Source organism: Sciurus vulgaris, assembly GCF_902686455.1.
Source record: "Sciurus vulgaris genome assembly, chromosome: 8".
NCBI lineage: Eukaryota > Metazoa > Chordata > Mammalia > Rodentia > Sciuridae > Sciurus > Sciurus vulgaris.
The window spans coordinates 134,771,613-135,059,970 of NC_136468.1; the positions used below are offsets into that span (position 1 = coordinate 134,771,613).

Here is a 288,358-nt window from a genome sequence, read left to right on the forward strand (position 1 = left end):
TTAACTTATTGTATACAGTGTTTTGTCTTCAACCAGAGTCAAATGGATCCTCCCTGCTGGTTTAGCTTTTTCATAGGGTACAAACTGTTTTAAATCCATTAGCTCAACGGACCCTTATATACCTCTGTGAGGTAAGCATGATAGTTCTAACAACTGCACAGGGCGATGAGGAAACTGAGGCGTATGAAAAGGGAAATGAGAACTAGTATGTGGTGGCACCAAGATTCAAACTGATTCATGATACTTAGACCAGTTTTCTTTCTGCTGTGTCTTCTTAGGTCCTTCTCCTTGAAATGAGCTTTCCTCCCATTCTTCCAATGTTGAAGATGGAACCCAGGGCCTGGTGTGTGCTAAGTATGCATGCTACCACCAAGCTACACCCTTAACTCCCTTGAAATGAGTTTTCAAGGCCATGCAGCAGTTTTATTTTTCTTAGAGAAAACTTACTAATATCTATTTTAAAGGTGAGGAGGTAGACCACAGTGGGGATGAAACCTAATATGCTTACAAGCATATACTCGCAGTCAAATTGCTTGGCTTTAAATCCTGACTTTACATGGAAAGTACTCACATTAGTGCAGCACACATTGAAAGATTCAATCCATGCTAGTGTTCATGTGAAATAGCAGGCCAAATACTGTGATTTCATGGGTACAGAGAAACTATTCCAAATGCTATAAAAATTGTTTGAAGATTCAGTTGAGATTTCCTTAGCCCAGATTAAAAGGCAAGCACAGCTACATTTTGTCTTTTTACAAAGAGGTGAAAGTGACATGCCAACACTTTTACTCTAAATGGATTTCTGGGAGCTGTGAGATTGGCTGAGTGGATTTTCACTGCCTATTGGTTGAACCCTTTGCCCTGAGTCACCTCATAGGAAACTGGCTAGCCTAAGGATAGGCTGCCCTGAAGTCAGATGCTACTTTCATTCCAGTAAGTGGCTACTCACCTGTGGAAGTCTATTCTAAAGTCTGTGAGCAGAGGGCTGGGCAGGGGAATTTCCATTTACAGGGGACTGGTGACTGAGGGGAAACCTAGTTTACTAGACAATGGGAGAAATATGTGGGAAAAGACTTTGTTGTTGTTTTTTAAGTCATTCATCTATATACTATTTCTTTTTCCATTCCATAAAGGGCTATATTCTTACACAGAAAGGAAAAAACAGGACAGCAACATATAAATAAAAGTGCAGGGTTCTTTCCCCAGGAAAACACACACACACAGTTGAAGCAGGAGCTGACTTTAAGGGCCAGCAAGAGGCTACCATTGGATCTCAAATTGAGCCCTAGGCTATCTGGAAGCCAAGATGAAAAGAGAGACACAATTGAGTACATAACACTAGTTATCAGAAAGGAGGAAGCCACCAGTTTCTTCTAACTTTGAACTGTAACGTTAATTTCTTAATATATGTGTGTGTGTGTGTGTGTGTGTGTGTGTGTGTGTATTATTTTTGGTACGGGGACTGAACCCGTGGGTGCCAGATCCCCAGCCCTTTTAAAATATTTTATTTAGAGACAGGAGGTCTCACTGAGTTGCTTAGGGCTTTGCTAAGTTGCTGAGGCTGACTTTGAACTTGTGATCCTTCTACGTCAGACTCCTGAGCCACTGGAATTACAGGTGTGCACCTCCATGCTTGGCTCTTACTTGAGATTTTTATTTTAGGTTACTGTGTTGTGTAGTGGGTAGTACAGTTTAGTGAGTGAGAGCAATTTTTGTTGTCATTTGGGTTTGGGTTTGAATTTTGTTTTAATAAGCACGACATATTCTGAATTTCACTTTCTTCATCTGTAAAATGGAGACAATAGCATCTACCTATTAAAGTTGTGAAGATTCAACTAGATGAATTGTATAAATAAACGTTATCCATTAGTCATGAAATCTGCCTGCCTATTACTTGTCTTGCACAATTCTAGGTGCTGGGGATGTAGTGATAAACAAGACACGTTTCTTATCTTCAAGTGTTCTTACATTCTAGTGGGGTAAAAGACAACAATCATTGAAAAATAATTTCAGAAAGTACTCTGGAAATAATGCAACAAATACAGGGGGCAGATTTCATTTGACTTGTTCTCCAACCATTAAAAAAAAGGGCATAGGGCTGGGGGGATAGCTCAGCTGGTAGAGCGCTTACCGCGAAAGCACAAGGCCTTGAGTTCGATCCTCAGTACGGAAAAAAAAAAAAAAAAAAAAAAAAAGGGCATAATGTTAAAATGCACCTGAGAGCAGGTGAATCTGTTAGGAATAAGGTAATGTAGTTTTGGAATGTGCAATTCTTTTGCAGGGTAGTTTCCAATTTTTTTTTTTTTTTTTTTTTGGTGTTTGTTTTTGTTGAAAACTTATGTCTTCTCTATTATGCTTTTGACCAGGAGCTGAGATTGAGGCAGTTTGAAATTGTGTTCTAGCCACCAGCACACCATATTTACAGACATTATATTACGTTAGTTTTATCCTTACTATGCCGCAGGTAAAAGATACCACTACTGTTCTATTTTACTGGTAAGTAGAGTGAACAGAAGGATTGCCTAGGATTATACAGTCAGGAAAAGATGCCTCCCTAAAATCGGTAGGTCCATCTTTGATCTTTCTTCTTCCTGATTTGTCATCGTTCTTCCTTTGCCCTTGTCCCATTTGTCTAACTCTTTTCAGCAGGGTTTCTCTAGGAGTCTCTCCCAAGCTGCTGGCATTACACGGGTCTACAGCCCCGCCCACCTCGGGGGGCGGGACCAGAGGCCTGGGCCCCGTCCCCCAACCCGCGGCGGCCCGCCCCTTTCCTCCCTAACTGAGCGCCGGAGCCTGCGCGCGCGCCCCCGCTCGCGTCCCGGCTCAGCATCGAGAGCGCGCTCTGTGTGGCCGCTGCCGCCATGTTGTTGTGGTTGTGAGAAGGCGGTGGCAGGCGGCGGCGGCGGCGGCGGCGGAGCAGCCGGACGAGACGCTCCAGCGGCCCAGCGCTGCCCCCCCGCCGGCCCTGGCTGGGAGCCTCGCGGGGTGGCGGAGGAGGCAGTGCAGTGCCGGGCCTCGCCATGTCCTACTGCCTGGTAAGAAGCCCATCCCCGGTCTCCTCCGGCGGTGAGAAGGAGCTGGAGGAGGGGCCGGCGTCGGCCGCGGCGCGGTGGTTGTCACCCTCTGAGGAGGCGTCGTCCTGCGGGGTTCTGGGGAAGGTGTGCAGGGCCGGGGAGAGATGGCCTGGGTGGCCGCCGCCGCCGCCAGGGGGAGGCGCGGGGAGTGGGAGCACAGCGCCTCGGCTCGGCCCGGACCCTAGGCGCGAGGGAGGCGGGGTCCCGGGCCGGGGCGGCCTTCACGGTCCAGGCGAGGACGAGCTCGTGGGGCCCTGGTGTGAGGCGCTGCCCCGCGGGCCCAAGGAAATGCCGGCGGAACCCCGCGAGGCGGGTGCCCGCCCCTCCAACCCGGACCGGCTCCGTGGAGTCAACTGTCTAGAGGCCGGAGGTCGGGGGCCTCGGAGCCCTGGGCGAGCGGTGCGGCCCGGGCCTTGTGGGAAGGAGGAGTGGCCGCCTGACTGCCGCCGGGCATCCTCCTGACCTGGTAGTACTTGGGTGGGAAGGGTGGTTCGGGGGCGGTTGAGGGAGCTCAAGAAACACTGGTCAAACGGCTCCACAAAAGATTACAGTGTTATTTCTTGGGTAGAAATTGTGCAGGATGTTTTGCGTCTCAGGACCCATAAGATGATATTGTTGGTTGTACTTTGGGCTGGAAACCTTATCTTAAAATTATGGGGTAGATTTTATGGTCACTTTAATAGGTTCTCTGGAGTTTGATAATCTTGTGAGTTTTGCACATGGGCTGCTGTTAGATTTTGATGTTCTGGTGTCATCTCCAGACCCAGGACTAAAAATTCTTACTATTCCAGTTCCTTGACATTCACTTTGTTTACTGACATGTATTTTCATATTAAATAAACATATAATACATATTCTAGTCGAGGTTCAATTTAATTTCTCCTAACGTGAACAGTGATTATTCTAGAGGCTGTGGTTGAATTCTTTTTTTTTTTTCCTAAGTAAAATGTTTGTCATTTGTCCATGGAGAAGGGTACCTTCCCCTTTTAGATTCGGGGCCGTTTCAGTAGTGCAAGACATTATCCATGTTCTTTTTGCTTGGAGGCTAAGTAAGGTGTGTTGGTAGTCTTCCCTGATAGGGTCTATGGCTTGGATAGATAGAAAATTATCAGAATGACACTGTTTAGAGTAAATTGGTTGCCTGTGAAGGCTTTTAACTTTACCTCCCACACTTTCAGGTGACCCAGAGCAGTTTGAATGACCAGCACAGTGATGTAGCCTCACTTGTAGGCCAGGTTCTTTAGTTCACTGGCTACCTAGAAATATTATGGACTGTCTAACATGCTGATTCCTGGGACTTAAGCAGGACCTGGTGAATTAAAATCTGAGCATGGGGCTTGGGAACCTATCATTACAAGACTCCCTGAATGATTCAGCTTAGCCAGGTATGTGAACTACCTTAGGTTGGGTTTTCCAAAGAATTCCCATTAATTAAATGACTTCTGAGAGAGCTTTTAATTGTGTATATATTTCTTTAAGAATTTGAGAGGTAGGGAAGAAGGAAATGCATGAGAAACTTGAAGTTGCAAATCGAACATCTTTTAAAATACAGTAGATTTATGGAGGGAAAATAGGTTTGTTGCCAAGAGTTATTGGTTCACAAGTTATTAGGAATACATTTAATAAAATTAGGTGCTGCTTAACTGGAGGCATATCCAGAGATCGAGAATCCAGAACAAAGAAGCAGAGGAGAGGCAGTAAGTTTGCTTCTGGCTCACAGAAGTCTACTGAAGATGCTTCCCAACATCCCAACATCATGTTTGCTTCTAAACCATCTGACTCAGGTTTATAGTAAAGTGAAGGGTGGAATGGGTGTGTTAGCAGTTATTGGAGACTAGGTTTGTAAACTAGGAAGGTCATCATGAAAAGTTCTTAAAATTTGCCCCAGGCTGTGAGGGGTGGTAAAGTCCCCTTAAAAAGCTGTTAAGGTCCTGGTTAACATCTTCTGTGGTAAATTAGAATCTTGAGTTACCAAAGGAAGTATTCATGTTTCAAAGGGGGCGTGGTGAGAGTTGTTATAAGTTTGAGAGAGGTGGAAGAAAGTGTTCTTATATTTGTAGGGTAGTGGAGGAGTTTGGTAAATATCCTGTCAGTGTAGTATTTTTAGAGAAGTGCACCCAGTTGTTCCCTCCCAGAGTCAGAAATGGTGTCTGTTTTGTTCCCTGGTATACCTAGTACTTCGCATGGTTCTTGGCATATTTTATGTCCTCAGATATTTTTTGAGTAAATATATAGTGTAGGTATATTTTATATCAGATTTTTTTTGAGTAAATATATAGTGTAGAATAGCTATGGTGGTTGATAGCATTAGTTACTAAAAGTTACTTGATATCTCGCATTGGATTAAAGAACCTCTTTTTAGTCCTTGTAACTTTTGGTGTTCTTTCAAAGGATTCTATTTTTGGTGAAGATGGTCAGTGAACACCATCCTGTCCCCTAGGTTTTGTTTTGAACCCAGGGGTAGTCTACCACTAAGCTATGTCACCAGCTTTGTTTATTTTGAGATAGGGTCTAGTTAAATTGCCCAAGCTGGCCTTGAACTTTTGATCCTTCTACCTCAGCCTCTTCCTGTCTTCTCATTTTTGAGTCTTTAGATGTTCTTTGTTTTTTAGATGTCAATGACTTTTTTAAAAAAGCAGTTTATTTAATGCAGAGATAGTGTGGACTTGTAGGAAACTCTGGATTGGCAGACAGATTTAAATTCTGATTCCATTTGTGTCATTAATTGCTCTTGGAATGTCACTTCTTTGGGCTTCAGTTTTCTCATCTGTACAATTAAGAGCCTGTACTCATTGACTCACCTGATTCTGCACCTCTCTAATAATTTCTAGTTTGGTATTCATCTCATGTAGGTAGATAATCTTTCATTTAAAAAAACAGTATTTGTCTTGGGTTTTACTTTTATTATTTTTCTTTCTTTTTTTTTTTTTTTTTGCAGTACTGGGGATCGAACCCAGGGCCTTGTGCTTACAAGGTAAGCACTCTACCAACTGAGCTATATCCCCAGCCCCTTGGGTTTTACTTTTAGCTTGCAGATTTTATACATTGTCAAAAGTGCTCTGGAAATTGAGCGCCATGTTTTAAGTATTAGAAACAGCATGCTTATACTGTTGTAATTCATTTAGTGTTGAAATTAACTTGGTTTGAATAGGGAACTTCATAATTTGGTTTGAAGTCACAAGACTAAGAATGGTTTAGAAGAAGTTTGTGCAATTTATGTGGTGAGTTGTTTCTTACAGACCACCAATTCTAATTTTCTATGATGAATTTATATATAATTTTATAATTGGTAAAATATTAGTTTAAGACAGAGTATAGGATCACACCTGTATTGAATTGAACTAGAACTCCTGGTAATTTTAGAAGCTACCGAAGTTATTAGCTTGTCATTGCTATTTTTAATCTTAATTTTGTGATACTAATACTGGTATCATACTTGGGTCTTCACTTTGGTACTGTATCTAGAAACTTAATATACCTTTTAAATTCATATTTATATTAGGTGTTCAGAATGAAAATTGTTTTAGGAATTTTTAGATTAGTATGTCTTTGGTTCAAGTCTAGATTGTACTCCTTACTGGTCCTTTTGTTTTTGGCAAGCCATATAACCCCTCTGAGCTCTAATTCCCTCATTAGTAAAAGGAGAAAGAGCAACCTCTGCTTATTTTGCAGGTTGTCAGTGAATATCAAATGGAATGGTGTGTATGAAAAGCAATCTAAAGATGTAGGAGGATGGTATTAGAATCCTATTTTCTTGGAAGAGTTGGCTTGTGAAGCAGTAGTAAATCTGGTACTTGTTGTCAAGTGCAGAATTTTCTAATGCCATTGATAGGGCAACAGAAATGATTTCTGCTTCTGTGTTCTCTCTGTAGAAACCTTTCAGTACTTGTAACTACTAATAGAAATAGTATTGCAGAGACTTCAGGGGTGTCTGGGATATCTCAAGATTGTGCCAAAGTCTGCATTTGGATTAGACTTGCTACATTTCACCCATTTTCTTAGGTTGATGCTATGATGGAAGATGGTTGGGGTAAGGAGTTCAGTACTTTTTGTGTAGTTTTAGAACTGTTTTCTAAATGACAGGTGACAGTTTCATAGAGTAATGACATCAAAGTGGTTATTTAGTGAGGTCCTGCCTCAAAAAAAAAAAAAAAAAAAAAAAAAAAAAAAAAAAAAAGGGCTGGGCTCTAGGTCAGTGGTAGAGTGCTTGCCTACATGTGTGGGGCCCTGGGTTTAATCCCCAGTACCACACACACACAAATATAATAATTTTTTTCCTTATTTGTGTGGTAAAACAAACAGCATGGTACCTGGTCAGTGCAGATGGAATGACTGTAAGATAGTAAGGCATAAAAAAAAAAAAAATGAAGTAAGAAGAAAATTGTGAGGTTGAGTTAACATTAAAGCTATTTCTCTTAATGGTGAAATATCTCATAGTTCCAAGTTGTTGATTTAATGAACCAAGTTTGCACATAAACTTATGCTATTATTCTTAAGCACTTTTCCCCTTAAGATGGAGTACTTGTTAACTACAGAGGTATTGTCTTGGTGCTATTGCAGAGCAGTATCTTAGATATGACTAGGCTTAGATTTATTATGTGCCTGTTTTGTCTTTACACAATATTCAGAATGATTCTAAGATTTTTCTCATTTTATTTCTCTAGGATTCAATCTAATTTATTATCTAAAGCTTTGTAATTTTGTTGAAGAGAAGTGGACATTCATTTAGTTCTCTGAATTATTCAGAGATGGATAATCTGGCAAAATGTAAGGAAATTATAAGTGTGTGTGTGTGTGTGTGTAGGTATGTATGTGTATATATGTATATCTTAACTTTTAAAATAAGTACCCATAAATCTTGACATAATTAGAAAGAATTGGGTATTAAGATGTGATGATTAGCTTGAAATAAGATTCTTTTGTTTCTTGCCTATCATTTTTCTATAAGATATACCAAATACGTAATTGATTTTTCCTCTTTTGTTTTCGTTTTGTTTTTTGGCGGTGCTGGGGATTGAACCCAGGGCCTTGTGCTTGCAAGGCAAACACTCTACCAACTGAGCTACCTCCCCAGGCCCTGGTTTTTCCTCTTTTTATTATTATATATTTTTTAAACATTTGCAATATACATACTTGTTTATAAAATATACAGACTGGAAAACTCAACAATCAGCAAATAATGCAATTAAAAATTAACAAAAGACAAACAGGTATTTCACGGAAGAGGACAATCAAATGGCAAATGAAAAATACCCAGCATCTGGATGTGCAGTAATAATTTTCTTTGTGAGATTAATATAATATACCCTTAATGGGTAGTGCTTTGTAATATGGATGCATTATATTTTTGTTATATGGGTGTATTATAGTTTATAGCAATGTCAGTGGACATTGCCAACGTTTTTCTTAAAACAGTGTTGTGATGAATGTGTTTGGACATTTTTATACAATTGTAGTTTTTTTTTTTTTTAACATTATTAGTTGTAGATGGACACGATACCTGTATTTTTATGTGGTGCTAAGGATTGAACCCAGTGCCTCACAGCCACTAGGCAGGCGCTCTACCACTGAGCCAGAACCCCAGTCTAGCTGTGTTTTTTTGTTAAAGGATAAATATTTAAAAGTAGACTTAATCAGTTCAAAGGGTATATGGATTTTTTTTTGGGGGGTGCGGTTCTGGTGAATAAACCCAGAACCTCACACATTTTAATAAGCACACACTGTCAGTGAGGTTGGTAGGTATGTCTTAGATTTGGGTACACTCAGGTTACCCTATAGATACGCTGTTTTAAATTCCAATCAATAGCATATTAGTACCCAATTCCATATATTCCTTCTAGTGATTTGCTGTCTTTAGTTTCTCGTTGGGAGTTTAAAATAGTTTGGATTAGTTTTTCTGTTTTGTTTTGTTTTTCCAACATCAGGACTTACTGTACAGTTAAACTTTGTAGAGTGGGCAGGTAAGTAACAAAGGAGTACTTAAGACCAGTGGTCTGCAAACTTTTTGATTGCTCATTCCATCAGTTTAAAAAAACAGTATTAATACTCAATCCTTAGTATTTAATTTATGGAGAATATATGTATAGTACCCAATTATTGTATGATTTATAAATAAGGCAAAAAATTAACCAGGATGAGAATTAAAAATAAAATTCAGATATCTTCCTTTACCCCAGTGGAGCATCTTGGGTACTCCTTGAGGTGTATTACCACTTTGCTTTGAATACTCATAATTTACATTTGGATAAGTAAATAATTTAATATTGGGTTTTTATGAATCATTGAATTTTTTGGACATTAAACTAGTTTACTGATCTTCCTGTTTAGTTGGATTATGATAGTCTTTAAAGTGTCCCATGCTCTTGAGGCTTACATTTGGGACAAAATCAAATATAAATTTAAGGCACTAACTTGATACTTTTTGTCTTTGTTGAGGTAGCTGAATTTGAAAAGGACCAGTATTAGTCTAGGAAGCAATGTAAATAATTACTTCTCTTAACTATGAAGAATTGATATTATGTGGAGAATATTCTTAAAAATCTATTCTGTATAGAAAAAAGTTTAATGTCCCTGTTTTTTTTAAGTCTGAGTGAAGGGATGAATAATTACTACTTGCTTTCCTTTGCTTGCAAAGTACCACAATTAACCTGTCACTCTAACTTCATTTGGAAGAGCTAAGTCTATAACATTTTAAGAATGCTTTCTTGAACTGAAACTTTCCATGATGAATCTTAGATGAAAAGGTAACACTTCTTTTTTTTAAGTTTGAATAAGTTGCTTTGTGCCCTTCCCCCATAAATTATGAAATCAGAAAACTGGCTTTTTTTTTGTTTTAATGAATTAGAAAAAATAATTTTACATCATGGAGAACTTATTTTCAGTTATTTCATGTGGGTCATTATCAGAGAAAGATAATGTTAAAATACTGGAGATTGTGGAAAGAGATTATATTAAGCAACTTTAGTTTTTTTTTTTTTTTTTTTGGTGCCAGTTAAAAGAAATGAGAGAGCTGGGTGTGATGGGACATGCCTGTAATTACAGCTACTTGAAAGACTGAGGCAGAACATTTGAAAGTTCAAGGCCAGCTTGGGCAATTTATTGAGACCCTGTCTCAAAATAAAAACTTAGAAGGACTGGGATGTTACTCAGTGGTACAACACCATGCTTGAGGCTCTGGGTTCAAGCCCCAGTACCACCACCACCACAAAAAAAAAAAAAAAAGAAGGAATGAGGTGAATTATATTAAAGATTATTACTATATACAGTACTTTGGACAAAAGGCCAGTTATCTCTTTTTTCCTAAAGTAGCACGATTTATAAGGCAGTTTCTTAATGTATCTTCTTAGATTCCCACATGGATTTGAGACCATCCTGTCCCAGGAATGTTATGACTTGCTTGGGGCCACATGTAGAGGATATGATAAAAATTTTAAAGAGGTAGACTCAAAGCTTCAGAAGTAAGGTCTGATGGCTTTTCTCCCTCACTCTCTAGAACTTAACCCATTTTATCCCGTTGGTTCTAGATGTGCAACACCTACAAAAACTTAGATTGAGCAACAAATACCCTACTTATTGTGACTGAAATAATTATGTTTGCAGAATTGAAAAGGTCAGGCCTTTATGGGCTGATACACTGCCTGGCACAGAGTAAGTTACAGAATTTATGAACCGTTTAAGCTCTTACATGTTTACTTACTCATGTAAATAAGTTACAGTGTTGTGTCAATATTTAAATTTTTTTGTGATTGAAGTGTTCATGTGAATAGAAAATAGTTTTGTGAGAAAGGTCATTAATTTTAGACCAGTCTTTCAGATATCCTTTATTTCCTTACTTATTTTTGGTACCAGGGATTGAACCCTGGGGGTGTTTAACCACTGAGCAACGTCCCCACCCCTTTTTATTTTGAGACAGGGTCAACGTTACTTAGAGCAACCTAGTTAGGTTGCTGAGGCTAGCTTTGAAATAGCCATCTTCCTGCCTCAGCCCTCCCAAATTGCTGGGACTACAGGCGTGCACCACCACACCTAACTTGCAGATATCTTTTTACCTTCTCTTAAGATATTTTCAAGGGCACAAAAAAAGTTAGTCTTGATGTAAATTTTTACTGTGTATGTCCCTCTTACTGGCAAGACTGTGTATGTAAATATATGAATGTGTTATATTGTGGACTTCTATTCAGTAAGGAAACCATACTCAATTAGTTGGTTCTTTTTTTGTAGTGCTGGGGATTTTTAACCCAGGGCCTTGCACATGCCAGGCAAGTGCTCGCTATACCACTGAACTACCTCCCCAGCCCTGTATACTGGTTCTCTAAACATGGACTCAGAATTTGCCATGGGGTGAATGTAAAGGAGCAAGGATGATTCCCCTTACCTGTTTTATTCTCTTCAGTTCCCTGTACACATGTTTTTGACTTCTTCAGTAAACACTGAAGAAACTTAGTCTTCCAGAGAACTAATATACCGTTTCCCCCTTTTTCTGGGATAACTTAAAATCCTGTTTTGTAAATGAATTAGCATACTTTTATACGCTAGAGAGACCCTGGAAAGACATGAGAGGAAATATTAATAGTGATTAATTTCTTTCTGGTGATTTTTCTGCTTCATATTCTTTTATAGTTTCCCAGTTTTCTATAATAAGCATGTAGTACCTTATAGTTAGGAAAAAGTAAAAATTGAAGGTTTCATTTTTCATTGGGTGTCTTATGAAGGTTTAAGTCACAGTCACCAGTGAGAAAGTGGGTGAAACTGACTCCAATTTCTAATCAGAGCGGCAGCTGTAGGGAGTGGTATGGAAAGAACGGGGGCAGGCAAGCTGAACTTTCTTATTGTAAACTCCACTCTGACTGGAGACAGTCTGGGTTTTGGTCACAATTAAACCCAAGAGGACTTCCAGTGTGTGTGTGTGTGTGTGTGTGTGTTTTTCCTTCTTCCTAATAGATTGATTGGAAGATACATTAAAAAAATGTGTTTCTATGAACTAAGTGAACACAGGACTTAGCCTAAAAAGCCTGTCACTTCTTCTGATGACTTATAACTGTGAACTTGAGCAAATTCTGTAGACTGTGTTTTAAATGTCATGTGGTATTACCACAATTCAACTCAGATGTGATATGAATTTTGTATATGTTATATGAATTGCAAAATATTTAGGCAGACGGTTTTGTTAAGACAGTATGGCCTCATTGAAGTTTTCATTTTAAGGTACATCTGGGAGTTGAGTCACAGGTTTATATGCTTATGTGGTAATATTTTTGGGAGATCTTTAGAGTTTAAGCCATTAGAGCTTGTCAGCTTTTGCTGTTTACTATGCATTTATAGTGGCATAAATACTCACGTGAATAGATGCCATATTCAAAAGGGTTAGATTTCTGTGTTAAGATAGTTGTAATTATCTATATTACTCTATCCGCTTTCTTTCTTTTTGTGCAGTATTAGGGAAAGAGCTCAGGGCCTTGTGCGTGTTAGGCAAGCAGTCTATCACTGAGCTATATCACTACCCCTTTAAAAATTTTTAATTTTGAGATAGGGTCTCATTAAGTTGCCCTTAGCTGGCCTTGAATTTTTAGTCCTTCACCTTTAGCCTGTAGTTCAGCTGGGATTTCCACTGTGCCTAGCCTTATTTTATTTTTATTTTTAATAAGATTAAAATTGAATGGTAGTTGAGATAATAAAGGTAGCTAGCGCTGGTATACATTTTTAGGATTTTTTAAAGTTAGGTGTGTGTGTGTGTGTGTGTTTCTTTTGCAGTGCCTGGGGTATTGAACCTAGAACTTCATGCATGCTAGGCAGGTGCTCTAATACTTAGGAACTTCATGGTAATAAAACAAAACAAAACCAAAAACAAAAAACAGGTTTATTAAAAATAAATCCATATTAGAAGTTGATAAAAGTGTGCTGGTTCTGGTGGCTCACTCCTGTAATCCCAGTGACTGGGGAGGCTGAGGCAGGAGGATTCTAAGTTTGAGACCAGTTTCAGCAATTTAGGCCCTGTCTCAAAAAAAATACAAAGGGCTGAGTTTGTGGTTCAGTGTTAAGGGCTGCCCGAGTTCATTCCTGATACCAAAAAAAAAAAAAGTCTATGAAGCCTATTTTCGTCTTTTCTCCAAATTCTCTAATCTTGGCTTGTTATACTAATGGTAAAATTGAAATATTTTAAAAATTTAGAAAAATCTGGAATAATTTGACATGCACTAAGTACCTACTTCAATAAATGTTGATGTAATAGATATTTACATCTTGTTAAATTTGTTTCAAATGTATGTTTATACATTTTAAAAATGAAAATATACATACAATTGGAGGCTCTTTTTTTGTATTCCTTCCAAATCCTGTTTACTTATGCGGAGGTTGATATTTATCTTTCCAGTTCATGCTCCTTTATTCTACACATTTTCCTACAGATATTTGTATTTCGTAATTGGAAAAGCTCGAGATTTACGCTGGTACATATTTACTTTATTTATTTCAATGATTTTAAATTTGATGTATGAATAGACATAATTTTAAGTCCCGTTTGTTCTTAATAAAATAGGTATTTGTAAGAATTTCTTCAAATAGGATTAAACTATACATATTGTCCTATGATTTGCTTTTTTCTCTCATTAATAGTGTATCACATATACTTTCACCCTATTAAGAAATATGGATTTATTTCACTTTTAAGAACTGTGTAGCCAGGCACTGTGGTACAGGCCTGTAGTCCCACTGACTTGGGAGTCTGAGACAGGAAGATGGAGATTCAGAGCCAGCCTCAGCAAAACTGAAGCACTGAACAATTCAATGGAACCCTGTTTCTAAATAAAATACAAAATACGTCTGGGGATATGGTTCAGTGGTCGAGTGCCCCTGAGTTCAATCCCTGCTACTCCCCCCCACCAAAAAAACAAAAAACAAAAAAAAACCAGAACTGTGTAGTTTTTATTTTCTAGTCTCTTACTGATAGACATCTAGGGATTTTTTTTCTTATCAGAAAAGGTACTGTGATCAATGGGACTTGGTGGTGCATGCCTATAATACCAGCTACTCAGGAGGCCAGCTTCAACAAATTAGCAAGACCTTATCTCAAAATAAAAAGAGCTGGGAATTTAGCTCAGTGGTAGAATGCCCCTGAGTTCAGTCTCTAGTACCACACACACACACACACACACACACACACACACACACACACACGCGCGCGCTGTGATAGACATTCTTGCATTTATGCTATTGAGCAAAAGTTGTGGGATTATTTCTACAGAGTAATTTCTTGGGAAATAGAATTGCATGTGACAATTAAAAATTTTTTTTTAGTTGTAGATGGACCCACTACTATTATTTATTAATATTTATGTGGTGCTGAGGATTGACCCCAGTGCTTCACAGGTACTAGGCAAGCACTCTACCACTGAGCCACAATTCCAACCTGACAACTTTTTTTTGCATGTGACAAATATTGATGCTTTTGTATTTAAGTTAACCAGTATGTTTGTTTATTTATTTGTAACTTTATTCCCAGTTTATGTAGGTCTGTTCAGAAAGGGTGGTATCTAACAGCTGCTGAGGTGGAAAGCTTCATAATATAAGGCAATTAATATATTAAAATTGTATAGTAGAGACTTGGAGGAGCCTTGGGTTTATGTAGATAAGGCATACAAAGTTATGTTTGGGAAACAGTTTTAGTTTTGCTGGCGCAGAAGAGAAGATAAAGGAGTCAAAGGTAAGCTTGTGAAAGTGTTGGAATTTTACTCTCTGTACTGAGCCTTTTTAGGTTCTTGATGAAAGGCAATGTTGGGGAAAATAATTTGGTGGTAATGTTTGTAAGTGGAAGCATACAAAGATTGGAAAGAGTGAAGAACCTGTATTATACTCAAAAGTGGGTAATATGAACCTGAATTAAGGTGTCAAACTGGTAATTCTAGGGTCTCATGTATGCTCGGCAAGTACTGAGCTGTGTCCCCAGTCCTAGATTTTGGGTCTGTGAGAATAATGGTAGTACAGAAATGTGGGAATTAGGAGGGAAAGGTTTTTAGAAAAGAACTAAACTGAAACACTGAGGCCAAGGAGTATCCAAGAAAAATAAAATGAACTGTAGGAGCTTGTTGATGGAGAATTTAAGGTAGAAAGAATGGTAGTCCTAGGCTGGGGTTGTAGCTTAGTGGTAGAGCACTTGCCTAGCATATGTCAGGCACTGGGTTTGGTTCTCAGCATCTCATATAAATAAAATAAAGGTCCATTGACAACTAAAATAATAAATAAATAAATAAAAAAGAATGGTAGTCCCAGTCTGGATGAGCTCTTGAACCTAGAAGACAAGTTGAGGTCCATATTGGGCGGGGGGAGTGGGGCGATGGGGAAAGGTAGATTTTAAGATTTAATATTAGATTAATGAGACATGGTGGAAACCAAGGAGATGAGAAGGTTTCCAAATGAGGGATAATTAACTGACATCAAGGAAGATGAGGACCAAGGAAATACAGTTGGTGATCCATTCTAGTCATTTGTCATAATTTTCTTAGATTAATTTCAGCAGGGTAAGCTGAAAGGGCTAAGGGCTAAGTAAGTAGGAGATGACATAGCACATGTAGAGCACATGTAGAAACTGGTGCTGTTCAGTAGAACTTCTTGTGATGAAATGTTTGGTATCTATTTTATCTAGTACATACTGAGCACTTGAAATTTGGCTAGTGCAACCAATAGACTAAACTTTAAATTTTCATTTAATTTTAATATAAGTTTAAGTAGTTACATGTGGCTAGTGGCTACCATGTTGGACAGCACTGATTATGGAGTCATAAAAATGAAACAGTGATGTAGATTAGCAGTTGGCAAGAGAATTATTTAACAATTTTGTTGCAGTGCTATTAAAATGTTATTGGAATTATATAGGGTAGTCTTTTTCTTTTTTTTTTTTTTGAAACTGGGGATTGAACCCAGGGTTTTGTGTATGTCAAGCACTCAGGATTGTTATGTTTTTTTCCCCTCTTGTTCAGTGTTGGCTGTAGTTAATTGGTGACAATGCTTCTTACATTTAAGGGCAAAATTTAAGAATGTGGCTTTAAGGGAATTGTGATCTAAAATCTTTCTGTGACTTCTCTACCTTTTTTCCCCCCTTGTCTTGCCTTTAAAAAAAGTTACTTAAATTTTACTTATGAAAGCCTAATATTTCTTGAGACCATTTGGGTATCTTTGTTTTCTCAAACTAAAGGTAACTTCAGAAATTTCTTAGAAATTTAATTGGAAAGTGGAATTGCCAGCAATATTGTATTTGCCTTTTAAGTTAATATCTTATATATTTAATTGCTTGAAAAATAGTTTGCTGGACTGGGGCTGTAGCACAGTGGTAGAGCACTTGCCTAGCATGTGTGAATCGCTGGGTTCAATCCTCAGCACCTCATAAAAATAAATGAATAAAATAAAGATATTGTGTCCATGTATAGCTAAAAAAAATTAAAAAGTTTGCTTTGTGACTGATTTATGATTTGAATTTGAATTTTTGATAGTATCAGTAGAACTTTTTACTTAAATGCATTGTAGTTGCAAGATGTGGCTCCATTTCTGTTAAGTTTTAAAGACAGACAAAAATGAAAGGTGGGAATGGAAGCCAGAAAAATGACTGTCTTTGGCGGAGAGAACAATGGAGATCTTAGAGGTGCTGGTAATGTTCTATGACTTGATCAGGGTTGTTGATTTAATGATTGTATTTAGTTTATGAGAATCATTGAGTTGTGTATTTATAATGCGCATTTTTTGGTATGTGTTGCATACCTTAGTTAAAAACTTATGCCCCTGGGCTGGGGTTGTGACTCAGTGGTAAAGTCCTTGCCTACCACATGTGAGGCACTGGGTATGATCCTCAGCACCACATTAAAAATAATAATAATATAATAAATGTATTGGGTCCATCTTCAAGTAAAAATACTTTTTTAAAAAAAGTTGTTCCCTATATTATGGTCTTAGAGCTATTTATTATGTTGGAATGTAATTAAGATGCTTATACAGAAAATCAGCACATACCTAGTATAAATAAGGCAGATCCGTTTCCTTAAAATTTCAGTTGTGTGATTAATTTCCTGAGATCTTTTAGCATTGTATAACTTTTTTTTTTGGTGCTGGGGATTGAACCCAGGGTCTTGAGCGTACTAACCATATGCTCTACCACAGACCAAAATCCCCAGCTCAGTGTGTTTAAATTTTTTAAGGGCTAGGGAATTCTGAAATATAAGCTGGAGGGTTGTACCGTTTGGTGCATGTTAATATCCTTTTGTTTGGATAAAAATATTTCCTTGGTGTAAGGTAATGTTCTTTTTTACTTTTTAAAATATTTTTTCAGTTGTCAATGGACTTTATTTTATTTATATACAGTGCTGAGAGTCAAACCCAGTGCCTCTCACATGGTAGGCAAACGCTCTACCGCTGAGCCACAACCCTAGCCCAGGTAATGTTCTTTCAAGCATTCTAAAATAAAGGCAAGTTTGAATTTACATGTTAGGGAATGTCTTACCTTTAATATAATGCTGCTGTATAGAATTACATATTTTATGATTCCTAAATGTTCTTGAAATTGCATTTTCATTGTGTCTGTATAGCTTACTCTCTTTGGACATCGAAGCAGCTTTAATGGGCTTTCAGTGCATATTTTAAGTTTATGCACTAAAACCCTTGCATAAGCGTATTTTAAATTATGGCAAGTATCTTAAATCTGTTATCCATATATATATATATATATATATATATATTAGCTTTTTTTTTTTTTTTTTTTTTTTTTTTTTGTACTGGGGATTGAACCAGGGGTGCTTAACCACTGAGCATACATATCCCCAACCCTTTTTTGTATTTTATTTAGAGACAGGGTCTCACTGAGTTGCTCAGTGCCTCGCTAAGTTGCTGAGGCTGTCTTTGAACTCATGATCCTCTTGCCTCAGCCTCCCGAATTGCTGGGATTACAGGCCTGCACCAATACACCTTGCCCCTTGTTATCTCCAATCCTTTTTATTTTTTATTTTGAGGCAGGGTCTTGCTGAGTTGCGTAGGGCCTCATTAAAGTGCTGAGACTGGCTTTGAACTTGCAGTCCTCCTGACTCAGCCTCCTTAGCTGCTGGGATTACAGACATGTGCCTCCACGCCTGGCAGTTTTTTAAATTTATAGGAAAAACTTTGGTGTCTTCTGAAGAGACATGAATAATAAATACATGAATAGTTATTTAATCTCACTTTCTATATCTGAAAGCATCGACTAACTATTATTTTATACAGAGTGAGGCGCTTTCCCAGTCTTGCCCAGTGGAAGTACATCCATCCTTCTCACTATTCACAGCAATTTTTTTCCTCCATATTACCTGATATAGATATATTAAGATGATTTTTTCCTCTTCAAGGATACACAAAAATTTAAATCTACCCATTTGTAAAAAATCTCAAAGAAAATTATCAGGAGTTATTATAGGACATTTTTTGACACTTGCATATAAGAGGATCTTTTTTAACATGATGACTTGTAACCCCTTTACCTCCTTATATTATTCAGAATCTTGTCTCTTGCTAAGACATGTGAGTGGTTTGCTTGGATATGTATCTATCTTTTCTATAATAAATACTTTTGAATTGTAGTGTTTTGGCCACATTCCAACTCCATACCAAAGTATGGTTTCGTGATAAACCTTGCAAAAAGCACATTGACTGTAGTCCAGAAGCTGACTCACCAAGAAGTAATGATAGACACTTTGAAGGGAATGACCTAGGCCAGGATTGTGTTTCAAAGCTTCTTGCTATGATTACATCAGTGAAAGGCAGCCAAGAAATCAAGATGAGATCTTACTTGTACCTCTTGGCAGTAATGGTGCATAGAAAGGAAGGATGTCCATTGTAGGATACAAGTAAGATTTTTTTTTCCCCAACGATCTTGTAAAATTTTTGGGTGGGAAACAAATTGAGAAGTCAGTGGTGATAACCTTCCTGAGACTGCCGCAATGCCTACCATGCCTTTTTCCTTTTCTAAGCCTGGATGAGAATAACTTTATAATGACTAAGGGTTAACTAAAGAAGCTCAATGTGTATCAGTTTTCTAGAGCTAAGAGAATATACTTAGCTCAGTAGTAAGCACAAGTATCATGTTTGTGTCAGACACTGCAGCTACTGTTTCCTACTAAGACTAGAAGAAACCAAAGCTAGACTAGTATCAATTCAGTTTTGAGGAACAGGCCCTTTGCCTGTGAGCATTGCATATTTTAAAAGTAAAAATAGTATGAAAGTGAACTTGCTTCAGTACTATGGAATGCATATTAACTCTGATGGTTTTTGTGGATTAGAGTGATTGCAGCTCCATTTCTAAATCCAGATATATACCAGTTTTTCTAGGTGGCCAACTAATCTTTTATAATTCCTTCCAAATATCACTAAACTATTGACTCTGAGTGGAAATAACACAAGTATGCCCTTTTCATGTCCAAAATTGTCCTCAGAAATAAGAAAACACCTAAATTACCTCAAAATATTTTTCAAAGATGAGGCTAAGTGAATATGCCACAGTGACAGAATGATTCATTTTGATTATAGAACTTTGTTTTTCAATAAAAGGTGTTAAACATGATAGTACTTTAATATAGAATACTATGGAAATTGCTTTTAGCTATTTGCTGTTTTCTCTTAAGCATAATAATTAGGAATAAAATGTTTTCAATTCTTTTCTCCAGAATGTGCTTCTCAAAAGTTAAAAGTGAGCTGGGCATGGTAGTGCACATCTGTAATCCCAGCAGCTTGGGAGGCTGAGGCAGGAGGATTGCAAGTTTGAGACAATCATCAGCAGTTTAGTGAGGCACTAAGCAACTTAGCAAGACCCTGTCTCAAAATAAAAGATAAAAAGGGTTAGGGTTGTGGCTCAATGGTAAAGTGCCCTTGGGTTCAATCTCTAGTACCAAAAAGGAAGGAAGGAAGGAAGGAAGGGAGGGAGGGAGGGAGGGAGGGAGGGAGGGAGGGAAAAGTTTAAAGTGAGCCAGGTATAGTGGTGCATGCCTTGTAAACCCAGATTCTTGGGAGGCTGAGGCAGGAGGATTGCCAATTTGAGGCCAAACTGGGAAACTAAGTGAGATGTTGTCTCAGAAGAAAATTGAAAAGTGCTGGAATGTAGCTCAGTGGTAGAGTACTCACCTAATATGCAACAGGCCCTGGGGGAGTGGTAGTTAAAATTGCTTTATTATTAAAGAAATATTCTACTTTTGTAGCATTTGAGACTACAGATCCCTTGTAGTTTCTCTTAATTTGGTTTTCAGCCTTTTTGAGATAGCGTCAGCCCCACTTCTTTTCTGAGGTGTTGGGTTTGCACCCAGGGCTTTTGCACATGCTTTGCACATGGCAAGCCATTTATCATTAAGTTATACCCTCAGTCTTGCTCTTTTGCTTTTGAATTGATCCCATGTATGCTATTTCTACTTAATTTCTTATATGGTTTAAACTTGCATCTGTACATTATTTATTAGCTAGCTTTGTGACGTGGGCAAGTTATCTCTGTGCCTTAGTTTTCCTATTTGTAGTAGAGTTGTAAGATTAAATGACTAATAAATGGTGAAGCACTTAATTGAATGTTCTGTGTGTATTGGCTTAATTATTGTAAACAAGGACCTTGACTCCTCCCCTATATTATTTGCAGCTCTTCATTTATGTCATTTTTTTTTTTTTGGTAAACAGAACTTAACAGAACTTTGTATTAAGGAATAATAAATACCACCACATATTTAATTTTTTCTTCAGTACTAGGGATTGAATCCAGGGTTTGCACATGCTAGGCAAGGCCTTACCACTAAGTTATATCCCTAGCCATAGAATTTTAAAAAGGAGACTACCCTTTTTCTTGCTAAAATACCGCATCACAAGCTCACAAAATTGACTTTTGTGCCTCTTCTCCTTTTTTTCCTCCTGTGATAGGACTTTCTGTAATTATAGGTAAGTGGTTTAGTGCCAGGGGTTAGATTTTTTTTTTATATTTAGTAGGTTTATAACTAATTCCTAGATTACACACACACACACACACACACACACACACACACACACACATATATATATATTTTTTTTTTTTTTTGTTTTGGTACCAGGGATTGAACCCAGGGGCAGTCAACCACTGAGTCACATCCCCATCTCTTTTTTAATTTAATTCGGGGTCTCAGTAATTTACTTAGGGCCTCACTAAGTCTGAGACTGACTTTGAACTCATGATCCTCCTGCCTCAAGGTCTCCTCAGCTGCTGGGATTACAGGTGTGTGCCACCATACCTGGCTTTCTAGATTACATTCCTAAAAGAGATTTTTTGGACATTTAGGGATCCCTTCTCAACAATTATACCAGTAAAAGGAATATAGTATTCACTGGATCTTTTTGTTTGAGATTTTTTATTATATAATTTTTATTCACATAAATTATATAATTGTTCTGTTTTATTATTGTTAATCTCTTACTTTGCCTTGTTTTTTGTGATCTTTGTATTTAGTTGATGATATAAAAAAGTTAATATTTATATAGAGGGACATTTTCACTTTTAGGTTATTCAGCAAAGATTCCCACTCCTAATTTTCTCTTGCCTTCTGACTTGAAAATGTATATCAGACTTGGCCGGTTTTGTACTCCTTTTCCTTGTAATGTTGATACAAAGGATTGACATTTGTCACCAAAAGCCAGGAGGTATTCCCCACCTACCCCTCACTGATATTGATACACAGATGACAGAAGCAAGCTTTTCTTTCTAGACTCCTGAAGCTCAGACTGCTCACACCTTCACAATGCTCTGACTGAGGCAGGAGGTGTGTCTGCAATGGGAGAGAAAGAGGCCAAAAGGGGAAAGAGGAGCATTGGATGAGGTAAGAAGATGAGGAGATGGCACTGAGCCCTTGAGACTGAGGCCTTCAGTTCTTTGTTTCTATGCACCACCTCCAAATCCTGTGAGACAATAAGTTCTGATTTTGTTTGTTAGCTTGACTTGGATTTCTTTTACTTAAATTTGAAACTTTTGACTAATACATCCACTATTAATCTGAATATACCATTCCTACATTGGACTTTCTAAGTATTTAAAAATAATTTGGATTTTAATCTCAGGGTAAACAATTATTATACATAGGTAAACTCAGCTTATATATGAATTAATTTTTAGAATCAGTGGAATTGAAATAATAAAGTATCATTTATTAATGATCCTTGCTTAGAAGAAAAATTATGAGTATAGAATGTACCAGTATTCCTTTCTCTGTATACTTATACAGTGTAGAAGTTTCCTTTAAAGAGAAGGGTAGAGATAAAGTCAGACTATTCATAATTTCATTGATTAGGCATATATATATATGTGTGTATGTGTGTGTGTACACACACACACATATACATATGTATGTATATATTTATTTACTTTATTCGTACTGGGGATTGAACCCAGGGGTGCTTTACCTCTGAACTACATCCCTAGTCCTTATTATTTGAGACAGGATCTCACTAAGTTGCCAAGACTGGCCTTGAATTTGTGATTCTCCTGCCTTAGGCTCCCGAGTTGCTGGGATTACAGGCCTGCACTACTGTGTATGGCTTGTTTTTAAACAGAGTAGCTGTGGTAACTATATAGAAGGAGCAGAATGTGGGTAAGAAAACCTGGGTGAAAAGTAGGACAAGAGGAGAGCTATGTTAGCTAGATATTAATAAACCATTAGTAATTGCCTTAGGTTCCATAGATTATCCCCTTCTGGATTAAATGCTATACTCTTGCAAAAGGAATTGGTGACACAGGTGAAGAAAAGTATTAGTTTTCTTTAGGTTGAGGTTCATGTTGCTGTAGTTGATGTCATGTTTGTAGTTCTTATATTGCTTTTTAATAAGCTTTTGGCATTATGTTGGCTTGCAAAATCTGGTTCTCTTTTACTTGACACTAATGAATTGAAAGATAAGTACAGTAATTCCCCCTTATCCGCAGGGGATACCTGAAACCACATTTAGTACCAAATCCTCCTGTACATAAACTATGCTTTTCCTGTCTATTTATCTATCATAAAGCTTATAAGTTAGGCACAATAAGAGGTTAACAACCAAGTTTAATGATAAAAAAGAACAGTAACATTCTGTAGTAAAAACTGTGAATGTTTTCCCTTTTAAAATATCTTAATTTCTCATTGCACCAAAATAATGTCAGACTGTGGTTGACTGAGTAATGAAATCATGGAAAGCAAAATCACAGATGGGGGATTGCACTGCTCAAAACTTTCAGGACTATTTTGAAAGTCTGATGAATGTGGTTAATGAGGAGGAGTTGTGGCAAATGTGAATTTTTAATTTTAAATATTCCAGTCCCAAAATAATCTTGATCCTTGACAACAGAATGTGGTAAGCCGGGTATTTGAGATGTTCATGCCACACTATATAGTTTAACCGTTTGTCCCTATGTAAATGGAAACCTTTATGTGTTGTTAGGATTAAATATGGTTCCTGGAGCTCCATTGATGGGGTCTTAGTTATACACACCTTTGTGGCCATTCCTAAAGCACATATGCCGAGTTTAGATTTATAGTAAAGTAGTCTGTATCCCAAATATAACTCCACTGGTTACTAAAGGTATAATTTTTGGTAATTCTAACTTCTTATAGGTCCTGTAAGATACAGGGAAAATACTTGTCTTACCTGAGTATGCATGTATAGTTTTGACTTGTTTACTGCCAAATCTTAAATAAAATTTCAACTTTAGAAAGGTATGATTTGTACGAATTTTACCTTTTTTCTTGGATGTCATATACTGAAATTATACAGGAAGTACTGTTTTGTGTGTGTCCTCTTTCACTTAATGTGGTACTAGTACTTTGAGATTCATCCAAGTTATTGAAAGCAGTAATGCTTTGTTTTATTAAATTGCTAAGTAGAAGTTCATTATGTGACTATTTCACATTTCTTTATCTGTTTGGTAGTTGATGGATATTTGGGCAGTTTCTAGTTTTGGTTGTTCTGGATAAAGTTTTTATGAACATTTGCATCCAGCTCTTTGTAGGGATATGTGTTTTCATTTTCTTAGTTGAATATCTAGGATAGAAATGCAGGGTTGTATCATGTGTATGTTTGTAACTTTAAAATAAACTACCTATTTTGCATTCTCACTAGTAATTTCTGAGGAGTTTAATGTACTCTGTATCCTTTCAACACTTGGTATTGTTAGCCTTTATTAACTTTAGTTACTGGTGGATCTATAGTGATGTAACATCATGGTTTAATTTGTAATTTCCAAAAACTAATGAAGATCATCTTTTCATGTGCTTATTCATATATTTTGGTTAAATGTCTGTTCAGATTTTTTGCCCATTTAAAACAAATAGGTTTTTTGTTTATTGTTAAATTGAAGGAATTTTTAAAATGTATTCTTGATTTAAGGGTTTTTTTTGTTTTTTGTTTTTGTACCAGGGATTGAACCCAGGGGTACTTTACCACTATCTAAATCTTATGACTAAGCCATGTCCCTATCCCTTTTTTATATTTTATTTAGCGACAGGGTCTCTAAAGTTGCTTAGGGTCTCATTAAGTTGCTGAGGCTGACTTTGAACTCGTGATCCTCCTGCCTCAGCCTCCTGAACTGCTGGGATTACAGGTGTGCATCACAACACCTGGCTTGATGTAAGTTCTTTATTACCAGTCTTGGAAATCACATGTTTTGCAAATATGTTCTCATAGCTTGTGGTTTTCTTTTTTCATAATAGTGTCTTCAGAGAGCAAAACAATTTAATTTCTGTGTAGTCCAAATTACTCTCCACCCCCCACTTTTATAGATAATGCTCTTTGTATTTTATTTAAGGATTTTTTTAAAGGTCTTTAATATTTTCTTCTGATGTGTTTCCCCTCCTCCCCCCAGTAGCTTTAGGTTTTATGTTTAGGTCTGTGAAACGCTTTGAATTAAGGTTTGTATAATGAGTGAGGTAAGGATTGAGGTTTTTGGTTTTTTTTGGTACTGGTTATTGAACCCAGGGTGCTTAACCACTGAACTGAGAGCCACATCCCCGGTCCTCGCCAGCCCTTTTGGAACAGGATCTCATTGAGTTATTCAGGCTGGTCTCGAACTTGTGATCCTCTTGCCTCAGTCTCCCTAGTGCCACTGTATCTGTCTTGCTGTTTGCTTTCTATTTGTCTCATATATTCTTTGTTTTTCTCTCATTGATGTATTTTGGAATATTTCATTTTATCACCTCTAGTGTATTAACTATATTTAATTGTCTTTTTTATTTTTTTGTGTGGTGCTGGGTTTCTGACTCAGTGGTAGAGTACATGTTTAGCGTTGAACTACATCCCCAGCCCTGTTTTATTTTTTCCATGACTACTATAGAGTTTACAGTAGACATAATATACTTTTAAAGTCCAACTGTACTGCTTGATGTATTAAATAAGAAGCCTGTGTATCTGTTTTTCCACCTCCTGTCCGTTTTGCTGTTATTCTGCATTTTATTTCTAGATGTATTACAAAACTCATATATTTTAGTCAGCCTTTCGGTCCTGTGACCAGAAGACCTGATAGGATCAATTTTAAGGAAGAAAAGTTTATTTTGTGGCTTACGGTTGTAGAGGTCTCAGTCCACAGATGGCCAACTCCTTTCCTTGGGTTCTGAGATGAGGCAGAACATCATGGCAGAAGTGTATGGCAGAGGAAAGCAGCTGGGTACATGGCATCAGGAAGCAGACAGAGATCCCCTCACTATAGACAAAATATATAAATCCCAACGGCATGCCCTCAGCAACGCACCTCTCGCCACGCCCTACGTATCTTCAGTTACCACCTGTCAATCCCTATCGGGATTAATGCACTGACTAGGTTAAGGCTCTCTTTACCCAGTCATTTCACCTATAAACCTTCTTGTGATGTCTCACACATGAGCTTTTGGGGGGGACACCTAATGTCTAAACCATTAACAACCATAATTCACTGTTATTGTCATCATCTGTTTTAAACAGACTGTTGCCTCTTAAAGAGGAAAAGATGTATTTATCCAAATTCTTCAAGGCTTGTTTTTAAACTTTGTTAGAGTGGGCCTGGAGAGGATTCTTTGCCGTAGGGCTACTTTAGCCCAGTTTATAAGGTCTTTGTTGAATGCCCTGAGTTAAATAAAACTTTGTTGGTTAGAACAAAAACGTCTGGGTCTACTCTGGTACTTAAGTTTATAATTCCCAAGTTGTTGCTTGTTACCTAGTGATTGTTTCTTTGTCCATGGAATCTCACCCGTTGCATGTGCAGCTAGTTTAACTAGTAAAGATAAAAGGGTATCCTACAAATTACAGCTGTCACAGCCTTCCAGAACTCATTAGCGTTTCTGACTGGCTTTCTGCTCTGCTTGGATTCCCAGATTTCCCCTTTCTGGCTGGTGTCTGGTAAGTGCCTCGAAGCGCAAAGCTTGAACAGTCATAGGGCTCAGGTAATTTGTTTTCTCTCGGGAATTACAGTTCTTTTCTTGTGTCCAACATTTAAGAATTTCATGTATTTTGCCAATTTTTTAGTTGTTTGTGGTGGTGGGTGTCTAGTCTCAAGTTACTCCATCATGGTCAGACTACTATAATCTTCTGTAAATACAGTATTCCATGTGATAAGAGTCATTACAATCTATTTCATAAGCATTTCTTATTAGAAATAAGCATTTCTTATTTCTTATTAAGCATTTTATAGGCAGCCTACTAACAGCAGCTTTAAGTTATAATCTCACTACTCAATTTTGGAATATTGTGTTCTTGCCCAGTACATTTAGTAAAAGATTTTGTATTGGCTCTAACCACCTGGTATTCATTAGAATATGGAAATAATTCAAGAGCACTAGGCTCTTAAAAATCTGCTGTAACATTGGAGGAGAAAAAGTGATTGAAAACGGCTAATTTTTTACCTTAAGGAGACATTAAATTACATTAAGTACTTAAAGTGTTGCCAAGGTATCTCCTCCTAATTGGGTCATTGTTTAGGTCTGTAGGCTTCAATTTTGTTAGCAGAATTAAGCCAGTCTTCACTTTTCCAAGAAAAGACCCTTCAGGTAAGATTTTAAAAATTACACTGGGATGTGCATCACAAGTTGCAGTACATGCCTATGAGACTTCATAATCATAATGTGTGGTTTTCATCTGCCTAATAAATCAAACCGTGCTTATTTACCAGACATTGTATTTCACTGTAACAAATCTTTGTGCCAGATTTGGCATTTAAATATTGACAAATGAGGACAAATAACTTCCCCTCATTTTAAAATCATTGTTACTTCTAGGCAAACAATATTGTTATAAAAATATTGTGCTTTTTCTTAATACTTTTTAAAAATGTCTTGGTAAAGTAATTTACAGGCAGATATACATTTTCACAATATGTATGGGTAAGTAATATCTTTGGGTAGCTGGAAGATCTTATGAGTAAATAGTGTTCACTATTAAATGGGTTTTGAATAGCTATCAAAGGATCATTTGGTAAAGGGAAGTTGCTTATATATTTTGAAACTGTAAAATGGTTTTCCCTCTGAAATTATCAAATGTCTTATGTTGTTAAGACAAAGAATTAAAGTGTTTAATTTAGAAATGATTAGTAATTGCTGATGTTTTCTGGCATGAGAAAAACCTGAAGTTAGAGAACATAATCTGTGCTTGCCTTATTGGTACTTTAGAGATGGATAGTTCTTTATTACACCAGTCTCCCAATGCATGCTTGGATAACATTTTTTCTTCTTGTACTGGAAAATAAGTCCATGGTGTTAAGCAGGCATCTTTAAATCGATCATCTGATTTCTATAGCTTCCATGAGTTCAGATTAATTTTGAACTTTAACATTTTATTTTATTTGCAGGTGGGAATTCTTTGAAGTATTTCTCTTGCATTGCAACATCTTGTCTTTGCTATTACCTTTTTCCTTTGCAGAACTTAAGCTTGTTAGTACAATAAGTATTTATCAGTACTGCTTATTTTCTAGGAACTGTTATGCAGTAGACTCTGGATACATTGTTGAACAAAGGTGTAGTTTCTCACTACATAAGGTCAGTAGTCTATGAAGGAAAAGGAATAGGAGTTGGGAAATAATACTCCAGTAAAGGTGCTCTCTTGTGTCATGTAGGTAGATTTTTCTGGATAGTTGGTAGTTTTCTACCTACTTTTGGCATGGGGGTTTTACCAAAATCTTAGTCAACTTTTAATTTAAAGGGAATATATCATGTTAAATGTTAAGAGTGAAGGGAATTTTAATTAAAAAATGCTATGTTTATGGATTCTAAGAAGTACAAAATTACTATTTGCTTTTAAGGATATAAGGAGAGGTTTGTCTGTTTATATAGTCAGTTATAATGTCTTAATTTCTTTTCTTCCAGGGACATTTCAATGTAAGGTAAAAATCTAAAATTATTGCTCTTAATGCTTTGGGGACAAAAACCATGTGACTGCATAGTTTTGCTAATAGTCGTTGAGTCATTAAGTAAATTATCTCATTTTATGTTACCCCCCCCTCCCCCCCCCGAGGGGGAGAGGTTTGTAGACCCCACCACTTGGCATGGAACATTTTATTCTTAGTACCATACTGCACATACTTAAAAGTAAATGTTTTTTCTTGCCCTGGTTCTTACTGATGTATCTAATGAAGTGGTTTAAACTCTCCAATTTTATATACATTGAAGGCAAGAGGTAGCCAAGAAGGGAGAAAGGGATGTTTTGTCAAGAGAGTAATACAATTTTCTTCTTAAAATAATATTTGCCCACTAAGACATTTGGCCCATGAAATTTAGTAAATACTTCTGGACTGTTAATTTATATTCATGTTTTGGCATGTTTCCAGTCTTTGTTTCAATCTTTAGAAAATATTTTTCTAGATTAAACTGAATCCAGTAAAATTATGTTTACATTGTATTTCAATTATCTAACTGTACTAGGATGTTAGCTGATGACCATATACGTATGTTTTACTCTTTCATCATCATCATCATCGTCATCATCATCATCATCATTATTATTAGGTAACAGGGACTGAACCCAGGACTGAATTACATCCCCAACCCTTTTTATTTTTTATTTTTGAGACAGGGCTTTGCTAAATTGCTGAGAGGCTAGCCTTGAACTTGTGATCCTCCTGCCTCAGCCTCCCAAGTTGCTGGGATTATGGGCATGTGCCACCATGCCCCACACTTTTATTATTTTTAAGAGTAAGGAAATTTAAAAAATTTAATCATCTGGGTGTGGTGTCCCTTGCATATAATCCCAGTGACTCAGAAGGTTAAAGTAGGAGGATCATAAGGTCAAGGCTAGCCTTTGCAGCTTATTAAGACCCTGTCTCAAAAAATAAAAAGGGTCAGGGCTGGGGTTGTGGCTCAGTGTCAGTGCTTGCCTAGCACATATGAGCCTCTGGGTTCAATTCTTAGTACCACATAATTAATAAAATAAAGGCATTCTGTCCACTTACAACTACAAAAAATAATTTAAGAAAATGAAAAGAGACCTGGGATTGTAGCTCAGTGGTGGAGCATTTGCCTTGTATGTGTATGGTACTTGGTTCAATCCTCAGCACCACATAAAAATAAATAAAATATTGTGTCTATCTACAATTAAAAATATTAAAAAAAAAAAAAAAAAAAAAAAAGGACTTGGGGATGTAAGTCAGTGGTAAAGTGCCCTTGAGTTTAATTCCCAGCACATGCCACCCCCCCCCAAAAAATAAAAAATTAATCAGATACTTATGAACTCATTAGTTTTTTCTTATTAGCTAAAACAATTATTAGGTCATTGCATATTGTGCTAATTAAAGTGAGTGACTCATTGCTGCTAATTAAACCATGTGTTATAGGCTAGAGAGAACATTTTGCTCACTATGTAAAAAAAAAAAAAAATAAATAAAAAAAATAAGCCCAACAGGAAATTCATGACTGAGAATTAAGACTCTAGGAATATAAGGTGCTTAAGTTGAAGTCTACATGGATGTGTGTTTGTTTTGTTTTTTGTTTTTTTTTTTTTTTGGTACCGGGGAGTGAACCCAGGGGCACTTAACCACTGAGCCACATCCCCAGCCCTTTTTCTTTATTTTAGAGATTGGGTCTTGCTGAGTTGCTTAGGGCCTCACTAAGTTGGTGAGGCTGGCTTTGAAAGTGATCCTCCTGCCTCAGTCTTTTGAGCTGCTTGGATTACAGGCATGCCTGGCTGGATGTGGAATTTTAATAAACAATATCTTGTTAAATTTGTGTATTAAGTTTTGGGACCTGAAAGATACCTCAAAGATATTGAGACTGAATGTTTTATTATATTTGTTGGGGTATCTACATAACAACGATATGGTTGATATTTAAACCTCTAAAAAAATATTTAAACTTTTTAAATGGTAAGAAGAGAATTTTAGCCAAAGGAAAGCATGGGACGAATAGTGTAGACCTATTATGGGTAAAGCTTTTTTTTTTTTTGTACCGTCACTGAGCCACATCCCCAGCCTTTAATGTTTAATTTTGAGACTGGGTCTTGCTATTTGCTTAGGGCCTTGTTAAGTTGCAGAGGCTGACTTTGAACTTGACGTCCTTCAGCCTCCCTATCCGCTGGGATTATAGGCCACTGCACCCCATAAAGCTTTTTAAAAAGTTGTTTTCTCTTTTGCAGTACTGAGGGTTGATATCAGGGGTGCTGTACTATGGAGCTACTTCCCAACCCCCCTTTTTTTTTTTTTGAGATGGAGTCTCATGAGATGTCTGGGCTGGCTTTGGACTTGTGATCCTCCTGTCTCAGCCTCCTGAATTGTTGGTATTACAAGTGGGCTCTACTGACTCAGCCTTTTTTTTTTTTTTTTTTTTTTGCGGTAGTGGGGATTGAACCCAGGGCCTCATGCTTGGGAGGTAAACACTCTACCAACTGAGCTATATCCCCAGCCCCAGCCTTTTTTTTTTTTTTAAATCTTTATGTTGCATTTAGCCCAAAGACTGATACTAACCAACTACAAAGATAAACTTTTAAGGGTTTTGATTTTCTTTTCTTTTAACACTCTTCTTTCTTCTTTGAATATATCTGAATATCTGAATGACTGCTTAATTTCTTAAGGTTTTGCTGCTTCTGACCCCCCCCCCCCGACCCCCCAGTGCTAAAGATTGAATCTGTGTCTTGGTGTATGCTGAGCAAGCATTCTTCCACTGAGCTACATCCCCAGCCCATCAGTTTTTTTTTTTTTTTTTTTTTTAAGAAAAGCTTAGAGGGTTGGGGTTGTAGCCTAGTGGTGGAGGGGCATGCTTAGGATACATAGGCTTTAGATTTTATCCCCAGCACACATGCACACTCACACACACCAGGCTTAGAAATTTAGTATGTCAGGTACAACAAAAACTTTTTTTCTTTCTTTTTCTTTCTTTTTTTTTTTTTTTTTTTTTAGGTGCATGGGTGGCCTGTAATAATTTAAAATCTCTCTCTCTCTTTTTTTTTTTTAATATTACAAAATCTTAGTGAATATTCTGTTTGTCTTTTGGGGAGTTTCTGAGACAGCTTAGCATTTTATTACTATTAATGGATTGCTCACGCTCATTTTCTGAAATTCTTAATTCACTTTATTATGTTTTTTCAAGTGTATAATTCTGTGGCTAGTAAGTACATTTGTATTGTTTTGCAACTCTTGCCACCGTCCATTTTCAGAACTTTTTCATCCTTTTCTGCTAAAACTATTCATTAAACTCTAATTGACCATTCTCCCCTCCCACCAACCCCTGGCAACCACCATTCACATTTTCTATAAACACTACTGTAAGTGCCTCTATATAAGTGGAAACAGAGTATCTGTCTTTTTGTGACTGGTTTATTTCCCTTAACTTAAAGTCTTCAAGGTTTATCTATTGTGACATGGATCAGAATTACCTTCCTTTTAAAGATTGAATAGTACCCATTAAATATATGTACCACATTATGTTTATTCATCCACTGATGGATAGTTGAAAATATTTAGCTGTGGGGAATAATGATGTTATGAACATAAATGTACAAACATCTATTCAAGTTCCCACTTTTGTTTATTTTTTGTTTATTTTGGGTATATACCCAGAAATGGAATTGCTGAATCATGGTTATTCTGTGCTTAATTTTTTGAGAACTCTCCATGTCATTTCCATAGTGGCTGTATTTTGCATTTGTACCAGCAGGGTACTAGGGTTCTGTTTTCTCCATATCCTGCCCAATACTTAAGAAACTTAAAAAAATTTTTTTTTTAATGTATTCTTTTAGTTGTAGATGGACACAGTACCTTTGTTTATGTGGTACTAAGGATTGAACCCAATGACTCACACATGCAAGGCCAGTACTCTACCACTGAGCCACTGGCCCAGCCCTAAAAGGAAATTTTTTAAAAGTAGCAATCTTAAGGATGTGAAGTAGTATCCCATTGTGGTTTTGATTTACATGACTCTAATGACTAGTGATGTTGAACATCTTTTTTGATACATATTGACCTTTTGTATATCTTTGGAATGATGTCTTTTCAAGTCTGCTAGTTTCCAGGCTACCATAACAAAATAGGCTGGGTGGCTTAAACAACAACTTCGTTTTCTCTTAGTTCTGGAGGCTGAAAAACCCAAGATCAGTGTTCTGACAATGTTCAGTGTTGGGTGAGGGCTCTCCTCTTGGAGAGTGAGCTCTCTGTGTCTCTGACAAACTCAGTAATCTTTTGAATCTTGACTTAACTAAAGGATCTTATTTAATCTTCATTGCAACTGTAAAGATCTTACCTCCAAATATCTTGTCACGTTAGGGATTAGGACTTCAACATCTGAGATTTGAGGGGACACAAATCCATAACAAAGTACTTTGCCCATTTTTGAGTTGTATTTGTTGTTGTTGAGTTGTAGAAATTTTAAAATATATTCTGGATATTAATCCTTTATTAGATACTTGTTTTGTACATACAATGTTGCCTTTGTATTCTGTGATAGTGCTCTTTGAGACACAAAAGATTTTCATTTTGATGTAGTATAGTTTATTTTTGTCTTTTAGTCACTTAATAGCCATGTCATCCAACAAATCAACTGTTGCAGTATCATGGTGCTTATGTTCAAGTAACCCTTATCCATAGGTTAACATTACATCACAAAGCCTATCATTTACCTCTGTCTTGTCACATAGGAATTATATCCGCTCATATCATGACAGGAAGGATAAATACAGTATAAGGAGATATTTTGAGAGAGGAAACCACATTGACGTAACTTGTTACAGTATTTTATGTTTATTACAGTATTTTGTCTGATTGCATTACTCAAGAAATCATTGCTAAATGCAATGTCATGAAGTTTTTCCCCGTTTCTTTATAAGAGTTATAATTTTAGCTCTTATGCTTATGTCTTTATCATTTTGATTTAATTTTTGTATTCAGTGTAAAAGAAGGGTCCAACTTTATTCTTTTGTTTAGGCACATACAATTTTCCCAGACTATTGAAAAGATTGTCCTTTCCTTACTAAATTGTCTTGGTATCTTTGTTAAAAATAATTCGATCATATAGTGGTTATTTTTGTCCATGAATGTTCCAAAGTCTGTAGGTGCCTGGAACTGTGGATAGTACTAAACCCTATACATATACTGTTTTTACCTATCTTTTGGCAAAATTTCTATGATAATTTATAAAATAGCCAAAGTAAGATATTAGCGATAATAAAAAAGAATAATAATAATAAAATGAAACAAGAACAATACTGTAATAAAAGTTATGTAAATTTGGTTTCCTCTCTCAAAATATCTTCTTGTACTGTACTGATCCTTCCTGTCATGATGTGAGATGAGGCAATACCTATGATGAGATGAAATGAGGGGAATGATGAATGACAATTTTGTATTAGGCTATGAATAAGAGTTACTTGAACACAAGCACTGTGATACTGCAGTAGTTGATTTGATAGTTGACATGGCTGTTAAGTAACTAATGGACAGATAGTGTATATGCTGGACAAAGGCATGATTCATGTCCTGGGACAGAATATTTCATTATGATACTCAGAATAGCATGCAATTTAAAACTTGTGAATTGTTTCTGGAATTTTAATGCTAATTTTTAAAATTTTCATACTGTGGTTGACCTTGGGTAAATGAAACTTCAGAAAGTGAAACTGGGCAGGGGGGACTACTGTATATTTCTGGACTCTATATTTCATTCCATTAGTTTATGTATCTACACTAGCTTTCACATTGGCTTTTTTTTTTTTTTTTGGTTTGGTTTGGTTTTAATTTTTTGTGGCTCTGGGGAGGGAACCTAGAGTCCTTGCTCATGCTTGGCAGCTGTTCTACCTCAATACTGCTTGAATGAGTGTGGTTTTGTAGTATATTTTGAAATCAAGAGTTCTGTAACATTGTTCTTGATCTTCAAGGTTGTTTTGGAGATAGAGGGTCCTTTGAAATTCTATGTAAATTTTAAGATTAGATTGTCTATTTCTGCAAAAAAAAGATTGAAAATTTTAAAAATATTGTTTTAGTTTTGGATGAACCTTTAGATTTATTTATTTATATGTGGTACTGACAATAGAATCCAGGGCCTCACACATGCTAGGCAAGCACTCTACCACTGACCCACAACCCCAGCCCACGATCGAAATTTTGGTAGGGATTGTATTGAATCTGTAGATCACTTTGGGTAGTATTGACATTTTCACATGATTATCTTTCCATTTATTTGTATATTCAGTTTTGGGCAGCATTTCATAGTTATAAATGTATTAGTCTAGCTTCTTAAGTTTATACCTGTTTATTCTTTTTGATGCTATTGTACATGGAATTGTTTTCTTAATTTCCTCTGTGTGTATATATGTGTGTGTGTGTGTGTGTACGTGTGTGTGTTGCTGCATCCACAGCTCCCCCTTTTATAGTTTGGATCATGAATAGAATTGCTAGATTTTATGACTTGGTTATCCATACTGATGTTTATCATTGATTTGGTTGTCTTAGATAATAGCCTGAACATTTTTTCCCTTTTCCTTTTTTCGTCCCATCCCGCTAGGAATCAAGCCCAGAGTTTTGTGCATGTTATACTACAGCTGTATCCCCAACCCCCTCTTTAGTTTGTTGGTTGTTTTTGGAAGCTGATGTTAAACTTTGTGTCTCCTCTGTTCTATCTAGATACAGAGGTTGCAGGTGTTGTAAGCCTTGATAATTGCAAATATACTTCAAAGGGTAAGTTCTGTTTTTAAGAAAAGGAACAAAGAGTAATAATGTAAAAATACTACTTTTTTGTTCTTAAGAAAATAACCTTTTATTATATTCAGAGTTATGCAGTTATCACCACTAATTTTAGAAATCCCCCCCCCCTCCCCAAATGCCCCATGCTTGTTATTCCAGTTACCATCTTTCTATCCCTGGTAGCTACTAATTGAGTATTTGTTTCTATGGATTTTGTTTTTATGAATTTATCTGTTTTGGATAGTTTATGTAAATGGAGTTATACAGTATGTGACCTTTTCTGTCTGACTTTTCATTTAGCAGTGTTGTAAGGTTCATTCATGTCAAAGTGTTTTGTTAGTACTTCATTGCTTTTAAGGTTTGTTTAATATTCCATTTTATGAATATACCACATTGTTCATTCATTGGCTATTTCTACTTTTTCACTATTACGAATATTGTTGCTATGAACATGTTTACGTGTGTGAACACATGTTGGTTGTTTTGGTTATACCTGGGGTTGAAATTGCTGAGTCATATGATAATTGTATGTTTAATTTTTTAAAATAGCTATCAGATGCTTTTCCATAATGGAGCTATAGCATTTCAGATTCCTACCAACAGTGTATATATTAGGGTTCCGATTTCTCTGCATCCTTGACTATATTTTTTTTTAATTAACATTTTTTGGTAGTAATTGGGATTGATTCCTAGGTAAATAAATGCTCTATCAGTGAACTGTACCCATAGCCCTATTCATCTTTTTTAATCTAGCCATCCTAGTGGTTTTAAAATAGTACCCCATTTTGGTTTGAGTTATAATTCCTTAATGACTAATCATGTTGAGCAGTTTTCCAGTGCTTATGGCCATTTTGTATCTTCTTCAGAAATATGTCTATTCAGATCAGTAGCTCATATTGAGAACTTCGAAACATTGTTGAGTTATAGGAGTTATTTTTTTATAGCCCAAAAATGCTTGCTGGAAGCTGAGGCAGAAGGATCACAATTTCAAAGCCAACCTCAGCAACTTAGCCAGGCCCTGTCTTCAAAAATAAACAAAAAAAAGTGGGGGTTTGGTGGTGATGATGGTGGTGCTGGGGATGTAGCTCACTTGGTTAAGTGCTCCTGGGTTCAATCCCCAGTACTAAAAAAAACCAAAAACCAAAAACTTTATCCTTGGGTGGACTTTTTCCTGTCTTGATTATGACCTTTGGAGCACAAAAACACTTAATTTTAATGAAATCCTATGTATCTATTTTTTCTTCAGTCTTGTCTTTCTGGTTTCTTGTCTTAGAAATAATTGCTGAATTCAAGGTCATAAAGATTTACTCCTGTTTTATTATAATAGTGGAAATGTTTTTGTTCATATATTGCTCTTATGTAATGTTTTTTCATTTTTGTTTATTTTTGTATATACTCTGAGGTAGAGTTCCATTTTCATTCCTTTGTGGATATTTACAAGTCATACCATTATTTGTTGGGAAAAAAATGATAATTCTTAATTGAACTGTCTTGGCATTCTTGTAAAAAATCAATTGACCTTATATGTAAGAGTTTATTTCTAGACTTTGAATTCTATTCCATTGATCTATGTCTGTTCTTACATGAATATCATTGTTTTGATTTGCTATGTCTTTGTAATAAGTTTTGAAATTGGAAAGTGTGAGTTATTTAACTTTTTTTTTAGTGCTTAATAAATATTTATCATTTTATTTTATTTTTTAAAAGATGGTGGTCTCTACTTGTTTCCCAGGCTGTCCTTGAACTCAGTATCTTTCTACCTTAGTCTCCTGAGTATTTGGTATTACAGATGTGCACTACCATGCTTGGCTAAGAATATTTAAAACATTTTTTTCCCGTTTTTTTCTTTTTTGGGTGGTGGTGGGAATTGAACCTAGGGCCCTGTGTATGCCAGGCAAGTGCTTGCTGTACCATTGAGCTACATTCTTAAACATACTTCATCCCAGTGTTAGTTGAGGGTTTTGCTATGTTGCTTAGGCTGCCCTTGATCTTGAACTTTTGCTACCCTCATGCCTTGGCCTCATGAGTAGCTGAGACAAGTGTGTGCCACCATGCCCAACTACAGTTAGTGGTTTTTTTAAAATTAGAAACTTTTTTTAATTGACAAGGTAATATCGCTTATATTTATGGGTTGCCATTGTGATGTTTTAATATATATACACACTGTGTTATGTTCAGTTAGGGTAAATTTATCTATCTGATTAAACATTTGTCATTTCTTTGTGGTAAAAATGGTCAAAATCCTTTCTTTTAGCATTTTTGAAATGCACAGTATAATAGTTTTCTGTAGTCACGCTACTGAGCAATATGACCTATTTCTGTTGTCTTACTGTATTGCGGTGCTTGTTGACCAACTTTTCCTCATCCCTCTTTTCCTCTCCCAGCCTCTAGTAACTGCTGTTCTTTTCTACTCAGAACTTTAGGGGATCTTTTTCCAGATTCCCTATATAATGAGACGATGACGTATTTGTCTTTTTGTGCCTGACCTTTTTCACTTAACATCACAGCCATTATGGAAAACAGTATAGGGATTCCTCAAAAAATGAATAGAGCTACTACATGATCCAGCAATCCTGCTGTGGGTTACATATCCAAAAGGAATGAAAGCAAATAGAAAGGATATCTGCAATCTTAGATTCCTCGCAGCATTATTCATAATAGCCAAGAAGTGGAATCTGCTTACGTATCTATCAGCTGATGACTAGATAGAGAAAATGTGGTGTATAAATACATATAGAATACATAAAAAGGATGAAATCCTGTCATTAGTGCATTATAATTATAATGGTGGGATTTGTTGTTACATATTCACATGATATATGGCCAATTTCATTCCTAGTATTCTTTTGTCTTTTTCAAGTTTTTTTTCTCTCTCATGAAACACAGGCAATTTTTTAATGGATGTACTTCTTTTTAGATTATTATCTTATGGATAGGTTAGAAGAGAGTGCATTTGTTATTTATTTCTCCAGATGCCATTTTTAAAGGTATTCTAATGCTTAAAGGGAAGGTTTATATTTTGACTGAAATGCTTCTACTATAGTTGGGCAAATAGTTGAGTAGCAGGAGTAGTGTGTGAAGGATATGGAGAGCCAAATGACTCTGGGAGAAACACTGGGTTCCATACAAATTGCCTTTTAATTTAAGTTAAATCAAATTCACTGAATCTGTTTATTAGTATTTAATTTCCTGATAATATTTTGAAGTTTGGCTTGTGTCTGCATATTTTTACTTTTTCAAGTGAACTTTTTATTTAAAGTGAACTTTATTAAGGTAAATTTGTATGTTACAAAATTCATCTAGCCTTTTTTTTTTTAATTTTGTAGTTACAGATGGGCAAACTGCCTTTATTTATTTTTTATGCAGTGCTAAGGATCGAACCCAGTGCCTTGTGTGCTAGGCAAGCACTCTTCTACTGAGCTATAGCCCCAACTCCTCACCTAGCTGTTTTTGAGAGATGTGTGAACTTACGAAATCACTGCCCAGTCAAAATACAGAATATTCCCATCACTACTAACAGGGTTCCATGTGTCCATTTGCCATCATTTCTCCCTCCTGCCTCAGTGAATTACTGATCTGATCTCCCTGTCACTGTAGGTTTTTTTTTTTTTTTTTTTTTTTTTTTTTTACCTCTTACAGAATTTAATAGAAACATTTATTTCCAGATCTTTTATGAGGATTTCTGAGTTTGTGATCATATTGTTTGTTATTAAGAACATAAACAAAATAATTACTGGTTTAAATCTTGAATTTTCTCAGCTAAGAGTTATTTCTGAATGGTGACTTGGTAACTTCACTATTAAATAAAAATTTTTGTGTTAAATTCTGCAGTGGAAATACTGACATAGAAAAGTTAACAGTGAATCTCTGAAATTAGATACAGGCCAGTGGAAGGAAGAGAGCAGTAACTGATCTGCTCCTATCCATTTCCATACTTGGCTCTTAAAAGTTAGTTTCATGCTCATCTTAACCATTAAATACATTTTTTGGCTTATATTTTCCTGTACATATGGATATTACTTTGAACACAGGACACCATTCAAAGTGATATTGTATTGTTGACCAAAACTGTTTTTAAAACATAATGCTTTATTCCCATAGTCTTCCTCAAGGGCACAGAGGGATCTTTATTTTTATTTTATTTTTTTCCCAGAAAGCGACTGAGGCAGCGGAGGTGTGCCCAACCTGATTTCTAGCCCCATCTTTGAAAATATCTTTATTGAGATGCAATTCACAAATCATATGTCATTCATTCAAAATGTAAAATTGAGTGGTTTTTAGTTTGTCCGCAGAATGGTGAAGCAATCACCACGACTTTAGAACTTTTATTGTCCCAAAATGAAACTCTATAGCCGTTACTAGTGATTCTCCGTTTCCTTCCAGGTACTCTTCCCTTTCTTGGCTCCAAGCAACTACTTACCTACTTTCAGTTTCTATGTATTTGCCCCTTCAGGACATTTAAAAAATACTCCTGACTCCAGTTTTATAGTCTTTGACCAACTTCTCCCATGTGCCTCTCCTTCCTAATCACCTAAGCTTTTGGTAATCACAATTCTACTTGCTCCCTGTATGATAACTTTAAAATTTCACGAGTGAGATCGTGTGGCAGTTTTCTCTCAGTGCTTATAGCTTATTTCATTCAACATAAGATCCTCTAGGTTTATCCATGTTTCAGATGACAGGAATTTGTTCTTTTTCTTCTTTCTTTTTCTTTTCTTTTTTTAAAATTTGTACCAGGGATTAAACCGAGGGGCACCACTGTGCTACATCCCCACCCCTTTTTTATTTTGAGACAGGGTCTCACTAAAGTTACTTAGAGCCTTTGCTGAGTTGCTAAGCCTGGCCTCAAACTTGGGATGCTCCTGAATAACTGGGATTACAGGTGTAAACCACTGTGCCTAGTTGAGTAATTTGTTCTTTTCTCTTTCTTTCTTTTCTTTTTCTTTTACGTTAACACACTATTATGTTGTATATATACACACCACATTTACTCTATCGATTCAACTGTTGATGGACACTTCTAGACCTTTTAAAGACACCTAATTTTACACATTTATCAAAATTTCATGTTACTTGGTTAGACCTCTTGACAGCCAGTCCTTTGCTCTTCTTTGCGAGTACCTCAATCTTGCCTTCTATTCAAAAATCTGTAATGATTATTCTAAAAACAAAACAAATTCCGAAAAAACTCAGAGGTAGGTTGGGCAGAATTGCAAGGATTGGTTGTAAGTCTGAGTACTCGAATAATTTATTTCAGTTTATTGAACTGTAGGTTTTGGGATTTGAACCGAGAAGTTCTGTTTTCTAAGCATGTCTTGTATTTATTTACAACAGTGGAATGTAATATACATAAAGTGTAGTATTCTAAAAGTAAAGCCTTTGTGTAACATTTTACATATGTTTAGGCCCATGTAATTATATACATATTAAGATACAGAATGTTTCTTTTTCTAGGTTTCTTCCCACTCTTTCTCAGTTGATACATATTCTCAAGACATAATCACAATTTTGTCTTCTGTCACAACAATACCTTTGGTTCTTGTTTTTCATTTTATAGAAGTCCTTTTCAGAATATTCTTTTTTTTTTTGGTAGTCAATAGGGGCATACCTAACCTGTTAGTAAAGTTACAATCAGAGGGAGGAATGGCAGTTATGATTCATATGATGAATAAGGTAAGAGATCCTAACGTATATGTTGCATTCCTCATGGTCAGAGTATATTTTACTGGAACTAGAATATAAAGGTTTTTTTATCATTTGAATTTTCTTTATCATAAGGAAAATAATGAAGTAGTGTGATGTAGTGAATGTTCATGTACCTATCTAAACTAATATTGATTTTCTGTTATATTTGTTTCAGGTTAAAAAAACTTTTTGTTAGGATCCAATTTGAAATTTAGTATATGTTCTAGAAATAATACAAGGAACTCCCAGTGCTCTTCACCAGTTGATTACGTTTTGTTGATTACGTTTCTAAGCATGTCTTGTATTTATTTACAACAGTGGAATGTAATATACATAAAGTGTAGTATTCTAAAAGTAAAGCCTTTGTGTAACATTTTACATATGCACTTCTCTCTCCATTTTTGCTCCATGAATCATTTGAGAGTTGGAGACACTGTGCCCCTTTGTCTCTTGAGTATTTGTGTGTGTATTTACTAGGAATAAAGACATTCTCTTATATAACCACAAGCAATTCTTTGAGTTTTTAGAGTTTAGCTTTAATGTTCTTAGGTAGACCTCAGAGTTGGCAAAATATTTCACACAGTACCTCAGATCGATATGCCGTCAGAATTTTTAGTATGTTTAATATTAGTATTAAAGTACTTGTCAGGGTGGTACCCTGTCTCGATATTTAAGAGCCCATTTTTTCTCTTATACGTATAACTTCTGGTATTCTCCCTTGTCACATTTACATTTTAATATAAAACTGATAATAATGATCTGTTACCCTTAGTGTCTAAGTTTTAGTATTTTGTTATAGATTATAATATTTGGAGAATTTGAAAAGATCCTATCATTGTTTTAGGGGAAAACTGGGGCATACAGGTAAATCTTGTCAAATCCCGAGGAGGTGTCTGTTTTCTGGTATTTTAGAATCTGGAAGCATACTAACTTTATGACCTTGGTCAAGTTACTTGATCCCTTGGAAACTTGAAGCCCCCACTGTGATATGGGGATAAGCGGCACCTACCTCAACAACCTTGAGGATTAAGTGAGATAATATGTGTAAAATACATAACCTAGTGATTAGTACATAATTTAATAAATACTAGCTTTAAAGTTACATACTGATATTTGAAGTTTAGTTTTGCTTAACGAAGTAATCTTTGCCCATTTAGAATAGTTTTATTAAGCATTTATTATGTTATGGTATTTACATAGTTTTTTGTGCATTTCTATGTATGTTTTAACTGTAGTTCTCATGTGAACTTAGCAGTTGTTCCTTCTGCAATAAACACTTTTTTTTTTTTTTTTTTTTTTGGGGTGCTGGGGATCGAACCCAGGGCCTTCTGCTTGCAAGGCAAGCACTCTACTGACTGAGCTGTCTCCCCAGCCCCAATAAACACTTTTTAAAAGGCTTTTTAAATTTAATTGTTGATTCTCCAATAATCCCATGAGTCTGTTAGGGGAGATGATTATATTTGTTTTGAGAGCTCAAAACATATACCTAGAGAGTGTATAGTTTAGTCACTGATTCACAACAGGACATTAATGGCAATAGCTAATGTATGTGGATATTAGCTCACCTAATCCTTACAACATGAGATACTGTTTCCATTGGAATCATGAGAAAAAAAAAGTGACTTCTCAAGATTGTAGAACTAATAAGTGTCTGAATTGGGTTTTGAGGCAGGCAGGCTGACTCTAAAGCTGTGCAAGAATGTATTACAAGCCAATATTATTTAAAATGCTGGTGTATGTTTTAATTTTTGAACACTAGAATTCCTCTGGGAGACGTTAAAATAGCAGGAAGTGAAGTGATAATGCAGAGTAAAAGAGGAAATCATATTCCTGCACAAGGCCAAAGATGTGAAGAATAGAAGTAATAAAATTCCACAAATTATGGAGAATAAAATAAAGAAAAATGGGAGATCTAGCCTTAAATCCTGACTTTTGTGAAATAATTTGCATTTTTGATGAGGTTTACCGTCTTCTAGAATAATTTTTTAATCCCCCCCTTTTTTTTTTTTCAGAAGAAAAGTTCAAAAGATACAGATCAAACCATCTATGCATTCTAAAATCCTTTAGATAGGTGGTATCTCTTTTCTGTAAGTCTATATTTGTAATGTAGACCAAGATTAGATTAGATAAAAATAAAAATAACCCCTTAACCTGTGTACTATTTTTACAGTACCAACCCTAATCCAGTAATTAATTTTTGGGAAAATTCAAATTATTTGGACACGTTTGGGAACTTTTAGGTAGTCACAGTCTCATTAATATGCTGATCAGATGGACCAAATTGTCTTCTCCAGTCAGCTTTTTGCTTCCTTGCTCTTATATTTGCTCTATTGTACTGGTCCCCATAACAACATAAACTTACAGCCCAGTAATGCAGGGCAAATAGACTCCCTTCCTGACCTGGAGCTCTTTCCTGTACTAGATGCCAGCTCAGGATGGTAAGCCTCAAAGTTTAATGGAAACCTAATTTCCTGACTTTCTCCCACTAGATTAGATTGTCTTAACTGTTGAAATAAAGAGGCTCTGTGAAGAGTAGCTAGAAAGTGATTGTCTTGTGGATTTTTTTTCCCCACTGTATACAAAAAAATCTTGTCAATTGTGACCAAAATTTACAGAGGAAAATAATTGATATAAGAATAATTAGTCAACATCAGGCTGTATTTACCCATGTTGTTGGTAACTACATTGGGCCTTTCAGTTGAGAATTGATATTACCCAGGTTTCCATCCTGTGGGCTCTCCAAAAGCTGAGCTAATTCTCAGGGCTCTGAGTATCAGAAAAATAACTGAGAGCTCATCTTTTCTAGTACTGGTATCTATAGCAGGGTTCAAAAATATTAAAAAGACCTTAGTCCATATCCCCCACCCCTTTTGGTTTTTTTTGGGTACTGGGGATTGAACCCAGAGGTGCTTAACCACTGAACCACATCTCCAGCCCTTTTTTTAAACTTATTTTTTATTTTATTAGAGACAGGGTCTTGTTGAGTTGCTTAGGACCTCACTAAGTTGCTGAGGCTGGCTTTGAATTTGTGATCCTCCTGTCTCAGCTGCAGAGTCAATGGGATTATAGGCCTGTGCTTCCACGCCCGTGCCCCACATTGTTCATTGGTGCATTGTAGTTGTACATATTGATGGGATTTATTGTTAGGTATCTGTACATGCACACAACATAGCAATATAATTTGCCTTATATCACTTCCCAGCACTTGCCCCTTCCTACCCACCTCTTACCCCTTGGTCCCTCTTCTCTACTGATCTCCCTTTTTGATTTTATTTTTGTTTCCCTTTTTCCTCTCAAGCTTGTGCATGTAAGAGAAAACATAAGATCCTTGACCTGATCCTTAACATGATGGTCTCTAGGTCCATCCATTTCTCTGCAAATGACATGGTGTTTCTATGCCTAGACTTTTTGGGAGCCTCCATACTGATTTCCATAGTGGTGTTACTAGTCTACAGTTCCACCAATAGTGTAGAAGTGTTCTTTTTTTGTGTTCTTGATGACTGCCATTCTGACTGGTATGAGATGAAATTTCAAAGTAGTTTTGATTTGCATTTCCCTGATTGATAATGATATTGAATATTTTTTCATGTATTTGTTGTCCATTTGTATTCTTTTGAAAGGCATATGTTTAATTCATTTGCCTATTTATTAAGTGGGATATTTGATTTGTGTGTGTGTGTGTGTGTGTGTGTGTGTGTGTGTGTGTGTGTGTGTATGTTATTTGGTGTTAAGTTTTTTGAGCTCTATGTATTCTGGGTACCGATTCTTTATCAGAAGAGTAGCTAGCAAAGATTTCTCTCCCATTGTGTGGGTTTTCTCTTCACATTTCCTTATTATTGCCTTTGCTGGGCAGAAGCTTGTTTATTTGATGCCCTCCCACTTATTAACTCTTGGCATTTTTTCCTGAATTTAGAGCTAAGGGTTTTCTTTAGAAAATTACTGCCTGTGCCTAAAAGCTGAAGTGTTGATGCTATGTTTTCTTCCTGGACTTACATAGTTTCTGGTCTAATTCCACAGTCTTTGATCCATTTTGAGATTTCTTTTTTTTAATCTTGATATTAGATTAAACTTTTGTTTTATCTTCTCTTTCTTCTGTCATCTTTCTAGTCATTTTTACTAATGTTTTAGCTTTATCTTGTACTTCATTTGGATTTTCAATTTTAAGATCCTCCTCATCAATGCTGAATCATATTTTTTTGGGCTTGGTGTTGGGAATTGAACCCAGGTCCTTCTGCAAATGAGGCAAGCACTGTACCACTGAGCTGCGTTCCCTGCTCCTGGCACTTTAAATGACTGTGAATATCATTTGAGTGTCTACTGAGTAACAAGACATCCACTATCTTTGATCACAGTTCTGAGACTCAGAAGCTCTTTGTTTTTGAGAATCCTTTTTGTGCTTGTTTACTTTTTTTCTTTCAAAAAACTTTAAAAATGTGTTTTATAAAAAGCTAATTGTAGAATATAAAATAGGTGAATAATATTACATATAATTCTTGGTGTTAAGTAGATATCAAAATGCATTTCATAAGTATATATGAAAGATTTAAAATCATTGAATGACAAAATAAATTCTTGGGAGCCTGTTTTTTAATTCGTAATTTGGCATCATTTTCTGCTGGATAGATGGTTCAAGAGGAGTAAGACCTTTCTGAAATTAGTCTCTGATTGGGAATATACATGTACTTCTAGTTATATTTAAGGAGAATAAAATTTTTACTGACTTGTGAACCCAAAGGTGATTTGCCTGACTTTGCCACTGTTTCAGTACCTATAGGTTTAGTTAGTGAAGGTTTTAGCCCTTTGAAGAAATTTTACCTGAAGTCGTGGAGAGAAGTATGTTCAGCACGGTGAGCTTGTCAGAGTAAGGCATTTATCTTCATATACTTATTTATTTAATCTTCATATACTTATCTTCTCTGCCATGAGAACTTCTTGTTTCAGGGAAAAGAGTAACTTTTTGCTTTTTTCTGACTTTCATATGTTAATTTTGTGATGTTTTATTCTATGCCATGTATCCTCACTTGAGGTCATGTTTCTGATTACTGTGGGAGAAAAAGTCAGACTTTGAGTTTATTGTCTTTTCTTCCTATTCCATAAGGGGACATGGGATGCATAGGGAGATAGTGAGCTAAGTTGGAGGAAGATGGTATTTATGATCTTACAAAACAATCTTAGGACATCTGTGGCTTCTGGCATGCAGAGGCAGCATGACTTTTGGACCAAATGAGGCACTATATTCTTATTTCTGTGGTATATTAAAGTTTTGGGAACTACTTTGCTTTGTTGCCTTAAAAGTCCGTTTGGTTATATTCCTCTTCCAGCCAACCCTGTTCTTCTTTTTTTTTTTCCCCCAGAATTGATTGAAGCCTTCAAATATCTTTCCCTTGCTCCAAAATGTATACCATCACAAACTTGTTACCATTCCCATACATTTATTTCTTTTCCCAAGTTGTCTTTTTTTAGAACACTTTTTATAGTGAACTGTAATACACAAAGTGCATGAATACACAAAATGCAGATGTACAGTGTATTGCATGATTCTGAAGTGCATACTAATGTTACCATCACCCAGACCAAGAAATAAAGCATTGCCAAGCACCCAGAAGACTGCCTTATCTCTATTCTTTACTTATCTCACTTATTCTTTTAGAAGTAACTATTGTCCTAAGTATTTTATTTTTTGTAATCACTAGCTTTTATTTGTATGTCCCCTTTGTATCCATCCCTCACAAATAGGAGTTTTTCCTATTTTTGAGTAGAATCATACTGATATATTCTATTTTCTTTTGCATGTTTCTATGGAGTGTTGTGTATTGCTCTAGTTTGTTCATTTTTATTGTTACATTGTACAGAATACACTACAAAGTATTCATTTTACTGTTGCCGGACGTTTGGATGTTTCCAGATTTGCTGCTATAAATATTCTTATAAGTTCTCAGTTCTCTAGGAACAGAATTGCCAGAGTGCAGTATTTCTGTATCTTCAGTGTTGGTTCCCAAAGTGGTTTGTCACATTTCCAGTGGTAGTATGTTCTTGTTCCACATCATCATCAATACTTGATATCTTCAGTATTTAGAATTTTTGAAAATCTGGGAAGATTTTAGTATTACCTTGTGATGAACTTGCCTGAGTAGGGTTTTTATCACTTTCCATGTCTCAAGAATTTGATTTTTGGTAAGAGCTTACTGGGAATTGAACCCAGGGGTGCTTAACCACTAACCCAGGTCCCCTGCCCTTTTTTCTTTTGAAACAGAGTCTTACTAAGTTGCTGAGGCTGGTTTTGAACTTGTTATCTTTCTGCCTCAGCCTCCTCTTTTTTTTTTTTTTTTTGCGGTGCTGGGGATCGAACCCAGGGACTTGTGCTTGCAACAAAAGCACTTTATCAACTGAGCTGTCTCCCCAGCCCTCTGCCTCAGCCTCCTGAACTGCTGGGATTACAGACGTATGTCTCTGTGCCGAGTAGATCTTTGTTTTTAAGAAAATATATTATTTTTAATATATTTAAAAATATGTATTCTAAAATATATTTTGAGCCAGGCGCAGTGGTACATGCCTGTAATCCCAGCGGCTTGGGAGTCTGAGGCAGGAGGATCAACAATAGTGAGGTGTTATGCAACTCAGTGAGACCCTGCTTCTAAATAAAATACAAAATAAGGCTAGGGATGTGGCTCAGGCATTGAGTGCCTCTAATTTGAATCCTTGTTCCCCCCCCCCCCAAAAAAAAAAAAAAGTGTGTGAGTGTGTGTGTGTGTGTGTGTGTGTGTGTGTGTATGTGTATGTATATGTATATATATAATTTTTAAATTCAGCATCTTAAGTTATCTTCAACAGGAGTGCTGATTTGAATTAGATTGAGCATCTTTAATCTGAAACTAAAATGCTCTGGAATTTGAAACTTTGTGTGTAGGCATTTCAGATAGCAAAGTATTTCAGATTTTTAATTTTCAGATTAAAGATGTTCAGATGGTAAAGTCTATGTAAATATTGTAAACTCTGGAAAAACTCCAGGATCTGAAACATGTTTACTCCTAAGCATTTTGGGTATGGGAAATCCAGCCTGTACTTTGGTTTTGTTGGAAGTGTTTTAACCAGTGTTTTGGCTTTCCATTTAGAATTCTGTAATGAGATTTGTGTGTATGAATTAAAGCTAAAAACTGGATTTTAAGTACTTGGGTAGAGTTTAAGAGAGTTACTTCCAGTTATAGGCTAGACTGAGGTCAGGGTTGCATTGTGAATGGATGTGTTAGAGGTTGAAGTATAGGGTTTAGGTCTTCTGTGAGATTTGTTGATCAAATGTATTTTTTTTACTTCATCCTGAGATGAAAGATATTTCAGCTTATATAATATACTCCCATTAGTTTTTCTTTCTTTTTTTTCCTCTTTCTTTTTGGTACTGGGGATTAAACTCTGGGGTGTGGAACCACTGAGTCACATCCCCAGCCCTATTTTGTATTTTATTTAGAGACAGGGTCTCACTGAGTTGCTCACTGCCTCACTTTTACTGAGGCTGGCTTTGAACTTGAAATGCTCTTGCCTCAATCTCCTGAGCCACTAGGACTACAGTTGTGTGTCGACACACTTGGCTCCCATTAGTTTTACAGTGCATTGAAAGGCAGCTTGATCTTCGGTTGCTAGGTTGAGAAGCATTAGATAAAGAGGGAAAGCAGGAAAAATATACAAGCAATGCTGGAATGAAAATGGGATGAACCTACTGAAAACTGCCATTTCACTCCAATGGTAACCTGAAATTTTTTCTATAATTTTTTTTAAAAATATTTTTTAGTTGTCAATGAGTATTTATTTGTGGTACTGAGGATTGAACCCAGGGCCTCACACATGCCAGGCAAGCACTCTACCACTGAGTTATAGCCCCAGCCCTTATATTGATATGTTTGACAAATCATTTTTCTGTTCAGGGTTGGATGAAATATCAAAATGAAATTAGAATTTTAAAGAAACTTGGAGGGGCCCTAGTATGTGCTCACTGAGCAGCAAGGGAATAATTTGGAAAATGGCTTGTCAAAGCATTAGTGTTGAAACATTTATAAAGTTGTTCAGTATTAATTGACTTGGATGCATAGGAAGATTAAAAGCACAGGTTTATTAGATAACTAGGAAACAAAGATCGTTTGCATTGGGGAGAGAGAAATAAATTTTGCATAGGTAAAATGATAAAAAGATCAGTTTATTCTTCCTTTATTCCTGGGGACTGGGTTTTTCCTTCTTTCTTCACTTTCTACTCTTAATTTCCTCCCTTTTCTTTTTGCCTGACTGATAAAAACACTAATGTACTGTTTACAAACCCCAGTTGCTTTACCTTAAACATAGTCCAGATTACTGAGTACTGTCTCCATCTATTTCTTTCCTCTCTCAAGTAAATGTTTAATGTTTGTTTCTCTTTCTTACTTCATCTTTAGACCTGCAGGAACTTTTACAACTCCATAGATTTTGTAGTCCAGATTCCCTGTTGGGGAGGTTTAGATGCATATTAATGATAGTCTTCAAAGATGTCTGTCTAACTTTCAAAACACCAACCCATATATTTCACCCTGGAAGTTTTTAGGCAGTCTCATAAGATCACAGTTACATCTAGGGAAGAGGTTCTTTAAATGTTTAAAACTTAACAGTATTTAAATAATATAAGTAGGCAATAAGTTATTAATAAACAGTGCTCCATAAAATGATTTGTCTAGGGGAAATATAGAGTTAAACGTAAGTAAAACATTTATACTTCATGTTACAGAGGAGGGCTTAAATACCTGAATACATATAAAATGTCTCAGATAATTAGACAAATTCAGCTTCTTTAGACAAGGAATATGAACACACAGGATGCAAATGAATATGTATACCTAGGGGAGCAAAATGGTAGATTGTGTTCTTCAGGTGGTAGTAAAGTTACATAAAGAGTAAGATCATTGTTAGGATTTTATTTTTTTATTTTTTATTTTTAGTTAGTGTGACCATGTGGAATACCAGAAGGGAGTAAATTTGACATATTAGCTAAGAAGGTACTTTTCATTCTGATAAAACTTTATTGTCAGTAAATCTGTACAAACTCTTAAATTAGTTGTAATTATATTTTTAATTGGTATATTTCTGATTGAGTTTTCTAATTTTTAGAAGTGTTCACTTTTGTACTTGTTAAATAGTTTTATTTCATTCATTTACTATGAGTGATCATCAGTTAAAATGAATGATCATCAATTAAAATGAATGAACAATAAAGTGTGCTCATTGCTGAAATCACTGTTGTATGAATTATAATGATAGCAGATTTCTCCATAAAGTCAGTACAGTATCCATATCAATTTATTTCTGGAAATGAGTTGTTTAAATATTAAGAAAATATGAGTTTTAATATTTGTATAATAGAAAGTTCCACCATTTATTTTTGTCCTTTGAAGCTATAACTTTTGAGCAGATTAGAATTCTGGATCTCTTAGAATTTTGCCTAATTTTCTTCTTTTCGTATATTTTTTCCTGTATTTTCTGTGCTGAGGATTGAACCCTTGTACATGCCAGACAAGTATGCTTACCACTGGGCTACCCCCCAATCCAGATTTCTAATGTTAGTGAAAGGAGAAAATAATTTTTAATTTATATTACCATGTTGTAAAAAATTTATTCAAATGAGTATTTCTGTCAAGAAGAAATCCATAACTTCAAAAACTAAAATTTGTGAAGCACTCAGTGTCTAATAGGTATTGTCTAAAAATAGTAGGCAGAGTATCTTGTGCTCAGTTAATACAGAAAATAGTAAGCAAAGATTTGTATTGGAATTACATTAATCCCTAATCCCGTCTCTTTGGTTGTTTTTATAAAACCTGGTACACTTGATTCAGATATGGTTTGTTATTCAGGGCTTTGTTATTGGTGACAAAAACTCAAGAGCTTAAACCAATAAACCAAAGGGGAAATAATGGATTTATTGGCAGGATACTAAAACATCTTACATAATTGAAAGAACTGTGGCAGGCAGCTTTGGGATTTTTGAGGACTGGAAGAGGAGATGTAGTGTCTCAAATATGATAACTTTGCATGTCTCTGGGCATTGGTTCCATTCTTTCAGACTTCCCTTGGTTTGTGACTGTATAGTTCAAAGTCTCTTCTTTCTCTTAGGGTCTGATTGTTTCCATGGCATCCCTAGGCCAAAGAAATAACTAATAGTTCATTTTATTAAGTAGCGAGGCCCAAACAAATTAAATACTCATGTTCTAATAACAGCTTTTTGAAAAATTAATGCACATAATTTGAAAAAATTTCATTGGTGTGCCCATTGAATATTGTACAGATTCTAAAACCTTGGAATCAGATCAGACATTAGCACTTCCATTTCTTGTTCCACATTGATTTTACATGGTACTGCTCTTTATCATATCAGCTGCTAAAAACCCAGCTTCTTAAAGAAATTGTACCATTGAAAGGAATTTTTTTGAGCTAATTTTGAAATTGTGAATTACCTCAGAAGGTAGTTTGTATGGCCCAGTAGATGTTAGTTATTGCTGTTTCCCTAAAAAATTAATGCAATTCTGTAATGTCCTTGTGAAATTATTGTTGTATCCCAGCATGTCTTATTGCATAGCGAGGTAACCATAATTCTAGAAGAGAAGGATTCTGATTGGTTCCCCTCTGGGGCATGTGGTCAAGGGAATAGGTTATCACTTGGTTAACTTGGATCATTTCCCACTCCTCTGGAAGGACAAACTATTCCATTGTATGGATATAGAAGTTTACCTGTTTCCATTTAAAAATCATAAATAGGACAAAAATTAACATGTCTCTCTCTATAACAGATTCTAGTTAAGTCTCACCTAACAAACTAGAAAAGGTTTGGAAGCATGATATGTGAGCTTTTAAAAGGTAGCTGGGTAATTACTAATCAAATACCTAAACATAAGACCTAAAACTATAAAATTCTTAGGGTAAAAAGGGAAAATTGCCATGACATTGCACTTGGCAGTGATTTCTTGGATACAACACCAAAAATGGTCAACCGAAAAAAAAAAAAAAAAGAAAAATTGAACTTAGTCAAAATTAGAAACTTGCGCATCACCAGATACTTAATAAAGAGTAAAAGGCAAATCAAAAGAGAGGAAATATTTGCAGATTGTGTTCTTTTAGTGTATCTAATAAGGAATTAATATTGGTTCTACATAAAGAACTACACAGTTCAACAACAGAAAACAACATAGTCCAAAAATAGGCAAAAAATGATTCAGCAGTTCCACGCATTGATATAAATCTCTAATAAGGGAAATCAGGAACTCAAATAGATTTTTGTACACCACTGTTCTTAGGATTATTCATAGTAACCAAAAGATAGAAACTAAATGTCCATCAGCAGATGAATTAACCAACAAAATGTGGTATATTTTGTTGGAATGCAGTAATGCTCAGTCTGAAAAAGGAGTGTAATGCTGATACATGCTACATACAGAGGAACCTTGAAAATAACGCTTAAAGCTAAATAAGCCAGACACAAAGGAACCATTAGTTCACTTATTTGGCGAACCTAGGATAGGCTAATTTAGAGACAAAGTAGAATAGTAGTTACCAGGGGCTGAGAAGGAAGTAAGGGGAAGTTATAATTTAATGGTTGTAGGGTTGCAGGTTGAAGAAAAAAGTTCTGGAAATAGATAGTGGCAGTGGCTCCACAATGGTATGAATGTACTTAAAACTTTTAAACTGTACACTTAAAAATAGTTAAAATTGCTGGGCGTGGTGGGTGCAAGCTTGTAATCCTAGCAGCTCAGAAGACTGAGGCAGGAGGATCACTAGTTCAAAGCCAGCCTCAGCAAATGCGAGGTGCTAAGCAACTCTGTGAGACCCTGTCTCTAAATAAATACAAGGTACACTTATACATTGCTGGTGGGGTTGCAAATTAGTGCAGCCACTCTGGAAAGAAGTATGGAGATTCCTCAGAAAGCTTGGAATGGAACCACCATTTGACCCAGCTATCCCACTCCTTGGACTCCCACCCAAAGGACTTAAAATCAGCATACTACAGAGATACAGCCACATCAATGTTCATAGCTGCTTAATTCACAATAGCCAGATTGTGGAACCAACCTAGATGTCCTTCAGTTGATGAATGGATAAAGAAACTGTGGCATATATATATATATAATGGAATATTACTTCGCCATAAAGAATGATAAAATTATTGTAGGCAAATGGATGAAATTGGAGAGTATCATGCTAAGTAAGAAAAGCCAATCTCAAAAAACCAAAGGACGAATGATCTTGCTGATAAGTGGATGATGACACATAATGGGGGGTGGAAGGGGTTAGTGTTAGGGTTAGGTTTAGGGTTAGGGTTAAGGAGGATGGCAAGAATAGAGGAAGGAAGGACTGTATAGGGGGAAAGAAGGGGTTGGAGGGGTGGGGGGAAGGGAAAAAATAACAGAATGAATCAAACAACATTACCCTATGTAAATGTATGCTATACAAATGGTATGCCTTGACTCCATGTACAGAGAAACAACATGTATCCCATTTGTTTACAATAAAAAAAAATAAATAAAGGAGTCGTCTCAGTATAGACCAGTAGTTCTCCAATCAAGATGCATATTACGGCCATCCTTAGGTTTCTGAAGAAATACCATCACCATGTTACCATCATTACAATCTAATGTGTGACCTGTGATTGGTGTTGAAAGCTTCTCTGGAACTTTTAATAAAAGATGGGGAGCTTTGAGTCTTAAAAAAAAAAAGAAAGAAAAAAAATAAATACAAACAGGACTGGTTCAGTGGTCGAGTGCCCCTGAGTTCAATCCCTGGTGAACCCCCCAACCCCCCAGAAAAGATAAGTCGTAATATTAGATATGTCTTAACCACAATTTAAAAAACTGAAATATGTACACTCTAAATATGTGCAGTTTTGTCAGTTTCTTCTTAATAAAGTTTTAGGAAAAAGATACCTGGTTAAATGATTTTTTTTTTTTTTTTTTTTTTGGTGGTGCTGGGGATTTGAACCCAGGGAAATGATACGTTTTTTAAAGACCTTAAAGATGAAATAAATTATATAACTTTGAAATGCAATTTGTTTGACCTCATATCTTATAATGGGAACAGATCTGTGCAACAGAGACAAGCAATGGATCTATTTTTACTTTAGGAAATAATTTAATTATTCATAGTGGCATGCTCATCCATAAGGATGGAAATATGCCTTATTGCTAAATAGTGCAAAAATATCAATGTGTCATGTTCATTGTTTTTTTTTGTCATTCGGGTGGGTGAAAGAAATGGGTTAGTTTTAAAGAGGGATTAGGCTTAGACTCTCTACTGTTTAATGCTCTTATCAGTGATATAGATGATAAAACAGGGACTGTGTTCATTAAGTTCACAGATAACTTGTCAGCTCTTAGAATTAGAGTTCAGTATTCACAAATGAGAAGGTATTGTAAAGATTAAAGGATTTCAGGATGATAGATGGTAAATAGTATACTTTAGATGATAGTAAATTTTTGAAAATCTTTTGATTTTGAATCTATAAAATATTATATAAAAATAGGACAGGTAAGAAATATATATAAGAAATACATAGTCAATATTTAAGGGCTCTCTACTTACTTTTTTCTCTGAGTAATTTCTTAATGTCAAGTTTAGCCAAAATAATGAACTTATTTTATTTAATGAGGGTAGTGTGGAATAGAATTTTACAGTATAAATTATGGAGTCAGAATGTCTGGGTTTGAGTTCTAGTTTCTCCACTGAGCTGATATAGGCTTGGGAAAATTACTTCGTATACTTTTTTCAGCTGTAAATAGTAACAATGAGGAACACTGCTGTATAGGATTATTGTGGGGTTAAGTGAGAATATAATATACATACTATAATATATGTGTGTGTACATATATGTATTTTCAAGAGTGCTTGACATTGGGAGGTGCTTAATAAAAGATAACTGCCGATAATACAAGTTTAATAGCTGGTTACACTCATTATTGTTGTGAGGTTAATGTAAAATTTGTGTTTGATTGGGAGTGTTTTTGTCTCTGTTCTTGTGATTTTTTTTTTAAAGTGTATTTTTTATATTTTTAAAAAACTTGGTAGATATAAAATCTTATTTTATTTTTTTGGTGGGTAGTATACCACATAGATTACTATGTTTTCTGATGCTGTGGATGCAGTACCATCCGAGTTCTCTGCCTGTTGCCAGAAAGCATTAAATCAATACATATGATTAAAAAGCTGTCTTAAGTTGAAAGAAACTATAGTCTTTTGTCAATTCAAGAAAGATTGAGAAAGGATAGGAACAGGAAAGTCGTTTGCGGGGGTGGGTAACAGGGAATAAACCCAGGGGTGCTTAACCACTAAGCCACATCCTTAGCCCTTTTGATTTTTATTTTGAGACAGTTTTGTGAAGTTGCTCAGGGCCTTGCTAAGTTACTGAGACTGGCTTTGAACTTGTGATCCTCCTTCCTCAGTCTCCCAAGCCACTGGAATTACAGGTGTGCATCAGCATGCCCCATGGAAGTCATTTGTTGAACTGAGACAAATTTGTTGCCCAAAGAGTAGAACATAAAAAGAAATGGTCTAATCAGAGCAAGATTGTAAGGCCTTCTAATTTTATCTTCTGACTTCATAGGGATTATAAAGGAATAAGACCTCTTGTTTCTTTTGCATATCTGCGCTTTTTGAACTTTCATATTCTGTATCTTTATTTTAAAATAGTGTTTTTGTCTTTATAAAGGTCATCCTCATAAAAATGATATTTTATTAATACTAGTTAGGACAGCTTTTTTATCACTACTGAAATAAAGATAAGAACTAATGTTTCAGCCTGGTTTCCATTTCTTAAAACGTTTTTGCATAATAGTGAAATGACAGTTTGTGTTTAATTATGATCATACTATGGATTATAATGAGAATTATCACCTATAGCAGTTTTTTATTATTATTTTTTAAATAGTATTGGGAATTGAACCTAGGGATGTTTTACCACCACTGGACTACCTCCCCAGTCTTTAAAAAATCTTTTTAAAATATTTATTTTGAGTCAGGGTCTTGCTAAGTTGTTCCCTTAAACTATAGTGTACTCTACTGTGCCCAGCACCTATAGCTCTATAGGTTTTTTTTTTTTTTTTTTCTTTCCCTAAACCAGAAAGTGAACCCAGGTGTGCTCTACCATTGAGATACATCCTTGGCCCCTTTTATTTTTCACTTTGAGACAGGGTCTCCCAATGTTGCTTAGGACTTACTAAATGACTGAGATTAGTCTTGAATTTGTGATCCTCCTGTCAACCTCCTGAGTTGCTGAGATTACAAACATGAGCCACCATGCCTGGTTTATAGCTATTTTTAATTGCTTATGAGAGGAATTTAGAAAATCTATCCCAAAACTCTTAAAAAGAGGTCTAAATATTATTTCATTAATTAATCATCTAGCATACCTCTTGAGGGAGCTTGTAGTAGTTTTTGTGTTGGGGGAGGGAAAAGGAAATACAAGAATGCTAAATCATATGTACCTGCAAAAATACACTAAAGTTTAGTGGGTTGGGATACTAGAAGAGGTATGAAAATCTGGTTGGTAGAGAAAAGGCAGTCTGGGTATATAGGAAATAGCATAAACAATGGCAAGGAATTTGGAATGAACATAGAATGTCTTAGAGGAGAATAGTAAGATCCTTATTTGAGGAAGACCTTGTTGCCAAAAGGGAAGATCCTTTTTTGGGGGAGATCTTGTGGATTGTAGCAAATATTACAATAATACTACAGTACCCCGAGAGTTAATTGAGAATGTGTAGAGAATAGTGATTAATGTTGCTTGGCTTACTTGGTGAAGTAGTATTTTCTTATTTGACCTTGGCTACTTGTGACTAAAAGTTTTGCTTCAAAATTATATATTACTTCATCATTTTGGACTTTTGAAGTTTATAATGAATAATGGAAACTTAACCTATATATTTTTCCTGACAGATTATTCTATGTGAAGAAAGAATTTATGGTAAAACCTAGAACCTAGGGATTTTAAAGGACAGTGGGAGTTTCTGAAACAGCTATTGAATGGGTAGGTTAATAGAGGCCCTTGTTAATTTCTGTTATCTAAATTTTTATTTTTTATATTAAAAGTAGTCATGAAACACATTCCTTCTCTTCAGTAGAATTAGTATTCTTTGATCATTGAAGACATTACTGTAGTAACTCTGTGTTCTACTATTATCTGTCTCACAGGTGATGAAACAATGAATTTCCCAAAGTGACATAAGTAAATTTTGGAATCATAATTCACACCCCAAACTATCTGATTCCAGAATCTGTGCTCTTACCTACTATATGCCTCATATTTAGGAAATGGTGTTATGCCCTTGGATTCACATATTTATTAAGAAAATGACCCGTCTAGAAATTGCAATCTGTCTAGTGGGACAGATAGAAATGTAAATAATTATAGTAGTAAGTCTTATAAACAAAATGAATTCTGTTGAATTTCCATAGTGAACCCTGCAGGAATGCTTCTATGGGGATCGGAGTTTTCAAGACAAGAATTGAAGGATTAATAGGATCTGTCCACAAGAATAAAGTAGGGTTCATAAATCAGGCAAAAGTAATAGCAGTGACAAAAGCTCATGGATGAAAAATTTTAAAGTAACCTCAAGTTGTTCAATAGGGCATGTTTTTGAGAAGGAACTCTTTAGGGAAACTTTTACTGACAAGATATGTTAGATGATGTTAAAAGAATTAACCAGACCATTTCTGTTGTAAGTTCAGTTGTAATGGTAATTAAGCTCTCGTTAAATTTATTTAAACAACTGTTTGAGAATCAATTTGTTTGTCAAGTGGTAATGACATGGAAATGGGTGAGATGGAAATGGAATATTTCAAAGAAAGCAGTGGAAATTGGTATCTGATTTTTTTGGCAGGGGGCGTACTGGGGATTGAACTCAGGGTCACTTGACCACTGAGCCACACACCCTCAGGCCTATTTTGTATTTTATTTAGAGGCAGGGTCTCACTGAGTGCTTAGTGTCTCGCTTTTGCTGAGGCTGGCTTTGAATTCGAAATCCTCCTGCCTCAGCCTTTCAAGCCACTGGGATTACAGGTGTGTGCCACTGGACCCTGCTGGTATTAGATTTTATTGGAAGTAGAGTCAAGTGGTTTCTAGCCTGGAAGAGCTAGAATGACTGTGATTCCCAGCAGGAAAGGTAATTTTTGTAGGGAAGAGAGAAGCAGATGATTCTGTTTAGGAAATATGTATTTGGAGGTGCTAGATTGACAGCCTCGAGGAGAATTGTTCTGTGGTCCTGTGCTAGCCAAAGCAGTCAGGGTTGTGAAAAATGTGAGGAGCTTTCTGATAGAAGCTGAAATCTCAAGAGAAGCTTATCATTTGTGTGAGTGAAGGCCTGATATGCATGTGACCTTGTCAGGCCTGCTTATAAATGACTTTAGACAGTTAATGGATTGGAAGAATAGGTCTCATGAAGACAAAAGAAGGAACACAGAAAGCATCCTGAGGAAATGACAGTTATATAGCAGTTTCTATATATGAAGAATTTGCATTGGCGTATAGAACAGTGTCATCTAAACCTGTCGCTATTGGGTTAGTTATATGATTTTTTTTTTGTAGTATCTGTATACCCAATGGGAATGCATCTTAAAAAAATGGCAAGTTATAGTTGAACTGGTAAATTTTTTTGTTCCTTAGTGGAGATAGTATGTAATGGTGTGTCTTGAATTCAAAGGTGTCTCACATTCAATAAAATGTAGAATTTCTTTCCAGTGTTCATTTGCCTAAAGTTGTTTCTTCTTTTAAAGGATTTGGTCTATATTCCATTTAAATTATCTCAGATATCACCAATGGAATGTTTACCACAACATGGAAACAAGTAGCAATAGAGTATTTCTATTGAAAAAAAAAAAAAAAAAAAAAAAACCAAAAAACAAAACTGTGCTGAAACTGTGCTGTAACTTAGGTTACATGTAAGTAAGGAAACTGTTGAGGATGTAAATCACCAGAAAAGAAGCATAAATTCTAAGATTCTTTGTAATTTCCTTGTATTTGATCTTGTGTATGTCTTGACTAAAAACAGAAGTAGTGTATATAATATGTTCAATATTAAGCATGATGTTTATCAGAGAACTCATTCCTCTGCTTTCAAATATCCTCTCCTTTGACAAACAGTTTTTTTGTTGGAAAATTAAAGAAACATAAAGAGACTCAGTTTGACCTTGGAACATGTGACATTATTACCAATAGTTATGTTCACATGACTATTGGAAATAAGAATTCCAATTCTGTATGGATTTAAAAAAATTGAATAGTATTTGTATGTTTTCTGTGTGAATGGTGTACTTAATTACTCTGTGCATAGAAAAAGTTTCTCCAGACACTTTTTAAAATTTTTTTATTTGAGAAGTTATTAATTTTATGAAACTATTTCACTAATAGTTAAATGTTTAGAGTGACCATAAGTGATTTATTTAACTAGTATAATTTAAAAAAAACTCCCAACTTTATTATTAAGGGATTAAGAAAAATGATAGCTTAAGAATGTTAAAGTTTGATTTTTATTTTCAGCTTGAACCCAGACTTTTTGGAATTTTCTTGAATTGATCTAAGTGCAATTATTTAAAAGCACAAGGGAGAAATCCCTTCACTTACTTTTTTTAAGCCCTTGTTTAACTTAATACTTCGCTTTCCTTTTCTTACGTTGATGAATTCTGCTTTTTGGCATTTTCCTATATATATTTGGATGGCAGTTACATGTATCCTTCTGTTTACACGAGATAAATATTACTAGTTTAAAAGGGTGGGTCTTTTTCTGGGAATGTGTTGAACTGAAGATGGTATTCAGGTCCACAATTTCTGGTGTCTTGTCCATTTAATTATCTAAGGAGAACTGTTTGGAAAGCCCATTTGAGGACTATAGATGTAGCTCAGTGATATAACACTGGCCTAGCATTCTTGGGGTTCTGGATTTGACCCCCCAGCACCAAAGAAAATATTTGAGTTCACCATGTAAACAGAGCCTGCATTGTGGTATGTGGCTATCCAAAGTTGAGTTTTTATTGACTTGTTTTCAGAAATATGAGTAGTCCCTTACTTAATTGCCAGAATATAAATTTTATTTAGTTCAGTAAAAGAGTAGGCACTTTTCATTTCACAGTCTGTTTTTTGAATTTTGTCTTTGTTCTCTGAATATACTTCCTGGATTGTTGGAGGTGTATAGTTTTTAATTCTGATGACAGTATTTAAAAATTCAAATGTTTTTTTTTTTTTTTTTTTTTTTTTTTTGTTTTTTGTTAAATCATGTATTTAAAGGATGACTGCATTTTCATTCAGCTCTCAGGTCCTTATCCTTTTTGATGCCTGTTACTCTGCATAAAACCCAGTAGAAGGTACCCCAGATTTTAAGACTGTTTATAGAAAAGGAAAGGAACATTATCATTCCTAGTAAAATACTCATGTACCTATAAACAATATGCAGATTGGTTAGGTTTGGGGTACTGATAGCTATTTTTCAAATGTAGGTTCCTTCCAAATTTTTCTAGATTTGTGTTTAATCTCAACAAAATAGACAACTGCTGATATCTAGGTAAAATAGGAAAACGGGCAATACATACTCATACACGGGCACACTCTTGTTCCTATGGCAAAGTGACTTTCAGATTAGGTTGTCTTTCTGGAAACCTGTTAACTGTGAGGTGAAAGGGGAGTGTTTAGTGGGGTTTGGAGATTATTTTTGTGACTTTTTGGCAGAATTCAGAAGCAAAGCATACTAGCATAGCAGTGTAAAGTTTGGTAGGTTTCAGTATGACATTGATGTTTTTAATTATAAATTTTGCCTAGGGTTTTAGTTGACTTTCTTTAAAAAAAATTCACATTTTTGATGGACAGATTTTGTGGTTTAATGTAAAATATATGTTAAGAGAGAGCAGAAGCCATTGTAAGATTATAATGAGAAAACTTAAAGTTTCCGTGAATTTCTGGAATTTGAATAAAAAAATTTGATCTATACATTGCTGGTGAGGATTCTGATTTGGGTCAAGTTAGGGGAGGAAAGAAGGAACACTGGGAGAATCACAACCATTTCTTTCCTCTTCATCAGAGATTAACTGAAAACCAGTAGCAGGACATTAATGAGTATACAGGAATTTGCCTTCCCAAAGTAGACCTTGGGACTAGGCAGAGGAACAAAAGTCAGGAGACCTTTTTCCAATGCTCATGGCTAGTTTCTCTGCTCTTTTCATAACAATTATGAATACTAAATTACCTTTGGCACTCTGATCCTGCTTGACTTTTTTCCCCACATTTTTAAATTGGTGCATTATAGTTGTATGTATCTGCTTGACTTTTGATTCGATTTATAGTGATTGCAGAATTTCCCGTCTTTTTTCTTAATAACCAAGACTTAAATATTTTCTTTTTTCCCCCCAAGGTTTTATCTTCCTCTTTCAGGAAATAGGGAACATTTCTTCATTGCAGTTGGTGAACTTAAAATGCTGCCTTATAAAATTAATTTTTAATTCTCAATTTCAGTAGTAAAGTGATGCCTACCCTGTGATCTTTCTTGTGGGCATGGAGTTAGAAAATAACATTATGGTTTATTTATACAACTTCCTTGTAATCCTATTAATAGTTTAATATATTTGTGTTAAAGTATGAAGTGAGCCCTTTTATACATAGAAGCGATTATGAAAAGCAAGTCAGAACATACTATCTCAACATTCTTTTTTAAATTTTTAAAAATTCTTGCCTGGTGCGGTGGTGCATGTTAAAAGCCAGGAGGATCACAAAAGCCAACCTCAGAGGCTGGAGTTGTGGCTCAGTGGTAGAGCGCTTGCCTAGCACCAGTGAGGCATTGGGTTTGATCCTCAGCACTGCATAAAAATAAATAGAGATATTGTGTCTATCTGCAACTTAAAAAAAAAAAAAAAAAGCAAGGCTGCCTCAGCAAACTTAGCAAGGCCCTAAGCAACTCATTGAGATCCTGTCTGTAGATAAAATATAAAAATGAGGGGGGGCAGTGGTGCTGGGGATGTGATTCATTGGTTAAGTGCCCCTGGATTCGATCCCCATTACAAACAATAAAATAAAAATTCTTAACCCTCCCTACTTATTAAAAAAATTGTATGTGATTGGTTTTAATCTGTTCTGGTGATCAAGACATCAGATATGGTTGATAATGTCCCCTAACCTGCCCTTGCCATAAGGATTAAGTTTAAAGTGATTGTGAGAGAAATTGTTTTAAAGGGTAGCCATTATTGGATTGATCATCGTTAATCTTTTCTGATAACACAGGGTGTTGTCTTCTTTTTTTTTTTTTTAAGTTTTTAAAAAATTTGTTGATAGACCTTTATTTTTATTTATTTGTATGCGGCACCGAGAACCAAACCCAGCACCTCACCCATGCTAGGTGAGTGCTCCACCACTGAGCCACAACTCCAGCCCCTTCCTATTTCTTGAGATGTGCAAGTGTCTTAATGTCTAAAAATATCAGTGCACAACCATTACTTTGTGTTTAACTTCTCGCGTTTTGGGGTTCACATTTGGAAAAACTTTTGCTAGCATTTCATCCACTAAATGAAGGCAAATAACCGTAAATATTAATTACCAGCTGGCTTTGAAATTCTTCCAGAGCCTTCTTTAAGGAATACGTTCAGAACCTCTCCCATATTTTAAAAAGTAAAAGTCAATTTATTTAAATGAGGAATGAGCCATACTCCACCACTAATGTAGTACAGAATCAGACAGGATTGATCTTCTGGTTGTTATCTGTTCAAACTGAGCTTTTACTGCTTGTGTGTTTTTTTTTTTTTTTTCTTTTGGTTGGGGGCAGTTAAACCCAGGACCTTATGCATGCTAGTCAAGCGGCTCTACCACTGAGCTACATCCCCAACCCTTTTAATTTTATTTTGAGATACGGTTTTGCAAAGCTGCCAAAGTTGACTTTTAATTTGCAATCGTCCTGCTTCAGCCTCTCAAATAGGTGGGATTATATAGGTATGTGCCAAAGTACCCCATGAGCTTCTGCTTATGATAGTGACATTATCATAAATGTTAGTTGTTCAAGAAATTTGGTACCAGTGTAGATTCTTTTGGTACAGAAATGTATTTATAACATGAAGTCTAGTTGATTCTGACAACTTGATCCCACCACCACCCCCAGAGAGAGTGTGGTTGTTTTTTGTTTAGGTAATGATAATGTTTTGCTGCTTATCTGTGTCCCACAGTTGGCAGAAAAATGCAGTTCACTGATCATAAAGTTTCTTGGAGGTCTTGGGCACTAACTCAATTTTATATGTACTATTTTTCTTTAGCTTTTTCAAAACACATGATCATAAATAGGGTAAAAAGTCACACTGTGAGCATTCAGGCCTGCGAGATCATAGTTGACAATAGAATGACAGCTGCATAAAGATTGGAACTTTATATTTGTTCATTGCTCTATCACCAGTGCCTGGAGAGTACTCCTCCAAAAATTCTTGTTTCATGCATGACTCTTCACCACCTAGTAGGTGAATGCAGTCATGCTTTGGATTTTCTCCTTGTTTGTATTTTCATTTATACTTGTCTTAAGCAGCAACGATTTTTAGGAAACTTGAGTTTGAGGGAGAAAGTTTAAGCCATAGTTGCTTTACTCAGTTCAGCTGATAAATACTTGGGTTTGAGTTAATGTTGGTGATTACATCATCTCCCCACTATGGAATAATCCTACCCATCATACTACATGTATCCTAGTTGTGAATATCTGAAAAGTTAAAGTTAATAGATATAAATAAGGAAAAAAGAAACAACAAAAAAAAATTATCCATCCCAGTGGCAGTTGTAAGACCTCTTTTTTTTTTTTTTTTTTTTTTTTTGCGGGGTAGGGAGGGCAGAGTCTAGCTACATTGACAAGCTTGACCAAGCTGGTTCTGAACTCTTGAGCTCAAGTGAACCCACCTCAGCCTCTAAAGTAGTTGGGACTACAGGTGTGTGTCACTGTGCCCTGCTGTAAAATTATTTCTTAAAATTTAACAGCCTCAAGCTTAATGTTTAATATTGCCTCCACACTAAAGTTGTGCTCTGAATGTTTTTTTTTTTATTATCAGTGCATGTGCAAGAAGATCCATTTATTTTCATTTCCATAACAAGATTCTTCAATGTTGCTTGCCTTCTTGAAGTTTTGAGCTCTTGATATCCTGCATTTGAAAAGTGAAACAGGGCTATGTAAAAAAGTACTTCATTTTTTCAAGATGTGTTTCAGTCAAAAAAAAAAAAAAGTTCTCCACTGTCCCCTTCCTCTCTCCCCCAAACATTTTAGGAAGCCTTGCCTGAGTCTTAGTTTTTCCTTTTTTATTTATTTATTTTTTCAGAGTAATAGGCTTGAGTTTATTAGAAAAGGGATAGGAAAGGGGAGAAGGGGACACTCTCAAGAAGAGAGTAGATCCTCTCAGAAGAGGAACCCCTTGTTTATTTTTACTGATTAGTTAGTTTTGTGTGTGTGTGTGTGTGTGTGTATAACTAATTTTTTTTTTTTTAATTGAGGTTGGAGTTGTAGCTCAGTAGCAGAGCATTGTGTAGCATGGGTGAGGCACTGGATCAGAACCTCAGCACCACATAAAAACAAAATAAAGGTTAAATTCTTTTAAAAAATGTAATGGCTTAAAAAATTATATAAATTATCCAAATTGGTGTACTTCTTTGCCCTTGTTTGCCTTTGTAGTGTGGTAGGTGGCACATAGGTGATCACATAAACTTACACTGAGTAGATACTAAATTTGTCCATTCCTTCTTGGCCTTCTCAGGGCCTCCTGTAGTAGTCATTACCTCATTATCTTCCTGAAAGAGACTTTGAGTATATTGTGTTAGGTTTTCTTCTCCAATCAAACTGTATGGTAATATCCAATATCATATATTTAATATTCAACTATATTGATTTTTATTCTTTAGGGTTATCTCTTACAATAGATAAAGTCGTATTCATATGGTATAACATGTGATGATAAAAAACATCTTAATTCAGATAGTCTCAGAACGATTTAATTTTTATATCCCCCTTGTGATGGAACTTAAGGGTAACCTTAATACTTAAGAGTTAATTAACCCCAATCCCACCCCCAGACCTTTCTTGTAATTAGACCTTTTAGCTGATTGCTTAGATTTAACCATTTTAAATTCCATCTCTAAAAATGTTTATGTTCAAGGCCCCCAAACATAACTACTTTGAAATATATATATGACATTTATCATGGAAAGGGACTTTGTAGTACTAGAGAGCTTCTTTTAGACTTGTGTGGCAAATATTCCTTAGAGACACGAGCAGTTTTCACAGTGACATGCTGGTTTCCAGTCAAGAAGATGTTTGAAGGGGCTGGGGATATAGCTCAGTTGGTAGTATGCTTGCCCCGTAAGCACAGGCCCTAGGTTTAATCCCCAGCACCACACACACACACACACACACACAAAAGATGTTTGATTTTGGTTTTGGGCAGAGGATTCATTGCTGTAATTGAAGCCTACCTGTCTCAGCCGTTTTGATGAGTCTGCCTTGTTATTCGGTCCACCTCTTGAAATTTCATGGCACCTGTGGAAACTTTACATGAATGAATACTTTATGAACACATTTCTGGCAGAATAATTTAATTTCTGAAACGTATCAGATAATTCTTAGAATAGATGTAGTAATTTTCTGTTATTAAATCTAGCACCCTAAGCTCACTCTTATCTATAGATAAGACCTGTGTCTTGAATTTAATCCCACCCTACAACCCCAGTTACCTGATGGACATATAACTACTTGGGAGTTACTAACATGTCATACTGGCTAGCTTCCTTGGATTCTGACCTTCATTTCTTAATGAAATAGTTCTTTCTGATTCTCTTGAGTCTCTTGATTGTCTGATTCTCTTGATGTTTGTTACATTCATCTTCACATGTATGAGTTTATGTCATTTAAACCATCAGCTCAGAAGAATTGTCTACAAATATTGAGAGAAGTAATCACACAGAAATTAGGTCAATTAGGTCTTATTCTGTAAAGATTAGAATTGTTGCCTAGTTGAGACACACATTCTTTCTTAAACGAACTTTTCTTAAACAAAAAAGATCCCTTGGTAGAAGACAATTATGTGTCAAAAACCCTTCAACTTGGAAGTCCAAACCAGCGTAAATGTGATCTTAGTTTTTAATGTATGTGTTCTTATAAGTTGGAAAGATTTTCCTGACAAACTGTCAGAAATTACACTTGCTTGATTGAGGAAAAACTAAAATAGAGGAGTATCTCTAGGTTTCTGGAAAGCTTTTTTCGTATGGTTCTACTATTTCAGAAGGCATGCTAAGGCCAGATGGGTCTGAATTCTGTGATTTAAACATTATAAAATTTGTGGTTAACTGAACAGTCCACATTGTAGCAAGAAAAATCTATTGTATGTTTTAACTTGTACAGAAAAGTCTGGTAGGGAGATCTAACTTGATTCTTAAAATAGTCTTCATTTTAAAATGTTTTTATTTTGCAGATCTCCTTGTGAAATCTTCTGAAAGAAAAAGTTCTCAGGACAAACTTAATTTGGTAAGTTAATCCACCCCCAACCCCTGCCATATTCTCTCTGCTGATCTGAAGCAGGAAAAATTAATTTACAGAATGACGGGGGGTGGGGGGGGGGTCCTGTCCATAATTACTTAGATGAAATTTTCTATTCATATTAATGGGGTATGTGTGTGTACATAATATATATGTATATATAAATACATATGTATATTTCCCTTCACTAGGATACAGGGAGAGTTACTTTTTCCATATGTAATTGTGGTAATGTTCTGTGCCTGGAAACTTGTGTTTAAATGAGAGTTTGAGTTGCAGCACAATCTTTTTTGTCTAAAATAAATAGTCCTTATCAATCTAGAGTTTAAAAATTTAAAACTTGATTCTTTGAGTTTTCTTAAGTTGGCATAAATTTATATGATAACTGAGGACTCTTATTATTAGAGCTAATAATGCAAGTGTGAAGTTTAATTAGAAAAACAGGTTCTGAAGATTTTACTAGTCCTTTATCCAGTGTGAATATTAATCTGGTGTCTGTCCCTTACTGTGTCTTTATTATAGCCTCATAAATTTGTTTAGGGAGTTATAATCCACTTTCATTGAAAAGTTGGGCTTTGTTTTTAAATTTCTAAATCTGAATCATTGTCTTGGCATATCAGTGCTCTAGAGCAAGGGATCCAACTCCTTAGCATGGCATGTAGGGCTCTTTAGAAATGAACCTATCTCCTATAGCTAGTAACTTGTTCCTGTGTACCTAGTATAACTCTTGTTGTAAACACACTTGCCTACTTCCTGTCTTACATACTGTCCAATGTGCTTTTTTTTTTTAAATTGTGCTGCCATGTACCATTTCACTAAGATCACATCTACACTGGTTTGTTTCATAGCTCAAAATCTTGCTGGTTCAACCATTAAAAACTCAAGTCTTCCACAAAGCCTTCCTTGAGTGCCCAGGTCAGGATCTTTTTGTCTTTTGCATTACCATGGAATTATATTTCTTTGTTTTTTATCATACTCTGTTTTATTAGTTACATCATAAGTTCCTCAGAACTATGAATGCCTAGAAGGGAAGAACTATCCTTTTGTTTACATAATCAGTTCATACACTCACTGAGTCCTGGGTACCAGTGCCTGCTACTCTAAAATCCCTCTTGATGAAGGTTTTGGTTTTGATAAGAACGAAGGAGGAGAATAGACTGGTTTGAGTAGAATTTGGGTATCATAATCTTTTTGTTTTAGCTTACTGTGTTTTTTTCTTCAGAAGGATTATATAGTATATAATCTTTGTACTTGTAGTTCAAAGTTGCTCAAGTATAAGTTTTTGTTTTTAAGTGAAAAAGGGGGTACAGGGAGAAGATTCACATACTGCATAGTTCACCCATTTACAGTATATGATTCAGTGACTTAGTGTATTTACAAAATTCTGTAGCCATCACCTGCCAATTTTAGAACAGTTCTATCACCTCAAAAAAGAAACTTCAGGGGCTGGGGCTGTAGCTCAGTGGTAGAGTGCTTGCCCAGCACCTGTGAGGCACTGGGTTTGATCCTCAGCACCACATAAAAATAAATGAAGGCATTAGGTCCATATACAATTTAAAAGAAAGAATGAAAGAAAGAAACTTCATATCCTTTAGCTGTCACTGTCCCTTACCCTCCACCTCTCCGAGCCTGAAACAAATGCTGATTCACTTTCTATCTCTAGAAGATTTCCTTGTTCTAGACATTTCATGTAAACATATTCCTGCTACAGCATGTAGTCTTTTGTGTTTGGCTTCTTTCTTTTATCATAAATTTAAGGTTTATCAAAGTTTCATTCCTTTCCATGACTGAACAATAATATGTTATTTGGATACCATTTTGTTAATCCAAATGTTCATATGGTTGAACAAATAGTTTCCACCTTTTGGCTGTTTCAGTAATGTTGTTGTGAACATGTATGTATAAGTTCTTATGTGTACATACTTTTTTGTTTTCTCGGATAAATACCTAGGAATGTTATTGCTGGGTCAATTGGTAAATCTATGTTTTACTATTTGAGGAAAAGTGAGGCTATTTTCCAAAGAGGCTGCATGCTGCACCATTTTATCTTCCCACCAGCATTATAAGAGGGTACTTGTTTACCTTTTATAGCTATGTTAAAAATTTATTGCATGACCATCCATTACTATTATACCTAAACAGTTAAGACATGTGAGCTTGCTTATCAGACTAACACTAATGACTCAATTTCTCCCTTTTGTAGTGATAGTATAACTACCACAGTGGAGCCCAAGTTATGCAACTGAGGTGCAGCAATGACCCATGAATATTTCCTAAGGATTGGTCTTGACCATTCTTTGTAGATTTAAAAGGAGCCTTTAGCAGCTGTAATTCAGATTGATTGCAGACTTACCTATGATCTTGGCTTTTTCTTATGAATTTAGAATCCCTATGGTAACTTTATCTTTTTCTCAAATTCTTAAAGCAGCACCTCTTATTTTGAATTATTTTTTAAATCTACTTTCTTATTTTCCTTCCTGAATTATAAATTCTCCACTCTCCTTTAGCCCCTACATCCATGCTTTTACCTTTGTTATGTCATTATACTCCAAAATACCTTTCAGATACTTATATTTTTCTTCTCTGTGTACTTCCACTATTCTAAATCAGAACACCATCCTATTCCTGTAATTGTTCCCTAGTTGTCTTCTTTTTTCTTTCCCTTCTCTAATCCACTGTCCACACAGCAGCCAGCATAATCTTCAAATCATATCATGTCACTGTGCTCTTTATGTGCTATAAATGGTGTCCTGTTGTGCTTGGAATGTAATCTTGGCTTGGTACTATTTACATGATACTTTCCTTACACATTTCAACTTTAAATTGTGCTACTTTTCTTCTGATTCAATATATTTCAGCTTCAGTGATTTCCTCCTTTTAGTTCTTCAAATATGACAGTCTTTCTCATCTCTGAAATATTATGCTGTTACCTATACCAGAGGATTGCTTTTCCCACCAGAGAGGTCTTTTCTGATGACCCAACCTCTTTTATTTCAGTCTGTCTCAGCATTCCTTCATTGCGTTTAATATACTTTTAATTATTATCATGTCTTTTATCTGTCTTTGACATTGGAACATAAACTGCATTAGTGCAAGAACCAATACATATTAAACTGTCTGACATAGTAGGCTCTTGGGTAATTTTTGACTGGCTGAAGTGCAGTATGCTATTTTCAGAGTCTTCATTTGGTATAAAAATGGAGGATATCTTTTCTGGGTGAAGATTCTTTAAATTGCTTTAGTCTTTTAATGCTAAATGGCAAGTCTTTGTTGTGCTTATTCCCAGGCTTATTAAAAATTTAGCTTGACTGTGAAGTTCTTATGTGTATATGATATAACTGCTGATCAACAATTTACTTTGTAATTGGAAATTGATTTTTAGTTAATTGTCACTAGATAAGTACATTTCAGTTGGAACATCTTGCTCTGTGATTCCTGGGTAAGTGTTTTGTGCATTTTTTTCTGGAAAAAAGTAAATCTTAAAAGACACTAAGTGTGCTGGGTAGTGGTACATGCCTGGAATCCCAACCACTTGGGAAGTGAAGGCAGGAGGATTTCAAGTTCAAAGCTAGCCTGGGCAATATAGCAAAACCCTGTCTCAAAAATTAAAAAAGCAGGGGGTGGGGTGCAGAGAAAGGTGGGGCTAGGGAGGTAGCCCAGTGTAGAGTGCTTGTTTAGCTTATTTGAGGCCCTGGGTTTAATCTACATTACCACACACAAAGAGACACTAAATGCATGTTGATGTTTATTTTATAGATAGTAAATTTAGTTTTATGAAAGACTCGTATTTGAATAAATTCGATTATTTAAAATAGTTCTCTAATAACAGTCTTAAAATATGTATTTTTTAAACGGACACCTTGTAATTGTACATATTTATGGAGTACATTTCAGTATGTGTAGGCAGTATGTAATGATCAGATCAGACTTCTTATTGGCATATTCTTCACCTCAGACACCAATCATTTCTTTGTGTTGGGTACTTTGTTCCAGATCCTCTGCTGTTTTAAAATAATCAGTTGTCAACCAGGATTACCATGTGGTGTCATAGAGCCTTAGAAGTTATCCTGTTCTTATGCAGTTGTATTTCTGTACCTGTTAACCATCCTCTCTCCTTCTGTCTCCCCCGCACCCTGTTAGGCTCTGTTAGTCACAATTTTATTGTTGACTTCTTTGAGATCAACTTCTTTACGCTTCTGAGAGTGAGAGTATGCATTCTTTGTCTTTTTTGTGTCAGAATTATATCACTTAACATAATGTCCTGTGTTCTATACATATTAATGCAAGTAACAATTTCATTTTTTTTATGACTGACTATATATTTTATTTTGTATGTAAACCACATTTTCTTTATCCTTTCATCAATTGAGGGACACCTAGGTTGATTCCATATGGTGGTTATTGTGAATAGTGGTGCAGTGAACATACGAGTGCTGATGTGTCTTCAACATATTTCAGTTCTTTTGTATATATACCCAGTAGAGTGGGATTGCTAGATTGTATGTTTAACTGGGGGTCTTGAGACAGAAGATCTGCCGTTATAGTAGAAAAGCTTTAATATATTATGTCAAATTTCAGATGTATGAGTAGAGAGAATAGTAAATCTCCACTTATTTACCTAAGTGGTCTGCAAAAGTTATCTTGTTTTATAGCTATTCCTCATTCCACCTACTTTTTGATATATCATTTCATCCGTATATATTTCTATGGTGTATTTAAAAGATAAATGCTATTTAAAAAAATATAAAATCTATTTTAAAAAACTATACACAAAAAACCCATTACCACAACATTAGCTCATATATAGAACATATATAGAACATTAATAAATTGTTAATATCATCAAGTATTTAGTATGTGGTCACATTTCTTTAAATGTCTCAATTTATTTTTATACTTTGTTTGAATTAAGATCTGAATAAGGTCCATATGTTGCAGTTGGTTGAAATGGTCACTTAAGTCTCTTAATCTACAGGTTTCCCTTCTATCTCTTTTATCTTGCAGCATAAAGAGTTTGGGTTATTTTTCTGTAGTTTTCTATAGAGTAGATCAGTAGTTGCATCCTATATTTCTTTAGCAGTTGTAAAATAGTGATGTTTAATTTGGTCTTCATATATTAGGTAGAATTCATCTCTAATAACTACTTGATTCTACATAGGTTCAGGTTGTATGTAAAACACAGGATACTTTTCCTTAACCGATTTTTAAAACTAAAAGGTTGTCTCCCTCTTCCGGTGTTGTATGCACAAGTGTGTGTGTGAGACAGACAGACACACACACACACAGTGTGTTTCATGATGAACTCATCTTTTAAATTTTTTTTTAGTTGTAGATGGACCCAATACCTGCATTTTATTTTAGTTTTTTTGTGGTGCTGAGGATCAAACCCAGTGCCTCACATATGCTAGGCAAGTGCTCTACCACTGAGTTATAACTCCAGCCCCACGGACTCATATTTAAACATACCAAAACTCAATCCATTGCTCTTAACTGTTTTTGCTTACATTCAATTTTTGGCTAGTGAATCTCTTCAGGTTGACTCCTGAGGGTTTTGTTTTTTTTTTTTTTTTTTTTTTTTAATTTTTTTAAAGATGTTGTTGGAGTTTATTTTATTCATTTATTTATATGTGATGCTGAGAATTGAACCCTCTGCCTCACACATGCTAGACAAGCGCTCCACCACTGAGCCACAACCTCAGTTGCCCCCTTTTTTCTTTTAACATATTCTCTGTAGGTTGATAGTTTTCTTGCTTTACAATTTAATAAAATGCTCCAGAATCAACTTGCCTATTTTCTGTTCTAGACCTTAAATTGTCTGTTTCCTTAAGAGGCATGGCTCCTTTTGAAGTGGCAATTAAAAGTAGTCTTTGCTAAGAATGCTCACTACTGCTAGGCTGATCCTATCACTTTTTTGCAGTAAGGTTATTAGTATTTTTGCCAGGTGCTTGTGTTTATCATATGCTTTCACCCACATTGAAAAAACTGAGCTACAGGGCTGGGGTTGTAGTACAGTGGTAGAGTGCTTGCCTAGCACGTATGAGGCCCTGGGTTCAATCCTCAGTACTACATAAAGTTAAATAAATAAAATAAAGGTATTGTGTCCATTTACAACTACAAAATATTTTTAAAAACGGAGCTACAATTCATATCACATAAATTCCACTTTAAAAAAAGAATACAATTCAGTGTTTTTTAGTGTATTGATTAAGTTGTACAAATATTAGCAATTGGGCTGGGGTTGTGGCTCAGTGGAAGAGTGCTTGCCTGGCATGTGTGAGGCACTGGGTTCAATCCTCAACACTATATATAAAATAAAGGTCCATCGACAACTTAAAAAAAAATCTAAAAAAAAAAAAATCAGCAATTACTTAATTCCGGACATTTCTATCACCCCATAAAGATACCTATACCCACTACTAGTCACTCCCTGTTCTTCCCCAACCCAGCCTATGGCAACCAACTGATTTATTTTTCTCTCTCTGGATTTACCTGTTCTGGACATTTTGTATAAATGGAATCACATAATTTGTAGCCTTTTGTGCCACAGGTTCTTTGACTTAGCATGTTTTCATCCATTTTTGTATTATGTTAGTATTCAGTATTTCCTTGCTTTGTATTATCGAATAATATTCCATTGTATGTATAAACATTTTGCTTATCCATACATATGTTTGTGCACATTTGGGTCTTTTCCACTTTTTGGGTGTTCTGAATAATGCTGTTATGAACATTTATTTTTTACAAATTTTTGTAGATATATATTTTCACTTCTGTTTGGTACATATCCAGGACTGGAATTGATGGAATTGATGGGATTGTGGCAATTCTGTGTATCTTTTTAAAGAACTTCCAAATGGTTTTCAGAGGTTGTATATTCCCATCACTACTGTATGAGGGTTTCAGGTTCTTCACATTCCATTTACATTTTTTCACATTTTTTTTAAATGAGTTTCATTTTGAGATAGATAACAATTTTGTAAAATGAATCAAATTTATTGCCCCCGCCCCCAAAAAACAAAAAACCCATAGCAGTTCAGATGTGTATCTGAGGCTGTCATTAGAAATTTTATTTTATTTACTTATTTTTTTGAGGGGCAGTACCAGGGATTGAATTAAGGGGCATTGGAACACTGAGCCACATCCCCAGACCTGTTTTGTCTTGCTGAGTTGCTTAGCCCCTCACTTTTGCTGAGGTTGGCTTTGAACTTGCTATCCTCCTGTCTTTGCGTGGATATTTCCCATCAATAAATGGGAAATCCTTGCTTCCATTTGCTGGGGCAAAAAACTGTCTTTTTTTTTTTTTTTTTTTTTCACATTTGATTCATCAACTTGGATCCTGAAGATGGTACTTTCAAAGGTTATCCAGAACCTAGCAACATCCCACATTTCCATCACTATTACCTTGTCTCTTGGCTGGATTATTACAATAACCTTCCAACTGCTTCTTCCTTTGTTCTTCTTTCCCAACAATCTAAACTACTACCTACCTAGGATCACTAGCCAGAGTAATCCTTGAAAGCAAGTCATTTGATGCTGCTCTTGCTCACAGCACCCCAACAACATTGCATGATCTGGGTCCTGATACTTCTTTGATGTCCTCTGTTGTGTCACTTACCTTGTTTATGCTGAATATTGAAACCAAGATCCCTACAATATCTTCTGTTGATTGAACTCCAGCAAGTCAGAAATGTCAGCATTGTTTGAGACTAATCTGTTTAAAGAAAAGATCAACTTATTGACGATGGTAATACTTTTAATAGCCTGTCTTTGCATTTCTAGTTGGGTATTCTTCCCTTTCCCCTTCCTTTTTTTTTTTTTTTTTTTTAAACCAAGCCAACCAAAAATCAAGTAAAAGGAGCCGGTAGCACACATGTGATCCTCACACTTCAGCCTCCCCATAACCAGGATTATAAATTTGAAGCCAGCCTGGACAACTTAGCAAGACCCTGTCTCAAAATAAAAAATTAAAAAGGGCTGAGGATGTGACTTGGTGAGAGAAAACCCCTGGGTAATGCCACAAGGAAACAAAAAGCAAACAAACAAACAAAAAAACAAGTGGAAGGTATTAGCACAGTGTAAGTTTTCAGGTGAGTATAGAATATTGGGATAATAAGCAGTTTGTTCATATTTTGCTTGCTGAGTCTATTTGCTTTCCATAGATAGAAGATCCATACAAACATTCTGAAAATTTATAAGAATATTGTTTTCTTACTTGAAGGTTGATTTTAATTATTACTTTCATCTGAGGTTTAACCCCCTCCACCCTGTACCCCCCCCCTTTTTTTTTTTTTTTTTTTCAGAACTAGGTTAAGTCCAGAAAGATTTTTTGTGAAGGCATTTTCATGTTGGGAATTGACTAATGAAAACTGACTGGGTGATATTGAACTTTTTCTGGAAAGTTTCTGTTGGTATGCCAATTAGGGGGAAACTGTTGCCAATTTTGCTCTCTCTCTCTCTCTCTTAAATAAAAGATCTCAGCATAAGCGAAAGAAGAGCCTTGCCAGACACTGAAGAAGGGACGGGGAACTCTCCTCCTAATCTGGGCTTCCTGTCATGGTAAGTAAAAGGAAATAAGAAAATTGGAGTTGAACTCAATTCTGATAATTCAACTGAACACTAATCATACTTACCCAATTTCGTTTTCGTTGGAAATCAGTTTTCTTTCCCCTAGAACTCTCTTCTTTTATTATTTACTTAGTAATGATAGCGTACTCCAGTATATAGAGCAGTTTCATTTCTCTTAACTTGAATTCTGTGAGCTGGACACTAAGTCTCATTTTAAATCAGCCAGGGAATGGAACCAAGACCAAATAACATGTGGTTCTTGGATTCTAGGTTTTTCAATCCTTTTCTAGGAAACTGGGCTGGAGGTGAAACTCAGTGATAACTCAAGGCTTTGGGTTCAATCCTCAACACCAAAAGGAGGAGAAGGAAGAGGAGGAGGAGGAAAGAGCGAGAGAAATTTCTAGAAAACAGAATATAATGAAAATGATTTTTCATTTGCATATTCTTTATTTTTTAATTGACAACATTATGTATATTGTGTGCAATGTGCTTTGAAGTGTATATGTTGTGGAATGACTACATTGAGTTAATTAACGTGCATCACCTCACAAAACAATTCCCTGTCTTTCCTATGAGTCTGCTCTCACACTCTTTTCCCCTTCTTCCCCTTCAGTACTAGGTGTTGAACCCAAGGGCTTCCTACAGGCTAGGCAAGTACTCAACCACTGAGCTACATCCCCAGCTTATGTATGTCTCTTTAAGGCATTGTTTTGGTTCCAAAGTAGGGGAGTAACTATGCAATCCTTTGCTTACACCTTTGACTGAAAAGAACATATAATGGACATTTCAGTGACTTCAGGGCCATTTAGGGCCCAGAGTAGGCGGAGAAGGTGGAGCAACAAGCCAACTACATTTTCATTAATTTCGAGGACATGTAAACAGCACTTCAGATCTTAAAATAAAAATGGTTCTCTGTAATATTGTCCTGTTTCTACCTTGTAATGTTTCCAAGATCCAAACTGTTTCATGCTGGTGCACAAAGAAGGAATTGAAAAGACCATGTTAATTTCAAGCTTCATTAGGGATGTGTGTGGAAAATGTTTTTAAAATTAAAAACAGAGTAAAACAAAACAAAAGTAGTTGTGCAGAAATGTTATATGAAAAAGAGGGGAAAGGTAACTGCTCTCTTCTTAAATCGAGCCATTTTTTTCTTAGTTTGTGGGTATTAAAACCTTCTAATTTATCCTATACCCAAATGTTGACAAACTTTGACTGTTATTTCTCTAGACTACATTTTATTTTATTACATGTCCCACAGTTTATAATGAATTGAAAATTGCTTGCCTAGAATTTATGTGGTATACTATGCCAGTGCTAATGATTATCAAATTATGAGTTTAGGAAAGCAGGTCTGTTCTGTAAGAAAGTTTTGTCCTTTACTGTATACCATATAGCTAGAGACAAATAGCATGGTCCTCTTCTTGGTGTTGCTGGGATCTCTGTTCTCCTTGTGTGTTTCCTGCCCCTGTGCTGTAGACACACTCTGGAGATGCCTGTGTGTTGGGGAACAGCTTGACCATGCATCTTTTTTATTTTTCCTCATAAAACAACCTTATAACAAAATTTAAAAAATTCTGATTTATAATTCTACCAGCAGAATTTATGGTTTTATGTTTTCCTAAGTAGTCCATGTCATTCATCTATCTATATATATAGTTAGAATAACATAATGAAGTCTTTTGCCTGTTTCACTAAATGCATTAACCATTTTCCCTTGCTAATTCACTGGATTCCTAATGATCATTTTACTAGCTATATAATACCTTGCAAGTTAGTGAGCCTTTGATCCACTCATATGGTATGTATTTAATACACCATATTGTTTTAGCATTTAAATTGTATGTCCTTAGTCCTGAGTTTTGTGTAGAAAATTCTGGTGCAGTGAAGTTTGTTTTTGAGCCTACACTTCTGTAATAATTTGAGCATAACATCCTGTTCTGCCTTTTCTAATCTTAAAAGAAGTAAAATGATATTATTTATGTCTCTTTGAGAGACCAGGCATTAGGAAAAGATGTTTTCATTTTTAGTATGGTAAATCTCAAGCATAGACTATACAAGGAAAGAATTTGTAGTGAACTCTCATATATATCATTCAGTTGCAGTTGCCATCAGTTCATGGCTCTCTCTGTTTCATCCAGTTCTTACTCTGCACTTCCCACCCCTTTGAATTATTTTGACCCAAATTCCAAGGATTATAGCAAGGGAACTGTATTTTCGATAACTATCAATACCAGCCCCAAGGACTGGTAATTATTTTTACATTTTCTGAACATGAACACTAGATACAGATTTAGTTCATGGGGCTTAATTGGTTAGCAGTCTTACATGCTTTAAATATTTATCCCTAATGTTGACTTCTCTGAAGTATGTACTTAACTTTCTTACCTGCATAATCTAAGCAGTAGCAGAAGCCAGCCTAAAACTGTGGTTGACTGATCCCTTTTTGGGATTTTGCAAGTGACCCCTCTGACCTTATAGAGCTAGGTGGAGACTAAGAAGTGCCAGATTCTATATTGAGTGGTATTCCTGAGTAATACCAGGAAATCAACAATGTGGTTTTCTAATACTAATGAATAACTGCTTATAGCCTAGGCAAAATATGTTCCCAACTTTTTATCAGACCACTACTTTCCAGTTTGTTCTGCCTCTTCCCAGTTTCTCACCCTACCAACTGTGTCAAGTTGGGTTTCCTTTTATATCTGTAAAACTCACAGAAACTATACTAAAATTAGACAGTTAATTACTTGAATTGTTCATTCAAGTAATGTTTTTTATAAATCAACTTTCTCTGAAGTCAGTGAAAATTTGGTCCTAATGTTAATTAAATCTTTGAGGTTAAAAAATGCAGTTTTACGTACAAGGGGGGAATTTTTCTGAAGCCTTATAGGTAATATGAGCTGAGACAGTGTCTTTTAAAGAGAGCATTTATTTGATATAACTGATAATAGGTACTCCATGTTCTTGTCTTGCTGGCTTAATTGTGAGTTCTCAAAAGTTAAAAACAATTCCCCTTCAGTTTTCAGTAGCTACTTTGGTTATATGTACATTGGTTCAGATGAACAACAAAGTGAGTGTGCTAGCAAGAATGAATAGGTAAATGGCATCTCTTTTTTTCTTTCTCTTTCCTTTTCCCCCTTTTCCCTTTTCTTTCTTTTTTTTGAAAAGTCTGCTACATTTTTGCAATTCTGAGCTGTTTAGAGGGTCATTGGAAAACTGGGTCAGGAGATCACATAAAGAAATAATGACTGCCTCTGTAAAATGATCTTAGGCCTTATCCATTTATGTGAGTTAAAAAGCTGGTTAATGTGATGCTGAGAAGGCATGTTTAAAGTGTACTTTCATGTAAGAATTTTTAGAAGCTGTCCCCGCTCCCTGTTTTGTAGCATTTCCTACCTATTCCCTGTTAGTTTATGAGAATATTTTTCTTAATTCAAGACTCTCCACCTCTTTTCTTTAGTTCTCTTTAAGTGCAAATATTAAGCATTCTTTAAGAATCCTTTTAAGAATGAAAATAGGATTTTTTTTTAAAAAGTCAGTACTTAAGGGTAGAAAAATGGGTTTCTCTTTAAAAATCACTGCTCCCTGTTGCTCTTTCACCCATTCATTAACTTCAAAGAAAATGAGTGGACAGGCATCATATGGTACTGATTGATACAATATTTTTCATCTAACAAGTTATTTTGGTGTTTATAGGAGTGGAGTAATTACACTTTTGGAGACCCTTAAGCTCTGTCATATCAGCCTTACTAAAATGCATCAACTTCATTAAACATTTAAATTTTTATTTTGGGTACATAAGAAATAAGTTTTTTCCTTAAATTTTGCTTTTAAAATTACAGAATTATCAGCTATAATTTCTTAACAATCATGCTGGAGATCTTTATAATCCTAGGAAAGTAACACTAGCATACAGATTTAAAAAAAATAATAGTATATTTAATAATGAAAGTTCCATAATTTTTCATAACATTTCATAAACCATTTATAAAGTTATATTTTTATAATTTAAAAGTATTCCTTCATAAATTTTAAGTGTCAGTCTTTTTTAAAGGTCCCTAAAAAGCTTGTGTCTCAAAAGGATTCTCCGAAAGGGCTGGACTGGGCCCAGTCATTTAGTAGCAAAGATTGTAGAATGATGATTGATGTTGTTGTTACTCAAGTCTGTCAGTGACTTTTCCTGTTTTAGGAGAATAGTTTTAGGGAAAGCCTGGCTTTTCAAATTATACAGTTTTAATTGTTACTTCGTTTTAGACTACAGTCTGGAACAGCAGTTCTGAAACCCTTTGGTCTCAGGATCTCTTTACATTGATAAATTATTGAGGACTCCCAAGAGGGCTTGTTTATGTGGGTTATGTTTACCTGTGTTTACTATAATAGAAATTAAAACCAAGAAATTTTTAAAATGCTCCTAAATTTATTTAAAAATAAGAACAAACCAATTACATGAATAATATGTAATAATGATAATATAAATAATTTTTCATTAAAAATACCTTCTCATCCAAAAATAGTGTAATGTTTCTAATCTCTTTAATGCTTGGTTTAATATAGATGACAGATTCTCATATCTACTTTTGCTTTCAATCTATTATAATATAGTGTTTTATTTCAAATGTGAGGAAAATTCAGTCTCACACAAATAGGTAATTACAAAAGGGAAGAATATTTTAATAGTGTTTTTAGAGAATCGTGTGTATTTCCTTTTAATACTACACCAAAACTTGACAAGTGGTTATTTTTGCATTAAAAAATACGTTATCAGCAGTTACTGTTATTTGGAAGAAAGATCTGCCAAATGGCCACGTCTTAATTTCTACAATTTGTCCATCAGTGTTCTTTCAATTAAAATGGTTTTTAAAAAATGGCTAATTCAGTGTTAATTGAAAGTCACACAGGTACTTCTCCTTGAGGCAACCATAGTATTTCAGTATAATTTTCTCCTGCCTTTTCCAAGGTCATTCTTAAATTGGTGTCTCTTGATTGTACTAAGGTGCTCAGTTTTACCCATTTATTCTTTTTGCACTAATAGAAAGAGTCAACATAGTAGAGAAAAGGGCAGATAATGCTAGTATGGTGGAGGTGGTTTTGATCTTTCAGAATCTGTATACTTCACTTGGAGAACCCCACTGATAAAAATAGTACAATCTTATGGTTACAGTTGCCGTTAAATAAAACCATAAGTGTTATTTGTACTTTTTTATATGTATATTTTTTAGTTGTCAATGGATCTTTTTGTTCAATTTTTTTATTTATACATGGTGCTGAGTACTGAAACCAGGGCCTAACACATGCCAGGCAAGCGTTCCACCACTGAGCCACAACCCCAGCCCCTGGTTTATACTTTTCTTCTTCCCGCTCTGAGGAGATTTACCAAATTGTGATAAGTAGCATGTGCTAAATGTTCTATAAGTAGTGGTTATAATTCTTACTGCTCTAAGTTGAACGTATTGTGGCTTTTGCTGTTTTAAAAATTGCTGTGTTTAAAAAAAGATTGCCTATAGCACTTTTCTAGCATGTGTGAGGAGGCCCTGGGTTCAACTCTCAACACTACTTCCCTGTCTCCTTAAAAATCTATGTAAACAGATTCCACCATCATTTAGAGTTAGGTTTTCTAACAGATTACATTTCTTTTGGGTCTTCTTGTACTGTAAAAATTCATAATGTAAAATATTACTTTTTATAGCCAGGCGGTGGCACATGCCTGTAATCCCAGCGGCTTGGGAGGCTAGGCAGAAGAATTGTGAGTTCAAAGCCAGCCTCAGCAAAAGTGAGGCATTAAACAACTCAGTGAGACCCTGTCTCTACAATAAAATACAGAATAGGACTGGGGATGTGGCTCAGTGGTTGAGTGTCCCTGAGTTCAGTTCCCCCCGTGCCCCTGCCAAAAAAGTTGCTTTTTAAAATGTGAATTAAATTGAAGTGCCATTTAGATGAGATTTTTTTGTTCTCTTTTGAAATTTCCTTAAAAGAAATAGATTTATTTGGGAATATAGGGCAGAGTAAACTAGGGCTAGTATTCATACATGTTTTCAATTTGGGAAATTCAGTTCTTTTTCTTAAAAATCCTTTTCAAGATTAAATTGATGGAAATTTAATTATAATCAAAAGGTGACACAAAGGCTGGAGTCCCATTTCTCCTTCAGTAGCAGCCCCCAGTGACACAACTTCCTCCCACTAGGCCCCATCTTTTAAAGATACCTCTACCTCCCAGTAGCATCACAGACTGGTGGCCAGTCCTTTAACATGTGGATCTTTGGGGCACACTTATCCAAACCATAGCAACAACAGCTAATATTTTGATGGAACAGTTTGGGGAATGATTATTTTTTCCTTGCATTTTTCTGCGTGTTTTCTTTGGTCATTGGGCTCTTACTTTGATTATGTGAGAAGACATGGCAGAAAAACTAAATATAGATAACTAAAAGTTTTTGAAATTATTTTAAAAATTTGTTTTTTCAGGATGAAGAGACTCGGCACAGTCTTGAGTGCATCCAGGCCAATCAGATCTTTCCCAGGAAGCAGCTGATTCGGGAGGATGAGAATCTTCAGGTAATTACAGGCCACTTTTGATTGTGTAATGTGTATTTAGAGCATCATAGTAATGATGTAGCATAGTTAATGGATTAAAGTGATGGTTTGATGTATTTTTAAAACCATACCTATAAAAATGCAAGTTGGAAATTATTCTAGCAAGACTTATTTTCTGAGAATTCATTGTTTGAGATGTTGTGTGCTCTATCATTCTTTTAGGAGTTCAGGATTTGAATAAGTGTATTTGAATTTGGTGGGTATAAATTCATCCTTTTTTTTACTTATACATTGTACTTTAAACTTTGATGACTGTCCATTTAAAGAGGATGCACCATCTATTCACCTGACCTATGTTTGAAGACTTGGTCTTATTGCTTCAGAACTCTGAAGAGTATCTTCCATTTTGAAGGTTCCTTTCCTTGAACTTCATGGAGAGAGCACAGAGTATGTGGGCCGTGCCGAGGATGCCATCATTGCCCTTTCAAATTATAGACTTCACATCAAGTTCAAGGAGTCTCTTGTTAACGTAAGTGATTACCAACTGTTCTCTAAGGTAGACAGAGAAAGGAAGTTGAAAAAACTTGGTAATGTACTCAGAGTAGAAGCATACAGGATTCTGGTGTGTGTGAGCATTGTGTGCTCTGCTTTTCTCTCAGTTTTGCACTCAAAGGACATTTGGTTAGTAAGTAATTCTTATGCCTTATTTAAAATGATGTGTTCAGTTGTCAGCTGAGGTGTTCATTGTTTTAGTTAATACTGAATAGTATGCACTAGATAATGCTGTGTGTTAAACTTCATAAAGGTACAGAGTCTGACTAGACTTTTATTCCTCAGTTGTTAGTAGTTACCAACTACTTCAGTTGAGATAATTTCCTGGACCTTAATGTCAGATGATATGTTCTTGAACTCACTGCAAACTCATTATTGGATGAAGTTACTCTAATGACTCCTAAGTGGTATAAGTATAGATGTTAAGTGCAATGTTTATTTGCATAATGAACTATACATTACTGCAGAAAAGGAATTCTCAAGAGTACCTTTACCCTTTTTCAATTATGAGAGTACTCTCAGTGAACTGAATCTTTCAGCATACTGCTGTCATTAGTAAACTTAAACCCACAGAGGCACAGAAGTTCATGTACTTGCTCCAAGTGAATGCATTCTTCTTCATTTGTTAGTATTGTGGCTTTTTGCGTGTCAGTACTAGCACAGAGAAGTGTATTATAATACCTTATAGGAGTTCAGTACTATATCCCATTCAGATTGTGTGTTTTGGGGTTCATTTTGTGATTCTTTGAGATCTGTCACTTTTATTCATTTTACTCACTAGTCCAAAAGTTACCCAAAATCTCAAGTTGCATTCTTTCATTTACCATGAGTCAGTGGTTGCCATTTGTTAGTTTGTGGCATCTGTCTAGTCTAGTCTAGTCTAGTCTAATCTAATCTAGTCTAATCTTTGTATTAAGCATTTATGTCCAGGAGCTATTTTGGCCTGAATTCCTTCTGGATTCTAGATTTGGGCTACAATCAACTTGTTACATCAATTTTCTGTCTATTAGTTAGAAGTACGTGCCAAATTCATCAAGGAATGAGGAGATACTTGTCATTCATACCATATAGCATTATGATCTGGAGGGTCCATTTGGATTTGAGTGTGTGTGAAGGGAGGGGAAAAGGTGGAAATGCTAAGATCTTAGCAATCAAAAATTTTCCACCATCTACTATGGAAGTAATAATTAGTAGAACTACCCAATTTAATTTTGTGTTCTTTCAGTGTTTTGAAATGGCTGGATTCAATGAAGTTGTAATTAAGTTACATGTGAAAATGATATTGTTTCGTATTATTGCATTTTCCCATATCATACTGTATTATCAGCATTTTGGGTTTTGACTGGTTTAGATGTGTTTTGGGAATAGGGTCTATTGGAGAAAGTCTTGTCATTCACTATTTTAAAGCCCTTCAGTATTTCTTTTCTACTTCTAAGATGAAAATCAAATTACTTCAGGTGATGTGAGACTGTGATCCTTGAGTCCCTGCAAGGTTTTCCACATTCCTTCTTCCCACTTCTTACCTTTTTTACTAGTAAAACCAGCCTCCCTGGACTGGTCAACCATACTTCATACTTTTTAACTTTTTACTTCACTTTTACTTCATTCTTTCCTGCCCAGGAAATGTTCCTTCATCTCTCAAAACCCACTTCAGGTAATAACTTCCTCTAAGAAGCCTTGCTCAGTCCTAGTTCCCTTCCTGACAGTTAATCACAGTCACATGACCTCTTCTTTATCTTGAACATACTTTTACAATATTTAGTAGGCATGTTGTAATTTTTTGTTTTCATTTTTGTATCTTCAGGATCCAATATGTCTCCTGATGCTATGCTGTTCACTAAACATTAGGTGAATTAAAGTTACTGATAATTTGAAATAGATATTGGACATTTTTTCCCCTTTTTTGGATTTAAAGTTCCGTTTAAAACAATGTATTTCTATGGGATTAGGCTTGTGTCTTTTTTTTCTTTTGGTCTTTTAGTAGCTGTACTTGTAGAGTCACTAAAATTGTTGGTCCCCTATTCTGGATGAAGTATTATACTTAAGGAAACTTACCACTGTTCTTACTTTTGGACCCATTTCCTCATATACATGTGTTTTCTCTAGCATTATAATTCTAAACTTAGAGCCTGCATATCACTTAAAAAGCCCAAATAATGACTTCGCATAAAAAGATGGTGATGCAAAAATATTTTGGCATCATAGTGTCTATAAACACTTCCTGTTGAGATAGACCAACACTTCTCCATACCAATATATTAATCTCATCACAGTGTTAAGGTTTTTGAAACATCAGGTTACTCCAGGAAATAATGACTTCTCCTGCATCAGAAGGTTGTTGGTAGTGCTGCTTCTCACTCTCTCCCTCCCTTTGTCCTTTCCTCAGCAAATAAATATTTTAATAAAATATGGGAGATCAAGAAGCCCCTGTTAAATGTGTTTGATTTGGACATAATAATCTTTAAGCCATCAGTACCTAAATGTGCCTTCTATGTTGTAGCATGCCCCACTTTGCATCATTTAGCACTTTAGAAAATGACTTGCCATCAAATTTTAAATAGCTACCTGATATCATATATTCTTTTAATTTCACAGCACATTAAGTAAAATGTGTCAGTAGATTTAGATACCATAAACATCATTACTTTAATCTACACACATTCACTAAATATCAAGGCTCCAATTTCTAAAGAACCTCTGTAGTAGAGTTCATTTGTAACATTTAAAATACGAATTGCTTCCATTCTTGTTTTTTCCCAAAACTATATTTTACATATATATAGGTATTTTTTTTGAAGCTTAGATAATATATATACAAGGAAGTGTTCAAGTAGAATTTATGAAAGTTTAAAACAATTTTTTGTTGTATAATTCAATAGACTGCTTCTCAATCTGCTGCTTCTGAAATCAAAGTAAGTAGCATGAGAATCCTAGGTGGTTACTGCACCTGTGCTTGGAACAAATTGGTTTTGAGTGTCAGATGTTCACTTTGCAAATTGGCAAAATGTGTCTTCTCTGCATGATTCGCTTCCCTGTTCTAGTGGTATGCTTTGATGAGAATAGCTTGTGGGGTGAAGATAAAGCCCCATAGTTTATGCATAAGCAATGGAATTATGACCTTCAAAAATGTAATCCGAGTTTTAACCAGAAATAATTTTGTAAAATCAACATTTGTATTTAAGAGCACATTAAACTTCTATTTCCAGATCAATCTGTCAATGCCTGTTAGGAAAAACTGGAAGTGTAGCAGCAGGGAATACTTTTTGTTCACATTTCTTTGCATTTTACTTCAACAATCACCTTCGTTTCCCATACACTAGGAGGAGGTTATTGTTAATATTTAAACGTATTTTGGCTTCACATTCATGTAATAGTTGAGGCCTGTGAAACCAGGGCTGGAAGGAGATAGCTTGTGTATGTGTGTATTTTTCCTCATCTGGTTAGATTTAGTGCCTAGATATTTTATTATATTCTAGGATTAGACTCATTGTTTTTACTATGTTACTGTCAGTTTTACTTCATATGTACATGTAACATTAGTACTTACCATTCAGATTATGAAAAGAGTGCTTATTTTTAGAAAGGTAGAAATATTTCACCTCTAAATCCTGATGGTTGAAAACAGTGCACATGCAGGCACACACCCATCCACCCAGAATGAATGGAAGAGGTAAACTAGAGTATGATGATACCAGATCCCTCTTGAATGTGACAGAACTGTTGATCTTAATACCTGTGCATGTCTTTTAAATTTTTAAATTGCTTCTCTTCTGCATTTGGATTGATGCTCTTGGGTTTTGGTGCCTGTGAATGTAACTTTTGGCCTTTTGAGGATTTGATTAACAGTGCCAAGTGTTTTTGATGCATTGTTTGAGCATGATTTTGGTGGAATTAGTTGTAGGAAAAGCACTATAAAAAGGTAGGATTACCTGGTAGGTAGAACATGGAAGAGGAAGAAGCAAAAAGAAAATGAGTTGTTCTGAAACATTGAATCATTGATCTGGAGAGGGTTTGAAAGTGATTTTCTATTTCTTTTGCAGATGGAATTGCCTCTAAGGAATCTTTGTTTTAAATTCCGTTTTTCTTCTGATGATCCCTGGTGAAAAAGCCACTTATTTTTGAAAGAAAAGTGAAGTAAAGCTCATACTAAACAGAAAGGCAATCTTAGAGGAAGAAAGAAAGTCAAACCATATATGGTGGAAGGAACCTGGTTTAAAAGGGAGACATGGATTCTGACCCAGACTTTGCTGCTAGCTTATAGCGTAGTTCAACCAACCTGGACTAGGAAGTAGACTGGCTTGAATCTTTAATTCTTTGCTTACAAGATTGAATAGTGGATATGTTTACTTATAGAAATGGTAAGAGATTCTTTCCATAGGTGAGAAATATTTAAAAAAACTTGAGTTATGTGGTAGGTCTTAAAGTAGAAATTGGATGCGCAAAGAGGAAAAGATAGCAAATTCTGCCTTTTTAGAAGGAAGAGAAGACAAATTTATGAATGGAACACTGAAGAGGAACAGGAGAGTAGAATGGAGAAGTAAAAAAGGGAGATACTCATTGATACAAAATTAGGTGTTTCTCTTTTAAATGTCCTTGTTCTTATTACATATTAAACTATCCTGCATGGAACAATCTGCATGAGTATTAAAATCACTGTTCTGTAAATCTGACTTGAGCACACATGGTTGTTTTGGTGTCTTGTCTAGTATCTCCAATCTAAAACTTGCTGTCACTTCATCCCACTTCACCCCAGTTCCTGTACATGAGACCTACTAAATTGTGACCATCTGAAGCTCAAAAAGCAGAGACTGGTGGCACATAAGGGGCCTGGAGGTTCATTCAAGGAAGCCAGGAAGCAGGCAAATTTTTAATTGGTAAAATTTGAGAAAAATAAGCCTAGAACTTGGGCTTCTCATTTGCCTGTCAGCTAGCCACTTTTTTGGGATGTGGGGTGGGGTTGAGTGGGCAAGGTAGTTGGAGTACATTTAATAAGTAAAGTGATGAGAGTTTATTACAGAACACCCAAAGGGGCTGGCCTGAGAACATATCAGTGTCATCTTCTAATCTCTATCTTCTTAATCTCCATGTTCCTCCTTTATAATTTATCTCTACTGACATTTTTTTTCTTTCCTTCTTAGATGTACAGGTCTTGAAAGAATTTTAGCCGCATCAGCTGCAGTTTCTCACAGCACCTTGGGGTTAAGGACTTACACAAAAAACAGAGAGCCAAAAGCTTCTTTTTTCTCAGAACACAGGCAAGATTTCTTAGTCTTTGTCTTATTCCCAGTCTTATTACAACTGTAAGGGAATTTTTATAGATTATAGACTTAGAAGCAAGAAGACTTTAGCCCTGAGGTAAAAACTCCCAGCCATTTATCTGAATAGTATTATTTTGCTTTCTTCTCTTCTTTAATCCCTGCCCCAGTTTCTGTTCCTTTGTTTCAGATTTCCAGCACTGGGCTTCTTTTTGATCTCCACATCCTTGTTCTCAGAGTTCTCTACTGACTGTAGCAGCTGTGTGGTGTTGCAGGGTTTGCAGAAAGCCTGTTCCTGAAACTGATTCAGCTGATGCAGGGGCCACCCTGTGCAGTCAGAACTCTTGTTTCTGTCTGCTTTGGAGGAGATTGTATCCCTCTTCTGAAGCTAACCATGAATTTTTGGAAGGCTGCTTGCAACTCCTAGAGCCAGATTTGGGCTGGACGTGATATGGTTTAAAGACACATGATCCACTACTTTTGCAAGGGATAAGAATGTCCACTAATTAATTTACCAACCTCTGCTTTGAAGGCCTGAAATCTGCTTTTTGAAGCCAGTTATGGGGTTAGGATGATTTCAGGGACAGAGGGAGGAGGATCCTCATGTCACCCTTAAGATTTGCATCCTGTTCAGATGTTTTCCTTCCTGTCTCCCTCCTTTCTCTGATCCGATTCACTATTTACACAGTCCTGTGTTCAGTAGTCTGTTATCAGATCTGCAGGAAGAGAATCATTATAGCCTGCTCAGACCTCAAACCCTGCTTGGCAAACAGGATTCTTCAGCTGGTCTTTTGAAGCAAGTTGTACCTGTTTAGTTTTGGGTTCTTTGACCACTGTGTGGCCTTCTCCCTTCCTCTTGATTCCTGTTAGTCTATCCTGCTGAGCAGAGAGCTGAACCAGGTGCTACTGTCCTGTCATCTTTTCTTTGCAACCTACAGGCAGTTTAGACTTCTAGCTTTTTCACGAGTCTCCTTTGCTGTCACTAAGCCATAAGCCCACTTTGTCATTTGAAGCAACTAGCAGGTAGAGTCTCACTTGCACTCTGTTCTGTGAATCTTTTTTATAAGCAAGACTGGACTGTTGTTCTAGTGCCCTTCAGTTTTTGTGTCATTGCAAATCATAGACAGCAATAGCCTCTAAAACTAGTACTTTGAGAGCAAAGCTTGTGAGTTTGATGTTTGAGCGATATAGTACCCTGCTTTTCCAGAGGTGTTTCCTCCCCTTTGTTGTCTTCAGAGGCCATGGATAAAGAGTTAAGGGAAGCCCTGATTGACTTCGTAGTTAATCACTTGGGTACTATCAATTCAGCTAAATTTGCAGTTCTATTTGCTTCTTTCCCCTGTAGATCTTTCTAATCAGTCTTGTTGGGCACTTTGAAGAACTGCAAGGTCAATGCCTTTTTGACTAAGGGACTTCATCTTTTTTAATTACAGGTTCCATTACAGCTTATAGAAAGTGTTGAATGCCGAGATATATTTCAGCTTCATTTGACTTGCAAAGACTGCAAAGTTATCAGGTACGTTTGTGTAGCTGTTTTGTGTGGAAATGCAGTCTGTAAAAATAAAAAATAAATAAACAAATAAAAAGAATGGATACGTGGTTTGGTAACTTGACAAAATATCTTTTTGAAAGTAAGCACTGTTAGGAATATTTTCTGAGTAGTTAGTGTCTACAATATTTTCTCTTAGATATTTTGCTTATGTTGACAGATTCTTTTATTTTTAATTTGGAAATAATTTCAAATTTCTTAAAGTGCAAAAGTAAAAATAGTACAAAAGGTGATAGTACAACAGGTGAATAGCAGATTTACCTATTGTTAGCACTTTACCCCAATTTGCTTTATTTGCAGAACGCTTCTGAGTGATATGATATGTGTGTGAGTGGGTGGGAGGGGAGGGGAGTTTCCTGAACAAATTGAGAGTAAGTGACATAAGCATGACTTTTAACCCCAAAATACATAGAGTGCTTTCCTAAGTTAGAATATTTTCTTCTTTAACCATGGTATCATTATCAACATCACAGTTTTACATTGGTAATAACTGTTGTCCAATCTACTATTCATGTTCCAATTTTGGTAGTTGACCCACCTTGATTCAGTGTAGCTCAGATAATAGGTACATTTAGTTGCCATAACTCAATAGCCTTCTTTAATCTGGAACATTTTCCATAGCAGCCTTTCTTTGTCTTTTATGACATTTACATTTTGAAGAATATGGTCTTTTTTTTTTTTTTTTTTTTTTTTTTTTTTTAAACAAAGTGTTTCTTATTTTGAGTTTGTCCCACGTTTCATCAAGATTGTTAGGGATTCCCAGCTGGGATAGTGTATATACAGCTTATATTCTGTGTATTCAGTTGGAATACTTTTTGTGTCCTTTTCAGGGTGTTATTGTATTGCATCCAGAGGCAAACAGTCTACTTGTCCGTCATTAGTGAATTTTGATTATTCCAATCAAACTGTCACCTGTTTTCTGTATAATTGCTATATTTTCTTTCTTACAACTAATAGTCTATGAGAAACACTTTGAGAAAATGTCTTCCTACTCAACAAAACTTCTCCATAAATTTAGCATTCGTTATTTTTTCCCATCTAATTTTAACTGTAATGAAGAATGATGCCTGAAATGTGTTTTTTAAATTTAGTAGCTCCAAAAATTTTAAATTATGAATATATTTACTTTATCCTTTTGATCTGTTTTGAGATGCCAATAAACATTGTGTGGGCATGTTGGTGAGTCACATTGATTGGGACAAAGAAGAGATGTAAATGCCCTCCTTATTAGTTTTTGAGTAAACATTTAAGTAGCATGTTAGCCAGTGAGATTTGGCTTACTTTCGATTGATACTGGCTACCACCCCTATTTTACAAAGCTTGCTTATTAATTATTCACTCTTAAACACTATTCAAAAACTCAAAGTACTTAAAATGCAAAAAATCAGTTTGCATTGATTATTTTAACCTCTTAATTGTACATACTGAAAATCTCATTGATAAAATAGAATTTGTTTTGTTCTCTGCATGGTCAGAGCTGAAAGTTTCAGTGTAATCTGTCTTATTTTGTATCCATACATACTGATTTGTCCTCATTGCTAAGTTGACAAATTTTGATATTACTCCCTAGCTGGCTAAAAGTAGTGTTTGTGGTTTATTTTTTTACCTTGGCCTAGTATGTCATGACAAAACAAAAAGGACTCTTCTAAATAAGTTTCTTGAAAGGGACGACCATAATACTGATTAAAGAAGTAGAATGAGATCTTGTTCATGAAAGAATAACTGCCATTTTATTTTAATAATCATAATTAATCATTCTAAGAAGAGATTTCAGTAGATTATCAGAACACATTTTCCAATGTCCAGCTCTTTTATTTGATACTTTGCACTGCTGGCTAAAAATTTTTGGACCTGTTTTTATTGTAAACTAGTGAATATGTACATGACTGCCTCTGATGCTTTCTGTACAGTTAGTATTTCACTATGAATAGACACTCTCAAAATGGTGCCTTTTCTTAGATTTCATAGCTGTCATCTGATTACATTCATACTTGTTTGGCTTTACAAAGGTGTCAGTTCTCAACCTTTGAACAGTGTCAAGATTGGCTTAAGCGACTGAACAGCGCAATCCGACCACCTGCTAAAATAGAAGATCTCTTCTCATTTGCATACCATGCTTGGTGCATGGAGGTCTATGCCAGTGAAAAAGAGCAACATGGAGACCTGTGCAGACCAGGTAACCCTTTCTGAAATGGGACTGGAGGTAACCTTAATATGAAGTGGGGTGCCTTAACACTCTCGTATTCAACCAATGTATGTTTTATGGAGCATAGCATGTGCCCATTTTCTTCTAAGCCTAAGAACATATTTCTTGCTTCCAGGGGAAGGGAAGAATAATAGATGTGGTATTCTGTTCTACTAGACCTAAAAGCAACTATAATAAGATTCATGGGTATTATGGGAACCCAGTGGAAGGGGAGGTATGAGTTTTGTGTATAAGTTTGGGAAGACTTCACATTAAAAGTGGCTTTTGAGTAGGCTTTGAAGGTTGAATAGGAGCTCATTGATTAGAGAATGGGGAAAAGAACATTAGACAGCAAGTAGCATGAACAAAGGTACATGGGTTTGAAAATAGGAAATATAAAATAGCCTTTTGCTGTCGTAGAATTTTCAAGGCATAGATTGATAGTTGTCCTGCCCAAAGATGAAGAAACAGAAATCAAGAAAGGCGAATTTGTCTTCTTCAAGGACAAATACAGAGACGCTAAGCCAGTACTAAAACTCAGATTTCCTGACTCCTCATATAGTCTTTGTCTCCTTCATTTTCTGTCTTCCTCTGAAGTGTCTTTGACCAAGATCATGCTATTTCTCTGCATGTAGTTTTCTGTAAATGTTGTGCTTTTGATAAGTAGAACTTTGCTGGTCCAACACCAGCTCTTCAATGTGTCAGGCTTAGATGCAATGTCTTGAATTTAAAAATAAAAGTTGTGAGCCTCCTTTAAATAAAAGTTTACTTTTGGGGCTTTTCTTTAAACCTGAAATTTTAATACTGAATCTTCAATTTTCTCTGTCTGCCTTGGGTCATTTTAAACATTCGAGGCTCATATAGCTATGTTTATATTATATTGTTTCCTGGCCCATCAGTGATGGAAGCTTTTGGTTCAGATTGTTGTCCTATTTCATTAAAATGCTTGACAGACATAAGCCTTGTCTTACTTCAAATGATACTTTGATATGTACTTTTGCTTGATTCTTATGACTTCTTTAACCAGGCAGGATAGGCTGCTATCCTTGTTTTTGGAGTCAAAGAAATGGAGGCTCCAAAAAGGGAAAGAAACAAAAAAAATGGGGCACTCAAAGATAAAGCCTGTTGCCATGTTCCCTACTAGTCATTAAACAAGGTAGGACTTAAAACCAGTCCTCAGTTACTGAGAGCCAATGTGTGGGGTTCTATGGATACTGAGTTTGAAGAACAGAGACACCTGCCTTCATCGAGCCTCAGAATCCAAATTCTGCTGAGCTTGTCTAGGCTGGAGGAACCCAGTCATTCATAAATAGTTCCCACCTTGAAAGTTTCTGTGAAAGTGCTTAAACTCTTTCTTTATTCTCTGTATTCTCTTGACCATGCCCCCTATCTTTTTCCTGACTTTCATTTTGTTGAGATGCTGTCATTTTAAATTTATTTTTGGATTCGTTTATGGCTGTTTCCCAGTTTTGGGGGTTTTAATGGTAAAGTTTACAGGCAGCGACATGTACAAATCTAATGTGTATGTTTTCTGAGTTTTTAACCATTACATCTTATTTAATTTTTAGTCACCACCATCTCCTAAAATAATGAACTTATTTAAGAGTGCATCATACTACATAATGTTATATAAGAACTATGATTTTTTAAAGATCTCTAACTAAGACATTTCCCAATTTTGGATGATCAGCTTTTGTCAACAAGGCTTACTTTCTTCTATCCTTTCCTTTCACAATCACAGACTAAAATGACTGAATGATTTCATTCCCCTTGTTACTTTCAGTTTGTTTGGAATTTGAGCCATCTCTTGGGGTATTCCTAACATGTGCTAAGTCAGAAACCCACTTTTAAAATTATGACTGACTGCCCTAAGAAGGGTCCCCAGGTTCTTCTCTTCCTGATGTCTGGTATTCTTGGCTACCAAGATCTAGAGACATCTACAGTGTCCTCTTTCTTTCCATAGGCTTATGATACATGGGGGCATGTAAGTGGTAATGTACTGATTTTTGGAGTTCAAAAACCTGAATTCAGACCTATACTATTTAATTGAAAATCATACTGGACAAGTCATTCATCCTTTCTGCACTTTGGTTTCCTTTGTTCTTGAAACTGTGACCTTCATACTCTTCTTGTCTGTACTGATTCAGCTGGGTGCCCTAAAGATCAAATCTTTTAATGCTGCAAAATTCAATTCAGTAAATGTTTTGAGTGCCTTCTATGTGCCATGCTTGTGAAAACTCTTAGGAAGTTATGCAACCACAAGGTAATGCTATCATAACCAATAATGGAGATTCTTTGAGTAAAGGTTGCATTTTCTTTCTTCCCAAAACACAGTCCATACTGAAATTAACCTGCCCCTGCTCACATGAATCTTACTGTATTTTAGTGACTCAAGTGTGTTGTATTATGGCTTTTTTCCTTTTATGTATTTTTCACTATGGACTACAGAAGAAAAATTTATTTTCAATAAGAAACAGAACACTTGTGATATTTTTTTAAAACCAGTTTGCCTAGTTCTTCTGTCTCCATCAAGTATTCTTGAGTGTTGGTGGTGGGTATAGCATTCATTACTCACCATTTATGAGCATACCAGACAACCATATTCTTATAAGTCTCCTGAAGTGTGAGACAACATTTGAGATTTTTTTAAAGTTTTGCCTTTGTATAATCTGTCTCAATACAAGAGATCACAAACATAGATTCTGAGGGGTTCAAGTTAGTCTTTCAGTATTTAGTAAAGCCTTTTATGGGTTCTTACATCTAACTTGTTAAGAATAGAATGTATCAGAGGAGGAAAATGGCCAAAACACACGATTGCCTTGGTACTAATATAAATTTTAGTTATGCCAAGTATACTGTGGCCATAGCTCTAGGTCTTAATCAACTTTGAAAAAAGTCTCAGCATTGCTCTTGGAGTTCTGTGGTGAAACCTGCAAAAGCCTTCACCAAACTCTTGATTCTGCCCTTATCCTCATCTTACACTTTAAACAAGGAGTAGATTCAAAGCTCCAGCTTCTCTCCCATGTCTTTCAGCTTCCTGTTCCTCATGGCAGCTGGCTTCTTGGTGATGCTTCTGTATTAGGGCATTAGTCTAGAGTCTTGACAGGTATTTGGGCAGTTCAACTACTAGATTAGCATCAAGTGAGAAATGCCCATTAAATGCCTCTTGTTTTTCAGCATATAACTCTCAGTCTTATAGGGACTTGAATACAGTCCAGGAAGTGTGTACCTTGGATCTCTGTACATAGAAAAGAGTGAATCTGCTGGGGCTATAGCTCAGTTGGTAGAGTGCTTGCCTAGCAAGCGTAAGTCCCTGGGTTCGATCCCCAGCACTGGGAAAAAAAAAAACCTATTAGAAAAGAGTGAATCTTCCCTGTGTAATTGAAAATTTGGAGAAGTAGTTTTTACCCTTCTGATTCTGGTAGTGTTTGCTTCCTCACATGCTGGGTAAGAGCCTGTCTCTTTTGTCCCAGGCCTTTGACGTGTATATTGTGGGTTTTAATACTCAGAATTGGCCAGAGAGCTAGATTTCTGGGGGGGGGGGGGGGTTGTTTTTGAATGTAGATGGATGCTGTGGTTATGATAGAGGGAACTTATTAAATCTTTTTTTTTTTTAAATATCTTTTTTTAGTTGTCAGTGGACACAATACCTTTATTTAATTAATTTATTTAAATGTAGTGCTGAGGTTCAAACCCAGTGCCTCACACATGCTAGGCAAGCGCTCTACCACTGAGCTATAACCCCAGCCCAGGTTATTTCCAGTGAAATAAAAAATGTTGGATTGTGTATAATTGTAGTACAAGTAATACTAAACATTGAAAAGAGACAGATCCCCATTTGTGGGTGGAGGAGGCAGACAGAAAGAGTTGAAATGAAAATATAAAGCCAAACAAAAACCTTATGCCCCCAGCATTTAAAATAAGTTCTGATGTTACAGTATACCTACTATTGAATAAATTAAGATGAGGGAATTCTGAGGTAGAAATTCTTATGAGGAATACAATGATTTGTTCACTTTTCTGGCTAAGTAAACATAATGCACTTGTAACACAAATTGCAAAAGCTGAGTTACTAATGTCTGTAAGATCTGCAGTGATTAAAAACAGTGATTGTGGGGCTAGGGTTGTAGCTTAGTGGTAGAGCGCTTGCCTAACATGCTTGAGGCACTGGGTTTGATTTTCAGCACCACATATAAATAAATTAAGGAAAAAAAAGGTCCATTGATAACTGAATATATAAAAAAACTGATTTTTTTAATATAAGATTTTTTAAATTAAGATCTTTATGATAGCAAAGATGGAGATATTAATGTAAAAGACCATTAATAAAGGTACTTTTGCCTTTGTAAAATTTTGGACCTGTTATCAGGACAAGGGAGGAATATCTTTTGTTAATGAACTTGGAAGTTGCCAGTTTTACAGCTTTTAGATTGTGATTTTTGAATGAAAGACTCCCTATTTAGTTCTTTTGCCAAAAAAAACAAAACAAAACAAAACAAAACAAAATTTTTTTTTTTTTTAGTTGTAGATGGACAGACATAATACCTTTATTTTATTTATTCATTTTTATGTGGTGCTGAGGATTGAACCCAGTGCCTCACATGCACTAGGCAAGTACTCTGCCACTGAGCTACAACCCCAGACCCCTGTTTAGTTCTCCATGGTCAATATTTCTTGCTATTTGTAGACAGATGGCACCCCAGTTTGGATAGCTTTTTTTCCTACTTGGAAATCTTTTTTTCCTATTTGGAAGCCTACTACATTGCTTCTAAAATTTTTCCAAATGGGGCAGATTCAGCCGCTATTTCTCCCTGCAACTCTGAACCTCATCTTTTTATAGTTCTCCTTCAGGAAACGTATAATACCTAGCCTAAGCTGAAGAAAAACAGTTTAAATGGAAGTAGTTTTATAGAATTGTCCTTCATTCAAGTAATTGCTGTTTCCTATTCTATAATTCCTCTCCCAGGGAGAGGAAAGCTTTATGCTTTGATCATCAAAGCAGTCTGTTTTGTGCTTTTATTTGTCATTGTGATTTCTTCCAGCCCTCACCAGCATTTATTTTACAACCTGTAACACCAGGTTGTGTATGTTAGGGGTCTGCTTAATGTTTTTGTTTTGTTTTAATAAATTTATTTCTCTGGTAAATGCATTTTTAGGGAAGAAAGTTTTTCAGATTTACTGACTTTTATGTTAGGTTCATTTTTACCTTTATTGCTATCCTATGGAAGAAAAAGCCAGATTCATCAGGGTAAATGTAACCAGGTTTTACCTATTCAGGTGGATGTTCTTATAGTTGTGCACCATTGAACTCAGAGTCATTTTACCATGGAGCTACATCCCAGCCTTTTGTACTTTTTGAGACAGGATCTCTCAAAGTTGCTTAGGGCGTCACTAAGTTGCTGAGGCTGACTGGTCTTGAACTTGGGATCTTCCTGTCTCATCCTCCTGAGTTGCTGAGATAACAGATGTGTGCCACTGCTCCCAGGAAGCATTTTATTTTAGTATTGTCTTTCCTGGGATGTCCGGGTACTGGCAGTTGGGATTCCTTGACTACCACTATACTTCTGTAATCTCAAGTCTCCAGAAACCAAAAGATTTTTCTTTTGGTGACCTTGACCTGATATGAGCTGACAGGAAACTATTTGTAGCTTTATTTATTTCACTTGGTATGAATTATCCATGTATTTCATTGAGGGGGCGGGAATCAATGCTCAATTAGCCCCTGTTGAGATTGTGAGCCTAATAATTTACGCACCATCTTGCTGTTCTAAAATTCAGAAAAGTCTCAAGTTCTGAAATCTGGCCTAGTAGATTTCAAATAAGTATTGTAGATCTTCATTAATATTCCTGGTGACTTGTTAATTAATTTTATTTATTATTTATATTGTCAGGGTGTAGAAGTAGGAAAGTAACCAGTATAGTAAAAGAAGGAACATGGCTTTTGGGGCCAGAGAGATATGCCATAATAATCTGTCAATCTGTCCTCTGTAAAATGAACTAAGTACTATTGCCCTTACAGTTGATATTAGAGATTACGTAAGTTAATTCTTGATCAAAGTTAAATTTCTTTCCTTTTTATTCTTTATAGTCTTAACTTGGACTTATTTATACAATTCCTATCTTAACAGAGTTTTAACTATAGTGGAACAAGGTAACCACACTTTTATTCTGTTTTGCAAGATGATACTCATTTCTTCTTTCTGCTGTCTGTGGTCCTTAGGGGAGCATGTAACGTCAAGGTTTAAGAATGAAGTGGAGCGAATGGGTTTTGATATGAACAACGCCTGGAGGATTTCTAACATCAATGAGAAATATAAGTGAGTTATATGGGTTCCCTGTAGACTGTGTTTGAGAGCCAACACCTTTGGAATCCCCAGTTCTCATGTGGTAGAACATTTAAACCCAGACTTTTCTTTGAAATAGTTTTATTTATTAACCATATGATTATCAGAGCACTTCTTGAGTCTTCTGTTGCTGCCACTGGAGTGGAAAGTGATCCTTACTTAATAAGAACCTGCAGTATTACTTTCTATCTCCTCTAGGCCTCTGTTCTTGCACATGCATGTCTAGATCATATTGTGTTTACCTGTAGGTAGACATCATTCTCATCACCACTTGGCATCACATGAGAAATAGGATCATTGATCTCATAAATAGTGACAAAACATTCAGAAACTAGTTTTTATGACTATAATTTGAATCTTGTGAAATGAATATAGGTAATACTCTGGTCTTTTGTTGATATAAAAGTAACTTCACAGTTACAGTAATTTGCCCATTAAATATTTATGTAACCATTATTAAATATTTAGCCATTACTTAATTCCTTAAAACATATAAGTACTTTGGTTGGGGAAAGACAGTTAACTACTGTGATTTCAGTGACCTGAGTTTCTGTAAAACAACATTGTCCAGCAAATTTAAATTAATATACCCTTAAGTTTCCTTGAAGCACTAATCATCCTTTGGTCCTTTGTCCTGCCTCACATTATGATAGCCATTTTCCTGGTCTATCTATGGCTGACCATCAGAGTATTTCATATTTCATTAAAAAAGCTGTAGTTTGTTACTGTATACAGCTATTAACATGGACCTTGCTCATAGAGTTATGAGCCTGGGGTGTGGTGAAGAGTCACAGTCTGCAGATCTATCATATCTTTACTTGCTGTCAGTGGCAAGTCACAGGAGAGGAGGAGAGTGAAGACTGGAGAAGGGAGAGTTTCAGAGGACCTGAGATTACCACAGACTTTGCTGATTGTAACTCCCCTTTTCTGTAATGGATTGGCTTACTCATAAGTGAGCAGCTAGTGCTTGCTTAAGGACTGACTTCTGGATAACGTAGTACCTAAAGGACAATGAACATAATGTTCAGAAAAATTGGGGAGTCAAACTGAATTGAGCCGTGCTTGTTAAAAAAAAAAGAAAAAAAATTCTTAATAATATGGGTTTAAAAAATTTACTTCTTGTCTTTGAATCTACTAGTTCCACTCCAAAACCAGTTCTTCATGGTCTTCTACTATAAAAGAAGAATCAGAGCCAAATCTCTTGAGTTTAAAACAGAATGAAAGGAATGAAACTCATGGTTAGAATATTAACCATGATCATTGTGTACAGGTTAAGGGTTAGGAATTTATGGGGTACGTGTTAGAAAGTTTGTATAGTTACTCTCAGTCATATCCATTTTCTTAGTTTAGTGGCTTTTAAATTTCTGATACTTTGTCTTCTGGAAATTAAGGAAATGGCTGTCATAAGGAGAGGGTGCAGAGTGATCAAAACCCCCAGTTTCTAAGCCAGTGCATTTTCCTGTTTCTCTAATACATAGAATAGGCTAGAGCAAAGGTCGTTGGTGTTGGAGGTGAGTAGGTTGTTGGTGTGTTCTAAGATTTGAATTAATGTCTATGGCGAACTTCACTATTAAAAAGGAAGATTGGGTTACCTATAGAGATGCTGTCTTATAAATAAAAACCTATCAGAAACACAGCTTCCTGGGTCACCAGCTTGACTGGTGTGCAACTAACATCTTCCCTAATAAAAAGAGCTTTTTTTCCTCTTGAATATAATTTGTTCTGAAATGTGTATTATAGAAATTATGAGTAATAGCTGATTCACATTACGAACTTGGCTCAATGGGATTGTATTGTGCACCTGGGCTGGCATGTGGTATTGTTTCCATGTACTTATGGCAGCTCCTGTTACGTATAATTAGGACTCTCTGGTTCAAATCAAAGAATGAATTAATTGTAAGAGGGCTCTGGAAACTTGAAATTGTGAGCATCCCCCCCTCCCCATTTCCCGTCAACGAAAGCGTGGCTAACTAAAGATCTGTTGGGTCTGGTGTAGTTAGAAATGATCTGTGTATTTGTTCTAACAGAATTATGGTAAATAAGGAGAGTTTCCCTCAACTCCCTACATCCTGCTTTCTTTGATAGATTGCCAGATTCTCAAAAGGCAACATCAAAAGCACCAATCCAAGAGATATATACAAGCAAACATTTATCACACCTCATTCTGTTGAGGAGACCACAATTTAATTAATACCCCCCATTGCCTTTATTTAAAAATATGTATTTTTAGTTGTAGGTGGACACAATACCTATATTTTATGTGGTGCAGAGTAGAACCCGGGGCCTCACACATACTAGGCGAGCGTGCTACCAGTGAACCACAACCCCACCCCACCCCCACATAGCCTTTTGTGTCATAGCATGATCAGTATCTCTGTGCTTGCTCACCTAGTGTCTTTTTCTCCTCTCTCTCATTCCCTCTTTCTTCTTCCCCTTTTTATTAGGTTATGTGGTAGTTATCCACAAGAGCTCATAGTGCCTGCCTGGATCACTGACAAAGAACTAGAAAGTGTAGCAAGCTTCAGGTCCTGGAAACGTATCCCTGCTGTCATCTACAGGTAAGTGTGAACTGGACTAGCTCCAGCTTGGGTTGGTGCTACTGCCCATTACTTGTGGTCTGCTATCTCTGCTATTGCTAACCTAGGGAGGAAAGGGTTCAGAGAATTTCTTAGGCAAGTCTGTGCTTCCTTATTGCTAAAGCTGTTTCTCTAGTAACACACTGATACTGCATTCTGTGCATCAGCTGGTGGTTCAATTGACAGTGGGAAAATTTTAATAGAAAAGCAGATGGACTTTTACTTGAAGATCCTTCTTAGGTTCATTCTGTGAGAAGATAATGTGCTCCTTATTGCATTTAGCTTCAGATGTTAGCAGGGTTTTTGGATTGAGAGAGGTGAGTCCTCCTAGAAAGTGTCGTGGGAGAATAGTGTTGAATCATCTTTGATTGTCTTTGTGATTGACACTTCAACATGTGGAAGAATTCTGTTTTAAGAGGGAGCATTTAGAGAAAAAGGGTGGGGCTGAGCTGAATTGAAGATTTCAGAGATCCAAGCTGTGAGAGCCAAGGAATGCAAGTTCTAGAAGGAGATGGTAGAATGGCGATGGAGCATAAGTTTTGGAGACACAGACCAGAGGTCAAGCCTATTCTGACTTTCTTTGCCGTGGCTCTTGAGTAAGTCCCCTAAATGACCTCAGTCTATTCTTAATGAGTAGAAGGGGAACGAAGGTCTTATTTTGCAGATGTACTGTGCCATCTGAGTGAGGGCCTATAAATACTGGGCTGCTGCTTTTTTTTGGGGGGGGGTGGTGGTGGTTGGGCACTGGGGATTGAATTCAGGGGCTGTCAACCTCTGAACCACCCTATTTTGTATTTTATTTCAAGACCAGGGTCTCACTGAGTTGCTTAGCGCCTCGCTTTTGCTGAGGCTGTTTGAGCTTGCAATCCTCTTACTTCAGCCTCGGGAGCCATTGGTGTTTCAGGCATACACCTCTGCACCCAGCTACTGGGCTTCTTCTTTAAAAAAATGTTCAGAGCAAATTGTATACTTGAGCCCTGCTTTTATAATTCAGTGACTATCTCGGTTCTTACAGTATCATATGAAATTTTTAGGAAGTCCTCATTATATCCTGTAGCAGTCTCCATTTCATTTTTCCAGTTTGCAGCTAATTGGTCCAAGTCAATGGCTTAGTTAGAAACTCTTTGATGCCAGGAGGCATGCCACAGAAATATTCAGGTTGTGGGAAGGAATTTCTCTCCTTGTGGAAATCCTGTGGAGGTAACTAGCTTTTTCATTTAGTTCACTGAAAGCAAATTCTGATGCCCACCCTGAATACAGATGGAAGGATTTTTGTTATGGCCCAGTGGAACCCATTAAGTTTTCAGTCTCAATTTTTGTCACTCGTACTTTCACACACTCCCAAAAAAGTAGGTCACCAAATTTACCTATCACTCAAGTGGTAAGGATGACACAAGAATTAGCAGTGAAAACTGAAGGGATTTATGACTCTTATTAATGATCAGCCCCATTAGAATGGGAAAAGAAGCCAGCTGCTGCTCTGGACAGCAACTGCATTTGATTGGGCATTTGCAAGGATTGCTGGCTTTGGACATAAGGGGGACGTACTCTGATTTTCCATGTTAGAGACTTTGAGTGAATTCTCCCTTTTGGTAGAGAAGCCTAACTACTAGGTGAAGAAAAACTAGAGTATAATAAAAGTGAGAAGTCTTTTTTTCTAAAATTTATTCTAGAGGGCATGAACTCTAGGGCTTCTTTCCCTTTGTAGAGACCATAAAGTATATATGCAAGTGAAAATTCTTACAGTTTTTCAGAGAAAGTCTCTCAAAGATTACAACTGAAAGTTCATCATGGTGTATTCTTTGTAAAGCCAGATAGGTTTTCTGGAACTGATCGCTGTGTCTCAGAACTTGTAGTGTTTATCTCTGAGTGCCAAACTGGGTTGTTATATTAGTTGGGAGCTTTGTAAGAGGTACACTGAAGTATGTTTGGGACACTTCACCAGTCTCTGCTCTACCAGCCTAGGTGGCTGAACCTGATATTTATTTGCTGAATTTGGTGTCTGTAGATTGCAATAGTAATTCCTGAGATTGCTAGTAGCCAGTTACTTGATAGCACCATGCTGAACCAATGTCTGATTAGGGCTTTCTTTCTCCGACTGTGATGAGAGAGCACTTAATTGGATTTATAATTGAAGGGTAGAGATTTCTCTAACATTAGCAAGATGGTACAAAGAGAACCCATCTGTAGTGTGATTCACACCTCCCCACTTTGTGCATGTGATGATTATTAGTGACTCCTAGTCATGTAGAGCTTGCCTAACCATAAGTTAGGGATAGTTAAAACAGTTATTTCTATGTAAAATTGAAGCTTTTAATGGATATCTCAACTTTTATACTTTTCCTGGTTCTCTTTGTTAAAGTGATAGAAATGCTTTTAAATTAGTGAGTCTTAACTGTAGTGTTTGAATGTTCTTTCATGCAATCTAAAGTATTTTAGAAGGCAGTAGTCCAGTTGAAATCTAGCCAATGACCCTTAAAACCCAAGACCCAGGCTGAAGAGTGCCATCTACTGTTCCTCTAGGGCAGCATTGTGGAGGAAGAGGATGCTCAGGAAAGATTCCACTAACCTCCTCTTTGAAGCTTTGCAGTCATTCACCTCAGTGATTACCAGTGCCTATTATTTGCAAGGAGTCATGTTAAGATTCTTATCAATGAATTTTTTTGTTATCTGCTTTTGATATAAGGGTTTGAACTCAGGGGCACTTTACCACTAAGCTACATTCCCAGCCCTTTATTCCTTATTTTGAGACGGTTCTTTGTAAGTTGATTAGGTTCATTAGGTCCTCCCTAAGTTACTGAAGCTGGCCTCACTGCAATCTTGGGCTCCTCTTGCCTCAGCCTCGTGGGTGACTGGGATTACAGGTGTGCACCACCATGCCTGGCCAATGAGGTTTTATTTCCAGTTTGGCTTCATTCAGCACATAAGCCAGTTGAGGGTGTTAGCAATATAGAAATACTTCCAGCTACTTGTCTCTCCCGGCAAGGGAGGATTTAAAAACTGTAAGCAAATTGGTAGTTCCAGTGAAATTTGATTATTGCCAAATTGAATTTATTGTTCATGAGCTTTAGGATTAAAAACAATAGTCTCTCATGTTGTTCCATGAAGAAAACAAATAGATTCAGTAGTATGTTTTATTTAAGTCCATCTGTGTTATTTGTGTTTGCTTATATACGTTTAAAAAAACAGTTTTAAAAGAAAGTATAAAACATGAGCATTTTCCTTGGAGATATAGAATTAGGGGACATTAAATTTTTTGCTTACCAGCTTTTTATCCTAATAATTTATTTTTACTGTAAACTGATTACTTTCATAACAACAACAAAAAGCTTTATTGAGCTATGTATGCCACGTAAAATTGACCCTTTTAAAATGTGCAGTTTAATGACTTAGTATACTATATTCAGAGTTGTTCAACTTGTCACTACAATCCATTTTTGGTACATTTTCATCACGTGGAAAAGATATTCTGTACCTGTTAGCAGTGATTGCTTGTTCCCTTCTCAATACCCTTAACTCTGGGTAACCAGCAATCTATTTTCTCTCTTTAGATTTGCCTGTTCTTGATATTTCATAAAAACGGAATTATAAACCATGTGGCCTTTTGTGTCTAGTTTATTTCACTTAGCATAATATATTCAAGGTTCATCAGTATTGTAGCCTTTATGAGAACTTTATTCCTTTTTAGTGCTAAGTAATTTTTCTCACTTTCTAATTGCTATAATTGCCTAATTAGACAACACTTGGGGTTTTAGTAGCATCTTCAAGTAGACTGTATGATTTTTGCTTTTGAAAAAAGATTTATCCAGAATATGGTTTATTGCGGTTGTTGCTCTTTTCCAAGAGCCTGAGGAAGGATAGTGGGCTTATTGAGCCATCTGCCTAAATAAGAGCAGTTTTGACTCATGCAATCTCAGATTTTATAAAGCAATCCACTGTGGGCTAGGCAAGGGTTTCAGTCCCAAAGGTGGGATCTGTTTGTGGGGAGTGGGGAGCATCAGCAACTTAATGAGGCCCTAAGCTACTTAGCAAAACCCTGTCTCAAAATTAAAAAAAAAAAAAAAAAAAAAAAGCTGGGGGTGGGGAGCTGGGGAAGTGACTCAGTGGTAAGTGCCCCTGGATTCAATCCCTGGTTAAAAAATAAAAAGTAAAAAAAAAAAAAAAAAAAAAAAGGCCCAAGCTAGCCATGAATGCACAGTTGCTGTAGTAGACCCTTAGAAGTCAGTGAAGCAACACATTTTCCCCCTCCTATTCAGCATCTATTATTCTAGTGCATTTAGATACCATATCAGAAATCAGAAGGGAGGAGTTAGTTATTGACTGGCAGATTAATGTAGTATTTGTAGATCATTTTTACCTTATTTCCTAAAAATATAATATTCAAATACTGAAATTATGAGTATTCATATATTTTCTTTAAGAGTATTCATTTATCATTTTGTAAGTAACTTTATTGAGGTCTCTATAATGGTATGATAGTTGAGAAAAATGCATATAGGTTTAGTTGTTATTGTTGGTGTATAAGCTTTTCGCCCTCTTTAATATTGAGACAACTTGAAGCCAGCTCAGTACTTACCTAGAGTAGGCTGTTTGTTAATGTACTTAATATCCTCTCCTTATTCTCTGTGTGAGTGCAGAGTATCTGAATGGGCTCCCTAAGTATATACCCTTAGGATGGTACAGTTGTTCTATCTTGTTCCCTGCACAGACACCAGAGCAATGGAGCTGTCATTGCCCGATGTGGACAGCCAGAGGTCAGCTGGTGGGGCTGGCGAAATGCAGATGATGAGCACCTGGTGCAATCAGTAGCCAAAGCTTGTGCTTCTGACTCCCGATCGAGTGGCGGCAGCAAGCTGTCGGCTAGGAACAGTTCTCGAGACTTTCCCAATGGGGGAGACCTTTCTGATGTCGAGTTTGGTAAGGTACTCCCTGCACACACAGCAGCAATTATATAGCATACGAGAAGCTTTTCTTGAAGTGGCCTTTCCTTTAGAAGAGTTTTCCAGAAGAGAATTTGATGGGATTATTTGAGGAGTCTTGGATCTTGGCCAAGAACGAGAAGATTCTTTGTTTCAAACTGGGCTTAAGAGCCTAGAGTGTCATGACAAGAATGGAATATAAATGTGATGGGGACTTGCAGTGTGTCCATAGTCCATGGAGGGAGGCACCAGGCTTTGGACTATTGATGTAGATATGAGATATAGGAGATGGGGCTATGTGGAGCTCCATGTTTACTGCAGGAGTTGGTTTTGGAAAATGAATCGTCAACTTTTAATAAGAAGGCAAAATAGAAAATAAACTAAAAAGAGAAGTTCATGTATCTAGGTCTGGTTAGGAGGTTTCATTTGAGTTTTTTGGTACTGTAACTTATGCCTCTGGTTCTAGTTTTCAGAGTTCTCAGAGAGACAATTTCATTTAATTTTTACCCCCTTCCTGATGTCCGTAGATTCTTCTCTATCAAATGCTTCAGGAGCGGAGAGTTTAGCCATCCAACCACAGAAGCTTTTGATCTTGGATGCTCGTTCCTATGCAGCAGCTGTGGCAAACCGAGCCAAAGGAGGAGGCTGTGAATGCCCAGGTAAGGTGGATGGTGTCCTCAAATGCTCTGTCCTTATGAGTCCAGCCCATGCCCAACCTGGACTTAGTTCTCAATTTGAAATGAGTGATAAGCCATATTTCTCACCCTGTCTTGACAGCCAGAGCGTCTCTTTATATTCTTACATTGTGTGTTCTTTTCCAAGCAGATGTGGAGGAGAAGGTACAGTGAAGCCAAATAGTCTTCCTTCCCTGTGCCAACCTTTAGGTGATAAAGAAAGCAGATCTTCCTTAAGACCTGTTCACATTTGGATGCTGCTTTAGTGGCTCGATTTCTCAGCCTTCTAAAAAAGCTTTTTGTTGCCTTTGACAGTGGGTATGCTCCTTACTGACCTCCTAGCAAATTCCATGTGGGGATTTCTCCTTAGAAAATCTGGGGTGAGAACTGAAGCAGTAAATACAGAACTCTAGTAAGGTGCCCTTGTCCTGACTTGTAACACCTTTGCTGTTTGAATGCTGACTTTCCCCAAGGAGGGACTCCTTGGTACCAGTTGTGTGCTGATAGTGCAGGAAGAGGCACCAAGCTCCTTATTTAGGTGTGACCTGAACTGGAAATTGGAAGCAGTTGTATCAAGGTAAAAATTAAATGCATGAAGGCATTGTTCTGCCAGATTGTTTTCAAAGAGATTCCAGAGCCACAAGTAGATGATGCCCAGGAAGTAAACCTGGAGTGAAATGGAAGTTTATAGGCCTTTCTTTTAAAACTAAAGAGCTTTTATTTTGTTAGTACCTTCTTTACAGCTCTAACCTTCCCTTTTCACCTCTTTTACAAATACAGCTAAAATTCAAGTGCTGTTTTCCTCTTAGAAGAAAGCACTGGACTAATAGTCAAGCATCACAACACTGCAGTTTCATTAGTCAGCAGCTGCAATTGATTTGTTTTATAGCCAGTTTTCATCTTTTAAATTTGGTCATGCAGGCTTTAAGTTCAACATATTTGTGTTCTCTTTATTATTATTCTTTCCAGATTATTACCCGAACTGTGAAGTTGTATTTATGGGGATGGCAAATATTCATTCTATTCGGAGGAGTTTTCAGTCTTTGAGGTTGCTGTGCACACAGACACCAGATCCCGGAAAGTAAGACTGACTTTAATTTTATATTCCTCTTTTTTGTTGTTGTTGTTAATTAAATTTGGAGGTGTTTTCTCCCGATTGGTGGTACATGTAAGTTGTAATTTGGACATTCTGCATCAGGAGCAGGTCACCACAGAGCAGAGGTGGAAGAAAAACCCAGCACTTTGCAACATTTTAAAATGTGTAGCACAGGAAAAATTTCAGTCCTTTTCAAAAACAGAAGCATTGCCTTGTTTTTACTGGGACTCCCACCCTTTCTCCTTCATGTTGTTTTTGTCCCAAATCATTTTTATTCTTTGGTTTCTGAAATCCTATAGTAACACGTAAATTTGCTGTGAACTGGGTTGTTTTACCATGAAAAATCACAATTTACTCATTATGTTCTAAAATGGATTAAACTTGTCATTAGGTCAGTTCCTTTTATATTTGTTTATTTGCTTCTGATTTTTAAACTACTCTTATTAACTGAAACATTATCATGATTTTTTTTCCTTATTAAAAATGGATGGCGGGGCATTTGTAATAAGGAAGGTAAAGTAATATCCCCTGCAACGGTATTGTTTGAATACAAGATAAATTAGGAGCAGGGCTCTGTAAAACAAATATGGACAATAAATATTTAAAAACTCCTCCTATTTCAGGAAGCCAGAGATGGTGCCAGAGAATGGAGAAATTCAATTTTTCTGGTGTTTGTGCTAAAGCCCATGATCATTTCCCTGGGTCCTATTCAGTAGATCTCATGATCAGATCAAGTTTGCTGCATTCTTTATTGGATTTATTAAATCAGGTGCTGCCTGAACCACTTGTACTGACTTTTAGTAGCAAAGAATTAAATTCATTACAGTTCCATTCAGCCCTTAGGTTAAAGCAAGTGTCCACTGTGGGTAGAATGATCAAAGAAATGAGCTTCCTGCTTTCCTTTGGATTTGCTATTTGCATTTCCTGCACGATTCCAGAACCCAGCCGGCAGCACCCTCTCCTCTAAAATGAAGCAGAGAAAGTGCCTGGTTGAGAATCCAGGAAACCTGCCACAAACTGACTTTGTGACCTTGGTCAAGTGGCTTTATTACTGTAGGTCTTAGTTTTTTGTCTATAAAATGGAAAAGATAGATTGACACTTATGTGAGCTCTCCTATCTTCCATATGTTAAAATTCTGAAAACAGCTTTTTTTTTTTTTTTTAATGGTACGGAAATTGAACTCAGGGGCACTTAACTGTTGAGCCACATCCCCAGACCTTTTTATTTTTATTTTGAAACAGGATCTTGCTAATTTGCTGAGGCTGCTTTTTTTTTTTTTTTTTCTTTTAATATTTTTTAGTTGTCAATACATCTTTTATTTCATCTATTTAGTGGTGGTACTGAGTATTGAACCCAGGGCCTCAACATGCCAGGCAAGCAGCTATATCACTGAGCCCCAACTCCAGCCCCGAGGCTGACTTTGAACTTGCCATCCTCCTGCCTCAGCCTCTCAGGCCACTGGACTTGAAAAACTATTTTTTGAACTTGTAGTCAAAAAATATGTTTATTAGCTCTTCCCTGCTCCAAATTAATGTCTAGGGAATTTTGTTAAAGCAGCCGCAAATCATAATGCACTATTCAAACCTCTCCTGTGATGGGGAAAAAAGAAGTTTTGGCAGTGATGGAATGGCTGTATCAGTACATCCTCAATGGGTGTTTGGGGTTGTAGAGGATTAAGGGATGCTTCTGCTCTAGTTTAAGAGTAGCACAGGGAAGTGTACAATCTTCCAGAACCTCTTCAGCTGGCAGACTTCTGAGCGCAGCTTTTCTCTTAGACTGGGATAGAACCAGCTGGTATTTTGTAACAGTTTGGTCATGTTCAGAAGAACCCTACACTGATTCTTTTCTTTGCCATTTCTCCAGAGGCAGGATGATATTTTAATTTTTGATCTCTTAAACCTTATGGTTTGGTTTCCTTCAAGACCATGTGAAGAGTGAGAATAAACAATAGGTGCATCAGGAGAAAGTGTTTCTTAGTACTTACTAGGAGATGGAAAGTCTTGGGATTGTGTTTTTATTGATGACAGACTTATAGCCCATTAAACAGTAGGCCTCCTCTCTGTATGCCAGGCACTGAGTACATCTGTGATTGAAACAGTGTTAACCCTCCAAAGAGTCACAGTGTGGGTGGTAGACCATACTAATCTATATAAAATCAGTCCTTATGCATGTCATTCTGTAGTCTGCTTATCTAGCTGGGAAGACCCCAGACTCTGTCAAAAATTGACATTCACTCCCCAAGATTTAGTAGGCCTTTATAGCTTTGTCTTGTAGTCCTGATGTTGGCAATTACTCCTAAAACAGCTATACCACCACTTCATCCTTTGACAAAGTATTTATTCCTTCCTCTCTGACTCGGTGTGTGAAGACCTGGACTTGTCTTAACTACAAATCTGACTGCATTTTGGAAAAATTCGAACTTGTTTTTGGAAATTAGGGACAGAGAAATGCACAACAAACCAAAATGTAAACACAGATTAAAAAAAACAAAAACAAAAACTCAAATGTGTCAGTTTGTGATTACTCCCAAGGGGCAATTCTTGCTATCTGATACTCTTTAATGTCTCTTAAAAAAAGACCCTTCTAGGTCCCTGCAATTCCATGTGGCCATTGGTAGACTATTTTTCATAAGTCTAAATCATCTTGTTGGGCCCATCCAGTTTAAAAAAAAAAATATGTGTGTGTGTGTGTGTATGTATTTAGCCATAGACGGACATAATACCTTTATTTAATTTTCCTGAGGATCGAACCCAGTGCCTCACATGTGCAAGGCAAGTGCTTCATCACAGAGTTATAACCCCAGCCTCCATCCAGTTTTAATAAATATTCAAGACTGGAACAGTGGTGTTAAGATGTGGCTAATAGGCGATATTTTACCATTCTCATGTGTAGTGTCCAATGTCCAGTTTATATCTCATTATAGACTTTGTATTTTGAGTTTACTTTTTCTGTTGGGCAGAGTTGTTCATCCTTAAATATCTTCTGTTTTACATCTCAGAAATGTCTCTCAGAAGGTTCCAGAAGAGCTACTTTTCTTATACTGTGTGTACCTACTATGGACCAAAAAACATTAAATATTAATTTTCTCTCATCAGCATTTTAGAACCAAAGGTGGTTTTATTAAATACAGTCCTTGTTTCTAAGACTGTCTTCTCTTACAGAGTAAAGATTGAGTGTTATCTTTGAACATGTTTTATAAACAGATTTTCTCTGTTTTGGCAGTGCCACATTTGAAGAGAAAAATCTTGGGGAATTGCTTTTTATTTGACAGGCATTGGATATGATCAATTAATCTTAAAAATTGCCTCATCCCTTCCTATTTTTATAGTTGGCTTTCAGCTCTTGAAAGCACAAAATGGCTTCATCATCTATCTGTGCTTTTGAAGTCGGCACTTCTAGTAGTGCATGCTGTGGATCGTGACCAGCGACCTGTACTAGTGCACTGTTCAGATGGCTGGGACCGCACCCCTCAGATTGTGGCACTGGCTAAGCTCTTGCTGGACCCTTATTACCGAACCATAGAGGTGAGTGTGTCCAAAGTTTGGGAGCTGGTACTTTAGAACAAGTGTGGGGAATCTCCAAGGATCTTATGATCATTTTTGTGTGGTGGCAGTTAGGTCTAAAGAAAGCAAAATTTGTTTTTAATCATTCTTCCTGTATCTTGAGTTATATTGTAGAGGTGCCTACTGCAGTTCTTACGCCTATTAAAATGGGGAAGAATGTAAGTAGCAAGGTGTTGAGAATGTAGATCTTTTCTTTTGTAGCCTGTCCACATGGGAAAGTTTTGGCTAACCCAGGAAAATGGGACTTCCCTAAAAAGGATTTTTTTATTTATGATAATGGTTCTAGATATTACCACCAGAGTATTCTGTTCAGAAGGAGCCCCGCTTTAAAATAACCTATTTTGGGTTAAATAAGAAAAAACCACGGAGTACCCTTAAAAATACATATATAATATATGTGTGCATAGAGGATACCTGTATTATGTATATATGAACATTTGTAAAAATCTAGGGTGGGGAAGGATTTTACAAAAATGTTTTTGTAAATATAACACCAAAGGCAAAATTTTCAAAATAAAAGGAAAATTAGGTGGGGATGTATGGCTTTTATAGAACATTAAATATTAATTTTCTCTGGAAAATTATCCCTCAAGTGCCCTGGGCATGGTGACACACACCTGTAATACCAGTGGCTCAAGAGTCTGAGGCAGGAGGATGGTGAATTCAAAGCCAGACTCTGTCTCTAAAGAAAAATACAAAAAGGGCTGGGGATGTGGTTCAGTAGGTTAAGTGCCCCTGGACTCAATCCTTGGTATCCTCCTCTATACCCCCAAAAAATTATCCCTCAGGATGTTTGTCGAGAGGCTAAAAATATGAACAGATTCAAGAAAGGCTTAGTTAGATGCATTGTTAGTGCCCTTTCTGTGAGTGTGGAATGGAATTCAGAGAATTGAGAAAGTTTCTTAAACTCGTGTCCCACCAGAAAGAGAGCCTTTGGCTATGGACCTGGGCTAGAGGAACCTACTGGGAGGCTGTTAGAGGGGGTTGCTGTTGGTGACACCAGGTTCAGGACTGCTACAGTTTGGATAGCCCAGCACAAGTGGGCTCTCTTGGGTGTCTCCCTGCAGGGTTTCCAGGTCCTTGTGGAGATGGAGTGGCTGGATTTTGGCCATAAGTTTGCGGACCGTTGTGGTCACGGAGAGAACTCAGACGACCTGAATGAGCGTTGCCCGGTGTTTCTGCAATGGCTTGACTGCGTTCATCAACTTCAGAGGCAATTTCCTTGCTCTTTTGAGTTCAATGAAGCATTCCTTGTGAGTTTGGGCTTGTGATTCTACGTTTTGGGAACCGTCTAAATTGGAGGTGATACCATTGCAAATGTTAGTGGGCCAATTTTCACATGAAAGTACGTAGCCTTTTTAGAATTTAGAGGAGTGATTATTTTCTTTTGTTTTTATTTGAAAATAACAATAAATAGGCATTTGTTTACTCAGTAAATCTGGATGTACCATGTTTTTCTTGCAAATCTTGAGTTGTTTTAAAATTAGCTTTTAAAAGAGATGATAGAAACCCTAAATAGTAGTTAGAAGTAGAAGCAGTGAGAATGTCCCATGATCCCTCCCAAACGTCAACCAAACCCTGGACTGTCTCCAAAGCTCTCTGTTCTCTTCTCCTTCAACTGAAGATGCACTGTCCTTGCCCTTTTTAGCCCATCTGTTCTCCTACATGCCAGTTCCCATCTCCTCCCATCTGTCCTGCTGACTGGCTCCAGCATATCTCCTCTTTCCTTCTGCATCTGCATGTTTCCTTTTCCCAGATCATAGCTGTTAACATGCAGACAAGGTGTAGTATATACATACAGTCTTTCTCAAAACTGTTTCTTGGTCCTGCATTCTGTTTCTAGCTCTCATCCTATATCTCAAGTCTTTTACTGCAGAGCTCCTGCACTAGCTATCTCACATTTCTTCTCCTCTCTTAAACCCACTCCAGGGAGGCATGCATCACACTTCGCCTAAGCTACTCTTGTTAAGGTTACTCTTTCATGTTGCTGATCCAGTGCTCAGACTTTATCTCTTTGATCTATCATTACCTTTAGGCATAGTTCATCTTCTTTTTTGAAATACTTTCTTCAAGTTGACCTCTCACACTTGCCACTTTTGTTCTCCTCTTACACCTCTGACTGGTCCTTTCTGTCTCCTTTGCTGATTCCTCTTGGAATGTCCCAGGGCTCAGCCTCCATACTACTTCTCCATCTAACTCCTTCTTTAAGGATCTTGCCTAGTCTGGTGGCTTTAATTGCTCTCCATGTGATGAGAGTCCATTGTGTAAACTTTCAGCTTAGACCTCTCCACTTTACTTCAGCCTCATGTAATAAAATCATGAATACTCAGTATCTCTATTTGGACATCTTAATGGCATTTCAAACTTAATGCATTTAAAACTTAACTCTTGATTTCTACATCTCCCATCTAAAACCTAATCTTCCAGGAGTCTTCCATCTTACCATTTGGCAACTCCATCCTTCTAGTCATATAAGGCAAAAACATTTATGTCATCAGCAACTCTTCCTTCTTTTCATATTTCACACTCAGTCTGTTAGAGTCTGCAGTTCTGCTTTCAAAATGTATCTAAAATCTGATTATCGTCACTTCTACTAGTGTCACATTGGTCCAGGCCACCATTATATCATACTCTAATTTCAGAGAGTCAAGCTAGCCCAGAGGGAATCCTTCTAAAACATTAGACAGTGTCATCCCCCTGCTCAGAAACCTCCAGTGACTACATTTCACACAATAAAAGCCAAAATCCTTAAAATGGCTTACAGGGCCATCTTAGAGGTTACCTCTCTAGGCTTGTTTCCTCTGATTCCCCCACACACTGGCCTCTTAACTGCCTCTCAGAGACTGCGAACATGTACTCCCCTCAGAGCCATTGTGCTTCTGGTTGCCCCTGCCTAGAGCATTTTCCAGCAGATACTCACATGACCGCCTCTTGTCCTTCTGTCAGGTTTCAACCAGTGAGGCCTTCCCACAGCCCAGCACCTGCCTGGTGTCCCTCTCACCCTGCCTTATTGTTCTTCATAGCTTTTGTCACCTCTCCCCCATAGCTAGAGCAAGCTGCATCAGGGCAGTAATGTGCTGGTTGTTGATTGCTGCATATCTAGCACTTCTGGCACCTACAGTCATGCCTGGGGCAGGTGAAATGTTCAGTAATGATTTGTTGAATGAATAAGTAATTTTACAAGTGTGCATTCATGTTAGACATGAGTCGTACACTGACCTGCTCTGGTACGCAGCTTCTGTGCTCCATTGTGCTTGAGGGTGACTGCTAACTCTGAGGCTCAGGGACTGTTGAACAAGGGAATCTAAGAGGAATGGGGGTGTACCAGTCTATCTATAACTCAGGAATACTGGTGATTGGAGTCAGACTCTGGAGTTGGTGGTTTGAAGAGGAGGTTGTTGTGTGATCAGCCAGGCTCCCCCATCCTGACAGAGTGAACTGCAGTACCCTCAGACACATCAGGGTTGATGGCTCTGCTGGACTCCCATGTGTGCCCTACTGCATGATTTTGCCTCATTGGACTCCCATAGGTGAAACTGGTGCAGCATACATATTCCTGCCTCTTTGGAACATTCCTGTGCAACAACGCGAAGGAGAGAGGGGAAAAACATACTCAGGAACGAACATGTTCTGTGTGGTCGCTTCTTCGGGCAGGCAACAAAGCTTTCAAAAACCTACTGTATTCCTCTCAGTCAGAAGCCGTATGTATCCTTCAGTCTTTTCCTCTGTCATCAGTGGAAGGAGTTTGGGGTGGGGGATATATGGGAACCTGTTTGAATAGTGCTTGTTTTTGTGAGAACACCTCTCTATGGATGGGCTGTTTCCATTTTCCCACACTATTCTAAAACCGACCTGTTTCCTGATGATGCTTCCACCTGCTTCTGACCACTCTGCTTAGGGTGGTTTGGTGTAATTCACATCTCTACTTTGCCAACCTAGACGCCAATCTTTTCTGGCACTTCCTCCATTGGTTAATGTATTCCTAGACATGTTTCGTCTAACTGGGGGAAAAGGCACTTACTTTTTTTTCTGGGTGCTTCTGGTAGCTCAGAAGGAGTTGTTCCCAGGCCCCTGGAACTGCACCTGCAGGTAATGATATCCTCTGTAGCTTCTGTCTCAACACAGAACTGGGTTTGACACTGTAAGTGTGTGTCTGATTCTCTGCTCATGTGAGAGCTGGCAGGCCCTTTAAGATTTTGTTCCCCACAGGAATACCTTCTGTTTAGCAGAGGAAAGGGGACACATACATCTGTGTGTCAGTAGATGGTAAAATTCCTTTGTCAGAATGCATCTTAAACCCATGAGAAGTCAAAGCAGGTTAATGAGAGGTTATATTGCTTTGCTGGGCTATTCATATGCTTCTCATTACGTGTAAATAATCAAAGAAAAGATTTAAGCCAAACTTCTCTCCTTCCTTCACCCTGCCTGCTGGGGAAGTAACAGTACAAGAAGAAAATACCCTCCTTTTCACATGATTAATTTAAATGATCCTCTAAAGCAGGTTGTCAGCTTCTGCTGAAGCCAGACTTTTATACAGGGGAACAGACAATTGCCATCTAACAGAATGACTCACTTTCTTATGCAGTAAATGCAGCAAATCATATGGATGAAAGTCAGTCATTCAGTAAAGATATCTTGAGAAATAATTAATGAAAAAATGGATCTTTAAAAGATTCTTTAGTGGCTAGGATTGTGGTTTAGGGTAGAGCACTTGCCTGGCATGTGTGAGACACTGGGTTCAATTCTCAGCACCACATATAAATAAATAAATAAATGTCCATTGACAACTAAAAAAATATTAAAAAAAGAAAAAGATCCTTTACATTTTCATGTCCTTAAGAGGTACTTAGGTGAAAAATGTTGCCACACAAAATCTCTAGCCCTGTATTGATCTTCTTTGGAGGTAGTCCTGTATCCACAGATGCTACTTCCCTGTGGATCTGTCCCCCAGCCCTGTGGGGTGTTACAATTGGGTGTTTGTTCTTAATCTTTCCAGATATTTCTAAAAGGCTTATTGGGACATATTTAAATCTGTGTCCTCTCCCTCTCCTCAGGTACTGTACCCTGTGTGCCATGTGCGTAACCTGATGCTGTGGAGTGCAGTGTACCTGCCATGCCCGTCCCCTTCTACCCCTGTGGATGACAGCTGTGCACCATATCCAGTCCCAGGCACCAGTCCTGATGATCCTCCCCTGAGCCGGTGAGCGGAGGGTTGATGCCATAGGCCTCAGGTCCTGTGTGGGTGTATTCCTGTATTGGAACATGCCCAGGAATGGTTAAAGATCATGATATTGTCTGGCTCCACGACATCATCTTAGGTCTCCGAAGTTTTCTCAGGAAAGATAATAAAAGCCTAGTCTTCACAAGTGAGTTGGGCCCTGTTGCTGCATTGTTCTGTAGTACGCAAGCAGTTTCTCAATGTTAGAGCACATCCTCTGTGCTTTTTGTGAGCCCTGGTTTGTATTTCATCCACTACTCTCTGCTCCTGCCTCCCTGCCCTGATTTGTCTTTTGAGGCTTGGAAGAACGCTGTGAGATGACAGAAATGTTGGCTTTGCTACTTATGAATTGGCTTTATTAAATTCAGAATGATGGGGTAATGAATTAAAATATTGTAATATCAATGAATCAGCAATCTGACCTTGTCACCAGTTCAGAAACACAACAGCATCATGAAGAGTGCCCTTTTTTTTTTTTTTTTTTTTTTTTTTAAGTTGTCAGTGGAACTTTATTTATTTAAATTGAGAATTGAAACCCGGTGCCTCACACATGCCAAGCAAGTACTCTACCACTGAACCACAATCTCAGCCCATGAAGAATGCCTTTTAAAAATAACATTTACTGTTAGCTTATTTGTGTGGATGGGGCATAGGTTAGAGGCAGTGCAGATAGGAAGAGGACTTATGAGGGAACTTTGCATTCTAGAACATCACTTGAGATGCCATAGCTCCTTTTGTAACTATGATGGACCCAGTTGTGAAAAATCAGCTTGTTAAAACCTATTGTTACCTGATCTCCTCTGAATAGCCTCTAAGATTCTTACTTTCCCCAAACTTCTTTCTTTTAGCCTACCAAAGACTAGATCATTTGACAATCTGACCATAGCCTGCGACAGCACGGTGCCTCTGACCAGCCGGCGCAGCAGTGACCCCAGCCTGAATGAGAAGTGGCAGGAGCACCGTCGCTCTCTGGAACTGAGCAACCTTGCAGGTCCTGCAGAAGACCCTTCTGCTGACAGCCTAGGAAAGCCCAGCCGGGTGCCAGGGGGCGCTGAGCTGTCTGTGGCGGCTGGGGTGGCTGAGGGGCAGATGGAGAACATTTTGCAAGAGGCCACCAAAGAGGAGAGTGGGACTGAAGAGCCTGCCCACAGGGGTATTGTGGAGATGCTACAGATCAAAGAGGAGGACAGGAGGATCACAACCGAGGGCTCAGCCATTGTACTTTACCAAGAAGCAGAGTTGGGTGATGCTACTCTGAGGAACCATGCAGACTCCAGCCTGTCTCTGTTCTCACAGGGTATTTTTGAACAGCAGGGTGGGCCCAGTGTTCTCCCCAGTTCACTCCAGGACTCCCCCAGGGGAGAGGATTCCCAGGAGGTTCCTTTGGAGCAGCCTTCAATGGGGGATATTGCAGAGAACAGGGAGGGTGCATTTCCTCCCACCCCAGTAGATGTAAAAGTTGGTTATGGTACCTCACTGTCTAGTTCTCTGCCACCTTCCCAAGTCCCTTTTGAGACCAGAGGACCAAACATGGACAGTTCTATTGATATGTTGATGGAAGATAATGTGAAGTCAGAAAGTGGACCTCAAGTCCATCGTAAGCCTTGCCTGGTTATCACTGGCAGGTTCAGTGGCAAAGACATGCTTCTCCCAGCACTGGAGCCCAGGCCTGCTGAGAGGAGCCTGGTTGAGAAGCCACAAGGGGCGTCAGTGGTACATAGGACTTCTCCTGGTAGCACTCTCAGCCCATCACGGGCCCCTTGTGCCTTGCCCTTAGCCGAATGTAAAGAGGGTTTTGTGTGTAATGGTGCCCCAGAGACTGAAAACAAGGCCTCAGAGCAGCCCCCAGCGCTTGGCACCCTCCAGAAGTACTCCACACCCAATGGGCACTGTGCCAATGGGGAGGCTGGAAGGAGCAAGGACTCACTGAGTCGCCAGCTATCTGCCATAAGCTGCAGCTCTGTCCATTTACACTCAAGAAACTTGCACCACAAGTGGCTGCATAGCCACTCAGGGAGGCCATCTGCAACCAGCAGCCCTGAGCAGCCTTCCCGCAGCCACCTGGACGATGATGGCATGCCTGTGTACACAGACACGATTCAACAGCGCCTGCGTCAGATTGAGTCAGGCCACCAGCAGGAAGTGGAGACCTTGAAGAAACAAGTCCAGGAGTTGAAGAGTCGCCTGGAGAGCCAGTACCTGACTGGCTCCCTGCGCTTCAATGGGGACTTTGGAGATGAAGTGGTGAGTGGATCATGGTTCCTCTGTAACTGTCTGAGAGGAGATGGCAGAGCGTGAATGGGCACCCTTTTTACCCAGTACTTGGTGACTGGTGAGGATTTCTAAATGAATCGAAAAGGTACAAAATAGGCCCTGTTTAGAGAGGATGAAGATCAGCCTCAGCCACGTAAATGGAAAACTGCCTCTTTTCTGCTTTGCTTACTTTTCCTATTTTGTTTAGGCAGTTACAGAAAGGAGACCGTGCACTGCATGGGTGATAAGATCTCTTCAGAGAGAGGATCCTGTGTTTTCAGAAGGGTTTGAACTTAACCAGAATATTTGTAGGGTGGTGCCAAGTATTTCTGTCAAATTGTAGTGCTTGTCCTACCTTAGAAACTAGTAAACTGATAGCCTTCCCAGATGTGGGCTGTAAATTTAGAGATTTAAATTTCTTTTTTTTTTTTTTTTTTTTTTTTAAGCAAATGTTCGTACGCACCCTTTGGCAGATACTGGCAGTAGAAATGGAGAGAAGGGGATTGGTTTGCTACTACTGGCTTGGCAACCAAAAACGAGAGTACTAGAGGCAGGGTTTTCAAGAAGGGGCTCTCTTCTTTGGGTGGGTATTGTCAAGTACAATTGTGAACTGGGCTCTGAAGCAGTCATTGTACATTAAAGGCGGGCATATCCAATGACTTTCAATCCAAAGTAACTTTTTGGCTTTTAATTTATACTAATGATGGTTTCTCATTGTTGCAAAGAATCCTTCAGAGAAAGGAGGGCTTGCCCAAAGCACTATTTTAACTAAGTGGCATGGTTGGATCAACAGACCCACCAGAGCAGCTTACATTGGGAGTTCACACTCCATCCTCGTCACTTCTCTTCCACTCACTTCCTGGAACCCTAAGGTCCATGTTTCAACTCCAGTGTCACTGCACACAACCTGGGTATCTCCTTTCAGCTGAGCCCAGCACCCTCTCTGTACCTGTTCAACCCAAGGCTTTGGGGGTCGATGCATCTCAGATTCGGTAGCCATAGCACTTAGGCCTGTACCTAGCCCTCAGTGCTCCCTTCCTCACCAAGCCCTTTCTTCTTCTTTGGGAGGAGATCGGGTTCATCCTGTTCAGCTGTGTTTGTTTGCCAACAGACTTCAATCCCTGACTCGGAAAGCAATCTGGATCAGAACTGTTTGTCTCGCTGCAGCACAGAGATTTTCTCTGAAGCCAGCTGGGAGCAGGTGGATAAACAGGACACGGAGGTACAGGCTCAGCCCCTGCTCTCAGTGCCATCCATGCAACTATTTTGTGGTTTTTCTTCAGCCCCATCCCTGCCCCATGCCCCTCATCAAGGAAGAACCCCATAGCACAGTTAGTCCTGAACTTCTGACATCTCAGCTCCTGTGAACCCACATGAGGCCCATCATCTCTGGCCCTCTGACTTTGAGGTGGACCCTTTACCGGCCCTCACAGCAACCTAGGGTGCTGCTGCCACTTTTATCTCGGGAGATTGGAGTGCCCTCTAGGGAAACGATTTGGACGCCTTTCTTGTACTGTTGGCATCAGACCTGCTGGGCTGGTGCTTCCAGAGCCAGTGGGGTCCTTGTGACTCTTGCTGCCCCCAGCATGGCTCTGTTGGCTCCAGCTGCCTGGCCCATCCTGTCACACTAACCTGGCCTCATCTGTTTTGCAGATGACCCGTTGGCTCCCTGATCACCTGGCCGCTCACTGCTATGCGTGTGACAGTGCCTTCTGGCTCGCCAGCAGGAAGCACCACTGCAGGTGCCATTGGGGGTTGTGGTGGTGTGGGCTGGGTGTGGAAGCTAAGCTTTGGCCCACAGAGCCTGCAATATGGAGAGTGACAGGTATCTGGCCAGCAGTATGCTGTCTGGTCAGACTCTGGTGTCTCTTCTTCTGTACCTCTGAATTTGGTGCTTAAGAACTACATTTGATATCTTTCTTCCAGTTGAGAGTGATCACTATTTAAATTTTGAAATGTTCAAGTGATAGCCTTGTTTGTTTCCCAGATTGGTGGGGTGGCAGCTACCACCTAAACCCATTATTACTCCCATCGTAAAAGTCAACATTACTTCTATGAGCAAAAATAGTTTTCTGGCTGTGGGCAGAGAACTTCATTTTTCCTACTCTTTCCCTGCTCCTTATCCCTGAACTTCTTGTCCCCTGTGCCATTGATGAGTAGCTGTAGCTGATGGGAGTTGTAGAGACAGCTGAGGATGATCTTCAGTCCATATGGCTCCCAACTTACTTTCTCCTTTGGTTGGGGTACTGAATTACTAGGGATGCTTTGACCCCATTGGGGTAGTGACTGGAGATGTTCAGTGTTCTTGGGATAGGATGTTTATCAGAATTTGTACCACTGCTCACCACACAAGTGTACCTGGATTGAAAGTGGAACAGTGTCTTTATCTGTTAATGATGCTTCTAGGACCATGTATCTCCCCACCTTGCACCCTAAGCCCAAATATCTTTGGTTGGCTTCTCCTCTGAGCTCTTTCTCCCCTCCTTGCAGGGACACTGACCGTGTTGATCAAACGTGGTGAGCATTTGCAACAAACTGTCTGTGATGTCTGCACATCTACAATAACTTCTCCACACTAATGCTGTCATCTCCCCTTTCTGCACTCAATGGGGTGAAGCCTGGGACTGGGAAGCAAAGGCAGGCAGGTGGGCTTTGTGGGTGGGGTCCTCAGCAGCTGATGATGGAGACCATTGAGGGTGAGTCCAAGTGCAGCCATGGGCTCCTGACCATACAGGTCAGCTGGGCCATGTCATTTTTGACAAGAAACAGTGCTTCTGCAGGGGCCGATCTTATGGGGGAGCCAGTTGGGTTTTCAGAACTATTTCTTTGGGGTCAATCATTCATTGAAATGATGCTGTGACTTCCAAGTCAGATAGCAGTATCACTGTTTTTGCTTTGTTTTTGAAGAGACAGAACTGAACAGATGATCTTCACAGAGAATTGTTTTTGCATGGAAGACTTTAAGGGAAGACTCCACTTGGGTCTTTCAGAGTCCTGAAAGAAGTCAGATAGAGAAGCTTAATTGATCAAATTCATGTCAGGCTATTGTGCTGAGCTCCAGCAGGTATATTTTTTTAAAAAGGTGTAGGCATTCAGACAATTCCTGTGTAACCACAGGTTCTCAGTGACTCCTGTGTTTTAGAAACGAGAGTCATGAAGCATTTACCACATTCTGTAAGGTGAAATTTCATGTGTTCATTTTAGTTCTCTATCCTCCTGTGGCCCTGTGGCTCACCTTTTCTTTCTGTAATGTTCTTTTGTCCCCAAGTATCCTTTGATATTCTCTCATGTGCCTGAATGACTCTTAATCCAATAAGAGGTTTGCATACTGAGGGGTTTTACTGAAAAGGTAGAAAGAGATGCTGACTGAGAAGGAGGCTTTCCCTTGAGCTGCTTTCCCTTAGTCATTGGTGAGCCGTGTCAGGACCCTTAGAGTTTGCTGTGCTGGGCTCATTGTGATTGGTTTGTACTTTAAAGCCCAACTAAAGTAGAGTTGTAAGGTAGGCAGAAACTCATCCTCTGTCAGTTCTCTTTCCTGTTAGTTATGATGGGCATTTATCTGGATGTGAGGACCTGGACCACACAGATGCATCAGAGCTGGGCTTTGAGTGGAGGAGGGTGGAGACCTTGGACCTGTGTATAGTCAGGCCCCCTGGCAGATCTCTGAGTTTTCCTGGAGATGCATGGGGCAGGGCAGTGAGCCATACTGACTGATAGTTGTCTAATAAGGGTTTGTGTGTGCACGTGTGCTCATCTGTGCTCTTGTCTTTACACCACTCCTCTTTTACTTTCTGAGCATGCATTCTGGGCTGCTTGACTCCTGGCTTTGCATGCTGCCTACAGAGCCATCCTAAATGGCAGCAGTCTGCCCTGTAATTTGTTGCCTCCTGGCCTCTTGGGTAGTGGCCCTTGGATAAGGCTCCCCATTCCCAGCTGGGCTGGATGCTTGTTTCTCTCCTCTGAGGGCCCAAAGGCAGCTCCATTTGACTGTGATCTCTCAGTGATCACAAGCTACACTGAGGCCACTGCCCAGGTAGGTGTGCCACTGGGTAAGTTCCTGGGTCAGGACTTACCCATTAAGCTCGTAGTTGCTTCTGCCCTGGAACCATGTTCTCACAGAGGTCTGTCAGGCAGCATCTTCCTGTACACCTGATAACCTTGAGCCATTGTGGTAAGTCAGCCAAGTGTCCTTGGCCCTAAAGTGAAAATGGCATGTGATTCTACTAGGTAGGGATGTCATTCCTGCCTGTTTTTTTTCCTGGGCTAGAGAAATGAAAGTGTTTGATCTGAAAGGTGTCTCCAGTACATCCTAAAAATTACACAGACAAAATTCTATCCTCTGAAGTTGGTTTCTTCACTGCATACCTGCTAACGGAAGCTAATATTGTTTTGTCTCTTCTTATCTCAAGGAACTGTGGGAACGTATTCTGCTCCAGTTGCTGTAACCAGAAGGTCCCGGTTCCTAGCCAGCAACTCTTTGAACCCAGTCGAGTGTGCAAGTCTTGCTATAGCAGTCTACATCCCACAAGCTCCAGCATTGACCTTGAACTGGATAAACCCATTGCTGCCACTTCAAACTGAAGCTCAGTGACCTGGGGTGGGCAGAGGCCAAGCTGCTGTCCCTCTGACAGGGTCACACAGCCTGAGCAGACCTAGAGGCCCGTGTACTTTGGAATGGGGGCATGGAACCACCTGTACAGAGTGACAGAAATTGGGATGTACCACTGGATTGTAGATGGATTTTTTTCTTTCCCTTCCCCCTTCCCTTTTCCATCCTCCCTCTGCCTTCAAAAAGGAGAAAGTTCCCTGGTTGTCTTAATTTTTTTTTGTTTTTTTAAATGGAAGACCAGAGGTTGCCAAGTCCCCTGTAACTGTCAAGCTGCTTACTGTCAGGCATGCTGGGAGATGGCTTGGTGCTTCCTAGTGAGAGGAGGCTGGTGAGAGCCAGGAGTGGAGGCCTGAGACAGTAAGCTTGAAAGAAAGCTAGCACTAACATTTGTAATCATTCCTCATACCACCACCACAGCAAAATTGGTTGGGAAATGTTTGTTGCCAGGGAAACTGGAAGCATCTTTCCCAGGAGAACTTCCCCAGGTGCCTTCCCCCTCCTGAGAGGGGCTGGGCCATCACACCTTTATAAACAGAAAATGAGATTGATATTTGGAGGGAGGGGAACATAGCAAATGGAACCCTCAGGCCTCATTTTGGGGGAAGGTAAGAGGGACTAGGGATTGGGAGGTCAGCATGTTGTTCCCCATGGGATTTTTAACTTGACCCAAATTATCTAGGGCTCCCTCCATTTTCAGGGGGCTGCCTCCTGGGCTAGCCAGGTAGTGCTTCCTCAGGAGTAAGAGTACAGACTGGCCAGAGTGTAGTGTCCTGCTTCTATGGCCAGGGCATGGTTCCCCAATCAATCTTTCTTAGCCAGGACAGGGAAATCCAGACTCAGGGTTCCAAAAATTCCCCATTCCCAAACCAAACAAATCATGGATCTTCCCCTTAAGGGGTAGAATCAGCCTTTAGAGTTACAAAGGTCCCCACACAATCAACCTCCCTCCTCCTCCCTTTCTTGGAGCAACAGGAGGGACCCAGCAGTCCCCTTGCCCTGCCCCTGGCTGCCTGAGTGGGCACATGTCTAGCTGCCGGCCAGCACATGTCTAGCTGAAAGGCCATTTGGTGACTCCTCAGTGTTCCTTAGAGATGTGACATCACCTGGAAGAGATTGGGGTACCTTTCTTCAATGAGCTTTGATGTGGTCCAAAAAGAGCCTTAAATCAAGAATATTTGTGGTAGAGGTGGGTGTGGGGAAGGACCGAGAGGAATTTAGGTTTGTGCTTTGTGATGTTGGCATCCATGTTTTGTGCCTGCCCTCCCTCTTGGGGAAGGGCCATGCTTGGTTTTGCTGAAAGCTGCTAACTGGTGACAGGGCGTATTGTGTAAGGAGGGAAGGTGAGGTTAGGGAATGCTTAAGTTCCAGCCCTGCCCTGTAGTCCCCTTTCCCTTTGGAAGCAGGTTGCTGGCCAAGGACAAACTGTGTCTTAGGAAGTGGCTCCGACGTGTGCCTGAGTGTGGTTACACGTGGCCCGGAAACCTTTCCTGGCACTGTCAGTCCAGGCAAAGCCCAGAGTCTGAGTTTAGAGAAACAGGGTGTAGTTCTTCTCCACACTCCATGTGCTCTGATGGTGAAGATAGGGAGAAGTAAGTGTAATTGAAGAGTGTGCAGTTCTTAGTGACAGGTGCCAAGAGGTTATGATACGGGTTTCTTGGGTCTGATGTACAGTGTGAATAATGCTTGCAGCTCTTAGCCCTTTTTTGATCAATGAAGCACTTTTTTAATATTTTTCTTTGTATGTAAAGGAGGAACCATAACTCTCCGTAGCTGTACATATAACCCTTTTCTCCTAAAGAGGAGTCAGTCAGTGCTCCTATATTTTTCATTTTTTGTCAAAGCAAGAAGTAAATACTTTAGAATTGTTAAATATATAAATAAAGTGAATAAAGTTGAGTGTTTCACATGGTGGCATTTGCTATAACACGTTCTAACTCTTTGCCCTGTGGTTTATTCCCTCTTGGTCCCTTGGTCTCTTGGTGCTGATGGGAAACTGACCTTTGGCAAAGGAAAATGACAGGTTTCTTTTCAACTCTAGACCTTGACAAGCAGCTTCACCATGATGCCCAAGCACTGAAAAACACTTCCTTAATGATTTTGCCCCTAAGATCTCCCAGGCTAGAAAAGGGTAACACCATCGGGCAATTGAATGATCGACTGCTCTTCTGCATCGGAAGAATTGTACATCAGTAGTAATTAAAACTACCTCTGGGCTCCCTCCCCTCTTTTTTTTTTTTTTTTTTTTGCTGCTGCTGCTCTGATTTCAGGGCAGCCAGTGCTACCCACCCAGGGACTATTAGAGTCCACATGCAGTGGGGAGCAGGGAGGAGGCTTTGTGGGGAGGGCCGTTAGACGTTTTGGCCAGTCTTACTTGGATGAGATAATACAAGTGGGCAGAGGGAATTTGGAGGCAGAAACAATTGAATACGACTTGGATTATGTGCTCAAATAGAGGTGGTTCTCCCTCCCCTCACAGAGAGGAAGCTCCACTCCTTAGATTTTTTTTACTTCTCTTTCTAGCTGAGCAAGGCCTTGATACCTAGTCATTTCTGGACTACTGCTTACTCTAAAAAGAAGTGGATTCTCTTTCCCTACATGGCTGTGTAGCATCCTTCCTTTAGCAACCATCCTGTGGGTCTGTGGGTGAGATGCATTACCCAATGCAGTACCTCTCTTGGGAAGGTTGGTGTTGAGTGGCACCTGACTCTCAGGTCCCCAGCCTAAAAGGTCTGTGTTGAGTTGGCTGGGTTCTGAAGAGTGACCTGTTCTGAGCACCCCAGGGGGCCTTCACTCTTTGGGGCAGTCTTTGTAGGGTCTCTCTCTGGATGTACCTTCTTCCTAAAGTACATAAGCACTTAAAAACAACTCAGCTGGTTTCAGTTTGAAAGCTGTGGGTGCCTTCTAGCAGTTGTCTGAGAATAAACCTGTCCTTGGCAGATGGAGAGGGTACATGCCACTTTACTCCTTGAGTCTGGTTCAGTGGGCTAAGGAGCCCAGTCTGCGTTCAGACCGAGTCGTGGGAGAACTTGAGTGGTGTCGTGTGACTAATATGTGTCTCTACACAATACTACTGTTCTTGAAGTCTAATGGTTTAATCCTCACCAAGTTAAAACACTGGCATAACTTAGCAAGTCCTGTTGGGGGCCCATGAATGGAGAACTGCTGGAGGTAAGATGAACTGGGATACATACCTGCACTACCCTATGGAGGGTGGCTGTGCGTGGAGAAGAGCAGTTCCCTTTGGGCAACACCAGCTTTCTTTAGGCCATTATGTAGAGGAATTGGGTCTAAAGCAGTTAGGGTACTAACAGATGTTGAGCTGCCAGGATGGCCTCTTCATCTCTGAACCTTACTATTCCTGGTGTTTTCTCAACACACAACACTTTGGCCTCCTTAACTCCAATCTCGCCCCCCAATCCCACACACACACCTGAGCCCCATGATTTGACTGCCTTAATCCACTGGGATTTCCTAGTGGAGATGTACAGAACATTTTTTCTCTATTGATTTTTGCTTGTCTGTTCACTGTTAACTTTCCATGTTAGCAAAGAATACTCTAGGAAAAAGGTACCATGGCAGATCTAAAGGAGAATGAACAAAAACAGTGCCATAGAAGTTGTTGAGCAATTTCTAGTTATTAATACCAAAATGGGAAACGAGGGTCTATCCTAGAATAAGATTACAAGAATCAGATAACTGATACACTTGACTGCACTTGATGTTAGGAGATCCCATGCCTATGGAAGTTAACTGCAGCCTGACCTCTATCTTTGAAGAATGAGTGCTGATTTGAAGGTGCTGTTGCAGGGTTTCATCTAGCTGGTGCCTGTTCAAGTGACCTGTCTTTGGGGTTGCAGCTGTATCCTCCAAATCACATTAGCTGAGAGTAGAGCTAAGAGAGTTTAAAATGGGCCCTGGGCTGTGCAGAGAGTTAGGAAACATGACAGGAGTCCCAGCTGTTTAATTTCTAGTCACAGTGCCAAGGAGGTTGTTTTTTAAGTTGAGGTTACTGACAAGATGTCTCAAGGGCAAGGCCGGAATGCATGAGAGGCTTCCTGTCAGGAGTAGGAGGTGACCCTTCCAAGCCTCTGACACTTAAACATGAGTCCCACTATCCTCAGCACATAACCACACTGGAGCCTTGCTCCTCTAGGCTGGGTAGAGGTCATCTGCTGCACATTTTTATGCAGATGTCAGTTGCCTTCCCTGCTCCAACAGGTCTCCTGGACAGGGCCAGGCATGAGGGATATGGGCAGGGGAAGGGACATCCTCTGAACTGGGAATTAGTCTTTAAATGCTGCTATTGTATTTTATTTACCATTTAAGGTCTTTTCTATTATATCTGAATTCTTAGTCAACTTTGCCTACATTGATCATAGTTGCATTTGAATTGTATTTTCAGTGAAGTTTGTTTTACATTGGTACTTAAAATTGGCCTTTATTTGCTTCCCAACTGGTTTATAAGATTAAAAAGAAAAAAATGAGAATGTAACCTATGAGGCTCAGATGCTGTTGAAGAGATGTGCCGATGTGTTGCCGCTGACAGTAGTGCTTGCCTGTTGTAACAGCATTGGTTCTGCTGTAGCCTCACTGACCATTTAAGTTGAATAAATATGTCATTGTTACACACAAACAGTTGTTCAGCCCCTGGATTTCAGTTGCCACTGTGGTTCTCCAGGCAGTGCTGTGAAGCAGTGTCCTGGGTGCAAGGGATGAATCAGCTTGGCCACTCAGTCCAGGAGAGGGGGTTCAGAAAGGAAGCCAGGTACCGTGGGTCAGCATTTGTGTTCCCGAAGCAGGGTACCTGAAATCCTGTAGAGGTACGAGGGGCCTTATGTCACCTGCTTCTGTGGTTTTCCTACTGTTCTGCAGGACCATGGTGGGTTGGGAGCCCTAGGCCCCTCAAAGTTTTGAGAAAGATCTGAAAAGAAAGGCCTTGGTTCTTAAGCATCTAAAAGCTATTAATTTAATCCAGCCTTCTCCCTTTTCATTGAGGAAACAGACTTGGGGAGGAGCAAAGAGTCATATGGATTACCCCATGAGTTAATAGCAAAATTTGAATTAAAACTTCCTGGCTCCCTCGCCGTCATTTTTTGGGTTTCAAGAAGACAATCTTATGTAAATACCCATTTTTGCCTGGTTCTGTCTGCATTGGTCAGAACAAAAATCTTGGAGAGGGGCTTAGTAGCTGTTACCCAAAAAAAGCTATTAAATTATGAGCCCCTACTCTCTGTTCTAAGTCAAATCAAAAGGTCGTGATAGTATAATTGTGCTTTTTTCTTTTTACTCTTTCAAAAATTATAAAACAAACGATGCCATTAGCATGAATACTCTAAAGTCATAACATCTTTAATCACAGGTTGGGGAGGGAGCTTCTTTGATTAATGCAAATGGATTAGTTGGTAACTGTCTCAGCATCCACTTTACTTCTGAAGTTGTTTTGGTTGTATAATATGGAAGGAAAAATCCTGATTCCATATAGATAAGTGATTTTAAATGGTAATAGTCACAGCTTGGCAGCTTTCTGTGGTTCCTGACAGAACTGAAGTAGATGCTTGAAACAAATTAATAGAATATTCACCACCTGCCATATACCAGGTAAGAAACACCCAAAGGTTATAAGCACTGATAAAATTAATATAGATGGTGGGCTACTAGCATTAAGTCGCTATGAGCTTCACAATCACAGCCCCTGACCAGCACCCTCCCAGTCTGTGACCCCTGCCTATCACAAGGCACATGCACAGCAATGGAGACCGTACTGTGAGATATTGGCAGCCTCAGCTAAAGTGTGTTTTAAACTCTTAAGGGTACATACCAAAGATAATTTTTAATATTTAACACTGCACTTAGAATAAATGTATGCAAAGAATGTACGAAGCAACACTGCAGAGGTCAGTTTGAAAACTACCAGTTTGCTGGGAAGAACTAGATCCAGGTTGGAATCCCAGCCCCAAACCACCAGCTGAGCTGCCCAGGACCGGTGAGGAACTCAACTACATCTTCATCTATAGCAGAGTACCTGGCACAAAAGGGGTTTGAAGGTGGTGTTTTGTAAATGCTCCCCTTCCCAATCCAAAAGATGAGGTGGCCTTTGGTGGTGACCCATCATAGCCCAGCAACACTTCTGATCCAACTATAAGAAACTTCACTAGTGTGATTTAGTGTTTTTGTTTTTCTTACCCTTTCAAATGCATAAAAACAAGTGATGCTATTAACACGAATCATCTAAATTCAAGTCACCTTAAATCAATGAAGTGGGGTCCTGGCTGCTTCTACCTCAAAAGTTTAAAATTTTGACTTTGAAGCATTCCAATCTCAGTTTTGCACTAAATTGCAGAAGTATCACTAGTCAAAGACAAACTAAAGTTAATGTATGTGTTCTAGTAAAGAAAACAATGGATGTAGTGGCGCACGCCTGTAATCCAGCCGCTTGGGAGGCTGGGGCAGGAGGATTGTGAGTTTAAAGCCAGCCTCAGCAAAAGCGAGGCACTAAGCAACTCCTTGAGACCTGTCTCTAAATAAATACAAAACAGGGCTGGGGATGTGATTCAGTGGTCGAGTGCCCCTGAGTTCCCCGGTAAATGCCCCCCTCCAAAAAAAAAAATTGTCTAATACATGCAGGTCTGCATGTGCACTTATGCTTTAAAATCTCACAAAGGAGGGCTGACGGTGTGACTCAGTAATAGAGCATTTGCCTGGTAAGTGCAAAGCCATGAGTTCCATCCCCGTCACCACCAAAAGAATTTAAAATATAAAGGCAATGGGAAGTGGAGGGAGAGGTGACATCTGAGAACTGAGTCCTCCCCCAGCAACGATCCTGCAGAGCCTGCCATAGGACCCTAAGGTAGCTGAACGTAATTAAGGCTGTATCATCCAAGTTAAAACAGCGAGGTCTTGGTAAATGGCTCCCTACTATGTTTTTCCAGTTGGAGGATGAACCCCTAGAATCTGAGGTTCAAGTCCCCCGGAAGGTGGTAGTGTCAGTGGTGTACACTGTACTAGTGTAGCTCCTACTGTGGGAGTCCCTGTCAGCTCTTGGGATGTGATCTGTGACCTCAGGGGAACCATGATTCTGTCTTCTCCTTTCTAATAAGCCAGCTAGCTGCTATCTCGGGGCTCCTGGCTATGTCTGCAGGTGACAAGAAGATGTCTACTTTCCAGGTTGTTACTGAGAAGATGAGCACTGAATGAAATGGAGGCCAGTGTTAGAAGTCCTTACCTCTAAACATTTGCCAACTGAGTTCTGGAGTGGGATCTTGGTTTTACTAGGGTTGAGAGGAGCAGGACCTTGAACTTTCCACCTTGCTCTTGGAGCTGCATCCACAGAGGAGCTGAGAGGCAGCTGTCTGAGCTAACTGGCTTGAGCTAGTGCCTCTGCTAAAGAATGCCTTGCAGCCAGAAAAAAGGGCAACCACCTGTGGAAGCAGACTGTGTGGACCCTGCTCGAGTTGACTGGGGGTGTAGGCTGTGGGAGGAATGGATGGTGGGAAAGCAAACCTCAGAGCAGGGATTTCCCTCCCGTACTGTGCCAGCATCTGGGGAGTTTGGAGGGAGGGGGAGACCCACTTTCACCAGCACTGCTGCTCTTCCTCCTCTTCCCCCACCTTCACTTTCTCTTTCCCTTCCCAAATACCCACCCAGAGACTCTAATAGGATCCCCCTGCCTGGGAGACCCTGAGAACTGAGGAACGCTCAGGGCAGTGAGTAGGCCAGACACACATGACTTGCAGACAAATAGCTCCAAATAAGATCTGTTTTTTTCCTAAAAAGGGAACACACTGTACCTTGTGCTGCTCATCCTAAGTTGACTGACATGGGAGCAGGCCAGGCCTCTGTCCTGCTCTCAGGACTCCAGTGCTGCAGGAACTCCTTAGCACTACCCACCCTGGCCTGCCGAGGCAGGAAGAAGCTCTGGGGGCTAAGGAACTTTCAGCAACCTAGAATGTGAACATCTGCATTTGCAGAGGCAATTTGGAGAGTGTTTTCATTGCACAGAAGTTTCTGTAGAATTTTCCGATAGTATTTTTTATTTTAAAATAACTACACTAGGGTTAGGGATGTAGCTCAGTGGGTACAGCACTTGCCTAGGGATACCCAGTGGGTCCCTAGGATGGCAAACAAACAAAAACAAAGAATGTAAAACTTACACTGTTATTAACATATACAATACAAAAATAACCACTTCTCAGAGGTAACTAACTTAACATCTTTATCTAGTGGGTTGTTATGGTTTTGGTGGTGGTTTTCTTTTTTATTTGTTTTGTTACCAGGGATTGAACCCAGGGGCAGTGAACCACTGAGTCCCAAAGCCACATCCCCAACCTGGTTTCTTTTTTTTTTTTGGTTTTGTTTTGTTATTTTAAGTTGCTAAGTTGCTGAGGCTGGCTTTCAACTTGTGATCCTCCTGCCTCAAACTCCCTAATGGTCTTGGTTTTGTAATATGCAACATGCAACAAAGCTTTACGAATTTTTAGTGTGTGTTACAGCCTAGTCAAACCATAGTACTGATTTTTTTCATCAGAAACCCTGACACTTTTGAGTTTAGGGCCCAGAAACTGACAAAGATGACTTCGGCCAAGTGGTGTAGGTTTTATGCCACATCTGTCATGACTTTAGACTCTCTTTCAGCCTGATTTGGCTCCTTCCCTGTCCCCTAAGCTATGGAGCCCTAGTGTCTAAAGCAAGCTCTTGCAGGTCTCTGCCTCCAGCAAGTGTCCAGGTGCTATTGAAGAAAAACCCAAGGACCCCTCCAGCTTCACTTGTTCTTAGTTGACTTAAAAATTACTTATTTGTGGGGTCACACAACTGACCTTACATTATTAGTCTCCCACTAGCTTTGTAGGTAACACCTCTGATTGTGGATTAAGATGATAATGGTTGCCTAGGTTAATTTTCAGGGACTTAACACTCCTTTTGCTAAAAATACTGATTTCTCTCTTGGGCCTATAGATGTCCAATAGGTGACTGGAATGAGATGAAAATATTTGACACCTCTGCCTTCATATTGTGTCTATCTCTTTTGCTATAATCTTTCGGTCAGATTTCTGCATGTACACCTGTGAGAACATTTGAACATTTGAGAAATGTTTTTGTTCAGAGCTATCCAGAGTTGAGTTGGCTAGATTTACTGAGTCTCTTTCCTCCCACTTTGGGGCTAAGGACACCTGCCAGCCACCATGGAAACACCAGGCCATGAAAGGAGCAAAAAAAGGTGAGAGTTTCTGGAAGATTTCCACTTAGTCCCGGAAAAGACATGAATATTCCTCCCTTTTATTATGTGTTATTCCTATCCTATTATCTGCAACTGCTCAACACCTCTGGAGTGATTTGTGAGCGTAGGTTGGTTCCCATTTCTCCGTTCTTTGATCACCAAATAAAGCCTTTCTGTCTAATACTAATCTCTTGAGCTTTGGTTTTTCCATCAGATGAACTTCTGGACCTGGGTTTGGTTACACTGTCTTCCCCTTCACTGTGGAACTCCTGAAAGAGTGAATAGCTCCCCAAGGTGTGTCTACTTCACCTCCCCTTCCTCCTCAATCTGCTCCTGCTGTCCCTGACACTGTGCTCCAGTGTCCCCAGCCCATCCATGCACCCCAGCCCCAATCTCAAAGCATTCCTTGTCAACACCCCCACCACCACCCACAATGCACAATTGCTACACCTCTGGTTCTGTCTTTGCTGCTGCCTTTGACACCCTCTTTCTGCTCCCTGGGTATGAGTATTCCTGAGACTCAACTCTCTGCCCTCCTTTCTCACTTGCTTCCTAGGAGATTCAGAAATCAGGCTGCGGGTATAGCTCAGTGATACAGCATGTACTCAACATGCATAAGGTCCTAGGTTCCATCTGAGCACCACACACACACACACACAAAATGTTTTCAAACTGGAAACTTGTTAACTACCACAGTTCCATAAGAGTCTTTTTCTTCAGGGACACAGGGGAGGCCTCCAGGTGCTTAGGGAGACTGCATCAGGCCACCTCCCCAGACAGCCTACGTGACCTTGCCTCTGGTGCACACCTGTGCTGCAGACCACCACACAACTCAGTGACGCTGTACAGGATTAGTTCTCAGGAGTCTGAAGGCTCTGCCAGCTCAGCCAGGGCTTCACCTAAACTGGCCTCTGCTATCGTCCTGTGTGTCCAGGATATGGCCAGCACCTAGTGCAGACTGAAGGTGAGTGCCAGTTTACCCTCTCCTCTTCCAACCCCAAGTAGGGAGTTAGTCTCCTATTTCCATATTGTAGTTGAATTCATGCCAACATCTCCACTGGCCTTTTCTGGGTCTGGGAAAAAACTCCACCTTTCAGTCTGTTTATGAAGCTGGGTCATAGGAAGTTCTGACCCAAACCAGGCAGAAAGAAACCAAAGCAGCCAAAGCCACCACACTTGGCTTCTGTGTGGCCCTAGGGAAGGCAGAAGAGCTGGCAGTAGGGTTCCCAGAGTACCTTCACCAGGCCCAACCCTCCATGTAACCCATCCCTCCCAAACACTCCAGGCCCTCAGACCCATGACAGTGCTTGAACGGACTTGCTGCAGCTGAGGACAGGAGCCCAGCAGTCTGCTCAGGCCCCCTCTGCCCCATTTCACTTCTGTACCCTATAACCCCACTTTGTTAGGTACCCTGGCTAAGGCTTCAGTCATGGGTTTTTGCTTCCGATAGCCCTGGATGTGCTTCATTTAACAAGGAATCGGGGGCTGAGGCGCTTATAGACGAAACTGGTGACTCATGCATCCCTGCCCTGCTATTCCATGAGACGTTTCTGTTTCTAGCATTACGTGCCCTGAAGAAAGAGTCACCCATTAGGGAAGATCAGACAGGTAAATAAACATTCAAAGACTTTAGCCAAAAAGAACTGGGATCTGAAAAGCATCTTAGAGTCAAAACACTTAAAAGATCAGAGTTTCATATAGAAAAGAGTAAAAAAGGCATGATCAGGATTTTGTCTTGAAAAATAAAACTATTATTTTAAAAGTATCTCTTCTAGGGGCTGGGGTTGTGGCTCAGTGGTAGAGCACTCACCTGGCAGTGTGAGGCACTGGGTTCCGTCCTCAACACCACATAAAAATAAGATAAAGGTATTGTGTCCACCTACAACAACAATAAAAAATTTTTAAAAAGTATCTCTTCTAAAGTAATTGACAATCATATAGTCTCTTTTGAAAGTTATTTTTAATTGATAAAATTGTATATATTTGTCACACCCATGATGTTTTGAAATATATATGTATACATTGTGGAATGACTAGATTAAGCTATAACAAAACATGCATTACCTTATTTTTTGTGGTGAGAGCACTTAAAATTTCTCAGTGATTTTCAAGAATATATGTATAAATACATTATTATTGACTATATCTAGGATGTTGTTTATCTCCAGAACTTATTCTTCCTAATTGAAATTTTATATACTTTAAAAAATCTCTCCAATATTTTGTTAAAACAAATATCTTTCAACAAAATGCAATTGCAACTGAGCTAATTCTTAGAGCAAAAACAATATTTGAGGTTTATTTCCCTCCCAAAATTATATTAGTGCACAAAAGGACATCATTTCATGTTCACGTATCTATCATTGAATCATTTTTGCAAAAGTTAATTGAGGCCTTCAATTTCCCTCTTAATCCTTTGACTTTGATATCCTCATCTTCCCCCTATAAAGCATATGTACTTCCTCTTTGTTTGTTAATGGGCCTAATGAACTCTTTCAGATCCTTCTGCCAATGGCTGCACTCATTTGAGCCACGAATCACTTCCCTTGATTTTACAAAATGCTGCATGTTTTACAAAACTTGTATTATACCTTGGCAATTGGGCCCAGTGAGGTGCACCTGTAGTCCCCACTACTCAGGAGGCTGAGATAAGAGGCTCACTTAAAGCTAGGAGTTTAAGTCCAGAAAGACCCTGTCTAAAAAAACAAAAAACAAAAAATGTACTTTGGCATACGTGTTGTTGTATTTTCAATGTCAGACATTTCCACCATCTCACAGTGCATAACAGACAAGATGGCAGAGTGGGCTCTGTGGATTTAGAATGTTGAGCATGAAATGATGTTCATGTGGAGAGTTGCTTGGGGAATACTTTCCATGTCCAATGCCTTTAGCTTTCCCCCACAGCCTATTGGTTACAGGAACTTAGATAGTGATTAGTTAGATACAGCTCAGAGGAAGAAGAGGACGAAGAGAATCCATGGACCATTCTGCCTAGGGAGCCTATCTTTGGGGAACAGTAGTGACTTCAGATGGCAATGTTAGGTCAATGTCAGTCAGTGAAGGAGGGCAGGGTTGGGAAACTGAGTCACAGTGAACAGGTTATTGAACAAGGGAAGTCAGGAAATACCAGCTAAAAGTTTAGGCCAAAAAAGTGTCCCATGTCAGGCCAAACACTGGTCTTCCTTCTATAGCTAGTTAAAATTTCTGAACTGAGAGTGAATCAAGATGGTAATAATAGTTAAGTTTCATTATGGGCCAGGCGCTATTTAAGTACTTTTCATGAATCAGTACCTTTAATCTCCTATCAACCTAGCAAAGTAGGTACTATTATATCCTCATGTGAAACTAAGGCAACAGCCTATTGAGCTGTGAAGCCCCCTTGCCCAGGATCACCCAGCCATGGTTTGCATCCAGGCTCTGTGCCTCCAGAGGTTGGACTCCCAATCTCTGCATTGCCCAGTCTCCCCTGAGATGCCCTGTCTGGGTGTGGTGTGCTGGAGCAAGGGAAGGTGAGTTGGGAGGTACAGTAAGAGGCCATGACCTGACAAATGGCCTCAACCAGGGGAGAAGATCCAAGAGCAATTCCAAATGAATACTGAATTCGAAAGTACCAGTGCTATTATGTTCACTGATATAGACCCATTTCTTTCCGAACCTCAGAACAGGACTAAATACTGAATGAAGCAGTCCACATTACAACACGTCAGCTGTTGTTCACTTTGTTTCTTAGGCAGAGCTCCCTCTCCCAACTCTACCTCTTCTGTGTCTAGCCAGGGACAACCTGCATTTAAGACAGGTTTGCAGCAGACACCAGTCCATCAGAGCTTGTGACAGCTTCAGCCTGTTGAAGCCAGAGCTTGGTACCTGTCCAGGTAAGTGCCCATGTGTGCCTGGCTCCCAGTAGACAGGATCCCTCACCCAGGATGGTCGGACTTGCATTCCAGCCCCTTACTTGCTTATCTTGGGGCAAACCTGACTGCTGGGCTCTGCTTTAATTTCTCATCTATGAAGATTTTTTTCTAATCTGCCCAGGGGTCTGTTGAAGATCAATAAGGAAATGCATCAAGTTTAAGGAAGTCTGGCTGGTCTACAGTGTGAGGAGGGACATCCTGCCAAAGCTGGCTCTGTGACTGACCCCTACCCTCTACCTGCTTTCCTGTGCAGTCCCTGAGGAAGGAAAGGAGATTCCTATTCATCTGCCATGCAGCCTGCCAGTCCTAAGGCAAAGGGACCCTCTTCTGGTCTGTACCTGCCAAAACAAAGAGGGTCACTGTCAGTTCTCTCAGGGGGTGGGAGATGTTAGGTAGCAGTGAGTAGTGAGCAGTGAAGTGAAAACCAGTAACATGGCAAGGTCATGTTTTTTTCTTTAAGTTACATTTAAGGTTTTCTTTAAATTACTCAAGACAAATGGGTAATCAGATAACATAGAAAAACAACAGGTGTGCAAACCTTAAAGCATAAACAGATAGGAACAAAGGGAGGCAATTAAAGAATAGGTACAGAAAGAAAGATTAATGGAACTATGACTAACTCTCCATGGGGTCAATTAGGGTCATTGTAAAGTTAGAATTTATGGCCACCGGTGTCTCAATATATGTCAGAAAATAAATTTTCTTAGTAGTGCAGCCCCACTAAGGTAAATTCTGTTTGGCCCATGACCCCAATACTCATGTTAACATAGGATTGACTTGTAGATGAAGCCCCCCTGAAAAGGATGGCCACCATGAAGTTCCGGAGAGGACCAACTAGGGTGAAAAACTCCACCACCCAACACGAAGGAGGAGCTGCACACCCGATGGGCAAAGAGTGTTGAAGGCGGACCCCAGTTCTCAAGGCAACCATAAAACACCAATAAATTCAGAGACAGCACTGTTTCCCTTGTTGTTCTCTACTGGGAGATGACCCACTCTCTTAAGAGTGTTCTTTCTTTGAGACTTACATTACTTTTACTTCTTCTTTTTTTTTTTTCAGGCACAACTTTTTAATTTTTTTTCTCATTTTATTTTTAAATCAGTAAAAGAAACTGGGTCCTAGAAGCTGCAGTGATCTAAGCAGCAGCAAGTTTGTGCATTCGTCCTTTTTTTTTGGTTTGTTTTTGTTTAAATATGTTTAAATTATCACACTGCTGGCACACTTCATTTGCATGAAATTCTGCATCATATATATACTGATTGTAGTAAAGTTATTTGCCCCTCACTTCCAGGGGGAAAAACTACTCTGGAAGATGATTTTCACTGAAATCTAACCAAACTTTGTTAAGTGGATTGTGACAAGATTGCAAATGACATGAAAAAGAACATTTTAACATTTGACCATCAGCCTATAAAAATGGTTTGCCTATCCAAATTTTTGTAATTTTTAAAAGGTAATATATCCTACCCTCATATGGTCCTCAGAATTAAAGCGTAATGAACAGGAAAGAGAAGGAAAAGAATGTAATTGAGTGTTCAGGCAGAACATCCTGCCAGAAGAAATGAAGTAGAGTATATACTAAATATCAGGTGCAGACTTTCACAGGACCAACAAGATAACAGTCTGTATTTTTCACTCACACAGGTGAAGTGGAATTTGCCATTACCAGTTGCGTTAAATGCACCAAATAAAGCTCCTAAAATTGATACTATAAGGTGCCACTTTAAGTTTTCCAGACTGCAACTGTGCATAATTTCAAAATGGTTTCTTAAATTTATTTTTTTAAACATAACATGAGGAAGGTGTTAAAACTGGTGTAATAACTCAACAGAATATGTATTCCAGATTTTGGGAGGGTTGAAGAGGGAGATATTCAGAACCCTTCACCAAAATCCCCCCATCTTGATCATAATGGGTTAATGGTGTGCTTTATGGATGTGATTAGTCAGTGACACCAGCTCAGTGAATCTTTCTTTCTGCATCAAATCCCACTGAGTTATCTGGTCCCCGTGGCTGATGGCGAACATTAGGCGGGGAGCGCTAGCGTCATCCAGGGTGATATTCTTCAAATGATTGACCAACTGATCTGGTTGAGGAACTGCAACATCCTTGGGGCCCTGGAAGACTGGCCAAATATTACAGGCACTGCATTTGATCGATAAAGAAACTATGGTATATATATACAATGGCATATTATTCAGTCATAAAGAAGAATAAAACTATGGCATTTGCAGGTAAACGGATAGAGTTGGAGAATATCATGCTAAGTGAAATAAGCCAATCCCCCAAAACCAAAGGCGGAACGTTCTCTCTGATAAGTGGATGATGATTCATAATGGTGGGAGGTGGGGGTAAGAGAAGAATGGAGGAACTTTGGATCATGTAGAGGAAAATAAGCGGGGGAAGGGGTAGGGATGGGGGCATGAAAGATGGTGGAATGAGACAGACATCATTATCCTATGTACATGTATGATTACATGAATGGTGTGAATCTGCATTGTGTACAACCATAGAAATGAACAGTTGGACTCCATCTGTGTACAAAGAATCAAAGTGCAGTCTAAAAATAAAATTTAAAAAAAGTAGAATTAAAAAAAACAAAAGAATCACTGAGAACTCCACCTCATCCCCTGCCTGTAGCTCGATGCCATCCTGAACTTCTTTCACATGGAGAAAGATCTTGGTATCTTCTACTTCATAGTTAATGAAGCCAAACTGATCTTTCACATGCGCTACTGTGGCCCTGTGCAGGGGTGTGATGTTATAGGCCGTAGTCTGCATTTTGACCCAGGACACACATTGGAACTTGACATTCTCCCCTTTTTGCAAGCAATCTCCTTTGTTGGAAATCCCAACTATGACAAATGGATATACCTCACCCCTTTCATATCCCCCTTATTCACCATCTCAATCATGCCTTGGTATCCAATCTGTGTTGGATCAACACTTCTGAGGTGGGTGAATGACTTACCAGAATAGATGGTGGGTTAGTTGTAGATGGACACAATACATTCATTTATTTATTTTTATGGGTGCTGAGGATCAAAACCAGTGCTTCGCACATGCTAGGCAAGCGTTCTACCATGGAGCCACAATCCCAACCCCACATTACTTTTACTTATAATAAAGTTCCTTTGCATGGTTTTTGGTGTCTGGCTCTTAAGTTTTCTTTCTTTGGAACACAAGAACCAAGGTTTGGAGTTTCAGCCCCGCCCCCCCTCCTGTGACAGGAGAGACTCCTGGCCATCTTCAGCCAGGATAGTCCCCAGTGCAAAATACTAGATTTGAGGTGTTGCCAGAGATAGATTTTCTGGAAAGATGGAGAGCTCTGCCCTGGGCTATCAGAACTCTTCAAGAGTTTGGTTCCAGAGAGTGACCTGGCTCCCGCACAGCTGAGGTGTGGAGAATGACCAGCTGTGTGAGCATCTTTACTCCAAGGCTCCAGCTACTTATTGTCAAGCTGGCCAGCATCTGGATATGTGACAGCTAATCCCTGGACTCCCTAAATGCAAACCTCTTGGATATGCCCATACTGGGAGAGGGGACACAATTGCTGACCAGTTGGTAGTGTTCCCTCTGTCCCCCGTGGGCAGTCTTTTGCAATAAATTGTCTTTTCCTGGCTCCTCCATACACACTAAATGAGCTTATACCCCAGAGGGATGCAGGGGTCTGGTAGCCCAGGCCAGAGGGTGGCAGGGTTGTGCCCATAACAACCAAATCTCTGGGGGAAGTGCACCCATCCAGTCTCAGGAGCAAACATCAAAGTTCTGACTCAGGAGCAAACATCAAAGTGCTGAGGCTGACTTTGATGTTTCAGAGCACTGAAACATCAGTGCTCTTTCCTCAAGGTGCCCATAGGCCCATCTCACTTCTGTAGCCGGACCCCTCACACCTGCCCTCTCCCTGTGCCCAGAGCTGCTTCCACCTCTCCTCCCTTCCCTTCCCCTCCAAACTCCTCTGACTCTGCACACCATCCAGAAGAACAGCCTCACCTAAGACTGGAGAATACACAAGTCAAACAGCACAACTGTCGATCAACAGAACAAGGGTGTGTAGCTCATGAGACTCTCATGTAAGAGATTTAATGCAGGAACAGTTAGTAAATAGGTTACATAGAACCAGATGATGAGTCACGAAATATTGAGTGGAAAGAATAAAATGTGCTGTATGGTCCCATCCTTAAGACCTTCAAAACCAGGTACTCTTTTTTGTTTGTTTGTTTTGGTACTGAGAATTGAACTCAGGGGCACTCAACCACTGAGCCACCCCCCAGCCCTATTTTGTATTTTATTAGAGACAGGGTCTCACTGAGTCGCTTCGTGCCTCACCATTGCTGAGGCTGACTTTGAATTCGCAATCCTCCTGCCTCAGCCTCCCAAGCCATTGGTGCCCAGCCAAAACTACACTTTAGGGGTGGAGCGGGCAGGTCAGTGAGGGTACATGTGTGATTCCATGGTGCTGGGATGCTGCAGGTCCTGACTAGGGAGAGGGGTGTCTGCCACACTCATGGTACAATTCATCAACTGCCACAGACGCTTCATGTATTTTCTCATATATATTTTATTTCACAAAGTTCACAAAGAAAGAAACCTGGCCCCTATCTTCAGGCCTGTCTTGGTCTTTTCAGGGCACCAGACCCTTAATGTCTTGCCCACATGATCTTAGTCAGAAATACTGGGTGGGAGCTGCCAGGGCACGAGGACCAACCACTCAGGTGACCCTGAACAATTGAGTACCACTTTCGTTTCTTCCCCTGGGGTGTCCTCCTGCCCCCAGAACAGCACTATCTGTTTCATCCCCTCTGTGTTCTGCAGGGAGTTTGGTTCTGTTGACCTGGGAACCCAGCTTCCTGGCTCTGTCAGGTCTGTCTTGGCCTTATCTGACCAGGCTGTTTCTTGTGGAAGGGATTGGCTCTGACGAAGCACGCACTTTCGCATCCTTGGCTAATGGGTTCTCCCGTGTGATGTCTTTGGTTTTCATTTATGTAATGTAGTCATCTGCTCACCTACAGTTGGGAAGAAGCTTTGACTATGAGGATACCAGTCACGTAACAATGGGAGCTCCATCTCCATGTCAGGCACCTCATTAGGCATACAAGGCCAGAGTACTTGTCCTTCTGGACAGGATGGTTGTGAGAAGACAGATTCATGCGATGAATGCTGCAAAGCAGTCTGGGGTCCTGTGGGAGCCAGCACTCAGCAAGGCAGGAGAGGGATCCCTAAAGAAGTGATATTTAAACTACTATAGCCTGAGGATGCAAAAGCAAGGGATTATGCTAAAGCTCTATTCTCATTTTTACTTCTGACAACAACCCTTTAAGATAAGTAGTAGTATTCTCATTTTATAGGAGAAGAAACTGAGGGTCAGAGAGTCAACCAGCTAACATGTGGCAGAAGGAGGACTCAAGCTCCAGGCTGCATGATGCAAAAGGCAGTAACTGAAGACACTCTTGTCAGTCATGGCCAGGAATAATGGTGGCATCAGTGGAAAGTACCTGTGCAGGCTCAAGAGAGATGCTGACAGTAGAAGTGATAGTATATTAGAGAGGGGTTAGTCGAAGATGACTACCTGTTTTTGCCTTAATCAATGAGGTGGATAGTGATTGACATTTACCAAGGTGGAGAAAATGGAGGAGCAGGTTTGGAGAAAAAAAAATCTTTCATCTAAATTTGATATATTATATTTCAGTAAAAAATAATACATGGATATATATGCATATACATATATATGTAATGAATATATATATCATATATATATATATATAGAGAGAGAGAGAGAGAGAGAGAGAGCGCCAATATATGTATTTGACTGATTAAATGAAAACACAATGGGGCTAATTCCCTGCCCAGAACCTGTGCCTTGTGTCCATCCCTTCTTCAATGCCAGCATTCTATTGTATATTTGATCCTTTCTTCCTCCCAATATCTCATGTGCACTGTCTCTTTTGTGATCCTTGGGACCTCTAGTACCCAACCCCAGGTACAGCAGGACCAGGAGAACCACTAAGGAGGAATCTGTCCTTGGCCACTCCACCTTCTCCATCAGAAGCTACCCCACACTTTCTCCTCATCTTTCCACACTCTCCATTGTCCTCAGAGGCCAGAGGCTGGTCCTCAGACCATCCTGCCTGTGCAGATCTGGCTTTGCAGGTGTGTACTCTCTGAAGTCACACTGGGGCCTACACTTTGGTTAATGCTCATCTGTCGTAGTCTTGAAATTTCTAAGAAATTTAACAAGAGGTCCCACATGTTCATTTTACACTAAGCCCCACAAGTTATACAGCCAGTCCTGTGCACATGTCTGTATCACACTGGAACAAGCCAGTGAGGGGCAGCCTCTCTGATCTGTGAGAAGCAACCTCATTTCTAGCTAGAAAGATCCACTGCTTTAGATTACAGGGAGGTACAAGAAAAGAGCTCTTTTGTTTCTATGAAATACAGTTTTATGTGCAATTTTATGTTTCTTCCTAGGTAATAATTTAGGAGGGAACTCTTGGGAATAGAATACAGAAATTAAGGCCCATAAACTGTGCCTAATTGTTTTTTTATGGCTTAAAGTGGAGTCTCCTTTGAGTTGCTGTGGGACCTCAGTTACAGGTAGGGAGCATGCATTGCCTAAATATAACATGGGGCCCTGGGGAGACAGGGGGAGGAGTGACCAAAGGATTCCAGCCTGGCTTTTGAAGCCCTAACTGCCACCCAGCCCTCACCAGGTTGGAGAATCTTTTGTTACCAGCTTGGGGGTTTAAGGGCCCCTTACCTGAGGTTCTAGCTTCTTCCAGCCCTGCAGGTGTGGAAGTGGTGGATGTGCTGTCCCACATATCCTTCAGGCTACGACTCACACTTGTGTCCCAAGAAGTTGATCTCATCTGCCTCCCAGGCTCTGAACCACTGCAAATCCTTGTTCATTGCAGCAAACACCTGTTTAAAAAATTAATTCAGCCTGGGGGTGTGGTGAGGTGGCAGAGCACTTGTCAAGCATGCTGGAGGCCCTGGGTTCAATCCTGAGGATGGGAAAAAAGGGAAAAAACCCACAAAAAATTATTACTTGTGAAGAAAAATGCAGACATGTTCTGCTTATTATTATAATAAACTAATGGATGAGCTACTAAATGAAGCATCATGAGCACTCAGTATTTTTTTTTTTTTTTGTAATAAGAACATCAAAGACTCAATGGGCACAGTACACATGAAACATAACCTTCCTTGTTTCCAGAGACAGAGCCAATATTAATCCAAATTGATTGTCAAAGCCTTTTAAAATGTGTCACTTCTTCCCATTTCTTTATTCTAGAGCTGACTGCTTAACTGCATCCTGCTTTGCAGCTTGGCTGATGTTCCTTGACTCACAAAGTGTAACTGAATTCCTTGGTCTGGCATTTACTGGCTTCCTGTTCTGATGTCAGCTAACTTGTCAGCGCTCTCAACCCATGGTCTGCATCACAGCATACTAGGTTATTCTTCACCCAGCACACTTTCTTGTGTTTTGCTCCTGTTTCTTCTCCTGCAACTTGCACATTTCTATGAATTCAGAGACCTCTCTTGCTAGGCCTGGCAGATTTGTTCAAAAGGAGGAAAACAGGCCTAATCCTTATTCAATAAGGAGGAAGCAGGGGGACTTTAGAACATCAGCCATGGTCCCCTTCTCCCTCCTGAGAGAAGTCTGTATTATTACTTTTAAATAAAACCTACTTAACATGCTTGCCTTGGTGTGCTTCTCTAGTGTTCAAACTTCAACATTAGAGGGAGCAGAACTCATCACTGGTAAATGGCGGTATCAGATTTGGAGGTTCCACTGAGATTTATGCCGAGGTATACAAGTTTTAAAGCAGGGAATTTATCAAGCTGCTATTCTCCAGATTAAACTTGTCTGTAATGAAGCACCCACCCCAGGTGACTTTACAACCTGCTCTTCCCCAACCAGACTTATACCTTGGACCCCTCAATTGACCTGATTTTTAAAAGAGAACTCCAAACTGCTTGCCCCTTGTTGACCCCTTCCAGCTTTGAAGCAGCCAGAATGGTCAACGCCCCCTTTCCTTACAGCAGTAAGGAGTTCCTAAAGCAAAAGGGGAGAATGAAGCCAGAATTAAGGACAGGCAGTTAGTGTAGAAATAGGGGATCGGGTCAAATCGAGGAAATGAAACCATGAAAGCCACCTTCCTCTGGAAGCTGGAGACTGCCCCTGGAAGAATGGAATGTTCAGGATCTCCAGAGCTCATTGATTACCAAATTTACCTGCCTTCATCAAGGACTGCAAGCAAGGAGCTGCTAATTAATGCCCCCTGGGCCCTTACCTGCCTGAATCACCTTGGCCCTCCCCCTGACCATGGCTTCTCGCTTTATGCAAAACCAGGCCAAGTCATGTAGGCAGGAAGGAGAGAGAAGCGGGGAGAGAACTGGAGAACAAAAGAGACCTTAATCTATAAAAGATGTAGGGTGCACTCACTTCTGGGGACTTTAAACCATCAGCCATGGCCCCCTTCTCCCTCCCAGGAGAAGTCTGTATTATTACTTTTAAATGAAACCTGCTTAATATGCTTAAAAAAAAAAAAGGAGGAAGCAAATTTTCCTGGCAAACTGAGGAAGACTCAGTAAAGGAAAGGAATGGGGAGGGGCTCTGAGAGCTCAGAGCAGGGGTTTGGTCCAGTGTGGGCACTGGGAAGGTGTCCTTGAGGAATGTAATTTCTGTCAAAAAAGAAACGTGGCAACTAGACTGGGGCCAGGGATGCTTCAGGCCAGCAAGGACAAAAACGTGTGTGTGTGTGTGTGTGTGTGTGTGAGTGTGTGTGCATGTGTGTAATATGACCATTTGGAGGGACCTATGAAGGTCAGGGAGACCTGAACTTGGGTGAGATAAGCAAGCTATGCCACTAGAATTCCTCTTCATCCAGGCAGGATAGAAAAGCTAGCCATAAAATCTAAAAATATTATGTTAGTTTTCCTCTGCCTTTCTAAGAATGGGTCATTCGGAAATTTTCTCACCTGTGTGGTTTGACTATAGGTCATATAAAAGGGTCACGTCCCACATCCTGGAGGAAGAAATGCTATAACTGAGGGACCAAGAAGAACATGGGCAGAGAGACCTTGCTGGGCTTCTCCCTGTAGCCAATTTCTCTTAGTGCATAGCTTTTTTGTCTAATCACAGGTCCACATCGCTCTCCATGCTTTATTGAATCTAAGTATAAAAATGGATAGTTCACCTGGGGTCTTCTGGTCTTTAATCTGAAGGTTTCCCTGCAAAACTATGATCAAACAAATCTGTTACGGCTTTTCTCCTGCTAATCAGGCTATTTACCAGTTATTTCATCAGACTTCAATCTTGAACCTTCAGAGGGAAAGTTTGAACTTCTTTACAAAAACAAACAGGCAAAGGGGATAAGAGAAGGAAAAGGAAAACCAGGAGAGAATATGGTGTCAAAAGAACAGAAAATGGAAACACAAAACAAAAACAGGGAAGAGTGTTTCAGGAAGCACCAGCCTTGATGGGTCTCCTGGAGGATACACGCAGAACCAGGTATGCCCTGCTGGTTTTAAAGGCTGTATAGTCCCCCACTGCCTGGATACACCTGCATTAGTTATCTATTGCTGTGGAACAAATTACCACAAACTTAGAAGCGCATAAGACACACTTTTGTTAGAGCAGAGTCCCTGTAGGTTGGTAGTCTGGCACAGGTTGACTGGATTTTCCATTCCAGGTCTCATGGTTGAAATCTAGCTGTTACCAGGGCTGCCCTCCCATGTAAGGCTTGGGCTTCTTTGAGGCACTTCCAGGTTGTTGGGAAGAATTCAGATCTCTGAGGTTGTAAACTGAGGTCCCTTTGTGGGCTGTCAACCAGGGGCTGTTCTCAGCTTCTAGAGATTTCTCGTATTCCTTTCCACTTGGTCCCCTCCATCTTTAAAGCCAGTAAGAAGGAATTGCCCATATAACAAATACTCCTCAAACTTCAACTCTCTTTTAAGTAAAAGCCCAGTCTTTTTTACGGGCTCCAGTGACTAGGTCAGGCCCACTTGGAATAACTGTGCCAGGGAAGTGTTTGTTTTGACTGTGTTGAGAGGGTGGGGCATTCTTTTATTTATGTTTTTAATGAAAAATACGAACACCTTGAACAACCCTCTGCTGGCCCATCTAACATAGCCTGTCGGAATACAATCTGCTGTGTTTACGAGTTCCCTTCACATTCAAGGAGAAGATCATTAAAAATGGGTGTCCTCTCAGAATGCTGCCTTCCATGGTACCATACAACCACTTTCTAGTATATGGAGAGGTAAGCTGCGTCCCACTTTTTGCTTTCTGCAAATAGCTACACTTAATGTTCTTTTGCATGTAACTTTTTAAAAAAAATTTTATTCGTTAAACTTTTTATAGTGTTGGAGGCCAAATCCAGGACCTCAAGCATGTTAGGCAAGTATTCTACCACTAAACTATATCCTCACCCCACTTCTAATCATTTTAAAGGGAAGTTATGAAAAGTAACATTTGTGGGTTGAACAATAATCATACTTTAATTTTAAAACCTGTGCATAGTTTTTTTTTTTTTTTTTGTAAAAGAAAAAAGTCTCTGGGGGCTCCATATATAGCAGTCATTTTTAAAATAAACTTTTAGGGTTGGGGGTAGAGCTCATTGGTAGAGCACATGCTCAGCATGTGTGAGGCCCTAGGTCCAATAAAGGGCACCTCAAAATTAAACTTTGAATTGAGAAAATTTCTCTAGTCTTTTTTTTTCTTTTTTAACAGGGAATTTAACTCAGGGTCCTTATCCCTACACCATACTGTTTGGAGGGAAGTCGCCAATTGCAGACTTATAGAGCAAGAATTATACACCACCTTATTGAAGGCAAATTATCTATATCAGTTATTTGGAGTTCTTTGGCATAGATTTGCTTAGTCTTCTCTATTTACTTATGTGATCATTTATTAATGTCAGTATGGATGCCTGGATGTTTACTTAATACTTTGGATTGTAGCTTAGGGTTAGAACAAGTTTATTTGCACGATTGGGTGCTGTTAGTTTTTTATACTGATGAATGATAATATTTCTACCTTATAACCACTTCTGCAATCTCTAATATTCTCTGGTACAGTATAAAGTTCTCTAAATTAGTTCTCTAAAGTTAATCCCTTATTTCAAATTTGTGGCTCAAGTTAGTCCAACTTTGACCATTGGAGTTTATCAGTTAGCTTTTTCCCCTTTGAAAGACTCCATTTGTGGGGGTTTTGTTGTTGCTATTGTAGTACTTCCTCACTTTCTAGCACTGCAAGATCCCCCGGGCTTGGGGCTGGGGTTGGGCTCAGTGGTAGAGTGCTTTGTCTGGCATGTGTGAGGCACTGGGTTCGATTCTTAGCACTGCATATAATTAAATAAGGTCCATTGACAACTGAAAAAAAAAAATGAGGACTGGGATGTGACTTAGTGGTTGAGTGCCCCTGAGTTCAATCCCTGGTATCCAACAAAATAAAAATTAAAAAATAAATAAATAAAACTAAAAATTAAGGAAAAAAAAATCTCCCAGGCTTATTTTGCAGTCATATGCTGCAAAATGACATTTTGACCTTAACACACTGCATATGCATTGGTGGTCCCATGCGACTATAATAGCATGGACAATTTTCTATTCCCTAATGAGACTGAAGTCATCATGTCATAGCACAATGCATTATTACTCATGTGTCTGGTGATGCTGGCGTCAACTACCAGTTGTATAAAGAGATAGCATATATAATTATGTACAATACAGAACAATAAAGGACTGTGCTACTGGTTTATGTATTTACTATACTGTAGTCACATGCATTTTGTGGTTTTGCCATTTTTATTGGGTTGTCTTTTTCTTATTGGTTTCTAAAAACCATTATATTTTGAAGTTATAAACCTTTTATCAAATATACAGATGGTCCCCAACTTACAGTGGTTCAACTGAAAAATTTTCAGCTTTATAATGCTGTGAAATCCACATACATTCAGTAGAAACTTACTTTAAAAATTGAACTTTACTCTTTTCTTGGGCTAGTTATATGTACTATAGGTACAGGGGCACCAAGTTTTTGTTGGTTTTGCAATTAACTACTCTCAGGTGTGATACATAGCTCCCAGTCAGCCACAAGATCACACAGGTGAACAACTGAGATGCCACAGTGTACTGTGTTGCAAAGTTAAGATGTTTGGTAGGTGTTATTAAATGCATTTTTTGGGTGGGTACCAGGGATTGGACTCAGGGGTACTCAACCTTTGAGCCACATCTCCAGCCCTATTACGTATTTTATTTAGAGACAGGATCTCACTGAATTGCTGAGTGCCTCACTTTTGCCGAGGCTGGCTTTGAACTTGAGATTCTCTTGCCTCAGCCTCCAGAGCCACTGTTATTATAGGTGTGTGCCACCACGCCTGGCTTAAATGCATTTTTGACTTAGGATATTTTCAATTTACAATGGGTTTATTGGGACGTAACCCAATTGTAACTCAAGAAGCATCTGTATTGTAATCCTAGGCTGTCATTTGTTTAAACTTAATTTTAGTGGTAATTTTGTCAGTTGCTTAATTTTAGTTGGTAATTTTGGTTTGGCTCTGGAGCATCCCCCAAAGTCTCATGTGTTCAGAGTTGAGGTTTTTGGGAAGTGATTAGATCATCAGAGTTCTGACCTCATCAGTGGATTAATCCACTGAGAGCTGAATGGACTACCAGAAAGTATGACCTAGTTGAAGGAAGTAGGTCACATGGGGTGTGCTCTGGGCTTATCTTCTCTCCATCCCCTTCCTCTCTCTCTCTCTCTCTTCTGCTTCCTGTCTGCCATGAGCTGAGAAACTTTCCTCTACCAAACCCCTCTGCCATTATATTTCTACCTGGGAGTCAGCTAGCCATGGACTGAACCCTGAAGTCATGAGCTAAAACAAATTGTTCTTGTTAAGTTTTAATTTTTTTTTAAGTTTTTATACTAGGAATTGAACCCAGGGGTGCTTAACCCCTGAACTACAACCCCAGCCCCTTTTATTTTTTATTATGAGACAGGGTCTCCCGATGTTGCTTAGGGCCTCGCTAACTTGCTGAGGCTGGCTTTGAACTTGCAATCCTCCTGTCTCAGCCTCCCAAGTTGCTAGGATTACAGGCCTGTACCACCGTGCCTGGCTCTTGTCAGGTATTTTGGTCATGGTGATGAAAAGCTGATCAACACACTAACCTATTGTCTTCCAGCCTCAAACCTACCATTCTGCACTCTGCTCTGCAGTGTTGAGACTGATATTGCAATACTTTAAAATATTCTCCTTAGCCAGATGGCTTCCTGATAAATCCTACCAACAGAGGGCACTACAGCAAGTCTGGAAGACAAGAGGAGGGAGTTGCTCCTTTCTCTTTTGCTTGATGATCTTCAGTGTTGCTCCAGCACTGGCTCCTTACCAGCACTTGTTGCTGGTTTCCAGCCTCTTACAGTCATTCTAGAATGGGCCTCATTGCAATCCTTGGAGGTACCAGCCAGGTTGTAACAGGAATAGCCCTCTAGGAACATCCACCTCCAGTTGAATACTTAGAGCCTGTTGAAGATGTTATCTTACACTGCTGATGTGATTAAGGTGAGGACCTTGAGATGGGAGATTATCCTGGCTAATCTGCCTGGTCTCAATGGCATCACGTGTCCTTAAACATGGAAGAGAAGGGCAGGAGGGCCAGTGTTAGTAATGTAATGTGCAAAGGACAACCAGTCATTGCTGAGTTTGAAGATGAAGGAAGGAGCCATAAGCTAAGGAATCTAAGTATCTCTAGAAGCTAGAAAAGGTAAGAAAATGAATTTTTCTCTAGCGTCACCATAAAGGAACACAGTCCTACTAGCACCTTGAGTTTTAGCTTGATGAGTTCAGTCAAGAAGGATTATATTGAGGTGCTTAAGGAGAACAGTATCCCCAGGGCACTGAGTTCTAGTTGGTTTTGCAATTAAGTAGCTGGTTGTGGGGATATTTGTTAGAATTCGTACCAAATTTTAAGGCCTAGTTATATTTTCTCTTTTCCATGAGTCCCCTCCCCACCCTGCCTGACCTCTTAGTCTGAATTCCTTTGTACTTGGTGTTCCTCCTAAATCAGACAACTACATAGATTTGAAACCATCTTATTTTGGAAATCACAGTTTTCATTCTTATGTGCTCCACAGGGATAGGTCGACACAAGGACATAATAAACATGGACAGAATTATCCTCTGCACTAAAAAACAGTTTTAGTGGGAAGAAGTGAGCTGCTTAATACTTGAGACTCAAGTCTTCCTTTGATAATGGACTTTATCTGCAAGCCTTGAGATATGTATGATTAAGCACTGCAGGATGTATTTTCTCTGGATCTGAAAGGTTCTGAGCTGCCTGGAGTGCTGATGTTGGATGGAACTGCCTGGGAAACAGGCCCTGTTGTCATGGGGCTTTAATCATATGCTGCAACTCTGAAGCCTAAGAGCTTCCTTTTCACCTCGCACAGTACACTGAAGTTTTGCCCTCACTGGACTCTTGATATGTGAGAATGAGTGATAGTGACCTGCTTTGCCTTCTTTTTTTGGAAGTTTTATCCATTAAATATATTCTTCTTTAAGCCCATGACTTAAAGTATTGTGGGAGAAAAAAAAAGCTTTTATTGAATGCCTCTCCCACAGTTTGAAGATCTGTCCTCCTGTTCTATAATTTAAAATAACTTATGGGGGAAATATTATCATCTAAGGAAAGACTGGAAAGTGTCTGTGATTTTTATAGCATCTAAACAAGAACAGAGGGATAAGTGATCCAGAGAGTTGCAAATTTAATTTTTTCCAGGTAAAGGGAGGGTACCTCTGGGAGTGTGGTGGGGACAGTGACCGGAAAAGGGCATAAGAGAACTTTCTACATACGGCGATAGTCATACCCTATTATTGAATACTGGACACCCATAAATACATTTGTCAAAACAAAGAGTAATAACAGCCCATTATGATGAACATCATGCCTGGGAGAGTAGACATAGAAGTCACCTGGAAAGGGACTTGGCCCCTGCTGTGCTCAGATGTCCTGCAGCTTTCATCTACTTGCCTGTTGGAATGTGGCTTCCAACAGAGAGAAAAATGACAGCAATAGACATCCTGTTCTCCAAAGTTGTTGAACCTGGAAAAAATGTGGGGGAGGCCAGGGTAGAACTGTGGAAAATGAGAAAGTACTAGGGAAGCTGTACAATGCACAGTCGCTAACATGACCCCCTTTCCTTTTTATTTAAGATTTTTTTCATACCTGTATACGGGGTGATAACGTCTGTCTCATTCTACAGTCCTTCCGATCCCCACCCCACCTCACTCGCCTCTGCATAGTCCAAAGACATGAACCCCTTTTCAAACTTGGGTATCTCGTTTTCTTCTAGCCATACGTTAAAGAAGCAGCCAAGGGAGGTGGATCAGAGCAGAGGTTCCCAACTTGTGGTGAGGGGGAACCCTACAGTTTTGAGCCTTTCAGAGGGCCATGAGGTCTAATCTATTTTCTTAATAATTTTAAGCTATCATCTTTTTACTTACTTTCTTGTACAGTTGTACACTGGAGTTTCCAAAGTTTGCATGATGTGTGAGGTTTTAACGGATTAAATGCAAAAGCAGGTTTGAGAATCCAGGTGTCTTTTTTTAAAGCCAGACATTAAAGAAATTTGCAAAGATGTAATGTCTTTTTTCTCACTAAAGAGAATATTTTTTGTTTTAGAAAAGTTATTTTTCATAAAGATATTGTGTTAATATGTAATTAATTATTATTGCTATTTTTAACAAGTTAATAAATACTTTAACATTTCTCCATTTTGATTTCTAAAGTTATAAAATTTGATATAACAAAGGTTCTCTGGAGGATTGCAGCAATTTTTAAAATATATATTTTTTTAAAAATTAAGGTATAATTTATATGTAGTACATACACTTTTAAGACATACCTTATTTTTTACATATGTATACCCATTCGATATATAGAACATTTCCATCACCCTAGAAAGACATCTTGTGTCTCATTAAGTCCACCAGAATTGACCACCATATTTTGATTTCTGTCACCATAGATTGTTGTTTTTTAAAATTTTTTAGATGTTGGTAGACCTTTATTTTATTCATTTATCTATAAGTGGTGCTGAGAATCAAACCCAGTGCCTCACACATACTAGGCAAGTGCTCTACCACTGAGCCACAACCTCAGCCCAGACTGTTCTTGAACATCATATATATATATAACATACATCATATATATAAATATATATTAAAAATCTGGATTTTTGTCCTGGGATTGATTCAGGGTCTTGTGTATGCTAAGCGTGTGCTCTATCAGTGAGCTACACCTCCATCCCTGTATCTGGCTTTTTTCTCTCAGCATGATGTTTATGACTCATCTGTGTTGTTCTGTGTACTAGTAGTCCATTCATTTTTATTATTGCTGATAATGGTCCACTGTATGATTATATCACAAGATGTTTTGTTTTTCTGTTGGTGGATATTTGGATTTTGTCCAATTTTTGGCTATTAGGAATAATGCTGCCATGAATGTTCTTGTAGAAAGTCATTCATGGGCAGTGAACTGAATTTTTTGAGCATGTGACTGTAGAATTCCTGGGGGCCCAGAGTAGGTATATGCTTTGGTTTTATAAGGAACTAACAAATAATATGTATGAGAGTTCCAGTTACTCCATCTCCTCAGCAACACTTGATAATGAACATTTATATTTTATTAACCATTTTGATGAACATATATCTCTGGTTTTCATATGTATTTTCTGTGGAGGTATTCTGGGCACCTTTTAAAGATGTATGTTGGTCATTCGAATGTCTTTTGTGAAATGTTTACTCAAGTCTTTTGCTCATTATAACACTGAATTGTCTTTTGCTTATTGATTTGTATGGTTTCTTTGCATATTCTCTATATAGATTCTGTAGTAGTTAATAGGTGATCTATTTAGTCTCAATGAATGAAATCTTTTGATAATGAGATGTTCATGATTTGAGATTTATCAGTCTTTTTTGGTTGAATGCATTTCATATATGGCTAAGAAATCTTTACCTACTTCAATCCAATATTAGGAAAATATTTTATGTTTTCATTTGAAAGTTTGATTGTTTTAGCTTTTGAATATAGGTCTATAAAACAAATTTTTGTGTGTAACTTGAGTTAAGGATAAGGGTTTGTTATTCTCCATGGCCATATCATTCCAACACCATTTTAAAAAATACCATCTTCCCCTCTATAACTGCAAAGTTAACTTTAGATATAAATCAAGAAAATATACAGTAATCCCCTTCCTTATGGTGGTTTTGATTTCCCTGGTCTTAGTTGCCTGCAAACAGTACAAAACTATTAAGTGGAAAATTCCAGAAGTAAGCAATTCATAAATTAAATTCATAACTTTTAATACCATTCTGAGTAGTGCAATGAAATCTTGCACAATCCCATTCCAATCTGCCTAGAACCCAATCATTCTTTTGTCCAGTGTATACATGCTGTATATGCTACTGCCTATTAGACACTTAGTACCCATCTCATGGCAGGACAGATTTACTCTGGTACCACATGGCAATGCTGCAGGGTACATAGGGACAAACATAGTACATATATACTCCTTGACTTACAATGAGATGATGTCCTGATAAACCCATTGAAAGCTGGAACTATCCTATGTTGAAAATGCACTTACCACTCCTAACCTAACTGAACAACAGCTTAGCAACACAGCATGGTAGAATATCAGTGGTTTACCCTTGAGATCACATGGCTGACTGGAGCTGTGGTTCACTGCTGCTGCCCAGCATCTCGAGAGAATATTATACTACATACTGCTAGTCCAGGAAAAGATCAGAATTTCAAAGATGATTTCTACTGAATATATAAACATGTCACACTTTTGCAGAGTTGAAATATTGTAAGTCAAACCATCATTAAGCAGGAGACTGTCTGCATATATAGGATTAGGGACTATGCATAGTTTCAGGCATCTTCTGGGGGTCTTGGAATTTATCCCCTGTGGATAAATGTTGGGAGGGATGACTTTATGTCTGAGGGTCTCTTTCTGAACTCATTCTTCCATTCTAGTCATCTATTTGTCTATCCTTTTTCCAGAAGTACCCTATTTTAATTTGTAGCATTAAAGTAAATGTTAAGGTCTGAGGGTAAAGTTCTAAGGCTTTGTTTTTCTTAATCAAGATTTCCTGAATATTCTAGTCCCTTTTTATACTCATATATATTTTGACTTTGTCATTGTAAGAATATAAAGGGTTCCATAGATTAAGATATTTGAGAGCTGCTGATGCAGAGCCAGAAGTCCAGGATCAAATCTCAGTTCCAGCAAACATTAGCTGTGGGACCTTGGCAAATTAATTTTCCCAATGTCTCTGTTTCCTTATTTCTAAATTGGGACAAGAATAATACCTATAACATAGGGTTGTACTTGTCAAATATTAAGAATTATAGGAATGTTTTGTGTTTATTAAAATAAATAGGATAGGCACATATATTCAAAATAAAATGAAGTCAAAGAAACATAAAGTCCACAGAATCAGAAAGGAAGCATGGAACTTTTTGAGAATCTCAGGATACTCTGAATCCAGGAGTATCAGCTTCACTTAAAAATAAACAAAAATATGCAAAGTATGTGGACATAATCCTATCTCTAAAATAAAATACAAAATAGGGCTGGGGATGTGGCTCAGTGGTTGAGTGCCCCTGAGTTCAATCTCCAATAACACCCCCCCCCCAAAAAAAAAGTAAAAAATTCATTGTATTTTTCTGCTAGCAATGAATTACTGAAGGTGAAATACAAAATAATATTCAGAGCTGGGTGAGGGCAGTGGAACATACCTGTAATTCCAGTGACTCAAGAGACTGAGGCAGTAGGATCACAAGGTTGAGTCAGCCTCAGCAATTTAGGAAGGCTAAGCAACTTAGTGAGACCCTGTCTTAAACTAAAAAGATGTAAAGGGATGGGAATGTAGCTCAGTGGTAATGTGCCCCTGGGTTCAATCCCCAGGACCAAAATAAAACAAAAACAAAAACAAAATAACATTCACAGAGGCAGCAACCAACATAAAACACTTAGGGATGGATTAAATAAAATATGCATAAGACCTGCACAATGAAAAGTACAAAACATTTTGAGAGAAATTAAGGATGCCCTAAATACATAGGGAAATACTCCATGTTTATGGATTAAAGGACTCAGTGTTATTAAGATGTTAATTCTCCTAAATTGATCTACAGATTCAGTGCAAACCCAGTAAAAATCCCAGCAGACAACTTTGTAGAGATTGACGAGTTGATTGTAAAATCAGTATGAAAAAACAAAGGACCTAGGAGACCCAAAACAACCTGAAAAAAGAAAAATAATGTTGGAGAAACCAAGTTATATGTTTTCAAGATTTACTATAAAGCTATGGTAATCAAGGTCAGAAAAAGCATAAGGATAGACAGAGATTAATGGAACTGGGCAGAGAGGCCAGAAATGGACTAACATATGGAGAGTCAATTAGCTTTCTACAAAAGTGACAAAATTATTCAATGGAAGAAAGGAAAGTCGTTTAAATAGGCAGTGCTGGGAAAATAGGATATCCAAGTGCTGAAGATAAACCTCAACCCTTCTTGTATCTTAGGCAGAGTAAATCACTGACCAACAAAGTATAAAATCTCTAGAAGGAGAAACAGTTTTTCTGATCTTGGGTTAGGCAAAGATTTCTTAGGAAGGGGAAAAACACTAACCATTAAAAACATTCACAAATTGGACTTACTCAAAATGAGAAACTGTTCATGAGGGAAACAACAGTTGCAAAACACATTTAAGATAAAAGTCTTGAATCCATAACATGTAAAGAGCACTTATAATGCTATACTAAGATAAACAGCCCCAATTTAAAAACAGATAAACAGTTTGAATATATTCCTCATCAGAAAAAAACAGAAGAATGGCAAATAATCATATGAAAAGGTGCTCAGCATTATTAGTCATTAGGCAAATGCCAATTAAAACCACAATAAATTTCCACTCTGTACCTGAGGAATGAAATTGGAAAAGTGACAATGCTATGTGGTGGTGAGTATGAATAACAACTGAAATCTCATATTTTGCTGGTGAGAATACAAAATGGTAAAGCCACTGGGAAAACATTACATAATCTCTTATATGCTGAATATATGTTACATAATCTCTTAATCTTCCATATGACATAGCAATCCTAATTTTTGGTATTTATTTACCCAAGAGAAATGGAAGCTTATTCACACAGACTCTTGAATGTGATGCTCATAGTGCCTTTCTTTATAATAGCTCCAAACTGGAAGCAAGCCCAACAAATTGTGGCATGCCCACACAGTGGAATACTCTTTAGTAATAAAAGGAACAAACTCTTGATACATGTAACAGCACAGATGAAACTCAAAGACACTGTGTTAGGTTAAAAAAAAAGAAAGACATGAAAGCGTTTATACTATCTGATTCTACTTACATCTCATGCTGGAAAAGGCGAAACTGTAGTAGAAAACAGATCAGTGGCTGCCAGGGACTGTGGGGAGAGGGGACTTGACATAAAGGAACACACTGGAACTTTTCAGGTAGTGGTTATATGACTATATACTTTTGTCAAACTCACAGAACTGAATACTTCTAATGGGTGCCTTTTGTTATATATAAATTATGCCTCAATAATTCTGATATTTAAAAACAAATTTCAAAAATTAAAACAAAAATCCCACCAACTTGGAAGACTGAGGCAGGAGGATTACAAGCTTGAGGCCAGCCTGGGCAGCTTAGTGAGACACATCTCAAAATAAAATAAAGAGTGTTGGGGATGTTGCTAAGTGGTAAAACGCTCCTGGGTTCAATCCTCAAGACCAAATGAATGAATGAATGAATGAATGAAAAAATAAGTAAAATCATAGATAGTCATTACCCTACAAACATGAGGTATTTCCTTTAAGCACGACCTCATATAAAATGTAGAAGAATAAGGTATATAGTAGTCCCCTTTATCCACAGCTTTGCTTTTCACGGTCAACCGTGGTTTGAAAGTATTAAGTGGAAAATTTCAGAAATAAACAATTCACAAGTTGTAAATTGCACAGCCTTCTGAATAGTGTTATGAAATATTGTACCATCTGCTCCAGCAGGCCTGGAACATCAATCAACCTTTTGCCCAGAGTTATCTAAGTTGTGTATGCTATCTGCCCATTAGTCACTTAGTAGCCATCTCATTTATCAGACTGAGTGTGGTGATATCATAGTGCTTGATTCAAGTAGCCCTTATTTTTATTTTTAAAAATTTTTTTTTGTGGTGCTGCAAGGCACCACAGGTCTACCAACTCTACCAACTATATCCCCAACCCTTAAATTTTTTTTTAAAAAAATTTTTAGTTGTATATGGACACAATACATTTATTTTATTTATTTATCTTTATGTGGTGCTGAGGAGCAAACCCAGGTCCTCACACATGCTAGGCAAGTGCTCTACCACTGAACCACAACCCCATACTCTTATTTTTCTTAATAGTGGCCTCAAAGCATAAGACAAATTGGCAATTTTAGTATGCCAAAGAGAATTTGTTAAGTACTTCCTTTAAGTGAAAAGGTGTAAGTTCCTTACCTAGTAAGAAAAAAATCATATGCTGACATTGCTAAGATATATAAGAATGAGCCTAATATCTGTAAAATTGTGATGAAGGAAAAAGAAATTCATGTTACTATTGCTGTCAAACTTCAAACTGCAAAATTAATGACCACAGTGCCTCATAAGTCCTTAGTTAAGATGAAAAATGCATTAAAACTACAAGGTTGAGTACTATTCTTCATTTCACTGTGGTCTTGGAATGTTTCCCCACTGATAAGGGGAGATTACTGTAGAATGATGTACTGGATGAGAGCAATCGGAAGCTACAGGAAATAAATACTACCTATGTACATGATTTCTACCACTTAGATTTAGAACACTGGAGTGGTCTATATCAACCTTGAAGCCTAAGGTATGAACCTACTTCCATCTGATTTTTGTACTTTCTTAGCACTGAGCAAATGCTAGGCATTCATTAAGTATTTGTTGGAATGAACTTGTCTTCTGGGTACTGAGAGACGTGTAGCCTAATTACAGCAGTGGGTATGGCAGATTGGCAGACTCAAAAGGAGTGATCTGGACTATGTGTGAAGAGTTCCCAAGAGTTAATAATTCACTAGAAGAACTCCAGTACTTGGAAAAAGCTGTCATACTCACAGATAAGTTTCCTTGTAATGAAAGGATGCAGATTATACTTGGCAAAGGGAAAAGATACTTCCTTAAGGCAAAATAGGAGAAAACAGGCACAAGTTGTCTTTTGCTAGTCTTCATTCTCTCAGAAATTTTGTGCAAAGTGTCACTAATCAGTGAAGCTCACTGGAACCTCAGCGTCTGGGAATTTTACTGGAGGTCAGTCACATAGGTATGCAGCCTCTTTATAAATGACCTCAGCTATCAATCTTCAGCCACACAAAAATCAAACTGATATAGTGTGGCTCAGGATCTCAGGCACACAGAAACATGTGCTCACTAGCATAATCTATATGATTTAACTGATACGATGTGGTCCAAGGCTTCAGGCATTCAAAATACTTGTCAGTATGAATCTTCCAAGATTTGGGGGTTGTCTTTCAAAGATGGTCAAGGACTAGTCCTTTCTTTGGACTGTGCAGGGTTTGAGTAATCCACACCTTCTGATTTAACCATTTATACACAGACTGCATCAATATTTTAAATCCTGGGTGCATGAATGAATAGACATATATTCACGTATATATAAGGCTATCTGTAGTCTCAAAATTTATATCTCATATTTTATGTATGTGTATTTTTTCTAGGGTGAAGCTTCACAGCTTTTATCAGATAATCAAAGATGCCATAACTAAAAAATGTTAAAAATATAGAGTGAGGCCAGCAAGATGGTGGAGTATAGGCCACAGACTTCATTCCCCTGCAGGCACTGACTTAACCACAGTATACAGTTCAGAGAGGTTCTTAAGAGAACTCTAGAAACCAGTTAGAAAGTCACAGCACCAAGGGAAGGGCAAAGTCAAGACCACCTGTACAAAAACAGGTAAGAATGTATTCACCGACATATGTATTCCTTATAATCAGTTTGCTCAGTGTGGTCAGGAAAAAAATGCCCAATTATTGGATTTTCCCTTGGGAAGGAAAGAGAAAAGTAAATCATATGCCCAATGTTCTGACTTTCTGGAGGCTTCATAGGAACTGATTTCCATTTTGTCTGACCCTGGATGCTGAAGGGTAACTGGATACTTTGGATGCCTGGGAATTCCTAAGGAGAAAGGGGAGCTTGTGACTTGGTGCAGACCTGAGAACCAGCCGTACTACAGAATGACACCAGAGGAAGAAAGAAATGATGAGCTCTTGGAAAAACAACCTCTCTAATTGAGAAATTCCATGCATAAGTTCAGACAGATAATGTTTCAGAAAAGGTTTGAGAGGTCGACAGAACTTGTAGAAGTACCACTTGGCAAAGGTCTGTAAAGACTGGTAAGACAGTTGTTTTTTCAAATACTGACACCCTGGCAAAAAACAAGGCGGCATATGAAGAAACAAAAATATGTCCCAATTTAAGGACCAAAATAAATCTCCAGAAATAGACCCTAAAGAAATAGTATCTACTTGAATTAAAAGAGATGTTGAACACTTAAAAAAAAAAAAAAAGAAATAGTATCTATTAATTACCTGGCAAAGAACTTAAAATAACTGTCTTAAAAGAGCTCAGTGAGCTACAAGAGAATGGAGATAACTAAAGATAACTAAAGTCAGGGTAACAATGCATGAACAAAATGAGAATATCAACAAAGAGATAGAAACTATTAAAGACCAAAGAGAAACCCTCATACTGAAGAATATAATAACTGAAGTGAAAAATTCACTAGAGGATTCAATAGCAGAAGAAAGAATCATGGAACACAAAGACAAGTCATTTGAAATTATTAAGCCAAAGGAGCAAAAAGAAAAATGAATGAAGAAAACCTAAGGGAAGTATAAAATACCATCAAATGGTACAAAAGACGCATTAAGAAAATCCCAAGAGGAAGAGAGAAAGGGCTAGATAGCTTATTTGAATAAATGGTGGCCCATAACTTCTCAAATCCAAGGATGAATATGAACATTCAAGTTTAAGAAAGTGCAAAGGACTCCAACTAGGATGAACCCAAATAAGTCCACACGGGGCCTATCATAATCCAACTGTCAAACATCAAAGACAAGAACCTTAAAAGTGGCAAGAGAAAACCACTCATGACCTAGAGAAATGTGCCATAAGATTATTAGTGTATTTCTCAGTAGAAATCCTTATAGGCTAGAAGGGAGTACATGATGTGAACACTTCATTGAAATTAAAACCTTTTGATCTGTGGGTGTGTCTCAGTGGTAGAGTGCTTGCCTAGCATGCACAAGGTCCTAGGTTCAATCTACAACACTGGGGGGTGGGGTGAAATACTTTTTGTGCTCCTAAGGACACCATCAAATCAGTGAAGACAACTCATCGAATGGGAGAAAATAATTGAAAATCATATATTTGATATGGTACCCGTATTCAGAAGATATGAGAACTCTTACAATATAACAATAGAAAGATAAACAACCCAGTTAAAAGCGGGAATAGGATTTGAATAGACACTTCTTTGAAGAAGATATACAAATGGCCAATAAGCAAATTAAAAGTTGCTCAGATCACTAATCACTAGGGAAAAAGCACATCAAAACCACAATTAGCTATCATTTGACACACACTCTGATGACTATGATAAGAAAAATCAAAAGGGAAGATGACAAGGCAAGGATATACAGAAACTGGAACCCTCACACACTTCTAGTGTGAATAGAAAATGGTGAAATGATTTTTTTTCAGTTTGGCAGTTCCTCAACATAGGGTTACCATATGATCCAGCAATTCCACTTCCAGTATATACCCAAGAGAAACTTGTGTGTAAATGTCGATGGCAGGATTGTTCTTAATAGCAAAGAGGTGAAAGCAATTCAAATGTTCATCAACTGATGAATACACACAGAAAATGTGGTATTTAATGAAATATTTTTCAGCTATAAAAGGAACAGATGCTATAACATGGATGATTATACTAAGTGAAAGACACTAGACACAAAATCATGCTGTACAATTCCGTTTATATTACATGTAGGGAATAGGCAAATCCATAGAGTTAGAAAGTGGATTAATATTTGACAGGTCCTAGAGAAGGGAGAAATGGGATATGACTGCTCATAATCATAGGGTTTTCTTTTGGGGTGATTAAAATGCTCTGGAAATAGGCAGTGGTGATGATTGCACTACAACTTATGAAGAGGAAAGATTTGGGTCAGCTCACAGTTTCAGAGGAGTTCATGGTTGGTTGTCTCCAGTGCTTTGGGGCCCATGGAGAGGCAGAACATCATGGCCAAGAGTGTGTGGTGGAGCAAAGATGCTCACTTCATGGTGATTAGGGACGCTCTCGATCAGAGATCATTAGTACTTACACATTTATCATTTGGTTAGTATAAATTAAGGAAAGCGAAAAGGTACTCACAGGGTTGAGGCAGTATGTTCTCACTGGAGTTATCTTTCTTTTTTGTAACTGTCATTTCCTAAGCACCAAGAAATATGGAAAGCATAGGGCCTCAAAACATGGGCTGTCAATAGTGCGGTGAATTCTGAACATCACTTCATCTTAGATATCTGTGCAGATGTTCCAAGTAGAAATTATGGTAAACCAATTTAAAATCCATTTCATCTGAAACTTCTATTAAATGATAATCATTAAGTGGAATAACATCATTTAACATGTCACAAGAACTTTAACTTCAGCAGAAAACATTACCAAGTAGAGCCAAACAGAACATTTCTATAATGCTTGAGAATTCAATATCTTCCTTGGAATCATTTTTCAGTCTGGGTATTTAAGCAGGCAGCAGCAGCCTGTCACTTACAGCCCCTGTCATTTCCTGTTTCAGTTCATTAAACCTTAGGCTTTCCCAGAAGCACATGACCTGCATGGAAATCCTTCTGCCAGTCAGGAAAGACCAAGTTGAAGGAGGTAGAAATTGATATGCAACTCCGAGTGGGTATGAAGGCCACAGTAAATTGCTACCTACACATGGAATTATATCTTGTAGACTGACACTGTGTGGGCAGAAGCAGCAGGAGCTTTATGTTTTGATCTTATAGTTGAGAACTTATTCATATTGAGTTGCCAAAGGACGAATAAAGTTCAGAAGCTCAGCCAAGTTGACAACCCTTTATCTTTGCCTTTCTCTCTAGAAAATGTCCCAAATAAGTTAGCAATCCCAAATAAGTCAGTTTATACACACAGGTTGCATTCAAAACTTCAATTCTCTAAATAGTTTTGCATCTCTTTTCTTTTCCTTGATGCTTAAAATTTGAGGACTCCAAAATCACATTGATACAAACACTTGGAAACACCTGAGCCTGCCCACTTCCCACTACAAACCACATGGCTACTTCTGATGGTCAGTTTTCCATTGCTATGACCAATATATCTGAGAGAGACAACTTATGAAGAGGAAAGATTTGTTTCAGCTCACAATTTCAGAGGAGTTCATGGTTGGTTTTGACTCACAATTTCGGAGCAATTCATGGTCAGTTTTCTCTACTGCTTTGGTGCCTGTGGAGAGAAAGAACATTGTGGCAGGGAGTGTGTGGTGGAGCAAAGCTGCTCACCTCATGATGAGATGCAAGCAAAGCAAAAGAGAGGAAAGGGCCAGAGTTCCAGTATCGCCTTAAAGGGTAGATGCCCAATTACCTAACTTTCTCTCTGCTGAAAGGTTTCAGCACCTCCTGATAGCACCACAGGCTGGCAACCAAGTCTTTAGCATATGGGCTTTTGGGGGACACATAAGATCCAAATGATAACACTACTCCATGTCTCATTGGAAACTAGAATAAAATAACATCCTAACAGAAAAATTAGAGGACTTGAAATAATGCAATAGGCATGAAAGAGCCACATTTGACTCAACTTCAGTGAGGAAGGAGACAAAGCTAAAAGGCGACTCTGTATTCAGCTCTCCTCTTAGCCATGAGTGAGGTACTTGGGATTGTAAAGGCAACATTTAGCTTTCAGGAGCATGTGGCTGCCAGGAGTGGAATGAAAAGATATTAGGCCTCCTGTTTTCTCCCGCTTCTAAAGTGCTGGGTAACATGTCTGCCTATATTGGTTTGAAGTAGCTTAACCACTGCCAAAGAACAAATAAAAGAAATTATATAGGCATGTTCTTTTCCTAAAATGTCTTTTTCCTCCTTGAAGCTGTCTTGATTCTCCATTCAGAGCTTGCAGCTTCCTTCTCTACCCTCAATCATATACTTTCTATTTCCATTAGTATTTGGAAACTGTCTTGCCATGTGAGGAATATGTTTACAGGTTCCCATCTCTCACTAAACCATACACTTCCACAGCTCAGGAACCAAGTCATTATGTCTCTCATTACTAATACCAAGTAGAGTGCTTTAGAAATGGTAGGTACAAAGTAAATGCTTGATGAATGAATAAATACGATGGTGTCAGCTTTGTGATGACTGTGTTATGATAATTTTAGGAGTTCTTTTGAAAGTCAAAAGCAAATAGGATCCTTCCTACTTAGCTGCTTTCTACACCCCAATCTCTTTTCTCTGTATTTGGTATCATGATAGTGCTCACTGAAGAGGGAGACACATTTAGAAATGTCTTCCTGGGAATATGTTTTATATTCAATATATATATATATTTGATAATCCTCAAGTACACCATCTTTTGGAGTAAATTTCCAAGGTTTAACTGAACTCAGTGGGCAAAGTTCTGATTAGTATAAGGAGGCCAAAGGGAGCCCTGTGTCCTCTGTCACAGTGCACTAGCAATCTGATGTCTCAGCAGAAGCTCTGAGATGCTAAGAGCTGAGGGCATGACGCCTTAAGACTCTATTAACAGATGTTACCAATATGAAATGATTAAAAAGAGCAAAGAAGAAACTCCAAATTTCTTTTAACTGGGAAGGAAAAATTGTTCTTAGCACTCAAAGGACAAGGTGTAACTAGAGACTGATTAATGAGGAGTAACACATATTTCAGATAGAGTCAAATGACACAAATATTTCTTTCTTTCTTTTTTTTTTTTTTGCGGTACTGGGGATTGAACCCAGGGCCTTGTGCTTGCAAGGCAAGCACTCTACCGACTGAGCTATCTCCCCAGCGACACAAATATTTCTAAACAAAAAAAGTTACAAATGATCAGTGATGCTGAGTGCAGTGGCATGTGCTTGTATTTCCAGCACTTGGGAGACTGAGACTGAAGGATGACCAGCCTGGGCAGCATATCAAGAACTCGTCAATCACTCACTAACTACCTAACTAACTAAATCCCACCAGTGAAAGTCATCTCAAACAAGCTTTTCTTCCCTCTTCCTCTCCTTTCACCTGTTTCATATGTTATTTTACTATGGGTATAAGGTTTGGCAAAACTTTAACAACTGGAGAATTTTGACCTTTGTTGTGAATATTGACCAATTTCTAGCACAATGCACATTTCCCTCTTTCAAAACAAGTAAGATGCTTTGTTATGATAGGGACAATTTCCAGTCTTTTGTCATTGAAAAGAAAGGGGAGGGAGAAAGGAAACTGGGAAATTGTTTGAATATCACATAGCACTTTTGAGTTCATTAGGCCATTATCCCCAGGGTTAGATTTAATCAGAGTACAAGCTCAAACCTTTTAATTGGCAAGAAACAAGCCTTTAACTTGGGATTTCTGTGTTTGAGTTGTAAGTCAGGTTCACAGAAAAGTAATCAGAAACTAGCTTGACTGAAGAAAAGAAAGAGCTCGAAATGAGACCTGTGAGTCTCTGGGTTGTGCTTGTGACTTGGTCTCTTAAGCTTATGGACCTTGAGCAAATTACTTAAACTCTCATCTGTAAAGCGCTAGACTTTGATGATTTTCAACTCCCCTCTAGCATTATCAACTTTTAACTGTTTAACATTTTCTTTAAGTCATTGATTAGTTCATTCAATTATCTATTTGAAAACCTTCCATGAACACAATAAATGAAATAAAACTCACAGTACCTACCCCCAGGGAGTTGATAAGTCAATAGGAAAGGTGAAAGCTTTACCCACAGTTCCTAGTGTAGAATCAGGTCTAGGTGCTCATCCATCCATTCAGATTCTTTTTTTTTAAATTTATTTTTATTGTAAACAAATGGGATACATGTTGTTTCTCTGTACATGAAGTAGAGGCATACCATTTGTGTAATCATACATTTACATAGGGTAATGTGGTGTTTGATTCATTCTGTTATTTTTTCCTCCCCCCCACCCCTCTTTTTTTTCTATACAGTCCCTCCTTCCTCCATTTCTGCCCCCTCCCACCCCCACGATGTGTCATCATCCGCTTATCAGCGAGATCATGCGTCCTTTGGTTTTTTGAGCTTGGCTTATCTCACTTAGCATGATATTCTCCAACTTCATCCATTTGCCTGCAAATGTAAATCAGCATACTACAGAGATGCAGCCACATCAATGTTCATAGCTGCTCAATTCACAATAGTCAGATTGTGGAACCAACCTAGATATCCTTCAATTGATGAATGGATAAAGAAACTGTGATATATATATATACACACACACAATGGAATATTACTGAGCCATCCATTTAGATTCTAAACAAAAGTCACTAGGAGCCGAGCACGGAAAGGAAGAGAAACTTCACACAAGATAGGTGAGGCTAAATTATCATTTCAGTCCACCAGTGTTTGTTGAGTACTCATTGTGTGTGAGGCACTGTGCTGAGTACTGGAGATCCTGGGGTCGTAACTCGAACCTCTGATAAAATTTATATTCTAGATGATGGAGATAGAAGAGTGGGTTAACAAAGAAATGAAATCCAGTTGAGATAAATTCTGTGAAGGAAACAATATTAAAAAGTGAGAGAAGATAACTGTTGGTGGGAAGGACTGCTATTACTAAAGGGAGGGAGAAGGTTTTTGGACATGGTGTTAGTTGTGTGAGCTCAAACCTGAAGGCAGATGACAATTAGGACAGCCAGCCTAGAGAGGCCAGTGGCCCAGGCAGGGAAGCATGTTAATGTTGGAAGGGACCAAGTACATGTGTGTGGTTGAAGCTTCAAGAGCAGTTTCTTCTGGAAAGTATAGGATGAAAGCAGTACTCAGCTGAAAGTGATTTTGCTCCCCAGGGTGTATTTGGCCAAGTCCGGAGACAGTTTTTTTTTTTTTTAAATAATATTTTTAGTTGTAGATGGACACAATACCTTTATTTTACTTATTTTTATGTGGTGCTGAGGATTGAACCCAGTGCCTCACACGTGTGAGGCAAGTGCTCTATCATCAAGCTACAACCCCAGCCCCCTGGAGACAGTTTTGATAGCCAGGCTGGGAAGAAGGAGGTCATTATTGCTGAGGTTATGAAAACCTGCACTAAAGGAGTAATTCATTGCAAATAATAGTTTTATTCATTATCTTCTAACATCTTGAATCTGTATTTCCTTTACCTCAGGAACAACATAAGGACGAGTGTCAAGCGGCCCACTCTTTCCTCACTGTCTCAGGAAATCCCATTGCAGAGAGAGATTCAAGGGAGTTTAGGGAGGAAGCACCAGAGGGTGCAAAACATGTCCTTGGACACACAGGAAATGCTATGAGGAGACCTTGGCCCTGCTGCTGCCAGGGATGACCTCTGCGGAAGGAACTGAGCGCAGGGGCAGGGCGAGAAGACTCAATGTGGATTTTGTTTTATTTTCATAATTACACATTAATGTTGGAACGAATATACAGTGGGTCACGAGCAGGGAAGAGGTGGGGGATGTCCTGGAAGACTGGCGAGCTCAGCCCTTAGGATCTCTAACCCGTCCTTCTGTCCCGCCCCAGGTCCCGCCAAGGTCTAGCTGCCGTGGCCTCGCCGCCCTGCGCTTGCCTCGGGTCTCTCTGGGACCCCCGGGCTCAGCGGCCCATCTGGAGCCCCAAGGTCCTCGGGGACCTCACCCCCGCCCAGCCTGGTGCCTCAACTCGGCGGGCAGGCTCAGGAAACCCCAGGAGGCTGCCGTCCTCCTACAGGTTGCGGAGGCCGGGAGGCCCGGGGGCACAAGCTTCCCGAGGCCCCAAGCTTCCCGAGGCCCCTTGAACTTGGTGTGGGTCCCTGGTCGCGCCCCTCAGCACCCGAGGCAGCACGAGCCCGGCGCGGGCCCTCAAGAGCGCGGGACGGAGAGGCGCTGGCGGATGGAGGGCTCCGGATTGGGAGCCGGCTGGAGGCGGGTGGTGCTGGGCCCCGCCTCTCAGAGGGCGTTAACCACCGCTCACCCCTCTTTGCATATTCATGAGGTTGAGCTCCGCCTCCGGCTCCGGAAAGTGGCGGAGAGAAAATACATTATTCATGAGGAAGCGTCGCCCCGCGCAGGGAGGCCGGGCTGATTATTCATGAGCCTGAAGGGGGCGGGTGTGGGCGGGAAAAGGCCCGGAGCCCGGGTGTGAGGGAATCATCAGCCCGCTGAGGTGAGCGCCTTGCGGAGCCCAGGTCTCTGGAGAAAGGGCGCTTGGGCGTCGCTAGTCCTGAGCGCTTCATGTTAAATTTTGTTTTTCTTCTTAGTTGAGACTTTAATTAAGTTTTTCCCGGGGTACAGAATTTTCGGAGGGGAAGTGGAAACTCGGGGCGGAGAAGGCAGCAGAGGGGAGGCTCTAGGTGACCCCCCGCCCCGACTTTCCAGAGCAAAAATTCCACACATTACAAGGAGACGGAGAAGGAAATAGAATGCGGTGCGCCACCCGCATCCCTCCGTCCACAGGTTAAGATGCGCTTTCCAGGAGCTGCAGGGTGGGCCTGGGTGAGGACCGCAGCCATCATTAGCCGCCAGGCCCCAGGCTGTACCCTGGGAGGAGGCGCCTGTGGACCTTTGGGGTGTCCTTGACCTGCTCAGGTTCTCTCTGCCATTGGCGTGTCCCCCTGTAACCAATGCTTGGTGCAAGAGGTGAGCGAGGCGGCCAGTCCCCTGGGGAGCACGTGCCCTTTAATCTCCGTGGACATCAGTCCACGCAGGAGGGACAGCGGTGTCCTGCAACTCAAGATGGCCAATCACCAAAGTGTGTCAGGTGTGCAGAGCACGGACTGGCCCTGCTCACCTGGTGAGAAGGAAGGCAAAGCGCCCTGGTTGCCCCTAAAGGGGTTTTAAATCTTATTAGGATGAGAATCCACTCTCTCTCTCCCTTGGACCCTGAGTCCCTTGAGATGGGAACAGTGTCTTACAGCTTCTAATCCTCACCATGCCTGGCACAGGGCAGTTGCCTAGTGAATGCCGAATGAGTAATTGAAGTAGCATGAAAAAGATATTTCAAGACCCAAAGAGCATGAACAAATACCCAGTTAATATAGTGGAAACCATTTACTCTGAATGAGCGTAGAGTAGCAGAATTATTAGGGCCAAATGGAATTTGTTAAACTGGTTAATAATTAGTTATGGAAGCAAGCTCTATGTCAGGTCTAAGGCGCTGGATGAAACTTTGGCAAATGAAGTTCCCTTGCTGAGCTTCACTTTCCTTTTCTTTATAGCTTTATGTTTTACATTTAAATCCATGCTCCATTTTGAATTAATATTTGTGCATGGTGTGAGTTTTAGGGTAAGGTCGGCTTTTCCCTCCTTCTTTCTCCCCCCACCCTCCTTTCTTCCTGGCACATCCTCCTGTTCTAACACTATTTGTTGAAAAGACAGACTGTCATTTCTTCACTAAGTTCACTTTCCTCTTCTTTAAAAAGAAGGGGTCGAATTAAAATTAGAGGAAATCTCTATTCCCTTCCAGCTTTACGAATCTCTTCATCCCATTTCTCCTGATATGCACTCCCTTTAGGCAAAGCTATCCTTCATATCATACATATGTAAAGAAGGTCATCTAGTTGAAATTCAGAATTCAGCTGTTGGATATTGTTCAGTTGATAGGGGATTTTCCTGTAAAAACTGTGGTTTTGAATGTTTGGTGAAAATGTGTAGAAATTCTTAGTATAAAAAAAGAAATCCTTAGTGTATCAAGTATGACTTTTTAGGACAAACCCAATAAACTGTGTGTTTTGCTTCACTTGGAATGGGAAAAAGGTGGTTTAGGTTTCAATTAACAAAACAACAGCTGGTTAATCTTTGTTTTGTCTTCACACACAGAAGCAGTAAAATAGTAATTGTGCCATCATTTAAAATAGAGTATTTGAGATGTAGGTCAAGAGGTAAACCTGGAATCAATTTTTTCCCCCCAAAGGAACACAGAAATCTCAACTCTCAAGAAGATCATTAATACTTGTCACAGAGACAACATATCAAACAAGAGTGAATGATATGGATGCTTTGTGAAGTGTCAGATGTTTGTGGATCCAGTATGCAAACAAGTAGATAAGCAAAAGACATTTGAAAGAGTTCTATTCTTAAAGTCCATAGATGTGAAATCTCTTTTTGATTTTTAGATAATGAGTCAGAACAAGGTGACACAATACACATCAGGGCTATTCTCTGAGAGTGTGTGAACTCTAGAGTTATACTTCCTGGGGCTGTCAGTTTGTGAGCTTTCAAAATTAAGCAGGGCTTGTACTTCAGTAGGCAACCTCCACAAAACACCTGCTCAAAGGGAGAAACAACAGTAGCAACAGAATATTAGAGGTTGAAAGGGGCCTGGTTGTTTAGAGAAATTGATTTGGGTCTTTTTCTTGAAGCAAGCTCATCCTAAAACCCACCCTAGAAAATTAGATATTTGGACTAGATGACATTTAAAATTCCTCCTACCCACCTCTAAAATTTTGTAATCTTTTCCTTGGCCATAAATTCTTTCTTTCTATAGTGCTTCTCCACTGGTTCAGCAAATACTTATTGAGCCCCTATTTTGTTCCTGCACTGTGACACAGAGGGTCACATGTTATATGAGTTAATTTATACACACTTCAGAATAGGCAAATCCATAGAGATGAAAGGTAGATTAAGTAGTTGCTGGGTGCTGAGAGTAGAAGACAGTAAGAGTGATAATTAATGGGTCTGGAGTTTCTTTTATTAGTGATACAAATGTCCTAGAATTTGATAGTGCGATGGTTAAATGATAAAGAATGAAATAGATATATACACATTTGCCCTAATTTTACCTCATGGTATATGGTCAGTACATAAAGGCAAATGTGATACAGTCTATTTTGCATTGGGCACATAATCTGTGTTGATAGTGGGAATCAGGAAATCATTACTTGAGAAAATTATACTAAGCCATCTCCAGGATATGAGTAGGAACTGGGAATGCAGGAGGAATTTCAGATGAAGGAAATATTGCCAAAGCCTAAAAACCAGAGGGAATATAGTCCCTTAGTGTAATTAAACTAGATAAGGATGGCTGGTGCATAAAAGTGTAAGGGGAAATGATTAGATATGAAACTAGGGAGATATGAGCCAAATCTTGAAGTCCTGGTAAGGAATTTGGATTTTATCCTGCGGGAAATGGGGAGACATTGAAATATTTCAGTCTGAGAAATAATACATAATCAAGTTGTGACTTAAAAGAAAAACTCTGACAGCAATATAGAGAACAGAATGGAGAAGGAAAAGTCTAGCAACAAGGCAGATTGGTGGTTGCAGCAGTTCAGGCAAAAGACAAGTCTGATCTCATCTAAAGCAGAAAAGACAACAGGGATAAAGTAAGAAGTGAACACATTTGAGAAATATTAAGGAGATTGGACAGGGGAATAAGGAAGGGAATCGGATTGAGTCATATCTTTTAGTCTTGGGTGATTAGGTATCTGCTGAGGTTTTCCACTTAGCTAGAGAACAGACGTAGATTTTTTTGGAAAAAGAATTCACTTTGGATGTGCTGAGCACATCAATTAGAATTATCTAATAGACTGGTAGAGGTACTGGTTAGCGACTGACAAGGGCAACCTGACCTGGGGATATACATACAAAATTGTTAGAAGGTGTATTTAAAAATAAGAACGTATTTGTTCATCCAGGGAGAGTGTTTAGAAGTGAAAAAAGAAGAACTCTAGGACAGATCTTGAGGAACATCAAAACGACAGCAGAAAATGTCAGGGAAAAAAATCTACAGTGGCCAGTGAGAAAAAACAACTGGGAGGCTAGCGGAAAACCAGGAGATTGAACACTATTTAAAAAAATCTTTTTAAAATATATTTATTTTCGTTGTAGGTGGACACAGTACCTTTATTTTATTTTTATGTAGTGCTGAGGCTCAAACCCAGGGCCTCACATGTGATAGGCGATCATGCTACCACTGAGCCACAACCCCAGCCCTGAACACTAATATTTTAAAGCAAACATTGTTATATATAATGAAATATGTATCAGAGAATGTACAAGTGTTTTACAAACAATGACTAATTTAATCCTTGAAATAACCCTGGGAAGTAAGTACTATTATTATCTCCATTTTGTAAATGAGAAAATTGAGGCACACAACTTGCCCAGAGTCATACGGTGAATAAGTTTCAGACTGAGATGTGATTTTAGGCAGTCTGGCTCCAGAATAGTACAAGTGCTTCACTGTTACGCTGTGCTACCTCTTCTGATAAACAGATGCTCACATAAGACCCGTGGAAAGTTGGATCTATGTTTCCATTTTGCAAAAAGAAAACTGAGTCCCAGAGAAATTAAATCATTTAGCTAGAACCACACAACTGCTAGCTAGTTGAGTCAGAATTTGAACCCAGGTCCCTTAACTCCAAAATCTCTTCTACTATATTGTACTGCTGGTTAGTTTTCTCTATATACATACATTTCTGTGTATAAAATTCAATTTTATTCATAGATATTAATTTCTAATAATATCTAATAAAAGAGCCTAACTTGAATCTTTTCTCAAAAGCAAGTGCTCTGGATGTCTCAGGGTTTTCAGTGATAATATCAATTTAATCCAGGCTGTCTGTACGCTTTAAAAGATATAGGTGTGGTAGTGCATTGTGTCCTAATTGGTTGATACTATTTTCAGGGCTCAATTCTCTAGACAAGCCATCAGAATATCTTATGATCGTAGAGAAATAAAAAAGGTCTCCACCAGTGTAGAAAGCTATTTAAAAATCATTATTCCTCTTATTTATTGTCTCTAAAGCTAATAACTACCCCAGTAGGGGGTCATGGTTTAATGGGTTGGAACTAGATCTGAAACTCTTATTGCTATTCCCTGCTTGCTCCTCATTTTAATTCTTGGAATTTAAAGGAGTCAACCGTTGTGTTGAATCAGATTTAATGGTTATACTCTGAAGTCAACAAAGGATACCTTGGAAGCTTTAAGGACTATTAGGTAGTTTTCAGACTCATAAAAAATATTGTAATAGAGTGTCCCCTAGTGCTGCTCTGAAGAAGCAATTTGAAAGAAATTAAATATTACCTGTTTATAATCTCTATCACCACCTTGTGGCAGTGTCCTGAAATAATTCTGCCCTCTTTTATTGGCAAAATCTAGAATCTTGAATTAACCGATAATGCGAAAGGTAATAGCCTATCCTGGATGTTCCAGAATGAAATTACTTCAAATGTGTTATTTCACAAATATCTTAGTCAGAATTCTATAAAACATTGAAAAGAAGCCCCAAAGGAAATTAAGGCCTTTGAAAAGGAAAGTTTTGCTTTCCTGTGTGAAGCAAAAAATGTGAAAACTAAATGTTTATTATTATTATTATTATTATTTTTTACTTTGGTACGCTATACATAAAACACACCTCACGGGTTGGGGTCGTGGCTCAGTAGTGGAGCACTTGCCTAGCATGTGTGAGGCACTGGGTTCGATTCTCAGCACCACATGTAAATAAATGAATAAAAAAAAAAAAAGGTCCATCAACAACTAAAAAATATTTTAAAAAAACACACCTTACCTATTCTCAAGTGTATAATTTAGTGGCACTAAGAACCTTCACTATACTGTGTAACAGTCACCACTAGCCACTATACTGTGTAACCCCCACCCCTTTTTTAAAATCACCTCCATCTAAATGAAACTCTACCCATTAAACTTCCCATTCTTTCCACCCCTGGTAACCTCTATTCTGCATTCTCTCTCTGAATTTGCCTGCTATGGTTACCTTCTCCATGGAATCATTTAGTATTTGTCCTGTTGTGTCTGGCTTTTTCACTTAGCATAATGTTTTCAAGGTTCATTTACATACTAGCATGTATTAGAATTTCACTTCTTTCCAAAGATTGAATAATATTTCCTGTTTATACCAACTGCCTAAAAAAAATCTATTCATCCGCCTTTAGTTTTTGTTCTTGGTTTTGGGGTACTGGGGATTTAACCTGGGGGCAATTTACCACTGAACCACACCCCCAGCCCCTTTTATTTTTCATTTGGAGATGGGGTTTCACTAATTTGCTTAGAGCCTGAGTTGCTAAGGTTGGCCTTGAACTTGTGATCCTCCTATCTCAGCCTCCCAAGTCGCTGGGATATAGGTGTGGATATAGGTGTGGACCACTGTACCTGGCTGATGTTTTGTGTTTTTGAGACAAGTTCTCATTATGTTTTCCGGGACTGAAGGAAACCCCTGCCTCAGGCTTCTGAGTAGCTAAGACTACTGGCCCATGCGACTACTGATTCTTTCATCTATTGAGGGACATTTGGATTTGAATTATTTCCACCTTTTTTTGTGGGGACGGGTACTGGGATTGAACCCAGGGATGCTTAACCACTGAGGTACATCTTCAGTCCAGCTTGTTTCCATCTTTTGACTCTAGCAAATAATGCTGCTTTGAGCATTATTCTAAAAATATCTGAGTCCCTAATTTTTTTTTTTTCACTATATACCTAGGAGTAGAACTTCTGGGTATTATGGTGATTCTGTTTAAATTTTTGAGGAACTGCCATACTGTTTTCCATAATGACTGGACCATTTTACAGTTCCATCAGTAGTAGATTAGGGTTTTAATTTCTTTCACCGCCTCACTAACACTTGCTCTTTTCCATTGTTTGGATAGTCATCCTAATGGGTATCAAGTGTACACGTCAACTTTTGAGTTTAAAATTTGCAAATTACATATGAAGTTAATTCAAGAGATGTTTCTGAACCCCTGCTGTATGCAGAGCACTGTTACACTCTGAGGGAATATAAAAGGTGAGTAAGATATATTTTTTAAATTTTTATGTGACTTATATTTTTATCCTCCAAATGTATTTGTGAATGCATAAATTATCACATAATTTGCATTAGGCAGTTGATAAAATTAATCCACACACCTTATGCTAAATTTATAGAAAATTGGTTGTGGAAATTAAAATGTTTCTTAAACTTATTTACTGAAGAAGTCAGTCAACTTATCTAGTTCTCCATTGGAAAATTTACAATAAAGATTTTTCCAGGGTCTGGGGTTGTAGCTCATGGTAGAGCCCGTGCCTAGCATGTGTGAGGCACTGGGTTCAATTCTCAGCACCACATATAAATAAATGAAATAAACGTCCATTGACAACTAAAAAAATATTAAAAAAATTTTTTTCCACTTCAAATTTATAGTTTAGATAGGGCCTGATGTGACATTTTATTATTCATTCTTCCTTTGTCTTTTCAAATTTGAGCCTGGTTTATTTCTGCCTAATTGATCAAACTGGGAAATTGTTTATATAACTGTCCTTGATTTTAGTTTTTGGCCAAATTAAATAGGAAGTACTATGTTATGCAAGCTATGTACTTAATTTTTAACAGGTTACAATTGTTGAAAGAAAACTGGAACATTCACATAAATGGCTCCTTCTCAGCTCTCTCATTCTATCAGAATACACCCACCATCTAATGTATTTGTTTAGAATTAAAAGAAAATCAATGACCATTTAGTGAGTCACTTCCAAATCTTTGTGTCTTTTTTGGCAGCATTTTTTATCAGTTAATTGGTACATAGTATTCTGGGAGATTTATCTGCCTAAAGGACTAAGAATATCCAGGGCTCTCCCGGTGCAGTCCTTGACAGCCTCTTCTCTCCACCCCCAGGTGTGTTCCCTTAGCCTTGGGAGGCTGGGGGCTCAGGCCTACAGATCTCCAAAGGGTGGGGGCATCAGGAAATTAAAATGGATTACAAAGTTTCTTACTGGGTACTTATTTTATATTGATATAGTTCTATCTTCTAGAGTAAAAGAAATCACAAACAAAGGGACATTTGGAGAGAATGATTCTTTGTTAGACATGAACCTCCTGAAGCAATTAGGAATCTTGTGCTGCATATGGTGATGAAATTATAGGAACTAGAGTGTAGAGAGAGCACTAAGGGAAACTTGAATGCTAGGAGCCTGGGGGAGTGTGCTGGTCAGCATTCTATAACTGTGACAAAACACCTGAGGTAATCAACTTAAAAGGAGGAAAGGTTTTGGCTCAGGGTTTCAGTGCATGATTGGTTGGCCCCATTGTTTTGGGGCCTTTGTTGAGGCAGAACATCATCACAGGGAGTAGATGGTGGGGCAAAGCTGCTTACCTCATGGTGGCCAAGAAGCAAACAAAAAGGAAGGAAGGGGCCAGGGTCCAAATATTCCCTTCAAGGGCATGTGCACAGTGACCTAACTTCTCCTGACTAATCTTGACATCCTAAATTTTCCTTCCTTTTCCAATAGTGCCACAGGCTGGCAACCAAGCCTGCAACATATGGGCCTTTGGGGGAACATTTAAGATGCAGACTATAACAGGGTACAAGCCAGGGCCAGGCAACCTCACTGGATTAGGACCTTCATTAATGAATCATTTCTTTATTCATTGAGATTCAATATTTTATAATATACTTAATACTCTACTATTTTCTAAGAGTACACCCAAACTAACCCAAACCCCAAACCACTTCATCTTCTAGAAGTACATAATCTGGTTAGGGAAATAAGTTCTATAGGATAGTTAAGTTAATATGCCTACATTTGCATATTTGTGAAAAAGAGTAAGGCAATTTAAATCATAGGTATTTGGAAATGCATTATGGACTGGAATTGTGTATTCCTTATGAAGGAGGTGGGACTTAAGCTGGATCTTAAATGATGAAAGGCTCTGGAGAGAGGAAAATTTCCCTAGGAAAGCTGAGCCTGTGCTTTAGCATGGAATACAAACAAGCATGGCATGTTTCAGAAAACAACAAAGAACCCCTCTTTAGTGGAATGGAGAGCTCTTGTTGGACAGAAGGGGGGAATGAAATTGGAGAGCAACTTTGGGAACAGATTAATATGGATCTTGAAAGCTAACCTAAGGAACATATGCTTTATTCTGAAGCCAATGGGAAGGCAGAGGGTTTGTTCAGGATAGTAAGTAAAATAATTTTTCTAGAAATATTAAATTATAGCAGAGATAAGAAAGATTGAAGTTGAAGGAGAAATAGGAGAGAGAGAGAGAGAGAGAGAGAGGGAGAGAGAGCGAGAGAGGAGAGAGAGAGGAGAGAGAGAGACTGCAGTCATCTTCTGGCTTGATTTCAGTGTACTCTGTAAGCAGACCCTGATCTCATTTGGTTTCCTAAGTGTGTTTCCTTCCTGGGAGGAAAATGCTATGCTGAGTATATGAACAGTAATCAGCTCGACAGTTATCTTTCTCACTGTAAATTAACAAATTGGCCTTTTGATACAACCAAAGCTTTGTTGGTTGGACTGCATAAGTTACTTCTCTCAGTAAATTTTAAGTGTCTGTGTGGTTTTATTTTTTAGTATTAAAAACAACAATAATAATTATAGAAGTCAGTATTTACTCACCACTTAAAAGTCTGTGCTAGGCATTGTGCCAAGAGCTTTTATGTTATTTCAATTATACCTCACAGTAAACGTAAGGAAGAAACTGGAGAAGTAAAGCAGCTTTCCCAAGATCACTTAGCTTGACAGCAGAACAGTCAAATATCACTACGGCATTAGCACAGTATATTATTAAAGTAATTTATGGTAATGTCATATAGATTTTCATGTATTAGATATTTATAAAAACAAATAAAGATCATTAAAGTATTACATCAGCTGAGCTGAGGAAAAAAATCCCTGTAGTAACAAACCTGTAGAGGCTTTTCCAACCATTGATCTTTATTACTACAAATGGCCTTTTAAATATGGCATATTAAAAATAAAACATCTTTATACTTTAAAATTATTTAGTTTTACAAATGTGTCACTTAAATATTTTTCTATATTTTGGAATGTTTTCAATAGGTTAACACGTGCATTCCATGACAGCTATTACCCATTTACCTAAAAGGACATTAATTCTCAGGATCTATATATATAGAAAACAATTTTTTTTCAAATATTTGATAGCCTGTGTATATGATACATGCAAAAGAATGTTGCTATATGACTTTTAAACAAATGAACATAATAGGGCTTTGACAAAAAGGATGAAGTAATAATTCATTGCTTGGTTCATTATTTGGTAGAGTACATTAAACAAGAAGCATTCTTATACAGCAAAATCCTGTCTAGAATGTCCTAAAGTCATTTAAGAAACAGATTTATAGACACAGGAAAGCTTTTGGGAAGTTCTTTTTCTATAAAGACATATTTATGGGTAGTACCTGCCTCTAAGTAACGTAATTATTAGAATTCAAATTGTCAAACTGTGTAGTATAGTAGAAGGACCCCTGTCACTTTCTAGTTTTGTGAACTGGCAAATTGCTTATTATCTAGGTTTCTTTTTGGCACTATGATATGAGTGCATTGTATTACATTAGTTTGAAAATATCCAATTTAAAAATGCTATGCAAGGCCTAAAAAAGGACTTAAGATTTGAACTACCCATGTAATCATATCAACTTTATTCTGATGAAGAATAAAGTTTATTATTAAGGCCCTACGAATATAAAATAATTCCATGTAGATTAGTATCATCTCACTATAATTCTAACATGTAAAGTTTATTCTGTCAACAACTTTTGGAATCCCCACAATCTAATCAAATGTATTTTGTCATATGGAGGCTTACTGGTAATAGATGGTTGTAAGTGTGACCTGGTCTTAAAAAGAACTTCATTATATTTGAGGACTAGTACATTGTCACACATATAAAATACTTCTGGTGGTCCTAGAGCTGAAGATATTTAAATCCAGAGTTTAAATATAAAAAATATTCACTATCCATATTTGAAGGGTTTCCTGTTTTTTTAAAAAAATTGGTTCTTTTTAGTTATACATGACAGAATCCATTTTTACATAATTATAAAAGCATGGAATTTATCTTGTTCTAATTCAGCCCCCAGTACCTCTCCTTCCCCTTCCATCCCCTGCCCCTGCTCCCTTCCTTTTACTGATCTTTCTGCAATTTACTCATAGTGATTTTTAAAAATCAATTTCTTGTAGATATACATGATGGTGAGATTCACTGTGATATATTTGTATATTACATTGGAAAGTTATATCAGATTCATTCCACTGTTTTTCCTTTTCTCATCCTCTCTCTTCCCTTTATTCCCCTTGTCTACTTCACTGAACTTTTTTTTTTATTCCCTCATGCTTTATTGTGGGTTAGCGTCCACATATCAGAGAAAACATTTGACCTTTGATTTTATGAGATTGGCTTATTTTACTTATCATGACAGACTCCAGATCCATTTATGTACCAGCAAATGTCATGAGTCATTCTTTTGTCTGAGTAATACTACATCGTGCATATATACCACATTTTTTCCCTGTTCATCTGTTGAAGGGCATGTTTGTTGGCTCCATAGCTTAGCTATTGTGAATTGTGCTGCTATAAACATCAATGTGTTCACGTCACTATAGTATGCTGCTTTTTAAGTCTTTTGGGTATATATTGAGGAGTGGGATAACTGGGTCAAATGGTGGTTCCATTCCAGGTTTTCTGAGGAATCTCTATACTGCTTTCCAGAGTGGTTACACCAATTTGCAGTTCCACCAGCAATGTATGAGTGTACTTTTTCCCCACATCCTCATCAACATTTATTGTTACTTGTATTCTTGATAATTGCCATTCTGACTGGAGTGAGATGAAATCTCAGTGTGGATTTAATTTGCATTTGTCTAATTGCTAGAGATGTTGAGCATTTTTTCATATATTGTTGACTGATCATATTTCTTTTTCTGTGAAGTGTGTGTTGTTTGATTGAGTTATTTATTTATTTATTTTTTGGATGTTAAGTTTTTTGAGTTCTTCTTATATCCTAGAGATTAATGCTTTACCTGAGGTGCAGGTGGCCAAGATTTTCTCCCATTCTGTAAACTCTCTCTTCATGTTCTTGATCATTTCCTTTGCTGTGAAGAAGCTTTTTAGTTCGATACCATCCCATTTATTGAATCTTGATTTTACTTCTTGAGCTTCAGGAATCTTGTTGAGGAATTTGGCATGTAAGCTGACCTGATGGAGATTTGGGCCTACATTTTCTTTAGTAGGCTCAGGGCCTCTGGTCTAATGCCTGAGTCTTTGATCCACTATGAGTTGAGTGTCATGCAGGGTGAGAGATAGGGATATAATTTCATTTTGCTACATATGGATTTCCAGTTTTCCTAGCACCATTCATTGAAGAGGCTATCTTTTCTCCAATGTATGTTTCCAGCTCCTTTGTCTAGTATGAGATAACTATATTTATTTGGGTTTGTCTCTGTGTCTTCTATTCTGTCCTATTGGTCTTCATGTCTGTTTTGATGCGAATACCATGCCATTTTTGTTACAACAGCTCTGTAGTACAGTTTATGTTCTGGTATTGTGATGCCTCCTGCTTCACTGTGCTCACTAAAGATTGCTTTGGCTATTCCGGGCCTCTTATTTTTCCAAATGAATTTCATGACTGCTTTATTTATTTCTATGAAGAATGTCATTGGAATTTTGATGGGAATTGCATTGACTCTTTGGTGGTTTTGGTAGTATGGCCATTTTGGCAATATTAATTCTGCCTATTAAAGAACACGGGGGGTCTTTCCATCTTCTAAGATATCATTCAACTTCTTTCGTTAGTGTTCTATGATTTTTATTGTAGAGGTCTTTCTTCTATTTTGTTAGATGCATTCTCAAGTATTTTTTGAGGCTATTGTGAATGGGACAGTATTTCTAATTTTTCAGCAGGTTCATCCTTGAAATGTAGGAATATGATTGGTTTATGGGTGTTAATTTTGTATCCTGCTATTTGATGGACTCATTTGTGATTTCCAGAAATTTTCTGGTGAAGTATTTTTGGGTCTTCTAAATATAGGAACTTGTCCTGGCAAACAGTTAGTTTGAGCTCTTCTTTTCCTATTCATAGCCCTTTAATTTCCTTCTCTTTCCTAATTGCTCCAGCTAGAGTTTCAAGGACTATCTTGAATAGGAATGGTGAAAGAGGGCATCTTTGTCTTGTTCCTATTTTTAGAGGGAATGCTTTTAGTTTTTCTCCATTTAGAAAAATGTTAGCCTTGGGTTTGTTGTATATAGCCTTTATAGTATTGAGATATGTTCCTTCTATCCCTATTTTCTAGTGTTTTAAATATGAATGGATGCTGTATTTGTCTAATGCTTTTTTCTGGATCCATTGAGATAATCACATGATTCTTGTCTTTAAGTCTATTATTCATGTGGTGAATTATGGGGATTGATTTTCATATGTTGAACCAACCTTGCATTCCTGGGATAAAATCCACTCCATCATGGTGCACTACCTTTTTAGTGTGTTTTCTTAGTGTATGTGACTTGCCAGTATTTTATTGAGAATTTTTGCATCTGTGTTCATCAAGGTCTTAAGTTTTCTTTCCTCCATGTGTCTTTGTCTGGTTTTGGTTTCAGGGTGATACTGACTTTGTAGAATGAGTTTGGAAGGGTTCCCTTCTTTTCTGTTTCATGGAATAATTTGAGGAGGATTGATATGAGTTCTTCTTTAAAGGTCTGGTAGAATTTGGCTGAGAATTCATCTTGTACCTGGGTTTCCCCCTGCGCCCCCACCATAGGCTTTTGATGCCTTCTTCAATTTCATTGCTTGAAATTGATCTGTTTAAGTTTTCTGTATTCTTCTGGTTCAATTTGGGTAGAACGTATGTCTCTAGGAATTTGTTGATATCTTCAAGATTTCCTAGTTTATTGGAGTATAAATTTTCAAAAAAGTTTCTGATAATCCTCTGGATTTTAGTAGTGTCTGTGGTGATATTTCCTTTTTCATCATGGATTTTAATAACTTGTGTTTTTTTTCCCCCTCCTTGGTTAGTTTGGCTAAGGGTTTGTCAATTTTGTTTGTTCTTTCAAAAAATCAGCTTTTTCTTTGTTGATATTTTGAATTTTTTTTTATCTTAATTTTATTGATTTTGGCTCTGATTTTAATTATATCCTGTCTTCTACTGATTTTGACGTTGGTTTCTTCTTTTTCTAGGGACTTGAGATATAATGTTAGATTGCTTATTTGATATCTTTCTATTCTTTTAATGTATGAGCTCAAAGCTATGAACTTTCCTCTTAGAACCAACTTCATAGTGTACCAGAGATTTTGATATGTTATATTACTATTCTCACTTACCTCTAAATATTGTTTTTATTTCTCCCTGATTTCTTTGAGAAGGGTTTGTTTGATGTACATAAATACTCCACTGTTTGGGGCATAAATATTTATGATTGTTATATCTTGTTTTTGTATGATTCCATTAAGTAGTTTGAAATAAACTGTCTCTTCTCATTGATTTTGACTTGAAGTCCATTTTGTCTTATACAAGAATAGTGACCTCTTCTTGGAGATCTATGTGAATTTTATACTTTTCCCCTTCCTTTTACTTTTAGTCTGAGGATCTTGTGAGGAGAGTCTCTTGGAGACAGCATATTATTGAGTCTTTTTTAAAAACAAATCCAATCTGCCAACCTATGTCTTTTTTTTTTAATTTTAGTTGTTGATGGGCCTTTATTTTATTTTATTTTATTTATATGTGGTGCTGAGAATTAGAGCCAGTGCCTCACACATGGTAGGCAAGTGCTTTACCACTGAGCCATAACATAAGCCCAACCTATTCTTTTATTTCATTTTTCTCAAATAGATTTGTTTATTGTCAGAGTAAAAACAAACTTCAGAAAATGGATGACAAGAAACTGTTTACTAAGAATTGAAAATTTAGTTAATTTTAAGGCTTCTCCAATCTCTGTAGAATCCTGCTGAGAACTGTCTTTCTACAGAACCTTCCAATTTGTGTGTCTGTCTCCTCCACTGACTAGGTAGATTCAAAATTCAAAAAAAGGCAGATTCAAAAATTTTCAAGCTTATTCATGCAAGTTGCTAAGCTTAAATATTCTTTTTCAAATGAGAACATTAGATTTTCCAAATCACCCAACAAATTACTGAGAGAACAAATTTTTTCTCTAGGTTTTTCACATTAGTATTAGAATTTTTTCTAGGTTTTTTCACATTAGTATTAGAATTTTTAAAATTGGATCATTATACTTATACATAGTTGTTTTGTTCATTTTGACAAAAGTCATGGAATTCGACTTATTCTATTTCAGTTCCCTTTCTCCCCATTCTCTCCTACATTCTCCTTTCTCTTTTCTAAAAAAATTAAAAAATTTTTAGAGACTGCATTTTGATTCATTGTGCACAAATGGAGTACAACTTTTCATTTCTATGGTTGTACACAATGTAGATTCACACCATTCATGTCATTATACATGCACATAGGGTAATAATGTCTGTCTCAGTCCACTATCTTCCCTTTCCCCACCCCCTCCCACCCCATTTCCCTCTGAACAATCCAAAGTTCCTCCATTCTTCTCTTGCTCAACCCCCTGTCATCCCACCTTATTATGTATCATTATCCACTTATTCAGCCTTTGGTTTTTGGGACTTGGCTTCTTTCACTTAACATGATATTCTCCAACTTATGTATCCATTTACCAGCAAATGTTATAATTTTATTCTTATTTATGGCTGTGTAATATTCCATTGTATATATATACCACAGTTTCTTTATCCATTCATCAATTGAAGGGCATCTAACCAACCTATGTCTTTTGATTGAAGAGTTTAGACCATTTACTTTCAATGTTATTATTGAGAGATTATTTTTATTTCCTGCCATTTTGATTTATTTCTAGTATTTAAGTTGAACTTGATTCCCCTGATTTATTATTCTTCTAGTGTAGTGCCTCTCTCTGCTGGTTTTCATTTTTATTTTTCATTTCTTCTTCATGAAATGTTTTATTGAGTATGTTTTATAGTTCAACGCTTTCTGTTTGTGAATTCTTTTAGCTTTTATTTATTGTGTAAGGTTTTTTAAAAAAATATTTTTATTTTTATTTTTTTGTGGTGCAGGGGCTTGAACCCAGGGCCTTGTGCTTGCAAGAAAAGCACTCTACCAACTGAACTAATCAGCATAGTACAGTGATGTAGCCACATCAATGTTCATAGCACTCAATTCACAATAGCTAGATTGTGGAACCAACCTAGATACCCTTCAATTGATGAATGGATAAAGAAACTGTGGTATATACATACTATGGAATATTACTCAGTCATAAATAAGAATAAAATTCTGACATTTGCAGGTAAATGGATGCAGTTGGAGAATATCATACTAAATGAGATAAGCCAATCCCAAAAATCCAAAGGCTGAATGACCTCACTGATAAGCAGATGATGATACATAACAGGAGGTAGAAGGGAGGCAAGAATGGAGGAAGGATGGATTGTAAAGAGGAAAAGGAGGGGTGGGGAGCTGATGGGGGGAAGGAAAAATAATAGAATGATACAAACATCATTACCCTATATATATGTATGATTACGTAAATGGTGCAACTCTACCTCATGTACAACCAGGGAACAAGTTGTACTCCATTTGTGTACAATGAATCAAAATAAATAAATAAATTAAAAATATTTTTAGTTGTAGATCGACACAATACCTTTTTTTTGTTTAGTTTCTTTATGTTGTGCTGGGGATTGAATCTAGTGCCTCATGCATGCTAGGCAAGTGTTCTACCACTGAGTCACAACCTCAGCCCTATTGTAGAAGGTTTTAAATCTCATCTTCAATTCTGAAGCTTAATTTTGCTGGGTATAGTGTTGTTGGTTGGCATTCATTTTCTTTCAGAACTTGTTATATGTTATTCCAAGACCCTCTAGCTTTTAGGGTCTGGGTTGGGAAATCAGCTGAGATTCAGATTGACTTTCCTCTAAATTTGACCAGTCATTTTTGTTTTGTAGCTTTTAAATTTCTATCATTATGTATGTTAGGTATTTTCATAATAATCTGTCTTAGAGTGGTGTGTTATAATTTTGTATATTTGTAGTCCTTTATGTGTCCTGTACTTAAATGTCTATTTCATTCTTAAGGTTTGGAAAATTTTCCAATATTATTTCATTGAAAAGTTTGTTTTTCAGAGCCTTTATTTATCCCCATAAATTTTAAATTTGGCCTTTTAATGTCATTCCATATTTCTTGAATATTCCGTTCATGGTTCTTCACATCATTTCAAGATTACATGCTTTGTGTTTGAGGCCTGAAAATATATTTTCCAAGTGGCGTATACTATTGGTGATGCTTTCCACTGAAATTTTAATTTGGCTTATTGATTCCTTCATTTTGAGGATTTCTCATTGTTTCCTTTTCAGAATCTATCTCCTTATTGAGGTGATTTTTCATGCCTTGTATTTTCTCTCTGAATTCACTCTTTTTATCATCTTTTATCTCCTAGAACAGTAAACCTATGAACTTACTAAATTCCTTCTCTGACATTTCCTCCATTGTGGTGTCAACAATGTCTGTTTTTGAGGCATTTCGGGTGGTTTGGGATGGTTTGTTCCCCTGCTTTTTCATATCATTTGTATACCTACCCATATATCAGTATGGTTCTGACTTCTTTTAAGTGAAGGATTCCTTTGTGAACTTGTTTTTCTTAAGAGGCCTGTTTTGGGTGAATATCCAGATAATGATATTTTAAATCATTTTGTGATCTCTGCTAATCCCAATATCAGTCCCACTTTAAGCAATTCCACTGAGGCCTATTTAATGTAGTTGCTTCTGGGCCAGGCCTCATTCTAGTTAACCTTATAGGAACAAAAACTTGTTGCAGTTGATCTCTGCTGTTCTTGAAATCCAGGTATATACCTATAATAAAGTTCATGTACAGGTGAAGAAAATTCTTGTTGAATCTGTTTTGGATTTCACTGGGCTTTGGACAATTTAGCGGATGTCCATTTGTCTTAGGCCATGGATCTCTCCTGAGTTGCTGGGGGTCAGGGGCCAGTCTCCTAATTGCTATGATCATCCTTTTCAGCAGCTTCTGGTTTGTCAGTTCTAGGGCCTGCAACTCATTGCTTGGTTGGTGCAGAGTTTTCATTTTGTATAATATTTGGGGAATGTAGGCTCTGGAGTGTCCCTGTGATTGCTGTGTGTTGCTGTGTACCTGTTTTTATAATTGGTTCCTTTTCATAGTAGTGAATGTCCTGGGGGCTGTATGGGCACAGGGATGCTGGTTGTGGATTTTCCTCAAGTGATCTGTGGTGCAGAAGTACTCCCCCAGCCCACCCAGATCTCTGAAGTACAGTAGTGAAGAGAATCCAGTGACTCACCAGCATGTAGTTTCCACTGCCCCAGGCTGTGTATGGCCAGTATTGATGCAAGGACCAGCAAGTGTCTTAAATAATGCCCAGTCACTTGCCTGTTATGATCATGCTGGTATCAGCCCCTAGCTGCTGTGTAGCCTCAATCACTTTCTCACTGGGTCTCTGTGCCACTGGATATTCAGGCAGCTTCCTCTGGTAGGTCCTTCGATCCTGGCCCTGAAACTTTGGATCTTGAGGATTTTCCCTAATTGTCCCATGGTGCCTCCCTTCAGAGTCAGTGTTTGGGAGCCTGGTGAATCTGCCTTCCTATGTTCAGTGCCAAAGCTTCTTTGTTGTCTCTGTGTTGAGTGAGTGAAAGGAAGCCACACAGAGCTTTGACCACTGCCTGGAATTTGCTGCACTTCCCTGGCACTGGTCCTTTCCAGCCTGCCCTGTTCCCATCACTCAAAGTGAGGAGTAGGGGGGAGGGAAGTTTCAGGGATTTAGAGCTAATAGTAGTTCTTCTAGAAGTTCTTTGTGACTTTTTAAGAGATTCCACAGCAGGGGACTTTCCTCTGGTTTAGTTTTTCAGCTTTCCGGACATGGAAAAAGATCATGTGCTGATTTAAGTAGGTGACTGGTTGGCTGATGGCTCCACAAGATGGCTGCAGACTCCCAGCTCAGTTTTCATTTTACAAAATTTGGTTTTGTGATATTTTAATGATCTTTCTGTTACTGTTGTGCTTTATATTTTGTCTGTCTTTCCAACAATTTTTAAGTGGGTGAGCTTGAGAGAATGTCCACTCCCCTACTCCCTCTGATGCCTCTCCCCCATTATCCACCATTTGGGGTTGTTACAGTTAGGACACTCTGTGTGTTTTCTTCTCTGGTGCCCAGGCTCTCCAGGCCACAGACTATGCAATATCAAGTCCGAGTCCATTTGCTTCATCACCCACCTCTCAATTCTGTTTTCCCGTCACTGCCTCCCTTCTGTGCTGTGAAGAGATCCAGGACTTCTGCCTAGCTTACTTCCACCATCTTGAGTCTCCAAGATTTATTTCCTGTTTTTTAAAGGATTAAATGCAATTTCTTTCTTTTTTTTTTTTTAAAGAGAGACATTCTAGATTTGCTACTTCTCATTTTCTACATACTTACTTTATCTTTTCTTTCACTTTATCCTCCTTTAACTCTCAGCCTCAGTGATACTCACCTGATCCTTGGGTTTCAGGTGTGTCACAGCATCCTTGCCTCCTTGCCTGGACTAATGTAAGACATTCCTCCTCCTTGCCACTTGTCTGAATCCTGTCTTTTCTTCAGGACCTAACTAGTTCTCACTTTGCCCACAGAGCCTTCCTACTCAGGGCCAGCCTCAGGTAACCAACAACTCACTTTCTTGTTCCTGGAGCTTCTAATGTCTCTCCACACATTTGCTACTTGGTCTCTACTATTCTGTATGTTAACGCCTCTTTTATGGTTAAATCTTTTTGACTGGATTTTGAAGTCCATGAGGGTACAGGTATTTTCTTTATTTCACTTTTGATTGTTTTTAGTTGATGGTTGACAAATTGCAAGAGTAATATGTGCCTGTTGTAAAAAGGGAAACCACACATGGAAAATAAATGGTCGAACCAGGCACCATTCTAAGCACCTGATGAACAGTAACTCATTTAATTTTGCAACAAGATAATAAGTGTCACTATTACCTATGTTTTACAAATGAATGGGTTGAAGTGCAGGGAGTTAAGAATCTTATGGAAGACCAAGGTGCTTCCTCTCAGATGTTATAAATAAAGTTTTATTGGAACATAGCTGCGTCTATTCAGTTACAGAGTGTCTATGGCTTCTGTCATGCTACAGTAGCAGAATAAACTGCAAAGCCTAAAATATTCCCTATCTTGTCCGTTGGTATAGAAAGCTTGATGACCCCTGACCAAGACCATATTGCTTGTTAGTAGAGAGTAAGAATTTGAACCTGGTTCTTTGGCTGTACAGTCCATGCTCTTAGTCAGTCCACCATACTGCCTCTTTCATATCTTTCTACCCTAAAGTCAACCTCTGAGGTGACTAGTGTTAAGAATGTAATACGTTTCTTTCCACCTTTCCTTGTTTATACAAACATGCACAATCATGTGTAAGTGTTTTCACATACATTCACACATAAATGAACATGCAGAGACTCACTCATTGTTACGCCACCTGCAATTCCCCTCAGTGCTTGACACGGATTCCACTGAGTAATAAAGGTGTTTGCAAAGTCTCATCTCATTGGGAATTTGGGTGGCGGGCTTTCCTTCCTTGCTTAATATGTGTAGGTTTACTATTAATGTTTTATGTGTTTTCCCTGAAAATAGGGGTCTTAACAGAACCAGGGTTAGAACATAAAAATCAGACTTCTTATGGAACAGTGATTTCAGATTTACTCACTTGCTAAGAAACTCTGAGTAACCAAGACTGCCATGAGAAAATACAAAAACAGATTCTAGCTGCCGATCCCCTGTTGACTACTCTCAGATGACCTGAAACACATAGGCAAATAATTCCAACCCATCAGGAAGGAATAACAGGAACAGAAGAAATAAAGTGTTCCTCAATATCAAGTTCACACAGTATAAGATGCTATCATATATTTGTTAGCTTAAAATGTCTAGCATTTATTTACTATAGCAGTAGTCACATGACTGATGTTCATTCAACCCTACTGAACTTGCTTTTTTATGATCAGTTAAATATTAATATGTCTTATTGTTTAGTTATAGGTTATCACAAGTAAACAATTACTAGAATAATTAGAATACCTCATTGCCTAGTCCCAGTAATGATCATACAAAATATTCTTGTTTTTCTCCTTGGGACCTTTTCCTGTTCTGAAAAAACATGTGTAACTGCCTACCTTTTAATGTATAAAAAGCTGGCTGGGAAAAATAAAATTTAGAACTTGGCATCCATTCCTTGAGTTTGTGTTGCTTTGTTCTCCACCTCGTGGACACCTACTCCATCACCTGTGACCACTACGACCCCTGCTAGGGCTGGACCCAGGGAACTCATGCCTACATGAAAGTGATCAAACATGTATTTTATCTCTAAAGTATATCGCAGGCTTCTTAGAACTTAGAAACACTGTGTGTGGGGCCATTTTAAATAGAAAAATCACCAAATGAATCACAAGAATGTAAAAAGGTTGGTCACTAAACAGTCTATGAAATGAGAAGGCAGAGTTTGCCTTGTTTTATCGATCGCACTGTAAACATAGCAACATGTGCTTCAGGTGACTCAAATTTGTTGCTACTCCATGCTTGTCTGTGAATGATTGAATAAGTGAACGTTTTAATTTTGGGCTTACAAAAATAAATTATAGCGAGGAGGCGAGTACACAAATGTGGAATCTACTAATAATATGGATATACTGTGTATACCTAAAAATCAATTTATTAATTGATTTGTTTTATAAAATAAAGTAAGTCTTATTCATATTACTCAGACATTTGCTTTTTTTCTCTTAACAAAAGCTCATTAATGTTCTGGAAAGGTGTCAGGGAGGGAAGGGTGGAGAGGAGATGGTTAATGGTACAGAGGTGCAGTTGGGTAGAAGGAATGATTTCCAATGTTTCATAGAATAGTAAGATAACACTGATGACAACAATTGATTATTCCAGAAATAGTTAGAGAGAATTGTGAATGTCTCTAACACAAAGAAGTGATTAAATGTCTGAGATGATGGATATGCCATTTACCCTAATCTGATTATTACACATTGTATTCATGTGTTGAAATGTCACACTTTGGGCTAGAGATATGTATAGCTCAGTGGTAGAGCTGTTGTCTGGCATTCACAATGCCCTGGTTTCAATTCCTCAGTGCTACAAAATAAAAATTATGCTTTAACTCACAAATATGTGGGTAATTTAATTTCAATTAAAATAAAAATACATAAAAATCACAAATATTTATAAAACTTGATAGATATAAGCTTCTTTCTTTTTTTCCACACATATTACCACAATTTTTTTAAAGTTAATGGGATTCATATCCTACATAGCTGATCTTTGGATCTCTTTGCAGACATTGACAGCCATTAAATGCTTGTTATTATTGACTTTTGAGTACCAAACACTGAGCTAGGTAGTTCACAAAAACAAGACATGTCACTCTGCCTTAAAGCTTTATAGTAACTGGTATTCGTGGAATCCTTGCATTATGAACTAAGAGTGGAACAGAAGAGGGAGTAATTATTTCTGCCAGGAAGAGACTGGGGAAACATTAAGCCACCATTGACACTTGAATGTAAGCTCTGTGAGGGAGGGGATTTTTAATGTTTTATGCTCACTACAGTATCTTAAAACTTGGAATACTGAACCTGAAATGTCATGAGATTAAGTAAATATTTTAATTAAGATTTCCATATTTTGGGAATGGAAAGAAGAGCAATCATGGCCAAAAAAACCTGCATAAGATGTTATCTAATCTTATTTGGTCATCAAACAGTTTAAAATTTTTGCTAAGTGTATATATTTATAAAATGCATACATATGTATAAATAGATGAATCTTTACAAACCGAATACATTCTTGGAATTATTGCAGGATTTTCATACAGAGAGAGGACACTGGGGCATTCAGCAGGACACAGCATTAATTAGTTCCAACACTTTTTTTTTTTGCAGTGCTGGGGATCAAACCCAGGGCCTTGTGCTTGCAAGGCAAGCACTCTACTGACTAAGCTATCTCCCCAGCCCCTCCCTGCCCAGGGGATTTGAATCCAAAGGCTGAGCCCTGAGCACAGCAGGGCATACCTTATATGTCATGTTAGACCCCCCATGGCCCCAATTACATGCTATCTCTTTTGTCTTCCTATATGGTAACATACATTCTGGTTAGGTATTCTGTACTACAGAATTACAGCAGAGTTGTGACAGTGTTATGTATAACAGAGTTGCGGCAGTTATGGCAGAGTTATGACAGAGTTGTGACAGAGTTGTGTGTGTGGGCACAAAATGTGCCATGTCACCTTCTTTTTGTTCTGGGAGCACATAGCTACTAAGTGCCTCACATAATTTTCTCTTTGTTCTAGGAGAGCTCTTTCCAAAGCCAAACCAAGAAACAGAACTATACCCCACATGCCCTCATGCTCCTGTCTAGTCACTATTCCATTTTCCCATCAAGTGAAACCACTATCCTGGCTTCTAATAGCATATATTAGTTTCACCTGCTTTTGTATTTGTTCTTACAATCAATATTATTTATTTATTTATTATTTTTAGTTGATGCATTATAGTGATACATAATGGTGGGATTTGTAACATATTTGTGTGTGCACATAGCACAACACTGCTTTTGTGTTTTATATAAATGAAATCATACCTTAGTATTAACTCGTGTCTGGTTCCTTTTGCTCAGAATTACGTGTGAGTCACTTACATTTTTAAATATAATTGTAGATCATTCATGCCCATTGCCGTATAGCATTCCACTGGTGGAGTATATCATGATATGCTTATCTATATTACTGTTGAGCATTTGATTAATTTCCAGTTTGGAGCTATTACAAATTGTTATTGTGAACATTCAGATACAAATTATTTAGTGAACAAATATAAGCACATGTGTTGGGTGTGTATTTATGAGTGGGATATTTATATTTTATATTTATATAATATTTTATATTTATATAATAATACTGCCAAGTAGTTTTGCAAGGTACTCATACCCATTTGCATTCCTATGACCAATATTTAACAGTTTGTTTCTCATCCTTGTTGACAGTATTTTCTGATTTTTTTAAGTCTTTTTGATAAGTGTGTAGTGTTCTCTCATTATGATTTTTCATGTGCATGTTTTCTGATGGAGTTCAAGTATTTTTTCACTTCTTTATTGGCACTTGGGTATTCCTTTTATGTGGCATCTGTTGAAATCTTTTGCCGATTTTTCTGTTCTGCTTTTTCTTGATAAAATTTAGTTTTTTAAAAATACATTTGGATATGAATTCTTTGTGAACATGTGTATTGAGAATATTTTCTCTTAATCTTTAATTGCTTCTTTGCTCTTATGAGTATTGTAATGAATAGAAAAATTTAGAACACTCCAATTAATCAAAATTTGGAAAACGCTTAAAAATTATAATGAATTGACACAACACCAGCTGTATGTAGTTCATGAGACATGTTTTGTGCTTAGTTCAAAGAAGACAGCAAAATTTGCAGTCGTACAGAGTAATTAATTGTGACTAAAATTATCACATTTTTATTTTTGTGTTAAGATGTATACACAAACATTAAATAGTGTGACAAACATATATTGAAATGACAACTCAAGATACCCAACATAAACTACCAGCAGATATTTTGTATGTGAGATGACTGCTAATACACACTCCTTAAATACTAAAGCAGAGTCACAAATTCATGTATCTATTACTCTGTAATGACATTCTTCCTATGGCACACTATTTCCTAAGGCAGACTACTAAGTCACTCAAGAACAACTATATATATTTGCTTAAAATGCTGTATAAGCATACATGGTTTAACAGGAAACTATTGCCTCTTTTTGTGGAAACTATCTGACATTTTACAGAACCTTAGTATTTTTCAGACTTCTACCTTAAGCAAAGCACAAAATTATGGAAATGCATGGTAGTAGAACAAGTAGAACAGTAAGTAGATGAATAGTAGTTCCATGTGGCCAGAAAGTAGGCTGTAGGGGAGGGAATAACCAAGTGGGGGCAGTGAGGAAAGGTAGGAGATGAGGCCACAGAACTAGAGAAGGGCAAGATTCTTATAGTTCTTTTCTTTTCTTTTTTTCTTTTTCTTTTTTTTTTTTTTGGCACTGCTGGGGATTGAACCCAGGGCCTTGTGTTTGCGAGGCAGGCACTCTACCAACTGAGCTATATCCCCAGCCCTTCTTATAGTTCTCAAGTGTACATTAGGATATGTGAATTACATTCTGTATGGACACTGAGCATGTTTTAATACTTGTATTCTTGAAAGTTAATTCTGATGGTAATATAGAAGATAGATTGAATGGCAAGAACTGTTGCCAGGAAGATCAGGGAATACTGGAGTCATAAGGTGGAGAAATGAGTACATTCTAAGTGAAGGCAGTAGCAGTGAAAAGAGAAAAGAGAAGACAGGTGTGAGGGCTCTTTCAGAGAGACTTATTAGCATTTAATGTTTGGTTATGGAGTACAAAGGAGGGAGAGGCGCCAAAGACAAAGCTGCTTCTTGCTGGCTGACTGGAGTGGATGCTGATTCACTTGTATGAGAATGAAACTTGGGATTTGGTCTTAGCCAGATGCTGTAGCAATCAACTGAGTTTGAGGGATCTACAAAGTGGTCTAGGAAAGAGATGTTCAGAAATTAGAAATGTAGAAGTGGTATGCACAACAGAAATAGGGATTAAACCTCTCTATAGAGTTTGTAGCTGAAGCTATGAGAATAGATGAGATTATCCAAGAAGAGAGCTAAGAAAAGCGCAAATAACTGAAGAGACTCCTGGGAGAGACCAACATTTAAAGGACAGAACAACTAGAAAAAAATGAGAAAGTGAGTTAGAAATGTAGGGGTAGGCGAAAACCACATTAGTGTTTTTGGTTGGAATTTTAGCTCAGTGGTAGCAGATTTGCATGCATTAGCTTTCAATTTGATACTCAGTACTGTGAAAACAACAATAAAACAAAATAGTGTTATGGCAGATAGAAGGAGAAGTGAGTATGAGAGACATCATTTCAAATGCTGCAAAGAAGTTACACATTAATGTGGAATGAGAAGAAGCAATGGTATGATGCACCTGGGGAGAGAATAGTGTAGAATGGAACCAGGGGTGGGAAGAACAAGATTGCAATGAGATCTGAGAAATATATGAGAAAGAAGGAGAGTATCCATTTATAGGCAAACTCCAGTTTTGCCTCAAATGCATAGATCATTGTAAAACAAATTGTTGTAGTCTTGAATTACCTGGGTAACAGTTTTTGCCTCTCTTCTCTGCCTAGAAGATTAAGATCTATTTTATAAAAATTATAATTGAACCCAGGGCCATTGAACTACGTCATCAACCCATATGAAGATCTAATTTATTGCAGTATTCAGAGTTCTAATTCCTTTTGATTACTTATGAAGGCATCAGATTTCAAATTGTGAAAAATCTTTACATCCTAACTGTGGTAATGACTATATTTAGGAATACTAATCTTTCTTTCCTTTGTTTTTTTTTTTTTTTTCCTAAGAAAGAATTTTCCCATCTCAAATCACTAATGAGCATGAATCATTGACAATGGTAAGGAATTGTTCTGTTACTTCTGTTTCATGTATAACATATCTAAGGGTCCTGTTTCCAGAGAATTCTTATGGAGAATGCCATTTGGATAGTAAAATTCAATTTTATGGTAACTTTGGTTATTGTAGCCCTTTTATCTATTTAGGAAGAGTAAATCTTTCATTCTCAGAGTGTACTAATTACAATTCATGGGCCTGCTCTTCAAGATCAATTTGCTAATCCATTTTCCATTTTGATTTTGCTATGTTTAGTGATTTTACTTATAGGAATAAGTAGATTCTGGAGAGATACTGAATGAAAAAATAAATGTATATGGCTAAGTCTAGTAATTTTGGAGGGGTGGGTGGGTACTGGGGATTGACCCCAGAGGCACTTAACCACTGAGCCATATCACCAGTCCTTTTAATTTTTTATTTTGAGTCAGGGTCTCACTGATTTGCTTAGGGTCTCACTAAATTGCTGAGGCTGGCTTTGAACTTGTGATTCCTGCCTTAGCTTCCCAAGTTGCTGGGATTACAGGCAATGCCTGACTTAAATTACCTAAATTACTACACCAGGTCTAAATCATGTAATTTTAAGGTGTCCCTTTAAAAACAATAGTTAGGGGGGAGGGAAGGGTTAGTGTTAGGGTTAGAGTTAGGGTTAGGGAAGGGGGCAAGTATGGAGGAAGGAAGTACTGTATAGAAGGAAAAGAGGGGTGGGAGGGGTGGAGGGAATGGAAAAAATAACAGAATGAATCAAACAATATTACTCTATTTAAATTTATGATTACACAAATGGTATGCCTTTACGCCATGTACAGAGAAAAAACATGTATCCCATTTGTTTACAATAAAAAAAAAACAAACAATAGTTAGAGTAAAATATATTTGAATGCTGAAGATTCACTCTTGTTCATGTCTCAATTGAATTTGCTCTTTGAGGAAGTTCAAAGCAACCAAGTAGAAAACTTTTCTCCCTATTAACATATGTATGTATACTGGGGGAGTGGTGCAAGCCCATTTGTCTATTAGCATGGATATTTAGAAAACTATTATTCTAATAAGTTCTGTCCTTTTCTCATTTTCTAGGTCTTTTACTTTCACTCATTTTGTTTCTTGTGCTTTTAAAAAATATCATCATATTTTTTTATATTATAAGCTCTTTCTGGATCCTCTCCTTCTCTTGTATTATAAAAATGTACCTGGGACTCTTCAGTTTTTCAAAATATTAATGTTTATTTGTTTAAAATCTGGACAGTAAATCTTGTCATTCTGTCACTAAAATGAGAACTATCATTTGGAAAACAAATATACAGAACCACAAGATTCATTGTTTATATGCTACTTTTCAAAATCTAATCTTAAATTTCTCACAACTGTATTTAATAATATACCTTGGCCTTCATTCCGATTCCATTTTCTTGAGCAGTATTTGTGAGGAAATATACTGCTATATACACACATAAGCACGATATTTTGTTTATATGTAGCATATAGTTGCATTTTCCCCTTTTATTTGGAACATAGAATGGTGCAGACATCTTATGGGTAATTAAGAAGTTACTATATGCCAGTCACTATCCTAGGCATGGGGTAAACCCACTCCATTGGCTTTAGTTTTTGACAGTTCTAGTGGAAGTTTTGTCTCCCTCTCAATGTTTGTACTTAGTAACCTACCTTAATAATCAATTGTCCTATGGCATTTTCTTTCTGATATTCTCTAAATGTTATGCCAACATAGAATAATTTTCATATCCTTCAGGAGAGGAAGAGATGATTTCTATTTTAGGGTAGGAAAACAATATGAAAAGGATAAGTGACTCAACAAATTATAACATAAATCAGTGATCCATTTTGATCACTGATCTAAATCAAAAATAATATAAAAATTTTTATTGGTACATTATGCACAGTATTGGGATTTATTGTTCTATATTCATACATGCACAAAACATAATTTGATCAATGATCAATCTCATTCCCCAGTACCTTCCTTTTCTCTCCCCTCCTCCCTCCCAATCTATACAGATCTCCCTTCTATTATTGCTTTTTTTTTTTTTTTCACATAAGGGAATTTATTAAGCAAACAGTGTCTCCCTGCAGGGTATGAGAGAAAATGAGAGGAAAATAGAAAGGAAAGAGAAAGGGCATGCGCTAGAGAGAGTGGAAAGCCAGGAGGATAGAGAAAGTGAGTAGGACAGACAGAAGAATGGGAAAAGATGGCGGGGAAGCTACAGTAAAACAGTTGAATTCCGCTGGGCTAACAGGGGATCAATATCAGAGAAGGATACTTGCAAGCTGACTGATGAACCAATAGCTCGCTAGGATGTTCACAGATTGACAAGTGGTTGGGAGGTGGGCAAAATGGCTGGACCTGATGGATGGGGGAGCAGCTTTAACATTACATTCTCCCATTTCTTTTTTTTTTTTTCCATTTTTTTATTAAAAATCATAAATTTACACAGGGCAATGTTGTTTGATTCATTCTGTTATTTTTCCCCTTCCCCCCACCCTTCCCACCCCTCTAATCCCTCTATACAGTCCTTCCTTCCTCCATTCTTACCACCCTCCTTATCCCTAACCCTAAACCTAACCCTAGCCCTAATGCTAACACCTCCTACCCCCCATTATATGTCCTCATCCGCTTATCAGCGAGATCATTCGTCCTTTAGTTTTTTGAGATTGGCTTATCTCACTTAGCATGATATCCTCCAATTTCATCCATTTGCCTGCAAATGCCAAAAATTTATCATTCTTGATGGCGGAGTAATATTCCATTGTATATATATGCCACAGTTTCTTTATCCATTCATCAACTGAAGGGCATCTAGGTTGGTTCCACACTCTGGCTATGGTGAATTGAGCAGCTATGAACATTGATGTGGCTGTATCCCTGTAGTATGCTGATTTTAAGTCCTTTGGGTATAGGCCAAGGAGTGAGATAGCTGGGTCAAATGGTGGTTCCATTCCAAGCTTTCTGAGGAATCTCCATACTGCTTTCCAGAGTGGCTGCACTAATTTGCAACCCCACCAGCAATGTATGAGTGTACCTTTTCCCCCACATCCTCGCCAACACCTACTGTTGCTTGTGTTCTTGATAAACGCCATTCTAATTGGGGTGAGATGAAAACTTAGGGTAGTTTTGATTTGCATTTCTCTTATTACTAGAGATGTTGAACATTTTTTCATATATCTGTTGATTGCTTGTACATCTTCTGTGAAGTGTCTGTTCATTTCCTTAGCCCATTTGTTGATTGGATTATTTGTATTCTTGGTGTAGAGTTTTTTGAGTTCTTTATAGATTCTGGAAATTAGCGCTCTATCTGAAGTATGAGTGGCAAAGATATTCTCCCACTCTGTAGGCTCTCTCTTTGCATTACTGATGGTTTCCTTTGTTGAGAGAAAGCTTTTTAGTTTGAATCTATCCCAGTTATTGATTCTTGCTTTTATTTCTTGTGCTATGGGAGTCCTGTTAAGGAAGTCTGATCCTAAGCCAACAAGTTGAAGGTTTGGACCTACTTTTTCTTCTGTAAGATGCAGGGTCTCTGGTCTGATTCCGAGGTCCTTGATCCATTTTGAGTTGAGTTTTGTGCAGGGTGAGAGATAGAGGTTTAATTTCATTCTGTTGCATATAGTTTTCCCAGCACCAATTGTTGAAGAGGCTATCTTTTCTCCATTGCATATTTTTGGCACCTTTGTCTAGTATGAGAAAATTGTATGTATTTGGGTTTGTGTCCGTGTCCTCTATTCTGTACCATTGATCTACCTTTCTATTTTGGTACCAATACCATGCCGTTTTTGTTACTATTGCTTTGTAATAGAGTTGAAGATCTGATATTGCGATACCCCCTGCTTTGCTCTTTCTACTGAGGATTGCTTTAGCTAGTCTGGGTTTCTTATTCTTCCAGATGAATTTCATAATTGCTTGCTCCATTTCTGTAAGGTACATCATTGGGATTTTAATTGGAATTGCATTGAATCTATATAGCACTTTTGTAGTATGGCCATTTTGACAATATTAATTCTTCCTATCCATGAACATGGGAGATCTTTCCATCTTCTAAGGTTTCCTTTAATTTCGTTCTTTAGTGTTCTGTAGTTCTCATTGTAGAGGTCTTTCACCTCTTTTTTTTTTTTTTTATTGTAAACAAATGGGATACATGTTGTTTCTCTGTTTGTACATGGCGTAAAGGCATACCATTTGTGTAATCATAAATTTACATAGAGCAATGTTGTTTGATTCATTCTGTTATTTTTTTCCCTTCCCCCCACCCCTCCCACCCCTCTTTACCCTCTATACAGTAGTTCCTTCCTCCATACTTGCCCCCCTCCCTCACCCTAACTCTAACCCTTCCCTCCCCCCCATTATGTGTCAACCTCCACTTATTAGCGATATCATTCGTCCTTTGGCTTTTTGAGATTGGCTTATCTCACTTAGCATGATATTCTCCAATTTCATCCATTTGCCTGCAAATGTCATAATTTTATCATTCTTTATGGCTGAGTAATATTCCATAGTATATATATACCACAGTTTCTTTATCCACTCATCAATTGAAGGGCATCTAGGTTGGTTCCACAGTCTGGCTATTGTGAATTGAGCAGCTATGAACATTGATGTGGCTGTATTTCTGTAGTATGCAGATTTTAAGTCCTTTGGGTATAGGCCAAGGAGTGGGATAGCTGGGTCAAATGGTGGTTCCATTCCAAGTTTTCTAAGGAATCTCCACACTGCTTTCCATAGTGGCTGCACTAATTTGCAGCCCCACCAGCAGTGTATGAGTGTACCTTTCTCCCCACATCCTTGCCAACACCTGTTGTTGCTCGTATTCTTGATAATCGCCATTCTAATTGGGGTGAGATGGAACCTTAGGGTGGTTTTGATTTGCATTTCTCTTATTACTAGAGATGTTGAACATTTTTCCATATGTTTGTTGATTGCTTGTAGATCTTCTTCTGTGAAGTGTCTATTCATTTCCTTAGCCCATTTGTTGACTGGACTGTTTGAATTCTTGGAGTAGAGTTTTTTGAGTTCTTTATAGATTCTGGAGATTAGTGCTCTATCTGAAGTATGATTGGCAAAGATATTCTCCCACTCTGTAGACTCTTTCTTCGCATTGCTGATAGTTTCCTTTGCTGAGAGAAAGCTTTTTAGTTTGAATCTATCCCAGTGGTTGATTCTAGCTTTTATTTCTTGTGCTATGGGAGTCCTGTTAAGGAAGTCTGGTCCTAGACCAACAAGATGAAGATTTGGACCTACTTTTTCTTCTATAATCTGCAGGGTCTCTGGTCTGATTCCGAGGTCCTTAATCCATTTTGAGTTTAGTTTCGTGCATGGTGAGAGATATGGGTTTAGTTTCATTCTGTTGCATATGGATTTCCAATTCTCCCAGCACCATTTGTTGAAGAGGCTATCTTTTCTCCATTGCATATTTTTGGCCCCTTTGTCTAGTATGAGAAAATTGTATTTATTTGGGTTTGTGTCCGTGTCCTCTATTCTGTACCATTGATCTACCTTTCTATTTTGGTACCAATACCATGCCGTTTTTGTTACTATTGCTTTGTAGTAGAGTTGAAGATCTGGTATTGCAATACCCCCTGTTTCACTCTTCCTGCTAAGGATTGCTTTAGCTATTCTGGGTTTCTTATTCTTCCAGATGAATTTCATAATTGCCTGCTCTATTTCTGTAAGGTACGTCATTGGGATTTTAATTGGAATTGCATTGAATTTGTATAGCACTTTAGGTAGTATGGCCATTTTGACAATATTAATTCTTCCTATCCAAGAACATGGAAGATCTTTCCATCTTCTAAGGTGTTCTTTAATTTCTTTCTTTAGTGTTGTATAGTTCTCATTGTAGAGGTCTTTCACCTCTTTTGTGAGATTGATTCCCAAGTATTTTATTTTTTTTTGATGCTATTGTGAATGGGGTAGTTTTCCTAATTTCTCTTTCTGAAGATTCATCACTTATGTATAAAAACACATTGGATTTATGAGCATTGATCTTGTAACCTGCTACTTTACTGAATTCACTTATGAGTTCTAAGAATTTTCTGGTGGAATTTCCAGGTTCCTCTAAATACATAATCATGTCATCAGCGAACAGGGATAGTTTGAGTTCCTCTTTTCCAATTCGTATCCCTTTAATTTCTTTGGTTTGTCTAATTGCTCTGGCTAGAGTATCAAGAACAATGTTGAAGAGAAGTGGTGAAAGAGGGCATCCCTGCCTTGTTCCAGTTTTTAGGGGGAATGCTTTCAGTTTTTCACCATTTAGAATGATATTGGCCATGGGCTTAGTGTAGATGGCCTTCACAATGTTAAGGAATGATCCCAATACCCCAATTTTTTCTAGTGTTTTGAGCATGAAGGGATGCTGTATTTTATCAAATGCTTTTTCTGCATCTATTGAAATAATCATGTGATTCTTAACTTTTAGTCTGTTGATATGGTGAATGACATTTGTTGATTTCCGGATGTTGAACCAACTTTGCATCCCAGGGATAAAACCCACTTGATCGTGGTGCACTATCTTTTTAATATATTTTTGTATGCGATTTGCTAAAATTTTGTTGAGAATTTTTGCGTCAATGTTCATTAAGGATATTGGTCTGAAATTTTCTTTCCTCGATGTGTCTCTGTCTGGTTTAGGTATCAGTGTGATATTGGCTTCATAGAATGAGTTTGGGAGGGTTCCCTCCTCTTCTATTTTATGGAATAGTTTGAGGAGTATTGGAATGAGCTCTTCTTTAAAGGTTTTGTGGAACTCAGCTGAGAACCCATCTGGTCCCGGACTTTTCTTTGTTGGTAGGCTTTTGATGACCTCTTCTATTTCATTGCTTGAAATTGATTTATTTAAGTTGTGTATGTCCTCCTTGTTCAGTTTAGGTAATTCATACGTCTCTAGAAACTTGTTGATATCTTCCAGGTTTTCTGTTTTGTTGGAGTATAGATTTTCAAAATAGCTTCTAATTATGTTTTGTATTTTACTTGTGTCTGTTGTGATATTTCCTTGTTCATTCCGAATTTTAGTAATTTGAGTTTTCTCCCGCTTTCTCTTTGTTAGTGTGGCTAAAGGTTTATCAATTTTGTTTATTTTTTCAAAGAACCAACTATTTAGTTAATTTTTCCAATTGTTCTTTTGTTTCAATTTTGTTGATTTCTGTCTGATTTTAACTATTTCCTGTCTTCTACTACTTTTGGTGTTGGTCTGTTCTTCTTTTTCTAGGGATTTGAGCTGTAATGTTAAGTCATTTATTTGTTGATTTCTACTTCTTTTGTTGAATGCGCCCCATGAAATAAATCTTCCTCGAAGTACTACTTTCATAGTGTCCCAGAGATTTTGATATGATGTGTCTTTGTTCTCTTTTACTTCTAAGAATTTTTTATTTTCCCTCCTGATGTCTTCTGTTATCCATTCATTGTATAATAGTGTATTATTTAATCTCCAAGTATTGGAGAAGTTTCTGTTTTTTATTCTGTCATTTATTTCTAATTTCAGTCCATTATGATCTGATAGAGTACAAGGTAGTATCTCTACTTTCTTGTATTTGCTAACATTAGCTTTGTGGCATAAAACATGGTCTATTTTAGAGAAGGATCCATGTGCTTCTGAGAAGAAAGTGTATTCATTCTTTGTTGGATGGTATATTCTATATAAGTCGGTTAAGTCTAAATTGTTGATTGTGTTATTGAGATCTATGGTTTTTTATTCAATTTTTGTTTGGACGATCTATCCAGTGGTGAGAGAGGTGTGTTAAAATCACCTAGTATTATTGTGTTGTGGTCTATTTGATTTCTGGAATTGAGAAGGATTTGTTTGATGTACATGGATGAGCCAATGTTCGGGGCATAGATGTTTATGATTGTTATGTCTTGCTGATTTATGCTTCCCTTAAGCAGTATGTAATGTCCTTCTTTATCCCTTCTGACTAGTTTTGGCTTGAAGTCCACATTATCTGAAATGAGGATGGATACTCCAGCTTTTTTGCTGTGTCCATGTGCATGGTATGTTTTGTCCCATCCTTTCACCTTTAGTCTATGCGTTTCTCTTTCTATGAGATGAGTCTCTTGCAGGCAGCATATTGTTGGATTTTTCTTTTTAATCAAATTTGGCAGTCTATGTCTTTTGATTGATGAGTTCAGGCCATTAACATTCATGGTTATTATTGTGATATGATTTGTATTCCTAGTTATTGGACTCATTTTTGTTTTTTGACATGATTTGGTTTCTCCTGTATTTGGCTACTCCTTTAGGCTAGTTCCTCCCGTTACTGATTTACATCATTGTTTTTCATCTCTTCCTCATGGAATATTTTGCTGAGAATGTTCTGTAATGCCGGCTTTCTTTTTGTAAATTCCTTTAGCTTTTGTTTATCATGGAAGGATCTTATTTCATCGTCAAATCTGAAAGTAAGTTTTGCTGGGTATAAGATTCTTGGTTGGCATCCATTTTCTTTCAGGGTTGGTAAATGTTGTTCCAGGCCCTTCTAGCTTTGAGGGTCTGGATTGAAAAATCTGCTGATATTCTTATTGATTTCCCCGAATGTAATCTGATTCTTTTCTCTATCAGCCTTTAACATTCTGTCTTTATTTTGTATGTTAGTTATTTTCATAATAATGTGCCTTGGTGTAGGTCTGTTGTAATTTTGTATATTTGGAGTCCTATAAGCCTCTTGTACTTGGATTCCCATTTCATTCTTGAGATTTGGGAAATTTTCTGATATTATTTCATTGAATAGATTGTTCATTCCTTTGGTTTGTTTCTCTAAGCCTTCCTCAATCCCAATAATTCTTAAATTTGCCCTTTTCATGACATCCCATAATTCTTGTAGATTCTGTTCATGATTTCTTACCAGCTTTTCTGTTTGGTCAACCTTTTTTTCAAGATTAAATATTTTGTCTTCAATATCTGAGGTTCTGTCTTCCAGGTGTTCTGTCCTATTGGTTTATGCTTTCTATGGAGTTTTAACTTGGTTTATTGTTTCCTTCATTTCAAGGATTTCTGTTGTTTTTTTTTTCAGTATCTCTAACTCTTTATTGAAATGCTGTTTTGCTTCCCATATTGCTCCTTTAACTGTTGATCGGTGTGATCATTTAATGCCTGCATTTGTTCTTTCATCTCCTCCTTTGCATCCCTGATTGTTTTAATTATGTACATTCTGAACTCCCTTTCTGACATTTCTGCCCCGTGCGCTTCTGTGCAGAAAGGCTCTCACTGGGGGGCCTGCTCCATGAGGCTGGAGAATCTGGCCCTGTGGGAGGAGCCCCCCACCAGAGTGCTCAGAGCTGCCTGGGGGAAACTCTATCTGCCCTGTCCTATTCTAATAAGCCACCTGAATCCGGGCCTGCTGCCTGGCTGAGCTTCACTGGGTGGGGGAGACTCATCCCATGGTTCTATTTAGTCTGAGTCTCTCAATGCCTCCCCTTCTTGAATCCTGGGTTCTGGAGCGACTGGAGATGCAGTCACCCTCTAGTCCGGCATCTTTGATTGCTCCCCCATTTCTTTTTTTATAAGAAATTCTTTGCTCTCCAGTTCTTTTTGAAGCCTTCTCTCCTTCCTGCCTAAGTGACTGGGTTGGTTTTGCAGGTGAGATGTAAAAAGTTCATTCTCCTTCCAGACTTCCAAAGGCAGATGATTTTCATGGACTTTATTTCCTCGATTTGACAGATCTCCTATTTCTACACTATTCTGCCTGTCCCCAATTCTGACTTCATTACCCCTCTAATTCTAGGAACTCCTTCCCTGCTGTAGGGAAAAGGGGTGATGACCGATCTGGCTTCTTTGAGCTTGGAAGCGGGCAGCATGGGGCAAGCAGTTTGGAGTTCCCTTTTTAGAATTGGGTTAATTGAGGGGTTCATGGTAGAAGTCCGGTTGGGAAGAGCAGGTGTAAAGCATCTGGGGATGGGTGCTTCTATGACAGAAGAACAAAAAGACATGAGTACTGAAATGAGATTGATACAGTATTAATGTTGCCGAATCTGGAAACATGCCAATGCATATCATAAAGATGAGAGAAGTCAATAATCCTCACCAGGGAGTGGAAAGAACTGAGAAGTTGTTCCCATAACAAGGCCTAGCAAAGGCTGGAGAGAACAGGGCCTTTATTTGGGAACTTTAATTTTGTCCAGTTTATCAGGAATGTAAACACAACATTTAGTAGAGATCTCTATACTTCTGTTACTTAGGGCTAGATAATTATATGAGCAAACATAAATTAATCTACCAGTGTAGCTTAGGATGGTCTGCAGGCCCTAAACTGACTAAAAGCTTCTGACTCTGGCAGTTTCTCTTGATAGTTATCAGGCACATTTGCCTAAGAATCTCTCTTTTGTAGCTTTTAGTCTTTATTCTAGTGGACTAACACGTGTACATCTTAAGTTATATTTAACTATTATTTCTTTTAAATGCCCAAGAATGGCTATATTTTGGGTTTTAACTGTTTTGCTAGGTGTTTAAGATCAAGCTGGTCAAAGTGACTGTTCCTGTCTGTTAAGAGTCAGCTGAGTTCACTCATAGAGAACGAAAGAGCAGCTTCTTAGCTCCATTAGTGCCATTGGTTAGGCAGGGTCTCCTCCATGAGGTGGCTTTTCTTGAAAGCAGCAGGGATGTCTCCCTTTTTCCATGACCCTCCTCTGCAGCAGGTTGCACTGAGTGATTTTTCATCCTCTAGTGGTCTCATCAATCTCCTTGGAGAAGTCCTCTTGTTCCTTGGGTTCAGGCTGACTTTGAGGGCAAGACCCAAATATGGACCTTTTCTTGACCTCTGTATTTTATCTCAATTCTCTAAGTTTGATCTTAACCATCAAGCAAGTCAGTCTCACCAGTCATAAAGTAAGAGTACTGGGCTTTAGCTTCAATGTTTATAACTTTACAGTTATTTACCCCCTTTTATCTAATTGGGGTTTACATATCTGTCCTAGAGGTGATGGCTTACTATTCCAAGTTAATTTATGATGTTCACTCTTGAAGCAATACTTCTGCAAAATATTGATCAGGCAACAATTAGAGTTTACAAGGAAAATACAAAATGGAATCACCAACAGTAAAACATTCAGTTTGTGCAATAGCTATCTTGAATTTTGCTGAGTTCCCGTTTGAGATCACAGTCATCTTTACAACAAACATCAAACTTTTGAACACAACTTTAAATGAGTTAAAGTCAGGCTTACTTTGGAGCCATTGTAATGTCTAGCAGGGTTGTGAGGCAGAGCCTTATCTCAGGTAACGTGGGGCTTTTCAGTGAGGGGCAAAGGAGTATTAGAAAATAAAGGGTTATAAGCACAGATTTTGAAGATTAAGCTGAGATCAGATGGAGCTCTGTTCTCTGATGGAAACACGGATCTAAAGAGTTATGTCAGCCATCTTTATATATGTGCAATGTTAGGTTCCAAAGTTACTGTCAGGTGGGCAGGAACCAGAGAAGGGAGCTGATGAAACACTGGTTATCTAGCAAAAGAATTCCTTCCTGCCCAAGAGCTGTGTGCTGGGATCAATGTATTGCCACAGCAGTGAGGCATCTTGTGCCCCTGCACAGGAGCACTCCCAGGCACCAGGCATGCCACAGCCATGAGGTCATCAGAGACCCCAATTTCAGTCACTGTTGATCCATTTTGCTACTGTGCACTACACTCTTTCTTAAATGTCATTTTACATATACCCTATTGATGACAGGTCCTATAGTAGAACATGAAATGATAGATTTACCATTGCAGACAAGTTTAATTTGGAAAACAGAAGCTTGATAAATTTTCTGCTTTGAAATGTAAATGGAGGAAGGCATTGTGGGAAATCATTCTGAAGCCCAAGGAAAATAGTGTCCATTTTAAATTTCTTCTGGGCTACAACTCAGAATACTTTTCTCCCTTTCACCTTTTCTCTCCTTCTCATTTTCTCATGCTTTAATTAATAATCATTATCATTTTTCTTCTAGGACTTTTGTTTTTCTTAAATGCTATATTTTTGAGCTCACAATTTTGATCCTACATACCTAGGTTAATGATTTTTGATCAGTTCTTTTTATCCAACTGTAGAGTTGTTTTTGAATATCCATTACATTGCAATGGAGATAAATATTACAAGGCCTTTGCTTTTGTGTTAAACATAAGCACGCATAAAAATTAAAATTTTAAAAATGGATCCAAATATTTTTAATTTACATGATTTAAAGAGGTTCAATTTAAATGTGTTCATATTTTCCAGGTATGCAAGCCTTTAATTTAGGTTTGGACGCAGAAAATTGTTAAACAATTATCTCCCACTACTTGGCAAATGGGGCTGCTTATATTACATGGGGAAGCAGGGGAAGATGGAGAAGCAGGTCTGGAGGCACTTGATCCTGCAGGAATTGCTGAGAAGCGAGAAAGAAGAGACTTGAAGGTAAGGAATCCCTTTCCATCCCCGGCTCGCTCACGGAAGCTGTGTGTCATTACACAAACAGATTTTGATGGCTTTAAGTACTGGGGGTCAGGCGAAGGGTTCCCAGGGTGGGAATCTGCCAGATTGGAGGACCCAGATTCCATGATGGGGGACTGATGCAGCCGAGTCTGTGGCCAGGGCGTCCCGAGGCCAGAGTACTGGGCTGGAGATGAAGGGCAGCACATTGATTGTGTTGTCACACAAGCATGTGGGGCCAGGCAAAAGTCGAGAAGAGTTGAGGACCTGCTATCAGGGTTTTCGAGGGCGAACAAGATGAGTCTCAACCCTGAGAGAGATCTCCACCATAAAATCAGGAATCCACCCGGCAGATAAGCCCGCGGACTCACCAACCTGAAGTCTGGTGATAAATGCAGAGTGGGCAGAATGGAAGGTGGAGCCGTGTCCTGGGGGCACTGGGGCTTAGATGGGGTTCCACTCATGACAGTGGAAGGACCCATCCGAGTCATGGCACCAGATGTAAGGAAATCCCACGAAACCATGCCAGACACGGGAAATCACATAAGGGAATTTATTAAGCAAACAGTGTCTCCCTGCAGGGTAAGAGAGAAAATGAGAGGAAAATAGAAAGGAAAAGAAAGGGCATGCGCTAGAGAGAGTGGAAAGCCAGGAGGATAGAGAAAGTGAGTAGGACAGACAGAAGAATCTATTGCTTTTTTAAAAATTTTTTGTAGTTGTAGCAGGAGAGAATGCCTTTATTTTATTTAATTATTTTTAATTGGTGCTTAGGTTCAAAACCCAGTACCTCACACATGCTAGGCAAGCACTCTGCCACTGAGCCACAATCTCAGCCCCTATTATTGCTTTCTTTATTTTAGTGCATTAAAGTTATGTTATGCTACGTCCGTGTATGAACATATATATGTATGAACAGTGAGTCATATGAATATATATAATATACATAATTTGGTAGATTTTTTACCCAATACTTCTTTATGCCCTCCTCTCCTCCCTCCCTCTTGATCCTCTTCCTCTATTCTATTGGTCTTCTTTTTATTTTCATGAGACCCTTTTTTCTTATTCCCTCCCCTCTCCCTAGCTTCCACGTATAAAACATTTGACCTTGAACTTTCTAAGTCTGACTTATTTCAACTAGCAAGTAAATCTCTTTTAATATGATTTTGTTTTCTTCTCTACATACTTGGATTTATTATCAAATATTAATTTCCATCTAAAATCAAAGTATGTAGGGAAGAAAAGAAACTTGAGAATGATCCATATCCTTTTTCTTTTTCTTTTTCTTTTGTTCAGTAAGAGGGAGAAATAACAGAAATGAGATTGAGATGTATGTTTTAAGTTGTTAATGGGGATGGTTTCAATACTACCTCATATTACTTTGAAGTGGAAAGAAGTGAAAAAGTAAGGCTAATTGATTTTGCAACCAATTCAGTTGTGTTACATTGTAGACAGGGAATACTGCTAAACTGTCAGTAAAATTGAGACTAAGATAATATCAATTGTAGAATGTATTTTAATAGGTATTTAGAAATTAAAAATATTTTTATAACCCATACAACTAAATGAGTTATTTGAATAAAACAAAGGAAATATCCTTTGAGCATGGACATTTTCAGTACTGGTCAGTAATGAAAGTAGACAGTGTTTATGGTTTTTGTGGAACCTCAGTTCAAAAATCTCTGAGAAGAAAAAAAAATATCCTGGGTTACTGCATATTTTCAATGGTAAACAATTTAAAATTTCCACAAATGTTGAGCCATTTTTATAGTGGCTGAAATTACCCTTAAGATTGGATTCATTTCCATAAAATCATTTATTTCTTTAAAATTTTCCTGGAAATCTGTAGCAATTATTTAATATTTTGTATAGGTTATTTATTTATTAATTTATTTATATTGGTGCTGAGGATCGAACCCAGGGCCTCACACATGCCAGGCAAGTGCTCTACCACTGAGCCACAACCACAGCCCCACAATTATTCAATATTATTTTAAGAAATATATTTGTTTTTGAAAGAAAATGAACTTGTGCCAGAACAGAACATAATTTAAGCAGAAAATAATGTCTTTTAATTAAGCAACTATTGTCACCTCTATGCCAAGAACTGATGGCTGAGTTTTTCAGTAACAAATGTAATAATTAATTGATTAAAATTAATCAATTATAAGAGAAACTGGACTTAGGTAAAGAAAAAAAAATCAAGATTTGATTAGTCATCAAATGTATGCCAGTATATTAAAAAGGAGAGAAAACGAATGCATTTTTGTGTCTTGGACTTGCTTGCCTAGTATTTGTAAAGTTGTTCCACACATATGTACAAGATGTTGGGAGATGCCACTGAATCCTATATACCACAATCACTTCAGAGATGCGCCTCACACTATTCAACCTTAGGAAAAATGAAAGGCTTACTGACATTTTTCTCCACAGTTCCTCAAATCCAGGTATAAACTTGTAGTAAAGTTCTGGAATACGCCGAACTAAAAAGAATCAATAAAATAAAGATGCTGGGAGTTTTAAAAAATCATTAAATGGGGGGTACTTGGGGGGCGGGGCGGGGGAAGGTCTGATGAGTAACCCCTCCCCCCAGGTCCCAGAGGAAGAAGCCTCTACATCTGTCTGCCGGCCCAAGAGTTCCATGGCCTCCACTTCCCGCCGTCAACGCCGAGAGCGTCGCTTCCGTCGTTACTTGTCTGCAGGACGGCTGGTCCGGGCCCAGGCCCTTCTCCAGCGACACCCAGGTCTTGATGTGGATGCTGGGCAGCCCCCACCACTGCATCGGGCCTGTGCCCGCCATGATGCTCCTGCCTTGTGCCTGCTGCTTCGCCTTGGGGCTGACCCTGCCCACCAGGACCGCCATGGGGACACGGCGCTGCACGCTGCTGCCCGCCAGGGCCCCGATGCCTACACAGACTTCTTCTTACCACTGCTGAGTCGCTGTCCCTCTGCAATGGGAATAAAGAATAAGGACGGGGAGACTCCTGGGCAAATTCTGGGTTGGGGCCCTCCATGGGATTCTGCTGAAGAGGAGGAAGAAGATGAGGCTTCCAAAGAGCAGGAATGGAGACAGAAACTGCAGGGCGAGCTAGAGGATGAGTGGCAGGAGGTCATTGGGAGGTTTGAAGATGATGCTTCCCGTGAGACCCAGGAACTCGAGTCCTTCTCAGCTTGGTCAGACCGCATGGCCCGGGAACATGCCCAGAAGCGCCAACAGCAACAGCGGGAAGTAGAGGGATCCTGCCGACCCCCAAGAGCTGAGGGCTCCAGTCACAGCTGGCGACAACAGGAGGAGGAACAGCGTCTCTTCCGAGAGCGAGCCCGAACCAAGGAGGAAGAACTGCGTGAGAGCCGAGCCAGGAGGGCCCAAGAGGCTCGAGGGGACCAAGGGTCCGAGCCAGCCAGGGCTGGGCCCAGAGCAGAGCACCCCAGAGGGGCGGGAAGGGGCAACCTCTGGCGCTTTGGTGATGTGCCCTGGCCCTGCCCTGGGGGAGGGGACCCAGAGGCCATGGCTGCAGCCCTGGTGGCCAGGGGTCCGCCATTGGAGGAACAGGGAGCTCTAAGAAGGTACTTGAGGGTTCAGCAGGTCCGCTGGCACCCTGACCGATTCCTGCAGCGATTCCGGAGCCAGATTGAGACCTGGGAGCTGGGTCGTGTGATGGGAGCTGTGACAGCCCTTTCTCAGGCCCTCAATCGCCACGCAGAGGCCCTCAAGTGACCCTAGTGAAAGAACAAGAAACTGTGGGGATGCAGGCTCAGGGGCGGGCAGAAGGAAAGGTAAGGTCAGGGATGGGGACGGACAAGGAAGAGGCAGATGCCACGTGGAGAGGATATGGGTGGGAATGAAACTTGTAACTAGCGGGGGTGGGGGGCATATGGGCCTCTACCACTGCTCCTGACTCTGCCACTTCCTAATAAGACTTGGTTCCACATCTCAAAAAAAAAAAAAAAAAAAAAAAAAAATCATTAAATGGGGCTGGGGTTGTAGCTCAGTGGTAGAGCACTTGCCTAGCATGTGTGAGGACCTGGGTTTGATTCTCAGCACCATATGTAAATAAATTAATAAAATAAAGGTCTATACCATCTAAAAATATTTTTAAAAAAGTCATTAAATGGGGAAAGGTAAAATGGCTATTACTTTAATATATTTCAAAGCAAAAGAACATAAACCCATTCTGTAATTGAAAATATTTTTTACTTTGCATGTGGTCCAAAATCAAAATTAACATTATTTCATAACAGCATTCAAGGGTGTTTAGATACCATGGAAAAAAAAGATACATAAGTATATTTTTAAACTATACCAGGATCAAAGACTCATGCTTTAATCCCTTAAAAAAGTTTAGACCTTTATTTTATATTTTGTTGGGTTTAACAGTGTGCCAGTATCTACATTTGCATTGATGAACCATTTTCCTTTTATTTACCGTTTTTGTCTCATTATGTCTTCTTTATGCTAAATAGAAATGAACTCTCATTTTTCGCTTTTACATGCTCATACCTTCTTGACCACAGAATTTCCTCTTAAGTCACTTAAAGATCTACAGAAGTGGAATAGGTTGAATCAAGAATCTGGCATTTATACATGGAACATGATCAAAATAGTGACAATTCCAACTTGCAAATAGGAAAGGAAAAAAGAAGACTTGAGTAATTTATTTTATTCTTTATTTTGTTAATTGTGTCTGGTTCATGTGTATAATATGTTTTCTCAAATACTATTTTACCATGAATTTTGAAAAAAAGCATTAATTTTAAGTGCATCTGATTTTTCATTGCTTCCCTACACATTACGGCTTCCTCCCTTTCTCTGTGTGTCGTCTTTGTTATCCTTAATTCCAACTCTTTTAAGGCATCTTAAGAGTCTGAGGAATGTTGTTAGTGGCAAAGTGCTTGCCTGGCATGCATGAGGCCCTGGTTCAATTCCTATCACCCCCTGCCACAATCTTAAGGTGATAAATCTTCCATTGTGTCATGAATTTATGTATTTCCTATCTTTTTAAAAATTTCATTTATTTTATTTTTATTTGTTCTAATTAGTTTTACCATGACAGTAGAATGCATTTTGACACATCATACATAAATGAGTATAACTTCTCATTCTGGGTTGTACATGATGTAGAATCATACTGGTCCTGCAAGTCCATACATGCACATAGGGTAATAATGTTCAATTCAATTCTACTATCCTTCCTTCCCCTGTACCCCTCTTCTCTCCCCTCCAAAGTACCTCTATTCTTCCCTAGCCACCCCGCTTATTGTTGAATTAGCATCCACATATCAGAGAAAACATTCAGCCTTTGTTTTTTCGGGATTGGCTTATTTCACTTAGTATGATATTCTCCAGCTCCATCTATTTACTTGCAAAGTCATAATTTTATTCTTCTTCAAGGCTGAGTAATATTCCATTGTTGTATATACCACAATTTTCTTTATTCATTTGTTCGTTGAAGCGTACCTAGGTTGGTTCATAGTTAGCTATTTTGAGTTGAGCTGCTATAAACATTGATATGGCTGCATCACTATAGTATGCTGATTTAAGTCCTTTGGTATAAATCAAGGAGTGGGATAGCTGGGTCAAATGGTGGTTTTTATATCAAGTTTTCTGAGGAATTTCCATACTGCTTTCCAGAGTGTGTCATACCAATTTGCAGTACCACCAGGAATGTATGCGTGTACCATTCCCCCACACCCTTGTCAACATTTATTACTATTCTGATTAGAGTGGGATGAAATCTTAGAGTAGTTTTCATTTGCATTTCTCTAATTGCTAGAGATGTTGAATATTTTTCATATATTTGTTGATCTGTTGTATTTCTTCTGTGAAGTATGTTCAGTTCCTTGGACCACTTATGGATTGTGTTATTTGGTGTTAAGTCTTTTGAGTTCTTTATGTGTCCTGGAGATTAATGCTCTATTTGAGGTGCCTGTGGTAAAGATTTTCTCCCACTTTATAGGCTTTCTGTTCATGTTATTGTTTCCTTTGCTGAGAAGCTTTTTAGTTTGAATAAACCTCATTATTGATTTTATTTATTACTTATTTATTGGTAGTTGATTTTACTTCTTGCATTTTAGGAGTCTTGTTAAGGAATTTAGTTCTTAAACCAACATGGTGAAGATTTGGGCCTATTTTTTCTTCTACTAGGCTCAGGGTCTCTGTTCTAGTACCTAAGTCTTTGATCCACTTTGAGTTGAGTTTTGTGCAGGGTGAGAGACAGGGGTTTAATTTTGTTTTGTTACATATGGGTTTCTAGTTTCCCCAGCACCATTTGAGGAAGAGACCATCTTTTCTCCAATGCATGTTTTTGGCACCTCTGTCTAGTATGAAATAAGTGTGTTTATTTGGGTTGCTCTGTGTCTTCTATTCTGTACCATTGGTCTACCTGTCTGTTTTGGTGTGAATACCATGCCATTTTTGTTACTGTAGCTCTGTAGTATAGTTTAAGGTCTGGTATTGTGATGCCTCCTGCTTCCCTCTTCTTGCTAAGAATGGCTTTGCCTCTTCTGAGTCTCTTATTTTTCCAAATGAATTTCATGATTGCCTTTTCTATTTCCATGAAGAATGTCATTGGGATTTTAATTAATTGCATTAAATCTGTATAGCATGTTTTGTAGTATGACCATTTTGACAATATTAATTATGCCTATCCAAGAGCATGGGTGATCTTTCCATCTTCTAAGGTCTTCTTTAATTTCTTTCTTTAGTATTCTGTAATTTTTATTGTAGAGGTCTTTCCTCTCTTGTTAGATTTCCAAGTATTTTATTATTTTTTTGAGGGTATTGTGAATGAAATAGTTTTCTAATTTCTTTTTCAGTGGATTCATCACAGTTGTATATGAATGCATTTGATTTATGGGTGTTTATTTTATATTCTGCTACTTTGCTGAATTCATTTATTAGTTCTAGAAGTTTTCTGGTGGAACTTTGGATTTTCTAAGTACAGAATCATGTCATCAGCAAACAGTGATAGTTTGAGTTACTCTTTTCCTATTCATATCCTTTTAATTTCTTTCTTCTGTTTTCTTAGTTGCTCTGGCTAGAGTTTCAAAGGTGATATTGAATAGAAGTGTGAAAGTGCATCCTTGTTCCAGTTTTTAGAGGGAATGCTTTCAATTTTTCTCCATTTAGAATGATGTTGGCCTTGGATTTAGTGGCTATTTCCTCTCTTCTTTGAACAGTTATTACTAACATTTATTCAACACTGACCTGAGGGAATGAGGGAGGTAAAGATAAAACAGATGAAGGCAAGAGGATTTCTGATTAAGAATTTATATTTCAGAGAAATTTCAGATGATGCTCTGACTTCTGGCCTAGGGCCATACTTTAAGAAATATTGATCTGAAATGTTTAGAACAAGGCCTGGCACATAATATACTCAATGTAAATGTTGACTATTCATGCCCTCAGTCTTAATCGTTGACTATTTAGTCTGTACCAGACATTGGGCCTAGGCACTGGTAAGATAAAAGTAAGCATAAAATTGAATTCCTCCTCTTAAGAAGATCACAGTTCACTAGAAAGAGTTTCTTCTTAAAAGAAAACACATAGCAGCATTACATGGACTTAGAAAGCAGTGTGAAGTACAAAGAGAATCCTAACTACCTTGATGAATTTATTTTACTAAGTGACTACCTGTATGACTCACTCAAACTATTTTAGGTAGATCAAATCCAATATGTGTAATCAGAAAAATGAGAGATTACACTCTATGTATGACCTATCAAAATGCGTAAATGCATTCTACTATCATGTACAATTAGAACAAATAAAATAAAAAATTAAAAAAGATGACTTATACTCAAATAATAATATTTACATTTTAAGTGGTTAATATAACTTTTCTTAGGTGATTTCTCCCTAGTAGGAAAATAAATTTTAAAAGTAAAATCAAGTTTGAGTATTTAGAGAATTAGAAGCTGTTATCCTATTGAAGAAGATGACTAATTGTGTAGTTAGGAAATTTGGTATGATGTTTGCATTGTTTTCTTTGTACTTTATATTAATGCTTGAGTTCTGTTTAAAAATAAGCATGCATATGTTACTTTTAGATTATCTAAGAGAGACTCTCATATGTAGAGCTACTTAACCTACTCCTTACACCCATTCTGAAATCCCCCATCATTCCAATTCCATTTTCCCACTACATTCCTTTTGGAAATTGAGTCTGATCATTTCATTCTTTTGCCTAAAGTTTTCAGGGCTTTTGAAAATAAAAAGTAGATTCTTCACATGACCTGCAAGGATTGAATGATCATTATCTGCGTTCCTCCGAAGCCATAACTCTCATTCCCATGTTCAAATTAAAACATGAAGATTCTAGAACATACAATTTCACCTTTGCACATATTATTCTTTCACCTGGAAGATTCTTTCCCAGAAATTGGAGAGAATTTTAGCTACAGTTTTGCCAAGCTAACACCAATTTATCCTACATTTACTCTACATTCTCTGCTTAAGTATTTTACTTCTCCAGGAGGACTTTCGGTCAGAATCCCCCCTTGCACATTCTAGAATGTCCTCCTGTTTTAGCGTGCTCAGGCACTCTTGCTTCTTCAAAGCCATTCACAAATTTGGTAATGCTGTAGCTATCTGTGCTATTTTTAGTTTAATGTTGGTCTCACCTACTAGTCCGCATGGTTTTTGAGATCGGGGTCTATGTGGTACTTTTTCATGTACGTATTGAACTGAAACTATTAAAATAACGCTAAGAGTTTTCACCACGTGATTGTAAAAATCAACTTATGTAATATCAACATACCACAAGGTGTCAATAAAGTTTTAGTCCTTTGCAATGAAATTATAGCCCTGAAATTTTCTGCTTTGAGTTCTAGGTTTTTTTTTTTTTTAATAATAGGTTTGATAACTATTTCTATATCTATATATCCTATTACTCAAGGAGGATATCTTTAAAGTAGTGTATAAGTGCAGAAGCAAGGTTTAACAGACATCCAGTTCCCCTCGCTCAGGCCAGGCCCATGCAGGACAAGCAGGCAGCTTTCTGACAACTCTGGGGCGGGGCAAGGGCGGAGGGATTCCTGCCACTGCTAGGGCTCCCAGCTGTCAAACCAACACCACCTGCCCTCACCAGAGCAAGAACAGACAGAAGGTTAGCTCACACCTTTCACTGCTTCAGGGAGCATAGAGTGTTCTATCCCAGGCCCAGCGAGGCAAGATCCTGGTGACGCCATCCCCGCTTTTTCACTGCACACCTGCAGGACCAGTCTTGTGCTGGGGCACTGCCTATCACCTGTCATTGCTTCCCCCTTCAGAGTCTTGGGGGTGGCCGTCCCCCCCTCCCGGGCTCCCCCGCTCCGGACCGCTGCTCTACTCCACCCTTGGTGGCACCTGTGGGGCTCATATTGGGGCCCACACCACGGCCTGCTTTGCCAGAGAAGAGGGCCCCAGAGGAGGCACGGGCAGTATGTCCATGTATCAGAGGTGCAGGTACCGCCAGCTAAGCACCTGCACGGTGCCCCAAGAACCACCCTCTACCACCCAGCCAGAGGCTGCTCGGCCCTCCCTCTGCCCCCCACCTCCACTGGACTGTAGTCCACCTATGAAGCCATCCTGTCTGCCTCTGGGGAGGGGCGGGTGCGCTGTACCAGCCCAAAGGGTGGGATCCCTGCCATTGTCTTAGCTGCTGACCCTTAAACTCAACATCTACAGCCCTTCGCAGATGACCAGGAAACCTCACTGGGTCAGATGGTGGATCACCAGGATCTGGATCCGAAGCCCCAGGATCCAGATAGTGTCCCCAGGACCCATGCAAGTACCAGGCACACAGTTCCTACGCCTATCCTCCTGCATCTGGTGGTGAGCACACAGACCTTACACATGCGCGCGTCCCTTCATGGAGCCTTCCCGCCTCGTGCCCTTGTGTTGGCTGGTTTCTGCATGCGCCCATTGTGTTCTCTACTCATACCTTCCAAAACTGCGTCCTGGCAACAGGTCTGACATTGCCTTTCTTCTGAAGCTGGATTGGCCGCAGAAGGATCCTTTGCACTCACTCTGGAATTTCTGAATCCCGCCTTCCCTAACCACTGCCATGGGTATTCCAGGCAAGATTTGTCCTCACCCTTCCCCCAGAGGGACGTGCCAGAAGCATCCCCCATGAAGCCTGGTCACAGCGCCCTGCGACTTCCCTACTGGTTGTACCTCTTGGGCTGCCCAGCCTGCGGGATCACTCAAAGTTTATCCTGCTGCCATCCCTCAACTGCACATAGGTGGTTGAGAAATAGTGCCTCTTAGGTGCTGACTCTGTTCTGCAGACCCTTCCATCCTTTCTGGGAGACTTGGACATTACCTCCGTCCTCTGCATGCCTGGTTTCCTGAAGAAGATGATGCTGTCAGCTGCACCTTTTACACTTCCCTTGCAGCCCAGATCATCAAATCAGCAAACAGACACCTTGTATGGCACAGGAGGAGGAAGTCACCCTCTTGCCAGCTTGTATCACCATGGCCTGCCCAAGAACTCTGCCCAGGGAAAGAATGCTCAGTGCCTCTGGAGATAGCGGCCAAGGAGTACCTGAGCAAGTAGAAGACGCTGCTGATAGAGGAACATCAGAGAGAGAGCCCCCATGTCTCTGGAGGAGCGCAATCTGCCTTTAGGCCCCTGGTGGCCCACAGCTGCCTGCCTTCCTTTGTGCCCAGGCCTGGGGCTCTGCAGGGAAACCTCTGTAATCCAGAGATTCCCAACACAGAGCTGAGATCTCCCAGGCCACTTATATGAGCTCCTGACCCAAGAGAAATGTCATCAGCAGCTCCACCTCCACTGGAGGTCTCCCAGCCCTGAAGAGGGGAGCTCCAGGGTTCATCCGACTATGATTGCCTCTGGGATGCTCTTCCATCCCCAGGGATTCCCACAAAGAAGACCCAGTGTGAGAAGGTGGCAGAAAGCAGGGTGGAAGTCATTACCGAGGAAGAAGGACATCCATGGGGGATACCCGTTAGGCCATGGAAACGAAAGTTTCCTCTGCTGCCCACAGAGGCCAAGGGCAACCTCTGAGGCTGCCACCACATCGAGAGCTGGCCTGTTCAGTCACCACTGAGGATCTAGACTGGGAGAAGAGAAAGCTCTGCAGCACATCAACAACCTTCTATGGGTGAGACCCAGGCCACCTGGGGCAGCTGTCCCATGCCCCACCAAGACCATGTGTGGTCCCCTCTGAATGGGGAGGGTCCCTAGCCTCTGACATCAGTGGGCTTCAGCCAGACCTTGGCCCCACCACCCCAGCACTGCCACTGTGTTGGCCTCCACCCCAATGTGGGTGGGCTCTGTTTCTTCTCCCCCCAGAGACACCCTCCCACCTCCAAACTTAGTGTTCCCTTCTCCCCAACCTGCCAATTGCTGCTTTGGTCCTTCCTCCCAGGCCCTCTCCCAGCACATTGGCAGGCTTGGCTCCACAGCTAGTGGCTCCCTTTGGGGCCACCCTCATGAACACCATTATGCCTTCCGCCCCTCCATCTGGGGCCTCCATCTAGCTCGGTAGGAGATCCCTACTCTCTCATCAGGGCCCAACGCCCAATAGCTGTAGACAGCTGTAGATAGCTCCAGCTGGCCAGATCGAAGGGGTGTGGCAACAGGCTCCACTGGGGAAGCATCCTGTCATCCCTGGAGCCACCATCCCATCAATCCCTAGGGTTCCTGATGGGAAGAAGCCCAGAGGCCCCAGTCTTTGCCAGCTGCCATTAGTTTGGACACCTGGGACAACCAGGTCCGGGTGCAGCATCATTTCTGCCCTTGAGAGCAGGCCTCACAACCTTGGGACAGCCCAAAAAACTCAGCCCTTGTGGCTGAAAAACATAGAAACCCCACCATGGGTTCCCCTGCCAGCACCCAGACATGTTTCTGCTGGCAGCCAGGCTGCAAGACCCACTGGTGCATTGACTACATCTGCCTCTGCCTCTGTAGCTGCCACCCAGAGGCCAGGGACTGTGGCCAATGTTTATCCCAAGAACAGGCAGGCCCAGTCAACATGGGACCACCAAGGTTTATCCCCCTCCAGGCTGGCAGTGTCAGTGACCTCAATGGCAACTGGGAGGACAGACTTGTCCCCAGGTCTGACATCTTCTTGTGGCAGTAGTGAGCACCTTGCTCAAAAGTAGATGGACCCCCCAAAACTGCTGAGCACCATGGGACAAACTTGGGACAGAACACCAATAGTGCCCCTAGCCAGAGCACCACTATGGCACTCAAGAAAACAAAACAGAGCATACAGGGGCAAGGAAACATTGGTGTTCTTACCCTGAGTGCCAGCCCCCAAAGCCTGCCCCCCAGGAACACCTAAGCTCACCTCAGGGAAACAGCACCACCCCCAGAAAGACTACCTCTAGTTGCTTGTCTGTCCCTGTGACATCAGTGGGAATCTAGGAGATCAGACTTGCTCCTGGATCTCTTATCTGTCTTTGGGGATATGTGCATCTCCCCGCAAAGAGGAGGGACCCCAAGCTATAGGCAGCAACATGGGGTAAGCTTGGGAGCAGAACACCTCCATTGCCCCTAGGCAGAGCAACCGCCATGAAGACCAAGGGATACAAAGTAAAGCGCAAACCAGGGCAAGAAACCACTGGTGTTCCTACAGTTACTGCCATCCCCCAAAGCCTGCCTAAGCAGAAACTCTTAAGCTCTCCTGGAAGGAAAACAGCAGCATAGCCAGAAAGTCCATCTCTATTTGCAATTCTGTCCCTGTGCCATCAGTGGGATCTGGGAGCCCAGACTTGCTCCTGGATCTCATATCTACCTTTGGGGCCATGTTCATCTCCTCTCAAAGAAGAGGGAGGAACAAGAAGTGTGAGACAGCACTAAGGATACAACTTGGGCTTCAATACCTGCCACCCCACTAAAAGACCATCCCTGTAGTGACCACCTTACATGGGACAAGGAACAACTCTGTTCTTGGAGACATGGGGGCAACTCCGTTAAGTGCCCAAAGGCTCCCCCTTTCAGAAGGCCCCAAGTCCACTCAGGGAACCAATACCACCATGAGCAAGGCTGTATATATTTACACCTGTCTCCTGGCCTCTCACCCTGGCAGCTCCACCTCTCATGGGTGCACGGTGAAGAGGAACCTGGCCTTTAGGGTCCGATCCTCATCTTGCCAGGGCTCTCTTGGAACCAGGAGCACTGGGGAAGCCATCAGATCCTCCCTCCTCTAGGTCAGGACCCACTTATGTGAGGTCCAGGAGGAAAATTCTGCCCTAAGGCAACATTCACCTTCTCCCTTGCAGGACCTGTTGTGAGCCCTGTTTAGATGTATACCACGTGTCTTGCCCTGCCCTCTGTGATCCTGGGACAAATAGGAGGCTCAGAGGTACAGCATCCCATTCTCACCCACTTCCTGGACAGCTTTGCCCTCAAAGCTGGCTAAGAGGAGCCTGGGGTCTTATTTAGGCTCACTGGTTGGGGTCCTCACCACAACAGACACAGGCCCTCAGCCTGGCTCTCTCTGGTTTTCTTGTGGTTGGGAGCTCTTTGGAGCTCTTTGGAGCTCATTGGACTTTGGCCATTTGCTTGATCAGGGAAAGTGAAACTTGTCAGATTTGGGGTACCAAAGAGTAAAAAGAAGTGGAAGGTACACAGAGGAAGCAGGCTTTTGGGGAGATCTCTGCTATCCTTATTGATTGTGGTCAATGTTGAGCCCACACTATCAGGAAGCTTCTTGGCTAGAATTTCTGCTGACTACTCTCTACCTGTAGCTCTGAAGCTGTGAGCAAGAAAAAGATGACCGCCTGCTAGAATATGGCATAGATTAGGTACACACTAGACCAATAGGCACAGATCAATGAATGGCTGTTTTATAGCTCAAAATTTGGGTCAAAGTTCAGGAAAGTGTGATGGAATGCCATGTTTCAACTTTTCCCACTTTTATATAATCAAGACACTTCTCATGGTGAAAGGCATTGGGCATCAAAGAGAGGCCTCTGCTGGATGACCAGCAGAGATGTCAAAGGGGAAAACAGAATGATACTAACTGCTTTAAACCCTGATGCTCCCCAGACCCAGACCCCAACAGTCCTCTGCTCTCCTCAGTTGGGCCTCAGCTGGCCCTGCCTCCACCCCACAGGGCCACTGGGCATCCTGGCACCTCCACTATAGAATGGTGAGTCTGGCAGTTCTGCCCTTTGAACACTTGTCAGGGCACTTAATTTAGCCAGGTCACCCACTCTAGTGGGGCAGGGCCATCTCCCTAAGACAACAGCCCATGGAAGCAACTCCATGTTCAGCCACTGGCTCTATCTCAACCTATATCCCCTCTCCTCTTCTGGTCTGCTAAACACAAAGAATCTTAACTTTCTTGACCATGACAACCGTGAGAAATGATGGAACACTTTTTGAGCAACTTTGTCTCATGCTGTCCCACTTATATCTTGAAAAGTTCTGACCAGAGTCATCTCCTCTTTAATAAATTCAGTGGGGGCTCTAATCCTTCAGTAGGCTGAGAACCCAAACACTCCCCAGTCTAGCAGAGGCTTCCCTAAATACACAAGACTGTTCCTGTTACAGGAACAGCAGGAAAGCCCCAGGAGCAGGCTGTCCTGCAGCTCCTAGTGCCACTTAGGAGACATGCACTGCAATCACCACTGTGTCCATCCCCCACAAAGCCTGGTTCCACTCCTGGGCAGGGACATCCACCTCACATTGTTCTGCATATATATGTATGTTTTTTTTTTTTTTTTTTTTTTTTTTTTTTTTGGTTCAATCCTGGTCAGGTTTTGAATCAGGTTCCCACCAGACTTGGAGCCTGAGTTTAGATAAGTTCCTTCCACTTCTGCATCATGAAATAATTTGGGGAGCAAATTTGTTCCTTCTAGAATCTGGTCAAATTCAGGACTGACTCCATTGGGACCTGAACTTTTCTTTGTCATGAGAATTGGTCCTGCTGCAATCTCCTTATTTGTTACTCATATTTTGTGAATGTTTATGTCTTCTTGATTCAGTTTGGGTTCCTAAATTTGTGTTTCTCCTAGATTTTCCAACATACTGGCATGTAGTCATTCAAAATACTCCCTAATGATCCTTTGAGTTTGCTCGGTATCTGTCATAAGATCTCCTTTTGCAAGTCTCTATTGATTTGGGTCTAATCTCCCTTTCTTTTGTTGATTTAGCTCAAGTTTTGCCACCTTTGTTTTATGGTTTCAAAGAACTACTCTTTTTTTCTCTTGAACTTGGTGGTGCTCCTCTCCTTTCTATTTCTTTTCTTTTTGTCCTGATCTTGATTATTTCTTTCCTTCTACTGATTTTGGATTTGGTTCATTTTTGTTTTTCATCATTAGGCAGTTTACTTGAGGTATCTCTCCTTTATCTTCTATGTACAGGTTCCTGCAAACCCTCCTCTTCACAGTGCTGTTTCTGGATTCCACAGGTTCTGGTATGTTGTGTTTCCATAGTCTTCTGATTTTAGGAATTTTTCACTTGTTTGGTGGTGTGTTTCATAATCTTAAAGTGTGCGTGAGGTTTATGTTGGTTCTCCTGCTCTTTATTTCTACTTTCATTTCATTGTGATTGGAAAGGATACAAGAAATTATTTCAAAAAATTTTTTGCATTTCTAAACATTTGTTCTATGGCCTAATGCATGATCTACCTTGGGGAATGTTCCTTGTGCTAATGAGTAGAATGTGTACCCCCAGCTGTTTCATGGCATATTCTATAGACATCTGTTAAGTCCACGTGACTTATAAAGAAACTTAATGCCGACATTCCCTTGTCAATAATCCATCTGGAAGATCTGCCTTGTGGTGTATGTGGGGGCACTGAAGTCACCCACTTTCTTCTTTTTATTGTGCTGGGGTCTATGGCTTCCTTTGGTCTAGTAGTGTTTGATAAAATTGGGTGCTCCAAATTGGGTGCATTTATATATATAGGAGACATTTGTGATATCTTCTTGATGTGTTTCCCTTGATGTACATAGATTGACCCTGTTTGTCTCTTCTGTCTAGATTTGGCGTCAAGTGCGCAAGTGTTTTTTTTTTTTTTTTTTTTTTTTTTTGGTCAGATATAAGCATAGTGACTTCTTCCTGCCGTCAGACTCCATTTGCTTGAAATATTATTTTCCATCTTTCCATTTTCAGTGTTGCTCACCTTTGCAGGGGAGAGGACTTTCTTTTGGGCAATATATTTTTGGGTCTTTTTAAAAAATCCACTCCTTTCCTCTGTTATCACTCTCTCTTTTTTTTTTTTTTTTTTTTTTTTTTTTTTTTTTGGTGGTGCTGGGGATCGAACCCAGGGCCTTGTGCATGCAAGGCAAGCACTCTACCAACTGAGCTATCTCCTGAGCCCTTCCTCTGTATCTTTGAACTGAATAATGAAGACCATCTGTACTCAGGGTTACTCTGAAATGTGTGGCATTTTCTTGTCTTTCTGTCGACTTCTTTTGGTTGTTTTGAGCATTCCATGTTCAGTTCTTGGTTTATCCAACTCAGATGTTTCAGGGTGTTCTAAATTGATAATATGTGACCCTCTCTTATTTCTCAATTGTGCACCCCTCTCCTAGTGACACTCATTCCTTCTGTGCTCTCACAATTGTGTTCATTTTTCTTCCTTTTCTGGGTGTAGGATTCCCTTAAGTATCTTTGTCCAGCTGGTTTAGTGGCCATGAATTCTGTTAGGTTATTCTTTTTTTAAAATTTATTTTTATTGTAAACAAATGGGATACATGTTGTTTCTGTTTGTACATGGAGTAACAGCATACCATTTGTGTAATCATACATTCACATAGGGTAATGAGGTTTGATTCATTCTGTTATTTTTTCCTTCCCCCACCCCTCCCACCTCTCTTTTCCCTCTATACAGTCCCTCCTTCCTCCATTCTTCCCCCCTCCCTCCCCCCATTATGTGTCATCATCCGCTTATCAATGAGATCATTCATCTTTTGGATTTTTGAGATTGGCTTATCTCACTTAGCATGATATTCTCCAATTTCATCCATTTGCCTGCAAATGCCATAATTTTATCATTCTTTATGGCTGAGTAATACTCCATCGTATCTGTTAGGTTATTCTCATCTTGACAGAAGGGTCTGTGCATTGTGCTCTGTACTTCCTTCTATAATGGGAAGAGAGACACTACCAGCAGTGGGGCTTTCCTTGGGCTCTGTTGCCATTGGCAGTGTTCCATGAAATCAGTGTCCACACTGGCTCTTCTCATTCTGGTGGGGGACCTGGAGCTATAATCCTGTGTTTAGATACAGGTGCAACTCCAGTCAGGACACAGGGAGATACAGGCAAGAGGGTCCCAGCATCCCCTCTGTGACACTCACCTTTGGTCTTATTGGCCATGTGTGACCTTACAGTGTGAGGGGGCAATGCATGCTGAGGACCCTTGTAGGAGGAGTGCCCATAAACACTTCTAACATTGTGGCTGTGTGGCGAGTGTTCAAGAGTGGGACTTGAGGCCCTCCTCGCTGTGCCCACTCCGGGATGTGTTGTCAGCTGGAGAATAATATTCCCCACATTCTTTAAGTTGAAATCTGCACCAAGTGAGCAGGACCAGTTCCTGATGCGGCAACCTGCAATTCCTCTCTGCTGGCCCAGGAGCAGAGCCCAGGGTCAGGTGTGCACCCAATGTGAGCAAAGGGCTGCACTCACTCCCAGCATGACAGAGAAAGCAGAGGGGAAATGCAAAACTTCAGATAAAGAACTGGTGTAAAAAATAACAGAATGAATCAAACAACATTGCCCTATGTAAATTTATGATTTTTAATGAAAAAAAAAAAAAACAAGAAAAACACATTGACAACACCATCTAGAATAGAAACCATAGGGGAAAATAACTTGGAGGGGAATATAAGGTTAACACCTGAGAGAATGAATAGAAACTTTAAAAGGAGCCAAGGTAGCAGGAGAAGAAAGTGGGGAAAGGAGGAGAAAGGAGAGAAGCTACACAAAATTCAACAATTAAGGAGAGAGGAGGTGAGAAGGAATTGGAGAAAGTAATTCAGAGCATGAAAAAAGCCGGAAGGGAGCAGGCTCTGGCCAGTTGTGTGGCAGGACACAGATGCCTCTGAAATTGGAGAAAGGATGGAGTCTGTGCTTTTGAGGCTGTGATGATCAGACTAGTTTCCAAGCACTGTGCAACTTGCCAGTTCTCCCTCTCTGTACCCTTGTAGAACTCCGAGGGAGTTTATGATACAGCCTCCCTCCAGGGTGGAACTGAATTTGAAATGCCACTCACTGAGCCACTGCAGCAGTATTCCCATGAGGTTCCAGAGACCAAAAATTGAGGGGTATTTGGCTTCTAGAGCAGTAAGATTGGACAACAGGTCTCCCTCTTGAGATGGCTCCCAGTTAGAGCACCAGGGGAATCTGCAATGAAGGACAGAGAGCAACTCCAGAGCAAGTTCAGCATGCACATCCCATGTCTGCCATGTGTTCAGAAGACACTGTTGCAGGGTGCTGAATCCTGTTCCTGTGCTACTACTCCCTGGGACTCTCCCTCTTCTGCTTAAACCATAGTCATGAAGGCCCTGCCCTAGTCCTGCTGTGTGCCCTGTGATTAGTACTGGGAACTCACTTTCACAATCCGTCCCAATACCCAGGGATCCTCAAGTCCGTGTCTGTCCTCTGTTGAACTCTAGCATTCTCTCATGGTCACAAAGCTCAGTTGCTGTTTGGATTCTATTTCTAGATTATAGCAAGTTCTGCGAGCCTCTAATCCACAATCCTGCACCTTTCATCTAAATTTCTTCAATCCGCATTTTCCCCTGAATATTGGGAGCTGATGTTAAGTGAGTTCAAGACTGGGATTTCCAGGTATTGGGAACTTCCAGTCACTGCAAGGTGAATTCCCACAGAGTTGTTTTATTAGAGAAACCTGGGGTCTTTTCAGCATAGCTCTCATTATGGGCCAGGTATGTTTACCGAATTTTCCAGACCACTCCTCAGAGGACTGGGATTGCTTATGGCAATAAAAGGTGACCAAAAGATGCGAATTCTGTGCCCAAAAGAGCCTGAAAAGGAAAGAACTGCCAAAAATGGTGGGGCCAAATTTGAGGGCCATTTTGAAGATTGTCAGTGAACCTCACCTAAATGCCCCGAGATTGGTAGAAAATTTAAATATTATGAACTTCCAGCAACATTTTCTCCAGTTGGCTTGAGGCATAGCCTCATGATGGAAAGGGGCTCAGAAGTACCTTGAGGGTGACTGATGGCAGATAACGTCCCCAGGTAGAGTATAGCTGACTGCATTCGGGTAATTCTGTTTCTGCCTTTGTCTCCAAGGTAATTCACCTTCTGAGTAAATCATAAAGAGTTCTTTGGAGACTGTGAGCTGCCTGGAGATCTCAATAAACATGGAAGACAGAAAAGATGAGCCACACCCTGAAATGGAGGTAGGGAAAGAGCTGACATAGGCAGACAAGAGACTTGGGCCCCACCAAGGTCAGATTTTTCCTAACAGAAAGACCACAGAGAAATAGAATAGAAATACTAAAGATGCAAGGCTCAGCTTAAAACAAACAGAGTGAGATATCTGTGATCCAGAGACCAGACCTCTCTAAAAAGGGACAAACTGCAACACAGTTGACCTTAACCTGACCTGGAAAAAGTGGCACATGAAGAGGACAGCATCACAGAATGCCTTACCTGGGATTGGGCTAGGGGCTGATTTCCTTAACTGCTTATATCCATAAAAACCCCAAGATGACAGCCACTCACTGGCAACCCAATTTTGGGACCCTATCCATGAAGGAGCTTTGCTTTCTTTCTATTACTTTCATAAATTCTGATACTTTGCCATCACCCTTCCACTATTTGTATCTGTGAAATCCACCCATTGAATTCATAAGACAAAGCAACCCCTCAACTCTATGGTGTGTGTTGCAAAAGTACTCTAGATCAAATATGTCAGGAAACTAAATGGACATGGGAAATGATATTACCTACTGCCCAGCTCAGCATCATGGTAGACCCCAGAATTGGGCTGCAATTGAGTCCTTATGAGATTACACATGGGAGACCTTTTTAGGCCACACTAAAAGGATGCATTCTCCACGTTGAAAACATGAAGAGAGCACCCAATATTCTGTACAACAACTGAGACAAATTTTAAACTCCATGCAAGTGTTTCCTTCCTCCAGGACAATATCCTACCCTCAGAACCCTCCACATAGTTTCCAGTCAGGAGACAGTCCTGCTTTAGGTATGGAAAAACCAGGGATTAGAAGAGAAACTCATGGAAAAGTGGACAGGCCCTCATGATATACTTCTAACTGCTTGGACATTTCTAAACCTCATTTGCCACATCTGTGGAGGAAGGACACCACCAGAAGGGACTCCCCTGCTTATCCTGGGACCCACAATTACCTGGTTAGCTGACTACCCCTCTACAGAACCTCACATATCCCTTCAGGAGACAAGTCCCAGATGGGACATCTCAACCGGTTATGTGTTCAACTGATGTTCCTTTTGACCTTCTCTATCCCTCACTAAATCAGATCAGATTCACTTCCACCCAGTTATGGATTGGTCTCTCAGTTCTGAGTTCCAGCATCAGGTTGATGACTGGGACTGTGGAGGGCTCCCTCTGCTGGCCACTGACCAACTGACTTGGAAAGTTCAGGCAGCCGATCTAAGTGCATGGCAGCAGTTTTCTAATTAGCTCCAACTCAGAGGGAAAGCATTCTGCCATGCCCAACAGAAAATACCTCCTTCCCATTCTAACCAGGAGAGTTCTGAGATGTTCAAAATCAAGGCTGAGAAGAGAAAACATGTCTGTTCTAGAAAGAAAAGTGTTCCACCACCACTCCAGACAAAGGCTGTGATGGAGTCATATGGCTCCTGGCACGAGAAGCTGAATGGATGAGAGAGTCACCTAATGTACTGATGCACTACATTACTTTTGTGGGACTCCCCAGGGAATAGATTGAGCTCCCCAAAAGATGTTGAATACAACCATGACACCAAAGGAGACCATGTGTTTTGGCCTATAGATCCATTCTTGAAAAATGAAGCATCTCCTGTGCTGGACTATTCAAATGTTTCTTGACCTGTAGGGATGGTGGTCCCAGATCTAGTGCACCCACTGGAAGTGTAGAGGGAAGACTTACACTAGCTGTTGGAGCTGCCACCTGTCACCCACCTCCTTGGCCTGGAGGGGGTTGCATCATCTGTCACATCCACCAGAGGACCCAACTGCACATGTTTTGCCCTTTCTGAGCTGGCCCCTTCTTTGTTATCCTTTTTGGCTATTTGAGTCTTGGGCCAATCACCGACATGAACATGTCACCCACAGAGTGCATTCCTGGCATACATGTGGAACAGGAAGAACAAGGATAGAAAACTCACTTTTGAACCCAGGAAAACGCTAATTCAAGGACGTAACATTTTTGAGGGATGGGTGGCACTCTGCTTTGATGAAATAGGAGGGTCCCTGAGTATATCTTTCCTCTTTCAGGTATAGGATGGTGGTAGCTTATTTTCTATTAAGAAGCAAACTTAATCAGATTTTAGTTCTAAAGAACTATTCAAATGCTTTCAATTTGTGACCAGTGCACATGATCATCATGCTCATCCTCACCACCCTCCAAGGGAAGACCAAGTGGAAAATGCCTACAGCTCTCCGCACCAACAGTGGATAGAGCTCAAAGGGCCAACCATGCTACTGAAATTGGGTCACTGGAAATTCACACCATCAGCGTAACTGAGCATGGGGCTCTGCTGGGGACTATGGCCATAGGGGAAAGCTGACACTATCATTGGCATGTGGTGGGATGTGCAGTGTGGTTCCCACTGCATAACTAAATGTTCCCAAGGGAAGACTCAATTGCCTGGAACTCCTCACACTTCCATGCATTTACCTCCAGTTACCATGCCAGCTTTTCAGGATGAAGATCAGAGAAAGCTTCCCTCATATTTCCAGTAGGGATAGAGGACACTGAGGCATTGGCCTCTGTGTCCACCTGGCTCCATAATTCTTTTTATGAAAAGAACATCTGCCCTCAGGAGACACTATTTGAGTAGAACCTAAGCAACCATGGTTCCGACAGAGTCTCTCTGGCCTTGGGGAAGGGAAGGCCCCAAATCTAGTCCCCTCTGGTCTCTTACTAGGGACAAGGGAAACTTCTACCTCCAGCTCCCTCTGCACTTTCAGTCACACCTGAGGAGGAGGAATGAGGACTTCAGGAAGTCACAGCCCAGGGTATCAGGCTCACTCTTCGACTGGTCTCAGGATGAAAGAAGGCTTCCCTCCCTCCACACCTCACCCTGTGTCTCTAGGACCTCCATGCACTAACAGCAGGTTTCAGCAGAAGGAACTGCAAGTCTCAGACCTTATGAAGAAGAAATTCTTATGAAAATCCAAGTCACAAGTCCTTCAAAACCAAATATACCACATTATCATACCACAACTCTGAGTCAAAAAAGATATAAAAAGTAACTCTAGAGGCCTAAAGGCCTCAGTACCTTTTCCCCAGTACATCATGACCACATCAGGACTAAGGTGAAAGTGCACCAAAAACAAAAAACAAAAAAAACAAAACAAAACAAAAAAAACAGAGAGTATTGTTTGAAGAGAACCAGAACCATGAACCATGCTAAGATACACAGTGAGAAGAGGCTTGCCCAACTGAGAAAGACAGACAACTATGGTTAGTTAGGGGATATGTGATATGAACAGAGAGAACATGCAGTGTGAAAAGCTCCAGCAAACCTGAGAACCAGGTTCCAATGGGGCAGAGATATTGTAATGGTAAGACCAGGACTTTAAAATCACTATGACCAACATGTAACTGGATCTAAGTAAAGGGCAGACAGCATGCAAGAATTGATGAGGGATGCAGAGAGGACGGTGGGAACTCTAGTAAGAACACAGACATGAAAGTCCGATGTTAAAAACATACTAACATGAAAGGGCATTCCATGCATGGGCTCTTACATAGACTGGGCATTGGCCAGGAAAGAATGTGAGACCAAGGATTCAAAAGAACCATTTGACATGAACTCAACAAACTCTGAGAAAATACAGAGAGGCAATACAGAAACCTGCCAGAGACGGTGAACTAAGGGATTTCCACTAAGTGTCCAAAAACCTACAGGAATTCTATAGCTGAAAATTACAGAGAACAAGCTCCCAAACATACAGAACCTCATAGCTGAATTGATCACCCAGAGGAAAGAATCAATAAGCTCAAACAGTTCACTTAAAACACCAAAGAGAGGAGAAACAAATGGAAGGAAGAAAACAGAGTAGGAGATTTGGGAAAGTAACACGAAATGCTGTGTCTTAAGATAAATAGGTTCTCTCATCAGCAAACATTAAAACAACACTGAGACTACCAGAGTATAAAAACAGTAGTGAATAAACTGGCCTTGTCAATGTGGAATCAAAGTAGAAAATCTTGATGAGAATTGGAACCCTAAGCTTGTTATCTTATCAAAATCATTGACCCAAAACCTGCGTGCTAAATAATTTCTACAACGCAGTGCTCTTAACTCTTCAGGGAACTGCTTGTGTCCATCAGAAAGATGCTGCATCCTTAATGCCTGATTGCCTCGGTTCCTTCAAGGGCTGTAAGTGAATCAAAGGAAAAAATACCCCCCAAACATAAGCTCAGTCTTAAAATTCCTAAAGCCACTGGTGAAGAGTAAGAACAGCCTCATAGACCCACCTGTTCTAACCACGGCTGGAAAGCATCCTGCCAAAAGTGGAAACAGACTACAGCAAGTTTTAGAAGAGTGGTAACTTGGATGTACAAGGGTGTGTAAGCTGGCTTTCTAAATACCTGCCCTTGCTCCCCAGTCACAGCAAAATATGCTAAGATGTTAACTCTACAGCTCTTTTTAAAATTTCATGAGGAAAAATTAAAACCTTCATAATTGCCACTGAATGAGAGAGGGGAATGCAGTGCCAAGGAGCAGCTCTTTCGTTGGGTCCTCACCTTGAGGTTTTCCACCTCTCATTTAGCTTGACTTCCATCCCTTCTACTGGGGGGGACACTTAATTTACAGGGGGCCACATAGCCTGCCCTAGAAAGATGCCACTTGGTAAAGACAAGTGCTGGTGTTCCTTTTAGAGCCACCTCAGACTTCATCACACCAATAGCCTTGTGGCCATCATTTCATTTTAAAGGGTAGGTTGATTGACACCCCACATAACAGCAGTTCAATGTGAATTCTGACACCTATCAGTTTTAATAGCTATTCCATTCCCAGGGTTGTGGTTAGGATCAAAATGAGAATTCTTATAAATCCTTATTTTTTTCCCCATATTTTTGCTGGTGCCTTATAGTTGTACATAATGGTGGGATTTGTTGCTACATATTTATACATGTATGCAATATAAAAATATAATTTGGCCAATATCACTCCACAGCACCCAACCCCTCCCACCTCTTGATCCCCTTTCTCTCCGGATCTTTCTTTGATTTCCATGCGATCCATCCCCGCTTTCTTTTCCTTTCTGTTCTCTATCTTCTGCATTTGAGAGAAAACATACATCCCAGATTTGTGCACTGTAAGTCCTTCAGGGATGTAGGATATGTACATTCTTCCTTGATGTGTCCTTATCTGGTTTTGGTATATGTGCAATAATGGCTTCATAAATTTGGAATGTATTCCATCCCTTTGTATGTCATGGAGTAATTTAAAAAGTTTTAGGTCATAGTTCTTTTTTTTTTTTTTTTTTTGTTAGAACTCAGATGGGAGTTCATTCAGTCCTGGGTATTTCTTTGGTGGAAGTCCTCTCATTACAATTATTGGTCTACTTAGGTATTCTTTTTCCTCTTGATTCAGTTTTGGCAGATCATATTTATCTAGAAATGCTATCCATTTCTTCTAGGTTTTCCAATGTATTGGAGTACAAGTTTTCAAAGTAGTCACTAATGGTCTGCTGGATTTCTGTGATATCTATGGTGGTTTGTCCTTTTTCATCTCTAATTTTATAAACACGGCTTTTCTGTTTTTCTCATGGTTATTTTGCATAGGGACTTATCAATCTTGTTTATCTTTACCAAGAAACAACTCTATTCCTTGGTCCTTTGTATTATTGTTTCTTATTCTCAAGGTTTATTAATTTTGGCTCTGATCTTAATTATTTCCTTCCTTCAATATTTGCTCCTCCATGATAGCCTGATTTTTAAACCATTTCCCATATACCCTGTGCATGATGTGGGCTTCCTCAGTAGATGCAGAGGACTCTTATGGCTAAGCTACTGCACCATTTCTCCATCATGAGTTCATGCCAGGACAGCATGGATCAGATTATGGAATTCTCAGATCCTGTGGAAGGCATTGGTTTCCAGGAAAATTTGCCCAACTCTTTCCAAGCTTAGATGATGGTACCTTCATGGTGAATGGTCCAACCTTAGTGGGAAGCTCTGAATTCAGGACCTGGCAGTCCCTGGCCCCACCCATGCCCTGCTTCCTGTGGCTGCAGAGCTGAAACTCATCAAGTCTTTTATCTTGGAGGAAAATTTCCAGGATATTAAGGAAGGACCAGCACAAGTCAGCTTCCCAGACTCTATGCTTGGCACAGAAATGAAAAACCTTCCTAGAGGAAGGCCTAGGAACCCTACTTTTTCTAAAGTATCCCAATTGAGTTAGGGGTGCAGCTAAGCAAGATCCATAACTTGAGTCTGGGGTCAGAATTTGAGGTGCTGCTTGCTTGCTGTATGCACCTGAAAAAACCCTTTCTGGGTTCTCTTCATCTATGATATAAGGACTATGGGGGAAGATGGGTTCAGTATAGTCATGCAGCCAAAGCCCACAGTCCTTTGCACAGTGCCCAGAATATAGGAGGTCCTCAATCTATGGTAACTTTATTATTATTACTATTATTATCATTATTATTTGTGTGAGCTTTTTGTAGCTGTGACCAAAATACTTGACATAAACAACTTAGAGGAGGACAGATTTGTTTTGTCTGATGATTTCAGAAGATTCAATTCGTGGTTGGCCAACAGCAAGGCATAAACATGGTAGAAGGGTGAGGTGAAGCCAAGCTGCTCAACTCAAGGCAGCCAGGAAGCAAAGAGAAACAGGAAGGGGCCAGGGACAAGTCAGCCTTCTAGGGCAAGCACTGAGTGACCTACTTCCTCCAACTAGGTCCATCTCCAAGTAGTCCATCCAGTTATCAATGGATTAATCCATCAAGTAGGTTAACCAACTGATGAGGTCAAAGTCCTCATGATCTGATTACTGCCTACGAGCCCCACCTCTGAACCTTGCTGCATTGGGGACCATGCTTTCAACATATGAGCTCTGGGGACATTGCAGATAAAAACTATAACATCATTTATTTTTTGCTATCAAGCAAGCATCTCCCATTCTTGTCTCCTGTGGACTCAGCACATTGTCTCTGGAGACAGTGGGGGATCTTCTCTACCAGCAGGATAGGCACGTGTCACTAGTTTACCTGAGTGGTAGCACACCAACCAACTGTCCTTGCCAGGTGAATGTTCCCACGGGTCCCCCTTTCTGTTCAGACGACACTGCTGTAGCCATGGCTGTGACCCCCATGTGTAAGGTGGGCTCAGGTGGGCTAGGGGGAGGATAGTCCTGGCCACTCCCACTGCATGCTTACCCATGCTTTCTGGTTTGTCCCCTAGAGGTGGAGACCTGGCAGAAGGCAGAAGTTGCTACACACTGTGAAGGAGGAGGTAGATGCTGGGCATTCCTTGGGGAGGGCACTGCCATTGGGCGGGGGGCAACGGCTACTGGAGGGGTGCTCTCTGGCTGTGGGTGCCACCACATTAGAGGTGGGCTCACCTGGGATGGGCATTTACCTCTGGGGGGCTGGAGGTGTGGTCAGTGAATTTGGGGGTTCTAGGGCTAGAGGTGCGGGGGTAACTGTTGCCTTAAGCATGGGTAGGGACAGATGTGGAGTGAGGATCCTCCAGGTGGAGGGCATACCTTGGGGTGTCTGGTTCAGTCCCCATTTTGTGGAGGAACAGGTGTGTGGATCTCAGTGAGGGTGTCCTAAGGAGAGACAAGCTCCTGGGGACAAGCAGGCCTCTTGCGGGGGGAAGGTTGAATGGGGCTGCCAACGGCAGCCCAGGCTTATACAAAGGGGGAAGTTCAGTTTGGGAACATAAAGACTCCCTCCTGCTCTTCCACATTCCCAGTCCTGGGAGCCACCTCCAGGAGCAAGGAGGTCCCTCCCTGAGGGTCCCAGGTTAGGGTTTATAGACTTCTCCTTTGACAGGCAGGGTCCCCTTGCCCCCACACCCCCTCACCGGGTGGATAACAGATGAACCTCACCTGCCTGCTGTCCCTTCACTGTCCCTTGGGGCAACCTAGAGGTTATCCCAGACTCTGAATTCATAGCTAGCCACCTCCCAGGTCCCTGTAGAAGTGGTGAGCATTTGTAGTGGTGGGGTCTAAGGATGACATTCACATGCCTGGGCTGTGAGGGTGTGGGTGCACCCATGGCTGTGTGTGTGTGAGGACTTGCGGCTGGAGCATGCGTGTATGAGCGTGTATGTGCATCTGTCTGGCCATGTCCAAGTGTATCTCTAGGCACTGTATGTGACTCTGTGCACTGTTTTTGTAAGGCCGTATTTGTGTGATACATGAGTACGTGTGAATGAACAAGGCTCTGACGTGTGTGTGTGTGTGTGTGTGTGTGTGTGTGTGTGTGTGTGTGTTAGGGGTGGAGCGTGTGGTGGCCACAATGAGCACCACTGAAGAACCCCTCCCTATGAGGAGGCAGGCAGCCCTCTAGGGCAGCCTGGAGGTTGGGACCTGTTGCTGACCCTTGTTCAGGGCGTGGGGGTAAGTGTGTGTTTGGGTCTGTATCTGTGTGTGCTTTGTCCCCTTTTGTTTTAAGAGTCAGCTCCAGGGCTGCTTGCACATTCTAGCATTTTCCAATAAGGGAATGTGCAAGATATCTGGGATTCCTCAGAAAGGCCGAGAGGTTTGGTGCTCAGTCCTGGTTTGTAAGGAAATGGCAGGTTGGTCCAATTGAGGAGGGCAGCCACAGACAGGAGAGTGTCAGCAAGGCCCCTGGGAGGGCTCTGGCTTAGGTCCTGGTCCCAGCTCTGCCACAGACTCCCTCAGAATGCTGCCCAAGTACCTTGCCTTCTCTAGGACTGTGTGTTCAACATTTAGGTACTTTTAGGTATTTCTGTAGATACAGCAGGGAATCAAACAGGCTCAACCCCCGTCCTCCTGAAGCTGACATTCTTACCTGAAGAGAAAGACCTTGGCAGATTCTCAAGAGTAATTACAGGAGGCACTTGGCACCATAAAAGCACCAAAAAGGGGGATGAGGTGTTGCTTAGTAGTAGAAAATTTGCCTAGGCATCTTCAGGCAGGTCTTGGGAACACAGCTTGGGGTCAGCTACGTGCAAAGGAAGGAGACGAGGCAGGAGGGTCCATGCATCCTAGTGTGTGCAGGACTGTGGAAGCCAGGCTGCAGCATTTGAACTCACCTCAACAGGTAGCAGGGAGCTATAGAAGATGTAAGAGCAAGGGAGGGTTTGCTTAGAGCTGTCCTTCAGGATGTCTCAGTTGATAGTAAAAATGAGGGGTGGACTTTGTCTGCTGGATAATAAAAGAAAACTTTCTTTTTTGCCCCTACCTCCCTTTCTTCCTTCCACAAACATTTATTGAGCATCTTCTATGTTCCAGGCCATGTTCCAGAAGATGCAGATTGAGCACTTTCTCACATGCTTTCATTGAGTGTACAATCCTGTGTGGGGACATGTAGATAAATAATATATATCAAAGGTGACAAGTGCCATGGGAGAGAATTAAGGGTTGGAGAGAGAAGGAAAGTGCTTGTCAAAGGTGGTGGTCAGGGATGGCCTGTCTGACGAGATGACATTTGAGAACAGAGCTGAAGGGAGGACGTAGACATCTGCAGGAAGGGTGTTCCTGGAAGAAGGATCAGCATGTGCAAAGTCCTTGAGTTGAGAGTAGCAAGGAGGTTGATGAAAGCAGAGCAGAGTGAATGAGAGTGACGATGAGGTCAGATAAAGAACAGGTCTGTCATGCAGAACCTCATGGCTGCTGAAGCCTTCGGCTCTCCCTCTTGTAATATGGGAGCCCTAGGGGAGTTTTGAGCAGGGAGGAACATGGAAGTATTGGGGATGAGTGGGGAGGAAGCAAGGAAATCAGATCATCAGGCAAGAGAGGAAACTTTTGCCTGTTTTTTGCAGAATTTTGACTCTGGGCTGGGAATCCCAGGCCCCAGCCTCCACGCCCCACTGTGCAGAGGAGATGCTGCAGAATACTGTCCATTGAATGGGTGCAGAACTTCCAAGGACATTTTTCAGACCCCCGAGTCATGTAGGATTGACTCAGATGAGCCAGTGTGCATCCTGTTGTGGACCCACGGGGGCAGAAATTCTCCTCCTGAATAGCGCAGTCCCATCCACCTGATGGATTCTGAGCCTCTTTCAGGGCTCTGGCAGCACAGTCCTGGGAGCTCTGGATAGTGATGGGCATCTGCGGCAGACCGCAGCAGCCTGGATCTCAGTGAGGGTGGCGTTAGGAGGGGCCTGGATCTCCTGCTTCCTCATGTCTCCTGTGCCATCCAGCTGGGTGTCCCTGCAGTAGCCCCATGGGGTGCTGCAGGAACTGGTGGGGACATTTTGTCATGGGTTAGCAGGTAAGAAAGAGCACTTATGTCATCCCCCTGGGCTTGCAATTGCTAAGGCCGCAGAATCTGATGGAACCTGAATTGGCCTGAATCCATTTTTCAGGAGTCTGTCCCTAAAAACCTGTGTGACTCCTGGCACGCCCCTGCTCATGGCCCCCTCTTCTTGCTTTCTAAGCAGAGGAGGTTCTAGAGCCACAGAAGTCTGAGTGCCTCAGCTCATCTGGCCAGTGCCACCCTCTGTGACCAGGCCCTGTATTTAAGACATAATAAATTAATAAAACTCAGTAGCTGATAAGACTCTTGGAGTCTTGTTCCCCTCCAGGAAAACCTGGGATAGCTAAAAACATCCTAAGGGAATAAAGGCTTAAAAACAAACAAAACAGATCCCCCCCAAAAAACTGCCATTAGATACCAAACCTGTTCTGTGGACTATCTCTTTACTATCCCCATGCACCGTGCAGTGAATAAAACACCTTTTCTTGTGGATTAGAAAACTGGGCACAGAGACGGCAGGTAACATTCCCAAGGCCCCAGAGGTGGTGAATGGCTTACCCAGGGGTCTTGCTGCAAACCTGCACTGCAGCTGAAACCAACAGCCCATGCGTGGTTGTGACCTATGCTGGGACTGTGGAGTGGGCAAAGGGCCAGAATTTGGAATCACACAGTCCTGGGTTCAGATTGTGGTCCTGCCCATCCAGTAGCATGTGAACCTCTGGGATGATAGTCTCTTTGTCCCCACACAGGGTGCTGCTGAGCTGTCACAGTGGGGTGACCTGTATGCTGGAATGTGTGCTTGGCTCACTACATGGGGAGCAAGGTGGACTCAGTTGCAGGGGCCACGTTGCTGTCTTCTAGTCACAGATGACCTTGCAGATGTTCTCAGAGCAGGAGTTGCTCCCCTTGGGTAAACCCTGGGCTAGGGATGCTGCAGCCCCCAGTGCTGTGCTATAGAATGAATGGAAGGGGTGTCTTATTTGGTGGGAGTCTCCTGACCTTCTCTAGAGTTGCCCTGAGCCTCTGGGCAAGGGGATTCAGAGTTCTAAATGCAGATGGGGCCACTGTGTGTTTCTTTTTGACTTATGAGAAGATGACATATCAGTATTTTTATGTTTCTTTGTGCCTGATGTTGCAGGGGCTCAGATCATAAGTGTTCTTAGGGATGCAACAGTTGCTTCTACACGGAGACTCCATTGAAAAATCATAGCTGAGGCCCCAGGAATTGGACACTCAGTGATTCTTGAGTCTGTGAAAGCATTTTCCTGTAGTTATTCTTCAGTAAATTATGCTAATTAGGTTAGACTTATAGGAACTCCCATTTGTCAAACCTCAATCCTAAGTGCTTTGCCTTATCTCATTACCTTCCTATAGTGGAGGTACAGGTAGCAACTCCTCTATATTAAGAAGGAAATTGAAGCTCGGAGTTTTAAGGAACTAAACCAAGGCCGCACACTGTGAAGCAGCAGAGCAGGTCCATCTTCCATAGTTTCAAGGTGGATAAACCATAATAAAATTAACTAGAACAACCAATCAATAAACAAACAAATAATTTTAAAGGGGAAAGACAGGCTGAAATATGGATTTCTTGGTTCAGGTGTTTGGGAATTTTGTGGTGATTCCAGATTCAGGTACAGCTCTATCCAGGGGCTGCAGTGATGTCATCAGGACACTGCCACACTCCATCATCCTCACTGCCTTCCCCTGCTCATTCCCTCTCTGTGGGGAGGTGGCATGTTGCTCAGCAGCTTTAGGGGAACAATCTGCTGACACAGCATTTCAGGAAAAGACAGAGCTTCCCCTGCCTAATGATTGTTGTGAAAGTCATGGGTTTCACTCTGGCTGGACCAGCCTGGGTCGCTTCTCCTTTGCACCCCTCACAGTGGGATGGATTGCTCTGAATGGTCAAGTCTGGAGGGGAGGAGTCACCCTGTGAGAGAAAGGAAGGGTCACCAAAGAGAGTCAAGGTGAAATGATGAGACAGGCATATGGAAGCACAGCAGGCAAGCCACAGATGTCCCCACTGAAGGGTGAGGGTAGCTGCCTTTGGAGTGCAGCCTCTGGCTGTAGAAATGGCACTCTCACCCCTGTGCCTGTCTGTGGTCCTCAGTGCTGCCTGCAGGCTCACTGTGTGCCAGGTGTCCACTGGCTCAGGGTGTGCAGATACCCTACGTGTTGTGTGGAAAGAGCACCTTCAGCTTTCCTGGGTACTTCCCAGGGTCCACAGTACAGTAACAAAATCTGGCTCAGATTTCCTGTGTCTGAACAAGTGGAGGCATCTGTAACAAATAACAATCAACTGGGTGGCCTTTTAACAACAGAAACTTATTTCTCACAGATATGGAGTCTGGCAGGCCAAGATCAGGGAGCCAGGGTCTGGTGAGGGCCTTCCCCAGGTTGCAGACTGCCAGATTCTTATACCCTCACCCTGTTGTTTTTCCACAGCTTCCCAGCCTTCCTTCCCAGTGCTGGTGGAGCTGGGGAGACCACAGTGAGCACCACAAAAGGCCCCTGCCCTCCTGCAGCCCACAGTCTATATAAAAGGACCGAGAGGGGACAAACAGATGAAGAAATAGGATGAATTCAGAAGTGGTTGAGAAAACAGCAAAGGGGAGAGAGAGGAGTAGGGTGAGCCTGGGGTCGGACAGGGTGGGTATCTCAGAGGAGGAGGAGGTGTCATGGGACCTGATAACTTATTCATGAAAATGAACTGCTGGGCCAAGACCTGGGAATGGCCAAGCAAAGGTGCTCAGGTAGGAAGCAGCTGGCAGCCTTTGGGGAAAGCAGGGGGGCAGGGAGTGAGGAATAGAGAGGTAGGGACAGGTCGAGGACAGACAGGGAGATGTGGGTCCTCCAGCCTCTGAGTCTTCCCTGATGACCTCCTGGGATGTGGCAGGGAGGGCTTCTGAGATGTTGCCATCAGACCCCCTTCTCTGCAAAGGCCCCAAAGCCCCTTAACAAGCCATTCTGCACTGAGCAGGTGGACAGGCTGGTTTGGAAGGAGGCGCTGGGTCTGTTTACCCAGAGCTCTGGCTGCCTGCCCACCACCTCCCCCAGTGCAGAGTAAGCAAAACACACTTCTTACTCTTTTTCTTTTTCAGTTGATGACATTTTAGAGCAGTTTTTAGTTCACAGCAAAATTTAGGGGAAGGTGCAGAGGTTTCCTGAATGACCCCTTCCCTGCACATGCACAGCCTCTGCCACCATCAATGCCCACCGCAGAGGCACATTTGTTACAATTCAGGAACACACGTCACTGTTACCTATAGTCTGTGTGTACCACCATGGCCTTCTAGGCCTTTCCTTTTGGCCAGATATCAGTTGGTTAGTATTTTTGTTAGGGAATGACCAGGAGGAGGGAGAGTGAGTGTATTGTAAATGGATTATTGGTTATTGTAAAGGGCTGGGGGTTATAGTTTGAATTAATCTAACACTTTTCTTAAGTAATATTGACCTGAGCTATTAATTTACTCATGTTGTCCTTAACACCCCCCACCCCATGCCACTATGGATCACTGAGGGTTTTCTATGGTCCAAGTTCAGCTACAAACCTTTTCTTGCTTACTAAGACTGGGATAAGTCTTTCTGTAATGACACCTCCCAGGACTGCAGGTCTTGACAGGTAACTAAAGATTTTGTTAGTAGGGATTTCAAATATGAAACTATAAAATAAATTTGTTATTAAGTGATTTGTTTTGTCTAGGAATCATTCTCTTCCAAATATTTCCAAAGAGGTCAGAAGGGAAGAGGATTTAATCACTTGCCATCCTTACCCTCTTCAGGTATTCCAGCTCCTCAATATATTTTTTTTTCCTCAATACTTTTCAGCATTTCCTCCTCTTTGTAGAATCACGCAATAGAATGTGTTTGGGAAAGTCGCAGGCTTAAAGTTGAAGCACAAATACAATTAATGTTTTCATCAGGAAGCTGGGGTAGGAGTCCTCAGTCCCCAGTGACCTTGCCTTTTTATAATAGGTAACCCTGGGAATGGCACAGCTCTCAATAACCCATAGGTATCAGTATTCACATGAAACAGCTGATGTGGTGTGTTCATCAGACTATGCTTTAAGAAAGTCATGAAAGCCAAAGGAGCACCTGAACTTGTCTTTGAGAGGTAGTAGGTTTCTGGGGCAGGCTCTGTGGCTGTATGTAAATTAAGTGGCCTGGTGCATGTGGGTAGAATGGAAGTCAACCTCAATGTGAACTGGAAACACCCACAGGTGATGCTAAGAGAGAGCTGCTCCTCGACACTGCATTCCCTCCATCTCTTGTGTTTAGCATTAGGAAGATTTTATGTTTCCTTGTGGAAATGAGTTTATAGGTGATCAATTAATATCTTAGTTGTTTCAGATGTGACTGAGGAGCAACTGGGAGTGTTTTAAAATCTGAATTCTGTGAATCATTGTCACAACTCTTAAACTTTTTCGTGGTCTGTTTCTGGTTTTGTTGGGATGTTTTATAGCCATGTTGTGTAGAATTGGGTGGAGGAGGCATTTTCCTTCTTCCAAATAGTTTTGTGGAAATTTGTGTTTGGGATTCTTAATTTAAGACATTTCATTCATATTTGTATAAATTCACATTTGAAGGGACTAAATCAACTGGTCATTAAGGACGTGCATCTTTCTGATGGATATAAGCAATTCAAGGAAGAATAATGATGGTATTTTTTAGATATGCTGTAGGACTTTTTTGAGTCACTAAGTAATATGCTTAGAGTTTAATAAGTATTTAGTTATTACATTAGTTTCTACATTTTCATTTTCTAGTCTAATTTTTTTTCTAGTCTAATTTTATCTTGCTTTAGTATTTGTTGATGAGAGGACCTATTTATCTTGAAAGACATCATTTAGTGCTACTTTTCAACATTTATAGCTCTGTAAATCCAGATGCTTGGGCGAAGCTGCTGTGGTATAAGGAAAGTCTTTTCTATTAGATCCTCTCTCAGGAAGGCAAAATCAGCACATATGAAATCTGCTGTCTGTTGGAAGCAACTGGAAAAAGTCCAGAAGCTGCAAGTGCATTTAGGTCATTGGGAAGTTGAATTCTTATAATTTCTTAACTTTGCTTAACTAATCTTCTCTCCTATAGTTCTTTCTTATGGTATTTTTTCAGTCCTTTTCTGTTTTTTTATTTATAATGCATTTCTTATAAATAAACATAAATGAAACTTCTTTTTAAACCTAGTTTTATAGTTTGCTTTTTAAAAATTTTTTCCGATTTTTGCGTGAAAAAATTGACATGTCTACTGCCTGACAGTAGAATGCATTTATACATTTTGATAGATCAAACATAAATAGAGTGTAATCTCTCATTTTTCTGATTATACATATTGCAGGATCACATTGGTCATGCAGTCATTACATGTACATGAGGTAATAATGCTTAGGGTATTTTGAAACTGATGAATATACTGGTATTTTCAAGAGAGCATAAACAAATAAAATTTATTTTTTCTTGCTTATTCAGTATCAGTTAAAAGAACTTAGCATCATCTGCCTCTCACCTTTGGTGGGAAGGTAATGAGCAGGCACAGCTCTGTGTGCATGAGGAAGATGGTTCTGAGTCCCCTGGGATGGTAAGTTAATTCTTGAAGTTCCTTAGGAGAAGGGGAAGACATTGGCTTCTTGTTTTCCATTCAAACATGAGCACATGGCATTGAGTGAACATGCATTATGTTAGTAAGTGTCCTGGTAGGGAGTAGTCTCCTATTCCCTTTCTAGTCCTCAAAACTGAATTGTCTGTCCTTTTCTCTGCTCAGTAGTCTTAGCTATTGAATCAGTATTGCCTCCTGAAATGCTTCTTTGTTTATCCTACTGGGGCCTTGTTTCCAAATTTCAGTTGGAAGAATAGGAGGAAACTGTCTTAAACTGTTTGTAAATTAAGTGGCCTGGTACACGTGGGTAGAATGGAAGTCAACCTCAATGTGAACTGGAAAAACCCACAGGTGATGCTAAGAGATGCACAAAACACAAAGAAGTGGCTTTCTGCCACCCTGAGAGAAGCAAGGTAGTCTTTCCCAAAATACAAGGAGAAAGAGAAGTCCACTCATGTGTTTATGACTATGTGATTGGACTAACTCTTGGCCACTTTACAGCAGCCTTGCTTCTTGGTATATTTTGTCATCAGTGAATTTTTATAACCCAAGTATTTTCTCCTATGTGAAGCACTTAGAAATGGAAGCACAGAAGTGCCAGCCCCTTGCCATTTCTTGGGATCCCCAGGTCTCTGCTTGTTGCCACACCAACTTTTCCAACAAATCTCTGGGATCCCAGCAGTGCCCTATGCTGTGGGGCTGTGGGACCAGACAGAAATCAGACTTTCCATGACTCAAACTTGGAAGTGATATCCCATGACCCTTGCTGATTTGTTTCATAGAAACCAGATGCCGATGTGAATACACTTAGAGAGGAGGGAGCTGCAGGCATTGGGCACCAGGATGCTGTGGTATTTGGGATCCCTTGCTGTGTACCCACATCATACAATGGGAAGAGACTTTGGGAAAATTCTAAATCTCACAAGAGCCATTGGCCAATCTATGGTGAAGGAAAGTCTATCTCTGAAAATTAGTCACTACAGCTTTACAGTGGTGCAGAGTGGGAACCATGGCTGAGAGAAGAGTTGATGTTCCCTCTCTCTATGGGACTCAGATGATGGTAGAGTTGCATGTCATCCTTTGTCCATCACCTTCCATCTGCATGTTTGCACATTGCAGGCACATGACTCTAGCATTAGGGTTTCTCAGGGAGTTCATATATGTATGGACACATTCCTCTGATCACAACTCAAAAGCAGATGCTAGAATGATCTCTCTGGGGAACATGTTGGGAAGCCATGATCACCATAACCAGGAGGTGATGGATCTCTGAACTAAACTGGGTCTCCCTAGACCAGGGGAGCTGGCTATACCTGGGCTTGTCTGGGCACCTGATCCAGGGTGTGTTGGTGTAACTGTGTCCACTTGTGCATATGTCATTAGAAGAAGGGAACATCCTGCATTCCAGTGGGCCTTTGTAACAAACATCCTGTATGAGAAAGGGACTCAGATAAGGAGTCCCCAGGAAAGTGACCTCACTTCCTTGACAGTGGAACACACCGAACTTGGAACCCTCGTAGCTAGGCACCCACAGTCCACATACAGTCTCAGTCTGCTCTCTGATGTTGAGACAGCAAGCCCACAGCCATGACTTCTTGTGGTCTACCAATCTGTGGATACTCAGGACTCAGGAAAACTCTTAGTAAGGGCCTTTCTGGAGTGAGGCGGTGTTGACCCAGAACTAGGTCCCAATGACTCTGGCAATTTTTCCCAAGGAGACCAGAGGTGAGACAGGACAGATTGCTGCAGGTGGTGATAGTCTTAATCCACCTCTCAGCTTCCCCTTTTTAAAGCCCTAGACTCTCACCAGGTTTGTGTGTGTGTGTGTGTGTGTGTGTGTGTGTGTGTGTGTGTGTCTCATATCCACTGAGGCTATGGAGGGAAAATCTTTTGTTTTCACTTTAGTGTATGGCAGTGAGTCATTTTGCAGATGGCTACTGTTTCCATTTGAAACGTCCCTCCTTGATCCCTAACCTAGGGAGAAGATGACCAAGATTCATCAGTGGATGCGTCCTGTCTAGTGGAAACCTTCACAGCACTCATTCTACAGGAGCTCAAGAATGGCCTGGCGCCTGCCCTGTAGAAGAAGAACACCTCCTATGTCCGTGAATTTCTTCATCCTTAACCAAAATTTGCCCAGTAGCCAGATGGTGTTCGATCTGCTGTGTAAAATGTGTGTATCACCCCCAAGCCTGGCACATGGCCAACCCCTGGTTGGTGTTCAGAATGCTGGGCATCACTCTGTATGTCAGTCAGCTCTGTGGAAAGTAGGATTTTTAGAAGAGAGCCCTGCCTGGGTGCTTAGAAAACCAAGTAGGATGAGTTCTAGGACTGTTTGCCTCAGGCTGGGTCCTGTGGAGCAGACTGCCAAGGGCTCTGGCCTTCCCCTGTGGGCCTGTCCCCATCCTGTGAGGAACTTCTCTGCCTTAGGCCTCACTAATCTGAGACCTCAGAAAATCAGCTTACACATTTGGGAAGGAGTCTGTGGATTGCATCTGGGAGGGTTTCTGACCTGTAAGTAGCCAGAACAGAGCCCTGGGTGGCTGAGGGGTCCCTGGCCCTGAGGTAGCTAGGCAGGAGGTAGTTGGGTTGATTCATGGCTCAAATGTATTTGATGCACCTACCATTGGAAGGCACTTGGCCGACCATTTAGGAAGCAGCAGGGCAGATAAACCTCCCAGCCCTTCTGAGCTTCCATGATCATCAGGAAGTTAGTCAAGTCCGGGCATCTAGCAGATGAGGGGCACAGGAGCACAGGATGTCAGAGGTGGCAGCCTCCTGGCCTTCTGTAGGTATGCAAACCTCCAGCCAGATGTTGAGGAAGAGAACCTTCAAGGAAAGAAATGAGTGGTCATTGGGTCAAGAGAGAGGGCCCCTGTCTCAAGAGAGGTGAGTTAGGGAGCTGTTGTAGAGGATGGCTGGGTGAACCCCTGACTTCCAGGAGAGCACTGAGGTAATCTTGGGCTTACCCTGTAGAAGGAACATAGCAAGCTGTGGTGGTCTTCTTGGTACCCAAGGATCACTGGAGTGGCTAGGGCCTCAGAGCCAGGCCCTGTGAGGATCTCTCTCCAGCACAGCCAATCCCAGCCAGGACTGAATAACATTTTCTGCATAGAGACTGGGCAGCAAATGTGGGGACTCCCCTAACCACACATGTGCCTCACAGTTTTGACTCCTTTACTCTGCTGCATGTGACTTGCTTGGCCACTCGTTGGGAAGCCCACCATGCAGGGGGCCTTGGGAGGTTCCAGTTAAAGGAGAGGTCCAGCTCCTTATGGCTCCCTGTCCACTCCAAACTCCACAGCACCCTCTGCTCCATCATTGAAGTGTGGCTACACCTCAATCCACAAGACTTTTTGAGGTTCTGGGACCTGGACAACCTACACCTTTCTCAGGAACTTCCTGTCGCTCACCATGCCTGAATCAGAGACCCTCCATGTGCAGAGACTCCTGACACAGCTGGAGAACTGAGATCCCAGTGAGTCTGAGCCCTCTGATGACGGGGCCTGGGGTGATGACTGAGGTGTGTGCAGAGGAATCCGCTGAGTCAGTGGGATCTGGCATTTGTTTCCCAGCCAGATAAGCCTGACGTCCTGCAGCTGGTGGACCCTAGTCTGGGAAGACATCCTGTTGTGGGGAGAGGGGCCGGGCTGTTCTCAGAAGCAGGGTTCTAGTGTGAATTGGGAAAGGCCCAGGGAAAGGCAGTCCTGTTGGGGTGTTTCTCCTGCAGCTCTAGCACCACCTCAAGTGATAGAACGGCCTCCAGCAGCAGTGGCCCAGGTCACCTGCTCACACTTCAGACAGCATATCACCAAAGTCCCTGTGATGGAGGAAGGATAGCCCTCAAACCTGGAGGATGGCCCAACTCCAGCACCATCCACACAGGGAGAGACTGAGCCACCAGTGGCCACTATGACCCTTCAGGAAGAGGAAGCAGCTCAGCTGCCATTAAGAAACCCAGGGGACACTACCTTCCAGTCAGTATAGGTTGTGATCCAAGCTGCCATCCCACCCTCTCAAATAGAACCACTTTTCCTGGCAGCAACATAAATATCAGGCACCAAAACACCAGAGGCAGGAGGTCAAGAAACTATCAGACCAGCAGCCCTCTGCTTCTCCTGGAACATTTTCCTGCTGCCCTGGTCCTAAAGTCCTCTATGGCACCTCCCACCTCCTGAGCATTACCCAGTGCCAGATCCCCCACCACAACTATCCTTCCTCTTGCCTCTGAAATTCTTTGATTTCTTTTTGTAGTAATTCTCATTGTTTAGGGTGGCACTGTAGTATTTTTAGTAACAAAGTACTCAATCCTTTCACCAGGCTGTGCCACCTCCAGCACCATGTAGCTGAAGATGGATCCCCTGTAGAGCACATGGATCCTGCGGGGGAAGACACACACAGGTGATCCTGGAGGAGGTGAGATAGAAACCCTTTGGTATGAGGCAGAGGTGACTGCTTAAAGGGCGGTGTGAATTTCAGGCCATTATATCTCTTTTGTGATCTGTGATGTTAGCTATGTTAATTGTCATGTGGCACAAACTCTGTCCACATCAGATAGCAAACTTAGTATGTGTGTTCTTACTGCTCCACAGACCATGTCTCGCCATCCTGTTATTACCTAAGATACAATATTGAAGTTGGACCAGTTGAAACTCAGTAATGGCCTGTACTGTTTGAATCAAGGGAAGAGTCTCATGTTTTGCACACTGCATGACAAGCTGTGCCTCTTGCACTAGTCAGTCCACTGAGGATGAAAAGGAAATGTTCCTGAAGGAAATTCAAGTGCTGTTCCAGGGCATATGTGAGTGATAGGAAAGCCAAAGAGTCCTATGGCTGATATGGAAAAAGTTTCCATCATCTGGAGAAAAGATGAAACAAGGCACATTCCCTTAAGCCAAAACCAAATCCAGATAAGACCCTAACTCAGATTGTTCTAGTGCCTAGAGAATTGAGAAAGCTCCAGAAGGAATTTGAAGGTTGAGTTTGGTTCAAAGGCAAGAGGCCATTTCCATAAAATAAAAGTGCCAGGTGAAGCAGCAAGTGCTGAAGGAGAAACTACGCTCTGGCTCAGCTGTTAGTTGAAGACGTGCTGTGGTTCAGGTACTAGGAGTCCCCCAAAAGCTTATGGGTGAGACAGTGCGAGAAGGGGTAGAGGTGAAATGATTCAGTTATGAGAGCCTTAATGAATAGGTGCCATGCTTGGAAGGGGACACTCTCAAGACTCTCCAAGCCTGGAGGTGTAGGCGGCACCTGTGGAGGCGTCCAATGGCTGTGAAAGAAGTCTGGTTGCAGGGTCTGAAGTGCACAGTGGCCGTGCTCAACTCCACAGTGGTTCCACGTTGGAGGTGTCCAGCAACCATGGGTGGTGCCAGGATCCAGCAGCAGGGGCATCCATCTGTGGGGAAGGCACTGATCAGCGAGCCTCGGTGTCCAAAGGCAGTATGGGGAGCCCAGTTGTGTCTGTGTCTGCATAGAGACTCAGCATCAGGCTGCAAGGATGACCACAGGAAGCTGCAGAGGGCAGTGCAGCCTTGGCATTGGGCATCATGGAGGCATCGGGGTCCGGAGTCCAGTTATGGCAGTGGTGGCAAAGGCAAGTGAGGAGTCTGGAGGGGACAGTGGCAGGTGAGGTGTCCAGTTGCAAGCATCCTCATCCTTTGGTGGTGGCCGGAATCCAGTTATAGTGCAGTGGCAGTGGCAGGGGTATGTGGCCATGTGGGGACTCCAGTGGCTGCAGCATGGAGCTCTGGCGCCGGCGGAGGTGACAGCTTGGGGCAGTGGGCCTCAGAGTCAGAGAGCAACTGGAGGCTCACTGGCCTCTGTGGTGGCTGCTCCAGTCCACGGTCTTGCTCCTGGCAGAGCCTGCGTGCTCGGGAGGCAGGACATAGGAGGCAGCGGTACCCAGACAGCCTCTGAGGACCTTCTGCTGCCCATGCAGGCTGCACTTTGCCCTGGCCTTGAGCCCACTGGGCAGCTGTTTGCCCAACCCCCGGGTTCGCCCTGCTCTTCCCTGGGTTGCGGCCTCTGCAGGGGGAGTAGGCCGGCTGCCAGCTGGGGAAGCCCCCCCTTTTTTTTAATGTTTGAACCATCTTTTTAAAAATTATTTTTACAGATTGTATTTTGATTCATTGTGTACAAATAGGGCACAATTTTTCATTTCTCTGGTTGTACACAATGTAGAGTCACACCATTCATGTACATGTACATAGGGTAATGATGTTTGTCTCATTCCACCATCTTTCCTTCCCCCATCCGCTCACCTCCCCTCATTTCTCTCTACACATGGAATATTACTCCATTCTTTCCTTACCTCCTCCATGCTCCCCCCTCATGTATCAGCTTTCACTTATCAGAGGAAACTTTTAACCTTTGGTTTTGGGATTGGCTATTTCACTTAGCATGATATTCTGCAGTCCATTCATTTACCTGCAAATGCCATAGTTTTATTCTTTATGGCTGAGTAATATTCCATTGTGTATATGTACCACATTTTCTTTATCTATTCATCTACTGAAGGGTATCTAGATTGGTTCCAGAATCTAGCAATTGTGAATTGAGCTGCTATACACATTGATGTGGCTGCATCACTGTAGTATGCTGATTTGAAGTTCTTTGTGTATAAACCAAGGAGTGGATAGCTGGGTCAAATGGTAGTTCCATTCCAAATTTTGTCAGGAATCTCCATAATGCTTTCCAAAGTGCTTGCACCAATCTGTAGTCCCACCAGTCATGTATGAGTGTACTTTTCTCCCCACATCCTTGTCAATACTTATGGTTGCTTGTATTCTTGACAATTGCCATTCTGACTAGAATAAGATGAAATCTCAATGTAGTTTTGATTTACATTTCTCTAATTACTAGAGAAGCTGAACCTTTTTTCATATATTTGTTGATCACTTGCCTATCTTCTGTAAAGTGTCTGTTCAGTTTCTTAGCCCATTTATTTATTTATTTTTAGCATATACAAAATTTCTCACATTTGTTTTTAATTCTTTTTTAAAATATATTTTTATTGTAAACAAATGGGATACATCTTGTTTCTCTGTACATGAAGTAGAGGAATACCATTTGTGTAATCATACATTTACATAGGGTAATAGTTTTTGACTCATTCGGTTATTTCTCCCTTCCTCCCAACCCTCCCACCCCTCTTCTCCCTCTATATAGTCCCTCCTACCTCCATTCTTGCCCCTCTCCCACCCTCCATATATGTCATCATCCGCTTATCAGCGAGATCATTCGTCCTTTGGTTTTTTGAGATTGGCTTATCTCACTTAGCATGATATTCTCCAATTTCATCCATTTTCCTGCAAATGCCATAATTTCATTATTCTTTATGGCTGAATAATATTCCATTGCATATATATGGATTATTGCATATATATATCACATATAAATCATATATATATATATCACAGTTTCTTTATCCATTCATCAATTGAGGGGCATCTAGGTTGGTTCCACAATCTGGCTATTGTGAATTGAGCAGCTATGAACATTGATGTGGCTGTATCTCTGTAGTATGCTGATTTTAAGTCCTTTGGGTATAGGCCGAGGAGTGGGATAGCTGAGTCAAATGGTGGGTCCATTCCAAGTTTTCTAAGGAATCTCCACACTGCTTTCCAGAGTGGCTGCACTAATTTGCAGCCCCACCAGCAGTGTATGAGTATACCTTTTTCCCCACATCCTTGCCAACACCTGTTGTTGCTTGTATTCTTGATAATCACCATTCTAATTGGGGTGAGATGGAATCTTAGAGTAGTTTTGATTTGCATTTCTCTTATTACTAAAGATGGTGAACATTTTTTTCATATGTTTATTGATTGCTTGTAGATCTTCTTCTGTGAAGTGTCTGTTCATATCCTTAGTCCATTTGTTGATTGGGTTATTTGTATTCTTGGTGTAGAGTTTTTTGAGTTCTTTATAGATTCTGAAAATTAGTGCTCTATCTGAAGTATGATTGGCAAAGATATTCTCCCACTCTGTAGGCTCTTTATTCACATTGCTGATAGTTTCCTTTGCTGAGAAAAAGCTTTTTAGTTTGAATCTATCCCAGTTATTGAGTCTTGCTTTTATTTCTTGTGCTATGGGAGTCCTGTTGAGGAAGTCTGGTCCTAAGCTGACATGGTGAAGAGCTGGACCTACTTTTTCTTCTATAATCTGCAGGGTCTCTGATCTGATTCTGAGGTCCTTAATCCATTTTGAGTTTAGTTTTGTGCAGGGTGAGAGATATGGGTTTAGTTTCATTCTGTTGCATATGGATTTCCAATTCTCCCAGCACCATTTGTTGAAGAGGCTATCTTTTCTCCATTGCACATTTTTGGCACCTTTGTCTAGTATGAGAAAATCATATTTATTTGGGTTTGTGTCTGTGTCCTCTATTCTGTACCATTGATCTACCTTTCTATTTTGGTACCAATACCATGCCGTTTTTGTTACTATTGCTTTGTAGTATAGTTGAAGTTCTGGTATTGTGATACCCCCCTGCTTCACTCTTCCTGCTAAGGATTGCTTTAGCTATTCTGGGGGTTTCTTATTCTTCCAGATGAATTTCATGATTGCTTGCTCTATTTCTGTGAAGTGCGTCATTGGGGTTTTAATTGGAATTGCATTGAATCTGTATAGCACTTTTGGTAGTATGGCCATTTTGACAATATTAATTCTGTTATCCAAGAACATGGGAGATCTTTCCATCTTCTAAGGTTTTCTTTAATTTCTTTCTTTAGTGTTCTGTAGTTCTCATTGTAGAGGTCTTTCACCTTTGTTGTTAGATTGATTCCCAAGTATTTTATTTTTTTCGAGGCTATTGTGAATGGGGTAGTTTTCCTAAATTCTCTTTCTGAGGATTCATCACTTATGAATAAAAATGCATTAGATTTATGAGCATTGGTTTTATATCCTGCTACTTACTGAATTCACTTCTGAGTTCTAAAAGTTTTCTGGTGGAATTTCCAGGTTCCTCTAAATATATAATCATGTCATCAGCAAATAGGGATAGTTTGAGTTCTTCTTTTCCAATTCGTATCCCTTTAATTTCTATGGTCTGTCTAATTGCTCTGGCTAGAGTTTCAAGGACAATGTTGAATAGAAGTGGTGAAAGAGGGCATCCCTGCTTTGTTCTAGTTTTTAAGGGGAATGCTTTCAGTTTTTCACCATTTAGAATGATATTGGCCATGGGCTTAGCATAGATGGCCTTTACAATGTTAAGGAATGTTCCCACTATCCCTATTTTTTCTAGTGTTTTGAGCATGAAGGGATGCTGTATTTTATCAAATACTTTTTCTGCATCTATTGAAATAATCATGTGATTCTTGACTTTAAGTCTATTGATATGGTGAATTGCATTTACTGATTTCCTGATGTTGAACCAACCTTGCATCCCTGGGATGAAACCCACTTGATCATGGTGCACTATCTTTTTAATATATTTTTGTATGCGATTTGCTAAAATTTTGTTGAAAATTTTTGCATCTATGTTTATTAAGGATATTGGTCTGAAATTTTGTTTCCTCGATGTGTCTCTGTCTGGTTTAGGTATCAGGGTGATATTGGCTTCATAGAATGAGTTTGGGAGGGTTCCTTCCTCTTCTATTTCATGAAATACTTTGAGAAGTATTGGAATGAGGTCTTCTTTAAAGGTTTTGTAGATCTCGACTGAGAATCCATCTGGACCTTTCTTTGTTGGTAGGTTTTTGATGACTTCTTCTATTTCATTACTTGAAATTGATCTACTTAAATTGTGTATGCCCTCCTGGTTCAGTGTAGGTATTTCATATATCTCTAGAAACTTGTTGATGTCTTCAAAATTTTCTATTTTGTTGGAGTATAGATTTTCAAAATAGCTTCTAATTATGTTTTGTATTTCAATTGTGTCTGTTGTGATATTTCCTTGTTCATTCTGAATTTTAGTAATTTGGGTTTTCTCTTTCCTTCTTCTTGTTAGTGTGGCTAAGGGTTTATCAATTTTGTTTAATTTTTTGAAGAACCAACTAATTATTTTGTCAATTTTTTGTATTATTTCTTTTGTTTCGATTTTGTTGATGTCAGCTCTGAGTTTAACTATTTCCTGTCTTCTACTACTTTTGGTGTTGCTCTGTTGTTCTTTGTCTAGGGCTTTGAGCTGTAGTGTTAGGTCGTTTATTTGTTGAGTTTTATTTCTTTTATTGATAGCACTCCATGAAATAAATTTTCCTCTAAGTACTGCTTTCATAGTGTCCCAGAGACTTTGATATGATGTTTCTTTGTTCTCATTTACCTCTAAGTATTTTTTAATTTCTTTCCTAATATCTTCTGTTATCATTCATCATATAATAGTGTATTGTTTAATCTCCAGGTGTTGGAGTGGTTCCTCCTTTATTTGACAATTCCTTTAGGATAGTTCTTCCATTTGATGATTTGCTTCTTTGTTTTTCATCTCTTCCTCATGGAATATTTTGCTGAGAATGTTCTGTAATGCTAGCTTTCTTTTTGTAAATTCTTTTAGCTATTGTTTATCATGGAAGGATTTTATTTCATCATCAAATTTGAAGGTAAGTTTTGCTGGGTATAAGATTCTTGGTTGGCATCCATTTTCTTTCAGGGCTTGAAAAATGTTATTCCAGGCCCTTCTAGCTTTTAGTGTCTGGATTGAAAAATCTGCTGATACCTGTATTGGTTTTCCCCTGAATGTTATTTGATTCTTTTCTCTCGCAGTCTTTAAAATTCTGTCTTTATTTTGTATGTTATGTATTTTCATTAGAATGTGCCTTCGTGTGGGTCTATTGTAATTTTGTATAATTGGAGTCCTATAAGCCTCTTGTACTTGATTTTCCATTTCATTCTTCACATTTGGGAAATTTTCTGATATTATTTCATTGAATAGATTGTTCATTCCTTTGGTTTATATCTCTGTGCCTTCCTCAATTCCAATAATTCTTAAATTTGGCCTTTTCATGATATCCCATAATTCTTGTAGATTCTGTTCATGATTTCTTACCATCTTCTGTGTTTGGTCAACATTGTTTTCAAGATTAAATATTTTGTCTTCAATATCTGAGGTTCCATCTTCCAGGTGTTCTATCCTACTGGTTATGCTTTCTATGGAGTTTTTAATTTGGTGTATTTTTTCCTTCATTTCAAGGATTTCTTTGTTTTTTTTTTCAATATCTCTAACTCTTTATTGAAATGATCTTATGCTTCCCACATTTGCTCTTTTAACTGCTGTGTAGTGTGATCATTTAATGCCTTCATTTGCTCTTTCATCTCATTGTTTGCTTCCCTGATCATTTTAATTATGTACATTCTGAACTCCCTTTCTGACATTTCTTCTGCCATACTGTCATTGGATTTTATTGATGTAGCATCTAGGTTTGTTTGGGACATTTTCTTCCCTTGTTTTCATGGCTCCAGTGGGGCAGTCTCACTGGGCAACTCTACTCCATGAAGTTCCCTGCATTCTGGGACTACTGACCCATCCAGGGAGCCTTGCCCAGTGGGAAAGACTCACCCAGCTGCTCCAAGTTGGTCCCGAGTCTCTCAATATCTCCTCTTCTTGAATCCTGAGTCCTGTCAAAGGGCCTCCAGTCTCCTGTAGGTGTCTCAGGAAGGGAGCCGCCCTTCCAATGATGATGGCCACGCCCTCAGGAATAATTCAAAATGCCTGCACCAGCCTCCAAAGTAACTGGGGGGTCCCAGCAAGGGTGTGTTGAGTCAGCACAGAGGCAGGTGTAGTGTCCCTCAGCAGTAGGGGGACAGGGAGGCAGGCACAGAGATGGCGTCCAACCTCAATGTGGGGGTCAGGTGGCCAGCTAGCTCCATGATGGCGTCTGACCTCGGCTTGTGGGACAGGCGGGCCCTTAGCTCATTTATTGATTGGGTTATTTTATTTTTGTATTATAAAGAACTTAAAAAAATTTACACCAAAAATTCAAAGAACCCAATCAATAAATGGGCTAAAGAACTGGGGCAGCCTTTAGAGGAGACACCCACCTCCCCAATCCCATTTCCCCTGGGCTGTGGTGGAGAGCAGTAGTGGGGGCGGGGGAGGTGCCTAGGAAACCCTCACCCTCAAAGCGCATCCCTGAGGCGGGGAGGAGGGTGGAGGGCAGAGGCGGCAGAGGGAGACTGAGGCTCAGAGTCCTTGGTCTTGGTCTTCTGCCACCCTCAGTAACAGAAATGCGCTTTGAGGATGAAGATGTCCTAGGTCCTCAGGGCTCTGCCCCACAGCCCACGTGGGATGTGGCTGGGGAGGGAGGGGGTCCTCTCCCAAGGCGCCACACCTGGCAGATGGCCTAGCTCCCCTGCAGAGGCCGTAGCGGGGGTGGGGCCAGCAGCCACCCAGTGGGCTCAAGGCCAGTGCGAGGTGCTCCATGCGTGGGCAGCATAAGGTCCTGGGCAGCTGTCTGGGTACCTCCGCCTCCTGTCCTGCTTCCTGAGCAGGCAGGCTCCTCCAGGAGCAAGGCCAAGGGCCTGGAGCAGCCACCACGAAGACCGCCCCAGCTACTGGTGGCCGTCTGACTCTAACGCCCACTGCCCCTCGCCCTCGCCGCTGCCACCAGCCTGGAGCTGCTCGCCGCAGCCACCGGACTCCCCACAAGGCCGCCGGATACCGCCTTCACTGCCTTGCAGCCGGACTCCTGTCGCCACAGCAGGATGAAGACGCCCAGGGCTGGATGCTTCTGTGGCCGCTGCCCCTGCTTCCAGACTCTTCTGGGGCCCCCACCCTGCCCAGCACCAGACTCCCAAACCCCGTCTGGACGCCGATGCTGCCCACCGAAGCCCAACGTCAATGCGCTTCACCCCACGCCCACACCTGGCGCCCGGCAACTGACCAGACCCCGATGCAGCTGCATGTGGCTCCTGCCAGCGCCTGACTCGAGCTCCAGGCTGTTACCACCGAACTCTACCAGGGACACCCACAGCGACACTCAGTGACATCATCACAAGTGCAGCCAGACTCCTGGAAGTATAGCAGGACAAAGACGCTCATGTCTGGACACCTCTGTTGTGCCTACCGTGGCTTCCGGACTCTTCTGCTGCCACCGTCATCTTTACCACGCTGCAACTGCATTCCCAAACTGCAGCTGAACACGGACACCTGCACAGACGCCCTGAGGTCAATGCTCGACTCCTGAACTTGGTGCAGGACACCCTATGCCTGAAGCGGCTGCGTTTTGCTGCTGCTGCCACCAGAGGCCGCCATTCCACGATCCTGCCGCTGCAGCAACAGAACCCCAAGGCTGCTGCTTGCTGCCCAGGGCCGCAGGAGCTGGAAGCTGGGCATTCTCCATCACAGTCGCCTCACAAGCGTCTCCTGCATGCTGCCTGTCTTTTGTCCCCCAGGACAAGTCACAGGTCCTTCTGAGCCCTTGAGGATTCGGGGCAATAACTGAGGGATCATCCGGGAAAACAAGTGAGTATTTTAAACAGAGACTGCAGTCCTCACAGCAGGCAGTAGGCAGGGCTAGGTGGGTCCAGCCCAGTGGTGAGAGGCAGGGGCGGGGCCTGGGGGCTGCTGGCCAGGTCTGGACCTTGACCCAGTGGGACCAGCTGGAGAGGGATCTCTGGCTGCTTTGGGAGCCCAGCCCTGGGAGCACCTTCTGGTTCTGGTCTTTTGTCTTGGGCTTCCCTCCCCAATCCCCTTTCCCCACCACCCCCATTTGTTCCTGAAGGGGACTCTGGGTTCTGGAGACAGGGCCATCTGGGCACTGGGCTTTTGGGTCTCTGGGCAGCAGTGCCAGGCCCCGAGTACACTGCAGCAGGCTGGGGACACCAGACTTGCTGGACTCCACACACCTGGACTTGGGGAAAAGCTGCTTCTTGGGAAAATGCCCTCCTAGAACTACCAACTTTAACCTGACATGGCTTCTTCCAAGAGATTACCAAGAAAGGAAAAATATGTTAGCAAGTTTTGTCTTGCTGAAGGGTAGTGTGAGGAGAGGCAAAGACTTCAAAGTTGATAGAGGAGGATTCAAATCCCTCTTCACTGGGTGACCTTGACAAGGGTACAGAACTAGGTACAACCTTGGTTTTGCCTTTGGCAAGATAAAGATGTTGAGGTTGAAAAGCCAGGGGTAAATTAAGCTGTTGAGTACCACCTCAACTTGGGAGTCAGGCAAGCATTCAGCATTATTTCCATGCAGAAATAGATTTTGAGATTAAAGGTGATACATTTAGAAGTGCACCTTTGGAAGACAACTGACCTGTGAGGTAGGGAGTTGAAGTTTACTTCACATTTTTAGATGAAATAATAATATGTGGAAGATCATAAGAGAAAGCATGAAGTTGGGTCAGGTTCATGAAATTATGGGCTGTTTTCAAATTTGTTGAAAGTTACATTGAGATAAATCTAATGTAGTTTAAGCCTCCTCTGCCACACACACTGTCCACAACTTTTTACTCCTCTTTACAGTGTCACCAAATAAATCAATATGTGTATATACATGTTCACAGATATACATTATGTAATATTTTATTCCTTTTTGGCCTGTTTATGGGCCTTCTGAAAATAGAATATCATCTTCTCACTCACATTCTTTTGCAGCTTTCCCCCCTTAATTTGCACCCCTTCGGCTGACCATCAGGAATAAGGAAATGCTAGGCAAGCTTGAGGATCAGGATACCAGCCTGCTCTAGTCATTCTGGAAGCTGACTTGCCTGCACACCCAAAACTCGAGGAAACATCAGCCCTGCTTCAGCCACTTGGGGGCTGACTGATAACACTAGGCAGAAGATAAACTGTTTCACCCTCTAAGATGGCTCTTATACTGTGATCACTGCCATCCCTTAGTTCTGTCTTATACATTGTCCTTTTCTTGGTCTTTACTACAGGACTGATGACAAACACAAGGCTGACAATATCAGGAAATTAGGACACGTACCAGTACAAACCTAAAAGTCCATCAAGGCTCGGGATCCAAGCTCACTATTTGGAGGATGGTTTTCTATTCTTGGTGGATTCAAAAGCTGAATTGACATAGTAGATATTATGCTATTTTAACTTGTTTTTTGCTTCCATGTTTTTCTCCCCTTTACATTAAAACTATTGAGCTTACTATGGGAAACAGGTATTAAAAAAGAACCCTAAAATGTTTTAACCCTATAACTATTCCTGTGTAAATGTTATTACAGTATTATAGATTGCCTTGTTTGGTTTTCTTTCTTTCTTTGTTTGTTTTTTTTAACACACACACACCCATAAGAATGGAACTCTACTTTGTTTTAATATGCCCTAGCAGTTAGTCATTATTTATGAAGTCAAGGCTTTCGGTGAGCACTGGGTAGATCTGTTCATGTGCATATAATGTATGTTTACTTAAGCATGTTTGAATTTTAGGCACCCTTGGTGATAACTTATCTGGGTATCAAATTCGAGTTCTGCACACAGCTTACTCAATTCTGACATGCACATTTCAGCTTCTCAGAAGGTTCCCAGGACCACTCAATCTAAACAGCCATGAGAGAGTTCCCGTGACATGTAATACTATCAGAATAGTTTGTTGTGTGCCTGCTGTGAGAACCCAAGTTTGTCCAGATCCGCAAACTTGACTGCGACAGAATGCACAGTCATGGTGCAATTGAGGCACTAACTGCTTTTTGGCTGCAATACACAAACACTGAGGGTGGCACACACACCAGGGTAGCTTCATCACTGGGCCACTCCCTGGGACACCCATCGAAGTGCAGTGCATTTGCAATGGCTCCACATAGCTATATTTTGGGTTCTTACATGAAAATATAAGCTCTTTCCTTTATCACCCATTTGCAATTTGTTTCTAATTGCTACAAGTATCAGGCATTCTTTAAATGATCATTCTTTCATCTGCCAAAACTAGAAAGTCAATCCTGTCAACTGGCACTTCTTAGTTTACTGAGCTGAGTTTACTTATTTCTTTGTGAATACTCAAATTTGGGATTGATGAACCCATGAATTATAAGCCTTAGCCTGTAACTGATATCACGTCAGATGTAATTGGTCATTTTTATTGTTTTGGGACCAATTTCTACAGAGCTAAGACTTTCTAGACAAGTAAATTTTTCTGTCTGAAGACTGACCTTATTTTATTGTTATCTAATAGTACTTCTACATGTTTAAAAAACACTGTAGCCACTTCTAAGATTGACAGAGCAGCCCTGCTAGAACCAGTCTAATGCTGCCACATTGCCCCACATGGCTAATAGATGAGGCAGCCCTAGTCTCCAAAGGAGACTATGTTAATACTGTATATCTAAGGTTCCTAAATAAGACTTTAGAGAAGTTGATTCAACTAAGCTTGAAAAAATTTAAGATTCAAATATATCTTTAAATAAAATTTCTTACCTACTGGTAGTAGTCCAAAAAAATGTGGTTTGGCTGCTATCTGGTTTTTTTTTTTTTTTTTTTTTTTTTTTAATGTATCTCTGGGAGTCTGATCCCAGTTGACAGTATCCACCCTGTAGGTTCTGTTACGGTGTCTGTGGTGTAATCACAACACAAGAAGTTATTCCTGACTTAGTCATTGTATACAGAAGTATCTGGAATCATCCAAGTTACCGTAGGCTATATCAATTCTAACAAGATGTGATTCATGTACTGTACAACTCACCCAGTTAAGTGGATGAGTCAATGGCTGTCAGTGTATCTGTGAAGTTGTACAGTCAACACTCTCAGGACATTTCTACCTCCCTAGAAAGGGCTGGGAGCCAGCCCCAGCAACTTGCAGGTTCCCGGAAGGATGGGTGGGGTTGGCACAGAGGAACGACACAAAACCCTGGAGCAAATTGAAGCAAGTACTGCTTAGATTTATTTTAGCCCTTCTTTTATAGTATTAAGTAAAGCAGGATTAAACAAAGTTCTAGAGAAATTACCACAGATTTTTTATTTACCACACTTTCCAGCAGGTGTCTAACACATAGCAGGTACATTAAGGTCAACTTTTTATATCTACTTAAAATTACTCACATAAGCATATTACAGTGAAAGATATTTTCCTCTTTTCATCTTACTGGCCTTTGTTTACCCTTTGGTGTCAGACCTATTGCCAGCATAATGACTCTATTTTGTTTTAAGTTAATTTTATTGAACTGTTAAGCAAAAACTGCACTTAAAGGTCTAACTCTTTTACCTAAACAACCTCAGTTAAAACTAAGTTAGGTTATTTACTGCTAAACAACTAGTGTGAGTGCTTAATTTTTATCTTAATATTCTTTATTTTATTGATTTATCCTCTACCTACTATAATACATTGGTGAGACCTAAGCCAGCATAAAGTACTCATAACCAGTTAACATGCAATGAGGGCATTTGATCTTGAGATATTTTTCTAGTTGTTTTCATTTGCTGTTTCTCTGTTCTTTAGTCCTACATTTCTGGGGTGGCCCTTGTGTCCAAGCCTTTGAAGGAAGGACAAATATTGGACATTTGTCCATTTACAATTAATATTAATTATTTATTCACCATTTTCATTGTACACTCCTGTATAGGGAAGAGGTGGATCTGTGGGAGGTGGGTCCTTATACTATTCACTTTTTTCCCTCTAGGGATACCACAAATGTCCCCCAGTCCTATAAGCTAAGTAGGGTGGTCCTTGCACTGTGGGGACAACATGTCTCCTGTTCTGTTTGTCAGGCTATTTTACTGGTAAAGCAATAACTGGGGCAGGTGTGGTCAGCATAGGAGCAAGCAATTCCTGTAACTAGTTTTCTTGAAGAACTCCTCAAACTCTGTACCTTCAGACTTATAATGTGTGATATTGGTACATTTTTAAAAGCATTCCTCATCCTCCTCGAAGCTCTGCAGACTCATTGAGGTTAAATTCTTATCACAACAATCCAGGGAATATGATTTTCAGTTGCACAGTTATAAAAACACCAACTTCCTCAGAGAGATGACAGCGGCAATTTCCTGGAATGGTGGCCTTGCCAAGCCCTTCCCCATGCTCAGACCTTGTCAAGCAGCATGGTGGAAACAGTCCCCGCCAGAAAGTGCACATAACCATAAGTAACCACTCATTTCTATCCCAGTCTCCCAACCCCAAAGCAGCCAGAAATCAACTTCCTGTCTCTGCATAGTTGCCCTCTCACAGGTCACATGAACTGAATTATCCAACATGTAATCTTTCCCAACTTTCATGTAGCTTAACATTTTCAGGGGCAGTGAGTGTTGGTAATTCATTCCTTTTTAGTTCCAAATAATGTTCTATTGAAACCAGGAGCAGTGGCCCATGACTATAATCCCAGCTACCAGAAAGGTTGAGGCAGGAGGATGGAAAGTTCCAGGCCAGCCTGGGCAACTTAGCAAGACCCTGTCACAAAATAAAACAAAGGGCTGGAGCTGTAACTCAGTGGTAGAGCACTTCCTAGCATGTGTGAGTCCCTGGGTTCCATCCCTCACACCAAAATTATATATCTATATCTATCTATCTATATATGTATGTGTGTATATATATATATACACACACAATATAGATGTGTACATACAAATACACATTTTCTTTAGGATGGATATATCACATTTTGTTTACCCATATACCAGTTGATGGACATTAGGGTTGTTTATACTTTGTGTTATGAATAATGTGATGAACCTTCAAGTACCAATTTTGGCAGATACAAATTTTCAATTATCTTAGGTATATATAGCAAGGAGTGGGATTTCTGGGTCATTTGATATGCTATCTTTAGTTTGACATTTCCTCAAATGTTATTTCCCAAGAAACGATGTTATTTTACATTCCTACAACAATGTGGAAAGGTTGGTTTCACATTTCCCAAATCATTACCAAGGTGTTAATATCTGCTTTCATTTTAGCCATCCTCATGAATGTGAAGTTGTACCTTATTTTGAGTCTCACTGGCTGATGATATTGAGCATCTTGTCATGTGTTCATTGGCATTAGAATATCTCCTTTGGAGAAAGGTCTCTGGGGAAAGGTCTACTCAGATGCTCTGTCCATTTTTAAAATGTTGGTTGCCTTAATAATTGGGTTGTGTTTTTTTGCAATTATTTTTAATTTCCTTATATACTATATTTTTTATTTATTTTGATTCATTGTACACATATGGGGTACAACTTGTTTCTCTGGTTGTACATGAAGTAGAGCTGCACCATTTCTGTAATCATACAGGTACATAGGGTAATGATGTTTGTCTCATTCTGTTATTTTTCCTTCCCCTACCCCTCCCCACCCCTCTTTTTCCTCTATACAATCCATCCTTCCTCCATTCTTGCCTCCCTTCCGTTATGTATCTTTATTTGCTTATCAGAGAGATCATTTGACCTTTGTTTTTCTGGGATTGGCTTATTTCATTTAGCATGATATTCTCCAACTGCATCCATTTACCAAAAATGCCATAATTTTATTCTTCTTTTTGACTAATATTTCATTGTGTATATATACCACAGTTTCTTTATTCATTCATCAATTGAAGGGTATCCATGTTGGTTCCACAATCTAGCTATTATGAATTGAGCAGCTATGAACATTGATGTGGCTGTATCTCTGTAGTATGCTGATTTTAAGTCCTTTGGGTATAGGCCAACGAGTGGGATAGCTGGGTCAAATGGTGGTTCCATCCTGAGTTTTCTAAGGAATCTCCACACTGCTTTCCAGAGTTGCTGCACTAATTTGCCACCCAACCAGTGATGTATAAAGGTACCTTTCACCCCACATCCTCATCTATCGTTGCTTGTATTCTTGATAACAGCCATTCTAATTGGCGTGAGATGAAATCTTAGGGTAGCTTTGATTTGCATTTCTCTTATAACTAGAGATGTTGAACATTTATTCACATTCCTGTTGAATGCTTGTAGATCTTCTTCTGGGAAGTGTCTGCTCATTTCCTTAGTCCATTTATTGATTGGGTTATTTGCAGTCTTGGTGTAAAGTTTTTTGAGTTCTTCATAGATTCCGGAGATTAGTGCTCTATCTGAAGTATGTGTGACAAAGATTTTTCTCCCACTCTGTAGGTTCTTTCTTCACATTGTTGATAGTGTCCTTTGCTGAGCAAAAGCTTTTTAGTTTGAATCTATCCCAATTATTGATTCCTGCTTTAATTTCTTGTGCTTTGGGAGTCCTGTTAAGGAAGTCTGGTCCTAAGCTGACATGATGAAGCTTTGGACCTACTTTTTCTTCTATAAGATGCAGGGTCTCTGGTCTGATTCTGAGGCCCTTGATCCATTTTGAGTTGAAATAGGGGTTTAGTTTTTTGTCACTTTATAAAAAGGTCTGAAGTTGGGAAGTGTGAGTTCTCAAACTTTGTTCTTTTAAGATTCCTTTGGCAAAGTAACTGGTTATTAAAATCCACTGTCCTATCAAGTTAATACTTCTGGTGTGCAAAGGAAATGAGGGATAAAAACTTCCTTCAAATACGAGTAGCCGATGAATTATACTTAAGTGCTGATTTTTAAAATAGCCTGACATTCACCCAAAAAATAAAAAGAGGTAATGAAATGTAGAAAAAACATGATGCTCTGGGCAAGCAGACCAAATGAATGGGCATTAGGGACAGGGGGACAGCTGAGCCTAGAGGTTCTCCCCTAGGCTGTGCAACCAGATGAGCAGAGTACCCAAAGATTCTTATGATTTTCATGCTATTTCTAGTCCTAAACTTTAGTGATTCAAGAACTACAGGAACATCTATTGTTGGGGGGAGGGTGTAATAAAATTGATGATCACATCAATTCTTCAAAAAGTAGACTTACAGCTCAGTGGTAAGAAAACTTGGCTAGCATGTGTGAGACACTGGGTTCTCAACACCACATATAAATAAAAAGCAAAATAAATATCAATTGACGACTAAAATTTAAAAAAAATTCTTAAAAATTCCTTTGTAAAAACAATTAACCTAACCATTTTTTGTTCACTTTTTCTTTGACAATTCTTCCATTGTTTTCAAATATCTTCATTATTAAATCATAAGCAGTTTCCATTTGAACTAGTTTATGGCTCAGGTCCTCACACAGAGTAATAAGGCTCGTTTCATATGGAAGAATGAAAGTTATATAACCAGGCAAGACTTCCAACCTGCAGGCAGAAAAACCTGCATCAGAATATGAAGGTCAAGCTCTGCACAGGGAGCAGAGTGATTCAGGGCCTGAGCTCTGGGTCTAAATACAAGTCAACTGGTTTCAATTCCTTAATTTTAGCAATAATTGATCATTCCAAGGACCTTCAAATAAAGATTATTGATAAGTAGTACATCTCTTTGTTAACTGTAATTATCACACACAGGCTCAGTCAGTAATATAGATACATATAATAGATATAATTGCTATTAAAAGTTTCTCAGGTATTACAGGCATGCACCATCGTGCTCAGTAAAGATATAAAAGCTCATTTAACCTCAAATTTTCTGGCTCTTTTTCATAAGATAAATTACACAGATATCAGCAGAATGTCCTTCATTCCCACAAAACTAAAACATCTCATAAAACTATGTGTTCCAAATCTTAATTTTGAACATCTGATCATCATAGTGACTCCAGAGTAGAGAAGAAGCAGGTGCTCTAGCGAGGAACACACATTGTATGTTTGTTGCTCTTGCAGACTGTACCAAATGTGGGAAGTGGGGGTGGGCAGGGTGAATGAGTGTTGGGGATGAATTGAGGAGCTTGCCTGTTGAGACCCCAGTGTCACCTGCTTCCCAACATTTCTCCCTGTCTCAATGCATGGAGTGCAGAAGCACACAGCTGTTCACCAACACTGACACCTATGTGAACCACAAGCACAACTCAAGGGAATTCATTCTTGCTAACACACCTTCTAAAGAGAATGTTGTAATAGAGCACACAGTCCGGGTGGGTGGGCTGCAGTTCCTTGGAAAACTGGAGTATAATCTTCACAATGCTATGGCTTAGGGTCTGGCTGACCAGTTCCACCTGATAAGAAGTAGAAACCAAAAAGTTCTGGGTATTTTTTGAAGAAGCTAATGTTCATTGAATGACAAGCCAACCTGTCACTTGGTTATCCCATATACCATGGTGGTGTAGCCTCTCTCACAGAGGTGCATGTGTGTAGAAAACATGATTCACAAAAGCCAAGCTTCAGGATTTTTTTTAACTTTTTTTTATTAAAAATCATAAATTTACATAGGGCAATGTTGTTTGATTCATTCTGTTATTTTTTCCCTTCCCCTCCACCTCTCCAACCCCTCTTTTCCCTCTATACAGTCCTTCCTTCTTCCACTCTTACCACCTTCCTTATCCCTAACCCTAAACCTAACCCTAACCCTAATGCTAAACCCTCCTACCTCCCATTATATGTCCCCAACCGCTTATTAGCGAGATCATTTGTCCTTTAGTTTTTTGAGATTGGCTTATCTCACTTAGCATGATATTCTCCAATTTCATCCATTTGCCTGCAAATGCCATAATTTTATCATTCTTCATGGCAGAGTAATATTCCATTGTATATATATGCCACAGTTTATTTATCCATTCATCAACTTAAGGGCATCTAGGTTGGTTCCACAATCTGGCTATGGTGAATTGAGCACTATGAACATTGATGTGGCTGTATTTCTGTAGTATGCTGATTTTAAGTCCTTTGGGTATAGGCCAAGGAGTGGGATAGCTGGGTCAAATGGTGGTTCCATTCCAAGCTTTCTGAGGAATCTCCATACTGCTTTCCAGAGTGGCTGCACTAATTTGCAACCCCACCAGCAATGTATGAGTGTACCTTTTTCCCCACATCCTCGCCAACACCTATTGTTGCTTGTGTTCTTGATAATCGCCATTCTAATTGGGGTGAGAGGAAATCTTAGGGTAGTTTTGATTTGCATTTCTCTTATTACTAGAGATGTGGAACATTTTTTCATATATCTGTTGATTGCTTGTAGATCTTCTGTGAAGTGTCTGTTCATTTCCTTAGCCCATTTGTTGATTGGATTATTTGTATTCTTGGTGTAGAGTTTTTGAGTTCTTTATAGATTCTGGAAATTAGCGCTCTATCTGAAGTATGAGTGGCAAAGATATTCTCCCACTCTGTAGGCTCTTTCTCTTTGCATTGCTGAGTTTCCTTTGCTGAGAGAAAGCTTTTTAGTTTGAATCTATCCCAGTTGTTGATTCTTGCTTTTATTTCTTGTGCTATGGGAGTCCTGTTGAGGAAGTCTGATCCTAAGCCAACAAGTTGAAGGTTTGGACCTACTTTTTCTTCTGTAAGATGCAGGGTCTCTGGTCTGATTCCAAGGTCCTTGATCCATTTTGAGTTGAGTTTTGTGCAGATGAGAGATAGGGGTTTAATTTCATTCTGTTGCATATGGTTTTCCAGTTTTCCCAGCACCATTTGTTGAAGAGGCTATTTTTTCTCCATTGCATATTTTTGGCCCCTGTGTCCAGTATGAGAAAATTGTATGTATTTGGGTTTGTGTCTGTGTCCTCTATTTTGTACCATTGATCTACCTGTCTATTTTGGTACCAATACCATGCCGTTTTTGTTACTATTGCTTTGTAATAGAGTTGAAGATCTGGTATTGTGATACCCCCTGCTTCGCTTTTTCTACTGAGGATTGCTTTAACTATTCTGGGTTTCTTATTCTTCCAGATGAATTTCATAATTGCTTGCTCTATTTCTGAAAGGTACATCATTGGGATCTTAATTGGAATTAAATTTAATTAAATTTAATTAAATTTAATTGGATTTTAATCTGTATAGCACTTTTGGTAGTATGGCCATTTTGACAATATTAATTCTTCCTATCCAAGAACATGGAAGATCTTTCCATCTTCTAAGGTGTTCTTTAATTTCTCTCTTTAGTGTTGTATAGTTCTCATTGTAGAGGTCTTTCACCTCTTTTGTGAGATTGATTCCCAAGTATTTTATTTTTCTCAAGGCTATTGTGAATGGGGTAGTTTTCCTAATTTCTCTTTCTGAAGATTCATCACTTATGTATAAAAATGCATTGGATTTATGGGCATTGATCTTGTAACCTGCTACTTTACTGAATTCACTTATGAGTTCGAAGAGTTTTCTGGCGGAATTTCCAGGTTCCTCTAAATACATAATCATGTCATCAGCGAACAGGGATAGTTTGAGTTCCTCTTTTCCAATTCGTATCCATTTAATTTCTTTGGTTTGTCTAATTGCTCTGGCTAGAGTCTCAAGAACAATGTTGAATAGAAGTGGTGAAAGAGGGCATCCCTGCCTTGTTCCAGTTTTTAGGGGGAATGCTTTTAGTCTTTTACCATTTAGGAATGATATTGCCCATGGTCTTAGTGTAGATGGCCTTTACAATGTTAAGGAATGATCCCACTATCCCGATTTTTTCTAGTGTTTTGAGCATGAAGGGATGCTGTATTTTATCAAATGCTTTTCTGCATCTATCAAAATAATCATGTGATTCTTAAGTTTGAGTCTGTTGATATGGTGAATGACATTTATTGATTTCTGGATGTTGAACCAAACTTGCATACCTGGGATAAAACCCACTTGATCGTGGTGCACTATCTTTTTAATATATTTTTGTATGCAATTTGCTAAAATTTTGTTGAAAATTTTTGCGTCAATGTTGATTAAGTATATTGGTCTGAAATTTTGTTTCCTCGACGTGTCTCTGTCTGGTTTAGGTATCAGGGTGATATTGGCTTCATAGAATGAGTTTGGGAGGGTTCCCTCCTCTTCTATTTCATGGAATACTTTGAGCAGTATTGGAATGAGCTCTTCTTTAAAGGTTCAGTAGAACTTTGCTGAGAACCCATCTGGTCCCAGACTTTTCTTTGTTGGTAAGCTTTTGATGACCTCTTCTATTTCATTGCTTGAAATTGATTTATTTAAGTTGTGTATGTCCTCCTCGTTCAGTTTAGGTAATTCATATGTCTCTAGAAACTTGTTGATGTCTTCGAGGTTTTCTGTTTTGTTGGAATATAGATTTTCAAAATAGCTTCTAATTATGTTTTGTATTTCACTCGCATCTGTTGTGATATTTCCTTTTTCATTCTGAATTTTAGTAATTTGAGTTTTTTCCCTGTTTCTCTTTGTTAGTGTGGCTAAGGGTTTATCAATTTTGTTTATTTTTTCAAAGAACCAACTATTTATTTTGTTAATTTTTCCAGTTGTTTCTTTTGTTTCAATTTTGTTGATTTCTGTCTGATTTTAACTATTTCCTGTCTTCTACTACTTTTGGTGTTGGTCTGCTCTCTTTTTCTAGGGCTTTGAGCTGTAGTGTTAAGTCATTTATTTGTTGATTTCCACTTCTTTTGTTGAATGCCCCCCTTGAAATACATCTTCATCTAAGAACAGCTTTCATAGTGTCCCAGAGATTTTGATATGATGTGTCTTTGTTCTTGTTTACTTCTAAGAATTTTTTAATTTCCCTCCTGGTGTCTTCTGTTATCCATTCATCATATAATAGTGTATTATTTAATCTCCAGGTATGGGAGAAGTTTCTGTTTTTTATTCTGTCATTTATTTCTAATATCAATCCATTATGATCTGATAGAGTACAAGGTAATATCTTTATCTTCTTGTATTTGCTAACAGTAGCTTTGTGGCATAAAACATGGTCTATTTTAGAAAAGGATCCATGTGCTGCTGAGAGGAAAGTGTATTCGTTCTTTGTTGGATGTATATTCTATATAAGTTGGTTAAGTCTAAATTGTTGATTGTGTTATTGAGATCTATGATTTCTTTATTCAGTTTTTGTTTGGACGATCTATCCAGAGGTGAGAGAGTTGTGTTAAAATCTCTTAGTATTATTGTGTTGTGGTCTATTTGATTTCTGGAATTGACAAGGATTTGTTTGACGTACATGGATGAGCCAATGTTCAGGGCATAGATATTTATGACTGTTATATCTTGCTGATTTATGCTTCCCTTAAGCAGTATGTAATGTCCTTCTTTATCCCTTATGACTAGTTTAGGCTTGAAGTCCACATTATCTGAAATGAGGATGGATACTCCAGCTTTTTTGCTGTGTCCATGTGCATGGTATTTTTTTTCCCCATCCTTTCACCTTTAGTCTATGGGTATCTCTTTCTATGAGATGAGTCTCTTGCAGGCAGCATATTGTTGGATTTTTCTTTTTAATCCCATCTGCCAGTCTATGTCTTTTGATAGATGAGTTCAAGCCATTAACATTCAGGGTTATTATTGTGATATGATTTGTATTCCCAGTCATTTGACTCATTTTTGTTTTTTGACATGATTTGGTTTCTCCTTTATTTGGCTATTCCTTTAGGCTAATTCCTCCAGTTGCTGATTTGCATCATTGTTTTTCATCTCTTCCTCATGGAATATTTTGCTGAGAATGTTCTGTAATGCCGGCTTTCTTTTTGTAAATTCCTTTAGCTTTTGTTTATCATGGAAGGATCTTATTTCATCGTCAAATCTGAAAGTAAGTTTTGCTGGGTATAAGATACTTGGTTGGCATCTGTTTTCTTTCAGGGCTTGGTAAATGTTGTTCCAGGTCCTTCTAGCTTTTAGGGTCCGGATTGTACAATCTGCTGATATTCTTATTGGTTTCCCCCTGAATGTAATTTGATTCTTTTCTCTTGTGGCCTTTAAAATTCTGTCTTTATTTTGTATGTTAGGTATTTTCATAATAATGTGCCTTGGTGTGGGTCTGTTGTAATTTTGTATATTTGGAGTACTATAAGCCTTTTGTACTTGGTTTTCCATTTCATTCTTCAGATTTGGGAAATTTTCTGATATTATTTCATTGAATAGATTGTTCATTCCTTTGGTTTGTTTCTCTGTGCCTTCCTCAATCCCAATAATTCTTAAATTTGGCCTTTTCATGATATCCCATAATTCTTGAAGATTCTGTTCATGATTTCTTACCATCTTTTCTGTTTGTTCAACTTTGTTTTCAAGATTAAATATTTTTTCTTCAATATCTGAGGTTTGTCTTTCAGGTGTTCTATCCTGTTGGTTATGCTTTCTATGGAGTTTTTAACTTGGTTTATTGTTTCCTTCATTTCAAGGATATCTGTTTGTTTTTTTTTCAGTATCTCTCTTTATTGAAATGATCTCTTGCTTCCCATATTTGCTCTTTTAACTGTTGATTGGTGCGATCATTTAATGCCTGCATTTGCTCTTTCATGTCCTTGTTTGCTTCCCTGATCATTTTAATTATGTATATTCTGAACTCCCTTTCTGACATTTCTTCTGCTGTGCTGTCATTGGGTTTTATTGATATAGTATCTAGGTTTGTTTGGGACATTTTCTTCCCTTGTTTTCTCATATTGGTCAGATGTCAGTGGGACTCTGTGATATTGCAGATTTCCTCTATTGGCTTATAGTGTCCCTGTAGATTTCCAGTGTATCACCTCCCAGCCTTCAGTAGCCTTAAGTCTTGGAGTAACTTGATAATGCAGTGCTTCCGAAGAAAGCTGTCCCTAGCCTGCTACTGGTTCCAGGGCTTGGAGCTGGCTCTGTGTGGAAAGGCTCTCACTGGGGGGGCCTTCTCGGAGAAGCTGGCCCTGTGGGAGCAGCCCACCGCCAGAGTGCTCAGGGCTGCCTGGGGGAGACTGTATCTGCCCTGCCCTACTCTAATAAGTCGCCCGAATTCAGGCCTGCCGCCCGGGGCCAATCCAGGTGGGGGAGACTCACCCTGTGGCTCTAGTTTAGTCCGAGTCTCTCAATGCCTCTCCTTCTTGAATCCTGGCTCTGGAGCGACTGGAGATGCAATCACCCTCTAGTCCACCATCTTGTATCCCGTGGAAAAAGCCTGTGGCTGGAGGGGGGCAGGGCTGCCTGGAGAGGTCTCTGGCTGCCCTGCCCTGGTCCTAGAGGCTGCTTGGGGGTTGGAGTTCTCTACTGGCTTGGGGACTTGTGGCTGGCTCTGTGTAGAAAGGCTTTCACTGGGAGGTCTGCTCCGAGAAGCTAGGCTAGAAAGGTGCTTCCCGCCGGAGGGAGCCGGGCTGCTTGGGGAAGTCCCTGGCTCCTCTTCAGGATTTTTAAAAGAATTTTTAATTTAATCACCTATAAGTAATTTATTTGATTAATTAATATCAAAATTTATTGACAATAAAGTTCAAAGAAGATAATAAAAATATATAGAGGACAATATGTCCTTATCCAAACATTTTTTGGCTAAAGTTTGAGAGGAAATAATAAAATAACTTTAATTTTTTATCAGCATTTTTCAGTCACATTGTGCTTCGATTCCATTTAAATTCCCTTTGAACACTAAAATCAGAAGCATTACTGATCATCTATGATGATCAAATGTGACTTGCAGGTTAGTTACAAGTCCTATGGGCAAGAGATTCTCAGAACTTCTCCACGTACTCTTGTACAGAAACGGTTTTGTTATAGCTAAGCAGAAATGCAAGAGAAGGAAAAGCAAAGAAAACATCAGATATGACTTAACCCATTTGCAGACTTCGCGGTAACAATAAAGAATTTCCATCAAATGTAATGGCAGTTTCTAAGAATTGGTTCTTGGTGAAAAAGTAGCTGTGAATGCAGATTTATACTGTCTATGTCTGGTTTCTATTCAAAGTTGGGCTTACATGCAATCCGCTGGGGACATGGCATTTGGAAATTGCTTGTTACTAGCTTTACCACTTTACCTTCTGAACCTGAAAAAAATGAGGCACATGTCAATAATGAGACAAAGTGATCGATTAGGTCCCAAACAGTCTGGACACTATGATACTGAGAAACAAAGTTAGGTCAAACAGGGAGATAATGGTAAATAAACATTTGTACATGCCTGATCTCTAGAATGCATTACAAAGGCCAGTGACAGCCAGAATAAAGTATCTCTCCTTAAAGTGACAGTGTGAAGCTGTACAAAATCTCTTAAACACAGGTGATTGGTAATCAAGAGATTAAAATGAATAGCTTCATATAATGGTCATAGGCCAGCAAACCTGATTTTTTTGGTTATTCTTTTACTGCTCAAAAAAATCAGTATTTATGTACAAATATAAAAATCAATGCAACAATAGCAACTTCGTCTCGAACATTGGATACTAAAACTTGTTCTGATTGTCACTAATTTGTCTCATACTCACCGGGTACTTATTTCAAACTGGGACAATTGGAATCATTGGTCATCTAAGAGGAATATTAATATCTACCATATTTAACAATAAAGCTAAAATTTCTTCCTTTTAGTGAAAAATTAGGAACCTCTTAAAATATATAGTAATATCAATATTTTTATGAATTATTTCAATTTCCATTTATAGACAATGTGCTTTGAAACTCTGGGTAAACATCTCTTTTGTTGTCAAATTTATATGTGAGTTTACATTTGAAGGTGAAATAGTTACTAGAGACTGGTTAAATTAAATAGTATCACTATGTTCTATTAGATCTGACATTCTCACGTATTTCTGACCCTCAATTTTTAAAAATTATAAAGGAAATGATTGCACAATTCTTTGACTTAATTGTGCCGATCTTAGTATGTTTTAAACAGTATTCTACATATTTCAAGTAAATTCAGCAGTCGACCACGATAAGAGGAAAAACTAAACATTCAAAAAACTAGCATGGAAAAGATGAAGTATGACTAACAAGAGTTAAGAATTGCTATAATCACAGCACCAATTACACTTCTAAATGAATCCACTATCCTCTTATTTAAATTCCCTGTACATAAAAGATACATCAGTCAATGCTGCAACTGCCCACCATGAATTTTTCATTTGTTCATATAAAAATAATGCAGTAAAGAAAAAAAGAATTTATCACAATTTGATAAAAGAATTGTGCTTTTCACACTTGATAATAAAGGTGTTGTTTGTTCTTATGACTGCACATCAGGTATTTTCATGCTTCCAAATGCAATTCTTTTAATGAACAGTAACAAATTCTCTGTTAAGATACTTAAACAGAGAGAAAACCCCCCCAGTAAACCCAGCTTTTAAAGGAAAATTCAATAGTTATTTTACATGGATAAAGTCATAGTGGTACAATTTATGAATTTCACATTAAACATACACAAAAATGGAATTATACATGACAGAAGTAGTCAGAAAATATTGAATTAGATCAAAAGGTATGAAGGTCTTACACACACTTATATATATAAAACTCATGCAAATTATTGCCTCATTTTAACAAGGAATTAAAAGTAAATATTACCAGCTAGTTAGCACTCTTTAAGAGGATAAAATCAGATTGTCGTTTAAAAATATATTAAACTAGCTGCAATTTATTTTTATCTAATATCATTTTCTGGATTTTGGTCAAATATTTAAATACTGTAGTGTCCATTCAACTTGCTGATTATCAGAACTTTAAATAAGAACCACTGTTTCCATCATATATCAAATCCCAGCAATGCACAGATAAACTGAATATATTACTGCATCAGCTAATGAGAATGGGCATGTCCATTTAAGTACGACTGGTATTAGCATTCAGTCATTTTTGTGTAAATTATTTATACAGGCCAGCCACTGTAAACCAAGAGTGAAAATCAGAATTATAACAATGGGAGAGTATGGCCAGTATCTTACTAAAGAATAGAAAATGTATTGATTTCTAACAAAAGATATAAGGTTCAAAGTTTAGCACAATACAGCAATAAGCAGCTGACAACTTGGATAAAAATGTCAGAAAGCAACAGAGCCCGGGTACCCATTATTTACTGTGTGCTTACAGGAATGCTAGACTTCAGATGTACAAATTAGAGACTGATTTCAAGTTGTTAATTTGCTTTTGTCTACTGTGCTAAACTAAATTTTACAGTAAATGTGCTACTTCGTCAACACTTCAAAGCAGTTTTCATTAAAAAGCCTCATCCATCATTTCTTCTTCAAGCGTTCTTTCATCATAGGAGCCCACATCTCGGCCTGGGGTCAAAATCATGATCTTCAGAAGACAAAGACCCACTGCGCTTCCAAAAGAAGCTTCTCGGGCTGCGGGGTGGGGAGTGCCACTCTTCTCCTGGGCTGCGGGGCGGGGAGTGTCACTCTTCTCCGGCGAAGCCAGGCGGCCACGCATTCAGCTCCTCTCCCATCTGAGCGAGTGGAGCTGGCGGGTCCTTAGCTCTGCAGGCGGGTCTTTGGGCACAGCGCACTCCTCCCGCCCTCCCGCCTTGGTGCAGCCCAGTTGCCTGCTTTGCAGTCCAGCCCTGGCTGGAGGAGTGGTCGGCCTGTTTCCACCCACCCAGCTCCAAAAGGAGGCGCGGAGGGGCCAGAGGCTAAGTAAGCAGCCTGGGACATGGCACAGCGCTGACCTGGGCAGGTGGCTTGCTGCCGACAGCCATTGCCAACTCCCGGCGGGCCGGGCGGGGGCTGCTGTAACCTGGTCTCTGAGGAAGACTGCTCCCAAGCCCGCTCCCGCCTGCCCTGGGCACCAGGCACAGGATCCTCCAGGCTGCTTCTGGTGTCAAGTGGGCGCCGCTCGGTGCCTGTTCCAGCCCTGGCCGCTCCTGCCCGGTTTCCCTGCTCCAGCTTACCTGTCTTTGAGTGTCTAACATGCTCCGAGTTCTGCTGGTAGTCACCGCAAGGTCTCGAAAAACTCCAGCGCCTCCTCGGCCTCACAGATAACCCCTGCAACCCTGTGGAACTTCGTCTACATATGACTACATGCAAAGAACACGCATTTACACAGCAAAAAGCGAGAAGTACAATGTAACCCCAACTATCAAGTACAATACTCAAGGGTTGAGATAGAAAAGATGCCAATGATGGATCCCAACATCATTTCTTTGACAGGTTGCAAGAAGTTTACCAAGACAGTGTCCCAATAATCTCGCCTATTGGCACTTGATTTATTCCCGTTTCAGGATTTGTTCACCCTCACAAGGTTCTGAAAATACCTTGCTTTCTGGTGGCCGAGCTTCCCAACGCAGCTCCTGCCCCTGCGTGCTACCCTCTAGTGGCCATCAGGAAGTGCCACACGAATGAACCAACTAACAAATCCAGGCAATTGGCTTTTGGTACTGAGGGACTGATCTTATAAATAGAAAAACTGGAAAAGGAACTCAGCCTCTTTCATTAGATTCTAGGATTTACTTAAATATTATACAATGGCAAGATTTTTTTTTTACAATTCTACGTAGGTTTATTGGTAAATTCCACCAAATTTTAAATAACTAAAAATAATTCTTAGTAAACTTTCCCAGAAAATAAAAGAATAAGGAAAAAAGTCTTCATTTGCTCCTTGAGGTTAATTTTTTTTAAATTTTTTTACTTTTTTATTTTAATTTATTTTTATTGGAAACAAATGGGATCCATGTTGTTTCTGTTTGTACATGGAGTAACACCATACATTTGCGTAATCATACATTTACATAGGGTTATGAGGTTTGATTCATTCTGTTAGTTTTTCCTTCCCCCCACCCCTCCCACCTCTCTTTTCCCTCTATACAGTCCCTCCTTCCTCCATTCTTGCCTTCCTCCTACCACCTATTATGTGTCACCATCCGCTTATCAGCGAGATCATTCGTCCTTTGGTTTTTTGAGATTGGCTTATCTCACTTAGCATGATATTCTCCAACTGCATCCATTTACCAAAAATTCCATAATTATATTATTCTTTATAGTTGAGTACTATTCCATTGTATATATATACCACAGTTTCTTTATCCATTCATCAATTGAAGGACATCTAGGTTGGTTCCACAGTCTGGCTATTGTGAATTGAGCAGCTATGAACATTGATGTGGCTGTATCTCTGTAGTATGCTGATTTTAAGTCCTTTGGGTATAGGCCGAGGAGTGGGATAGCTGGGTCAAATGGTGGGTCCATTCCAAGTTTTCTAAGGAATCTCCACACTGCTTTCCAGAGTGACTGCACTAATTTGCAGCCCCACCAGTAATGTGAGTGTACCTTTTTCCCCACATCCTCTCCAACACCTACTGTTGCTTGTATTCTTGATAATCACCATTCTAATTGGGGTGAGATGGAATCTTAGTGTAGCTTTGATTTGCATTTCTCTTATTACTAAAGATGGTGAACATTTTTTCATATGCTTGTTGATTGCTTGTAGATCTTATTCTGTGAAGTGTCTGTTCATATTCTGAGCCTATTTGTTGATCGGGTTTTATGTATTCTTGGTGTAGAGTTATTTGAGTTCTTTATAGATTGTAGAAATTAGCGCTCTATCTGAAGTATGAGTGGCAAAGATATTCTCCCACTCTGTAGGCTCTCTCTTCACATTACTGATAGTTTCCTTTGCTGAGAGAAAGCTTTTTAGTTTGAATCTATCCCAGTTGTTGATTCTTGCATTTATTTCTTGTGCTATGGGAGTCCTGTTAAGGAAGTCTGATCCTAAGCCAACAAGTTGAAGGTTTGGACCTACTTTTTCTTCTACAAGATGCAGGGTCTCTGGTCTGATTCCGAGGTCCTTGATCCATTGTGAGTTGATTATTGTGCAGGGTGAGAGATAGGGATTTAGTTTCATTCTGTTGCATATGGATTTCCAGTTTTTCCAGCAACATTCGTTGAAGAGGCTATCTTTTCTCCATTGCATATTTTTGGCCCCTGTGTCTAGTATGTGAAAATTGTATGTATTTGGGTTTGTGTCTGTGTCCTCTATTTTGTACCATTGATCTATCTGTCTATTTTGGTACCAATACCATGCCGTTTTTGTTACTATTGCTTTGTAATAGAGTTGAAGATCTGGTATTGTGATACCCCCTGCTTCGCTTTTTCTACTGAGGATTGCTTTAGCTATTCTGGATTTCTTATTCTTCCAGATGAATTTCATAATTGCTTGCTCTATTTCTGAAAGGTACATCATTGGGATTTTAATTGGAATTAAATTTAATTAAATTTAATTAAATTTAATTGGATTTTAATCTGTATAGCACTTTTGGTAGTATGGCCATTTTGACAATATTAATTCTGCCTATCCAAGAACATGGGAGATCTTTCCATCTCCTAAGGTTTTCTTTAATTTCTTTCTTCAGTGTTCTGTACTTCTCATTGAAGAAGTCTTCCAGCTCTTTTGTGAGATTGATTCCCAAGTATTTTATTCTTTTCGATGCTATTGTGAATGGGGTAGTTTTCCTAACTTCTCTTTCTGAAGATTCATCACATATGCATAAAAATGCATTGGATTTATGAGCATTGATCTTGTAACCTGCTACTTTACTGAATTCACTTATGAGTTCGAAGAGTTTTCTGGTGGAATTTCCAGGTTCCTCTAAATATATAATCATGTCATCAGCGAGCAGGGATAGGTTGAGTTCCGCTTTTCCAATTCGTATCCCTTTAATTTCTTTGGTTTGTCTAATTGCTCCAGCTAGAGTCTCAAGAACAATGTTGAATAGAAGTGGTGAAAGAGGGCATCCCTGCTTTGTTCCAGTTTTTAGGGGGAATGCTTTCAGTTTTTCACCATTTAGAATGATATTGGCCATGGGCTTAGTGTAGATGGCCTTCACAATGTTAAGGAATGATCCCACTACCCCAATTTTTTCTAGTGTTTTGAGCATGAAGGGATGCTGTATTTTATGAAATGCTTTTTCTGCAGCTATTGAAATAATCATGTGATTCTTAATTTCTAGTCTGTTGATATGGTGAATGACATTTATTGATTTCCAGATGTTGAACCAACCTTGCATCCCTGGGATAAAACCCACTTGATTGTGGTGCACCATCTTTTTAATATATTTTTGTATGCGATTTGCTAAAATTTTGTTGAGAATTTTTGCGTCGATGTTTATTAAGGATATTGGTCTGAAATTTTGTTTCCTCGATGTGTCTCTGTCTGGTTTAGGTATCAGGTGATATTGGCTTCATAGAATGAGTTTGGGAGGATTCCCTCCTCTTCTATTTTATGGAATACTTTGAGCAGTATTGGAATGAGCTCTTCTTTAAAGGTTTTGTAGAACTCGGCTGAGAACCCATCTGGTCCCAGACTTTTCTTTGTTGGTAGGCTTTTGATGACCTCTTCTATTTCTTTGCTTGAAATTGATTTATTTAAGTTGTGTATGTCCTCCTTGTTCAGTTTAGGTAATTCATATGTCTCTAGAAACTTGTTGATGTCTTCGAGGTTTTCTGTTTTGTTGGAGTATAGATTTTCAAAATAGCTTCTAATTGTTTTGTATTTCACTTGCATCTGTTGTGATATTTCCTTGTTCATTCTGAATTTTAGTAATTTGTGTTTTCTCCCTCTTTCTCTTTGTTAGTGTGGCTAAGGGTTTATCAATTTTGTTTATTTTTTCAAAGAACCAACTATTTATTTTGTTTATTTTTTCGATTGTTTCTTTTGTTTCAATTTTGTTGATTTCGGCTCTGATTTTAACTATTTCCTGTCTTCTACTACTTTTGGTGTTGGTCTGCTCTTCTTTTTCTAGGGCTTTGAGCTGTAGTGTTAAGTCGTTTATTTGTTGATTTATACTCCTTTTGTTGAATGCGCCCCATGAAATAAATCTTCCTCTAAGTACTTCTCTCATAGTGTCCGAGAGATTTTGACATGATGTGTCTTTGTTCTCATTTACTTCTAAGAATTTTTTTTTATTTCTCTCCTCATGTCTTCTGTTATCCATTCATCATATAATAGTGTATTATTTAATCTCCAGGTATTGGAGAAGTTTCTGTTTTTTATTCTGTCATTTATTTCTAATTTCATTCCATTATGATCTGATAGAGTCCAAGGTAGTATCTCTATCTTCTTGTATTTGCTAACATTAGCTTTGTGGCATAAAACATGGTCTATTTTAGAGAAGGATCCATGTGCTGCTGAGAAGAAAGTGTATTCATTCTTTGTTGGATGTATATTCTATATAAGTCGGTTAAGTCTAAATTGTTGATTGTGCTATTGAGATTTCTAGTTTCTTTATTCAATTTTTGATTGGACGATCTATCCAGCAGTGAGAGAGTTGTGTTAAAATCGCCTAGTATAATTGTGTTGTGGTCTATTTGATTTCTGGAATTGAGAAGGATTTGTTTGACGTACATGGATGAGCCAATGTTCGGGGTATAGATATTTATGATTGTTATGTCTTGCTGATTTATGCTTCCCTTAAGCAGTATGTAATGTCCTTCTTTATTCCTTATGACTAGTTTTGGCTTGAAGTCCATGTTATCTGAAATGAGGATGGATACTCCAGCTTTTTTGCTGTGTCCATGTGCATGGTATGTTTTTTCCCATCCTTTCACCTTTAGTCTATTGGTATCTCTTTCTATGAGATGAGTCTCTTGCAGGCAGCATATTGTTGGATTTTTCTTTTTAATCCAATCTGCCAGTCTATGTCTTTTGATAGATGAGTTCAGGTCATTAACATTCAGCGTTATTATTGTGATATGATTTGTATTCCCAGTCATTTGACTCATTTTTGTTTTTTGACATGATTTGGTTTCTCCTTTATTTGGCTATTCCTTTAGGCTAGTTCCTCCCGTTGCTGATTTGTATCATTGTTTTTCATGTCTTCCTCATGGAATATTTTGCTGAGAATATTCTGTAATGCCGGCTTTCTTTTTGTAAATTCCTTTAGCTTTTGTTTATCATGGAAGGATTTTATTTCGTTGTCAAATCTGAAAGTAAGTTTTGCTGGGTATAAGATTCTTGGTTGGACTCCGTTTTCTTTCAGGGATTGGTAAATGTTGTTCCAGGCCCTTCTAGCTTTGAGGGTCTGGATTGAAAAATCTGCTGATATTCTTATTGGTTTCCCCGTGACTGTAATTTGATTCTTTTCTGTCGTGGCCTTTAAAATTCTGTCTTTATTTTGTATGTTATGTATTTTCATAATAATGTGCCTTGGTGCGGGTCTGTTGTAATTTTGTATATTTGGAGTCCTATAAGCCTCTTGTACTTGGTTTTCCATTTCATTTTTCAGATTTGGGAAATTTTCAGATATTATTTCATTGAATAGATTGTTCATTCCTTTGGTTTGTTTCTCTAAGCCTCCCTTAATCCCAATCATTCTTAAATTTGGCCTTTTCATGATATCCCATAATTCTTGAAGATTCTGTTCATGATTTCTTACCATCTTTTCTGTTTGTTCAACTTTGTTTTCAAGATTAAATATTTTTTCTTCAATATCTGAGGTTCTGTCTTCCAGGTGTTCTATCCTATTGGTTATGCTTTCTATGGAGTTTTTAACTTGGTTTGTTGTTTCCTTCATTTCAAGGATTTCTGTTTGGTTTATTTTCAGTATCTCTAACTCTTCATTCAAATGATCTCTTGCTTCCCGTATTTGTTCTTTTAACTGGTGATTGGTGTGATCATTTAATGCCTGCATTTGCTCTTTCATCTCCTCCTTCAATGCCTGCATTTGCTCTTTCATGTTCTTGTTTGCTTCCCTGATCATTTTAATTATGTATATTCTGAACTACCTTTCTGACATTTCTTCTGCTGTGCTGTCATTGGGTTTTATTGATATAGTATCTAGGTGTGTTTGGGACATTTTCTTCCCTTGTTTTCTCATATTGGTCAGATGTCAGTGGGACTCTGTGATATTGCAGATTTCCTCTATTGGCTTATAGTGTCCCTGTTGATTTCCAGTGTATCACCTCCCAGCCTTCAGTATCCTGAAGTCTTGGAGTAACTTGATAATGCAGTGCTTCTGAAGAAAGCTGCCCCTAGCCTGCTACTGGTTCCAGGGCTTGGAGCTGGCTCTGTGTGGAAAGGCTCTCACTGGGGGGCCTGCTCTGAGAAGCTGGCCCTGTCGGAGGAGCCCACTGCTGGAGTGCGCAGGACTGCCTGGGGAAGACTCTATCTGCCCTGCCCTACTCTAATAAGCTGCTCAAATCTGGGCCTGCTGCCCAGGCTGAGCTTCACCGGGTGGCGGAGGCTCACCCTGTGGCTCTATTTTATTCCGAGTCTCTCAATGCCTCCCCTTCTTGAATCCTGAGTTCTCTAGCAACTGGAGATGCAGTCACCCTGTAGTCCGCCATCTTGGATTGCCCTGTGGTAAAAGCCTGCGGCTGGAGGGGGCAGGTCCACCTGGAGAGGTCTCTGGCTGCCCTGCCCTTATCCCAGTTGCTGCTTGCAGGTTGGAGCTCTCCACTGGCTTGGGGACTTGTGGCTGGCTCTGTGTAGAAAGGCTCTCACTGGGCAGTCTTCTCCAAGAAGCTAGCCTAGAAAGGCGCTTTCCATCGGTGGGCGACGGGCTGCTTGGGGAAGTCCCTGGTTGCCCTGTCCTGGTCTCTGAAGCAACCTGCGGGTAGGAGATCACAGCACTGGCTCAGGGACTTGGACTGGTTCTGTGCAGAAAGGCTCTCACTGGGGGGCTTGCTCTGAGAAGCTGGAAAATCTTGTGCTGTGGGAGGAGCCCACCACTGGGGTGCACAGGGCTACCTGGGGAAGACTGTAGCTGCCCTGTCCTACTCTAATAAGCTGCCCAAATCTAGGCCTGCCACCCTGGCTGAGCTTCACTGGGTGGGGGAGCCTCACCCTGTGGCTCTATTTTATTCCGAGTCTCTCAATGCCTCCCCTTCTTGAATCCTGGGTTCTGGAGCGACTGGAGGTGCAGTCACCCTCTTGTCCACCATCTTGGATCACCCCTCAGCTCTGATTTTAATTATTTCCTGTCTTCTACTACTTTTGCTGTTTTACTGTTCTTCTTTTTCTAGGGCATTGAGCTGTAATGTTAGGTCATTTAGTCTTTGACTTTTCATTCTTTTCTGAATGTGCTCCATGCATGAATTTTCCTCTTAGTACTGGTTTCATAGTGTCCCAGAGATTTTGATATGTTGTATCATCATTCTCATTGACCTCTAGGAATTTTTTTTATCTTCTCCCTGATGTTTTCTGTTATCCATGTTTCATTCAATAGCATATTATTTAGTCTCCAGGTGTTGGAGTAATTTTTGTTTTTTATTTTGTCATTGATTTCTACTCTGAGTCCATTATGATCTGATAGAACACAAGGCAGTATCTCTATCTTTTTGTATTTCCTAAGGGCTGCTTTGTGGCATAACATATGGTCTATTTTTGAGAAGGTTCCATGTGCTGCTGAGAAGAAAATGAATCCACTCGTTGATGGATGGAATATTCTATATATATGTCTATAAAGTCTAGGTAATTGAATGTGTTATTGAGTTCAATAGTTTCTTTGGTTGGTTTTTGTTTGGAAGATCTATCTAGTGGTGACAGTGGTGCATTAAAGTCACCCAGAATTATTGTGTTGTGGTCTATGTGATTCTTGAAATTGAGAAGGATTTGTCTGATATATAGGGATGCACCATTGTTTGGGACATAAATATTTACTATGGTTATGTCTTCCTGATTTATGGTTCCCTTAAGCACTATGAAATGTCATTCTTTATCCCTTCTGACTAACTTTAGCTTGAAGTCCACTTTATCTGATATAAGGATGGAAACCCCCGCTTTTTTACTGAGTCCATGTGCATGGTAGGTTTTTTCCCCATCCTTTCACCTTTAGTCTGTGGATGTCTTTTTCTATGAGATGAGTCTCTTGCAGGCAGCATATTGTTGGGTCTTTGTTCTTAATCCATTCTGCCAGTCTATGTCTTTTGATTGATGAGTTTAGGCCATTAATGTTCAGGGTTATTATTGAGATATGATTTGTATTCCCAGTCATTTGGCTTATTTTTGGTTTTTAAGTTGGCTTGGTTTCTCCTTTGAGTGGTTTTTCTCTAAGGTAGTTCCTCCCTTTGCTGACCTCCATTGTTGTTTTTCATTTCCTCCTCATGGGATATTTTGTTGAGAACATTCTGTAGTGCAGGCTTTCTATTTGTAAATTCTTTTAACTTTTGTTTATCATAGAAGGATTTTATTTCATGTTCAAATCTGAAGGTTAGTTTTGCAGGGTATAGGATTCTTGGTTGGCAACCATGTTCTTTCAGAGCTTGAAATATGTTGTTGCAGGCCCTTCTAGCTTTTAGAGTCTGGGTTGAGAAGTCGGTTGCTATCCGTATTGGTCTCCCCCTATATGTAATCTGATGCTTTTCTCTCGTGGCCTTCAAAATCCTATCTTTATTTTGAATGTTAGGCTTTTCATTACAATGTGCCTTGGTGTGGATCTGTTGTGATTCTGTGCATTTGGTGTTCTGTAAGCCTCTTGTATTTGATTTTCCATTTCATTCTTCAGGTTTGGGAAATTTTCTGATATTATTTCATTGAATAGGTTGTTCATTCCTTTGGTTTGCATCTCTGTGCCTTACTCAATCCCAATAATTCTTAAATTTGGTCTTTTCATGATGTCCCATAGTTCTTGGAGATTCTGTTCATGATTTCTTACCATCTTCTCTGTTTGGGCGACTTTATTTTCAAGATTAAATATTTTGTGTTCATTGTCTAAGGTTCTGTCTTGCAAGTGGTCTAGTCTTTTGGTGACGCTTTCCATTGAGTTTTTTATTTGGTTTATTGTCTCCTTCATTTCAAGGATTTCCATTTGTTTGTTTGTTTTTTTTTTTGGAATCTCTATCTCTTTGTTGAAATGATCTTTTGCTTCCTGCAGGTGCTCTTTCAGCTTATTGGTATTATCATTCATTGCCTGCATTTGCTCTCTTATCTCATCCTTTGCTTCGTGAATCATTTTAATCATGTATAATCTGAAGTCCTTTTCTGACATTTCCTCTAACATACTGTCATTGGTTTCTATTACTATAGAATCTATATTTGTTTGGTTTATTTTCTTCCGTTGTTTTTTCATATTGTTCATGTGTCTTCCCTTCTAGCGCTGCAGATCTGGGGTATTTCCCCCTATAGGCTTATAATGGCCCTATAGGTTTCCAAAACACTTTCTTTAAGGGGAGATCAATATTAGCAGTGCCCAAATCAAACACTATGCAATCCTAGACCAAATAGCCCCTATGGGGACAATAACATCATGTAAATAAGGGAGAAAGCGACTCTGAGCGAACAGGTAAACAGAAGGAAAAGAAAGCAAGAAATGTAAAGAAAAGAAACTTAATTTTTTTAAAAAAAGGAGAAAAAAGAAAATCTACTGTATAATAGTCATATACTAATGAAACCTCCCAATGTTCAGTAGCCTGATGTATGAGAGGTACCTGACAATGAGCTTCAAGCCTCCAGCAGACGTCTCAGGATGGGATTTGCCCCACCCGAAGATCGGAGCTATGGCTTCCAGGATTATCCAAGATGGCTGCTCTGGCTTCCAAATGTGTTGGCAAATGGGGAGCTGCAACTTAGGGGTGGTTGTGGTCAGCTGGATGTCCTGGAGACAGGATGCAGTTGGTCCGGCAATGGTCCTGGAGGTCGGGTGTGTTTGGTGTGGTTTTGGGATCCAGGAGGCCGGGTGCAATCAGTTGGTCTGGGTTCCCGGTGATAGGGCACAGTCAGTTGGTCTGGGGGTCCTGGCGGCAAGCAGCAGTCAGTTGATGTGAGGGCCCTAGAGGCAGGGAGTGATCGGTTGGGCTGAGGGATCCTGGAGACAGGGCTCAGTCAGTCTGGCCAGGGGTCCTACAGGGCCTGGCTGTTGTCTCAAAATGGCGGCATCCACGTGTAATCAAACCTGCAGGTACTGTAACCGTGAACTTCTAGGCAAGCAGGCAGCTGGTTCTCCACTGGCAGTCTGCGGTCAACCTGCTGGCAGCGAGAAACAGATATCCTCTGCTTGAATCCGGTGTTGCGGACTGACAAGGAACGCAGCCTCCCTCTAGACCGCCATCTTGGATCCCCCAAGATTTTCTTATATCCTGTTTTATTTTTTGAGACAGGTTCTCACTAAATTTCTTAGGGTCTTGATAAGTTACTGAGTCTGGCCTTGAACTTATGATCCTCCTGCCTCAGACTTCCAAGTTGCTGGGATTACAGACATGCACCACTATACCTGGTGTGTTTCTCTCTCTCTCTCTCTCTCTCTCCATATATGTGTGTGTGTGTGTGTGTGTGTGTGTGTGTGTGTGTGCGTTTTAAAGCACTTTGAAACCTAGAGAGAAATCATTAATTTCATACATGTTTCTGAATTTCTAGTTAGAACAATTGCACTAGAATAAGTACTTTCATCCTCAAATCCTAATAGTCCAACATTCATGGTATTTCCTATTTTTAATTAAGTCACATCTTTGTCAGTTATTTTATCAAGTGATTTATAAGTATAGATAACTAAGGAATAGGCTTGAGGTAGTTAAGACAGTTACAGATATCACCAACTATTTAAGAGTAGCATGAATATGCCCAAGTCCATACTTTTTTGTTCATTTGTCATCTTTCATATATTCTGAATTCATGCGTACAGAACCTGAAAAGACTATCTTTTCAAGTCCTGCTCCAAAAATATCATTTGGATTGCTATCTGTTTTAAGGCAAGAGAAAATGTCTCAAAGCAACTTTGTTTTTTGTTAAAATGAGTCTTTTCAAACACCCATCGTAACTTGTGCTATATAAAGAAATACTACTCTACCCTTTTCCAACCTTTTAATATTAGGTTTTTGGGTTAAAATTAGAAAATCTCAGAAAGTCAAGCATAAACAATGCAATTATATACATATGAAAGTGGCTAGTTAATTGCTCCTTCTTTTGAGAGAGTCTATAATAAGCAATATGATACACACTGGTAGAAATCTGTCTTAAATGAAACTGGTGGCCCAGAAATCTCCATCTGTGAAACACAATCACACATTCAAGGCTTATATGCTTCTATTTTCAATCACATCACCACCACACAACTGTTGTATCTCAACTGCTGTGCAAGCTGTGAGTGCACCAGAAAACCAAACAAACAACAAACAAACCCCCCCAAACCAAAACAACAACAACAAACACCAAAAACCAAAAACCAAAAAAACCTATGAAGAGTTTTAAACTATTGGGTTAAAATCGTGGCATTACTTAAATTGCATGCATGATATACTTCTCTTATTACAGACTATTGAGCCAAATTTATTTCTGTTTTGATTCACTTCTTAACTGTTGGGGCTTCAGGTCCTGTTATAAATTCTGAAAGAGTACCATGTGCTTTGAAAGGTTATAAAGATACCACAGGTTTTTCTGGGCTCACTTAGGAGGGTGGATGATTCCATTACAAGTGACAAAATTTAATTCCTAATTTTTCAGGTCCTGATGGCTGCAGCAAATCTTGCCAGGATTCCCTTATCTTCATTGTGTTTCTCTTTGAAGTATTTAAAGAGGATTTCATAATGTTTCCAAGTTAGCTCTAGAATTTCTGTTGGTAGCTGTAGAATAACTTGGTTGGTCCTTTCTGAAACTGCTTATAAATATTATTTGACCAACCACATTTTTCAAGTAGCTATAACTGCCAAACAGTTGAGCTTCTCGTAAAGGTTAGGGGAGAAAACACAAGGGACTATAGACCCATACACATAAACCAGGGGTGATGTTTCAATGTATGAAGTGTCAACGGAACCTTAACAGGAGGTTCATTTGTGTTTAAAAAAAGTGTACCCAAAAGGCTTACATCATTTGAATGAAAGCTTTTAGGAAGGGTATTAGTATTGCATCACTGGGGCTGATTTTGTTTTGATTTTTCAAATTATTAAAGCAGAGAGACAGTGATGTCAAGGCTGTGTTGCAAAAAGAAACACTTGAATAAGCGAGTAATTAATAAAAGTAGTTACCAACAGTGGGTGGAAGAAGCAAAGGGACAGAAGCTTTAGAGATATGTGAACATATTACTGATTTTAAGTTAGTCACAAAACAAATCAATTAATTCATGAGAGTAACATAGTAAAAGAGTAAAGTCAAATGATCATCCCAAAAAATGCAAAAAAATTATTTGATAGTCAATATCTAAGAAATTTTAGTCCTAGCAAACTGGGATGAAAAGAGAATCTTCTTAATCTGATGAAACATGTTTATTAAAAACTATGAAATATATCACACTTATTTGTGAAATTTAAATTATCCCTAGATGAGGAACAAGTCCCAAATATCCACTATCACATCTATTCAATATTGTACTATAGATCCTATCCTGAACAGTAAGGCAAGTAAAAGCAATAGCAGGTATTATGATTGCAAAGAAACAAAAACTGCCCATCTTACCAGATAATATGATCACATGTGCAGAATAATTCTATAAATAAATTATTAGAATATGTAAGAAAATTTAGCTTGATATAAAAACCAATATGAAAAAGTTAATAGTTCCAATACATCATCAGAAAACAAAAATTAAAATCATTGTTACAATCCTATAAAATTATGAAATATCTAAAAATAAACTTCACAATGTAAAGAATCCTTTAGAAAAAATTATAAAATATTATTGTGAAGCAATAAAATCTAAAGAAATGAATCAGAAGTTTTCTTGTTGTAAAGGTATTAATTTTTCTCCCTATATTGGTTTATAAATTCAATACAATATTCAAAAAATACCCCCCCAAAATCCTGAAATTATAGTACCATTCTACAAAATGTAAAGAATAAGTCTGACTGAGACACTCTGGTAGAAGAACAAACTAGAAGGACCTGCTCCAGATATTAAAAGCTATGGTAACTGAGAAAACATCTTGTTCACACAGGAATACACTACAACAGTATAGGTAAAAAGAGCCAAGAAACATGCTCACAAAAACTTGATAGATAACAGATGGCACAGCAGATCAGTACATAAAGGGTATTTTTTTTTTTTTTTTTTTTTTTGGTCAAAACTGGGGACTGAACACAGGGGTGTTCTACTACTGAGTTAAATTCCAAGTTTTTTTTTTTTTTTCCCTTGGGGGGCAAGGTCCAGCTAAATTGCCCTGGCTGGCCTTGAAATTACAAATCTCCTTCCTCAGCCTTGGACGTCACTGGGATTACAGGTGTGTACCACCACACCTGGCCAACGGTGTCCTTTTCAATAAATGCTGCTAGAGCAACTGGTTAACTGTATGGGGGAAAAAATGAAATAAACCCCTACTTCCACTAAACAAAAATTGGCACTAAGTGGAATACCATCAAAAAAGCTCAAACCATAAACAAAAAGAATTGATAAATTTTAGCATGTTAGCCAGTTGTGGTGCCACACACCTGTAATCCCAGCAGCTTGGGAGGCTGAGGCAGGAGGATCATGAGTTCAAAGCCAGCCTCAGCAAAAGTGAGATGCTAAGCAACTCAGTAGGATCCTGTCTCTAAAAAAAATATAAAATAAGTCTGGGGATGTGGCTCAGCAGTCCAATGCCACTGAGTTCAATCCCCATTACAAAAACAAAAACTGGGCTGGGGAGATAGCTCAGCTGGTAGAGTGGTTGCCTCGCAAGCATAAGGCCCTGAGTTCGATCCCCAGTACCGCAAAAAAAAAAAAAAAAAAAAAGAAAATAATTTCAGCATGTTAAAGTCTTCATTCAAGGAACAATTTTTTTTAAAAATGATAAAACAAATTAGAAGATATTTGAAACCCATATAAAACAATGAAGAAGTCAAAAACAAATACATGGAAAATTCCTGTAAATTAATAAGAAAAAAAGATACAGGATCTAATAGAAAATGTGCAAAAGCCCTGACTGGGTACTTCACAAAAAGCGGAAACACAAAAGATACTCAAAGTCATAAGTAACTAGAGAAATGCAAATGAAAACCACAATAAGTTAGCAGTCATTAAATACCCATGAGATTGAAAAAAATAAAAAAATTCTATAACAGTGTGTGGTGGTGAAGATATACAGCAACAGAAACTGACACTTTTCATGATGGTGCAAATTGGTACAACCACTCTGGAAAACAGTTGGCAACATCCAGTACTATTGAAGATAGGCAGTCTGTGACCCAGAGATTTCACTCCTAGATTCATAGTACATTTAAAAATACAAGGAACTGTATACCAGGATACGCAAACAAGAATGTTTATACCTACACTGTAGCTGTCCAAGCTCCAAAAATGTTCATCTATGACAGAATAAGTAACTCGTGGCATAAAAATGGACTTCGATACAGCAATGAATATGAACCACACTCCATGGAGGAATCTTGCAATCATTTCAAAAATGAAGCAAATTCAAAATAATGCATAATAAAAGCATAATACCAATAGCGTCAAGTTCAAATAAATTTAGGAATGCATACATATGTGGTAAAAGTATAAAGATAAGCTAAGAAATTACCCTAAAGTCAGGATAATGGTTACCTATGGGGGATAGAGATGGTTGTAACTGGAAAAGGACATGAGAGGTGTCACTCTTGCTAGTAATATTCCACTTCTTACCTGGGTGGAGGTTATATCTCTATTTCCTCTGTAATTGATACTGTGCGTGTTTTTACACACTTTCTGAATGTGTATGTTACAATAATAAGAGGAATACGAAAGGAAAAATATCAATACAAGGGATCTTCATTATCAAAATATTTGTTATCCTGCTAGGTGCAATGGTACATGCCTGCAATCCTAGAGACTTGGGAGAGGCTGAGGCTGGAGAATCACAAGTTAAAGGCCTGCCTCAGCAACTAGCAAGACCCTCAGCAACTTACAAGGAAGTCTCTGTCTCCAAATAAAAAATAAAAAAATGGGGGTGACACTCAGTGGTAAAGCTCCCCTGGGTGCAATTCTTAGTACCCCCAATTTTTTTTTTGTCATCCCTATGCCACCAACTGTAAGGTTGCTTAGGGAGCAAAAGTCATCATACTAGAACAACATTTACTGATCACTAAATGCTGATCACACAAACTTCTCAACTTGATCAACATTAGCAGGCTCTCTTGCTTGTTGTATGCATCTACAAAACAAATATGGTTGCAAATTCATTCCTTCAACAAATGTTTACAAAATTTCTACTACTTGCCAAACTCTGTTCTACGGGCACCAGCAAGGTCCAAGATAAGTTAAAGCCCAATCAGAGAACCTGAGAATCTTCATTCCCTCCCCCATTTGGCCTTGGCCCTCTTACTCTCTTACCAAGTTTCACACAAGAAGAACCTAAAAGCAGCAATTCAAAGCACACATCAAGTCCTTATGAAAACCACTACCCTAGGGAGTCTTCCTTGCAGAGGAATCAAGCTTGGATTCATTTGACAAAATCATGGTTTCCTATTTTTAAGTAGGCAGAGACCCCCTTACCAAGAATTCTCAGTTAAGGCACTAATTTTAACAATGGTGATGCTTTGGACACTCGTCAAAGTGGGGTCAAAATCTTTCAAGGGATGCTTTGCCTGGGAATCAGAGACCAGAGGCTTGCGATTTTTTTCAGAAATCATACTACTAGATTTTGTATGTACATGTATTTTTTTCTCAGGTTTAAGTCCATACCTTCGTGTGATTCTCAAAGTTGTTCAACCAAAAAGGGCGAATAAGACCAGCTCCCAACAAGTTGAAGAGCCTAGCTTTTGAGGGACAAGTCCACATAGTCACTGCTGCGTCATCTGAATTGAAAGCCAGCTGTCCTGAGCCCTAGGCCTGTCCTCTCAATGCTCAATACTTAACTCTTAGCTCTTCGAAGGCTTCTTCTGGAGTGGAGAGCTGGTGGCCCTGGTAAGTCCTGATAAATGGATACAGGACACAGATGAGCTGCCTGTCTTCCTGGCAATAGGTGCTCAAATCAAGCCCATGGTCTGGAACCTTCCTCCTGGCCACTGTCTGCTTCCATTTCTATTTCAGGGTCAAATTCGCTTTCTGCCTTGGTTTTTCCTGCCTCAGCCTCTCCTGGTTGTCTTCCTCCGCCTGACTTTCTACCTCCCCCGCTGCTCCACCTTGGCCTGAACTCTTCCTTCCAGGTCTCTCCCTGCCTACTCAAGAGGTCCAGCCTGGGCGACATGGATGTGCCTGGCCAGACAGTGAGGAGGAACCTCTGCCTGTGCGCCTGGGTGTGGCGGTGGCAGAAGCTGAAGCCCCATTATTGGCACCCTTCCTCCTCCCCAGCCTCGTCGGGTTGGCACTTCTCACACTGCTGTCCAGAGGCAGCTTCTGGAAGGCCAGGTGGGTGCTGTACCTCATAGAGGCCTCTGGGCCTGCGGGCTCCTTGTTTGCCCTTCCTGCGGCGATGGGTCCCCTCCATGGGAGTTGCTGCCTGACTGGGCCAGGAGGAGGCCTGGGGCCTGAGAGCAGGGACTCCACGTTGGCTTGTCCTGCTGGCTGGGCAGGGTATGTGTGTGTGTGTGTGTGTGTGTGGTGGGGACTGAAGCCAGGGCCTTGTGCATGCTTGGCCTGCTCACT

At 39.3% G+C, this 288,358-nt stretch overlaps 2 protein-coding genes and 1 long non-coding RNA gene across 16 annotated transcripts; 2 read left to right on the forward strand and 1 right to left on the reverse strand.

Moving 5' to 3' along the window:
* Nucleotides 1–2,832: 2,832 nt before the first annotated feature.
* On the forward strand, nucleotides 2,833–123,038 carry MTMR3 (myotubularin related protein 3). Of its 14 annotated transcripts, none has more exons than XM_079151252.1 (22): nucleotides 2,833–3,035; nucleotides 66,301–66,353; nucleotides 74,834–74,921; nucleotides 81,390–81,479; nucleotides 81,871–81,987; nucleotides 84,890–84,922; nucleotides 88,699–88,781; nucleotides 90,824–90,990; nucleotides 97,220–97,316; nucleotides 99,788–99,901; nucleotides 104,628–104,836; nucleotides 105,366–105,497; nucleotides 106,482–106,593; nucleotides 109,938–110,133; nucleotides 111,240–111,425; nucleotides 113,703–113,873; nucleotides 115,227–115,372; nucleotides 116,239–117,634; nucleotides 118,755–118,865; nucleotides 119,297–119,385; nucleotides 120,134–120,160; nucleotides 122,053–123,038. In XM_079151252.1, exons 3-22 carry the CDS (start codon nucleotides 74,919–74,921, stop codon nucleotides 122,222–122,224), a joined length of 3,651 nt encoding a protein of 1,216 aa, XP_079007378.1. In that variant the 5' UTR covers nucleotides 2,833–3,035; nucleotides 66,301–66,353; nucleotides 74,834–74,918; the 3' UTR covers nucleotides 122,225–123,038. The 14 variants fall into 14 exon arrangements, with proteins under 14 accessions (XP_079007378.1, XP_079007384.1, XP_079007386.1 ...); XM_079151258.1 differs by having other exon boundaries at nucleotides 74,837–74,921; XM_079151259.1 differs by lacking the exon at nucleotides 2,833–3,035 and adding an exon at nucleotides 25,855–28,045 and having other exon boundaries at nucleotides 74,837–74,921.
* LOC306668253 lies at nucleotides 40,741–42,127 on the reverse strand. Its single transcript, XR_013765788.1, has 2 exons — nucleotides 41,239–42,127; nucleotides 40,741–41,139 (listed from the first exon to the last, which is right to left on the reverse strand). It is a non-coding gene; the product is annotated as an uncharacterized lncRNA (long non-coding RNA).
* Nucleotides 123,039–207,959: 84,921 nt separating the features above from the next.
* On the forward strand, nucleotides 207,960–209,346 carry LOC306668968 (NF-kappa-B inhibitor-like protein 1). The gene has a single exon (XM_079152672.1). The coding sequence runs from the start codon at nucleotides 207,989–207,991 to the stop codon at nucleotides 209,132–209,134; it is 1,146 nt and encodes a 381-aa protein (XP_079008798.1). The 5' UTR covers nucleotides 207,960–207,988; the 3' UTR covers nucleotides 209,135–209,346.
* Nucleotides 209,347–288,358: the final 79,012 nt, after the last annotated feature.

Bases quoted from the DNA above. Each gene is read 5' to 3' on its own strand.
- MTMR3 (XM_079151252.1), top strand. The intron at 81,988-84,889 runs GTAAGTGATTAC...ATAATTCAATAG, and splicing joins TCAAGGAGTCTCTTGTTAAC to ACTGCTTCTCAATCTGCTGC. The intron at 117,635-118,754 runs GTGAGTGGATCA...GTTTGCCAACAG, and splicing joins GGGACTTTGGAGATGAAGTG to ACTTCAATCCCTGACTCGGA.
- LOC306668968 (XM_079152672.1), top strand. From the start codon at position 207,989: ATGAGTAACCCCTCCCCCCAGGTCCCAGAGGAAGAAGCCTCTACATCT.